The sequence below is a fragment of the Carassius auratus genome, chromosome 49 (assembly GCF_003368295.1).
Source record: "Carassius auratus strain Wakin chromosome 49, ASM336829v1, whole genome shotgun sequence".
Lineage (NCBI taxonomy): Eukaryota > Metazoa > Chordata > Actinopteri > Cypriniformes > Cyprinidae > Carassius > Carassius auratus.
In genome coordinates this window covers 8,225,378-8,513,735 of record NC_039291.1, presented here as the reverse complement: position 1 = coordinate 8,513,735, position 288,358 = coordinate 8,225,378, and the positions used below count along the sequence as shown (strand labels likewise).

The 288,358-nt window shown below is 37.4% G+C and overlaps 3 protein-coding genes and 1 pseudogene across 13 annotated transcripts; 1 reads left to right on the top strand and 3 right to left on the bottom strand.

The window, feature by feature from the left end:
- Nucleotides 1–43,073: 43,073 nt before the first annotated feature.
- On the bottom strand, nucleotides 43,074–56,717 carry LOC113065906 (actin-related protein 3B-like; annotated as a pseudogene).
- A 14,227-nt stretch (nucleotides 56,718–70,944) lies between these two features.
- On the top strand, nucleotides 70,945–205,713 carry LOC113066129 (histone-lysine N-methyltransferase 2C-like). Of its 8 annotated transcripts, none has more exons than XM_026237796.1 (61): nucleotides 70,945–71,306; nucleotides 95,411–95,575; nucleotides 109,227–109,324; nucleotides 116,256–116,406; nucleotides 121,163–121,378; nucleotides 129,041–129,192; nucleotides 129,270–129,379; nucleotides 134,829–134,991; nucleotides 135,143–135,314; nucleotides 137,949–138,063; nucleotides 140,883–141,058; nucleotides 142,794–142,942; nucleotides 150,834–150,941; nucleotides 151,063–151,889; nucleotides 155,561–155,680; nucleotides 157,051–157,167; nucleotides 158,608–158,712; nucleotides 159,032–159,136; nucleotides 163,241–163,422; nucleotides 165,158–165,322; nucleotides 165,470–165,579; nucleotides 166,111–166,191; nucleotides 166,306–166,518; nucleotides 168,759–168,887; nucleotides 170,079–170,198; nucleotides 170,274–170,398; nucleotides 171,013–171,202; nucleotides 173,090–173,188; nucleotides 173,454–173,501; nucleotides 175,551–175,688; nucleotides 176,699–176,731; nucleotides 176,985–177,131; nucleotides 177,280–177,430; nucleotides 177,536–177,762; nucleotides 177,853–177,926; nucleotides 178,023–178,217; nucleotides 178,957–180,810; nucleotides 180,924–181,255; nucleotides 181,341–183,061; nucleotides 183,396–183,507; nucleotides 183,682–183,748; nucleotides 183,836–183,899; nucleotides 186,634–186,866; nucleotides 187,697–189,364; nucleotides 190,677–190,880; nucleotides 191,208–191,372; nucleotides 191,499–191,625; nucleotides 192,001–192,148; nucleotides 192,387–192,565; nucleotides 194,007–194,143; nucleotides 194,247–194,466; nucleotides 195,850–195,989; nucleotides 197,200–197,295; nucleotides 197,717–198,869; nucleotides 199,201–199,337; nucleotides 200,944–201,074; nucleotides 201,843–202,017; nucleotides 202,940–203,056; nucleotides 203,142–203,215; nucleotides 203,523–203,631; nucleotides 203,748–205,713. In XM_026237796.1, the coding sequence occupies exons 2-61, from the start codon at nucleotides 95,412–95,414 to the stop codon at nucleotides 203,838–203,840; spliced, it is 14,931 nt and encodes a 4,976-aa protein (XP_026093581.1). In that variant the 5' UTR covers nucleotides 70,945–71,306; nucleotide 95,411; the 3' UTR covers nucleotides 203,841–205,713. The 8 variants fall into 8 exon arrangements, with proteins under 8 accessions (XP_026093581.1, XP_026093588.1, XP_026093580.1 ...); XM_026237795.1 differs by having other exon boundaries at nucleotides 70,946–71,306; nucleotides 191,496–191,625; XM_026237803.1 differs by lacking the exon at nucleotides 155,561–155,680.
- Nucleotides 205,714–219,852: 14,139 nt separating this feature from the next.
- Nucleotides 219,853–258,137, bottom strand: LOC113066127 (polypeptide N-acetylgalactosaminyltransferase 11-like). Its single transcript, XM_026237794.1, has 12 exons — nucleotides 258,013–258,137; nucleotides 255,745–256,035; nucleotides 238,090–238,213; nucleotides 235,885–236,051; nucleotides 235,226–235,351; nucleotides 233,879–234,119; nucleotides 231,466–231,583; nucleotides 230,520–230,672; nucleotides 222,938–223,153; nucleotides 222,260–222,364; nucleotides 221,279–221,416; nucleotides 219,853–220,696 (listed from the first exon to the last, which is right to left on the bottom strand). The coding sequence occupies exons 2-12, from the start codon at nucleotides 255,995–255,997 to the stop codon at nucleotides 220,565–220,567; spliced, it is 1,773 nt and encodes a 590-aa protein (XP_026093579.1). The 5' UTR covers nucleotides 255,998–256,035; nucleotides 258,013–258,137; the 3' UTR covers nucleotides 219,853–220,564.
- A 5,610-nt stretch (nucleotides 258,138–263,747) lies between these two features.
- Nucleotides 263,748–286,219, bottom strand: atp6v0a1b (ATPase H+ transporting V0 subunit a1b). Of its 4 annotated transcripts, none has more exons than XM_026237790.1 (22): nucleotides 286,135–286,219; nucleotides 284,087–284,270; nucleotides 283,920–283,998; nucleotides 282,891–282,988; nucleotides 282,384–282,512; nucleotides 282,100–282,182; nucleotides 281,784–281,910; nucleotides 281,570–281,652; nucleotides 281,393–281,486; nucleotides 280,980–281,192; nucleotides 278,481–278,631; nucleotides 278,160–278,299; nucleotides 277,578–277,738; nucleotides 277,263–277,353; nucleotides 276,085–276,203; nucleotides 275,747–275,963; nucleotides 275,544–275,651; nucleotides 271,021–271,215; nucleotides 269,456–269,473; nucleotides 267,379–267,496; nucleotides 267,112–267,283; nucleotides 263,748–264,906 (listed from the first exon to the last, which is right to left on the bottom strand). In XM_026237790.1, the coding sequence occupies exons 2-22, from the start codon at nucleotides 284,201–284,203 to the stop codon at nucleotides 264,813–264,815; spliced, it is 2,607 nt and encodes an 868-aa protein (XP_026093575.1). In that variant the 5' UTR covers nucleotides 284,204–284,270; nucleotides 286,135–286,219; the 3' UTR covers nucleotides 263,748–264,812. The 4 variants fall into 4 exon arrangements, with proteins under 4 accessions (XP_026093575.1, XP_026093576.1, XP_026093577.1 ...); XM_026237792.1 differs by having other exon boundaries at nucleotides 263,749–264,906; nucleotides 271,021–271,128; XM_026237791.1 differs by lacking the exon at nucleotides 269,456–269,473.
- Between the last annotated feature and the right edge of the window lie 2,139 nt (nucleotides 286,220–288,358).

Below are 288,358 nucleotides of genomic sequence, written 5' to 3'. Positions count from 1 at the left end.
ACTCTATGATTGCCTGAGATGCATCAGATGGAGGGAGAACATACAAAGGAGGAGTGTTCTTTAGGGTCTTTATCAGTGGCGGCTCCTGCCAATTCTCTCAGGGGGGACAAATGTTTGCTCTATTAATGAGGATAGGTCACCCATTCAATTGATAAATTAACGGGTAGTTAAAGATGTAAAGGGAACCGAACTACTATAGTATTAATTAAAAATAAACTGACATTAGGAATCAATCTCTTGCACTCCTTATTTTTCTATATCCGTGTTAACACTATTCATCAGCATATGAAGACTAACACTAGGATGTGGTTTTTCCAAAAAATACTTTTTACTTTTCGATTTCAGTTTAATAAGAAATAATTGAAGTCACATAAATCACTGTTTACACAACTCACTTATATTACTGCTCGTCAGTACACCTGTTCTCTAATCAGCGGTTAATTCCATCAGGTGCGTGATTTCACATAGAGCAGCTGTTACTACACAGAGCCGTTATTAACTGAGAAGATGCGCAAATCCAGTTCATTTTCAGCGTTTATTGGCACGGTTGTATGAATATATGGTTCACGCACCTGATGGAATAAACCGCTGATTAGAGAACCGGCTTTACTGAGATGCGCATTAACGAGCGGCCGATCGTGATCAGAGCACTCCTACAAAATAATTACTGAATCTCCACCCGTCGAAACTAGCTTTCTGTTGCTGGGAACCTTCCTCTGAAAAAGAGCTTGCCATTGTTGACGCTTCCATTTTTCCCCATCTGTCTGAGCGTGCCGCTCTGCTGCCGGCTGTCGACCAATCAGTGATGGTAAATGATACCTCGTGCCAAACCCAGACCAATCACTGTTCCATTCACGCCCTCCTTCCCTTCCCTTCTGTTCTCTGTGTTGTGTGCCTTGTGTGTGTGATGAAGGTGCTACTGGCAAATGTAACGCAAGTAACTAGCTTGGGAAAACTGTAATAATATTACCATTTTCAGACGAGTAATGCCTTACACTACTAGTTACTGAAAAAAGTAATATTATTACAGTAACGCGTTACTTTGTAACGCGTTACACCCAACACTGGATATAAGTGAGCAGTGTAATATAAGAGAGTTGCTTAAACAGTGATTTATGTGACTTCAGTTATTTCTTATTAAACTGGAATCAAAGTAAAATGTTTTTTTACCCAGAATAATGAGACATCTACAATTATGTATATATTTCATGGGACACTTGAGAGAGAGATTAATGCACTACTCTTAGACTATGTATTGTTTTACATTTGCTGGAAAGCCTATTTGCTGTGACTTAGCTGATAACATGCTTTAAATCACTAGTAAGGTTTGCTAATTGTGACCAGTTCTGTAACTGTCAAAAATACAATGAGTAATACAAAGTTATTCACCCCATAAAACACATATGATTATGTATACCTACATTTATAACCTTTTTAAAGCTTGAAAGTTTGGACTCCACCGACATTCTTCAAAATATTGTAGCAAATTAACTCAACGTGAGATGAACATAATTAATCATAACAGGTTATTATTAATCATATTCATCTTCAGGAATTACTTGTAGCATTATAGCATTAATAGTACAATAAAATGATTTGTTCGTCTGCAGTACGGATAGTGTTAATTGTCTATTGACCCTGAGTAAAATTATTTCTCTGGCCACAAAAAAAAATCGTACTACTAATACATTACTCCCAAAGCATGTAAAAAAAACGGAACGTTAAAGTGACTTCGTTCTGTGAACAGCAAACACAGACAGCCAAGTGTGAATACATATGGATGTTTATTAAACAACACTACAGGGGAACATGCAACATCTGACTAAACACAAACATACACACATTAAACATAAATGCCAATGCAAGGAAAGCATCGATAGAGAAAGAGAGAGAGAGAGAGAGAGAGGGGAAGCGCTCGCACACAAGAGAGTAGAGCATAATAGTACTATTTACTCATCAGCTAATCACAACCTGTTAAGAACCATCAAAGAATCACATACCCTTAATTAAATGGGTAGCCTAAAAGTGCATCTAAATAGTTAACAAAGCATGTATAATGATTCCTGTTGAATTTTGTTAGGAGTAAAGGCTTCATCATTTCATCCATGGGTTGACTGCTCTGAAGTGAATCAACAAAGTTGCTGAAAACTGCCAGAAGATCGGACAAGATAGCAATTTTTAGCAATAAAAACTTTTATGTGTGTGGCACAAATGGCATTATCATCCTTAATGTCTCTGTGTTAAACGTGGTCTCATGTGGATGGGACTATGCATATAAATGATATGCAGATGAGGTTTTACATAGTAAAACTAGACGTTGAAAGCTCAATATATGGTTATTTCAGGGAGGCGATGAGGTGGAAATGCATGGCAAACAATCTTCCTGTGATTGTGATTTATAAAGGGATTTTTGTGCAGGTTCAGGCGTACGCATAGTTTTACAGATCTGAAAACTTTTGTACGCATGCAAAATCTAGCTTTTGTGCCTACGTACACTTTCAGTATGAAATCTACAGAGAGTTTTATAAATGGGACCCCAGATCCTTTTGATACTAAGAACAAAACATCTAGAAGATATTAAACAAGAGTTGCTGTACATTCATACACCTAAATATTAGCATTTAGAGCTTAACTAATACAAATAAACAGTGGCGACTAGATGTAATATGAAAACATACAGACAACATGCATATGCCAGATACATTTGTAACTGATTAATTGTAGCCTAAATAAAGAAAATGTCTTTATGTGTGTGTGGAGGTGGTCCACTGGTCAGCTAGGCCGTTGTGAGGTTCATTACCATATCTTTGAAATATATTTGAAGTCCGATCGAGAGGAGCAGAGAGTAGCTGTTTAACATCATCTTGATAGTGGGGGAAAAACCCTTGGCAATTTAGCAACCATATAACTGTAGGATGTGAGGCCATGTCTACGATTATATGCAAATGTCGAAAAGCTAAAAGGAATTACTAAGACATTCAAGTCCAAAAAATTGTGCATGATCCTAAGCAAATGCTACAATATAATTTTTTTAAGTATATATATATATATATATATATATATATATATATATATATATATATTAACACTCCTTTCTTTTTTGGGAGTGTTACAAGCTGTTCGTGGATAGATAAGATCCCTAAGTTGCAAACACTCTCAAACCCAAAGATATATTCTTTATAAAATTTAAGACTGGTCCACACCCTCCTAAAACGACTGGTTTAAAGACGCCCCCACATGTCTATGTCACTGTGTGGGAAGATTTGCATAAAAATGCCCAAATGTACACGCAAAAAAGAAGGTGTAACAAGGAGAAACAATAATGTACAGTATGTGGAAAATAATGTGTTTTTTTTTATCTTAAACCACATAAACGCATTGCATTGCACCAAATTCACAAAATAATGTTCTTTTTAGCAATATCATATGACCCCTTTAAAAAATAGGTGCACAACATCCCTGGGTAACACGATGACAAAATGCATTGGAAGAATTTGTTTCAGCCATCTTTTACTCTGTTAAATTCAAGAGTGCCTGATAAATAATTCAGATCATATCATGTTCCATTTATTCCTTTGCCACCACTGGAATTAATATTAGGGGCCACAGGAGTTCCATTTCCCAGAGTTATGTGCATGAATGTTAAATACAATACCTTTTTGGATATCGTGGAGATTTCAAATGAACCACATGGGATTATGGGTGATGGCAGCAGGCAGGGCTCGCAATTCAGATGTTTGCAGATGGCTAAAGCTGTGAGCCAAGTGACTTTTGCGGTGAACTTTGTAAAAGTTAAATCACCCATGTTTATTAGTATCCTCAAGCACAGTATTTCCAGGAGCCACCATGATCACAATCCATTTGTGCAGGACAGATTGTGTAGAGAGAATTCTTCAGGCTACATCTGAGGTGGACAGTGTTATGGGGCATTCATAGAGGGATTAATTCACTGGAGGTCGCTGAATCTCTGTGCTGTTGGTTTCTGGCAAACATTACTAAATTGCAGTATCAACCTGTATCAGAAGGTAAAACACTGTCTGGACTCCCTTTTGAAGTTGCTGCACCGCAATTCTGCTCATTTGCATAAAACTATTTCAAATTTCCAATGTTTATTTCACTCACTGTTCTAGAAATCAACTCTTCTTATAAAACAAATGAAGTTTTGTCACTGTAAATTGTTGTCATTGACTTTATGTGCTAAAATAGTATTCGCATTTGAACTCAAACCTAAAATCATCAGCTATTAAACAGTATGTTCATAAACAGCGGTGCCCATTTGGGTTATAAAAATGTACATTTGGTAAATGTGCCATTTTCTTAGACATTACTGCAATGTCTTTTTAATCGGGCTGTGTTTAGGTGATGTATTTATGGGGTCAGAAGTAATTTATTCCATATCAGGGAAACCACAAGTGTCATCACTTTAACTATGAGCATAATCCACTAACATTTCACAAACACAAATTATCACAATAATGTTTGCCATTTTTAACAGTAAATATGGATGTATTTACAGTATATATGATAGGTTTAGTTTTTCAAATGTTTGCTTGTAATGTTTGTGTACATCTCCAATGGAAAGACATATCCACTGCTGTTGATGTGTCATGTCATTTAGCCCACCTTGATTAAGGCGCTTTGGTCTTCACTGTTTTAAAAAGATGCTGGCTTAAACATTGCGTGGTGGGCAGTAATACTCCTAAGGAGTGAATGGCCATTAAACATTGTGTGGTGGCTCCTTCAATGTGTGTTCATATTCTGTAAGCAGTGATAGTATTCTAAATATATGTTTCCCAGTAGGAGTGTGTGAGTATAGTGGCGAGAGCAATTCGCATAAAGCATAATAAGTTTATAGTGGGTTTTGAAGGGAGAAGTTCATTACTGAAGTTAAACTTTTTATTTGTGTCCTAATTGCATTTATTTATCCAGATTCCTAATCATTGTGGTTATTTATTTGGTAAGATGTAATAGAGTTGTTTTTTAAAATGTGTTTTAGAAGAAAGATTGTTAATATATAAATTATTCTGGTTGGGAAGTCACAAGCTGAACCAGCATTGTGCTTCATATTGGTGTAACCATTGTTTAGTAATTTATTTTGGGGTATTTTATTTAATTGTCCTGGGTGGTGGCAGAACCTTTAAAGGTGCCATATGCAAAAATTGAGGTAAAAATATCCATAATTATAGTGCTGCAGAGATATCTACCTTAATTAGCATTAGCATTACTAGCCCCGGCCCGACAGGTGTCGTAATACCAGTTTCGGCCATGGGAGGCGGTATGCGGGCAACATAACCACCAGCCAACCTGCAATACACGAATAACTCGCACGGCTTGTGGGCGTGTACTTGAACCTGATGTCAATCATGTGGAAAGTACAGCCCACTACTACTTCATTTCAGTTCAGGGAAGAGAGAGAAATGATGTCTCAAGCCCTTGGCAAGAGACCCCTACCACCACCACCCGCTACAGGGAAACAACCGCGCTCGGAATCACAAATCAAATCCGATAAGAAAAGGAGCTGACCCAGAGTAAACAACGGCACTGTTTTCAATCGCTGGAGACAACTGATGGACCATAAAGAAATGAGGCTCCGAACTTGCAACATTTCTAACAGTAAGTTAGATGCTGTTAGTATTTCGCTAGAAGTTTGTTTTATATGTTTGTGTATTTGTTTTCAGGAAGTTATAACATAGCAATGTATCGAAGGCTGTTCGATAAACGTGTTAATGTTAGCGATGGCTAACCGTAGCTGCATTTGATAATTAGCTAGCTATAACTTAACGTTACCCATTTTATTATATCATAACTAACCTGCTCTGTCTAGTATGTTGGTCTCTGTGTCCTCTTTGCTTCGTGGTTTTTCTGTGAATGAAAAAAATTGATGTGTGGCGTGAAAGCGTGTGAAAAGAGTCAATTGCGTATGTCTCACGCTGAATGCTTGAGAGTTGGCACATTATTTCCCAAGCAGAATAAAGGACAGGTTGATTATTGCTGTTTAGCGTTTGTATTAATCTATGATGTGTCCCTGTTTGCGTACAGGGACATAAAAAATAAATTAAAAGTGATACGTGGACCAAGGTGTCTGAGATTGTTCATTTTAAGTAAAGGATCATAATATTTCGTCCACAACAATATTTAATGAGGTTAACTTCTAACTCCTTGTGGTTAGTCTGCACGAGATCAACAAGCTTGTTTGCTTTGCGGCCGCTTTAAATACAAAATAAGCATTCGATCTACGTTAGAGCCGTCTGAGCGTTCACAAATCTTTCTGCAGCGTCGTGAGCAGAGCGGCAAGAGTGATTTTTGACGCTCTAGACGCCGGTGGTGTGAACGCACAGTTAGGCTTCGGCTATGGCTGTAGTGTTCTTGTGAAGGTAGGGGCGGAGCATAGAGAGCATAGATTAATAAAACAGTCTGAAATAGTTGTTGCTTTCTTTTGATAAAACTGTTTAGTTGAATATAGAATTGCTTTTAAAGGCTTTCAGCTCATACTCAAGAGGCTCAAGCTGTGCTCAGATCATTGTCAAGTACCTGTAGATTCAGGTTTCAATTAAACACATCAATTATCATCAAAAAATGTAAGTGTTGTTCTTTTCATTGTGCTATTGAAATGTAACAGTCACAGAAAAGAAATGTAAATGGATTTTCAGAAATGATGATTCCCTACACTACATTACATCTTAATGTATATTTATATTTCCTTCCTGCTGAATTCCCTCCAGTTGATTTATGGTCTTTGAGAAGTCATACAAGAGATTTAATGGTGTTTAAGCTAGATACTGTATATTGTTTTAACTAATTGTTTTAGTGCTGTGAACCCAGAAGTAACATTGTGACCTAACAGCAATATTTGTTCAGTGATATACTGGAGAAGGTAAAGGGAATGTACTGAGTCTAAATAACAGTAATGTTCCACCAGCGGTGGGATGCAATGGCTTCATGTGCTGGTGTAGGAAATCACAATGACATGCACTATATGCCTGCCCAGGGATTTCTCTAGCGCTTGACATTGGAAAACTGGCAAGTCTAATGCTTTCCAAGGGACATATTAAAGATGTCAAGTTATGTTTATTGCCAAGCTAGTGCTTTCATAGAGCACAGATTTTACAAAAGGTCTATAGGAAACTTATAACATTTACAATAAATAAATTACATTAGCAAGCAAGCAAGCACTTTTATTTATATTTACATTTATATTTACATTTACATTTATTCATTTAGCAGATGCTTTTATCCAAAGCGACTTACAAATGAGGACAGTGGAAGCAATCAAAAACAACAAAAAGAGCAATGTAAGTCTTAAATCTTTACATAATTTGCAGTCTTTAGGGATAAGGAGCCTACATGAGCAGGAAAGGTAGGTGAAACGGGAGAGCCTACAATCTAAACCTCAGTTTTACTCTTATTTAGTTGGAGGAAGTTGCTAGATAGCCAGAGTTTAATGTCACTGTAACATTCCTGTGCTTTGTCCAATGAACAGGTTTTATCTAAGCTCACAGGAAAGTAAAACTGGAGATCGTCTGCATAACAGTGATATGAAATCATTAGTTCTTAAAGCTTTTTGGTTATGTATGTAACCCTCGTTCCCTGAAGGAGAGAACGAAGACACCATGTCTGTAATGACCGACAAATTGGGATCTTGCCTAGAAAGACCAATCCACTTTGAATGTAACTAAACAAGTCAATGCACATTGGTATGCGATGATTGCATCCAGCTGCCGCAGATCACAACGTGAGCATGAAAAGGCAGCAGGTGCAATGCACACCAGGTTTTCGCTGACTAGCTGAGCTGGTAACCCGGACGCTGTGGCGACGGGACATGATGTCTCTGTTCCCTCCTTCAGGAAACAAGGGTTACATTATGTAACTGAGATACCATTTAAGTCAGTCCCTCTCGATGTCACATCGGTAATAACCGACAAATTGGTATACCTACAAACACTCCATGGCCTCCTGTGCCAATTTTTGGCATAGGCCGGGGCTCACAACAAGAAGGCCAATCATTGTTGTCATAGCACTACCCACTCAGTGAGATTAGATAACACTGGGAAAATTGACCCTTTTCACTTGGAACAGGAACGTTACGGAAGCCCCATCCTTTCTGAAGAAGGTTTTGGAAGCACTCTCTAGTGCAGTTTTAATAAGCCCACACTAAACCAGAGCCTCTCAGTGCCACTACCCATTTGAGGTGAGAACACAGAAGGATACCTGCTCCACACAAAGGCTATAAAATCTACCAAATATGTTGGGGTCGCTCAGACTACAGCTCTACTAATTTCTGTCAGCGAGGTGCCACGAGTCAGCGCCCTGGAGAATGCAACACTTTTAGTAGAGTGAGCACGCAACATGACCAGGCAGGGCACGTCCTGTGCCTGATAAGCTAGGGTGATGGCATCCACTATCCAGTGGGCCATCCTTTACTTGGACATGGCTTTCCCATTCTACTGGCCTCCGTAACAGACAAACAGCTGGTCTGAGATCCTAAAGCTTTGTGTCCAGTCTACAGACCCTCTCAAGGCTTGGACAGGACAAAGTAAAGCTAGGGCTGGGTCTGCCTCTTCTGGGGGTAGAGCTTGCAGGCTCACCACCAGATCCCTGAAGAGAGTAGTGGGAACCTCGGGCACATTGCCGGGCCAGGGCCTCAGGCTTACATCGGAGTCAGCCGACCCAAACTTTCGACGGAAGATGCATGCAGGTCCCCTACCCTCTTGATGGAGGCCAATGCAAGCAGGAGCAGAGATTTGATTGATAGAAACTTCAGCTCATCTGATTGCAAAGGCTCAAACGGGCCTTATTGTAGTGCTTTGAGGATAGAGGGTATAGATGGTGGCTGGGGAGGATTTAACCTTCTTTCCCCCTATGGAACCTGTTGACCAAGTCATGCTTCCCTACCGACTTCCCTTCCATGGGGTCATGGTTAGCAGCGAAACACAGCGATATAGACTTTAAGGGTGGAAGGAGACAGCCTTTCACTCCAACCCTTGCTGCACAATTATTACTCACATTTCACTGCTGGTTATATGTGCCCTATATAATTGTGTATGTGAAGAATAAAAATCTTAAATCTTGAATCTCCAGAGGTCTTCTCGACAAGAAGGCGGCGCAAGTGTGTCTCATAGTCTCCACTCTCCGTGGAGCGCAACTCGTTACAGCTCGTCGGCTGCATGGTTGTACAGGCCAGGAATGGGAATGGCACAAATGACCTCAAATGCTTCTGTCTCCAGAGGAGGAGGTGCCAAGCGAGTTGCAACATATGTTGGGAGTGTAGACCACCTTGGCGGTTGATGTACGCAAGGGGTGCAATGTTGCCAGTGCTGTTTAGAGCCCGTCCAAACCCCTGACACTACATACACATTGTATGTGGCCCCCCCAGTCGGCGGTGGAGGCATAAGTGATAATCATGTAAATCTGATCCTGAGACTGAGCTAGTATGAGCCAGTTGTCGAGGTAGTTGAGTATGTGAACAAAACATAGAACTCGTGTTTGGATTTCTGCTAATCAGTTTGGATTAATAAAGATGTGATTAATGATCATAAGCACAACATTCAGCTAGAAAGCATACTATCTACCTTTTACTATTTGCAATAGTTGGACTGAGGCTATGGAATAACCTTCTTTTATCTGTGAAAGCTTTAAATTCTCTCTATGAGTTTAAAACTAAATTAAAATCTTATTTTCTAATTGGATTTTTAAACTTTGTATGTTTAATTATCTTTTGAATTTACTGATGTTATTCTTTTTACTGGTTTTTATTTTATTTGTACAGCCATATGGTTAACTACTGCTGTGTTAATCATTGCTTAATAAATACAAATACAAATACCTGAGGGAAAATATCTTTACCTTTTGTAAGTTAATACTGGTATACAGAGAAACAAAATAAAATAATTTTAAATTTAAATAAAATAAAATAATTTTAAATAACTTCTAGATAACTTCTAGATATTCCTGCATTATAAGAAGAGCAGGAAGAAGGCATTTTATTGGTGAGTGATATTTCATTTTATTTGCTGGGCTATTGTTTATTGGTAAGATTTTTACTTGAATAATATTGTTTAATTTATGTACATATATTTTTTTTTTTTGCCTCCTATGGGAATATACCATGCACATTGAATTTTTTTTTTTTTATATATTGTGTGCATATTGTGCGTATCTTTATACAGTGTTTGATCGCATTTTTGATTTTGATTGGTGTGTAACAGGGGGGCCTTAGACCAAGCGTTAGCCCAGGGCCCCTCAAAGGCTTAATACAGCACTGCTTGTCAATGATAGAAATGTTTCATCATTTTCACATTATGATTTGGTTCTTTTAAACATACATGAATTTGCCAGACATTATACACTTTCATAAAGCTGACAGCTAAAATAAGAGATAAATTTGCACACAACTCTTCAGTTGTTCTAATGTAGACTGATTTGATTTATCTGCTCTTTCATGCACTTTGTAGTTGTTTGTTTGAGAAGGTGATATTCCATCAATGGAAAAAGTGGTTTTCTTTCGTCATCTTTAAATTTAGCAGGTTTAATGCAACTTTCTTGGAAATTCTCTGATGTTGTGTCAGCTCAGTTGACATATTTTGCTAGTATAATGTTCTACAATACGGCAAATTTTGACACTGGAAAACCACATAAAACCCCAAAAATGTCCACCCTAAGGAGACTGTTTTAACATTTCATTATATGTGAATCAGTGTTTCAGTATGTTTGACTCCATGTGAATGTAGCCATGCCAATATTGTGGACTGATAATTACAAATATTTGACAGAAAAGAGGACCCTAACTGAATTTGTCAAATGTTGTTCTTTCATTACAGTCAGTCTGGGATATTGATTCTTTCTTCTGAAAGACATACAGTCATTAGAACTGTATTAGTCCACTTGGATAGATAAGGTTTCCAGTTGAAATTAATCTAAGTAACATGGGGAGGGATTTTCTTTTGTATTTTGTAAATGAAAGCTGAACACCGTCGTGGCCAAAAGTTTTGGCAGTGACATACATTTTGTGTTTGGCAAAGGTTGCAGCTTAAGGCTGGCCACACACTAGATGATTTTAAGACCTGATTCGCGGCATTTTCTGATCCCTGCCTTTTGCAGCATGATAGAGGCCAGGTAACTCCCCAGATCTCAATCCCATAGAGAATCTGTGGTCAGACCTCAAAAGGCGAGTGGACAAGCAGAAGCCTACAAATTGTGATCAACTCTGAGAACTAATAAGGCAAGACTGGATCACCATCAGTCAGGATGTAGCGAGTGGGGCGGGACCGAGGGACGTGGGAACAAGGAGTGAGGCCGGCGGAATGATTGGGAAATCAGCGACACCTGCGACCCACCGCCGGTCTCGTGTCCCAAGTAGGAGATGGAAGGATATAAAACATATTTTATGTTTTGCTTTTTATTTATGAGCATCAGTCGTCCATGAGGGGCTGGTGCGCTGTTTTGTGTTTATTTGGAATTATTAAAATGTCATTTTGATTGTGCGCCGGTTCCCGCCTCCTTCTTCCGGATGAATATGGAGATTATATTATTACACAGGATTTGTCCCAGATGCTTATATCCAGCATACCAGAGCAAATTGCAGAGGTTATGAAGAACAAGGTTCAACACTGTAAATATTGACTCTATTATATAAATATATTATTTATTTATTTATTTGCCAATAAAAGGCTTTAAAACTTGTGATATGCTTATGTTTGTTTTTCATTATACCACAGAAACGTGGAACTATCTACAAATAATTAAGCAGCAAAGTTTGCAAAACACAAAATATTTATATCACTGCCAAAACTTTTGGACATGACTGTAGCCTGAGATGCTGTGACCCCAGCAGACTCCAGGCGAGACATGCTGACCTCTCCAATCAAACCTGAAACTCCCTGTGGCACAGCAGAGAGCGGGTTCACCGTACACCAGGGACCCAATTTAAGCTTGCCGGCCAGTGACTTCATGGTTGAAAGAATGTGAGTATTCATTACGTGAGCTGAAAGACTCATGCCACACTGTTCTCCAGAGTGTTATTGCTTTCTCCAAACTCAGAGATGGGAAAATCATACACTCCCGTTGCCTTAAATTAACTGTAGAAAGCTGTGGCCTATGACTTTTTTCAGACAAACTATTGGATCACCTGTCAATAAATTAAAGTAGTTAGCGTATGACTTAAGAAGACTTGTAACATAGCTCACAATTGGTATGGACTACATTTATGGTATTTTGTGTCCTCTTTAGAGCTTTTAAATTACTAAATAGTTGTTTTTGCTGTGTCAAGATTCCTTAAAAGTTCTCTATTTGTGTTCCATACAAAACAGCATACAAGTTCAGAACACCATGAGAAAAAGCATGATGAAACTATTCCTTTAACAGACTTTGTTTTCCACCTGTATCATCTGCTTTGCAATGTACTTGTAGTGAAGCAATATAATCATTCAAAAGTGAACAAAACTGCATTTTTACTGGTTCATCAATTTGATACAACAATGGCTCTCCTATATACTGACTGTGGGCATTTGCACTTAAATTAGTATTATTGAAGAATCAGCTATTTTTTAGGAGCTGTAATTTGGTGCAACGAACCAACCCCAGCCACATCTGTCAATTTAAGTGACCACCCTAGGGGGTTACTAAAATATGTATAGACAAATTTTAAATTACATACCAGTAGAATTCTGTTGAATTATAGATAACCCCTGTGGATTTCCACACTGTACAGAAAACCACATTTCTGTACAGTGCACATTGGCAAATTATCAAATCAGTACAAGAGGGTGAAAATATATGATTAAGTGTTCTGCTGCATCATTTATCCCTATATTCCACCATCAAGTCAACAGAAAAGCAATGCAGATGGTGCTGTTACGGTGTTGTAGAAATATAAGGAGAAAAGTAATAGGAAAGAAAGTGATAGGAATTTCAAATTTCTTTGAACTATACAGTTGCAATCAAAATTATTCAACCCCCTTGACTTGCAAGACAATTTGCTGTGGAGGATAACATTTTATGAAATCAATTTAACAAAGGCATCAGTAAAGTATTAGAGAAAGTTTGTTAATACACTTTTGAGTGATTCTGGGAATGGAGCATTGATGAATCATGATAAAATTTGAATTGGCTCTAAACATTCATGTTCAAAATTACTCAACCCCCTTTGTGCAGAATCTTTTATTCTTTAAAATCACCAATAAACGCTGTCTGTAAGTGTTTAGAAGCTTCTGTCACATCTCTACTACAGTTTTCCACACCTGAAAAAGCTTTCAGATCACTGATAATCTTTGGTTTTCACATTGCCAATGCTTTCTTCAAATTCAACCAGATATTTGAAATGAGAATTAAGCCTGGAGACTGAACAGGCCACTTAAGAACATTCTATGACTGATCCCTGAACCAAGCAGAAGTAGATTTGAATGTGTACTTTGGGATGACTGTCCTGCAGCAAAGTCCATTGATCATCAGTCTTTCAGTCTTTGCACCAAAGGCATCACAATTCTTGTCAAAATGGCCTGACACTTTAAAGAATCCATGATGTCCTTCATACAGTCATGATTTCCACTGCCTTCTACAGTAAAGAAACCCCATAACAGGACTGATCCACCTCCAAGTTTGAGGATGGAGATGGTGTTCTTCTGCTTATGAGCTTTGCCTTTTTTGCAGTAGACATACCGCTGATCCATGGGTCCAAAAAATTCCAGTTTGGTCACATCACTCCATATAACATTCCTCCAGAGCTCCACAGGTCCACACAAATGTATTTTATCAAGTTCAAGTTGTCCTTTGTTCTTCTTGATCAAGAGTGGTATTCTACAAGATGTCTCAACATAAAGGCAATACTTGTCAAGTGTTCTTCTTACACACTGCTTTGAAATGGTTTTCCTCCTTTCATCGGGTCATCTTGCAAATCTTTGGCTTAACATTGCAGATTTTTCTCAGTTGCTCTGATTAAACGTTTTATGATATTGTGCTTTTTCTTCAACACCCTCAAAGATTTTCTGGTAAAACACACTTTAAGCTAAGGAATAAGGCTGAGCGCTGTGTCTCTAGGAACTTTCAATGTCTTGGAAATCTTCATATAGCCTTAGCCTTTCTAAAGTACTACGATATTTATTCTCTTTAGCTTTTGTGAGATCTCTGTTGATATTTTTGCTACTCAACTTCAACACATGCATGGGCTAACTGTATGTGTAACGGCTCAAGCTAATTCTGTTTTTAATAGAGTTTCTAAAAGCTTAATTGTGTTTTGAGACTGTTTTATTCCCCACCATGCAAATAAGTGATTTAAAAACAGCAATGTTGAATAGGGGTTGAATAATTATGACATAGCAGTATTATTAAAAAATCTCAAAAAGTATTACATTATATATTGACAAATATCACTTTTAATATGCCAGTGAACTGTTATAGATAAAATTTTTATTTTATCCTGGATGTTCAGAAAAGCTTGTATTTGTACAGTACTGCAGTCTCTAGGGGGTTGAGTAATTTTGATTGCAACTGTATGTGGGTGAGTGAATTATATATATATATATATATTATATATAATTGTTTTTTTTTTTTTTTTGGTTAACTAATCCCTTAAAGGATTCAGTCTGATGAACTCAACATCCCTCAGTACAATACTTTCTTTTAGTCGCTCTTTAATGTAGTGTTTGAGGAATATGCTGGGTGTGCTGCAGTCGAGAAGAGATTGATAGGTCATTTACTTCATGTTTCTTTTGCAGTGAGAATTCCAAATGATATTTGTTTACTGTCATGATGACAACTGTTCAGCTGACATCTCTATAGCACTCACAATGGAATGGATTTGAAGGACTATCAGCGGCACAGACAAATAAGCATGTGATATGAGACAAAGAGCTTTGGCGTGCATGTAAAACTCTTTTAGCATGTATTCAATGATATTAAGTGCCACTTTTGAATCAGTGCTCAATTAGTGAACAATGAATTATGAAACAGTATACTGGGGTATCAAATACCTCATATACAGTGGAGGAAATGTATATTTGATTGATTTTGTAAGTTTGCCCATTTACAATGAATGTAGGGCCTTTCATTTTTATAGTAGGCTTATTTTAAGAGAGACAGAATATCAACAAAAACACGTTATATAAAGGATAGAGATTGATTTGCAATTGCAGTGAAATAAGTATGTGATCCTTTGCCAACCAGCAAGAATTGTGAATTCTAAGGGAAAAGAACCTGACTTCCCATTGCTATTATATAATGTTTGGGGTTTTTTTTTTCTGGATTTTTTGGTTGATATTCTTTCTCTATACGTTAAAATAAACCTACCATAAAAACTACAGGCCCTATATTTTTTGTGGGCAAACTTACAAAATCAGCAGGGCATCACATAAATATTTCTCCCACTGTATCTAGATTTAAAAAATATGGCTGTTGGGTAGTATTACACACTAACGCACACATTCACACAAGGAAGAATAAAAATTACATATTCTATATATAGGAAGCCAATGCTGACATTTCAAAGCTTGAGAATAGCTCTATGAAGTCAGACACATGGGAGAGATGCACATGGAGGTGAGGAAATGTGGTGTAGAATTCCAAATTAAGCTACAGGACAAAGAGTTACAAACTCCAATTCGCAACTACAGAGATGATATTCTGGAACAAAAGTGTTGCCTTTGGCTGATCTGAAAATCTCCCCATAATATCATGTTCAAAATTCAAGTAGGTTTCAACATAGCCTAAATGAAAGATTAACCTTGCTTTTTTCTAAAAATGTTATGGTAAGGGACGTTAAAGATGTTAAGGAGGGCAGGCTGCTTTTAAAAGCCCACAAACTAGATTACATGAAGCAGAAAGCCTTCACTAACAGATCGTCCTCATATTCCTGCAGTCCGCAGAAGCTTCAGTGCTGGGTTACTTTGGCTCTTTGCTTTTAGCAGTAGTATAGGTTTTAATCAAATCTGGTGTATTTTAGGGAAGCTGAAAACTAACAATGATTGTGTAGTGGAAATCTTTTTTTAGCTCACACAATACTAGAATGACTATAGGACTGCTGGCATAATGTTTAATACACTTAAAGGGTAAAACTGTTTCTATTTCATCACATTTTAAATAGATATGTATTGAGTCTGTGAAAGTAGTAGGCATCAGGAACGCCTTCAGCATGACCGAATCTGAATTATGTGTGTAATCAGAACAATGGATGGGCAAGACATCATAGGCGCGTGACATCATAGACTAGGAAGCTTTAAGCAGCCAGACTGAACAAAGCCTGAGAAAACAGTATGGATTCAGATATGTCCAATGAGAGCCTATGAGCTGCTGAACTACAAGCATGCATAAACTGAAGAAGTTTAATGAGGGTGTGATACATTTCTCATTGGTTTCTATGAAAAGGTTACTTGATTAAGATTGTTAAGTTTAGTTGGTAACACTTTATTATAACGTTCAGTTATAAGTCAAGTTATTAGTTAATGATGAACGAATCGTTTACAAAACATGACTCTATGTTCATAAATGATTAATGAGTGGTATGCTAATGATTCAACATAACAAAGTGTTATAAATGACTTGTATACAAATAATTTGTAACAGATAAGAAAGGTCTACAAATGGTATGCAACACATTTACAATTGATGAATAGTTTTCACTTTAGATTAGGGGATGCAGAAAGTGTTATAAATGACTTGTATACTGTACATATACAAATAATTTGTAACAGGTAAGCAAGGTCTACAAGTGATATGTAACACATTTACAAGCGATGGATAGTTTACACTTTAGATTGGGGGATTTGTTAATGATTTATTCATGTGTTTAGACATCATCTATAATAGGTGTTGAACACTTTGTAGTGTGCACTAAGTACTGACTGGTGAGGGTATAGACAGCTGTCTTCTCTGACACACATGGAGTCTTTAACTCTGTGCACCTGATGTGAGCTTCAGTGGGACGTAAAAGCGGTTGAGATGTTCACTTCATCACTAGATCACTAATCGCCTGACTAAAGCATTTATAAATGTTTATCCATTTCAAAACAAATTGGTAACTGTTCTTAAAAATAGTGCTTTAGCATACCTGCATGTTTGTGCTTTTGAACATGGACCAGCTAACACATTTACCAATAAATCGTATACTGATTATTTACTAATGGTTTGTTCGTTATTTGTTCATGATTAACAAATGTTTATTGAGATAATTATAAAAAAAAATTTTGACAGAAACACTTCAGTGATTTATAAGTGATAAATAATGTATAAACTAATATAAACCATCTACTAATGATCAGTTTGATATATTTCATGATTTCAACTTTTTTTAAGATAACTTACAAAACATTTGTGAATCATTAGCATACCACTCATTAATCATTTATGTACACAAAGCCATGTTTTGTAACTGATTCATTCATCATTAATTAATAACTTATATATGACTTATAACTGAATTAATAAAACATTACTAAAATGTTAACTTATTGCTTATGTGTAATTCATGAAAGTATAGTCATGTTTTGTAAAGGATTAGTTCATCGTAACTAATAATTTATAAATGTCTTATAACAGAACGTTATTATAAAGTGTTACTGATTAGTTTATTCACTTAATATGCTTTAGAAACTTCCAAAGCATCCTCATCTGGTTGTTTTAGCTGAAAATCTTTAACATTAGAAAATATCCAAGATTATTAATCTTATTATTTTAACTGAAAACGTACACCGAACATGCCGCGCTGCAACAGCTAAAGTCTGTCTACACTGGACACGACATAACAACCGTTGAAAATCATTTGAAATTAGTGTCAATATGTCATAAATAGAACTCAACAATAGTTTTCTGTCAGTGATTTGTCGCAGGGAGGCATGCATCCAGTGTAGACAGCATTACTGATTACAATGAGTTTTATAGTATTTTGTTGTGACGCTTTTACCAAATGTGTTTGAGAGTTTAAATTAACTGATAAAAAAAATGAGAAAGTTTGAAAAACAGATCAGATTTCTCATCACTAAATGATACACTGCTTTCAATATTATTCACTATAGACCCTAAAGTTATCATTACTAAAGCAAAACATGGTCTATGTAATCTGTAGGATTTAAATGATGGTGGAGCCAGAGGGGTGTCCAGGGAGATATCTGATTGACTACCCCAAAATTTCATTTCCGACTGGCAGTTTGATGCTGATACGTAGATGCTGATCTAATTTTTCCTCTTGTTAAAAGAACCATGTGTGGCAAAATGGTGTATTTGTAAAAAAATAAAAAAATAAAAAATAGAAAGAAGGGAAAATATTTGTTGGCTTCAGAAAAGTGCAAAAAAAATAAGAATAAAAAGAACATAATATTAAGAAAATAATATTTCCACAGATCCATAAGCTCTTTTCATAGCTCTGAAGCTGTTAATGTCTACACATAGGACATGATATCCAAGCAGTTTGAAGGCATGTACCAGCTCAGAGGCTGCCCTGTGGCAAGGACATATTCATAAGCATGTTAATGAGTATAAATTTAACTGAAATGAATGACAATTAACTTTTGTGCAAATAACCTGCTCAAAAGTTATCATTAGGAATCTCAAATATATTGTGTAGAGTCACCATACAATTTATTTTTCATAAATAATCTTCTAAACCATTATTTTGTTGCCTCATCAGAGCTTTGATTGTGAACAATATGTGTTTAGCCCAAAATGGCTAAACACAACTTTTTATCATTATCAAGAATTAAGAAAATTCACTCCTGACAAGTCAAATCACCTTTACTTGTATAGTGCTTTATAGAATACTGATTGTGTCAAAGCAGCTTTACAGTGTCAAACAGGAAAAACATTTGTCAATAATACAAGAAAACAGTTCAGAAAATCATCAAAGACAGAATAATGTTTTTGGCAAAAGATGGTAAGTTTGATTGTGTAACATTTGGACCAATCAGACACAACTATTTGTTATATTTAACAAATAATATCTAACACCCCCTCACCTAACCAAAGGGCCAACTATGTTGTTACTGTTCTTGTATATTGTCTTTTGTATTCTGTTTTTGCATGTTTATGATCGGTTTACTCGTTCATGTAATCTTTCCTATATGTAATCTTACCATATTTAGTATCTATGAATTTTTGTCCTTTGATGATCTAAACGTGAGTGTATATTATACGTTGGCACATAGGCAATATATTGGTGTTCTAAGAATCTTTAGTAATTTAAGCATTTTGCAACACCCAATCGAGTTCCATGTTTAAATTACCATGCTCTCAGATGAAGAGAGCATGGTAATTTAAACATGGTAAAACTCTTAAAGTATTTCCAACCTCCATCTTGAAATTTCAGGAATATCTCATTGGACAAGCCCATCCTGAGAGGCGTGAATCTTCTCAGACTTTAAAGGCCTCCCATCAATGACCCACTTTCAGTCTGTGGTTCTTTTCGATTCTGAGAAGATGAGGATGTGAGTTAGAACGCTTCCGCAACCCTTAAGTCTGCACCAGGCTTTGGCCTTGTCTTTAAATTCACCAACTATTCTTGGATCTCAGCTGACGTCTTTTTTAGCTCTTCATCATCTCCATCTGGTAGAAAACTCTCCCGATCACCACAGAGTCAGAATAACATCTTCATCACTCTTCAAACACAGAGGAAGGTGATCGCGACTCCTACTCCACCGAACCTCAAAACTATCAAGACTTTAATCCAATACTGCATCCAGACACTCATTCCAGGCCAAGGCAATGCAAGTATTGTACATTTAAGTAAAAAAACAAAGGTTTAGTATAAGCTATAGACCCCATTATAGACGGTGCTGATGGTTCTACTCAGGTGGTTAACTGACTCTTTTCATAGCTTCCTTCTCTGGTTTTCCTGATGGTTTCATCCATCATATCACATCTGCCCTTTCCCCATGAGTTCCCCTTTCACCACTCATACAGCCCTTTGTGATTGTTTGTTTGTTTGTTTGTTTAGACTAGTTGGTGTTAGTGTTTAGTTAATAAAACTCTTGCGCACAAATTATGAGTTTCTGATTCTGCCTTGCAAATTAATTATCCTTTTACGATTGTGATCCTTGCTACGTGCTCTAATGCATTATTAGGGTACAGTAAGAAGGTTGTTTTCTGTGGCCATGAAAATATCCTTTCTTAAGAGTTTATATGAAATTATGCTAACTATTCACTAGACAAACAGATTAGTTGATGGCAATTTAATTCTGCTACAGTTTCTTGTCAACAACTCTCTGCAAGTTTATACACACAGCTTAAGCATTTAATCAGGGCCAGCCCTGACCAATTTGTTGCCCTAGGCAAGATTTTAGCTGGTGCTCCTTGTATTGCAGCCAATTCCACCACTGATAATTCTCACAGAAACTGCATAGCTTTATGACATAAAACTAATTTGCAGCTACAATACTAACATTTAAGTCTTAATTTCTTCATTTCAGACATTCAGGATGCACTGATCTTAACTTTTCATGGCAGAATCCAACACTGATTTTTATGTCTTTTATTTAACCAATAGAAAAGAAAGAATGAAAATATAAGTATATGAAAAAAATGGTTAGTTGCTTCATTATATTTAGATCATTAAATTAGACTGTATATTTCAAAACATAAAGCAAAAATGAAATGGTCTGACTTTAGCTTTTTGAAATTAGGCTACGAAATAACATACTAAACAGCACATGGGCTGAATAAAAATGCGAAATCACTCTCTATCAGCAGGTGGCGCCTAAAGAACAGCAGTGATGCATTGTTTTCTTGATTACCGCTGTAAACACTAAATGCATTATACAGAGGCAAGACGAAAAAAAAAAAAAACTGTTTCTTAAGAAATGCAGTCAGCTGCCCTCAGAGATGCATTAATATTAATGCATTGTGAACAGTGAGCCTGCTCTGCCTACTTATGTATTTTCTCCTCTTTGTGCTCTGGCCTCTGTTAACGCTGTTTACAGATTCTGAAATAAAGAGAAAAAAAACATCCAGTTCCTATTTATGGCCTATGTTCAATCAGTGCATCTCTGCTCAAATTCAAATATTAAACTGATATTATTTTGGTGGTTTCCAGCAAATAAATGTGCTGTATGTTTCAGAGTAAAGCACTCCATGTCATGGGCTGCACATTACCACTTCACTCTGAGAACTGCAGCACATAAGTATTTTTATTTTATTTAATCACAGCTTTTGCAATATTACTATGGCATTAAGCCATAATGCGATATCGATTATATGTCGATATTTAGTGCAACCCTAATTAAAATAATATTATTTAATAATAATAATAAACAATTAACACATTTGGATCTCAACAGAGGCAGATGCATTTCTCTCCCTCTCCTCCCCTTGTTTTCCCTGCTTCACTAGCTCTCTCGTCTCATCTATTGTCTAATACTTCTGAGAGTCTCTCTCTGCACTGCAAATGATGGATTTGATCAACTGGTCTCTCAACGCAATTGACACCATCTTCTCAATGAGAGGCTTGGGTTCGGGGGAACCTGACTGCCCTGTCGGAACATTCGCAGCTGGCTACACGATGGACGCATGGGGGGTCGTGGCGGGTCGTGTGTCTGGCAGCTCTTTCCGTGGAGGATATTGAAGATATCTACCTATTTGGAACTATGATAACAGGTCTTCTGCTGATTGGACTAGGCTTTGCCCTGGGGTCCCACCACCCCCCATCCTTCGCCTTCGCTGCTTTGTACCGCCAGTCTGTGACCAGCGCTGTAATGGCGAATGAACCGGGTGACTGATTGCCTGTGCTGGATTATCTCGACCCAGCAATTTCCGTCCCCAGTTGCAAAGTTGTGTGTTTTTGGTGTATTGATTATGTGCTTTTGTGCTGAGGTGTCTTTCCTGTTCTCACACTGTGCTCCCAATGGAGCATAGTCTGGGTGTTGTTGTTTTTTCTCCTCTCTTTCCTAATATTATGCTGTATCTCTTTCCCCTGTACTACTGTATTGTGTTGCCTTGTACCCACATGTACAATGACAATAAAGTTGAATCTTATCTAATCTAATCTAATCTATGGATGGACAGCACCTCTAGAATTTGCTTATTTCGCCTATGCGACTGATCGGCCCTGCATTTAAAGACAACAAAGGGAAAGGCTATCCTATACTAACTTTATCTACAGTAAATTTTCTGACCAGTGATTTGTAATTTAAATGTGCATGATTTAAAGTTAAATACTTACTTTTTTTTTCTTTTTTTTTGCTTTTTATGGCCACCAAAACATAAAAGGTAAATGCAAATAAACAGTGGATAACAGTTGTCTTTTCAATAAAAAAACAAAACAAAACAAAAAAACAAAACATGAATTAAAAAAAAAGAAAGAAGTAGCATTAAGATTTGAAATTACTTGAGGGTAATCACAAGTGTGTGTGTGTGTGTGTGTTTAACTATTACATATTATTTTACTAAGTACTATTTTATTATATTAAAAATAAGTATGCTTCATATAATAAAGTTTGTTTTTGCACTATTAATTATCCATTACTGTTAATTCCCAATGGAACCATGCATGCACCCATAATCATACTGTTTCCATAATTCATGGATCCAACCTGTGCTCTCAACGCCAGGACTGCCAGTATATCTGTGCTTTTTTGTATTTTTCACACCCTGTAGATGTGAGCATATACTGTACATGCTTTGAAGAACTCATAGTCTCATGTTCACATAAATGCAAAACGGATTCATGCCTGCCTGTGTATCTAGGGATATATAAAAATGTTTCTATTCCATTTGTGGTTTCTTATGTGCTGGTTTGAAATTCAGCACTCAATAGAATCCCCCTGCACTGAGATCTTGACAACACACAAGGGCTCTTTTGAGCAGCATAACTCTCTGGATCAATCCTTATGATAGACTGAAACTACACAGGCAAACAGAATCTGATCACTAAAAACACACTTAAAAGCTGCAGAGGGTTTGTGTGTCAGGTTGCTTTCTTATGAAAAGAGATGTGCATGGAATGTGTGTTTTCATTATCCATTTTCCATGTGTTTAGTTTTTTAAAGAAACCTGCTGTCCTTTTTTTTAGTTATGAAGTTATTCAGTTTCTCCTTCATCTGATAAAAATCAATAAACCTAAACCAGCCAAGAATATAGCGATGTTCTGACACACCTCTGAACCTGACTGTGTTATACACGCAGCATAGAAGAGAAAATAATAATGATTAAAGAAAATCAGCTAATCAGCTGTGATTAAGTCAGCGTACAAAGAAGGAAAAATAAAATTCAGCTGATTTGAGCAAAAGTATTAACCCCCTTTCTATCACACTGACATACAAGCAGTGGCAGGAAAAAAATACTTTCAGCTGAATAACACCATTTTCACACACACAATCTATGGGCCCTCTCATAGCAAGTGTGTTTGCAAGTTTCAGTCTGGCGCCATTCGCATATTTTTTTGTTATTTAAAAGAGTGCGTTGGTAGAAATTGCGCCTCAGGGCGGGTGTGTTGACTTTGCTTATTATACATAGGGATGCGCATCACACAAACATGCCAAATATTAAAAAACAATTATTGTGTAGGCTAAAAATAAATAGGTACATTGCATGTATTAAAAATTAGGCTATTTGCAATTCAGCCTATTACTACATATAATGATAAATTAAATTGGCTAATTAATTGAAAAATCATGCCAATAAAGACACACACACATATATATATATATATATATATATATATATATATATATATATATATATATATATATTAACTGACTCATCGCGCGGAGCTATTTGAAAGCATGCACTGCTACTTCATCCCACGCCTTCTTCACCTCAGGAAGCTTTGGTGGATTCCTGTTTGTCCCATGGATGATCTGATCGCGCGCTTTAACTCTGGCATGAGCAGATCTGTTTCTTTACTTGAGAAGCGTTCAGTTTTTCTGCCAACAAATTCCGCCATGTAAATAGCGATCAGCCATGGCACGTGCACATCTTCCTTTTAAAGGGAATGGGAGAACGTTATGCCCATTACTTATTAAGAAAACAGGGACAAGCTATTCCAAAAATTCGCCCCGGCACACGGACCGTTTTTCCGTCATTAAAAAAGCAAAAGTGGATTTGGACACGCCCTGAGTGCACCTGCGCCGTGCGCTTTACACTTTGCGTTTAGAACATTAAAATAGGGCCCTCTGTGTGACAACTATCTGTGTGTGTGTGTGTACTGTACTTCAATTCAATCAAATGTCATGGAGTCATGAAGCTGAAGGTGATTTCTGATAGGCTGTCCCAATCCGTGGCGCCTGCACAATCCAATCACGGTGAAAGGGAAACAACAAATTGGGGGTTTCCGAGATATTTTTTTCCTTTTTTTTTCCCTTTTTTTTTTTTAGGAACGGGTACTTAGAGTTATGGATTGAAATGTAGTAGAGTAAAGAGTACAATATTTGCCTCTCAAATGTACTTGAGTAAAGTCACAAGTACTCCCCAAAAATGATACTCGAGTAAGATACAGATCCCTCAATAATTGTACTTGTACTGTACTCAAGTAAATGTACTCCGTTACTGTCCGGCTCTGATTATTAATTCACACACAGAAGAGAGTTTTTTTGTTGTTGTTGTTTTTCTGTTGAAATATATTCTATAGTTAAATCATTGTATCAGTAACACAAATACTTGAAACAACATTACTGAGCAAAGCTGCACATGAAAAGTGGCATATACAGTACAAGTAAACTCACATTAAACAATTCAGAAAAATCAATCAAGTATTCCACTAAATTATAACTAAACATCACAATTGTCAAAGTCATTAGTCCTTGATGGCCACCAGAGAAAACTGTGTCTTTGTTTGAGCACATGGCTTGTCGTGTGTTTGTTTGTGCCATGTTCTCTCATGTTTAGTATCTTGACCCTGCCCTTCTTGTTAATTGGTTATTTGTTCATGTACTCCACCTCCATCGGTACCCTCCTTGTTAACTCCCTATTTATTTTCATTCTGTTTGCAGTCCTGTGCTGACTCGTTGTATGTTTGTGTGTATGTGTGTGTTGTATGTAACCTAGTAGTTTCCTGCCTTGCCATACTGTGCCCTGTCCTGGCTCTCCTGGCTTTATTATTTTTTTATTTTTTGCTAATAAAAGCACATTCCTTCTGCATCATTGATTCCTTGCCTCATCCCTTCAACCAACCATGACAACATCTATACAACAAAAATATTTGATAAATGCAAGCTCAATAAAGACACCTAAATATTTATATTTTATCTAGTTTAACAGTTTTGAAATGATCATTAAATCAATGACTGAAAGCACCATTACAGAACATTACCATATTAATAAGCAGTCAGTAATTATTTTTGATATCATGAAATCCACCTGTAACTAAAATAATAACTGATTGCTTAATGATATGATAATGTAACTGTCCTTTCAGTCATTGATTTAATGATTATTTAAAAACTGTTAAATTGGACAAAATATAAATATTTAAGTGCCTTTCTTGAGCTTGCATTTATCAAAAAAAATTTGGTGGAATACTTAATTTTTTTTTTTTTAATCGCTTAATGTGAGTTTACTTGAATATGACATTTTTGTGTGAAGTTATACTAAGTTGTGTAGTGTTTTTATGCCCACTCATTACTGTAGATGGGCATCATAAACTTTTGCTGAGAATCGTGGTAAAGATATAGAGTAGCTTCTGGTAGGAAAACATTACGAAAAGTGGCACATCATGAAATTTAAATGAGAAAATCATAAATGCAACACCATTAAGTCTCGCTATAATAGTCTATGTTGGCTGCATTATGAAATAAATCAGCAATCTGGTTTTGAGTGTAATAAACATTAAAATATATTTATTAAGCATTTATAACGTGAGTTAAAAATGGCGCACTATTTAGCAGCTACTGCATTACAATCCCTCTTTTTATTCATGCATTTTTAACTGCTTATTAAATGATTTATAATGCATTTGAGTTATTATTCATTTATGAACACCTTTATAAACCATTTATAAAGGGAACCTTAATGTAAAGTGTAACCCTGATTAAGATGTTTTATTAATTTTCTGCTACTGAAATCTAGCCTCACTACTGATTGATTCCTAATAGGGAACATTCTGCACTGGAGTGCAGCTTTGGCACTGCCAAGGTGGACAGATTCAAGGTGTTCATGTGTTGTGACACATCAGCGGTCACGTCTGCAGGGTGTGAAAAATACAAAACATGAGCACAGATATACTGTCAGTCCTGGTGTTGAGAGCACAGATTGGATCCATGCATTATGGAAACAGTCTTCGACATTCAATAGCACAGCAAGGGCAGCTCACGCAGGACTCTTCAAAGTCATTCACAAAAGCTGGAGATGGCTGTAATGCTCAGGTAAACATGACCTGCTTTGAACAGCTAAAAGAGAGAGAGGGGAAGGATGATTGAAATTTAGGTTGAGAGATGTTGAAAGTGGCATGAAGGGGAGGTGTCCCAGTATACCTCGGTCTGTGGGGACTTACTGATGAGACATATCGCTGCTGTTTACTGTGAGTCTCACCAGGGGACCAGAACCCCAGGCTGAGTCACCGCTGTGCCCATGTCCTCATTTACACTCGCAAGTAGATGGCTACCTTTGAAACTTACTCTGACAATTTAAAGGGCTAGTTCAACCAGAAATTAAAAAATATCCTCTTTTAAACACCCTCTAGTCTGTCCAAACACATGAATTCACTTCCAACAAAGTACCATAAAATTGGTCAGAGCAACTTCTGGCTGAATAGCGTTTAATTTGGCATTATAAAACAATAGACAGACAACACATATATTTTATAATACAACGTCCTCACTGATTGCAAAACATAAGTAGTATTTTAGTCCTAAAACAAATGAATTCCAAATTTTAGTATGTAGCTCTGGCAAATACTTTAAAGCATTGTAGGTTCTTCTCACATTTCACAAAATGTTGTATCATATATCATTTGAAATTAAATTTTAGTAGGTTATAAATATATATATATATTTTTGAATTGCAATTGAATGTGTAGTTTCAAGAGATTAAAAATATATATATATTTTAAATCTTTCAGACACTTAGGATGTAATAATTTGTGTGACAAAATTAATTGTGGTCAGGCATTTTACTTTATTTAACGGTTTTTTCTTATAGTACAATGCAGTATTCAGAATTTTCCACTAAAATACTGTACAGTAGAGCTTGCTTTGGACACCCTTTCATGTCAACAACAAATGATTTATAAATGCATATTTATAAATTAGCAGATCTTGGAAATAATAATAATAATTCAAGCACTAACTACTCGCAGTACTTATATGTCAAATTTCAGCAGTAAGCTAAAGAGATACAACAGCAGTGGTATATTGTTGTATATTGTTATGATTATGAGAGCAGCATATCATGAACTGTTTCTTGTATTTTCAGTTATCTGGTCAGAGCAGATTAGCTGCAGATTGTAAGCAACACAAAGGAACAGAGAACGGCTTTGGGATGTAAGTTTGTACTCCATTGTGATGGAACAATAAAAGACAGTAGGAATCACAGACTTGAAGCATTGATTTTCCTGCTTGTCAAAACATCCTGTCAAAACTGTCATGCATAATAGGTTCATGACTCACAAACTGACAACCACTTAACCCTAATGATGTCATTTATATAATTCAGTGGTTCCAATTAAGCATGACTTTAAGCATGGATTTTCTCAATATATCAGACTTTAGCATAGCATTAGTAGCATTTTCAAGCTAATTGTTGGGTAAAAGTTTAACTGATAAAAGTGTCTGAATGCGTTTGTTTTAACACCTCAAAGTAGTGAAGGATAAGGTCTATGTTAAGCCAATTAACACAACATTAAATGAGGCTTGACAGCAAAAACAACAAATAGTATGTGCGATAATTAATGGTCTGTGAGATAATTACTTCCCTTCAATTAGTCACAATCATGACCTAATTTTCGATCACAAGCATAGAAGTGCTGCAACATTTCTCAAATCAATATAACACTTGCATACACCACAGGAGACAACCCTGCAAGAAAAAATAAACTGGCTGAGATTATGAATATGTAAAGAGAGAAAGGGGTGTGAACCCATATTGGTCTAATTCATGTGCCAATCAGTTAAGACACTGATGGGTTATGACTGTTAAATATCATTGGACTTAAATAGTGGTTGTGTCTTGTCCCACCCACATACAATGGTTCTGATACCCATGGATGGATGTCTAAGTGGAGCCCGCAAAATAACATAGGTTTCATAGACAATTGGATGAGTTTTTGGGGCAGACCTGACCTGTTGAAAAGAGATGGTCTTAACCCCTTACTGCTGCTCTTTTCTTTATGAATATGGCACATAGTGTTAGAGTTTCTTGACTAACTGGGGCCCGAGTCAGGAAGCAAACTGGCTAAAATGACCATCTGCTATCTGCCTCACGTCACAGAAGTCAGATAATTCTCAGCACATAGAGACTCCTTCACCTAGATATCAAACTATATAGAATGTGTCTGTTCCCTGAAGAAGCAAATACAAAAAACATCCAAAGATTTTTAAGGGTAACTATTTAATTTATGTTCAACATTTAAAAAACATATATAATAAAGATAAACAAATGATCAAGCTTGGCTTAATTAATCTTAGATCCCTTTCTAACAGATATAATCACAGAAGTATAATTCATTTGAAGTAATGGTGCTTAATATAACATTATCTTGTGTAATGATAAATTCCTTGTGATTTTTGTTCTGGTTATTGTATACAGGGCACTATACAGACTTCTATATGAGCATGTGCTGGTTGCAGATAATGTATTGATTGATGGCAATTTTAATATCCATGTAGATAATGAAAAAGATGCATTGGGGTCAGAATTTATAGACATTTTAAACTTTATTGGGGTTAGGCAACAAGTATCAGGACATACTCATTTGTCATAATCATACTTTAGATTTAATAGTGTCATATTTGGTGACACTATTGATGGCATTGAAATTCTGCAGCAGAGCGATGATATCTCAGATCATTATCTAGTCTTGTGTATATTCCATACAGCTAAAGCTGTAAATTCAACTCATTGTTACAAATATGGTAAAAACCATCACTTTTCGGCGCCCGGGGAGCAGTTGGGGGTTCAATGCCTTGCTCAAGGGCACCTAAGTCGCGGTATTGAATATTTAATTCATCATTAGGATATGTCCGAAAAAAACCTTAAAACTGGCTGTTATTAAGCATCCCATTAAAAAACACAAATTGATCCCGGATAATTTGTTAATTACAGACTGATCTCATATCTCCCTTTTCTGTCAAAGACACTAGAAAAGGTAGTCTCCTCCCAACTATGTTCTTTCTTAGAGAAAAATGATATCTGTGAGGATTTCCAATCAGGATTTAGAACCATATCATAGAACAGAGACTGCTCTCATCAAAGTTACAAATTACTGCTCTTATAATATGTTTGTGGCTGTATCTCTCTATTAGTGTTACTAAACGTAAAGACTTTTGAATAGACTAGAAAGTTATTAATGGACTTGTATTTGCATGGTTCAAATCATACTTATCTGATCCTCATCAATTCATAGCAGTGAATGAAAAGTATAATATCGTTGTATGTTGCACAGAGTATTCGTATATTGAGTACTGCATGTAATAAACTAGAACAGTGCCTCTCAACTGGTTTGGTCATGGGGCACACATTTTCCCATGGTCATCAAGCCACGACCAACTTTATGGGATATTGTTGACTCAAACAAGTATTGTTGCCCTTTACTTAACATACACATAAATATGACTAATACCGATAAATAAACAGCCAATAAGGTAAGGCTATTAAATAGGAGTCCCAAACTAGATAATATACAGTTAAGTTGGTATGAGCCAGTGGAAACCATGGTTAACATGGTGAATAATAATAACATGAACTGTTAATAAAACATGGAAACTCCTGTATAGAATGAATATCATACGTTCGTGCAAATCCTTCCCAGCTAAAACACAAAGTACCAGTTTGATTTATTGGTACTTTTATTTCACACGTTGCATGCTCATAGTTTCTTTTGGGCTTTAGTAAAGGGGTATATAGCGTGCACCATCGCATTTGTCCATGCAATTGAAGATAACTTTCTACGAGCATATAAAATCTGACAGGACAAGATAGGTCATTTTTCTGAGGTGAGAGAAATTTTATTTCATAACAAGTTACAAAAATAACTATAAAATTATGAGACTCACATTAAGCCTGATAACATCTCATCTGACTGCAGGATCGGGACAGCACGTTTTTCTCAGAAGCACTGCAAAAAGTGTCAACAGCTTTCATGCATGTCTTTCAAAATAAAAGTCTCGCATCAGAATATCAATTAGAATTACACTTTTTTGCTGTTAATGTTGCTTCTCTGACTGTACACTCAGCGACCCACTTTTGCATCACGACCCACCAACTGACAAAACACTGACCTAGAACACTGTCTGACTTGATGTCAATTCTTCATAATCAGTTAGGAACCTAGGTTAGATTATTGTAATGCTTTAATGGGTGGATTCATTGTGCTCTTAATAAACTCAAGCTGGTCCAAAATGCAGCAGCAAGAATTCTTACTAGAACCAGGAAGTATGACAACATTAGCCAAATTCTGTCAACACTACAAAGGCTCCTCATTAAACATTGTTTACATTTTAAAATCTTGCTAATTACTTATAAAGCCCTGAATGGTTTAGCTCCTCAGTACTTGAGTGAGCTCTTATCACCATAGTATTTCACATCTGCTGCAATCTCAAAACTCTGGCCATTAGACCTAGAATATCAAAATAAACTGCGAGCGGCAGATCCTTTTCCTATTTAAGAACCCAAACTCTGGAACAATCTACCTAGCATTGTTTGAACTCGGGAGGCAGACACTGTCTATTTAAATCAAGATTAAAGATCTGTCTCTTCAACCTGACATAACACACAAATACTTTTCTACTTTTCAAATCCATTCAAGGATTATAAGGCTGCATTAATTAGGTCAACCAGAAATGGGAACACTTCCCATAAGACCCGGTGTACTTGTTACATCAATGTCAACGGAGACCATGTCAACTAGACTGAGCCTGGTTCCTTCCAAGGTTTTTCTCCATTTATGTCACCAATGGAGTTTTGGTTCATGTACTGTCGCTTTTGGCTTGCTTAGTTGGGTACACAGTTTCTGGCAACATTGTTGACTTGATTTCATACACAAATAGTCATAGACCCCTTATGACATCACTGAACTAACTATGACTTAACTGATAAAACTGACTGTGTATTTTTTATATTGTACTGTATTTTTTTGTACTGTTCTATATTGTGCATTATCAGTACACATTTCCCCTATTTAAAACGGTTAAGCTGCTTTGACACAATCTGTATTGCATAAAGCACCATATATAAAAAGTGTTTATATATATATATATATATATATATATATATATATATATATATATATATATATATAAAGAGTTCAGATGCAAAAGCCTCTAAGTGCCATCTGAAATTTTCATCTAAAATTTGGATTTTTATCAAGCTCCTAGGTCCTTTTCCAGGCTATTAAAATGAAATATATATATATATATATATATATATATATATATATATATATATATATATATATATATATATAAAGAGTTCAGATGCAAAAGCCTCTAAGTGCCATCTGAAATTTTCATCTAAAATTTGGATTTTTATCAAGCTCCTAGGTCCTTTTCCAGGCTATTAAAATGAAATAACTGAACATAAATGTAGGAGCCTGATAAAAATCCTAATTTTAGATGAATATTTCAGATGGCACTTAGAGGCTTTTGCATCTGGACTCTTCATATATATATAAATATATAAAATATGACATGTTGGTGTTATATTTTTAACAGCAAATATAGCTGAATAAAACAAACAGTGTCTGTCTTCATTTCAAGCTGCAAAGCAACAAAATATGATTGTGGTTGATTCTTTTCAAAACCCACTCTATATAGGAAATATACATTTACAATATACATAAATAACAATATACATATTTACACAATGTACGTAGTATACACTATATACATAGAGTTATGTCTTTCTTAGTGGGAAGTGAATAGTATTTTCACCATGTTTCACAGCATTGATCAGCTGTCTGCTACTGATGTCAAATTAGCATTTGCACAAAGCACGTACTACATAGTTAATCATGAATTTGAGATCAAAGCCTAAGTTGATAGAGAAAGTTAATGATCAGTGACCATGGTGCCATTGGTACAGCCCCCTGCAGTACTGTGTCATCTGACCTACTCCAGGAGCACCACTGGACCTTTTTATTGCACCATGAGCACCAATGAAGGACTGCTGTGCCCCAGTAAAATATTATTGACAAATCCCTTTCTTTTAATAGAGAGATTACAGTATACTGACCTGAGAATAATTTTCTCTAACTATATTTAAAGAAGCAATCATGACGTTTATTTTGAGAACTACCAATGCTAGGTTTGTGAATGGATCACTATTTTAATCAGTTTAATCTGTCAAATGGGATTTCAAAATGTTGCTGAGATTTTTCATAATTTAGTTTGAATCATCCGGACAGTTCACTCATGCACTAAAGCAGATTCTTGTCCATCAGATGCCTGTCAAAGTTGAGTTCGTTACTATAGCAACAGTAAAACTGTCATGTCATTATAACGAGAAAACAAACTTTCGTTATGTCGAGAAAACGAGAAAAATAAGTCGTTATAATGAGAAAACGAACTTCGTTATGTCGAGATAACGAGAAAAATAAGTCGTTATAATGAGAAAACGAACTTCGTTATGTCGAGATAACGAGAAAAATAAGTCGTTATAACGAGAAAACGACTTTCGTTATGTCGAGATAAGGAGAAAATGAAGTCGTTATAACGTGAAAACAAAAAATTATAATGCATGGCCGCTTAGAACTTCCATAGTAAACGTATTTTAGACAGGTTTATTTTATTATTTTTTTTTAATCCTGATATTTGCAGAAACACATATTGTGTGATTTAGTTCAAACAAATCTGTCATTGCCTCTTGTATTACAATGCACTGGATTTCTTTTTAATTATCAGACAATATTTCAAAAGGCATGATGACACTGGTGCATGCATGTGGAGAATACTCAACATGCAGTTTGCTAAGGAATAAACTGTGTGCTGTGTACAGAGGGAACTGGGGAGATGGATAGAGATTTAAAGTGAGGTGGACAAACAAGAAGTATATGAAAGTGTTTTTTCTTCTTCTTCTTCTTCTTCTTTCCCAATATCCTAAATTCTTGCCCCATTCTTTGAAATAATGCTGTGTACCACCTCCACCAGAAATCTGTTAATCTGCATCATGTTTTCCTCTTTTGTTAAGCCATTCTCTTCAATACAAGGCATGCCCTGTGATAAAGTACAGTAGCCCAGCTTTGGAAATAAACAAACAAGTGTGTACCTACAAAAAAAAAAAAAAAAAAACTGTGCAGCCTTACCTACATGTAGGAATGAACATTTCAGCAAAAACAAATCAAAAACAGAAAGGAAGAGATTAGACTAAGAAGCCATAGATTTGACTAGGAAGTTCACCAAGCAAATTATTAAAAAAAAAAAAAAAAAACTGAAATACTTTTTCAGAATCCACTTTCATGTGTCTATCAAGATATCCCTTTATTTCCATTGTCCAAACACCAAAAACTTTAAAATGATGTAGTTTGATTTCTATGCCATTAACAACTCCAAATGGAATTGCAAAAGTTGTTGTGAGTGGTTGTTAGTGTTACGATGTGGTTGCTAAAGTGACCTGGGTTGCTTTTCCCAAAATCAACTATGGCCACAAAATCCGTTATTACCAATAGAGTTCAAGAGAACTTGTGACCATATTTGGCTAACAATGCTTTTGGGAATAACACTCCTGGGTTATTTTTAGTAATATGCTTACTGGCCTTCTAGTCAAAAGAGACAACTTCAGAGGGATCCATTGGTGCTACACACAGTAAGGAAAGGGCACAAAATGCAAGTTCTTGAGTTCTGAATATTATTGAATCCAATCTCATATTTTAAAAATAACTTTTGTTCTCAAAGTTCTGATTTATATATAATGTAATATGCAGTGTGGTATTCATGGGGTTAAACAGTTTGTTTTAAAAGGATTTTCATTGTAGAGGGTTTCTTGTAGAAGCTGACATTCTTATCCAAAGATACTCACAAATGAGGAACATTGCTAGCAGATTTATCATAAAACCACAATGCCAAGTTGCAAGAGACACACACTAGAGCAGAAATGACAAAGTTATAGGAGCTGCTTTATAAAGTCTATGGTTGTTTATCAATGTGAATTAGTTAAGTGCTTGCAAAAGAGGTAAATTGTGATAGTCTGAGCAGGTCAGAGTCTGAGCAGGTCAGATGGAGATTGGCTGCTTGTTCTACCACAGAGGAACAAAGAGATTGAAGGTTTTGTAACATATAACATATAGATGTAAGATGTCCAGAGGTACTGTAGTACTGAAGGCCAATGTCAATACCTTGAATAGTGGTACGACATAGGCCTTGTTTGGTTGATTAAAGACCAGATGATCTTGTGATTTTGAAGACAGATTATTTGAAGACTTTGTTTTTGACATTTGCAAGAAAGTAAAAGTGCAATTACTGATACATGCATAAACATACCAATAAAATTGCAAATATTCATCTCATTTATCCCTCATTAACTTTTTATGATTTACCAAAACCTTCCCTCTACATATACACATGAACCTCTAACCACAGTAGTCCAAAGCTGTTAGATATACAAAGGAAGATGGCTAAGATATGTGAGAAGTGTCAGTGCCAAGGCTGACTTTGATGATACATGGCTGAGAAACGAGTGCTGGGGATTGACTTTAGCTTAAGTAGGTATCTAAATAGCAGCAGAGAAAGCACAATGGCCATATTTAAGTTGTCCTATTCCCAAGAGCGACGACCATATCCCTCCAGTAATGGCTGCTAAATCAAGGCCCATAAATCCATGCAATGTGACATGACCCTGGACAGGTGATGGCCAGTGTGTGGCCCATGCATTTCATTGACTTACACTTTAATAGGACAACTCAGGAATCTTAGATGCCAGAGAAGACAACAGCAATGGCATAAAACCTCAGGAAGTTTGAATAAAGGGGAGACATATTATTGAGGGCTGATATTAACCAAAGTCGTATTTAAATAATTTATTCCAATTTATTCCATATAAAAGCTCGGTCTGTCTTTAGCTGAGAAAGTGGGTGTAACTTGCTCAATTCACAATGATCCATGTTGATGCAGTTAGAGGTTGTCCTCGCTGTTTTGCTTTTTTATATATATATATAGGCAATTAAATGAAACAAGCTTTCTCATCCCAGCATTACTAAAGTGAATTGCCTTTTTAGCTAATTTATGGTTGTTAAACCTATTCTTGGATGTATTTTTCAGAAACAAATTGCATTTGTTGCTTTCGCCCATACAAAACATCCAATTTTGTGGTTGTCAACTGAATTATGTTTTGGAAAACTTCAATTTGAGAGCTAGTCATAATCCTGTAATACTCAATCGTCCCTTGTTTACTATACAGTCTTCAAATCATTCATCTGTAAGACAGGTTGAAAGCTATCTTGGGTTTTCTTTTCCAGGAAATGATCATCTGTGTACAGTAGATGAGATAAAAGTCACTGGTGAGTTATTAGGATGTGCAATAACATTAGCATCTCCATTCATTAACCAGTTGTAGCAGAAATAGTTATTTGTGCTATTTGTAACTTTTTAGGCAATTAAGGGATGAATGCTTTTCTTTGCATTGCATCCCACTGTCGGGAAAGTGAATTACCTCAATATATTCATCACTTCAGAAAAACAAATAGGGTTTATATTACTATTTATGCATGCAAAACATCAAATTGTGTGGTTATGCATTGAATTGTTCGAAAACTGCATTATGAGAGCTAGTAACCGGTTATGAAATATTGGTAACACTTTAGTATAGGGTCCTGTTTATTAGTGCTTATAAAGTACATATATTGCATGACATCCATATAATTCTACCCAATACCCTAAACTTAACAACTACCTTATAAATTATTAATAACCAGCAAATAATGAGTTAATTGAGGCAAAAGTCATAATTAATTGTTAGTTAATAGTGAGAATTGGATCCTAAAATAAAGTGTGACCGAAATATTGAATCCTTAGTTGCTTAGATACAGCCTTCAAAACATTTCTACATAATTGGAAGATATCCTCACCTGCTTTCCCAACAAATGTTCATCTATGTAGCCTAACACATGTTTCAGCATGCATTATCATTTAAATTCTGTAACATGTGCTTTAAACAGGTGGATGGAGGGGACTGCTGTGCAAAATTCCCTATACTTGATCAATGCAACATCAAGTAATCATAAGCCTGATTCATAAGCCAGTCATAAACATAACCTCATAGCCTTTACTTAATCAAACTGTGGAAGGACATTTCATTTAGAAAGCCTTAAAGCAAAGGTCATTATTAATGTCAGAGAACTGATGCCTTGTTTGTGCATGCGTCTGTCTCTCAGGAGAGGATTACCGGAAAACATCACTAGGTCTAAAGGGCTAAGCAGCAAATACTTATTCAATATTTTAAATTAAATTTTAAGCATTGAAAAATTTAGCACAGCAATTGGATTTTCATTACATTGCCATAACACTGAGAAACTCAGGCCTAACTTCTGTCATTTAAATGAAAGGATATTTATGCCTAAACATGCATGAAAACGTCTTGCCTTCAAGGAGAGAAAGAAGAATACAGATAAAAGAGCAATCAATTGTAGCGCATAATGAATAGTTAGTACAGAATTCATGAATAATAACTGAAAAATAATTTTGCTTTGTGCCATAAAAATAGTGATTTGCATATCCTCTTTTTCTGATGCCAGTTAGCCCAGTGAGAGTGTCTGAGTTTGGCATCCGTCGCAGTCTGTCAGTACAAATGTGTCAGTTGGCAGTGCCCAAGTGGCACGGTCGATACTCCTGATGCCCTCTGACAATCCTGGCATCCTTCGTCTCAGCTCCACAGGGCCCAGCTGTGTGCCAGTCGGCCCCTTTTCTGTTGTGTTACCCAAAATGCCATGCCAGTATTTCTCTGGCCGTGCACGCCTGAGATAATCAGCATGTTTCCACTGAATATTTCATTAATGGCTTTAGAGCTCTTTTTTGGCTCCTGAATACATCTGATTGTGTAAGTTGGTACGAAAATATAATTATTCTTCCCCATGAACAAACACTAATAATGTACTAATGGACAACAGCAATTTTGTTCAGAGTAAAAGCTTTTACATATCCTCTCACAAGCTTCATTCCTGTTTCAGCTTTAAATGACTAAATGAATAACCTTCTGGCTTCAAAGTCACCGCTATAAATTAAAAACCAAAGACGGTATTGGAACAAAACCAGTAAATGAACTACATGTCATGTTGGCTAAATTAATTTGTCCTTTACCAACCACACTCTACATCTTTTCTTATGTGTAAGTCGCTTTGGATTAAAGCTGAATGAAAAACCCGTTTGATCCTCAGACTGCATGAGCAATGCTTTTTGTTTGTTTTTTAATTTTACATGAAAACCCATCCACTGATCCTAAACTGTTGAGAATTTAACTATTTTATTTTTACCTTTTACTTTTTAATTAAGATCCACTGCCAAAACCAATTGTATTTGTATTTTTATTTTAATTCTTAGGATGTCTTTTGTCTTTGTCAAAGACTAAACTGAATAAAAAAAAAATACTGGGGGAAAAAACATTGAAAGAACATTTGAAAGACCAAACCCAAAGCGGGGCATTTTCATTTTGCATTCCATTTTTAGCTTCTTAATCAATCAATCAATCAATCAATCAAATAAATAAATACAAATCATGTTCACTTGCTAAATCAATTATAATTAATAAATATATGTTATTTAGAGTAAAAATAATACAAATAAATTTTATCATTTTAATTGTTTGTGCTTTGGACATATATAAAACCTCAAATTGTGTGGCTTTTTAGGAGCTGTGCTGCCACTTTATTTTATTATTATTAATTGTTGTATTTATTAGTTTTTACATTAAAAAGTCTAATTGACTTACACTGAAAGAGGGACTTAAGACATGCTGCTTCAAATATGATTAAAGCTTGTGTATCTGATTCAGCCTATATGTTCACAAATCAACCTCTCAAATCAGATCAGATCATTACACTGTGCGAGCAGTAAAACACCACTGAAGAGCTGTGTGAAATATAACTGTAATCTGTTTAAGCTAACAGCTCATTTACAAAACAGGTTACAGTAACTGGACTGTTTAATCATGTTCATGTGTGGTATGAAGACATAAAACGAAAAGTTTTAAAATAATAGTTCACCCAAAATGAAAATATGCTGAAAATTTACTCACCCTCAGGCCATCCAAGATGTAGAGGAGTTTGTTTGTGATGTTTTTATTAGCTGTTCAGATTCTGATGGCACCCATTCACTACAAAAGATCCGTTGGTGCTACTATTCTTTGAAAAAAGTGCAAACGTGCTAATTGGATACAAGCTTTAGCCTTTGGGACAGTCCTGTTATTTCAGGCCTGTAAATTATTAATAATGGAATTATTTTTTTTTAGGAAAATAAGATATAAGTCTGAAGTGTTCTGGCACAAATGTTACAATTTCTTCTTAATATCTAAATTACTTCCCATGCTCTTTGTGAGAAAGTCTAGATAAAGCTAAAGCTAATGAAGTACTAACACACTAACACACAAATAGCTATAAAAAAAGAGGACTGATCTACCCATAGGGGTGGCAGGCTGCACTCTACCTTATATGATACTGTGCTTTTAAAACGATGAATACTATTCTAGAAATAACCATGACAGATAAATATTTGAGGGCAATTCCACCTTGAAGACTTCTTTGTGAACGTATGCTCACTATGAAGATCACAATCAATAGGTCTCTATTGACATTATTTCAAAAGTTCAGTCTTTCTGGCTGTGGTCACGCTATCATAAAACAAAATGCAGACACAACTTCAATAAGGTTAGCTCACCAGCTCTTAGTACAGAGATGAGCCTGTGGCAGCTGTAGACAAGCTGTCACCCGGAGCCTTGTATCTGATCTAAGGCAGGGGGATCGAGTGAGTATGGTAGATGAAGTCAGATGAGATAAAAAGAGAACATGTTCCTTGAGGTGTTAATGGAAGCTGATTGGAATGGTTGGCTTTTAGAAAACCTTTAAAAAAAAGACCAAATAATGCACAGACAGACAATAAATAGAACACTAATATTCAGTAATATGAATAATTATTAAAGCAACACTCTAAAAATATGTTTTTTTTCAATGTTCTTTACACATTGTTATAATTTTATTTAGAACCATTTATCCTGAAGGATCATTCTATTCTAAATAATTATTTATATTAAGAGTTTATTTTAGAGATGTTCCGATACCCTTTGTCTCTTCCCGATACCGATTCCGATACCTGGGCTCATGGTATCGGCCGATACCGAGTACTGATCCGATACAGCTGTATATACTACTAGCCCTGTGTAAATTGCTAGAATTATTTTATGGTGTGCTTCCGAGATATCCCTTTATAAAACATGAACAAATACATGGTGAACTACTGTATTTATTACAGTATTTTTACTATCTGACATGAATTTGACAGTAATATTATTGATTTTCTTAAGTGAAAAAGAACTTCAAATGCAGCCAAAAATCTAGCACCGCAAACTAAAAAAGTTATTTTAGTTTTACAATATAACTGTATAAAAAACTGCAACAAATAAGTTTAGGAATATAAAAAAATTATATATTAATCAGATAATCTCTTTACAACAAAACAAGTAAAAAATAAGCAACCATCTAGGCACAATTATTATTATCAATAGAGATGTATTATTATTACTACATAGAGACATAGCTAAATCTACTGTAGGCTACAACAGTAGCTTAATATATTGTCAATTTACTCACGTTAAACCGAACATTTATTTTGATGGGTTGCCATGAAGATCTTTGAGTGTCTATGTTTATGATGTGACAGTTTTCTTAAATGAAACGGTAAATACTCATGAAGTGACGGTAGAGACTACAAAACAGCGAGCTCCTGCGCATCTGCGCCTATCACCCACAGAGATGTAGAAGGTAATATTTAAATAGTATTTTGCTGTTTAATATTTACAGACACTAGTATATACATTGGGCTACAGTCTGGAGCCCTGCGCTTAGACTAACACGGAAGTGACTGAACGCAGCTGCAGGTACCGAATACACTCTGGAGTCTGTAACTTACTACCGGTTCTACAGAGACGGCGGTATCATCATATTTTTACATTTTCAGCACCGAGTTGGTAGTGAAGTGCCAGTACTTGTGGCATCCCTAGTCGCCGTTTTACTGTCTGGTTGGTCCAGTCTGAAATACTGCTAAACAGCGGACATACTGCTAACCACTGATCTATAATATAGAAGCGGCTTCACTGTCTGTTAGCAGTTTAGAAAGCGATGAGCGATGCAGTCATATATAGATCAGTGCTGCTAACGCGTTTTCATTTCTTCTTCGCTGCTCTAAACAGGAGTTGCTTGTGGCAACACAGCACAACTTCCTGTGTTTGCAATGCATTCTGAGCAGCGAAGAAGAACCATGCAGCGGTTAGAAATGTTTAAAGTTCTAGGAATGTTTTCAGCAGCTAGTTTTATTTTAATTCCCAGAATGTTCTGCTAAAATTAGGATAACATTCTCTAAAAACATTCATAAAATGTATATTGATAACATTGTTACAACATTATTCTCTAACATTCTAATAAAGCTTATAATAAACAGGGGTGTTGGCGGTTTATTGAAAATAATAGATTAGTTTGATGTCACCATTATGGTGATCAGTACTTAGGCAGTATGACTCTTTTCAGTGTTACTGTTCATTTAGCTGCTGTTATTATATTTGTTACAGCAAAAACAGTGAGAGAATGATGTCCTCAGGTGACGTTGGTACTTGCTGATATTAGAACTTTCCTCTTGTAGTGATCTGATCAACTGGTTTTATCTGGAGTTGAATCTATGCTATTAATTTATCATTAGTGACTATAGCAGATGCAATGCATAAGATCCTACAAATTTATATCATATTTTGTCTGTTCTTTTTCATTTACATTGTTAACGAACCGGAGAATGCTTAGACACACAGAGACCTTAAGAATTAGTGTATGAATCTCAACAATGGTGGCATGCTTCATGCCGCAATGCATTCTGGGTGCCATGGATGAGTTTTATGTGATGTACCCAGAATACATTGCAGCATGAAGCATGTCACCATTGTTGAGATTCATACACACAATCTTGATGTTTGTGTGACAAAGAAAGTTTTTTTTCAAATGCTTTAAATAATCTGCTTTAAATTCAGCTGAGTCTCAGAGTGTTGAGCCATTAAGTTGCTTTAATATGTAACTAACACCATACATTAGATTGGGTGAAAACAGTTATCCAGACCACATGTGTGATGATGTGTTAATCATCAGCAAGCAACCAGTGTCGTCTAACCACATGTTTTCTTGTTGTTTGCCATAATAAAGATTACAGCAGTTAAAGAACAACACTGACAAGTCAAGTGTCAAATTGAACAACTAAAGTCAACACTTATCACCATTATGGTGACATCAGACTAAACTAATACTTTTAAACAGACATCTGCTTAAATCTTAATTAGAATGTTAGGGGATAATGTTCTAATAATGTTATTAATAAACATATTTAGAATGTTTTTAGAGAACGTTATCCTATCTTTTGAGAGAACGTTCTGGGAACAAAAATAAAACTACCCGCTGAAAACATCGTTAGAACAATCCATGGGAATGTTCTTAAAACATTTTAGAACAAAAAAATTCTAGCTGTCAGGTTTAAGAAAATGGTATCGGATCGGTATATGGGTTCATGTACTCGCCGAAGCCGATGCCAGAATTTGTTGTGGTATCGTTGATATTTCCGATACTAGTATGGGAATCGGAACAACTCTATTTCACACCATTTTTATTTATTTATCCATTGAAAAATCCTTTCAAATACACCTCATTATTGTTTTACTTTGAGTGTAATTTATTTATTTTTATTTATTTTATTTATTGATTTATTTTTCGGGGGGGGGGGGGGGGGGGGGGGGGTGAACTATTTTCTTCAATAGACCACCTGGCCAAACTGTAGATTTACCAGAGCATCCAAATGAGTTGCAAAGGATGGAAGACGGAGATTGAAATATCGATAAAAGATTGAAAGAGACAAAGAGAAAAATAAAGGGTACTTTCAGAGAGAGCAGATATCTTCTTGGCAAACATGGCGGTTAAGATATCACACTACAATAGTGCTTCTTACTGCTCTGTGTTGAAATAACATAAATTCACAGTAAATTGTGTGCATACGAAGCATAAAATAAAGTACAATTTCTTTTGGACAAAAATAATTTTAATATATATTCCCTCTTATATCAGCTATATACCTAACATCCAGTAAGAATAATTCATAGTCGAGTTAACTGACTGTCACCAAATCCATTTGTATGGATTAATGTAAATATAAACTAATTTTGAAATAATCCATCATATAATATAGAAAAGTCTTATCTACATTCTACTTTTTATTTAGTGAAGGCTGATACAAAACAAGCTCAGGCACCTAAATGCATACAGATCACAGAAAGAACCTTTACAGCAAGAGTGTTAAAAAATGCTCTTTTTTTTTTTTTTTTTTTTTTTTTTTTTTTTTTTTGCTTAACATCCACCAGTCACTGCATGTTTGATTGTATGAAAAAAAGCAGCTTGGGCATTCTGCTTAATTTTTGGATTAATTGGTCTGAAATAAAATGATGACAGAATCTTCCATTTTAGTTGAACTATTCCTTTAAATTATGATCAGAAAAAACAAAAAACTGCAATTTGTTGCAAAGTAAACTTGATGGCTTCACCTGACCAGCCTGCAGTTGATGTGCAATTCTTGAATTCCTCTTTTATGCTGCATTTGGAATATTGAACATTCAGTGCTTGCTATTAAAGCACAAGCCTCAAGTCTCCAATCCACTTAATACCCTTGTGCCTGGCTTTGACATTTTCAATGATAAACAAAAAGCTTTGTTCTTTCTATTCTAAGCTTGTCAAAGCCTGAATTATTCCTTTTCAAAGAGGAGTGGCAATCAAAGACAGTGAGGTGAGAAATTGATTGAATTGATATCTAGGCTTATGGCGGGGTGCAAGACCAGCACTAGGACATGATGCCAAAGACTGGGTTGTGGCAACAGATTCTGGGTCCATATTCCTCATAGTCCTTCTTAGAATAGCAGACTTGGAAGAACTCAGGCTATAATAAATGAAAATGTACAAATATATTAAAAATGCACCATAAATAAACTTTGACATAATTAAATATATTAGCTTTACAGCAGAAGCCAGCATTGATCCACCAAACCTCACGGCATATGTAGCTGCATGTGATGAGAAATCACCTGCACCTCCATGGGCTTGGGATGAAAGGGGAATCAGGTGTACAAAAAAGAAGAAAATCAAAAAAGACAGTAAACTGTCACGCTGCCAGTCTTTGTTTTCCTGGGTGTTCCCTAGTGAGCTCACTTCCCCTTAGGCACTTCACCATAGGCACTTTAATTCCGCTAGTCTGGTTGTGTCTTCACAGTAATTGCACTCCAATTAGAATCGCACAGGTGTTGACAATACTCTGTCATTAGTTTCCCTATATAGAGCTGTCTTTCTCTGTTGTCATCATGGAGTCCTTACCCTATGTGTCTCATGCTCTCGTTCCCCCGAGACTTCCTCTACCTTCTCATTCTTCCGAGTTCCCCGTTTCATCCGGTTCCCTCTTTTGGTTACGTTTGTCTCTCATGACTGTTTATTTTTGTAGTTACCCCTCTGTTTAAATAAAAACCCTTACCTGCATTTGGATCTACCCTCTCTTTGTGTTTTCCCAAACCCAACCGTGACAGAAGGACTCCATCATGCCTAGATCCAGCGGTGTGAGATTTCGAATCGGTTCCCCAGCCACCATGGAGGAACGGAGGGGGAGATTCCGGAACTTAACCACCCTTCATCAAGAGGGAAGGGAGGTGGGTGGCCTGGCGCAATTGTTTTGGACTTTGGCAGTCGGGTTAGGTTACAATGATGCAGCACTAAAGGATTTGTTTAATAATTGCCTGGATGATCCTTTACCTCAATGGGAGATGAAGGGGTTAGAGATCCTGGACTTTTGGGGGTTTACCAATTACCTGCACCATCGTGCTCAGTGGGATGCAACAACCACACCAGAGTTTCCAGACAAGGCTGCCAGCTCAGCCCCACAGCACAAGATGGCCGCCACCCCAACCCCACAGCACAGGATGGCCGCCAGCCCAGCCCCACAACCCAAGATGGCCACCAGCCCAGCCCCACAGCCCAAGATGGCCGCCAGCCTAGCGCCACAGCTCAAGATGGCCGCCAGCCCAGCACCACAGCACAAGATGGCCGACTCAACGCCACCGACTCTCCATCGTAGAGGGCGGAGGAGGAGACAGGCAGCTACTGTTCCTCAGGACCCGGAGAACGTTCCCGAGCGGGCGGCTGCCGTCCATGAGGCCACTCCCGATGCGGTGCCCGCTGCTGTTCCGGAGGCGGTGGCCGAGGCTGTTCCCGATGCGGTGCCCGCTGCTGTTCCGGAGGCCGAGGCGGTGGCCGAGGCCGTTCCCGAGGCGGTGCCCGCTGCTGTTCCGGAGGCCGAGGCGGTGGCCGAAGCCGTTCCCGATGCGGTTCCCGTTGCTGTTCCGGAGGCCGGGGCGGTGGCCGAGGTCGTTCCCGATGCGGTGCCCGCTGCTGCTCCGGAGGCCGAGGCTGTTCCCGAGGCGGTGCCTGATGCAGTTCCCGAGGCGGTGCCCGATGCAGTTCCCGAGGCGGTGCCCGAGGCTGTTCCCGAGGCGGTGCCCGATGCAGTTTCCGAGGCGGTGCCCGAGGCAGTTCCCGAGGCGGTGCCCGAGGCAGTTCCCGAGGCGGTGCCCGATGCAGTTCCCGAGGCGGTGCCCGATGCTGTTCCCGAGACGGTGCCCGATGCTGTTCCCGAGGCGGTGCTCGATGCTGTTCCCGAGGCGGTGCCCGATGCAGTTCCCAAGGCGGTGCCCGATGCAGTTCCCAAGGCGGTGCCCGATGCTGTTCCCGAGGCGGTGCTCGATGCAGTTCTCGAGGCGGTGCTCGATGCAGTTCCCGAGGCTATTCCCGAGGAGGTACCCGATGCTGTTCCCGAGGCGGTGCCCGATGCTGTTCCCGAGGCGGTGCTCGATGCAGTTCCCGAGGCGGTGCCCGATGCTGTTCCCGAGGCGGTGCCCGATGCAGTTCCCGAGGCGGTGCCCGATGCTGTTCCCGAGGCGGTGACCGATGCTGTTCCCGAGGCGGTGACCGATGCTGTTCCCGAGGCGGTGCCCGATGCAGTTCCCGAGGCGGTGCCCGATGCTGTTCCCGAGGCGGTGCCCGATGCTGTTCCCGAGGCGGTGCCCGATGCAGTTCCCGAGGCGGTGCCCGATGCAGTTCCCGAGGCGGTGCCCGATGCTGTTCCCGAGGCGGTGCCCGATGCTGTTCCCGAGGCGGTGCCCGATGCTGTTCCCGAGGCGGTGCCCGATGCAGTTCCCGAGGCGGTGCCCGATGCAGTTCCCGAGGCGGTGCCCGATGCAGTTCCCGAGGCGGTGCCCGATGCAGTTCCCGAGGCGGTGCTCGATGTTGTTCCCGAGGCGGTGCCCGATGCTGTTCCCGAGGCGGTGCCCGATGCAGTTCCCGAGGCGGTGCTCGATGCAGTTCCCGAGGCGGTGCCCGATGCAGTTCCCGATGCTGTTCCCGAGGCGGAGCCCGATGCTGTTCCCGAGGCGGAGCCCGATGCTGTTCCCGAGGCGGAGCCCGATGCTGTTCCCGAGGCGGAGCCCGATGCAGTTCCCGATGCTGTTCCCGAGGCGGAGCCCGATGCTGTTCCCGAGGCGGAGCCCGATGCTGTTCCCGAGGCGGAGCCCGATGCTGTTCCCGAGGCGGTGCCCGATGCAGTTCCCGAGGCTGTTCCCGAGGCGGAGCCCGATGCTGTTCCCAAGGCGGTGCCCGATGCTGTTCCCGAGGCGGTGCCCGATGCTGGTCCCGAGGCGGTGCCCGATGCAGTTCCCGAGGCGGTGCCCAATGCAGTTCCCGAGGCGGTGCTCGATGCAGTTCCCGAGGCGGTGCCCGATGCTGTTCCCGAGGCGGTGCTCGATGCAGTTCCCGAGGCGGGGCTCGATGCAGCTCCCGAGGCTGTTCCCGAGGAGGTACCCGATGCTGTTCCCGAGGCGGTGCCCGATGCTGTTCCCGAGGCGGTGCCCGAGGCTGTTCCAGAGGCGGTGCCCGATACAGTTCCCGAGGCGGTGACCACAAGGCCGTGGTGGTCTTCTACTCCGCCCTGGGGGACTCTGGCGGTGACCACGAGGACGTGGTGGTCGTCCGCTCCACCCTGGGGGACTCGGGCGGTGACCACGAGGACGTGGTGGTCGTCCGCTCCGCTCTGGGGGACTCCGGCGGTGACCATGAGGACGTGGTGGTCTTCTGCTCCGCCCTGGTGGACTCCGGCCTCGACCACAAAGACGTGGTGGTCTTCCGCTCCGCCCTGGAGGGCTTTGACTTTGACCACAAGGCCGTGGTGGTCTTCCGCTCCGCCCTGGTGGACTCCGGCCTCGACCACAAAGACGTGGTGGTCTTCCGCTCCGCCCTGGAGGGCTTTGACTTTGACCACAAGGCCGTGGTGGTCTTCCGCTCCGCCCTGGAGGGCTCTGGCCTTGACCACACGGCTGTGGTGGTCATCTGCTCCGTCCTGGTGGACGCCTCAACATGCCCTTCATGGACTTATGTTTTGTGTTTTTTGAGTTCTGTTTCTGTCTGTTCCTTTTAGTTTAGTCTGGCCCTCCTTCCCTCCCCCTGAGCCTCCACCTGTCCGCCTCCCTCCTGGACTCCTTGTTTTGTGTTGCACCTTTCCATTTCCCCTGGTTGCTCCTGTCCCTGTTTTCTGTCCCTCCGTCCCTCCCCCTGGTCCGCCGCCGTTCCACCTCCCTCCTGCCTCTTTTTCTGTTGGGGTTTTCCTGGGTTTAGGTGGAGCATCTGGTAGCTGCTCCGTAGGGAGGGGGTAATGTCACGCTGCCAGTCTTTGTTTTCCTGGGTGTTCCCTAGTGAGCTCACTTCCCCTTAGGCACTTCACCATAGGCACTTTAATTCCGCTAGTCTGGTTGTGTCTTCACAGTAATTGCACTCCAATTAGAATCGCACAGGTGTTGACAATACTCTGTCATTAGTTTCCCTATATAGAGCTGTCTTTCTCTGTTGTCATCATGGAGTCCTTACCCTATGTGTCTCATGCTCTCGTTCCCCCGAGACTTCCTCTACCTTCTCATTCTTCCGAGTTCCCCGTTTCATCCGGTTCCCTCTTTTGGTTACGTTTGTCTCTCATGACTGTTTATTTTTGTAGTTACCCCTCTGTTTAAATAAAAACCCTTACCTGCATTTGGATCTACCCTCTCTTTGTGTTTTCCCAAACCCAACCGTGACAGAAACCTACCAAAGTGTATAGCTGCTTTTTGAATAATATGTCAACTCCTAAATAATTCCAATATAATTTAGCTAATCAAATAGTGTGATACATAGAACAACAAAGCGAGAAAGGAGTCTTTGAGCCAATTAGCCAGCGCCACCATTGACAAAACACCTTTATATAAAACAATATAGTGATCCAATCCGTTCTTATAATAATGATACAAAACACAAAAACACTTATGCAAGTGATTTGTGCCCACAGCTAAAATGTAGCTGCTAAACTTTGTTCACTTAAAACAATAATGGTTGGTACATTAGCTGAGTGCTACCGTGACTAACTGATGAAATGATAGTTTGTAAACCAGAATATGTCTACTGTAATGTTTGAAAAACGATAGACAAAAGACCATCTGTGTCTTAACCTTTAATCAGAACGCAGAACAGCTGTATCACAGGAGCAGAAGCCTGACTAACTTGCTAGTTTCTCCCGCATTAACACTATAACTGCAGGTAGGTACAGCAAAATAAACAGCAATTTCACAATGATTATAAAGTCTGTGTCCTACACTACATTCTTCATTATTAAACAAAGTAATTAAAACAACGTCAGTCTACAATAATGAACACATTCTTAGGAAATATTAGGTTCACAGCAAATTATCAGAACTAATGTTACTTCAGCAAGACAATAATACTGTGCTTTATCTGGAAACCTAAAGCTGCACTAAGAATACATCACATATTGGCACAAAAATGTTTTTTTTTTTTTAAAGCACTCAATTGAAAACGTAATCTTACTTACAGGTTGTGGTTCGGAGAGCTTGCTAGTCCAAATTAAGAAGATTAGACGCCAACGAAGATAAAAACCAAGATTAGAGAAGCAGTTCTTAATAAAATTACATGCACACACACAAAAAAAAGTTTGAATTGTATTTATGCGGTATCCTTGAACACAGTGTCTTCTCAACATTATGTAAAGACTAACTTGCGCAAGTGTTTGTGGGCAGGTCAGACTCTATTTGTATTTCGCGGGCAGGTGGGGATCATGCAAATGTGTCACCTAGTGATGTATGGAAAACAGGCAAAATATTCTAAAATATGACGACTCGTTAAGGCGATTCAGAACAACCTTTCTCTTTTGAGAGACAATATCTTTATCATGTACTTTTTTGATTAACAACTTTGCAGATTGTTTTCATTTAAGGATAGCTACATTATAAACTGCAAAAGAGAAGAGATATTTTTCAAAAACCCATATGATCTGCTCTTTAATACTTATTGACATTTTGTTTTAAGTAATTTATTGAATAGAAAGCATAAAGCCAGATTTAGTTTTTTAATAAAATGGTGCATTTCATTTATTAATGCACAAAAATGTGTGTGCATACAAGACTATTGTCTCTACTATGTGTGAGAGCTAGTGGACAGGTTGTGTTTTGAGATCAAATAAAAAAAGGTTATGAATAGGATTATATGGAGGGAAGTTGGTACTGTGCAGTTTTAGTTTTTATTAATAACCTTTGATAATGTTTTCTACGGGTCTTGAAAATGTCTTACAATGCCCTGATTCACCCTTCCACAAATTAAGGTCTTAAAAAGCTTAAATTCAAGTCATGGCATTAAATGTTGCATGAATATCTACAAATGTATTTAAATATATTACTCTGTATTTTATCTAAACATTTAATCTAAACATCCTTAAATCAAGATATATTTACTTAATATGTAAAACAAAAATAAACAAATTGTTTTCCCTTTGAATTAAGTCTATTTTGCTGAGCCCATTGACAAGGCAAGGCAATTTATTTCTAGAGCACAATTAAAAACAACAAGTTGACAAATGTGCTGTACAGATTCTAAAAACATAAATAAGCAGACAAAAATAAAATAAAATAAAATAAAAACATTTAACAAATAACAACATTTCACTGAATAACATTTTGCAGAAAAGCCTTAAAAGCTTTAAAAGGGACTTAAATGACACCAAAGCGGAGGCAGTTCTCATGTGTAAAGGCAAACTGTTCCAAAGCCTTGTGGCCAAGGCTGTTTTTTTTTTTTAAAACAAACAGCAATATTTTAAAATAAATGTTTTAACAATTTTAAAAAAATTATTTAACGGACCAGCAACCAAAGTAAAAAGATGACAAAATGGGAGGGATATGGTCCCATTTCCGAGAATGTGTTAACAACCTTGCAGCGGCATTTTTGGGGTGGATTGACTAATCCCTAGATACAGGGAATTACAGTAATCCAGACGAGAAAACACAAAAGCATGCATCACTCAAAATCAAAAAGTCAAAATCACAAAGGATAAAAAAGGCAGATCGAACAACACCATTGATCTGCTTGTCAAATTTCAAGGCATCACCAAAAGTTACACCTCAATTTTTTACCATGGATTTACCATAGATAGATAAATGCCCTAAATCAATATTAGTAGACCCGGATGCATTGGAAGGTGAAAAAAACAATAGTTTCAGTTTTACTTTCATTTAGGTGCAGACAATTCACAGCTAACTATGTTTTCAAGTCCTTTAAGCATGCAAAGAGAGGTTCTAAAAAGTTGCTTTCCTTCTTTACAGAGACATAAATCTGTGTATCATCAGGTTAGCAGTGAAACAATAAAAATAGATCCAATTGGCAACATATACAATGAAAACAAAGTAGGTCCCAAAATGGATCCTTGTGGGATCCCACATGTAAGAGAGGCCGATGATGATGATGAAAATTTTACCCAGGGTAACTGAAAAGCTCCTATTGGTTAGATACGCAGGACTTAAACCTGTTTAAAATAGTACCACGAAGAGTTCTTATTCAAAAGACTGCAGTTGAATAAGGACAGCAACTTTGATAGAAAAGGCAGTTTTGAATTTGTGTAATCTGTAGGATCAAATTTAGTATTTTTAAATTAATGGTTGGCACATTGGCAGATATTTGTTCTTGTTTTAATGTGTCCTTAGACATTTACATTTGACATACTGTGTTCCCTTCCATTTTTATTTACCCTTAATTTCTCTTTCCTTGGTCTAAAAGGCTCTTTAAAAAGTCTTACTGTACATTAACCTTAAAAAAATACTGCATAAATTCTACTTGTTTAATTATGCTCTTCAGACTGATTTTATTTGCACATTTTCCACATCTGATTTTAATAAACAACTTTTGTGACCTTGTTCCATCCGAGTAGGATTCTTCTTTCAACCACCCGGGTGCTTATTACAATTACAGTGGACTATTGTTTATAGTTTCAGAGTTGCATGTAAACTAAACTAGTATTTTTTATTTGTCCAATGAGTTTGTAATAGTGCATTAAGATGTAAGCTGTTAATATACATGCAATGGTGCCTTAGATTTTGGGAATAATGATTAAGAACCTTTTGAAACAGCCTTTGTATCGACAGAATCTATGACGGCTTAAAATGCTGCCTATGTAGGCGGTTCACTAGGTTTCAAAACAGCACAAGAATCCAAAACGCATTGATAAATGTGAAAAAAATTCTGAGATAGTAATGAGATCAGACTTTCATTCTACCACCGCTGAGCTCCTCACTCAGCCTGAGTATGGATGTCCACAACACGCTTCAGGTCCCACTGCAGCCTGTGGCCAAAGTCCAGAAACATAGTGGAGCCACCTGACAGTACTATGTTCTAATGCACACACAAACAATTCTGAAATGTATGCCTTTTCACTATGTTCACCCAAAAGAGCCATCAATGAAATGAAAATAAACATCCTTTTGGTAAAATGCAATACTGGGGACATAAGTAATCATTTAAATTTTGTCCACTTATTAAATAAATATTACAGTCCGCTGAATGTTTTAATAAAAAAATAAAAAAAGCAGAATATTGCATTTTTCACCTACACTTCTGCAGTAAACCACTGTTAAATTTTCAGTTAAGGCCAGCAGAGTTGAATGCTATAAATAAATGACCAAGGACTGTCCGAGGTCAGCTTATAACAGGGTATCTGCAGGAGAAGTGTGTTTCGCTCAGGGCTGAGGGATCAATCCTTACCTATCAAAAATGAGGAGATTTATCCTGCTACTTGGATAGGAAATGCTGGTTTTATCCAGGAAATAAAAGGCTGGCGTTTTCCATCTTTACTGATGATGAGTTTAAAGAGTGGATATATTCCCTCTATTATTTGGTCATATCAAGACACACATATTTCATAGTCCATTTTTTTTATTATTAATTTCTCTACCTGAAGACCCTCCTGCTGAGGATAAACAAATAATGGTCAAACATTGCAAAGGTGGAAGAGAAGTGCTGCTGAAGTGGCATTTAGGTTTCTTTACTATTTAATGCTGCTCAAAGGTGGAATAAATACACCGACACTGCAATTTCAACTGCATGATTTTATACTAGCAGTTGAGGTGGGTCAGATTTAGTGTGGCTTTCATGCAGTGAAATTTGAGCAGGCACAAAGCAACCTGTACTCAGCTGTACCTTAATACATTTTGTTAAAATTTAATATGGTCCTTTGCATGACCATCTATGTTTAAAGATGTGTAAAACAATCTTTCTAGGGCCACAGCACAACGTGAATGTTTTTTTTCTTCTTCTTGAGTATAATGAAAGCTTGACATTATGCAGTTTTTACGGTTCACAAATTTCAGCTGTTGATATCTGCACTCAATTCTATGTTAAGTACAAACCTATTTCCTATGCTTCTGAAAGACAACCAAGCCAATTACAGTATATAAAAGTTACTTGTTGTTGCACCAACACACTCTACAGGAAAATCCTAGATCTTTCTCCTCCATTCACCTCTTCACTTTTCTCTTTCCTCCATCTAATCAAAAAATGGGGTAAGAACAAAGTTTAATGTTTTATTTCTATGTCCGTCCAAGACATTACTGTAAATACAACTGAAAACCTCCCCCTTGCAAATGCTGGGAGAAATATTGGTGTTAAGGTTTGAATGCATTATAGGAGTTGTTATTGTGTGTGTATGCGCATAATAGGTATTGTAGTTCTCTATTGTAGAAATCATTCTTCAGCCCACTCTGTAATTTATGTTTTAAAAACTTACACAACAAAATAATGCTGACAAATGAAATTAAATCCAAACTTTTCAAGTGTAATACTGTAGTACTTGTTTGTAGCAGAGAAAATAACAGAACTGGCTTGCAGGTTGAACCACCATGAATTTTTTAGTTGTCAAGACAATCAGTGAGCAAGTTTTTGTGGTGTAGCCTAAATGTCACTGCATGAAATCCATGACAGTGAGATAAACACTTGTTTGCAGCTAAAAAAAAAAAATAGCACTTCCTGAAATATGTCGGCATGACAAGCACAACGCTTTCAATCTGGAGAAGTCAGCTGGCAGTAATGCAAACATTTAAACTTTTAAAAAGTAACAACGCGAGTAAAAAAAAGTAACTTTTTACATTAAGTAACTCAATATTGTAATGCATTAGTTTTTGAAGTAGCATTCTCTAACACAGATACCTAATGTCAGTTCTAGATACAACCCTAGATTAATATAATATAAATCTGCGTATCATCAGGTTGGCAGTGAAACGATGTTTACTAAAAATAGATCCAATTGGCAGCATATACAATGAAAATAAAATGGGTCCCAAAATGGATCCTTGTGGGATCCCACATGTAAGAGAGGCCGATGATGATAAAATTTTACCCAGGGCAACTGAAAAGCTCCTATTGGTTAGATAGAACTTGAACCAATTTAAAACAGTACCACAAATCCTTTTCATCTGTTCAAGTCTAGCAATAAGAATTTCATGGTCTTAGTAGCATTCTCTAACACAGATACCTAATTTCAGTTCTAGATACAACCCTAGATTAACCAATCACTGTTCAGAGGCCTTCGTTGATTAGTTTCCATATGCTGCCAAGACTTTTACACCTCAAGAAATCTTGGTAGAAAAAAAAAAGTAGCATCAAAGCACTTTCCATTTAATTTCCACAGTGAAGTTATCTAAATAGGAATCATTTCAGTGCACTGTGATGCAGATGTGCACTAATTATCAGTATGCATAATTGAATTTGTCAAGATACTATTTATTCAGTCAGGCTTTGAGTTGTGAGACACAGAAATTGATATTGAGGTTATTTCAGAGTTGTTCTTCCAATTTGAAGGGATCAGTTAAAGCTCTCTATTCTAGACCCTGTAAAGTAATTGTTAACTCAGTGGAGAAACACTGACCCCTGCAGGATAAATAAAAGAACTGAGCCCACAACGAATACCATAGGGAAAGATGTACATGAAAAGACGTCTCACCTTTTAATAAAACATAGCAATCACTTTTTAGTCTCTGTAGGTTTATGCTACAAAACACATATGCATTAGCTAGATCAACCTGAAACACTTTTAAGCATGATTTTAGCTAAAGAACCCATTGCAGTCCAAATTTATTAGTGATGTTCAGGAAACAACACTTTGACAAAACAGTTTCGAGACTTTATTTATTTCACTATTCAAGCAGACAAAGGTTGCATTTGTATGACTAGAAAACAGCTGCTTAGGGAGAGATAACAAGATGAAGTCAACTTGCTCCAATAAAGACTTAGAGAGAGAAATACTTTTGAGTTTGAATTTGATCAAATCGGATATCATAAATATATGTATACCATGTTTGTTGCCGGCCTATTTTATTGTGCACAAGTATTTTCTCATTCACTGGTCAAAAATTCTGCTAAAAAAATCTTTTGTGCCAAGCACAAGAAAAAAAATGAACAGATAACCTCATTTAAGCAAAGAATGTATCATGTTTCATGAACATTTCATGTTTGCAATTTGCAAGAATTATTTTTACTGTTAACTTGATATGTTGACTGTAAGTACTACATTTTCTGTATCATAAGTTCATTTAAAGCTGGACTCTCTTACTCACTTCTACGGCATTTGGAAGTCTAAAGAACATTGTCAACTGTCAACTGACTAAACGTAAACTTTGACTCCTGATTAACACTCAAGATATAATTTATGATTTAAAATTCTCCGTGGAATACTTGATTCTGATTGGTCAGTCGCAACATAAAAACTGATAACACAGGCTCATCCGGGTAACTGAAGGTGCCGCTATACTCTTGCTAGGAACTGTCTTTTCTTGGTGGAATTTTGCATTTGTTTAGTTTGTAAAATATTAAAACTCGATTCAAAATTGTATACAATTATTTCATTATGTCATCCTGGTATTGCTGACTCGCTCTCTCGTTTCATACAAATGCAGCTGCTGACATTTTTCTTTGATTGATTTGTATGCTGTAATGGATTATAAAATAACTTACAAAAAGAATTTTCGCCGAACTCTTTTATTGTCATAATTATTTTGACGACACCCTTTCCCTTGCTGCTTGCTTCCAACTGTTGTCTTCACAGAACCTTTGCGTTCAAATATTTCAACTCAAATCAATATTTTGTCTCTAATTATTTACTTATGTGGCAAGTAGCCATGTAAAAAGCAGAAGAATGTACATCCAGCTGTTTGATAGCACTGAATAACACCCTTCAACCTACAACCGGCTGGATATACATTATCCCTTACTTAAAGCTGTGTTAATATATGAAGATTATCATGATGAACAAAATGTGTAAGGATCATACACTTTTGTTGGTTGTAGAGATTACTGGGTTTTAGTTAAGGGAACAAGGGCTCCCTAGGCCTACAAAAATATTTAATCATGATAATAATGTCATTGTACCTTGTAAAGTGGTCTTCTGACATCGATAGGGCAGTTCTGAATGACTTCATCCACTACATCTGAGATGGGCTGCATGAAGTCTGGGTTGGCAAACTACAGAGTGAAAAGACCTTTTACTACAGAGTCTCCAAAGGTCATTCTGGGTATACATGTTGAATAATTCAGAGATTGTGGTCTTTTTACCTCGGGGTGAAAAAATATCTCGGTTCCCAGAAAACGCTCATATCCAACATCTATTTAAAATTCTTTCTTGCTGATAGCATTGATTCCCTTGTATTTGTTATCCACTCACCAGGGTCCATGTCATATTTGGTGAATTCCTTCACTATGTCTGGACATGTGTAGCAATACCTTTCCTGAAAAAATTAATAAATGAAAAATACACAGAATAAGGCAGATAAGGAGTACGAAAGCTGAATTAGACATAGATATGAAGCATACAGCAAGCATGACACTCTCAAATTTCCTTTTAAATCAAAAATCTCATAGAACAACCTAGAGTATATAGAAAAAAAGAAGAAACAGATGGCTTAGTAAGGGATAATGCAGTCTTTTGGGCTATTATAAAAGAATCCATATAGGATTATTAGAACCAATACACTGACTGTACATTATACCAGTTATTACACAGCCAACACATAATAAACACTGACATCAAATATTAATTTGAGTTGATGTCATCTTACAAGTATAGATTAGTAGAATAAAATTAAACTTATAACTGTGTAATATGTTTACTTTGTATCATTATGATGATGATGACATGATCACTCAATGTCACAATTCACCAATCAGAATAAAGTATTCCAGGGAAAGGAATATCATCTCTGCTGATACTCACTTTAACAGCTTTTGCAGTCTCCAGTGACTGCTCTCTCTCTCTCTCTCTCTCTCTCTCTCTCTCTCTCTCTCTCTCTCTCTTCTCTATCTCTCTCTCTCAGAAGCTGTTGAATGAAGTGATGTCTCTGCCTGCTACAGGGATGTGCTTCATACAGCTGCCAATCACATAACCTTCTGCCAAGGAAATAAAAAAGAAATGGACATCAACCATCTAAACTGTTGAGGAAAGCTCTAGGAACATTCATTTATAGATCTCACTTAATCTAATTCAACAACATTAGTGTGTTTTTGACTCATAAGTCTATTTTTTAGGGCACTTTATGAGAATGTTGTTTACCACTGGTATGGCATGAGTAACCCCATCAGCATCAAACATGATTTCTTTCAGTGTTCGTTCTTCAACCTGTCTTGAAGTCCATGATGCGGCCAAAGCCCAAACAGCTTGAAAAATTGCCGCACAGGTAAATAAGTTACTTTTTCCAACATATATCATGCAGGATACAGGAATGTGTCTGGTGTGAATGATTCCTAAATTTACCTTGGAAGAAATGTAAAAAAATGTACAATCTGATAAATTATGAACCTCATGTGCTAAAAAAAAAGTCTGTATACTTTGACCCACATATTATAATATATACATAAAAATGTGTTTGTTTTTATTATTTTACTTATTTAGATACTCAAGTATCTTATCAATATATGGGTTACACTATTTATTTGCATTTGGAGTAAACAGACTTTCCTGTTTTTTGTCTGCTCTCAAGGGCTTCTTACACTTATTTTCCATGTTGAAACAGACTAGAAATTGGAATCCTTGAAACTAACAACCAAAAACATAACTTACTTTTTGATGCAAAACTCAAATAGATTAAGAAACAGCAAATTCTCCCTGGTTGATTCAGAAGACGAGTCTTCAATTTCAAGTCAATTTCATAGGTACTCACGTATTTCATATTTTAGTCTTTGACAAGCTACAGTAGTTTTCAGTATTTTCTTTTCCAATTTGACTTCATAACAATCGATGTATCCAAAATTTTACAGACTTTCCAAAAACATCTATATGTCAAAACTTTGCATGTACTGTACATTCGTCACCCTAAATTAAAAAAAGTTTCAAAACTTTCAAAAATAATTAAATTAACCCATTTTTTTCTGTCTGAAGAGAAACTGTTGCACTGCAACATCAGAATAAACAGACACAAAAGGTCTGCAGAATAAAGGAAATGTAAAATGTCAGGTGCACGTAATGGGTGTTTTGTCATGACCAAATGGAGCAGCGAGACAAAGGCACACATACAGAAAACGCACTGGAAACACCATTTGGGACATGAAAACACTTGCACTCTGGTGTAGACAAAGCAGCATAATCTATCATGCAAACAATAAACATTTCAATGGTAGCTTCAAATATGTATGGGCTTCCTCAGTTTCTCAGTGGAAGGAATAGGTTTCACAAATCACTTTAAATTACCGTGCCAAACACTCCATAATCTCATCTTTAAGGTCTTAGAATGGACAGTCGACATACCATCAAGAAGTTGTGGTTCTCTGGTTCAGCTCTGAGATATTTAAATATGACCTGCTGCATGAACTTTTCCATGAGCTCCCAATACTCAACTATACCATGTCTGATGGGCCACTGATGTATACAGAGAGAAATACCATTATTACATGAACTCTTCATCACTATGTTCTTAGTTAATGTTGTATGCTGTGCCCGACCAAACACACTTTTCAATAGATAATAGATAAAAATAATTTATGAAACATGATCATATGCAACAGTTATGAAATACTATGCCTTTAGGTAGTAAAATGCATATTTTGGTAAGTGTGAGACATATACTCTTCATATTCACACATTTTAAGTGTTATTTTTCCAATGTTCTTGTGGCCTTTTGATCTTTGTTCTCCAAAAACAAACTTCCTTCATGGCTTCCTTTTTTTTTTACAGGTTCTCTTTCACAATCTCCATTGAGTTTACATCATCTATTCTTCTTTCCGATGTAAAAAAAAGATGGTCAGTCCCTGATGATGAAAGGCAACCCAACAGTATGATGCCATCACCCCTTGCGAAAAAGAAGTGTGCTTAATACTGAATGTGCACCTGAAGTGTACTTCAAATATCTCCAGTATATTATTAAAAATAATAATCAAATAAAAGACCACTTAAGTGAACTTAAAAAGAGTGCACTTTCATGACTATGTTTCTTAACACACTTAAGCACACTTTAAAAGTTTTACATTAAAGTGAATTTGGAATCATGTTCGATTAGCATACACATGGAAAGTTCTTGCTTATAATTTTAACTGTAGTGTGTTATTCAATATTGATTTGGATTGATTAGTTATTTTCCTGTTTATTACTGTGAAGCTGATTTTAAACAATCTGTATATAGCACTATATAAATAAAGCTGACATTTTCACAAGGGACCGTCAAACTCTGTTATTGGGAAGGTTTTTTTTTTTTTTTGAAAGTGTCAAATTCTCATCAAACAATGATTTTAAAAAGCTCTATCACTAAATCTCTCCTCACACTGCAAGCTGAGCAATGGTTTCTTTCGTGCTTATCTTCCATACAGCTCAATATCATGTCAAGCCCTTTATATGGTTGACCGGTGCCCCTTCACTCTGTTCACAGTTACTGAACCCTCTAACCCCTTCAAAGTGATTCTTCAAGTCTCCTTGTTCAAGCTGGGTTTAAAAAGACAGCCTTTTCTAGGCAGCATCTGAGTAGTTCCTTATAATTGAACCACTGCTGCCCCATGACATTTCCAAACACTTACATTTCATGGAAACATTGGACAAGCAATTCTTGTACTGATGTACATAATTGACACGAAAGTCCCCTTTTCTACTTGCTTAGAAATTTCTAATTTATATACTCAAAAACTGTACATAATCTGTACACGTAAACGCTGTTTTGAGAACTGTTCATTCTCAAAGCACATTCATATGAAATACACTCGACACATATTTGAATATTTATCAGTTTCCTTTTACAAAAGCAACAGTCAATAAGTGTTGTGAAAGTATGTGTGTTGATAACATGCTCAGAGCCTATATCGAGGTTACAGCAGTGTAAATTGAGAGTTATAACAGCTTTAAACGGTGCTTCCCTAAACCAGAGTTTAATAAATCTTGTGATCTAAATATTATGTCCTGTATTTTCTGATCTGCCCTGCTGTGCATTAACAACTAAAACTGGCAGGCAGCTCACAGATGATAAACTGGGGCTCCGTGATTCCTGCATAACCAATCTTGGTGTACCTGAAGAAGAAGCACAGTATATCATCATCATGAATGAGATGAATGAACCAGAATGACTGTGCTACTGTCTATTTGTTTATAATTTTTCAATCAGTATTTCCACTGAGTACAAGGTCTGTCCATTCATCAAATCACGGATGTGGTAGTTTATTATATAGCTATGGCGCACCTGATTAATGTCTCAACATGGTAGCCAAATAACCAAATCCAACATAGTTCAGATGAAAACTTAAAATCATACCAAATACAGTAACAAAAATATTACTATACACTCAGAACTTAGAGCCTCTTTATATTTCATGTGCAGATTCTAGATGTTTACATTGTCAAGATACTAATTCTGCATTAGTTTTTTCTAGTGTTACAGGACTGAATTCATCAGACAGCTCAGGACAGATATAATAATATGCATATATTCCATTTATTTACAACCCACATCCCAATTCATGCCATTTTTGTGAATTTTGTGAATGTAGCCATTTTAATAATGTCCAGGAATATAAGCTTATAGAAATTTGGTGTGTTTTCTGCCTCATCACATGCTTTCATTGCAATAATATTACGACATACCTGTTATCTTTCACAGATAATAATAAAAGGCTTAATAATGACGGCTTACTTACTGAGGCAATGCTTATAGTCAAGTTATAGTCTGCAACAGAACATTTGGCTTAAAGAGCTATAAACTTGACAGCAAAGCTTTAATACCAAGTCTGTCCAGCAGAAATTAAACTGGAGGAGTATGAACGTTGTCGGTGTTTGACAGTGAACAATCTCACATTGTGTATTGCAAGCGTTTCGATGGTTTTCGTCTCAAATGGCCTCCCAAAAATCACGCGTGGAGGGGGCCGCACTCACACACACGGATACAAACACCAAACACACATCCGCGTGTCACAAGAGTAACGACGTCATCTACACTCAAACCGTGTCGTTCGTCACGTCACGTGTACCTTTCTTTTGCTATAAATTTAATTAGCCCTTGATTATGGCTTGCACCGTAATTCTGCGAGTCAAAGAGAAGGCAAAAAAAGAAAGAAACATGCTGAATCCCCTCTCCGTCTCATCATTTTCCACTACAGTAAAGGTAAACGCGAGAAGGCGAGTTTATTAATATTCATAAGCCAAGTCTTAGTTCGTAAAAGAAGGTGGCCGAGAGACGTCACGCTTTAGTTAATAATTATGAGCCAAGCCTTCTCTGCTGCGTTCGCTGGACGTAATTTATATTCATGACTTAAATAATTGCCATAGTAGGCTCCGTGATTTTATGAGCTGGCAAAATGTCTGTAAACTCATTGCTCATAACTTATCATTGTTTACTTTCTTCACCTCTTACTTATTTACGATTCAGCTTTAATATAGGTACCTACATCTGTAAATGTATGTGATGATTTGGTCTAAGATTATAGTGTATCGATTTAGATTACTAAATTAACTCACTACTAGCATTACTAACTTATGAGGTTAAAAGCAAGGACGTATATATCTTGGCACATGAAATATGTTATCAATGAACTGTGGAAATTTTTAGGATAGGGACTTTATTGATTATTATTATTAGCCTATTATTATTATTATTATTATTATTATTATTATTAAGATACTGGCAGTTGTTTTTTTTTTTTTTTTTTTTTTTTTTTTTCGTCAATGATTTTATTGTGTCTATTGTTGATTTGCCAATATTGTATGTGAAACAAACAAATAAACAAGCAAGCTGAAATCGATTTAAAGTCAAAGTATGCTCTTTATAGGGTAAACTCTAGATGGCGGTCGGTCCTAATTTTACATTAGCCTTTATTGTTGATTTAGAATGAGTTGTAAACATTTGATGTTATGGCCTATAAATTATCTTTAATGAGGTATTATTTCATGATGTTATTCACAATTATGTTTATTAATTTCTATGTCTCACATTTAAAAGTTTTACATTAATACACACTGTTCTTCAGACCAGTGTCAGAAATTAAAGTTTGTATAAAAAGGCAATATCAGTACCCAGTGCCATTTACTCAAATTGCATTTCAGTTAATTAGATAATTATATATATATATATATATATATATATATATATATATATATATATATATATATATATATATATATATATATATATAATTGTATAACAGTATATTATATTTTACAACCATCTATTTTGTGTTTTCATCAAAACATGTATTAACGTATTTATCTGTAACAACAATAATCACTACGAATAGAATAGAAAGTTAAATTATTATTTAATTTATTTAAATTTAAATTTAATTTAATTTAAATTGTTAATTTACAATAGAATATTATGAAGCAATATGACATCAAATTTTATAATTTTATCGTCTCAGAAAGAGCCTGGTGTAATTAGTAGAGAAACTGAAATTTAAATACGTGCTTGTTGTGGTTTCAAAATCAGCTTGTTGGACACTTTAGGACTTTAGTTGAAGTTTAGTCTAATGTTTATTTACCAGGAAAGGGAATTCTGAAATAACTGTGCTAAAACCAAAGAAATGACAAATCATTTCACACTAAAGCTATAAGTAAACATACAATTACTTGATACATTAAAACGAATGCTTGCATAACCCATCAAAAGGCATGGACTATTCCTGATTATTTAAAAAAGTTTTATTCAGTTGATCATTACAGTTTTTAACTTAAACTTAGTTGATGTGGAAGCACAAAATCGAGGTTCAGGCATTTCCATGCATTACATTTGAATGGAATCGTGATAGTATGCATGCCACTTGATATACCTTGTTTGCAGTAAACATCAGTGCTTGTGCTTTTCTAGTTGATAAGCAAACTTCAAGGGCGATAGTCTTTGAGGGACATTGAGCCAACATATTTCCTTTTGACCTAATGGTTAGACAGCAATTTGTTCACAGCAATTGAATCCACATCTTCGTGTCTGGATAATGGCCGAAACATCAAATGTATTTTAACCAGTAATGTTGGTTTGCAAGACCTTCAGACTTTATTTCAGGCATTTAACCAATAAAAAAAAAAAACCTTGGACTTCAGGAATCAAAAGTACTAAAATGGTAAATCATTTCCAGGTTTTGGCCAAAAAGATATGTCATCCATGCAGCACTCATTTGGAGTCTAAGTCTCAATTCAGTTCTGCATCCATACAGGTGAAGCAGTGGAGTTTCATGGCTTGGAGGGCACAGGTAAGAAAGAAATCTTGTACCACCTCATCAGCCGCTGCATCATGCCAGTCCAGAGTGGGGGTCTGGAGGTGGCAGTGGTCTTCATTGACATGGACTGCCAGTTTGACATGCAGCTTTTGGGGATGCAAACCTTTTGGTCAAGTCAAGTAGCTTCACAAAAATAGACAGGAAAATAACTGAATCAGTGATGCAAACTTCATAAATGAGACATTCAACAACAGCTGACAATAGTGTCATTTATTCCCTTTAGTTCAATAAAAGTAAAGTTCATTAAATTTTGAAACAACTTGAATTAAATGTTAGAAGCAAGTCCAAGAAAGTAGTTCTGTTATTCGGCTTGTCAATTCAAAAACAGTATCAATGTTGCTAAATTTATAAATGATGAAGCAAAATCGATTAATCTGTAAAGCTGCTCTACAAAAGACAATAGTGTCATTATTCAGTTCAACGGAGTTTAAGGCTTGTTCTCATCATCCGTATTGGATGTATTGGTGCCATCAAATCAATAATATTATGTGTCATATATATATATATATATATATATATATATATATATATATATATATATATATATATACACACATACAGTACAGACCCAAAAGTTTGGACAAACCTTCTCATTCAAAGAGTTTTCTATTTATTGTTTGCTGGCCAATTAAGAACAGAGATACCATGGTCCTTAAACCAGGGACTGGTAGCTTTGGCACTGTGTGCAGGTGCCAAGTCCTGTTGGAAAATGAAATCTGCATCTCCATAAAGTTGGTCAGCAGCAGGAAGCATGAAGTGCTCGAAAACTTCCTGGTATACGGCTGTGTTGACCTTGGACCTCAGAAAACACAGTGGACCAACACCAGCAGATGACATGGCACCCCAAACCATCACTGACTGTGGAAACTTTAAACTGGACCTCAAGCAACGTGGATTGTGTGCCTCTCCTCTCTTCCCCCAGACTCTGGGACCCTGATTTCCAAAGGAAATGCAAAATATACTTTTATCAGAGAACATAACTTTGGACCACTCAGCAGCAGTCCAGTCCTTTTTTAATTGAGATGCTTCTGACGCTGTCTGTTATTCAAGAGTGGCTTGACACAAGGAATGCAACAGCTGAAACGCATGTCTTGCATACGTCTGTCTGTAGTGGTTCTTGAACCACTGACTCCAGCTGCAGTCCACTCTTTGTGAATCTCCCCAACATTTTTGAATGGGTTTTGTTTAACAATCCTCTCCAGGGTGCAGTTATCCCTATTGCTTGTACACTTTTTTCTACCACATATTTTCCTACCCTTTGCCTCTCTATTAATGTGCTTGGACACTGAGCCAGCCTCTTTTGTAATGACCTTTTGTGTCTTGCCCTCCTTGTGCAAGGTGTCAATGGTCGTCTTTTGGACAACTGTCAAGTCAGACGTCTTCCCCATGATTGTGTAGCCTACAGAACTAGACTGAGAGACCATTTAAAGGCATTTGCAGCTGTTTTGAGTTAATTAGCTGTTTAGAGTGTGGCACCAGGTGTCTTCAATATTGAACCTTTTCACAGTATTCAAATTTTCTAAGATACTGAAATTGGTATTTTCCTTAGTTGTCAGTTATAATCATCAAAATTAAAAGAAATAAACATTTGAAATATATCAGTCTGTGTATAATGAATGAATATAATATACAATTTTCACTTTTTGAATGGAATTAGTGAAATCAACTTTTTGATGGTATTCTAATTATATGACCAGCACCTGTATATACATATATAAATAAGATATATATATATATATATATATATATATATATATATATATATATATATATATATATATATATATATATATATATATATATATTTGTTTGTATATACATGTATGTGTATAGAACTACAAGTAAAAAAAGAAAAGCCACCACTGACACATCTATGTACAGGTACTGCAGCTTGTGTACTTCAGATTTAAGAATAATCTTCACTCAAAAACAACAACATCAGCACACAGCAAGCTATAGTTTTGCTTGTGAAAATAAGCAATGTCCTGCTTCCAAAATTTGGCATTTAGATCCCACATACACAGGAAACACAGACATTGTAAGCCAGAGAATAAAAAACAAACTCAGTTCACAGGTACTCTTTCTTACAAAATTGAAGGATGTTCATTTATGGCATATCATTTCTCAGCCAGAGATTTACTGCCCCTGCGCTAACTGCTGTAAATATTCCAGAGTCAGGTCATCATTTTCTGCACATATTTCAAGGAAACATACACAAGAAGTCCCACAGAAATGATCAGTGGTACTCCTGAGTACAATCTTTGTCTTCAACAACAGATGATCATGAAGAGGAGGAATATGTTCATGCATGAATCATTTTTACATAATTTGGCACAGTTTTATCAAAATGCATGCAAAAATGCAGTTGCCAGCTAGCACCATAAAGTACATTATTGAAGGATTTCAGCATGTTCATTCTTCTAGTTTGGCAGACTTCTTTGCCAAGTTGAAAAGCTTTTAAAACAAAATATTCCAAGACCAAAAATAGCTGAAATAATTCTTAGTCTCAGTAAAGACGATCTCTTCACTCTGTACAATAAAAAACACAGAGGACAGAAAAAAAAATGCTCTGCAAGTAGCATTCTGATTACACTGAGCCAATACAGATTTATAGGGGAACTGATACTGATGGGAAGGAGCGCCAGTTTGTTCATACCATGATGTGATGACATGGTTTTGGAAGATGTCATTTTTTAATTAAAAAAAAAACATTTCTTCATTGTCTCTCATCCTTTAACAGGAAACAAGTTACAAATCCATTTGGCTTGGGGGAAAAACATACACACAAGATCTTAGCAGTGTACATGAATGATTTACAGTCACACAGCCGCTCCCTAGATCCTGTGCAGTTGGTCCTACTGTGCAGGGAGAATGACTTGAAGACTTCTGGACTTGAGAAGGTGTTTTCAAGTATTATCACAGAGCTTAAAGATTTGGAAGATGCAGGGATTGATACAGATGTTGGCTTTAGAAAAGCATCTTAAATTTACATTTGTGGAGATAATCGTGACGCACTGGCTTCAGTGAAAACTTCAGTAAAGTATACAGTTTTGCAGATACTGCTTGATTAACAGAAGTGATTTTCAGAAGACCCCTCTGAAGACAGGTCCCACAAAGACTATGTGAGGCAGCTTTCCAACACTGGCCAAGATGTAGAACACAGAGTCGAGTTTGACTCAACTTTCAATTCATTGAAACATTTTCATATTCTGGGCTACCTAACCTCCATGTTTGTGTCCTGATCTATTTGAAGGAGTTGTTTCCCATGACTTTGCTTTGGATATTGATCATCAAGTGAAACAAGAAAAACAGTATGTTCAACTAAATAGATCCATTATACAATTTAAATATTTTGGAAGTGATGGCCTACACAAACTTTGTGAGGTTAAGGCTGATGGGCAAGGCTTAATGGCTTTGCAACACAAAACTGGTGTCTGTTGCGACTGTTGCCATTGTTATTTGACCGTGGGATAAAGAATCCGATGGACAGTGAAGTTTAGCAGCTCCTTCTTCAATTAACCCTCTGGAGTCAATTAATGCATATACGCGTTTTGCGGCTTAAAGGAGATGGTTGAACTCATTTGTGCTCCCAAAATCCACCTCAATCAGTTAGTTCACGTAAAGATCACAGAAGACTATGTCAATTTGAGATGCAGCCTCTTCTCTAATCATCCACTGAAGCCAAAACATTTACTCATCCTGCACTTTGGCCTTCTTAATCATTTGTGAACTCTCAGATTTGCGCGTATACATTCATATCTTAAGGAACGTGCCGAAAAACACCTCAACTTTGTAAATCATTGTAAAACTCTGGCAGAAAGGTATGAGTTACTTCAAGCTAATATTTGCAGTGGCTCAGTCTTTCCTCCTACAAACACAGCTGTTGGTGAAGTCAATGAATTTGATGAGCAGTGTTATTGTGGTATTTAAGAGGATGTAAGGGGAGCTGGCTTTTCAAAGGAAATGAATCATGTTTGTAGTGACATGTAGCGTCAGCAGCAGTGTACACAAGGGACAAAGTACAGCAAAGGGCATGGACTGAATTTTATTTGGAAATATATCAATGATTCTTATCAGTCATTCACAAATGCACTTTGTGGTTAACATGCTTCAGTCAGTGCTTTTGACTGATCTTGGACTTCACTGCCTAGGAAATTCAGAAGAAATATCGTTGTGTTCATGAGGACAGATTGTGCAATTACTACCCTCTTCCAATATATCAAGCATTAGGACTAAATGTTGTCTCCCTGCATCATGCAATATGTTTTCTAAATCTCTAAAGATTAGGGCTGTCAAAATATCATATATATATTTTACTCCACGATTATTGATAACGATATATCTTGATATCTATAGAAGACTATATATGGTTAGACGGAGCCCTTCATAAAGCAAACAAATCAAGGCCTCCTTGTATTTATGCAAGTGTTGGCCAGAGTTTTTGTTGCATTTAAAATGTTATAAGGGAAACATCTCGAAATTGGAGTCACCAGCTTATTCATTTTAAAACCGTCCATAGAGCTTATGCGACGCCATACGATACAGAACGTGATTAACATCTGATCCTAACTGCAGTATATTTACTATTTTAGCATCACATTATTACCAATTTTAATAATAATTAAAAGTTAAAAGCTCCTACTTATAGTCAATGCTTGAATAGATTATTTTATGTTTTATATGGTTGCTATTCAATTATTATATTAACTTCAATTTTAACTGCAAAAAAATTGTATCAATGTTGAAAGCTGCTTATTATATTTTTTTAAAAACTCTTCGAATAGAAAGTTTAAACGAACAGCATTTATCCGACATATAAAGTTCAAAAGTGTTCAAAATTTGTATTTTATTTATTTTATTGTGGGGGGTAATGCTTTTATTCAGCAAGGATGAATTTAATCAAAAGTAACAGTGAAGATGTTTGTAATATTGAAAGCTTTCTTTTTGGCTAAATGCTGTTAGTTTTAATGTTTTATTAATCACAGAATCATGAAAATAAAACATGTTTTCAACATTGACAATAATCAGAAATATTTCTGGATCAGCAAATCGTTGTATTAGAATGATTTCTGAAGGATCATGAGAAGACTAAAGACTGAAGACTGGAGTAATGATGCTGAATATTCAGCTTTGTCTTCACGGGAATAAATTGCATTTTAAAATAAATTCAAGTAGAAAACAGAGAGTCCCCACAAGGTAATCCAGACGTGTGTGTGTGTGTGTTTGTGTAGGTGTGTGGGTGTGTGTTTAATAAAGATATTCTATGAATTACATCAATTTAATTTTGGTGGTGTTTAGTAGACAATTAACACAAACATACTAATCATAAGTGTGTGCACTAGTGTACTGGTAGTGTACTGGTGTGTGTAAACACACACACACACACACACAAATATAAACAACTTTACAAAACCTGTAAATTTCATATTTTTGAAATGTACAAAATTGTACAAAATGTAATATAATAAATAAAATCCAACCGCTAATAAATCCCTTTCCGATAAATTAGCATTAGCTAAGCTCTGTTTTGGTCCTTTTACATGTATTGACAACTACCATAATAACAAAGGTGGTAAAGAGAAAGATACATGAAGAAATAAACTTCATCTCCAGAAGCTTTTCCACATGCTGAGCTAAACAAATATATAAAAGTTGCACGTTAACAATAATAGTTATTTCAATGAATAAAACATCAGATTTAAAGTGTCACACGGGAATTCTGGGAAAGACAAGTTTTAATTGTAAACTGTACGATGACTTGTTCTTTTTACTTCCAAAAACTGCATATCTAACAGTGTTTTACTGTAAAATTACTTTAAATGTCTCCGTTGATCTATTGGAGTTTCTCACTGTATATACAGTACTAATGTTTCTCTATGGGGCGTTTGGATAGCATCTGGGGGTGCTGAGGTGTTCCTAAATACATGCTTTTAAAATACATTATAAGTAAAATATATAATATACACCATCATGCAAAGGATCGGTAAAAGTTTTTAAATGGTTTTGAAAGAAATCTCTACTACTGTAAAAACAGTAAATCTATCATTTGAAAGAACATTTTTTATTTGAATATATTTAATAATTGCTGCTCAAGAAACATTTCTTCTTATTATTATATGTGTTATGTAATAGCTGAAAATGGATATGCTGCTCAATAACTGTGTGGAGTTTTTTTTTTTCATTTTTCAATAAACAGAAAGATGTGAATATGAAATGGGAAAATAGAAATGTGAATTATTTGAAATGATTTAAAATAGAAATCTTCATTAACATTAAAGTATATATGTTTTAACTGTCATTTCTTTTATTGCATATGTACAATGCTAGACAAGGACCATAACATCACATGACACACTGTACTTACTGACAAAGAAAATTTTTTATAAACATGATTTGAAATTCAGAACATCAGGAAATCAGGACAGCATATAATATCTATTTTGATGAGGAGCATATTTTTCTCATCTTTCCTTTAAGTATTTAAAAGCAATCTTTGGAATAGTCTCACAAAATCTAAGAAATGTAGTTTACAAGGGAGGATTTACATTTCTTTCATTTACATGTCATGTTTAAATGTGATATTTAACCACCCATATTTAACCAAACAGTGAATTCAACATGTTTTAAAAACAGGGTACTTTCTATTACTAAGGGAGAAATATAACTATTTTTACTGAAGTCTTATTGAAAACATTCACCCAAAATTTAGAGGTAAATCGGAGCAGTAAAAAGGGTGTTCAAAAGCTCCAAGAAAGGAAGAACAAATAGAAATCTCTTCTGTATAAATTCTCCTGTGAATATATGTTTTAAACTGGATTTTTTTTAGTCTCTTTAACCTTTGGGGCAACGGTCAGTGTCAGAAAGAGTGTCAAAGAAAACTCAACATCGCCAAAGCACAGAAAATCAGCAACTTAAAAACTCAGGAAATTAAAGATCTTATTGTTGTCAAATAATTGAATGTTAAAAAAAAAAAGTACTTTAGTGTCTTTTTTTGGTCAATTTACGTTTGAATTCATGTATGTAATTTCTTAAAATCGTAACAAGAACACCCACATAATACTTTCACACCAATTATAAAACAAGTGTCTCATCAAACTGAAGCCCTGTACATCCTCTTATTATCCAGCGGGGTGCTTTTCTCTGTCAACTTAGTGAATACTACACAATTTGCATTTAGCTTTAGGACTTAATAAAATTAGGGCACAAAATGGGTTGTTTTTACTCTGGAACATCTGGGGGGATGGGGGAACTTTATTCTACTTTAAAGTGGCTTAAACTGACTTTTGTCATTCCAAAAAGAAGCGCATTTACTCAGCACAGACTGAGTATAGTTTAGTTAACATGTTTATTATTTTTTTTTTTATTATTGTTATTTTTACTTTTAGAATTTTCACATTAGAGGCAGAAAATGGTAATCTATAAAGATTATGCATTAAAAATAATAATAATAATGTTAGCCCATAAAAATCCCTGAAGTGTTTGTTATTGAAAATAATCAATTCTGTTGTTAAACACTGAGGACACCCTTTAGTATCCAGTCCCATGCACAAGCTCTCTCACACACAGCGTGGATCATTCAGCGAGCGGTAAAGAGGAAATGTGTCGAAGCAGAGCGATGAAAGCATCAGTGAGACACTGTCTTTCAAACACTGGTGCTTCTTTCAGGCCAAGAAGCTCATTTCCTCTTGCACCTGGACTGCTTTGGACATCTTCCCTCGAATCCTTGACCTTTAATGAACCTCTTTTTAATTAAGGAAAAAAAATAAAAAAAATAAAACAGAATAACCAATGTACTTTTGAAACACAGTTTTTATGTATTTTATTCCTTTATCTTTGGTTTATTTTCTATTATCAATGAAAGCTGTTAATAACAGAGATGGAATAGTGTGCATTTATTTGTAGAATATGTCTACATTGCTGGAAGGAATATTCTTTAATTATAAGTAAAGCATGACTAAAATTAACTGAATAGGAAATTGGTGAGCTTGTGATAATTACTGCTCGTTTTGCCTCTTTCAAAATCATGTAAATGTTTTGTGTCTTTTCCCCCCATAATATTCTTCAGTAGATATTTTAGTGTGACTACTTTGTTTTTTTTTTGTATGCTTTTATTTACTTTCATGTATTCAGAATAGTGTGTACACGTGTAATAGTGGTTGCGTCATATATAAAAAAAATATATGTGCAGAGTATTAACAAAGTGAAACTAAAAAGTTTATTTTGTATTCAAAAAATAAAAAATAAACATTGGATGCTATAAGTAATGTGGGGTGTTCCAAAATGCTAAATTCTCGGAAATGTAGTGTAAGAACTGAAATTATTTGCTGATAGATGATGAAAGAGTCTGAGTTAAGTAATAGTGCCTCTGTATGCCGATAGCCGACAGGGACTCAATCCAGCTCAATATCCAGAGTCAACTTCCGGGTTTTACCGTCCACCGCTGACGACTCAGAAGACTTTTTACCTTGAGTATGTCCCCATGTATCGCTCCGCAGGGTCAGTGAGACTTTTTAAAAATATCTCCATGCAGTTTTAATCCGAAATAACCTCTATCTTTAACACATCACACGTCATATGTTCGGTTTATAGCTGTTCTGTACGAGTTGTGCGAAATTTAAAACAGAAAGACTGTCATGAATGTTAAATTGGGTCTATTTGTCCGTTACAGTGACAGGCAGTGTTTCGGTCTCTCTTAAACATGGCCACCATGATGGAGTAAACGCTACAACTTTAAAATTGATATAATCGAGGAAAACTATGCTTCTTTCACCCAAATGAGGAATGTTTCGACCTGAAATATCGTACCAAACGCCTTATCCACATGAGAGCTTTGGGAAAAGTTTCTTCTTGGATTACATTCTGAATTAAGTTGGCTGGAAGCTGGAAAGGAAAAAAAGAGAATTGCATCAATTCCGTAAGCAATAGCTACTCTTCATCATTTCACACGCTTTCCAGTGTATCCATATGTTTATAAATTGGTGTTTTAGCTTATGTTTTGGTGAAAGGTGCGTTGTTTTGATGTTTGAAGCGAAACGCAATTGTTGTTTTGGTTTTCATCGGAAAGTGGCGATAGTTGCTGCCTGCGCGAGTGCGAAGAAACATTGTAATGACAGATTGTTATAAAGTCTGAGAGCGCGCATATATCGTTCTGCAGCTTTACGTTTTTAATTTGACCGAGGTATTTAACCAAGGACAGATAAGTCCCCAACCTTTAGAATATACGCAAGTAATCCTATTTCGTATGGGACCTTAAACGACAACGAGGAAGTAACGAGAAAAATATCATTCTGGGTTATAAAGTTTGTACGCCGTTTCCATAAGAGTAAATGTGACACCGATGTTTTGCTGGCAGAAAGTTGTTTTGTTTTCACATGGGTCCAGCCATCTTACTCGAGTCAAGATAAGAGCTAATAAACCAACTAGTTAATTTCCCTCAACCCAGGGCTAACCTGCTGATTGTATAACTAAGGATTTTAACTTCCTTAGTTGTGAGAGTTATAATCAAGTTAATACGAAGTACAATGCTGTAAAGTTTAGCTGACATGTCAAGCAATGACAGAAGTGACGTCTATAACTACAATTATTCTGCAAACAGGTTGTTTGTGCTCATATTTGTTGAGGGTCTGTATGGAATGTTTTGGTATTTTTTTCTTTAAAAACAGTTTTGTCTCACTCTAGGATCATTTAAAGTGAACTGGGAGATTATAAACTTGTAACGAATTCAAGTTTAAAAACTTTTTTTTTTAATATTAGAATTATATTACGAGTGACATCATTTTAAATATACACTTTTATTAAGACATTCATACAGTTCGTGCTTTGTATTTCTATGCATTGTAAATAAGGTTGTATGTGTAATAAGTCTATGTTTGTTATGGAATACTATTTACTGTGCACACTATTCATTTTCTCTGTATGAAATGAAAACCTAGATAGCTACATTGTATACTGCACTTTTTGGCATAGAATGAATGCACCTTGCATTTCCAGTGTGATTATGTAATCATTTCTTCACTCAATATTTGACCAGATGACCTAGTACCTAGAATTAACACACATTAAAAAAAGGCGCAATAACAAGGAATACAAAAGCAAACTAGCCTTTATTATTGTTGTTGTTGTTTTATTTAATTTTTTCATGTACAAGATTATAACTGGACCCCACTTGCTGCCATATGAAAACTAACTATTAAAGTAAATAGTACACAAAATAGTAGACAGTATGTAGCACCCCATATTTAGAAAGATATTTCCATGTTGAAGATGGCCTTTCAGCTGCTTTTGCAGCTCTGCTGAATGATTCTCATAATAGTAGGAGACCAATTTTCACTTTAAGTGGTTTAATGAGACACAAGGGAATTGTTTGAGTTCAGTTACATCAATGGCAGCCTTTCCAGAGGAGTTCAGATCTTACTTGTTTATCACAATCCACTATTAGGGTTGGGCGATGTGTTCCGTGAAACATCGAGATTGACGTTGACATCTGGGGAGCCATCTGCCAAAACACTGAAAATAATGATATATTTTTTAAATGATATAATAAAACGATATAATTAATTTCGATTTTGGCATGCTCTGCAGCTGACCACTAAAGGCCCGGGTATACTTCACTTCCCATCTTCAGTTCCATCTCATGCACAGCCCAACCATACAATCCACCACAGTGGCCTTACAGAATCTGCTCACATATAAATATACTGGGAAAATGCCATGGACTGGAAAGCTAAAGTTGTAAATAATTTATTATTATTTCTTTTTTTTTGTTTAAAAAGTTACTGCCAAGTAAAAAAAAAAAAAAAATGACCATCACATTTTCTGCAGTAACATTTGCAGCCACAGTAGTTATTATGATGTTGTTTTCATAACAAGTCCTGTGTGTTAACTGGTTGTTGTCTGGTGTTACATGCATTCAGTGATCATTGACACCAGAAGCCCTCTGGTTTGGGCTACTTAATGTACAATCCCTCACCTGGGCCTGTTGAGTTTCAAGTTGCTATTTCGTCACGTTTGTCTCGAGTGAGAAGTTACAGAGACTAGTATCTGGTGAAGGATTGATTTGCCCTAGCATGCTCAGTTTACTGTAATCTACCAGTGTTACCTGGAACAAAGTCTGAATTCTCTAGAATCTTGTTTGCTGTGGCAAGAGTGCTGTAGCTGTTTCTTATGGCTCTTCATTGTGTAATATGTTTTTTTTTTTTCAATCTTAAGTAGTCAATGTATTATTGTAATATAAAGGCTTTAATGTTGCTGGGAATATGTTGGAATTTGTACTGACTATTCTCTGCCGCAGTCCTCCATAAGTTCTGATTGATAGCCCATAATGTGATTGCGAATGTATTAACATAGGTGCGTGTTATAGAAGTCTTGTCCTCCTCTTGTCACCCTGCAACTGTCTAGTAGTTTATGGATCCAATTTATGGACTGAAACAGATGGTTATATCATTATCACTATAATCATGACAAATTTTCCAGCAAATATATAACAGAGTCCCATGTGGCTCCATTGTGCATTTAATCATTTTTAAAAATTGATGCCACACTGCAGGCCCGATCAAAGCAGGAGATGAAGGAATTTTCTGGGCTCAGTATAAGCGTAGAACACTTGGGGACACTTAATATCCAGCGATATCATCAACTTGATTGCACAGATACTATTTAAACTGAACTGAGCTGGTTGATTACATCACTGAATTCAATGATGAACTGTCTTTAACTGAAAATTGAGTGTTTATGATTGTCATTTTGCATTATTGACAAACTTTTTTCCTATTTAATACTGGAAAATGCTTTGACAATCTGTATTCTTAAAAGCACTATATAAATGAAGGTGACTTGTCTTGACTAAGCTCAATCAACAATATTCATTTTTTTTTGCCAAGACAATGTGAAAGCTTCTCATTCCTGTCTTTGTACTTTTTGAAATGGTCCCCATTTACTTCCATTGTAACTGCTGGTAACCTAAATGTTTGCTTCTTTTAAAAGAAAAGGAGAGAGAAGATGAAATCAATGCTTGTGGTAATCAAGATTATGCATGAAACACAAATGCTGTCATTTGTTATTGATATGTGCTGAAGTAGTAATATTCTTTAAAGAAATAATTGAACACTTACCAGTAACCATTCACACCTCCACTTATATTGTCCTTTTTTTATGCTTGACGGTTTTAGACATGTTTTTTTTTTTTTATATAAGTAGCTATAATATAATCTATTCAGGGCTATTCAGTTTATTCAGATAGCAAAAATGCTTCGGGTGTCTCTATTAAATGCATTTTCCCTCAATTTTCCCTATTAATTATAGCCATTCAGCATTACAGTATAATTGAAAGCCATTATTTTTAACATTTAATAGACTTTTGAAATGCTACGATCACGATCGAACAATCGTCAATGCGCATCTCGTCAGTAAAGCAGGTTCTCTAATCAGAACCTCTGATTAGAGAACCGGCTTTACTGACGAAATGCGCATAACGATCGGCCAAAAAAAAGTTCAGGCTCAGGATTTTTTTTCCGCTTTAACCCCTGTACATGTGTCCCATTATAAATCCGCCATGTTTACCCCCGTTCACGAGCGATTTGGTCAGCCAGCCGCTAGTGTTGCTGTAGAGCAAGTTCCCTGTACTTACTTTACACAGACGCAGATGTCTACCTCTTCCTGTTTACCAAGTCAGAGCGAAGATATTCAGAGAATGTTGCCAAGTCTGTGGTTGTTTTTATTTCCGCGGGTCAAAGCGACCCCAATACAAATTACGTGATATATTATTTAGCCCCTAAAATGTGAATTTTACCAAGGCAACCCTGCTAAAAAACATATTTATTTTACATAATATATTTTAACCCCGGGAAGCAATTTGTTTTATCGGGGAACCTTCTGGAAGCGTGATTGTGCTAGTTTTGGACTAGTTTTGAGAAGCGACTGGGCAGGATTTGTTGTGAGAACCTGGCAACCCTGATCTGAACGCACGTGCTGGGGATATACTTCTAATTACAGGAGCGTCTTTACTGATGAGATGTGCATGAAAATCGCATTCTATTTTTTGCACATCCCTACTTTATTTGTCAGGATTTAAGCATGTATTCAGTGGAAAACCCCAGCTTTAGGCGCATGGTGAATGCTATGGAGCCCCGCTATCCTATTCCAACCCGCGAACACCTCACCAAGGTTTGCATTCCCGGGCTGTACGCTCAGACAAGGGCACACGTTACAACCTCCCAGCCAATTATTGTATGGCTGCCATGGTTTATTTTTTCTGCTGGCTAGACTGGCTACCTCACGTAGGTGTAGGCTTACAGGTCTTAAAATACTCATGTAAGTTTAAGTTAAATGTTCTTAGAGACTTGAATTATTTGATGTTTTGGAGAAGCCATGGTACTACTGTTTACTTACCTGGCGGCTTGACTGGCTACCTCATGTTCGGTGTCCAGCTAAAAAGCTTTCAAAGAAACTGTTCAGAACAGGCCACTTGCACTTTAACTCTCCATTGTTAATTGCAAATTGCAATGTTGCACTTTATTTACTTTTCAAAGGCATGTAAGGTACAGTTTGCACTGTTTCGATAAATCTAACAAATTTTCTCAAAACATCTTTGATTAATTTTGTCCAGCATTTATTTTGCAAGCTGTCTGATGTTTTTTGAATTTTTGTTTCAATTAATTCAATCCAAGTAAATGAAACAGTCACAAGATGTCACCAAAATCACTCTGTCCCCTTTAAATCTATCAGAAAATGATGTAAGCATATCGAATTATTGTATCGTTGGTGGAATATCGTGATATATATATATATCGTATCGGGAGCTGAATATCGTGCATCGTATCATATCGTGAGATTAGTGTATCGCTACAGCCCTAGTGTACAGCCGAACAAGCATCCTTTCAAACGAAAGCCTGATTCACTGCACCATGTAGGTGGTGTAACCCCAGGTGTGTGTCTCCACATTCTAGGGTTATAAAGAAGGGAAAAGTTAATCTTCCAAAATGAAGCAGTACCTTCTCAGGTAAAAGTAATTAGAACCGTATGTAGGGACAAGCTGGCCATGAACACTTTGGCTAGAGTAGCAAAAGCATGGCTATTTTTTAAAGAGGATAATACATAGCTACATATCAAACAGTGGACCATTTATCACTGTTCTATATTGTCATATTGCCCAGTAAAAGTGCTCAGTGTAAAGAGTTAAGCCATTATTGAGATAACAGAACTTACTAGAAGCTGCGTTGAGACGATGTGTATTGTGGATGGTCTATACCTTGACTTGAAGATTGAAGTTGAAGATTCTTACAATAAACCAAACAAAAGTGCAAGTGATCAAATAAATGAATGAATGAAACTTAAATCCTGCAAACAAGTGGCTGGGTATCAACGAGCTAAGTCGTGGTATTGAAGGTGGAGAGAGAACTGTACATGCACTCCCCCCACCCACAATTCCTGCCGGCCCGGGACTCGAACTCACAACCTTTTGATTGGGAGTCCGACTCTCTAACCATTAGGCCACGACTTCCTAATGACGACTTTGTTCTACATAGCTTCTTAACATGCATATCAAATTTCAAATTAGAGTCTAAAATAACTGTTTCAATTTCCTTTCGATTGATCTTAATTATAAAACCACTCATTTCCTTCTTTCTAATTGAAAAACACATTGAGACAGTTTTTGCACAATTCAGGGTCAAACAACTGTTCTGTAACCACTGTGACACACCAGTCATTTCTGTATCAACATAGCGTTAATCAAAAGCAGAGGTATTTAAGCAGACACTGATAAGGGCTATGGGCTATGCTATGGCATGCAGGAAGTACCTCTGCTTTTTGCAGAATACATTGCCGCTGTGATGACAAAATCTCATTCTCTATATTTCATCAAATTCTTGCCTGCCAACTGGCAACTGCCACTGTTACATGTACTCTCCAATTGCTGATTTATATATATGTGTGTGTGTGTGTGGAATGTGATCACATTTAGGTACATATTTGATATTCTGTATTCTTCTTTGATTCTCCTTCATTTTCTATGACAATTTTATATTTTTTTTCTCCAGGTGTATATTGATGTCTTTAGCCTACATGTTGATTTTCAATGTTTAAGGTTAGGGGTTCAGATCAAATTAAGCGCAAACCCCTCCCTGGTTCCAATGCTTTTGCCAGGGAAATTTTGTGCTCTTTATGACTTTTTGTCACACTTACCTATTTCCACCAGTAGTGATATGCCGGTATAAAATTTTCCTGTTGCGGTTAATTGCTAATGCTTTTATCACGATTTTTTCTTATAACAAAAATAACTGAACATCTAAATACAATAAAGTAATACAAAAGAAAATATAAAGTTAAAAGTTTTACACAGATTAAAGTGCAAAAGATCTATAAAGACAAATAGGTATCACTTTACAATAAGACCTCCTTAGTTAACCCTCTGGAGTCGATCCCCGCATATACTCGTGATTAGGCATTTTCTCCTGATAACCCCGAAAAGAACTTAAATTACACTTTCAGTTTTGATCGTACAGATAAGAGCAATACATCAATCGAATCTGTAAAGAGTCTACTTTTATTTGTATACAGACGTAATAACAACAAAACTTTGTGCATTTATAAGGTAAATATAACAAACAATGTGTGCTGTCTGCAGGCTTTGTCTGCACTGATCTTCATTTAGAAACTGTAACTCAGTTAATACTTAATGAAGAGATTTGAGAGATATATCTATAGAAAGCTTGACATGTTGACTTTTAAACTAAACAAATGCTGCCGAAAACAAACATTCTGTGATAAAGTAATCCATATGAAAACTACGCGATGTTCAGTCTTTCGCGTCTCCCTTCATTATCTTCTAATGTGACCACGCCCCCGCGCTGAACGCTCTATTGAGACTGAAGCGCACGGCTTGTAAACGCCCATATAGAAAACAAAGCAGAGAGACTGTTCAGTTTATTTTACTGTTTGCTTCGCGATGAGAGGAATAATTCACCCCAAAAAGATGTGATGTGGATTACCTCAGGATTTGAGATTTGGATTTCCTCAGAAAAAAGGAATGAAGTGCTTTATTCAGCACTTTTTTTTATATATATATACTTGTACTAGTTTTCACGTAATGTGTAAACAATTAACTAGTTAGACATTTTCCAAACTATAATTCCTGACATTCAAAAGCTTGACGTAAATAATATAAATGTATCAAATAAATGTAACTGTAACAAATGTAACGAACAATGGCGTCCTTTCAATTTATCAAAAAAAAAAAACAACCCTGAAAACAATATTCTCAGCTCTTTTCCACATTAATAATAATAATAATAACACTTTTAATAATAACTTTTTTTTTTTTTTTAGAAAATCAGTGTTTGATTGAAGGAATGATGCTAAAAATTAAGCTTTGAAAGTCAGCTTTGATTGTTCCTAATAAACTGTTCTGCGCTCGCAAGTGAATATTAAATTATTTTGTGGGATAATTAAATATATTCTTAATGAACTACAAACATAAAAAATCTATACATTTATTTTGTCCTCATATTCTTTCTTGTAACTCTTCCCTCTCAGTCACAAACCTGACTGAACAGCTCATTATTTAGCTCGTTATATGGGCCTTTGTCTTCTCAGGTGTAAATCACAACATGCTGATAGTTCACGCCCTCTCAATAAAGAATTAAAACACTTTCAGACAATACATAGGGTAGGTTGTAGTCCAGATTAAAATAAAATAAAAATATTAAGTAAGTTTGAGAGTTTGAAAATAACCTATTTAGTCTAAATATTTAAGTATTTGGCACTGTGATGAACACCGTAGCAAATCCTCAAAATCTGAATGGCTGTTTAAAATTATTTACATTTGTTTTAGAAAGTAGTGGAGCTGCTTTATTTATAGGGTTTCCAGGGTAAGGGCTGCATTTTCTGCAAGTTTAGCCATCTGCTGCCAGAGAGTGAATGTGGTTTCATTGAGCGCATCTCTCACGTGTTCCTCATGTGCTTCTCATGCATGCTTGTTTACATCAGAGCGAACACGTGTCTTACAAGCAGTTGTGCATTTTGAGCAGATGATGGGAAAATCATTTGCAAAATGCAATAAAAAAAATTGTAATATATCATTATTCACGGTATTTAAAAGTGCCCACGATAACAATATTACAGTGATATTGCATTACCAAATACTGATATCGATATTAGAAAGTAAAAAAAAAAAAGACATATTAGCTGATATTCTTAATGTGCAGGCTATATTATAGTACAGTATAGTCAAATGTTTGGATACACTTCCCATTCGTGTGCCCAAACTTTTTACTGGTACTGTATATAGAACACAATATGTAGCCTAAACAGAATATATAAACACATTTTTGCAATGATAAATAAAATGTGGTAATCAAACTCTTATGATGTGACAAACATAAGCCTAACTTGATATTAAGAAATTAAACATGGTAACAGTGTAGGTCAAGCAAGCTACTGCCAAAACAACAGGGACATGTTTAAGCTGAATGCACAGCTTTTTCAAGTGTAAACCACTTAAATACGTAAATGAATAAATAATTATAATTTTCACAAAGTCTGTAATGTGCATTTTCTGGGAATCAAATGAACATGTAGAACATTCATATTCAAATCATGTTTTTGCAGTTTAATATTCACAGACACAGTCAATATATATGTACTGACCTGTTTTTTATTTATTTCATCTAAAATAAGACCAATTCCATGAAATTCTACATTATACAGTAAATTCAGTTTTTATGACTGGATTCAGTGTTTTCTGCAATCCAGAGATCATAGCGCCGTCTATTGGACTGCAGAAAGATACTAACTTTTCAATCTGCTATGTTACTGACTGCAAAGACAAACTTTTTTCCCCCCAGACCTGTTGCTTTCTGTGTTTCCATTGCTGATTGCGTGGAGCTCACATCTCCGAAAATTGGCGAAACACATTTTTAAATAGGCGCTGTCTTTATAAATAAACCAGAGCTTTGAGTTTTAAACAACAACATTCTCGCCTGAAATACTTTTAAAATTACATTTTATGACACAATAACAGTAATATTTTGAAAATGATCCGAATAAATGGTGGTTGAACCCAACCAATGCTGCGAGAACTCAACCAATCAGCATGTTTAGCGCACAAGTCCTGCCCCCGAAAGTTCCGGAACTTTGAAAAAGTACCACATCACCAGCAGGGACTTTCTGAGGGGCATTTTTTTACCCAGAACTTTATTTAGTTTATGGTTCTTGTGGTGGAAACACACCGAGTACCAGGCCAAAGTCCCTAGTTCCTGGGGGAAGTTCCTGCGGTGGAAACGCGGCAATAGTGTCTGCGCTGCAACAGGATGTGACAAAGTGACCATTGAAAATCATTTGAACTTTGTGTCAGCACGTCATAACTAGAACGAGGCATTTGTTTATTGCACCCAGTGTTAGCAACATCACTTATTATATTGGGTTCTATTCTACACCGGACGAGAGCAGCGTGACAATACAATAATTGTATTTTTTTTTTTTGGTCGCACCATGCAATGTGATGTGAACGATGTGATAAGCATAATTTCTGGGCTGTGGTGCAGCTGGTATAAACACCAGCATTGACTGAATGATCCGCACCGGTGGCCGTAACTCAGGCTTCATCGCGTGCCGTGATGCACAGATCAACTCTAGTCTCAAGCAATTCAAAACCATCATGGCCGTATATGTTTGATGTGTCTTAGCAGTAGAGTTGGGTACCAAAACCCGGTACCAATATGTAGGGCTGGGCGATATGGAGCAAAAAATATATCTTGACATATTTTGCTATATCTCGATATACAATATACAGTATTGTTCAAAATAATAGCAGTACAATGTGACTAACCAGAATAATCAAGGTTTTTAGTATATTTTTTATTGCTACGTGGCAAACAAGTTACCAGTAGGTTCAGTAGATTCTCAGAAAACAAACAAGACCCAGCATTCATGATATGCACGCTCTTAAGGCTGTGCAATTGGGCAATTAGTTGAAAGGGGTGTGTTCAAAAAAATAGCAGTGTCTACCTTTGACTGTACAAACTCAAAACTATTTTGTACAAACATTTTTTTTTTCTGGGATTTAGCAATCCTGTGAATCACTAAACTAATATTTAGTTGTATGACCACAGTTTTTTAAAACTGCTTGACATCTGTGTGGCATGGAGTCAACCAACTTGTGGCACCTCTCAGCTGTTATTCCACTCCATGATTCTTTAACAACATTCCACAATTCATTCACATTTCTTGGTTTTGCTTCAGAAACAGCATTTTTGATATCACCCCACAAGTTCTCAATTGGATTAAGGTCTGGAGATTGGGCTAGCCACTCCATAACATTAATTTTGTTGGTTTGGAACCAAGACTTTGCCCGTTTACTAGTGTGTTTTGGGTCATTGTCTTGTTGAAACAACCATTTCAAGGGCATGTCCTCTTCAGCATAGGGCAACATGACCTCTTCAAGTATTTTAACATATGCAAACTGATCCATGATCCCTGGTATGCGATAAATAGGCCCAACACCATAGTAGGAGAAACATGCCCATATCATGATGCTTGCACCTCCATGCTTCACTGTCTTCACTGTGTACTGTGGCTTGAATTCAGAGTTTGGGGTCGTCTCACAAACTGCCTGTGGCCCTTGGACCCAAAAAGAACAATTTTACTCTCATCAGTCCACAAAATGTTCCTCCATTTCTCTTTAGGCCAGTTGATGTGTTCTTTGGCAAATTGTAACCTCTTCTGCACATGCCTTTTTTTTAACAGAGGGACTTTGCGGGGGATTCTTGAAAATAGATTAGCTTCACACAGACGTCTTCTAACTGTCACAGTACTTACAGGTAACTCCAGACTGTCTTTGATCATCCTGGAGGTGATCATTGGCTGAGCCTTTGCCATTCTGGTTATTCTTCTATCCATTTTGATGGTTGTCTTCCGTTTTCTTCCACGTCTCTCTGGTTTTGCTCTCCATTTTAAGGCATTGGAGATCATTTTAGCTGAACAGCCTATCATTTTTTGCACCTCTTTATAGGTTTTCCCCTCTCTAATCAACTTTTTAATCAAAGTACGCTGTTCTTCTGAACAATGTCTTGAACGACCCATTTTCCTCAGCTTTCAAATGCATGTTCAACAAGTGTTGGCTTCATCCTTAAATAGGGGCCACCTGATTCACACCTGTTTCTTCACAAAATTGATGACCTCAGTGATTGAATGCCACACTGCTATTTTTTTGAACACACCCCTTTCAACTAATTCAACTAATTGCCCAATTGCACAGCCTTAAGAGCGTGCATATCATGAATGCTGGGTCTCATTTGTTTTCTGAGAATCTACTGAACCTACTGGTAACTTGTTTGCCACGTAGCAATAAAAAAATATACGAAAAACCTTGATTATTCTGGTTAGTCACATTGTACTGCTATTATTTTGAACAATACTGTATATCTCGATATCTTTACAGGAAAAATAACCTCGCAAAAATGACTGCAAAAAAAAAAAAAATGTTTAGGGCCCTATGAAATGTTTTATTTTTTCTTCACCATATGTTTTATTGTTGCCTAATTCTGTGTTTTAGCATGTGTAATTATTTAAATGCATACAAACAACTTAATTGGCTGAATTGTTTTCTTAAAATAGCCTTATGAAATGTTTTTTTCCTCCCTTTTGAAATTCTGTGTATTTATGTTTTTCTGGTTATCAAATGAAAGCATAAAACATTCATTTAATTTATCTTTTAATTATTGAAAATGAATTTTTAATATCGAGATATCGCCCACCCCTACCAATACGGACCGGTATGCACCGAACCAAAGAACGCAGATTTCAGTGCCTCATTTCAGTGCCTCTTAAATACCTGAAAGATCGATTATTTGTCCTGGTCCCCCTGAAATGTACCCAAGAAGCATGGGCGTCGCTAGGCTTTTTTAGTGGGGTTATAGCATGCCTTTCAATGGGATTAAAAAGTGGGGATAATATTATCAGGCAACCCAAACCTGTTTCTTGATTGAAACAATATCGCTCTTTAGAACATGCAGAAAATAAGAAATACATTTTTCTATTTAGATATTTATTTTAAGGAAAATGAATGGTCAGGTTTCTACAACTTTAACTCTAGGTTATTACATGCAGAGTTTTTAGGTCTTATAATTAACACCTCTGTTTTTTCATAATTTAGCAGTAAGAAATTACTTCTCATCCAGGTTTATTATAGATTTTGCATTCTGTTCATTTTTAGAATTGGTATGGTTCTCCGTGCCTTTAAGAAATCTAGAGCGAAGTATCATAGGCATAACAGTGAAAGCTTACACCGTGCTTCCTGATGATATCTCCCAAGGGTAATATGTAAAGTGTGAAAAGTAACGGTCCTAGTACTGAGCCTTGAGGTACTCCATACTGCACTTGTGATCGATATCATACCTTTTCATTCACTGCAATGAATTGATGGCGGTCAGATAAGGACGATTTGAACAATGTTAATGCTCTTCCATTAACAGGGATGAATCAAATGATTTTCAATGGTCATTTTGTCGTGTCCAGTGTAGACAGACTTTAGCTGTCACGGTGTGGTGCAACACGAAAACTGTTGCATTCGGTGTAGACACGGTGTGTAAATAAAGGCAAGAATCTGAGTGTGTCTGTCTGTTTGCATTTTTATTATGTTGAGAACCGTTCATCCAATCGAATTCACACTTGGAAGGTGTGTTGAAGTGTCCTATTTTGGTGTAATATGGACACGCAACACGTTCTGAATTAACACATCTTTAGTAAACTACAGAACAGCGCCAGGAGAAAGTGTTGTGCGTCATGCAGGCAGGGCTTATGTGTTCCGAGAACAGATACTGCACTAGTGATTAAATAACACACAGGTCTGTTAAGAGCAATATTTTTAATTTAGACAAATTATTATTAGGCTGGGCTACTGTACGTTTTTTTTTTTTTTTTTTTTTTATATATGAATGCTGTATTTGAAAGTTTTTTCCAAACATGTTAAGCACAAGTTTTTATCATGTGTAAAATTACTGATTAACATCACGGATAAAAGCAGCTAGTTTTTTGTACACCAACAATATACTATAGGCATACTACTTACAGAACTACTTACAGTGATTTTTTTTTTTAAACTTCAAAGTTTGAAATCGCATATTTGGCAAACTGCCTTTTTTGTCCTCACTCAATTTAAAGTGCTCCCACACAGCTGAGGTCTTCGGCATGTTTGTCTTTTTGTCCAGAGGAATTAAATAATGACGTTCACTCAATGCCAATTCAAGTGAAATATTCGAATCTCAATTGAAAATCGAATGGCTAGCCCTAGACCAAACATCATGGAAAAAGCATTATATACTAGAGAAACATTACAATAGAGCCAGTGTCCACAGCTGAGTCAGCATTTGATGATAAGCAACTAAGCAAAAGCAGCAAATAACTTCAGTGTAAAGTGGCAACATTTAGATCTAGCTGAAGTATATGTAAGTGATAAATCGATTATCAAAATAATCATTAAATGCAGCCCTAAAGTATTTGCTCAAGAGGTTACTCCCTGTTTACAATATGGAGGTCTAGGCCTCCTGAATGCCCCCCATCAGAAAGACTTGAAGTGTTTGTTGTTGTAATTCTGTCTTTCTTGTGTAGATTAACAGCACTGTTTCCGCAACGCCTGCAGAATACTGAAGTCACCCACTGCAGAATTGGTGTTACTCGCCTAGTGTTGTTTTTCTATAGCCAAACCAATACTGGCTCACATAAGAGTGCAAGACAAACTGAATCATAGCATGGCATCTCTCATCTGATTGGCTGGAATTCTCCAAACAGCCTCAGTGAGAGGAATCCTGTGCCTGACCGGAGCCTCTCAAATTCCCAAGAGATCATGAGCGAGGGGTAACAGAGCATAAACAACCCTGTATGCATTTTCATCACATACTTGATAACATTTCTATGCTGATACCAAACATATTTGCTGTTATGTTTTAATATAATATTTACAGGAACCAGACTCTATACTATAAAATATATATAGCATGTTCGCGGTTTGAAGCAACCCCAATACCAATAACGTGATATTTAGCCCCTAAAATGCTAATTTTACCAAGGCAACCCTTCCAAAAAAATGTATATTTTAACCCCGGGAAGCAATTTTTATAGGGGAACCTCCTGGAAGCGTGATTTGACTAGTTTTGGACTAGTTTTGAGAAGCAACTGGGCAGGATTTGTTGTGAAAATCTGGCAACCCTGATCTGAATGCACGTGCTGGAGATATACTTCTAATTACAGGTGCGTCTTTACTGATGAGATGTGCATGAAAATCGCATTCGATTTTTTGCACAGCCCTATGTAATTTATTTATAAACATTTGCCAACACATGAAAATACATCAATCTATATCTAAATATGCTATGTATTGTACATCATGATATCAAAATAAAAGTTTCTGCATGTGGCCAAATATGGAAAATTTTATGGATTTAAACATCTTTTTTATCACGCTGTAAAGTGAAACGTCACCAGACTGTTGGCGCCTTCTGCAGGTATTTGTTTTAATTGATAATGTACTTAAATTTGTTCATATTATGTTCATATTATGTATAGGTTTATTACATTATGTATTTTACATTTACATTACATTTATTCATTTAGCAGACGCTTTTATCCAAAGCGACTTACAGATGAAGACAGTGGAAGCAATCAAAAACAACAAAAAGAGCAATGATATATAAGTGTTATAACAAGTCTCAGTTAGGTTAACACATTTTAACAGTGTTGTTCAATACAGTCATGTAATTTCTTAGTTTTGATATTTTATTTGAGCCTATTATTATTGCCTCATATACCAACATATACCACACATGTTTTTAATGCACCACTTGCTGATTTGAATTCACCACACCCTACTTTTAATGCACCACCTCAGATTAAGCATACATACATAGTAATTTTACAGTGAATGTGGAGAAAAAAAAAATTATGCATTGCTATGAGTTGCATCATGCTCTGGATTTGACTGACAGACTAGCTTTATGGCACCTCAAGCTTCATGCTTTCTTATCTCCACTTTATGTTGCAATTATTCTGCTTATTGTACATATAGAATACAAGAAGTTTATATCAGTAGTCCCATATTCATAATTGTGACCACAAAGTCAGTTTACATTGTATACCACTGTAACTAGGAATGGGTATTGTTAAGGTTTTAATGGTATTACTACTCTTACTGATACTGCTTAACGGTCCAGTACTGTAACGGTAATCTTATCGGTATTTTGTGTTGTGTTATTTTGTGTTGTGTTAGGCAGTCGAAAACTTTGCATTTCTCTGTCTGCACATGAAGCACTTTTGAAAGATTGACAGATTGCTTGTGTTTCTGCCCTTACATGAAAAATTTAAGTTTTTGCACTTATGACAACCAGCGTTGTCTGCATTAACTCTAGTGAAGTATAACCATACTTTGGAACGTTTTACTGTCTCCACCATTGTCACTCTTTGTATTGAGCAGGAGTTTTCGTACTGTAAGGGGCCGTTCACATATCGAGTCTAAACGCGTGGAAAACGCTAGGCATGCCGCTTCGGATTTTTTCCCCCAAAGCCTTCAGGCAGTTGCGCTCCTGAGGAGTCTGCCATTGCTAAGCAACCATGACCTGCTCTCTCCAAGAAGATGCGAAAATTTCAGCAATGGATAAATGGATTTGCAGCACTAAAAACTGCTTGCAGTAGCACAGCTACTAAATTTATTTAAAAATCCACATACAGCTATCAGCTGTTCCTTCATCTTGGCTGAGCTTTCAAAGTTGTTACGGAAAAGGTGAGTAAGCTACATGACCTGTGGTGCGGCATCCTGAAAAGTTGAGATGTTTTTAACTCGATGCGGTCTCGCAGATTTCACAGACAAACGTCTTAATAATATCGCAAATTAGAAATGTTTGGTCAGATAATAATGTGGACGATAACATTATTAAGCAAATCTCTTCGCCATCGTCACTCTTTATTATTAAGCGGGAGTTTTCATACTCTACTGTCTGTGCGTGTGTCACGCTCGTTGTGGTGTGTGTTACTGACAGACAGCCTCCGCGGCACGCATGACAGATCTCGCAGACAAACGTCTTAATATGTGTTCACTGCTGTGCGTACACTTTGGATGGATCCCTACCCATCACTCAAGATGAGTGTGAAAATAGATTTTAATTATGAAATATAATGGTTTATTTAAAAAAAAATATAGTTGCCGAATGCATAGACTTTCTAGCATTAATATGATGCTACTATAGCAACAATTTAGGACCGTGTTTAACAAAGTCGCATTTTAATTGTTACTCTGACACAAATTCTTCCGCAAGTGGTGCAACTAAGAAAGCAATACTACTGAGTAAGCTATGATGAAATATTTTTTTTCATGTTTAATGGAGGGCTAGATGATCGTGGTTTAATTATTTTGCTGTATTGTTATTGTTTGTTGCTGTTCAAGTTGTTCTAACTTAAAATGATGCATCTGTTAAATGGGTCGCAACAGACGTATTATGTCAGGGAATTGGTCTCAATGAGCTTGTGTTCCATTTGTAAAGCAGACACAATTAAGTATTTCTGGTGGTTGTGGTGGTATCACATGTCTATATTTGTGATAAATCTACTCACAATTTTATTTCCTGCAGATTTTTTAATTTGGTGGCTATGCAAATTTTTTTAATTCAATACTCTGACATCTGTATTTGCTAAATAACTTTTAATAGACTTATGTCCGTTCTTGAGACATGTTACAACTTTTGAAAAAGCTTTAATTGGTTTTCTTTTGATAATGTTTCAAATTCATACTGAATGCATATATGACTATAAAGCATGTCTATGTGTGTTAAAATCGAAATCGCAAAAGGTTTTTTTTTTTTTTCTCCATATCTTTACAGCCCTATTCCACACTACGGAAATCATAGGGCCCTACAATTTTTTTTTGGTGGAAGTTGAATTACCTTTTGAGTTTTTTTTTTGAGTGTCTCTTTTCTGTGACTGGTGTAGTGTAAAAAAAAAATTTAATAACTTGGATAGACATGTTCGGAATGTTAAAATAATGTCAAGCTGGAGTGCTCTGCACAGCAGGTTTAAACTGAAATGCTCTGAGACATCGAAAACATCATGAGCTAAATTTTTATTCAAATTGAATTGAATGGAGACAACACAGTGAATCTCATGCAGACAATGTAAGTATATCGTACAAGGCCATGCATTTTCTGTTATAAATTTCATTAATTGTGCAGCCCTGCAATGTAGCTAAAATTGAAATATTTGTCTTTCAAATGCCGGCATATAAACTGTTGAATGACTTCCGTTTACTTCAGCACAGAGAGAGTGTGTGGGTATGCTGTCAGGCTGTTGCGGTCAGGTAGAGAAGGGGCCCTGTGACATCGACAGTGAAAGCAGCATTCAAATAAGGAGTGTTGCAGGCCTCTCTGCTGGGCGCAGGGGTTTTCCTCCCTCATTTTCCTCCTCTGTCCTCAGCATGACTGTGCTGAATAAAATCTCTAAATTAATTTGAGCAGTGCTCCGTGGAGACCAGCAGCATCACGCTGAGTAGCATCTCTCCCAAGTGTTCATCCTCACACAGCTGTGCTCACGATCATCAGCTATGATTCAACAGCACTGCTCTCCTCTTCCTGAAATTCAACTCTCAGTGCAGGAGAGAGTGGTGCACTAAAGCACAGGGTTGGGCAGAATATAATATGCAGTGGTAGAAATTTACCCGGTAATTTTTTTTTGGAATAGACGTATATATGCTTATGAAATGTAAAAGTGTGCATATCATACGTTCCATGATAATACCGGTAAACATTTTTACATAATAAAAAAAAAAAAGTATCATATCACCATATTGATACAGTGACACAATGACGTATGGTGGATATGTTTCCTAGCACGCACAACAACAACACCACAAACCCAATCGGTGTGTTCGACTTGAAGCAGTGCTGCGAAGACTGATCGGTGTACGCCAATAAAGTATCGCGAGAAGGATTCTAGAGCATATATGAGTACACACTCTTACCTTCAAAAATAGGCGAGGCACATATCTTTAGTAAAGTGGCGTTGAGAGAGGGGAGGGGGCCGTTGATATCAACCAACTTCCTGAGGCCAGCGTAAAAAGATGGCCTTTGCGTAGTCATGAAAGCTTATCAATTGCACGTGTTTAAAGCCTTGCCAATTTAAACATTCAAAACTGTTTAAAGTATTCAAACAGAAGATGTGAAAAAACTTGCCAACACCAAACCAAGCTGTTCTTCGCTTCCTATCGTGCCTAAATGAACTTGTACACCTCAGCAGTTTTAACATACAAGCACAAAAAGACATGAAAATCTTAATTCAGCACCCGCATGCTGTTCAGTGCATATACACTGTACATACAGAGAGCCGCGTCTAATTGAGTTTTGTCTATTCTTGCTCTTGAAACGACAAATACATACAAAATTGTCACCTCAAAAGTATCCTTAGTTCATATTGAATGTATTATGTCTTAAAGTGTCAGCAGAGAGGACCGGTGTACGGTCTATTTAAACTGACCAGTGTAACATTTTAAATGTTTAGTTGACTGTATTTTATTTTGATAATGAACAGACTGCGATGTAAGTTTGTATCGCCTGGATAAATGTGTGCTCCAGGCTCCAACGCGATCGAAACAGCTGAGACCGAGAGAGAGAGAAAAAAAAACACAGGGTTAGGAATATGTTAGATGACCATGCCTCTGCCGTTCGAGATATAGCCTTCATTAATGTGGCTTAATTTGTTCTGGTTTACCGGTTTCTTTTCTTAAATCTTCTAATTTCGCTGGTTTATTTTATTATCTTTCACTTTTAATCGCATCTTTTAGGCTGCTGTGTGTGGTAAACATGGGAAGGGAAATTAAAGATTTCATGAATTAATAATTCGTTCGATTTATTAATTTGTTCCCTTATTTCAGTTAAATCATGGGTTATTTAGGGAACAAAATTAACGAAACATGGACAATTGCCACAAATTAATAAGTAGTAGAAACGAATTAACAAGTTGTAGGAATTAATAGTCTATCTGTCCTATGTCCCGCAGCCCTGCATGACTAGCCTACATTTCTTTTGCTTTTCATGTTGAATGACTTTTGTGTTCTTTCTATTATAATGTACTTTTAGGTTTAAATCACATTAAAAGCTTAATTAGTACACTGTGAATGAATGATGATACGGTCAATGTAACTCACAGCCGCTCGCACGTGTTCTATGCATGAGCTGCACCCAGCCCAACCTTTTTCAGCCTTAATCAATCAATCTCTTATCGACAATTATTTGAAAGCATGTTTTTATTCAAATTTCATTCATCAAAAACAAGAAAATTTTACCATTGATTATTTATTAGTTTAAAGGTCCCGTTTTACGCACTTTTTTGAAGCTTTGATTGTGTTTACAATGAGCAATATAACACGTGTTCATCTTTCACGTGTAAAAAAACAGTATTTTTCACACAATTCACCTATTTGTATACTGCTGTTTTCACGGTCACAAAAACGGGCTGATGTCTTCCTTGTTCTATGAAGCCTCTCCTTCAGAAATACGTAACGGGTTCTGATTGGTCCAGTGGTTCCTGTGTTGTGACGCGACAGCAGCTGAGAGCAGGCTGCCCTCCTGGTAACGCGATTGGGCTAGAACGCACGTGCTGGAGATGTATTTATAGTCTCAGGAGGAGCGTTTTTACTGATGAGATGCGCATGAAAACCGCATTCGTTTTTTTGCACAGCCCTAACATCTAGTTAACAAAGCTAAACAGCGTTGCCCTTTGTGTAATAAGTTACAGAAACTGTTAAATGCACCAACTTAAATAATAAAATACACTTACCGGTGTGGTCCATAAACAACGCCTTCTCCAGACAAAGAGGGAACTGCTCCATCTTTCAAGAATAATCTTTGTGCAAATCCAGCATTAAACTGATTGAGATGGAGAAAGTTGTCCTCAGCAAGCTGTCTTCACCAAAATGAGCTGCACATAGTTTTACATGTGCATTATAATTTTCAGGAACCGAGTTAAACATAAATTGTAACCATTAATCTCAAAGTACAGCGTTCCTGGGAAGCCCAAACAAAGATGATTGGACTCAGAGATGAAAAAAACAGCGTTTCAACAACATGGCGACAAACACAAACAGCTCTTCCTTCTTCTCCGTCGGAGCGCAACAAGGCCACGCCCCCTGTTTGTGAATTCATGTGAGCGGTGGTTAGTCAAAAAAAACTGTTTTAGTGACGTTATTACTGCAGGAACTAGAGGGCTGTAGTCCAAATGGGTCGTTTTTTGTAGGCGAATTATGTTAAATCAAATATCTCGCTTGGCATTGAACTTTGAGCTTTAGAGTTTTACAGATATTATTTATACTCTAACAACAACATTACACACTAACTAAAGTTTTAAACATGGAATCACAAAGAAGGGGACCTTTAATAACTTATATTTATCATTAATAAACAAAATAATAATTAGCTAGCTGTAAATTCATTGTCATGACTGGATTCTGTGCTTCACTCCACATCACAGAAATCATAATGCATTAACCTTAAATTATAAATGGGACATAGCTGTATCTGCACGGGATGATGATTTTCTGAATAGGTAAACATGTTCGATGCGTTTGCTCATTTTGCAGCCGGTTTCCGACCACAGTTTTTGCAAACTGTGTCTACCTTCAAGGACAAATAAGATTTCGTCTTTTCTATACAAAAAGTATTCCCATAGGCCTACTAGTGCCAATTTTAACTCATATTTTGACGTGGGATCGAGATTAGAGATAACGGCCTCTGTCTCTGATGTTGTCTCCGCTGTATGTGTGGGTGAAGTAAGAGAACAGTTCACGTATTGCATCCTTTGCGCACTCAAGTTCGTTATTTCAAATGTAGCAAACGCGCTCGTTTTTTTTCCAGGCGCCTCTGCACTGCATCAGGTTAAAAACATCTCAACCTTTCATAATGCCGCAAGCGCAACACAGGTCATGTTCCTCACCTTTCCCGTAACAACGTTGAAAGCTCAGCCAAGATGAACGGCAGACGCCTCTAGAGCGCTAGTGCCAGAAGGCTTTGGGAAAAAATCAGAAAGCAGCTTGTCTAACATTTTCCACGTGTTTTAGGCGCGATATATGAACTGCCCCTTAGGTGGAACGTTGTTGCCTAGGCGCAGGTGAGATTCTGTGTTTGTTATTTTCTCTCAATATCGTAGATAAGCAAATGTACACGGTATGATAATCGTACATGTTTATATCGCGGTATATCATCATACCGGTATATCGTTACAACCCTAAGTCGAACACACAGCTGCTGTTGCCACTTTATAACTATAGATTTATACTTAAAATTAGGTAGTTTGTCATCGATGAAAGTAGCTCATAGAAAAAGGATTGAAAATGCCCTTTATTTTGTTTGCACTTATAAATGCTGCTGCCTGCCAGCTGCAATCACCAATTAAACATTGTTCCATGTTTGTTCCATGTTTGTTCCAAGTTTAATTGTTTTATGTTTTTTTCTTAGGAATGTTTATAAAAGATACGTAAATGTCCTAATTGAACTATGGCCTAAACCCTGACTGTGAAACCAGCCATGAAATGATTAATTGCTTTTTACTGGCAATAATGTTTTTGGCATCTCATCACAAATTACAGACTTTAGGAATAGGTTACATCATTGTCTATACAGTGGGTACTGGTTAAGGTACTGTACCGGTGATACAGGTTCTTGGCTTCATTTGCATGTCCATTGAATATTTATGAGGGCTAACGGTTATTGACCAGGCATATTTGTTTATTTGTATGAATCCCACTTCTGTTTGTCTGTTCCACTGGTGGAATTCAGTAAACTGTGTAGATAAAATGACCCCATCCACCCCTCCCCAAATAAAACAGAAGTCCATAGGGCATGCGCATGCATGTATTTTTTCATGTTTGTAAGCTTGTATTTTTGTTAGAGAATTATTACTTAATTTATTCATAAAAATTATATTTGCTACTTAAAATATAAAATGTATGCGTAAGTAGGGCTGTCGCGATAACCGCAATAATGTAATACCGCGCTGTTGATATGCAAACCGCAGAAGAAAGATAGCAACTGCAGAAAACCGCGGCAACCGCAGTGTTCAGGTTTTTTTTTTTTTTTTTTTTTTTTTTTTTTTTAAGGCTGTGGCCTTCTTGTTTTTTCAATTTGTCACTGTGCATTCAATGTTAAATAAATTAATGATACAATATGGTTACGAATGTAATTTTCTTGCGAGCCGTGGTAGCTTTATGGTGCTTCGTTTGTTTTGAATAGGCCGGCTGAAATTATGGGAGGTGCTCGATCTCGATCATCTATCATGGGGTCATCTGTTTTATTTTTTTTGTACATCGTATACTTTATTAGTATAATGTTTAGTGAGTTTGGTTTTTAAAAATCACTGTCTTAGTACATTAAGCCACATTAAATGTTTTCTTATAACGGTTTTCTATGGGAGGAAATGCTTAACGTGTTATTAGAGTTGCATTCATATTCCGGGCTCATCTGATTTTTTTTTATAGATAGTATACTTTATTAGAATAATTTTTAGTGAGTTTGGTCTGTTAATATCACTGTCTTAGTACATTAAGCCATGTTAAGCATTTTTCACGGTAAGCGTTTTAGAGTGTCCCTCAAGAGTCAGGTCGCGGAGCAACATCAGAATGAACAGCTGAGACCAGTACCGGCCGACAGTTAGGAGTAGCTGAAGCCTTTGCGAAATCTGTAAAATACAGCCGTGAAAGTAAAGCCCCTTTCACACTGCCATTCCGGCAAATACAGGGGTAAAGTGTTCCTGTAATTGTTCCCTGGTCGCTAGATTTGGCACTTTCACACTGCCAGTGATGACCCGGTATATGTGCGTGCTTTCACACACAACTCGTGAAGATCCCGTAACGACACGTGACATCAGCGCGACGTGTAATGTACGAGTCGACAACACTTGGCACGTTATACTTTAACTGAAGCAAGCAAACGATCTCTGCGTCAGCGCGGAAAGTGAGGAACTAACTGATCTCTGCTTTATTACAGTTTGCACATATGTTTTCGTCGCGAATGTTGATCTTCCTTCAAAACAGGCGGTAAAAGAGTCGCTCGATAACGCGCGTCATCACTTCGATACGGAATTAGATCTGGCTTTTGTTCACACAGAGCTCGTTCCGGATCGATTACCGCAATGTTACTATGTCCTCGACCCGGGTTCGATTCGGTAATCAATTCCGGGACGTGGTTGCTTTCACACAGAAGGCGACCAGGCAATGTTACGGGAATATTGCGGGTCCGACGTGCAGTGTGAAAGGGGCTTAACAGGCATACCTGCTGAAGTCACGGACAACCTCCCCATCAGGGCCCATACACAAGAGAGCGTGAGCAGATAACGAGCTCACATGCATCTGCATGAGGAGTGCATCTCCAACTCCAACGCAAATCCACTGTCCTGGTGGGCCAGTGGTGACGCGATAATCAGTCTAGATTTCCTCTGCTGTCCAAAGTCGCACGCAAATACATGTAATACATGTTAGAACTATTTGATTTCTTCCAAAATTTTTTTTGGGTAAAACGCATGTTCTTGTTGCTGTTTGGCATTTAACAATAAACAAAAATGTTTTAAAACGTGTCTCTCTGTCAGTTAAAAAAGCAACAATATATGCTACATAACTCAACGATAGAGTTTTGTATGCAGCAAAATCAGGATAAATAAGGTATGTAAAAAAACAAAAATAAATGGCGGTAATACCGCATATCGTGCTATTGAGCCACCTATAATAACCGCAGGGGAAATTTCTTAACTGTGACAGCCCTATGTGTAAGTCATCTGTTTTGGGTCTACTTTGTGGATTAATGTCTGCTTATGCAATAATTATTTACTTAGTTTTCTGAATGTACACTGTGCTTTACCAGTGTTTTCTAAGTAATCAAATATACTTAATTTTTTTATTAATTTATTCATTGTCATGACAAAAGATTTAAGCTTTGTGCAAATATTTTAAGGTGTTTCTGTCAGACCAGTGTGATGTATGAATTTGTGTGTGTCTTTATACAGAATGTCATCAGAGGATAAGAGTCTGGAGCCCTCTGAGCAAGGACCATCTCCTCCCCTGAGCAGTGCTGGGGCCACGCCCTCAGGGAGCCCGGCCCCCTCAGAAAGACGCCCACGGGGCCGGCCACGCAAGGATGCTTCCTCTGTCACACCCAAGTCAAAAACAAAGTAAGTGCATCTCCTGTTCCCATGTGAACGTGTTTGCATATGATGAAACCTGGAGAGGTGACCTTGTGTCTGCTTTGTATTTTACTTTGTGTTGTTTAAAGGAGGATAAATGTTATAACTTTGACAAATTACTGACTAATCAACTGAAAGTTGATTATATTGAAGGGCTTAATGAATGAAACCACTGACACTTATGCATAGACAATTTCAGGTTTATGAGTCACATGTTATTTAGTACTTCGTGATATGCCACAAATTGGCAGAACTGAAGATTATCATTTGCCCAGAAATCAGACCAAATCAATAAAGCATAACTTGCAATCATTCGAGCTTAACTGCACAATTGTGATATTTATGGTCATTTAAGTGGCTAGTTAATACTATTATGTGATTATGATAACCTGACTATCTTTTCTTTCCCCCGCCATCCCCACCCCTCCCCTTCTTTTTTAGTATTAAAGTCTTTCAGTCCAGTTTTCTAGCTTTTCTTCTGAATTCTGGCTTAGGCAGTTAGTTAACCCACTATGCAAGGCTGCATGCTATTGGGAGTAGGGGCGAAACACACACACACACACACACACACACACACACACACACACACACATACATATATATATATTTTTTTTCTGAAAAAAAAAATAGATAAAAAAAATTCAGGTTTGCTGTGTTTGTTTGTAAGGCTGCATGATGTTGTGATTATCAGCATATGGTAATAATAAAATAATTTATTAATTTTATTTTTTACATTACTTTGTAAACGTAAAATTACAGTAGTATTAATGTTTATGTCTCAATTTCTTTTTCATTTTCAAACATAAAACCATTAAACATCTATTTTGGCAAGAAATCGCAGAAAGGTTCATGGCAGAAAGCTTCTCATTAAAAGTATGCTCAGATGGTTATCACGTTGTGTTCCCAAATGCATGTTTAAGGGAGCCAAACTCAGAGCTGCAAAAAGAGATGTTCATTTTGAGATGCTGCAAACACCGGCGGATCATAAAGTGCTATGATATAAGAACCAAGTGCTGTGCTTCACTGTGAAACATGCAGGGCATATTTTTATTTAATTAAACAGTAGACTTTGCGATTTGACAATTATACGAAGCCATATTGCCTTTTTGGTTTTATTTTGATTAATCATGCCCTACCAGTATGTGTATGTGTTGAGCTGGCTGTATTCTGGTGAAGTATTCTCCTGCACCTGGAAGAGGCTTTCAAGTGTGACGATGTGCATTAGTGTGGAAGAGCTCTGTGAGGCACACAAGGAGATGCTGCTCTAGAAGGATGACATTTTCTTTTGCCAAGTTGATTTTGGCTCCAAAATAAATCTGCTCTGAAACAGCATGGGGTGTAAAAAAGGGAACATTTTAGACTGGCTGTATTTTGAATGACACCGTGTCTGAACCAGAAACGAGCCGCATGACTCAACAAATCTAGATTGATTTCTTTATAGTTAAGGGATGCACCGAAATGAAAATTATTGGCCAAAGCCGAAACTGAACAAAATTAAAAACACTGGGCAGAAGGCCAAATATCCCCCAATATATTTTGCCAATTTTTTTCAAACTTGCAAAAATTCAATAGCCCAAATGTGCTTTTTACTGTTTTGTCTTGCTTTTCAAAGAAAAAATCTATTACAAAACAACTATTTAAAAATATTAAACACTGATCTTTTTTTTATTTTATTCTAGCAGACATTATACAAACAAAGCACAATTTAACTCAAGATTAATATGTTAGTAAAATAATATTGTTTTTGGCCATCAGACCCACTTCTTGAATCAAGCATGTAATTTTATAACAAATAAAAGCAGCCTTGCTGAGCAGGAAGATCGTTCTTTTAAACCATTAGAAAATCTCACATGAAAAAGTACTGTAGTAATTTATAGTAAATACTATAGTATTTTTTAACCATACTATATAGTAAGGTGTAATATCCTGTATATATTATAGTATTTACAACACTGTGTTAATGAATGCTTCAGCCTACTGTAGTATTAACTATAGTAAACCGATAAACTGTAGCGCTGTCAGAATACATGCAATTTGTGCATGTATTAGAAAACAACGTTCTGCAGTTTATTTACTAATTTTTTAAGGCCCTTTCAGAATTTCAATCATCATACAGTAACCAGCAACAATCACCCCATCCTCTTCTCATCGAAGACTTGGGCTGCAGTACTAAAAAGTCTATCGCTGTGGGTATTTGTAATGATTTTTGTGTTTTAAATTCTTCCACACTGCTGACTGTTTGTTGCATTGCGCCTCTCACTCTACGCTGGTTGCTATTTGATCGCTTGATGTCATTGTTCTGTACAGTTTCTTCAGTCTTTTTGCTTATCTTTCCAGACATTTGCTATTTTCAGCCGAATAATTTCTGTTACTGAACATTCAGTGCATCCCTAATTATAGTCAACAGAGCCGGCTACTGAATATGGCTGATGTGGTGCATCATCAGTTTATGGATGCCCTCATCCTTTTTTGTGGGGGGGATATTCTGCACAGCTAATCTGCCACTTTATTCCCCCTTTTTAAAACTTTGCATGTTATTACCCAATAGTTCACTCATAAACATTGCTCCAAATGTCACTCCAAAAGTCTGATTATAAAGGGGAAATTTTGAAGGCCGTTTTCCATGCAGTTACATTGAATTGGAAGTCTTTCAAGCTTCTAAAATAGGACACAAAAGCTTCACGTCATAAAAGTAGTCCAAATGAGTCTTCTGAAGCTATACAATAGCTTTGTGGAAGAATTAGATGGGGAAAAGTTGATTTATTTATATTTAAATTAGATTTAAAAACCTTTACTTTGCCTTGTTGACAGTTTTCAATAGAGTTCTATAAAGGTTGTGCAGTACATGTGCAGATGGCTATCATCAAAGTGATTCATTCTTAAATAGCCGCTCATGAAGTAGCCCACAGGATCACACTGTATGTTACTGAACCAGGCAAATTATGTGTTTATTACGTTCCACTAATTATGCCATGAGTTCACAAAACTCTTACAATACATAGACCTTTTATTTCTTTAATGGTAGTTTATTCGGGGCATTAGGTGAGTTTCAAGCCTGATGGGAATATGGGGCCTCGTCTATGAGATCAAGTGTTGGCTGTCAAATAAACAGTGCAGATATAGGGCAGATTAGTGATGTACCTGATACTGCAGGTACAGCCCTCTGTGGACCTACACACAGAGTTCACACCATGGATGTTGTGTCTCAATGCACAAAACACACTCCGTTGAGATATCAATTTTAAAGTGATTGTACAGTTGTCTGAACTGGCTGAAAAGAAAGTCTTTTGTTTAAAGGGCAAGTGTCTGTTTTCTGCTGCATAGCAAGAAGAAGAAGGTTTTAAAGTTATTGCTGCCTTTATATGTTTCCCTTAAACACTTTCCCTTTCTGACATTTATCCCCTTGGAATCATATTAAGGTTCTATCTGACATGTTTGTCAAATTTACTTTATTTTTGATTTGATTTAGAAAACAGCAAGGTTATATCTACAAAGTCAAACTCTAACTTGGTTCTATAAGGTTCTATCTGTGAGCAAATCAGCACTTTGAAGATAGATAGGTTAGATATGTAAGCATAAAAGCTCTGTCTTTTATGCTTAATTTGAACAAGAAAAAAAAACTGCAACCAGTCGTCCTGTCCCTGCAGCTGAAAACACCCCCACAGCATGATGCTTCCACCACCACGCTTCACTGTAGGGACTGTATTGGACAGGTGATGAGCAGTGCCTGGTTTTCTCTACACATACCACTTAGAATTAAGGCAAAAAGTTCTATCTTGGTCTCATCAGACCAGAGAATCCTTCAGGTGTTTTTTAGCAAACTCCATGGGGGCTTTCATGTGTCTTGTACTGAGGAGAGGCTTCCGTCGGGCCACTCTGCCATAAAGCCCCGACTGGTGGAGGGCTGCAGTGATGGTTGACTTTCTACGTCTTTCTCCCACCTCCCGACTGCATCTCTGGAGCTCAGCCACAGTGATTTTTGGGTTCTTCTTTACCTCTCTCACCAAGGCTCTTCTCCCCCAATAGCTCAGTTTGGCCGGACGGCCAGCTCTAGGAAGGGTTCAGGTCGTCTCAAATGTCTTCCATTTAAGGATTATGGAGGCCACTGTGCTCTTAGGAACCTTAAGGGCAGCAGAAATCTTTTTGTAACCTTGGCCAGATCTGTGCCTTGCCTTGTGTCTGAGCTCTTCAGGCAGTTCCTTTGACCTCATGATTCTCATTTGCTCTGACATGCACTGTGAGCTGTAAGGTCTTATATAGACAGGTGTGTGGCTTTTCTAATCAAGTCCAATCAGTATAATCAAACACAGCTGGACTCAAATGAAGGTGTAGGACCATGAGTTAAACATATGAGTGTCACAGCAAAGGGTCTGATTACTTGGGACCATGTGATATTTAAGTTTTTCTTTTTTAACAAATCTGCAAAAATGTCAACAATTCTATTGTGTTTTTTTTTTCAATATGGGGTGCTGTGTGTACATTGAAAAAAAAAACAAAAAAAAAAAACAATTAAATTATTTTAGCAAATGGCTGCAATATAACAAAGAGTGAAAATTTTAAGGGGGTCTGAATACTTTCCGTACCCACTGTGTGTGTGTGTATTTGTAAATAGCACAAATATATAAATAGATGTAAACAATTTTAAACAGGACCTACAGGTACAACCTGCAACGGGGCACTGCAAGCCCTTGCTATATGGTCCTGAGGAACAATATTGTTGCTTTGCTGTTAGAAATAATGACATTTATTTAGAGATAATCAAGTCATATTTTCCACAAAAATCAATACAAGGATCTTGAATGAGTTATCTTACTCAATATTTCTCAATTGACATGCTTTTGCTAAATATATAAATTCTAAAGTTCTACTATCTTGATCTCATAGTTTATTAACTTAAAGTTAGAGTTTACTGTGTACTTATGACCTTCAGCTCTTCAGATTGAGATGGTTCTTCAGTCATATTCTCATTTCTAAATCCAGTCCACTGCTATATGCTCAGTTGTCTTGTCAACTTTTGGATGTTGCCGACATCTAGAAGATGACTGGCTTGTTTATAAACTCAATATATGTGATGCTACAGATTTGTTCTTGTCGGTCATTTACACACTTAATCTCTAAATCTGGTTTAGACTAAATCTGCACTAAATTAGGCATATTTTGTAGGAAATTCAGTGGAACTAGGGCTGGGGAAAATAAATCGATGCATCGCGAATCGAGAAATGATTCAGAATCGATTCTGAGCTTAGTTTTGAACAGCAGGTGGCATGCTTTAGAAACACCCGTACTCTGCTCGTTTCCAAATCCGTACAGACACTTGAACCTAAAACAATCATTCATGAAATTCGAAAAGGTTTTAGCGAATTACAAAGATGTTCACAGTGGGCTGTGTTTACATTAATCTCGCATCATAAAAGCATTCTAAGATGAAGTGAAATTACATGACTCAGCCGAGTCAAGCACACTTTAGCACTCTTCTTCATGAGCGTTTGAGTGTGCAGATAAAAACTAGATTAGAGCGCAATCTGCTGGTAAAATCTAAGCTCAGAATCGATTCCAGAGGAATCGCAATGCATTCTGAAAATCGAAGACTCTATCCATTAATCGATTCTGCATCGATTTATCATCCAATCCTATGTTGAACATTTTAAAAATGTTTAATGGACTAAAATACAAGGGTTGGGGGATTGCAAATGGTGGGTTTTTGAATTCTGTGGGAATCTATTTCTGAAATTTTCTGGATACAAACTATGTGTGGTCCTGCCTGACCAGTCTGTTGTTGACATAATGAATTATTTTATCCACAAGGTTGTGAAAAAAAAAAAAAATTCCACACCTTTTTTGCTCCCCTCTCAGACTCTTCAGGGACTGTTTTTAATGCTGGAAGCTTTACTTCAGTAAGTCAAGCAGTCTGAACCATTTAGGCATAAGCACTAGGTGAGGAAACAGTTAAGGTGTCTGTGGGAGACAGCAGTGCTGTTTTAAAGGGGGTGTGCCGTGTTTCAGCCAGTCAGTCCATCCCGGGTTTTAGGCTCCTCCTTTCTGTGTTGGAACTACTTGCACTGTAAGCTTTTTTCCCCCTCTCTGCTTCCCATTTGCTCTCTCTTTCTGGCACTCTCTCACTTATCCTTGTACTCTCTCTCGAGCTTTCTCCTGCTGTTCACCAGTGTGCTGTGACTGTGGCCATGAGTTCTTGGGGGAAGGAAATTTTAAATAAATAATCATGCAGTTTTAACTCATTTACAAATGGGAATAATTAAGCATGTTGCATTTGATTTTTTTTATATATATATTTATTTGATTTGTAAAGGGGTAAAAGAGTTTCAGAATTGTCATAATTTACTCACCCTCTAATGGTTCCAAATCATCAACAGAAGAAAAAAAAAAAACTCATTTGAGTTTGGAACAAGTGAGCAAATGGTGACAGAATTTACATTCTTAATGTGAGCTGATGTTTTAATATTGATTTTCTTCTTCTTCTTCTCTTTTTTTTAAACAGTGTATTTTGTAGAGTTTGAATTTTACCAATAAAGATAAATTGGATGGATCACACTGGCCAATAACCAGTTATCAACCGATAGTTTTTAAAATGGATATTGAACAAAGATAAATCTAAAAGATTAGTTCTGAACTTTATTGCAAACATAATAAAAAAATACTGAACCACTGATCTATAATATAGAACTGGATTGCTCATGACGTCATTAAAGTGAAGCCGCTGCGCCGCCATTCTGGTAATCCCTAGTGTGCGAAAACGTTCCATTGAGTTAATAGGAATTTGTATGATTTTAATGAGAAAACATCATCTAACAAGTCAGTGTTTATAAATATGAAGTATCACTGTATGTAGGCATGTAAACGGTTATTTTTTAAATGTCTGGAATTTCCCCTACTTATTAAAAAGCTACGTTCATTACAATGAGCATCATAAACATGATAAACATCAGACAGACACGACCTCAACACACATAACAAACGACGAAGTGTTCGTTCTGAAATCTGAATTTATTCAGAGAAATAACTGACTATATACAGTATGGATTTAAGAAATAAATACAAAGCTTTATTTCCCAGATAGTAAATTCATTTTTTTTTATTTCATTATAGAGAAATATTAACAACATAATTGTATAATTCATTGTAATATATTAAAATCCATTTCTGATACTAATATGTTCATGTTTAATAATTCCTGAATAATTTTGTTCATAAATAAATAAGCCATTTTTTGTGTTTGATCAGTTACCTGTGTCGTCAGTGCGCAGCAGACACACCCACCTACACGATTTAAATATATCGCTTATACTGTCCCAAAAAGACCATATATACTGCAGATAACATCTGAAGTGAACATTACTTTATTACACATAACATAAAAACGAGTCCCATTTGACTGATTCGCTTCAAATCGAGTTATTTTAGGACAGTGGTTTCAATGTGACTCAATGGTGCTCTCTGCTGGTAGGGATTAGTAAGATGGCGGATCGAACACTTCCGGTGGCTTCACTGCCTGTTGGCAGTTTAGAGCGCGATGAGCGATCCAGTTATATATATAGATCAGTGTACTGAACCAAGAAAATGCTGTGTACATACTAGGGCTGAACGATATGGACAAAATTTCATATCTCGATTTTCATGCCAGATATCTCGATATCGATACGATATGACTACGTGTTCTTTTGCTAAGCACGACCTGCACAACACGTCACTCTGGTTTACATAGTCTTTTCTGAATCCAAAATACTTCCAAATTATGGAAGATGATTTATGTTTTGGCACCAAGTCATGCAAAAAGGCGCAAAATAAGGCCATTACAAATTAATTGGACAGGAAAACAAGTCGATCAACATTTTCGGGGTCCAGAGCAGAGCGTTTTTTATTCACTATATGTCCAGCTGTTGAGAAGACGCGCTCCGACCGCACTGATGTCCCAGGACACTCAGGTACAGCTGCGCAAGGTTGGGGTATTGCTGCCAATTTCCACCACAAAAGCCGGTCGCTCTCAGCTTGCAGTGGTCCTTTTCATAACTCATAACTCGTCTACTGCGCCGCGAGACCTCCAGGCCTTACATATTCTATTCCCAGTTCACCAGCCACTTACTTTTAAGTATTTCGGAAGAAGTGGATGAATTCACGTGTTGTAAACATAGAGGTTGTAAATCCAACAGATCCGATTCTCTGAACTTCGTCTGCGGCACACACGGCGTGTGTAAAAAAGGTGTTTAAACAACAATATACCTCCACTTGCATGTATTTGACAATCGGAATATCAGATATTTCATGCCATAACACATTTGTGAATATTCTGAATAAAAAAGGAAAAATGATATAAAAGCAGATCATCATTCATTCAGCGCTGTTGCTGCTGCGGTGTGTCACGTGACAAGCAATGACACGTCACCATGGAAACGCCGCCCCCGCCCCCACAATATAGTTCCCACGTCCCTAGTGTGTGCGCGCTGGCTTTAGCGATGCAGTCAAAGGCACTCGTAAAACTGATGTTTGTTGTGACTGCCAGAGTTGTATGCAGGGCGAGCACGGAGAGGGGAAATCTATATCGTCTATATCTTTGCTTTTTTCGATATTAATATCTTGAAAGTTCATATCTAGATATAGATACGATAACGATATATCGTTCAGCCCTAGTACATACACACAAACATGTACTGTATTCAGATCAAATCAAATCAAAATGTATTTATAAAGCACAATAAAAACAACAGTAGTTGACCACTGTGCTGTACAAACCCTGCTAAAAAGACAGAAATAAATATAAAAAGTTTTGACCACAATGCACTAAAGAGGAGAAAGTCAAAAACAAACACTGATAGGTGACAGATCCTTGTACTCTAAGGAGATTCATAAGCCTGGGAATTTTTTATTTATTTATTTTTTACTTGGATTTAAATTCAGATTCTGAAAAGACTAATCAAAGGGAGACTGGAAGGCTATTTCAACTTCAGTCTCGAAGGTTTTTCTACTATACAAACTGTATTTTCAATCGCCCTACCCCAGCTGTACACCTAAACCTAACCCTCACAAGAAACTTTATGCATTTTTAGAATAAATAAAAAAACGTCATTCTGTTCGATTAAGAAGCTTTAAAAACAAATAAATAAAAGCATAAAATATCACAGCTTTATGTTTCTTGAGCACCAAATCTGCTATTACGCAAAATAAATAAAAACAAAAAAGGATAAATAAGCTGTCACTGGGGCAGTACCCTTTCAAAAGGTACTAATATGTAGCACCTGTACATATTTACTAATGTGCTATGTACTAATATGTAACCTTTAGGTGTAAATAAGGTGCACTTTTGAACTGCAGTTTATTTCATAAACATTTACATTAGTGATAAATGTGTGTATAGGGAATAAGGAAGGATTTATTAGATTTTTTAGAGTCGAGTTTACTCAATTTGTTTACCCTGTGATCCTTTGAATTTCTGACAGTCTGCACGTTTGGTCCTGTGTTTTACATATTACCAGAGCAGTGTAGAGCTCTGTAAATGCCATGAGCACAATCCTTCCGTGCATCTCAGCACTGCTGAACAGCTGTTTATTTACCTTCAGGTTACTCATTACCCCAAATCCCATCACTTGTTTACCTTGTTACCTCTGATGATAAAGAACACGTAAAATCCTTTTAGTGTGACCCTGCTAGCAAAACAAGAAACTCCAGAGGCCTTGTTTTGATGTATTATGTAGATCTTTCTCAATGTGATCATTATTTGATTAAAACTCATATGTATATGTTAAGGAAAAAGAGATTAGACCCCCTGACATACAGTATTTGAAAGTACGTTGTTGGTTCCAAAATCGGTTGACAGCCTTTGGGTGTCCTGCTCTTTAGATATCTAGATATTATGGTAGACCATCACTGCACTGATTTTAGCTTATTCCTTATTTCGCTTAAGTGGAGCAACATACATTTAAATTTAATACATGTAGTCACCCACAACTAAACCATAAGCTCTACTCTTCAGCAGTGGTAAATGATAAAACTTCAACATAACAGAAACTTTTTAAAATATTAAACATAACTGAACATTAAACAAACATATATAAATTATCACTTAATTTCATCATTTATTCACCTGATCTAGCCCTATGCAAAGCATAGTGAGAACTAAAAATCCACTGCTCAGTTTCAGTTAATGATGAAAAATGATTCCGGTAGTTTCAACAAAATTAAGTAGAAACTAAATGTTCAGATATTTGTGTTGCTTTAACTCATTTAAAGTACATTTAAGAAACAGCAACATTTTTGCAGTGTACATTTTCTTTCAAAATTTGCAAGCTGACACTCACAGGTTATTCAGCATTTCACTCTGGTGTTTAAGGCTAAATAGCATTAGGGAAGTTAGCTAGCCTTCAGCATGCGAATCTTTTGAGAGACACATTATAGAGGAGGGGGTTGTTGACCTGGATTAAACCTGTCTCAAGCACAGCACAATAGTATGCATTTTCAATGATGTAGGTCACTGATCGGAGTGCTGGACGCCAGGCTAGCAGGCAGCGGCAGTAACTGTCTCCATCCAGAAACCTTAGCCTCGAAATGTGATGCCTATTATTGTACCAATGCTGCATTGTGCTTGGGGAGATCAGTAGTTTTCCTAGTCCCACAATTATTTGGGTTCCATCTCTGTTTTTTGAGATAATTAAACTGTATTTTGCCGTATTTATCATAAACTAGTTTTGCATGTAATTTGTGTTGCTACAGCCACATTCAGTGTGAGGTTTGTTGACTTGTCTTGTAGGCTATATGTTGAAAGAAGAATGTGTAAGAAGCTTAAGGTCTGTAGATCTTAGTTCTCTGAGAACCACAGGATCCTTCGAAAAAGTGCCATGGTAACTAGTGCATAGTTGTCCTTGTGTGGATCCAAAAACTCTAAAAAGGGTTTTATAATGTTGTTCAAGTTGAAAGAAAATGATTGCACACATTATGTGTGCATGATTGATTACATATCAAGATATGATATTCAAGATATTCTCCACCCTTTCTCCAGACTCAAAGGTTTCCAAATGAAATACAAAACTTGCTCTAATCTGAAAAGATGACTTTTGACCACTGGGAAACAGTCCAGTTTTTCTTCTCCTTAGCCCAGGCAACGCTCTGATGTTGTCTGTGGTTCAGCAAGTTCCTTGACACGACTGTGTGTGGTGTCTCTCGATGCCTTGACCCCAGCCTCAGTCCATTCCTTGTGAAGTTCACTCAAATTATTTTTTGCTTGACAATCCTCATAAAGCTGCTGTTTTCCTGGTTGGTTGTGCATCTTTTTCTTCCACACTTTTTCCTTACACTCAACTTTCTGTTAACATGCTTGGATACATCCCTCTGTGAACAGCCAGCCTCTTTGACAATGAATGTTTGTGGCTTACCCTCCTTGGGAAGGGTGTCAGTGATTGTCTTCTGGACAACTGTCAGATCAGCAGTCTTCCCCATGATTGTGTAGCCTAGTGAACCAAACTGAGGGTGTACTCACACTAGCCAGTTTGAACCGTGCCCGGGTGCGTTTGACCACCAAAGCGCGGTTCGTTTGACTAGTGTGAGTGCTCCGAATCGTGCCCGGGCGCGGCTCGATTGGCCGGCCCTGGCCCGCTTGGAAGAGGTGGGCCAGGGAACGGTTCAGTTGGACTCGGGCGCGGTTCGCATGCAATGTGAGTGCTAACCGTGCCGGAGCAAGGAAAAGGACGCGTTGCGTCACGGTTTTGCGACGCACCAAAAACCAACATGGCAGGGAAAGGGTCGCTTTGGTCTACGGCAGAGGTGCAAAACGCATAAAAACTAAAAACTGCAAAGTCCTTGCTGCACTTCAGCTGGTACCTTGCAAACATCCTCATACGAGCAGCGCGATTACGTGAAAATGTTCGTGCCACTAAGGTGACACATCTGTTTAACAACAGGCTGTGAGAGGGCTTTGTTCCAAACAACACAAAATTATCCACAAAGAAAACAGAGCGATGTACTCCATTGCGTTCAGAGAGCGCCACTCTTCCTGTTTATCCCGAAACCGTCGCACCATAATGACGTAAGCGTGCTCCGGCACGAATGCTGAAACGCTATATGTGAGTGCAGGCCAGAGGGGGAGTGGGGAGGGGGGACAATCGTACTCGGGCCCGGTTCATGGCAACCGTGCCTAGTGTGAGTACACCCTGAGAGAACATTTTGAAAGCCCAGGAAACCTTTGCAGGTTAAAATCTCATTCTTTGCATCTCAATAAATTCAAATTTATTGAGATGCACCTGTATCTTCGTTGATAAGCGGTTATGTGAATAGGTTTAACTTCAATGAATCCTCTTATTATAACCAACAAAAGTGTAGATAAGAGATTCATTATGCAGTGTAGCTTGCTCAATTTTTATACAATCCTTTATATAAACTATATCTAAATTATAGTTCCATGTGTGAGTCACTGACGAAATTGCATTGATTGACGTAGTGATAGCCATGGCAACATTTTGGCATCTTGTTGCTGTGAACAGTAAAACATGGATGCAACACTTTAACCTGCTTGGCATTCTCTATTTTTGACCAAAGTAATATTAGTGACAAAAACAATGCAATATGTCTGGCAGTTTTGCTGGTTTTAAAAAGTGCACTCTGTGGACCAATTTTATTTATTTATATATATTTTTTGGAAGTGTGCTTTTAGAAGTGGGTTCCCGATGTAATCAATTCAAGGAGCTAATTCTGCAGTGTGTTGATTCTCATGCACCGCTATGATGACAGCACCACTAACAATGAACAGTGACATGATGACAGCAACATGGCTCTGGAGGGTAAACTTGCAAATGCTGTTATTAATATATATATTATTTTGGAAACACAAATCTAGTTTAAATGAAATGTCTCTTATTATACAAGATGTGAACACAGTATGCTGATGTCGTTAAACGGGAAGTTAATTTGACATCTACTGTGAAAAGAAAGCGGCACACATTTTTTTTTTAATACACCTTAAGGTTCACTAACTTCACTTTAAAACAAAATAAATAATGCATGTGCTCAACTTGTCTACAAGGGCTCTCCAAAAAGCGTGTATGTTTAGTGTGCTGTGTGTAGAGCTTTTTTTCACCTTCTGATCGCGTCTGTTGTAGGGAACTAGATTTTGTAACCATAGTGACGAGCAGCCGAGCACTTGCTGCAGGCCACACTGAGCCTTCATTGGCTGCTGCATGCGTGTTAACATGTTGTGCTGACTGCTGATGGGGGAAGGGTGGAGACTCACACACTGACCCGCTCTGTCACCAAGTTCACTAACCCATATATCAGTACACATCCTGCGAGTAAAAGAGTTTCTACGCCACTGATAACCCAGTGTTGGGCAATTTCTGACTTTGAAGTTGAGGTGCTTGTTTGAGAGTGAATATACAGTTTAAACCCACTGCCAAATGCTGCACATTTGGCAAATACAAAATACAGTAACTAAATATTTAGTAGTTAGATGACCTAGTTTCTACTCTGCACACTCATCTAAAAACAGTTTACTGGTTTGTTTTTGATGGGTATGGTTAAGTACATTACAAGATAATCTGCAGAAAAAAAAAAACATTTTATGGAGTGCTGTATGTATGTTTATAGAAACAGTATGGCCCAGCTGTTGTGCAATATTAGTAATATTGTCTTATTTGCATTTCAGGTCTCGTAATCAAGGTCGTGCACAGGCCGATGATGAAGACAGCATGGATTCCACTGATGTCACACCAACTCCAGACATTGACATCGCATCAGAGATGGGTGAGATTTTTTCCCCGAGTTTACTGTGTCAGTTCTGTGTCTACGATACTTTAGCAAATGTTTAAGTTTGCAAATCTCTAAAAATGCATTGTCAGTGCTGAATTCTCCCTGCTAAGCAAATGAGAATTCTGTTAACTGGCCTGAACCTTTCACATTCTTCCTGGAACATCTTTAGTGTTGAGCACTGCAGGAGATAAAATGACTTGGCACTGAGAAAATAATATAAAGACAGTAAATAACAAACAACACAAACCCTGTTTTAAAGATGCGTTTTTGTCAATACAATCACACGTGGACTGTTCTAAACAGGAGTAAACAGGGTCTGAAAATTGATACATTTTGCTGAAAGCACATTCTATCAGTTTGCTTTTGTAAGGTAGACGCTCCTCTGGGCAAAATCTCACTTCCTCTCTACCTACTGACCTAATTTCTTGAAACATAACTGGATGTGTTGTGAAGCGTGCTAGCCAGATGGATTCATGCTTTACCATCTGAAATAGTAAATTTGGTTTGAAGGTGAAAACCCTATAAGATGCACAATGGTCTCTTCCAGTCCTGATTCTGACACAAAACCCAGTGTTCAGCATAGTTAGCAGAAACTATATCTGATGATCTCTGTATTACATCTTAATACCAAGTGTCAACAGGGAAACATTCTTTTTTTTTTTTTTTTTTTTTGCATGACCATTATAGTCCAGTTTGCAAACAAATGGCTTGATCGAACAGACTCACAAATCGGTTGTTGAATTCATGAGTCATATTTTTGTATGTCAGTAATAGCATTGTGGTTTAAATCAGTGGAATAACTTAAAGGTTGTTCATATGACAATAAACAAAAATGCATATTCAAAAATGTTTTCTGGCAAGTTTCTGGATAGTTTATTTCTCTTCTTATGACCAGTATATAGCGAGGTATGTCTTTTGTGTGCACTGTATTTCATAAACAGTCTTTTAAGTATTTCCATGTTCATGCGTTTTGGCATAAAGTGTATAGTGTACAACTTGATAGATGTTCTTTGGTGCATTGACTGATGTTCCCTTAATCTGTTTTTGAAAAAAATGATTTCAGACTGTTGCAGTTATGCTGTTTCCAGAGGAATCTTGTGTGAACAGAAATTTCCTTAATTCCCATTGAGTATTTATCACTATAAATATTTTGTAGGTAATTAATAAAAAAAGATCACACCAATCCCCCTCCTGCCCTTTTGAACTTTTCAGTTATATTATGTTTTAGTCTATGTGATGGCAGATGATTAATGCTCACAAAAAGCTTTTTACGTCTTGTTGCTTTTAGTAAGATAGCACTCACACTTTATCCTGGTACACAGCTTGCCTCTCACCTGAAGCTCATGCCGTTTTATCTGTGGTCTGACTCCATTACTGGCTGATACGTTAGTTTTTCAAAAATGTGTTCTGCTAACCAGTCATAGTGGCTTATATTCTGATCTCAGCCACATTTTGAAAAACCTCTGAAGACTACTGTAGTAGTTAACCCACCCTAGGCTAGGCTAAAGGCATTATGGGACATCCCTTTTCTGAGTGTTCATGTGTCTAATGTCTAAATATGCAGTAACTACTTAGTCTTGCAAACTGGGAGTGTTTAAAAACGTTTAACTTTTGACATAAACTCTGGTCCACCGATCGACATGTAAATTTAGTCAATAAAAATATATTTCAACAACAAATTTCTTATTATTTAAATAGATTTTGTTCCACATGATAAATACAGTACTTTTCAAAAGTTTTGGAAACATGATTTGTAAATGGTTTTTAATAAAGCTCCATTTATTTTTGACTTGAGTGACGTGACATACAACCAAGTATAGTGAGCCATTCTCAGAATTCCTGCTCTGCATTTAACCCATCTAAAGTGCACACTTTAAAAAGCGTGCACTTCGAAAAATATCCTTTTTTTAAAAGTGTGCACTTATTTGATTAAAAACAAAAAAACAAACAACAGTAACAACAGTGATCTTGTGGGAAATAGTATTACAATTTGAAATAACTATTTGATTACATTTTACATTTTTGAATACATTTTAAAATGGGATGCAAAGCAAAAATTTCTGTTGTAATTTTTTTCAATGGATTAAGAATTTATACTAGTTTTTACTTCTTTTTTTTTTATTAAAGTTATGATGAGACCACAAATTATAGAAAGATGATTTAAGAAATAAAAGCATAAAAACACAATTCAGAGCCAAATAAAATGCTTTAATTAATAGGTTATTGGTTCAGATTTGATTGTGCCATTTGGAGAAAGCTCTTGTCAGTTTTAAGTGCAGTATGCATGAAGCAGTCTGTGATTGATCCATATTTGCATTGTCCAAGGCTGAGGCTACTATTTTTGTATTCTCCATCATTTTGACTGTCTCTGTTTTGTGCACTCCATTAATTTGTGACATTGGCACATTAGTGTTTCCTGCTCTTCCTAGTATAAGGGTGGTCTAAGCTGTGACCCTTCTCCAACTCAGACTTTATAACGATCATGGTACATGAAAGCTTTTTTTTTTCCTCCATAAAATCTTCTTGAAAGCCGTCATTTGCTGCTAATCATTACACTTAAATTTTCCTCCTCTGTGCTGAAGGGTTTTCAAAGGGAGATAGGGTGAACATGGTTGAACAGAATTGTTACTTGATATATACAGTGGGGAAAATATGTATTTGATTCCCTGCTGATTTTGTTGCCCACTTACAAAGAAATAAAGGGTTTGTAATTTTTTTTTTATGTTAGGCTTAGAGACGGAATACCACCCAAAAAAAAAAAAAAAACACAGAAAAAAATATTAACATTGTATAAAGTTTAGAGATTAATTTGCATTTCATTGAGTGAAATAAGACTTTGATCCCCTACCAACCAGCAAGAACTGTGGCTCCCACAGATTGGTTATGTGTTCCCACATGTGGAACACAGTGTAGTCCTGTCACTATAAGACGTTACTCCTAATTCTTTTCACTTATTCAGTTTTGCTATTTTTGGCCGAATAATTTCAGTTGCCAAACATTCGGTGCATCCCTGTGTGTCAAAGTTTCCAGATCTACTGTGGTGTGCCTTATGTTAACTTAACTGATGCTATATTTAGTCTCACATATCGATTTTAATATTCATTAGGAGCTTTTTGGATTTAACCCACTTTAGTTTCATAATTAAATATTCCCCCCTGGTTTCTTATGTCTACTGGCATGCATTTGTTAAGCAATGGAAAAACAATGAGCGCAATTTTAACAAGTGCTTTGTGGGCAAGTCTGCCATGAGAAGAGCCATTTTCATCTCTTTAAAAGGTTGATCTAAAGGTCACGGCGCCCATTGTAGTGGCTTTTTGTGATGCAGCATTTTTTGCATTGTTGTCCAGGAGATCAAAGTTTCAGTATCCAAAGGGAAAAGAAAAGAAAATGTTGAGGTGCAGTGTTGTAGGGGATGTTGTTGCGGATATACCCTGCCATTCAGAAATTTGGGGTTAGTAAAGTTTTTTTTTATTTTTGATAGAAATCAATACTTTTATTTAGGAAGTATGAATTGAATTGATTAAAAGTAACAATGGCTGTGAAGTTACAGTAATATATATATGTATATATATATATATATATATATATATATATATATCACATTGATGCATTTCATGCAATTATCAAACACACTTGAGAACTGCTGTCTTATGTTTCCTCGTCTTCCTCATGGGTCATTGTACTTGCCTTCTGCCAGCTCTTGTACTGCATTAGTGTAGCACCAGCAGATGACATCTTTACAGACATGAACGTCACAGTGCTGCACGACAACATTCTTCACTCATGCGACGGTTTCCCCCGATCCAGTGGGTGTATAAAAATGTTTCCCAGAAGACCAGCTTGCATTTCTGGTTATGTAGGAACACTTATTGCTGTGTGTGTGTGTGTGTGTGTGTGTGTGTGTGTGTGTTTGTGTTTATGGTGTATTTGTACATTCTGTAATTTATCAAATCAAATTTGTGTCTAAAATTGTGTGTGGCTGGTCTCTGTCCGTCAGTACCAGTTTATTTCAAACATCTTAACTAAGCCAAGGGAGTGGGTTTTAAACATAGAACATTTTTATTTATCAACAAAAATGTCTGTTTATTAATTCCTGAGTGTGACCTTGGTTAGAAAAAAGGTTTCAGAAGCCATATTTTTCAAATCAATTTTATGACCCCCCCCCCCCCCTTAGAATAATCTTATCATTATGATTATATAATTTATATATAGTCATTAATATATATTTATAATTCAGACAGCATTACAATTTTTTTTTTTACATTGGTTTTTTATGAATGTTTAGCAAGTTACTGAGTAGTACAGCTCAGGATGGATAGTTTATATTATTATTAGGGCTGTCAAAAATAGTGCGTTAACGACGTTAATTAGTTGTTTGTCGTTAATTACATCAAATTTTTAACGCATTTCACTCATGCGCAGTGTGACAAATTATTCAGGTCAGGAAAGTCTCGTCGATCTCTGAATTCTCAAGATAGTAAAAAACAGTGGCGAGCGCTGCGACGAAAACACAGAAGAAGCTTAAGGTTTTACCACAGTTACTCTCAAATACATTCATGCCAAGCTCGATAAACAGAGACGACTTTGGTAGTTGATACGCTGGAGCTTCTTCCTGTTATAGCGTCCTGTGTTTCACACTGCGCATGCGCAGAACACCTACATGCAATGCAGCGAAAATTACAGCTGTTTGGAAAAGCATTTGCATTTTTACTTGGTTTTACTGGCACTTGAAGCCTTCAGAACGTGAAAATATAGATCCTAAAGTATTGTGGCAGAGCAAATGAACACCTCCCAAAAACAAGAGTGCCCAGAGTGCAGAGGACGCATGTTTGTGTTTCTGAGTTCATTCTTTCGAGTTTCTCATAATTTGCATATGCATAATTTCATAGATATGTGGCTATATTTAACCACTGGTTCACCTAAAACTCTTACACTATCTGTAGTTAAATGGCATGGTTTGATATAGTGCTCAGGTAAATTTGATTAAGTAAATGTTAAACTTGAAATTCAGAAAAAAAGAACCACATATTGATGAATCAATACATGAAAAGTATGTATCTGTGTCCTGCTACTTATCTTTTGGTATGCATTTCAGAAAAAAAAAAAATGGTTAGGATTCAGGTGTAATTGCAAATAGTGATTAATCATGATTAATCCACTGAAAATTCTGATTAATTTGATTAAAATTTTTAATAATTTGACAGCCCTAATTATTATTATTATTATTATTATTATTATTATTATTATTATTATTATTATTATTATTATTAAGTGTGTTATTTATTTACATTTTTAAATTCCTTTAGTGTTGTTGTTTGTGTTTGAGAAAGATCTTTAAAGTTACAAAGCACAAAGGGTACTCCAATTGGATCTGTTCTTTATATCAGTAAATGCTGTTTCAATTTCCTTGATAACAGTCTTGAGTTTTCTTCTGGGAATGTACACGTCCCAATATTTCACATGTCGATAAATCCGTCCAACATATCAGCCTTTTTCCTACGCTCCATGATGCTTGGTTCAAATTATGGGAGTTTACTATATATCCATTAAACTGTAAGCTATTAGCAAAAGGTTAAGCATTTCCAAAAACTGGGGACAATGAGGTGACATTATTCTACTCACCTTTCAACCATCGATCATTAAAAGGAAATTTAAAGGTGTAAAAGTATTAACAAATGACTTTCAACACACCACATGAATAACCCCTTAAAACATGATTATTATATTACTGTAGTGATATAGTTTATAATGTGTAACATATGTTACCATAATCAAAACTCCTTAATATTAACAATCAGTGATAATAATTTCAGTGATATTGTGCTTTAGACATTTCAGCAAACACTGATAATAGGACTTAGAAGAGAAAAGGGGAGAAAATTATATTTGAAAACAAGTCTGGAGAGAGATTCCTATGTGCCTTCACATGCTATTATATTGGAATTATCTTGAATATGAGTATCCTAGTCAATAATTGGACATGAACAGTCTTTTTAAGTTGTATTTTCAAAGGTGATTTTAAACATGGTGGAGGAGACAAATAGCTGTAATACTGTTAAGTTTAATTTGTTTTTTTCCAGAACATTCTCCTGCCATCAGTCATGTTTATTTGTGTATATAAATAACAATTTGATGCATATTGTCTGTCTTGAAATCAAAGATAGTATTATTTGACTGATATTTAGGAATCATCAGCCAGCTGACTATCTAGATAGCGCAATGAATGTTTCTAAAAACAATCAAAATGTATTTTTGGCATTAATAAGTAGTAGTGTGTAACAACAATACACACATAATAGTGTGTTGTTGGCTTATCCAAGAGACACTGTTTCACAGATCTTATATGCTGATACACTTGTTGTTGATGTTAAAAGATAACTTTGTAACCTTTTTTTTTTTCATAACATAATGTGTATTTGACAGCTGATGCATGAGTTTGCAGCTCAGAAAACCATATATCGGAAGATTAAACTGATAATATTTCAAATGCATGCAGATAACAAACGTTTCATGATGATGAAGAACTGAAACATGTCAGTGAAACAGGAATGATAGTAGTAAACAAACCGTTGTTTTGTTTATTGTTGCCATAGTAACCTAGGCATGAGCTGTCAAGGCATAGCCTTTTCTTGAAAAGGGGGTGGAGACCAGCAGCTTATTTGCATTTAAAGAAACACAAAGAAATTTCTGTTTCCAGTAAAAAGGGGCATTTGCAGCGAGGTATTATAAATGATCTGTGGGGTATACTGCAATAGAAGTGATGATCAAAAATGATAATACTAATCAGAAAACTGCCATTGAACTGCAACTGATAGAATGCACTTCAACACAATACTAATGATCTCTTCATGAGAGCTGATCATGGACATTTTAATCATTCACAAAAATTATAATAAAATTGTGACTGTCCTGTCTGAATTCATAGATGTGGTGGAGCCAGAAATGGATGATGATTTCCTCGAGCCTCTGGATCTCAGCCCCAGAGATGAGAGACCTCTGTCCCTGCTCTTCCAGCGCTCCGTGTCAGAAGACTCTGCTGGCTACTCTGCCTCCACCACCAGAAAAGCCAAAACTAGGTTGGTGTCAAACACACACACACAAGCCCCTTTCACAGAGATTTCGGATAATACACGGGTAACGTGTCCCGGCAATTGTTCCCGGATTGTTCGATTATGGTTCATTCACACTGCTAGTGAATTTCCCGAAATCTGTCCATACATTCACACACAATCCGTAAAGGTCCCGTAATGGCACGTGAGATCAGGATGTGACGTGTAATGTATGATTCAAAAACGCCACGCACGTTAACTTTCACATAAACTGGCGAACAGTTTGCACATATTTTTTTCTGCACGAACATTGATCTGCCTTTGAAAAACCCAGCAAAAGAGTTGCACGCGGAATCAATTCCGGGACATGTTTGTGTTCAGACAGAAGGCAATCCTGCAATTTTCCAGAACCAACGTGCAGTGTTGAATGGGCTACACACACACACACACACACACACACACACACACACACACACACACACACACACACACACACACACACACACACACACACACACTCTTTGCTGACTCAAAACTGCCAGTATGTGGACATTTAAAGGTTGAGCGGCAAGTTAATGTCACCCTTAAGAGAGTGAGAGAGTTCAGACAAACACAGTGTGCTGATGAGCAATATTTGGACAGAAGAAATTGTACAAGGTAGGGTCAATAGGGTTTTAGAAAACAAAGATGAAGTGTATGTCAGGTCAACAAAAGCCTCTAGTTGCCTGTTTGTTTGTTTTAGTGGCGTGCCGTGGTGAAAAAAGTCCTCATTCTTTTCATGTTCTAGTTACACTTAATGTTAGCACATATTTTTCAGTTTAAATAAACATTACTTATGCAATCAGAAATGTAATAACTAATACAGTTTGTTGTTGTTGTTTTATACATTCATAATTTATTTAAATCAAAGTATATGTCTGATCAAGGTATAGATACGTTACAGTAACTGTAATAATGTAGTAAAAAAATTATATTGCATGTATATTTTGGTTTTATCTTGGTTTTATTTTTTTTATTAGTCAACTTATTTTAGGATCATCATTCATCAAAGCTTGGCAAACACTGCAGGCGTCATGAGGGTCATGGAGAAAGTGATTTGTGTATGCAAATGTGTTCCCTGCACCTTTATATATACTACCGGTCAAAAGTTGTTATTTTTAACCAGAATTTGAGCACCAAATAAACATATTACAATGATTTGTGAAGGATCATGTGACACTGAAGACTGAAAAGATTGAATGGCATCTTTGCAATTACAGGAATAAATTAGATTTCACATGATCCAAAAAAAGAAAAAAACACTTAAAGTTGTTATATTGTTTCTAGGGCTGCCCCCTAATAGTTGACTAACCATTAGCCGACGAGAAGAGGGTTAGTCGATATAAATTGTATTAGTCCCAAAAAATATGAAAATGTATGCTCTTTAGAGACTTTAATGCATCTTAATTATTCCAAACTTTTGACTTGTAGTGTACTGTATATATGTTTGTGTTTTATTTTGTGAATTATATGTGACAAGAGAGAGAAATATGTGATTCTTTATCTAATTGATAAAGGATTTGGTTGTTGAGGCTGTTCATTTTATAGAATGCTACCTGATGAAGGTCATGTGACCGAAACTTTGTTATTAAACCTTTTTGATATCTATGCACTAGGGCTGGGCGATATATCTAACGATATGATCATGCACATCTAGTCAGTAAATCTGGCTCTTTGATTACAGCTAAATCGCCATCACCTACTTTTAAATGGAGCAGCATTTAATAGACAGAACCGTAGATCGTTGACAAGCTACGCAATATTGCGTTCATTATCCCAGATGAATCGCCTTCGATAATGAATACGATATTGCATAGCTTGTCAGCGATCTACGGCTCTGTCTTTTAAATGCCACTCCAATTATAAGCATGTGATAGCGATTTAGCGGTAATCATGGAAGCAGCTTAACTGATTAGATGCGCATGATCATATCGTATATATCGCCCAGCCCTAGTATGCACTAATTGACAGTGAGCAGTAATTGTTTTAATTTTCCTTGAGTTTTGATCTTTGTGGTCTCTGTTTCCTGTGCACCTATCAATTGTTAATTGACTTCATTTTGTAGAATTGAAAATTGGATAGAACTTGATTGGTCGATTGGTGTGAATCATGGACATAATCGGTCGCACACTTCCTCACTGGATGACTTATTTTTCAGTTATGTCAAACATAATAACCTACAATTCAGTTTAAAACATATGCATATCATTCTTGAAAATCACAAAAAGCAGAATCCTGCGAGCGCGCACACACACACACACACACACACATGGCAACAGCTACCGCTGGAGACTTGTTACTGTCATTAGTAAAGGGAGGGGGTGAGAGAACGCTCTATTTGGATTCCCAATTAGCACAGATTGTGCACTCGCTAATGTGCAGCACCATTTGCAAAATGTGCAAGAGGAGACACCCCTTCAACCAGTACTGCATGTGCATCACATCTCCCACTGACAGCAGCAGTCAAGGGCCGCACAACGAACAGATAAAGAGTGTTTGAGAAAATAAATGAACTCTAATGAGAATGCACTGACAGTTTTGACATTTCAGTAAGATTTCCTATAATCACAATATTTACAAGCAAAATATTGTCAGCAAATACAAGTAAATAGAAAAACCCAAGCTGAAAAACCCAATAACAAAAAACAAATACACACACACAAACACACACAAATCATGACTGTTCTGACTGGTGATGCAGTTTCAGTGCAGTTTGGATGCTAATTGTTTCTCAGGGTGACATCTGTACAAGAACATGCATGGCTCCACTGTGAGAACTTTTGCAGTCAGACAGTAATTAAAGGTGGGGTAAGTGATTTCTGGTAGCCGATGTTGATATTTCAAATCACCAAAACAAACATGACGCACCCCAAAGGCTCTAGCCCCTGTTTTGATAGCTCCGCCCCACAGATTCGTATGGAACCCAGGCAACGATTTTGACAAAATCTGCTGTATTAAACTTTTCAGGCATACTTTGGGAGCTGACGCTTGAAACCGAGAGTAGAGGAGTTTTGGATGCTCTCTGACGTCGCTCGGCTAATGTCCTTCCTGTGCACCGAGCGTTCTCTCCTCTGCATCATGAGTAGACACGTCCCTTCATTTTGATAGGCTACTAGTTTATTTTGGTACTTGGCCTGAGCGTTTTTGAAAAAATACATACCCCACCTTTAATTTACTAGAGAATGAGGCAGTTGTGTAATTTTTCATTGCATAATTTTGTTAGCAATACAACAAAAGTGAAATTCTGTACTTACTGGGCCAAAATCCAAAAATAGCTTAAAATACTGTTAAATAAATGGACACATTTTATGTAATATTGCTGGGCAACGATTTAATTTTTTTATCGCGATTAATTGCATTATTGTCTGCGATTAATCACATTATGCACTAAACTAATAATGCATTTAAAAGTACTGTATTGTGCACTTTTTTTCATTTAAATGTAGGCCTACTGCTATATGAACAAAAGTGTAGTAACATTTGGTTTGTAAACACTTCAAACAAATAAGATGCTTTTTACAGCAGTTTTCCTTTTGCACAGTAGCAGTTAAAATATTTATTGTAGCCTAAATCTCAATTTATAACATTAATGTAATTAAATTAAATATAAAACAAGTCAACATGTCACTGCCAGGACGTGAACATTTTTATAGAAAATATTTTATAGTTTGTTACAGAAAAACAAGTTATATTCAGAGTCCAGAGCCTCGATCATAACATTATAACAGGCACCTTCTGTAAAGCAATATATTGTGAGATGGACGTGTGTTACTTTCATAATAAAAAAAAACCCTGTGTTTATACACGATAAAATAATTGTTGGCATTGTTGGCAACTTGCCCAGCCCTACTTTAAATAAACAATTTTACATAGGGTTTCTAAAAGGGAGGTGCGCGAGTTGGTGAAAAGGTAATACATATATATATGTGTGTGTGTGTGTGTATGTATACTAAAAATAAATAAATAGCGCTGCACTATTAAAATATTTAAATCACTGTATGGCTTGAAACCATTATCAGATGACAAAATGCTTTGATTTAGTCTGATATGCTGTGTTTTAGAATGAAGCACAGTACTTGCATGCAGCTCATGATGCGGTTTCAGCATCTCAGTGGCTCCATTCACATGAATTGAACCAAGACTCTGAGATATATTTAATATATCATATTTACAAATTGAATCGCAGCCTTTGCCTCACATTATCACGTTAAGCCAAAGCGCAATATATATTTTATCATGTTGTTTCATGGAGCCCTATCTTTCATACAGGGTTTGAACAAAGATGGCAGTTGTAGGTTGATTAGGAGCTCTTGTCACTTGACTGATTTGTAGTGTGATTTTATCGTCGGAGCCATCCAAGGATGTTATATCCTCTTCTGTAATCCTCTTAGAGTTTGGTCTCCCAGTCTGTCACTGGGTATGGACTGAAACCCATTACTAGTCAGATTGTTGCATAAATAGTACAGTGAGGATTGGATGCAGAACTGCTTAATGAATGCAGCAGCTTCTGGCAAATAAAAGGTCAAATTCAGTTTTCCTTGCCATACAAAATGTGTCAATGGAGTTGCACATTGCATTCTTATCATTGCACTTTAAGTATGCAAAATGGAGCTTGCACTTGCTCCAATGGATGCTGGCCAGGCATTCACATCTACGTTTGTATACTTAAGAATGTTTACTTGGGTTATGTTTCTGATCGAGTAGAAAGTCTGAAAAGTAATTTATCTTCTCTTGTCCCTCTTAGAGAAAAGCTCTGTGCCTTCTGCTACTGTGGAGAAAAGAGTCTCTTGGGTCAGGGTGAGTTGAAACTGTTTGGACCCACGCCTGGTTATGTCCCCCTGCACATCCAGAACCGTCGAGGCAGCTCTGAGAAGGACGACGATTACCATGACGACGACAATGATTTTGATGACAATGACAACAACCGCAGCCCAGGGCATCATGGGAGTGGCCTGAAAAAGTGAGTTGTTACTGCAGATGTCTGGTGAATTTTCTCCAAAGATGGCTTAAATAGAGAAAAAAAAGAAAGAAAAAAAAAGGATTGCAATAAAGATGCAAATTTATGCACATTCATTGATGTCGTGTCACTACTATTTTTATTTTTATTTTTTATTTTTTTTTATTTTTTTTTAAGCATCCAACGCCATGAGTGATCAATTTATATGTCAGGTTAGGATTCAATTCAACTGTTAAAAATTACTTGCATTTACCAAGGGTTCTTCGATCAGGATTTGATCAGCAACCAATCGTCGATCACAGGATCACCAATACCAATCTTTTTGAAGCCTTATTTTTATTGTGTAGAATTATTTATAGTGATGCTCCATTCAGGTATTTTACAGACATTCATTCAGGGCTTGAATTTCATTTTTTTAATATGGGGGGAATTCCCCTCTTAAGTGACTCCTGTCAGGACCATCGCAATGGCTGTGTGAAATGTGTGACCGAACAGGGCTTTGCACCGCTAGAAAGCCTCACTCTTGGCCTGCATTGTATGTGGTTTGTCTATTTTTTTTTTTCACAAACCATTGATTAAAAAAAAGAAAGAAAACAAAACAAAAAATTCCTGCTTTCTCTCAATTTTGCATTTTGTATTCTTATTTAATCAGCTTTCAGATGATGCATAAGTCTCAATTTCGAAACATTGACCCTTATGACTGTGACTCAAAAAATTAAGTTGCTCCAGCTAATGGATTTGTTGGCCTGGAACCAATTTATATAAAATTTGTATCAGTTCAAATCCATAGCTGTCATAGCACATGCTAAATGCAACTAACTCATTGCTAACAGAGTCATTGTAATGTTTACCTTCATGCAGTCTCCTCTTCAGCACAATGGTAACTATAAAAACTTCAACATAACATAACTATTTTAAAAGTTAAACATACAGGTGCATCTCAATAAATTAGAATGTCATGGAAAAGTTCACTTATTTCAGTAAGTCAGCTGAAATTGTGAAACTAGTGTATTAAATCAATTAAATGCACACAGGCTGAAGTGGTTTAAGTCTTTGGTTCTTTTAATTGTGATAATTTGGCTCACATTTAACAAAAACCCACCAGTTCACTCAACAAATTAGAATATTGTGACATGCCAATCAGCTAATCATCACAAAACACCTGCAAAAGGTTTCCTAAGTGTTCAAAATGGTCTTTCAGTTTGGTTCACTAGGCTACACAATCATGGGGAAGACTGCTGATCTGACAGTTGTCCAGAAGACAATCATTGACACCCTTCCCGCAAACATTCATTGCCAAAGAAGCTTCACAGAGTGCTGTATCCACGAATGTTAACAGAAAGTTGAGTGGAAGGAAAAAGTGTGGAAGAAAAAGATGCACAAGCAAGCGAGAGAACCGCAGCATTATGAGGATTATCAAGCAAAATCAATTCAAGAATTTGAATGAACCTTACAAGGAGTGCACTGAGGCTGGGATCAAGGCAATGTGTCAAGGAATTTGGTGACAGTTGTTGTTTTCCTCTTGTTAAGCCACTCCTGAACCACAGACAATGTCAGAGGCGTCTTACCTGGGCTAAGCAGAAGAAGAACTGGATTGTTGCCCAGTGGTCCAAAGTCCTCTTTTCAGATGAGAGCAAGGTTTGTATATCATTTGGAAAACCAAGGTCCTAGAGTCTGGAGGAAGGGTGGAGAAGCTCATAGTCTAAGTTGCTTGAAGTCCAGTGTTAAGTTCCCACAGTCTGTGATGATTTGGGGGTGCAATGTCATCTGCTGGTGTTGGTCCATTGCGTTTTTGGAAAACCAAAATCACTGCAACCGTTAACCAAGAAATATTGGAGCACTTCATGCTTCCTTCCTTCCTTCTTTTTGAAGATGCTGATTTAATTTTCCAGCAGGATTTGACACCTGCCCACACTGCCAAAAGCACCAAAAGTTGGTTAAATGACCATGGTGTTAGTGTGCTTGACTGGCCAGTAGAGGTGTAACGGTACGCAAAAATCACGGTTCGGTATTTACCTCGGTTTTAAGGCCACGGTTCGGTTAATTTTCGGTAAAGTAAGGGAAAGAAATGCAAACATTAAACTGCAGGTTGTTTATTATTATAAACTTTTTTTTACAATTTGTTTTAAAATATAATAAAATATATATAAAATAAAAAAGAAACCAAAGTGTTCCCAAACAGGAGACCTTAATGATATGGGTGGCTCTTCAAGCTCCGGCTTGTCCATAGTGTCTATGACAGACTGGGAGACCTAAGACGCTAGCAAGCGAGAGGCTGGGCTATAGCATGCCATGTATGTTGTTCACAGCATGAGGTGTGTGATTTTACTTTATTATTTTATTTTTTTTCAAACCACTTCAGCGGAAATCCCGCCCTGCAGTCGATTTCATTGGTTTAGGTTACAGTGTCGACGGGTAGGTTTAGAGATCAGTGTTGGTGTAGGGCAGTCTATACATGTTCATGTTCATGTACATGTACATGTGGAAACACAAAAATGTACCTATGTTCCGCACACAAAATATTGCATTCGGTCATTTGGTGCACACGTGTACCGTACCGAAAGCCCTGTACCGAAACAGTCCGGTACGAATATACGTACCGTTACACCCTTACTGGCCAGTAAACTCACCAGACCTGAACCGCATAGAGAATCGGGGTATTGTCAAGAGGAAGATGAGAAACAAGAGACCATAAATGCAGATGAACTTAAGGCCACTTTCAAAGAAACCTGGGCTTCCATACCACCCCAGCAGTGCCACAAATATCATCTCCATACCACACCGAATTGAGGCAGTAAAAAAAGCAAAAGGAGCCCCTACCAAGTATTGAGTACATGTATAGTAAATTAACATACTTTCCAGATGGCCAACAATTCACTAAAATGTTTTTTATATATATATATATATATATATATATATATATATATATATATATATATATATATATATATATATATATATATATATATATATATATATATATATATTGGTCTTATGAAGTATTCTAATTGGTTGAGAATTGGTGGGTTTTTGTTAAATGTGAGCCAAAATCAACACACTTAAAAGAACCAAGGACTTAAACTACTTCAGTCTGAGTGCATTGAAATTCTGCATACACAAGTTTCACAATTTGAGTTGAATTACTGAAATAAATGAACTTTTCCACAACATTCTAATTTATTTATATGCAATAGGTCTTTCCCTTCACAATAAAAACTAACATACATAAAATAACAATTAATTTCTCCATTTACTCTCCTTATCAAGTACTATGCAAAGCATGCTGGGAACTAGAAAAAAGTTAAAAAAGACAATTTTATTAAGTTAATACAACTTAATTTATGTATTTTGAAAGGTAAATAGAAACAGTGACTCACGCTGTTTGTGAAATTATGAAATTACGCGGTTTGTGAAATTACGTCTCACAGAAAGTTTTCAAATTACCATGTAATTTATTTAATAAAGAAATATGAATTATACCTCACCTTCAGCATTATAATTATTTTACCTGCAGTGCTGCTGCATGTCTGACAAACCTCTCACGGCATCCTGGTGTCTTCAGCTTGAGATCAGTTTATGAGATCGGTCTTTATAGAGATCACCAATCAAACTTCCCAAAGTGATTATTGGCCCCTAGCGATTGGTAGCCGATTATTCGGATCGCCCCTAGCATTTAGTACCATTGTGTTGATGAAATTGTTAAAAGGAAAAAAAATAATAATTACAGTTTGTTTTGGCTTATTGCATTGTTTGTATTTAAGTGGCATGCGGAATGATAAAGTCCAGGATGTGGTATTCATTGTGGAAGTGGCTTGGTACAGTTCTGAAGTGTTTGATTGACATAGCTTTAAGCTGTGATGGGTAATGAGGTTGTGCAGAGGTGAGAGTTGAGGAGGGTTTGCAGGTTTTGTTTTTATGTGGGGTCTAAAAGCCCCTTGTTTAAAAAGCAGTGACCCCGCAGAGCTGAAATAATCCTGAGTGCAATGCTAGTGTTGCTTCAAAATGAAAGTTCAGAATGTTTATTTTTTATGCACAATAATTAAAAAAACAAACTTGAGGAAAAACATCAAACACACACACCCTGATGGAGAGGAATGGAGTGCTTTGACCCAAATACACTGGGAGTTGCTAATGAATCTGAACCCACAATTCAATTTGGGTCAGTTAATTTGGTGCCAGAATTGCCTGATGATTAGTTAATAGATGGAGGGTTAAAGGAGAAATCTATAAGGGAGAAGTCCACCGACAGCCTTTTACAGTGCTCCTCGTGACCTGTTGTTGTCAAAGGTTCCTGTCTGCAGCCACCCTCAGGCTCATTGGATGAGTGCCTAATTTGCTCAGCTCTTCTCAACCAATAAGACAGCTCCCCAAGGAATAGTGACGTAATGCTCTCTGTGCAGTCTTTGGCAGCCTGCCAACAGGCAGTGGATTGTTGTGTTGGAGGCATCTGATTGGTCGATCTGAGCTGGAACTGTGCCAGTTATTGACAGGCGAGTGAAAACAATAACAGCTTAAAAGAATGAAAGAGGACCACTGCATATAATTTAAGGTGGAGACTGTTAAGGTGGAGCACACATTTAAAGCATTGCTGATAGTTTTCTTTGTACCATGAGGCATTGCAGACATAAAAAAAATGACTGACACAGACTCAAAAGTTTCAGAATTTGTAAGGCTAACACCAATGATTTGTTTATTTACAATTGAGCTTGTCGCAGTGCATTCTAAGACTGTCTGATCCACAGACGATACATGTGTTACTGCCTCATTCGTTGAAGAATATGTCCAGATAGCACTGTGAAATTATTTTCATAAGTGTATCTGTTCTTAAACCTAGTGAGCTGCCTTGATGTGTTGTGTCTCCAAAGACAGACACCAACCAATAAGGATGGTCACCAGATTATAGTAATCAATTCTCAGACATGTCAGTTATCAGACTGGATGATGGTGTGAGATCAGATCTCTGTGTGGAGCACTGGCTGTTGTCAGACTTCTTGTGCAAACATATGTATAAACCTAGTAGTACTCTTCAAAATTTACCTGGAGTGATTTCTCAACTTTTCCTCTCATCAAAAAATCAGAGCCCCGCACACGTGACACATTCACATATAGTCTTTTAAGCGCTAGGGTTCATTATTTAAAATGTAGATGAGTGGGAAGCACACATTTTGCACACTTCTGCAATGCATTACAGCTCTGACAAGGTTTTGGTTTGTCATCCATGCCATAGGTGCAGATTTATGTTTCTACCAAACATATACACATAAAGTGCACTTTTAATGTCTAAAGAGAGTTTTGTCGACATAAAACTGGATGCACCAGAGCCGCTCTTTCTCTCACTCATATGGTGAGGGAAATCCACCTGTGATCTGAGCGTAAAGGTTAGGCCACCGACTCAATATGCGTTCTGCAATGATAACGTGATCGATGACTACATTCCATGCTGACAGCTGTTTCCAGGCAAATCTCTGATTTGTTGTTGGTCTACCATTATGCTTGTATTTCTTCTTTGCTGTGAAATCTAGATCTTTTGTATTTTTGTATTTTAAAAAAATATATATACTTAGTGCCAGAGTCTCGATAACGTCTTGTTGCCGGAAATATCAATATATTTGATAAAATTACTTTGATTTTTGACAGTGAATGCATAGCCTACAATCGCTCACTTCAGTTGCAAATATTAAACATGTTAAAAAAAATCTTTGTGAAAACAACTAGTTTTTGAATTCTAAGATTATAATCTTTTGGCACCACGCACTATGCACTTTTCTGCCGACATCAAACAGTGACTGAGCCCAAAGGGAACAGACCTGGTCCAACTGGGCACGAGCCATCATCAAGACCAAATTAAATTCAAAATCGGCATGGCAGTCATGTAGTGTGTTCTTGGCTTAAATGAAACTAAAAAAAGCTCCAACCATTGTCAACAGGGCTACTTTTACATTTATGTATTTAGCAGACACTTTTATTAAAAGTGACTTACAATACAAAAGAGGAACAAAAGAAGTTTGTCACAGTGCCAGCAATAAATTTGAAATATACAATGTCAGGTTTATTAGACAGCTAGGCTACAAAGCAAGCTTGCTTGCTTGTGTGTGTGCGTATGTGCGCACGTGTGAGTGCAAGTGCCTTAGTTTAAGGGTGTGGGGTGGTTTGTGGTTGCAAAGTTGTGATGGTCTCAGCAGTTTGGATGGAGGAGAGGAGCAAAGAGGGTGAAGGTTTTTGAGAGTGACTTTGTGTCTCATTTTGAAGGAACAACATAGTGTCACTTGTTCAGAGACCTTAGCTGGCAAGAATGGAGCATACACTTGTAGTGGAGTCAAATGTGATAGGGAGGTGCATTTCTAGTGGCAGCCCTGAAAGCGAATGTCAAAATCTAGAATTTGAAAACTGATTAAACATAACTCTTTTGAGAGTTTTGGACAGAAAAGGAAGAGAGACTGGTCTGTTGGACTTAGTTTTTTTTTTTTTTTTTTTTTTTTTTTTTGAGCAGTGGGGTTACCAGAGCATGTTTAAATGTGGTGGGAAATTTTCCAGTAGTGAGTGATACATTGATGATCGGTCAGTCAGTACGGATAGCAGTGTTGGTAAGATCTGCTGTAGTGGGTAGGAGTGGATCAGGTCAAGTCACCTTTATCTATATAGCGCTTTAAACAAAATACATTGCATCAAAGCAACTGAACAACATTCATTAGGAAAACATTTGTGTGTCAATAATGCAAAATGACAGTTAAAGGCAGTTCATCATTGAATTCAGTGATGTCATCTCTGTTCAGTTTAAATAGAATAAAATAATTTAATCAGTGTTTCTTTCTGGCCATCCTGTATCAATTTCTAAATGCATTCTTGGACTGGCCTATCAGTCAAGGATGCATATGATGCTGCCTTGGAACTTCCAATTAAATTAATTCAGATCCTCAATAGGAAAATGACTCTTGTAAGTGTATTCCTTTCTTATGAAATGTTGAAAAAATACAAAATACAAAACTCACAAATCCTAAATCAACAATATGAACCAAAGACATTAATGGAATTGTTTCAGACTCGAAAAACAAAATCATGGAGTCCCCACAATAATCCTCAGGTCCCTAATGTCACTCCTCCTTTGTTGCAAGTTTTTTTAAAGAGGAAGTTGCACACCAAACGGTATATTTATATATATATATATGCAGATGTTCCGGACAGAAGAGGGATCGCATACAGTAGTCTTTCATCCTGGCCGTTCTGCAACCCACTTCTGGCTGGCCCTCTTCAAACCGGCTTCCTTTTTAAATGTTAATTCCTTTTTTTCTGCTTCTCTGGGTCTCTGTAGCTCACTCTCTCAGCGCCACATCCAAGAAGCGAGTCATTCCAGCCCCCCACCCCCTTTCCGGCTCTCTTTCTTTGTCTCTTTCTTACTTTGCTTCTAAACAGCTAGTCCTTGTGTTGCAGCCAAGTATGATAACCCCCTACCTCGCCGTTGCAGACGGGGCTTCATGGGTGTTGTAGTTGCACCGTAGGCTTTTTTGAAACATGACTCAGATGCTGACATCCAGAAATAAATTGCCATGTGATTTTTAATCTCTCAGAGGAGAGGCCAACTTTGCTGTCACCTTCAGATATTCTTTTGTGACTCTTTCAGTGTCTTTACAGATTAAACCTTATGTGTCCATTTACTTCTTTCTTTAGGGTCAGCACTCCAGACAGTGGCCTGCACTCAACCTCTGCTCCTGGTAGTACAGACCCCACTGCTGAGGAGCCTGGCCAGAAGTTCTGGGACGAACTGGGCCAAATTGGCCTTCCCCATGATATTAACGTTGCGTCTTTATTTGACCCCACTGGTAGGTAACCCTACTCTAGCAACACTTTTTGCATCTTTCGATGACTAATGGTGTTTATTATTCTGTTGCACCTGCAGGTCAGTGTTGTGCTCACCTGCGCTGTGCAGCCTGGTCTGAGGGTGTATGCCGTGGGGAGGGACAGTCTCTGCTGTATGTGGACAAGGCAATTGACTCAGGGAGCACAGAGGTGAGTGACACCCACACTACTGTGTTTGAATGTCTTGTTGGTGGATTTGTCCGTGCTTTCAACTTTGAAATGGCTGTTCCATCAACTTTTTCGACCGACATGCCAGCACTCAATCTGGCCCTTTTTCCATGAGCTTTCACCAGTGAAAGTTATTCTCTTTTGTAAACCTGCTGACCTCCAACCAGTTACGTTGGAAGCAGAGGGGCGGCATAATGTCCTCAACAAATACACTTTTCAAAAAACTGAAACACAAAACAAAACTAGAGCTCTTTTATTACAATTAAACCATTTTATAATGAGATTTAAAGATAACATTTATCAGTATCAATTTATTCATGTTTAAAGACTAACTTTAAGTGAATATATTAGATGACTGCTGCTGCACATGAAAGTGATTTCATATCTAAATTACTGTAAAGTAAAAATTACTTATGAGATGAGTACAAATAAATAAAAACTCTTATTAACTTCTCAACATTTCAAGTAAATAAAAGATTGCAGTTTACTTGTTTATGGGCGGGTTATATAGTAACAGTCATTTATGCAATTATTTCTCTCTGTGGACGTGTGGGCTGAATTGGCAGAGCTTCACTTAGCCCTCAATCTAACATAATTTTAGTGGCAAATGATTATTAGTGGGCCCGTGTTTTCGCCAATTTGTATTTTTAAAAGGCAGTCACAAACTTGAGACATAACTTTCTCTGAGAGTAGCTTTGTGGAGGAATGAAAAATGCGCTCACTGTTGATTAAGTATTCAGAGTTAATCATGAATGGGGTTATTATTGGCAGTGGAAGAGACTGGAGAGGTTGCATCGCTCCCCTGGTCTTTAAAATATTTTCTAATTAGGAGCAGATTAGTTCACTGCCATAGCCATCTCTTGTGCAACTCCACTAATTAACACAATGCAATGTGGCAGACACAAGGGCACAAGGAACCCGGGCAGGGAAAGCACATTAGGAGTAATTAATTTTTCATATTCTCTTCACCTGGGATCTGATTATTGAGGAAAAACACACAGCATCCATCCAAATGTGTGGTTATACTACTGTGCATGAAATACAGTTTTTGCAAAACGTAAGTTTTAAATGTGATTGTCCATGTTTTCTGTGAGATGAGTTCTATTAAGCAGAGTGTCCTTTTGTTTTGGATTTTCTTCCTCTGGCACTCACTAATCTGGTATGTCTTGAACACTTTTCTCTGCTTTTCTGCAACAGAAACTGATAATGTTGTTCAAAAAATGAATTATCCAATTGATGAATTTGATCTACATCTCACTCGATTTTCCCTATATGCGAGTGCCGTAAGCCCCTTTCACACTGCACGTCGAACCCGGCAAAATGCCAGAACATTGCCAGGTCGCCTTCTGTGTGAAAACAAAGACATCCCGGGATTGATTCCGGCATTGAACCCGGGTCGGGGACCTAGTAACATTGCTGGGTTCAATCCCGGGACCAGCGTTGTGTGAACAAAAGCCAGATCTAATCCCATGTTGTAGTGATTACGCGCGTTATCGCGCAACTCTTTCACAGGCTGTTTTGAAAGATCAACGTTTGCGACAAAAAAAATGTGCAAACTGTAATGAAGCAGAGATCAGTTAGTTCCTCACTTTCCGCGCTGACGCCGAGATCGTTCGCTTGCTTCAGTGAAAGTATAACGTGCCTAACTTTTTCGACGCGTACATTACACGTCACGCCCTGATGTCACGTGTCGTTACGGGATCTTCAAGTGTGTGATATGTGCGTGCTTGTGTGTGAAAGCACGCACATATCCCGGGTAATCACTGGCAGTGTGAAAGTACAAAATCTAGCGACCAGGGAACACTTGCCCGAATACTTTCACAGTGTGAAAGGGGATATAGTGACCCTTTTGTGAGCAGTGTACACGTTTAGCAGCTTTATCGCCTGTACGTAGAAGCTGTTCAGTAATCCAGCAGACTTAATGTTCTGTTACTGTTTGACAGAGTACAATTTATTACTGGGGTGACCGGGGTCTCTCAGGGTAGACCTGTTCTTCTTAACACCAAGCCCAGTTGATCTGCTGTATGTAGAGTAGCTCACAGCCAGCCAGTATGCTCTTAGCACTACGGCTGCAATTTAGTTGAAATATGCCTGCTGGTTTGTAGATGTTATGTTTTGCATTTCATATTTTTTCTTAAAATAACTTTGGCGACAGGTTGAATGGTTGATCTTGACAAATGTAGTCAATAATGCTACCTAGAAATTGAGAAAGGGTCCAAATGGTGTTGTTTCCTTAGCGTCACAATAGTGTAACATTACTTCTTTTTTTTTTTAACTGTTGAAAATTGTGGAAAATACAGCAATATTTTTTTGTCATTTAAAGTTGGGTTATTTTTTTTTTTTGTTATAAAATTGCATATATAATAGCTCTCAAAACAAACGGCATGATATTTATTGTTAGAATTCCTATGGGTCACCAATTTGTACCCCATTTGAGGAAAGACCCAACTGCCTAAAGTCATTGCCAAGATGGCTGAGTTGCTCCAGTAAGGACTTTGTTGTGATGTAGGTTTGTCCTGGCAGTGAGACTTGCTGAGCTGTGAAATAGTAAAGGTCAGAGGGCTGAGGATGGCCTGAACTGCACACAGTCCTTTCCACCAGATCACCTTCCTCTGACTTTATTTGCACGTATTATCTGCTATTGCTACATCATTCATTTAGCTTACAACCCATAATATTATTTTGTCTGCACTTATAAGCAAATGTAATGGGTTACAAAGACATTTTTTTAATAAATCATGCACAATAAAACCAAAAACATGCTTTTGCATAGTAAATCAGGTCAATTTTGTAATGTGTTGTTGACTTCACAGTCGAGAAATGAGTTGCAAATGTGTATAAACAACTTCCAGGATTAAGTTCTATTTAGGGTAATAGCTGTAAATCGTTTCAGATTCTATAAACAAAAGCACTGCATAAATGCAGTCCACACACTGACTGACCGAGACACAAACCAGCTGACATGGTGCACAGTACAGTACACTCATCCAACACTTTAGTGCATCTTTCATCACTGGCCTGCTCCGTTTGGAATGCTGCCATTATGCCTCTTTGCATATAGGATTTCAAGGAGGGAATGCTGTTCTACTTTATAATAGTGTCCTTGGAGTCTTGGCAGCAATAACGTATCAGCTGTAGCTTTTTCCCCCCATGAAGGAGATGTCTGAGGGGATGGTTTCTCTTTGATACATTATTTGAGGCATGAAATAGAGCACCCACCTAGACCTGAGAGTGGACAGCATGGTCATAGATCTCTATATGGCTGTGTTTTAGAGTGATTCAGAAAAGAGCATTGTGGGTAGAGGCTGCTGTCAGCCCCAGTGGGCTCACCGCCTGGGTGATAATTGCTTAAAGCTTAGTGTTAAAAGGTATTTGCATATTGTTGCATTTTGGCTTTAGACCAAATGTTTTTAAAGAATGAGAGCGCTAGAGACTGCTGACTAGAGACATTTTTAGTTTAAGGCCATTTTCTCAGGCCCTGGCATCCTCTATTACTCAAAGTGTGAGTGCTTTTTCCATGGTGGTGTTTTAAATGTCTGGCCAGTTTTCAAGTCCTTATTTTGAATGACATTCACCTTGATGCTGAATGCTTTATTGGATGTATCATAAAGGTTGAGAAAAATAAAAAAAAACCTGCCGAAAGAGAGGGAAGTATGTAATGAGCAAATGGACCAGTGAGAGGAACAGCGTGTTATGATGACCTTTCTGTTCAGGGTCTATAGTTTTGTCCCACTCTTGCTTCAAAAGGCTATTATAAGAGCGATTAACAGATTGAACATTTTCACCATTTATGTACCACAGCATTTTTGATATTACATCAAAAACAAATGTACATTTTTTTTGTATATATTATTTTAAAAGCCTGATGTTAATATAAAAATATTAAATTAAAAGATAACTTGTTTTCAAAGTAAATTTCCTTTATTACTTATTACTCAAGCGGGTCTAAAGAGGTAAAAAAAAGAAAGAAGTATAATAATAAAAAAAATATAAACGTGTGTGTGTGTGTGTAAATTGAATTGATTTTTGTTTTAAAAGTAAAACAAATTGCTTACCACAGCATTTTCTTATGTTGTTTGTTTGTGGTCATTGTGCCTTTTTATGTTCTTAGTACTTTGAGGTCAACAGCTTTTGTCTTATTGGTCATTGACCTATGCTGGGATTTATAAAATAAAAAGCAGAGAAGTGTTTCATCACAGTTTAAATTTTCACATATACTGTGTTAAGGTGTTCAGAGGCATGTGTTGTTTTGTTTTAAAATCTTAAAGGTCACACCAAGTATGTGTGAATACACCTTAATGGTGACTTGATTTCTCACGGAAAATAAGCTGTTTGCTGTGCATGGTTCAGTACGTGTTTGTGCCACTGAATGTATAAATATTATATTGCTACAAATTGTGAGTTGGCCATTTTAACAGAAAATAACATGCAAACGAAAGCATTATATTAATCATTCAGGGTCAGCCATTAACAGTGTTTTTTTTTTTTTTGATTGACAGAACTATTAAACAGAGAGTAAAGCTTCTGCTAATCTGTGAACTGTTAAACAAAACAATCAGATGGTATATGAAAAGCTGTTATAGCATTTACCTGGTTTATTTTTAATAGTAGAAAGGAATGGCTTATACATACTTAATGTAATTCGACAAATCTGGCAACGGTGCTGAATCCAGCTGTTTTATAAAGTGGGCATTTGTAGCCTGCATAGAAACGTCTGTACTATTTGTGTAACAGTTTGTGGATATTCACTTTATTAAAATTAGCAATATCTTGTCTGTATTTGAGAAAAAAGGTTCCCGGTGTACACAGACTTATCAGTGAATTGTTGGTTACAGTGTTAATTTTATTATTATTATTTTTTTTTTGTTATGCATGTTTTAACAATCTGTAAAAATAGGATTTCAGAATTCATAAATTTATATTTAAATGTAAATATGTATTTAGTTTATCCAGTTGTGATTTATTATTTCTCATTTTATAAATAAATACATTTAATTGCAGTAATTGTCATGTATGTGTTGTGTACTGTCTTTAAATAGTGATATCATATCTAACAGTTGTATATCGACCTTCGGCAAACCTAAGATACTGGCATCAGCCATTAAAAAAATCCATATTGGTCGACCACTACCCCTGCTCACCAGAGATATGTTATTAACAGTAACGGTGATAACAGAAAAACACTCTCGCAAATGTTTAGTTAATAGCGATCTGTACATAATCTAAAGAAAACCCTGATGAGGGCAAACTAATTATTAATGTAAAAGATTATTCACACTTGAGCAGTTTTGGAGACAAGTAAAAACACCACTTGTCTATACTGACCCGAGATTAATCCAATCTAAATGAATCTAATCTAATAGTGAGGTATGGAGTATTTACTGAACTGAAACTACACCTCTGACATATATATGTCTCTGTATTAACTTAGTGCTGTGCATACTGTAAGCGCCTTGGAGCATCCATAAAGTGCTGTGAGGAGAGCTGTGGGCGCTCCTTTCATTACCCCTGTGCAGCTGCTGCCGGAACCTTCCAGGACGTAAAGGCATACACCCTCCTGTGCCCGGATCACATCCAACAAGCCTTTGTCCGATGTGAGTTTCTCTGTTCCACACATTCCCTGCTGCTAATTCTTTCACAGAATGTTGAAGCGTTTATATCATATCTGTTCATATCATAAATTACTATACATGAGATATACCTTGTGTAGATGGAGACACATTATATATGAACTCTTCCTTTCAGCAAAAGATACGGTGAACTGTCTGGTGTGTGATCATTCTGGGGACTTGCTCGATCAGCTCTTCTGCTGCTCTTGTGGCCAGCATTACCATGGGACATGTCTGGACATCACTGTCACCCCACTGAAGAGGGCCGGCTGGCAGTGTCCTGAGTGCAAAGTCTGCCTCACATGCAAGTGAGTATCCAGCTCACCTGGACATTAATTACCTAACACAGTTGAGTAATTAAGTTCAGACCTCTTTCCCTCTGGTTTTCTTTTTCCCGTTTCTGTTTTACTGTATTTAAATCCACAAATGTTCAAATCCGTGCAGAGAATATGAAAGTGTATTCTATTTGAGCCTTTAAAAATATGTTGTTAAAATGTGTTAGTCATTGGCATATACTGCATGATCTCATTAGACATTTTCATTTTACTCTATGGGTTTTTACTTTCAGATTCATGTTTCCTTTGACAAACTAAGTTTATGAAAACCAAAGTTATTTTGCATTTGCAAGCCTCATTTTGTTGTTTTAATAGTTTGACAGTTGAGTTTCTATGTCAGTATCTATGCCATGGATGAAAACAAGACTATCCTTAGGGAATTTTGTTTTGAGCTGCTTTTTCATCCGAGCCACACACTAACTTTGACTTCTGGGAGATTCATTTCATCTGACGTTAGACACCTGTAATGTGTGTTCAAGCCTTTCTATATCTATATATTGTTCTGAGGAGACAGAATATGGTAGATCGCAGAACCTGGACCTCTTGAGGACAGTGGAGTAAAAATGCAGTGTAGTCAAAATGGATTGTGTTTTATTAACTCTGAATTCTCCACTGTGATGCGCTGCTTAGCTGAGAGAGTGATGCTGGGTATCAGATACAGTTGGGCTGGGAGAGGCAAAACATACATCCATCTCGATCAGGGAGTGTGAAAATGGCTGTAATGGCTGGGCAAAGTTGTAAATATCAGATGACATTCCCATTTCATTTGGATTTGCATTGGCTGAAAATATAGTCCTGGAAATTGGTAAATCTTCTGAACGTCACCCTCACCTCCTCTCAACTCTATAAATCTCACTTTCTTCCCTCTGATTTACCACTTCGACACATTTGGGCTCTGAAAAGCCAGAGTGAAAGTGTTATTGCTCATGGAGAGAATGTAATGGGGTGTATGTTTGCCTGAGTAAGTGTTGAATTAGGTTGTAATAAGGGGTGGCTGCGGTTAACAGTGTCTTTTTCAATGGCTGACACTGGTATCTTGACGGGAGATCAGTCGATATGTCATTAAACTAGTGTTCGACCAATATTGATTTTTTAATTTTTAACAAAAATGTGGACATTTAATCAACACTTCAGGAAAACTCGCTAAATTTACATTGTTTGGGCCAAACATTCTTTTAGATTTTGAAAAAACAATCTGACACAATGGGGAGATAACACCTCTGTTAATAAGCTTGATTAATTATCTATCCTAAGATGGTCTCTGAATGGATCAAGTTCATTTGATTAAGCACACTTATAAACTTGAATACCTTAATAACGATAGGAGATAGAAATGGAAGAGAGCTCATTAGTTAAACGACTGCTTTTGATGTTAATAGTGATTTATTGTTGCACATTTTGGCAGCCAATAAGCATGAAGCTTTTAATTTAAAGACACAAGTACCACACAGTAAAGACAACACGGATTCGACATTGACGAAGTTTGCAGGGCGCTTTTTTTCACATTTTTAAATGACAAATCTAGGTGCCGACATGTGGCAGTATAGAACTGAAAACTGATGGGGTGTAATATACTGTTTATTGTACTTTCACTGTATACATTTGGGACGGAGTAAGGACCATCTCCGTGATTGCTATAATTTGTGCAGTATTATTCCTTACTGACATTTAATTCAATTATAAATGTTAAATGCTTGAATCAGTATGATTATTAGGGGTGCACGATAAATATCGGCCGATAATTAATGTGCATCTCATCAGTAAAGCCAGTTCTCTAATCAGCGGTAAATTCCATCAGGTGCGTGATTTCACATAGAGCAGCTGTTACTACACAGAGCCTTTGTTAACTGACAAACTGCGCAAATCAATGCTGATATTTATAGTGCACCCCTAATGATTATTTTGCTTGAAAGTGTATTTTTAATCATTATATTCTTTACTGCTGGATGCATGACTCATCACAATTTCACTAACGTTTGGTGTGATACTAAAGTTACTGCTTATTAAAACTAATGATGATGTCATTGTGTAGTATTCTGATGCACCTATATCTTTATTTGTGCATCTTTGAAGTACATGATTGTAAGTGAATAAGCAGGGATTATGTTGCATTTATCTAGAACATGCATTGATGACATATTTGTAATGTGCATCTTATTTTTAATCTTTATCGTTAATCATTAAATGTACTGTATTGATAAGAAAAGTGATTTATATATGTAAAAATGTGTAAAATGTAATTCAGTGATTAACAGTGATTCATACAAAATCAACAGATTGAGTATCATACATTTATTTATTATAGATGTTATTACTAAGTAAAGCTAAAAGTTCAGAAATAGCCTGTCCACAACATACAGTAGCACATGGTTATCTGTCAGTCAGATGCAAGTCAAAGTTGTGTTCGTTACAGCAACAGTAGACTCTAAATCAAACAACGATTGTGCAAAACAACTTTCGTTATGTCGAGATCAGAAGATAATGAAGTCTTGATCCCTAGAAAACAAGACGGAAAAATCATAATCGATGGCCTCTTAGGACTTCTGTAGTATCTGGAATCCATCTTTATCTTTCTTCTTTTCTTTTCTTTTTTCGTCTGGTTTGTAGGAACCCAGGGGATGACAGCAAGATGCTGGTGTGTGACATGTGTGATAAAGGCTATCATACCTTCTGCCTGCAGCCCACTGTGGACACAATACCCACCAATGGCTGGAGGTGCAAGGTAAGCTTGAATTTGTGTATGGACCACAAAAAGCATTGTGACAGGGATGCTGGCCTGCTGTGAGTACAGTGACACAGTGCTTTCATTTCCACTTTGAGCCTGTAATGCACAACACACACCCACTTCTTTCTTTTTGGTGTGTTTCTGAAGAATGTGCTGGTTTTCTTCTCACCAGCATACTGTATATTCCCTCTGGAATAATGCTTGAGCTTGAATTAATAACCATGATGGATTCATTACCTCCAAAACACTTTAGTTGAATCATTCCTAATGTGCATGCTGTGCTAGGTTTTGATGCACTTCTCCTTGAAGACTGAGCTATGTGAGTGAGTTGTGGAGTTGATGTTCATCTTGACTATAGAAGTTTTGTATTTTTCCACATGCATTTTCTCCATAGGGATTTTAAGCTGTAAACCAAACCAGTTCATCCCCAGATAAATCAGAATATAACAAACTTTGATTTGAATCAAAAATATTTGACTTCAGTTGAATCAGAGGGTGTAGTACAAATCTCTTTGTCAAAGGCCCTATGAAGTGTCCTTTGATGCAGCAAATGGTCCATGAACCATCTTTGGGTGTGCCATCGAAGGGTGAGACCATGCCATACTTTTCTAAAATGTGTTTGTAGTCGTATTGTTAGTAGACCCCTAAATATCCTACTTATGTGAAAGAATAGAAAAGCTGAACCAAATTACACACAGATCCCTCTCAGACTGTCCCCATCCCTTTGTGGAGGCGGCCAAGAAGCCCCACCTGCCATCCAGGATTCAGACAAGGAGTTTGTCCATCATCAGAGGCTTGGAAAGGCTTGGATTTCTTGCTAAGGGTCTGTGGGTGGTTATTAGAGCTGATACTTGCCTCTCTTCAGCATGCTGAAATGCTGCTCTTGATGAGCTTGAAGTGCCTTTTATTAATGTATTTTGTTTAATTGACATGGAATTTTCTGGTGCTCTGCTCCCATTGAGTGTTGATGCAGACTGATGAACATGATTTTGAGGATTTATAGAGGCGTAATTATGTTGGAGCTCAATTCAAATTGATTTAAGACTATGAAGTTTGTAGTGCGTAATTGTTGTTAGGTTCAAGTGTCATTGTTCGGTTGTGAATTGTTGTCAAATATGAATTGAATTGTTGTTCTAAACAAGTTTTACATATTCGTTGAGAAAAATTCTTGCCTATATGAACAATGCAGTAGTATATTTTCAATACTGTTTACACCATTGTACAGATTATACAGTATATTTGTGTATTTGCTATCTTTTGGCATGACTGCTTTACTTTATATGGATTAATGCGAAAATACAGTGTGAGACGTCAAAAACGAATCAAGATGAGGAAGAAATGTTAGGCACAATGTGAGTTTTCTTTCTTTTTTTCTTTTTTAAGTTCTAAAGAAAATTAGAAAATAATCCAGTGAAATTAGTAAATGATACTGATGCAAAACTTTGGAACGGTAGTGTATTTATTTTAACCAGTCTATCTGTTTGAAAACCATAGGTTGATATTTCGCTGATATTTGGTATTTTTATATTATAATGAAGCTATTTATTTGTTAGGCACTTTTTTGCCAGCTTTTACGGTCAAGTTGCAAAATGTGTTTACATGACAAATAATATATATAAACGACCAGTGTTTGGAATAACGGCGTTTAAAAGAATGGTGTTAGGTAACGACGTTATTTTTTCAGTAATGGGGTAATCTAACTAATTAATTTTGTCGTCGTTACAATGCCGTTACCATTACTTGAAGTTAAATGCGGTGCGTTACTATTAATTTAATAAACTATGTAATCCGTACGCACCCCTGGCTCACACAGCGAGTGAGGAGGTGGGCTAATAACGAGATAAGCGATTATGATTGGCTAAGGCAGAGTCATGTGTTTCATGGTAGCCAATCAGAGGCAGTGTTTTTACACACATGCCGGCACACGCGCCAGCCGCGCCAAACACGCGCACACACACACGAACACACACGCAAAAGCTACACAGAGATTCACAGCAGCAGCAGAAATGGCGAGTCAGGAGCAATCCGATGAAAAGTTGGCATTTTCAAGGTGGAGATATAAGCACTACTTCAAATTCATTGTGGTCAAAGGCAAGAACGTGCATGTAATGTGTACATGTAATGTGTGACACACGCATCTACAAAGCTAGTGGCCAAAAACACTTTTCTTACAAAGATAATACTTGAAGTGCAGGATAAAACTGTCTGTCGACGTGCAATAAATATCAAAAGTTATCTACGAACACCTGTCTGTTCTACTCATTTTAACTGACTTGTGAAAACTTGAAAAAAAATTTGGCATATAGCAACTTTTTTTTTTTTTTTACAGTAACGCAAATAGTTACTTTCCCTGGTAACGAGTTACTTTTACTATAGAGTAATTCAGTTACTAACTCAAGTTACATTTTGGAACAAGTAGTAAGTAACTGTAACTAATTACTTTTTTTAAAGTTACATTCCCAACAACACATACGACACATAATCCGTTTACATACAGTAATACATAATATGATATTAATACAAACAAATACAAAGTGAGTTTTGAACAGAAACATTGTATTAATCTCACACTGTCATGTGTAGTTTTCACTCTGAAACAGACCTTGCATGGATCAGTTCACCTGAACCAGTATTACACATCCCAGATGGTGTCTCTTTTGTCACACAAGTGGGAGCGCTGTCCATTTATGATTTGATTGTTGTCATGTTACAGCATGTCACTTGACAGTGTTCTAAATATAGTGAATTTACTGTCATCATTTAGTGTAACCGTGCATTAGATGATGTCGTAGTGAGTTGTGTGTTGTGTTTTGCAGAACTGCCGAACGTGTGCTCAGTGTGGCGTGAAGCCTAACGGCCAGTGGTCAACTAATGGTGTAATGTGTGAAGGATGTCAACAGCAGCATGATTCAGCGCTGGTCTGCCTCATCTGTGGGCAGAATCAGGCCTCTGGCCACCCTCTGGACAGACACTCTTGCTGCACTTGTAAGAGGTAGGAAATGACCCCTTCAGCTATGACAATATCACACAGTCCCAAGTGTAAACGCTGCTATATGGGGAAGGGATGTTTCACAATATAGCTGTTACTATATTGTGTATTTTAGCATGTCTGTGTTGACCAACTAAAGCTATCTGTTTTATAACATTATTCGTACACTTGAACACTGACAGTATAGTCTGAGGTGTTGTTATCCAGTATTAGTGTGAAGTAACAGCGGATTGTTATCTGCATGCTTCAAAGACTATGAATAACCAATAGACAAATTCAGAGAGGTCTGCTTTAGGAAGTTAATTTCAGTTAATTTTCCCGACCGACAACCGTCGCTTGTTATCCGAACATTAACCGTTAACTGAGAAGATCTGAATATTAAATTAGTATTAAATAAATAACAGAGTGGACGAGTGTCTGTGAACCGCTAAAAGTTTCTGAGAACAAAGAAAAACTGAATAAAATAATATCAATAGAATGAATAGGGCTACGCTAAATATTTTTCACTTAAATAATTAATAAATTAATGAAGACATGCGCTGAGCGCCTTTTATACTTTAAAGAACCGCATGTTTTGTCTTCAGACAAAAATAAATAGCAGGCCTTTTTTCGTCCTGTGGGGGCATAGTCTTCAGTGCAGCCTGTTCTGTGAGAGAAAACACCGGTTTCTACAGCGTTGAGCTTTGTAGCCAATCACAGACATTTCTGATGATTTCATAAATGCAATGGCAAATCAGAGGTGTATTTCCTCACTGCTCATAAAGAGTTTTGTTCAGTGTTTCTGAGTTGTGCATGCTTGCGAATCCTCTCATTAGAACAAACAAAATGTACACACAATGTAAATAAGAGGTTTATTGAGCAGTAGTTTAGACCAGGGATCCTCAAATCTGGCCAACAAGATCCACTTTCCTGTAAAGTTTAGCTCTGATCCTAATCAAACCCACCTGAGCATGCTAATCAATGTCTTCAGGATCGTAAGAGAAAATCACAGGGAGGTGAGTTTGATCAGGGTTGGAGCCAAACTCTGCAGAGCATTGGCCCGCCAGGGTAAGATTTGAGGAACCCTGGTTTAGACCTTAATTGAATATAACAGAACTTGGTGAGATAGCGAAGAACAGAGTTGAGTGACAGCTTTTTAATGATTAAAAGGATGAGCGCTCTGTGTGCGCTTTCTATGATATAACCCATTCAGAATTTAAATACATTCACTCACGGATTCACTCTATGATAACCATTTATCCAATATTGCCTTTATTAATGGCTTACAGATAATGACAGTTTCCTGTCAGATTTCCCAAATACTTCCTCCATCTGCCATTGGCTGGCCAAATAGACAGTCCAGCCTCAATGTCACAGCATTGGTCAAACCAGAAGTTTAGGCTGTGGTGGGACAGATTAGACTATGTCCGGAGTCTAGGTTATTAATGGAAAACACTGCAGCACTCATGGCGTAAGGTGCTTAAAAAACAAAAACTGATTTCTGAAGTGAACGTTATCTGTGTACAAAATGTACATATCTGGATGCAAGAACTATAGCTCAAATAGTACCTTGTGCTACATGTTTCTACTTTAGGTGCTGTACATACAATAGAGCTTTAATTTGTGTTAACACTAGAAATTCATTTATTGTTCAGGTTAACAATTAGTATTAGCGTAAATAAAACAATGTTAGGTTCAGGCAAAAGCTGTTACTTTGATTAGTGCATTGATGGTTGTTTATTGTGTGTTTCTCTCTCAGATGGGTTCATGTGGACTGTGACAGGCAGGAGGGTGCTGACCCTGACACCCAGATGCAGGATGGGTACACCTGTAGAGTGTGTAAGCATGTGGAGGAGGAGAGCAGGCACAATCAGCAGGCTTCATTCACTGACCCAGAGCCAGCCGAGGGTGAGTACACCTCTCTCAGCACATGATACGCTTCTGATGGGTTTGTTATCCATGCGGTTGGCAGTATTGTAGAGTTCTGGAGGCTGGACATACTGTGCCACACGAAGACCCTGTTTACACCTGTATCTGTGTCCGGTGGTCAGCTGGGACAGATTGCTTTAACCTGAATATTAAATTCATCTACTGTCACCACCTGTTATCAGATTTCAAAGAGACGATCTTAATTACAGTATTGATATAGATAATTGATGTAGATAATAAATGTTTAAAAATCTACTCTCCATGTAAGTTTTTAGCTTTTCCTGCTATGTCGAGGTTTATTTTTGCTGTTTACTTTGACTGCTGTTGTTATTGTTCAGTTTTAAGATGCTGTTTGCCAGTTCTTGTGACGTTAAGCACTCTTCATGACTGTTACAGAGAGTGTTGCATTGAGTGTGACAGAGATGTAATGCTCAAGCTTCTCTGCTGTCACAGATTGTAATTACAGTGTGTTTGTCAGTTCAGCCAGAGACCTGAGCGTGTGAGCAGGTTGTGAAACGCCACCCCCACACCTTAATACATCTTTCATAATTTGCCCTAAATGAGCGTTTGCATTTTTTAGTGTCATGTAGGGACCACATTCTCCCCCCCTAGAACAATGTGAAGTCAGCATGAATGGACAATAACCTTGTTTACAATTTATATTTTATTCAAAGGGGAAAAAGTGCTTGTCATTGTGATTTTGACGGTCCACCTATCCACTTATTTTGTCAATTCACTTTTTCTTATTCTTTTTCACCTGGCAATAAATCACATTACAGAAGTAAAATTGTTTGCAGATGCCATTTCATGTAGACTTTATGGCCAGTTTTTGAGTCCCTCATGGACAATTTAGTAAGGGATATTTATTTTACTTTTTGTTGCACACTAGAAATCTCTCTAAAAACTGAAAGCGAAGAAATAAATGAATCACCTATGAGCTTCCTGTGCTCGGAATCCCAGCTGGTGACTTATCATCAAGACCCTGGAAGCTAAAAGCAAATCTTATTTTCTTTGGGCCCTTTATTAGGAATTGTAATGAGAATGGCCTCTTCCTGTACCTGATGGCTAAGAACTGAATTTCCTGTGTGCCTTTGCAGTGGTTACAACTGCAGCTTATTACCAATTTTTTTGTTTTCTTCATGTGGGCCTGTGGTGGGGAGTTGATATATGTTGGCATGTGGTTGGCAGAAAAGGATACAATCAGTCCCGGCTGTAAGGGCTCTTTGTAAAGCCAGTCATGCCATCAGCAATGCACTGGGCCACTGCCAGCAGCTAGAGGAAGCAATCATCCCATTGTTGGGACCCCCAGAGAGACAGCTCTAATCAAGTCAGAGACGCCCACCTGTTAACCAACCCTACCACACCCCCACTTCCTGAGAAACACACTGAGTGCACACATGCACACGTACATACTAGGGTTGTCACAACAACAGAATTTTCACAGCTTAGCATTTCTAGTGAAATTAAACAACTTCTTTTTACTGTTACTGGAGACTATAATTATTATAGTTTACTTAACAGGTATATACTAGGGCTGGGCAATATATATCTCAATATTGTCACAATTTTTACGACATTCTATAAATATCTCGATATGTTTGCATTTGCATTAAAAAATAATAATAATCATTTCTACCCCTTAAAAAAAAAAAAAATAGATTAAACAGCTGATTTAAGCAGTTCTTCAGTCTAGACCAAGTGATCACTTACTGCTTTTTATTAAATGAACACATGTAGGCCTATATTTAACTGAAGTAGTGCAAAACAAGTACAGAAAGTGCATTCTGTCACCTTTTTTTAGTGCATGCAATTCACAATTTATACTATGCAAATGGGGTATTTTACAAGTCTGTCAACTGTCTGCGATTTCAAGAGAAGCTCTGTGGCATGAGACTCTTCCCACTGACACTATAAACCCTGTTAGATGGGGAGCTAGTTGCTGAAGCACATAGCTATTTCTTTATATATATATATATATATATATATATATATATATATATATATATATATATATATATATACAGTAGAGACCAAAAGTTTGGACACACCTTCTCATTCAAAGAGTTTTCTTTATTTTCATGACTATGAAAATTGTAGAGTCACACTGAAGGCATCAAAGGCTATTTGACCAAGAAGGAGAGTGATTGGGTGCTGCGCCAGATGACCTGGCCTCCACAGTCACTGGACCTGAACCCAATCGAGATGGTTTAGGGGTGAGCTGGACCGCAGAAAGAAGGCAAAAGGGCCAACAAGTGCTTTACACTGATAAATATAACAGTGAAATTTCCTAATAGTAATTCCAATTGGCCATAGTCTATGGTTCTCTATTCAAACATCAGCGGTCGAGTAAATGCAGTTTACTGAGTTTACTTTGCATTTACAGTCACAAACAATACAGTCGATATCTCATGACAGAACACAGACAGGCTAAACGATGCTTTCATTTAGATCGCTAAACTCCAGCTTGTTAGTGTTTTCAGATCATCGTCGGCGGCGCTTCCGCTATGAGAAGTAAGCACGTGCGCATGGTTGCCAGTTTGCTAAAAAAAAACAAGCAAACACTGGGCAGAACATGTATCTTTGTAACAGCGAAGCTCTGATTCGGGGATTTAAATTCTTGTCATCTGGTAACCGCTCTCATGAACGCTCTCCTAGTAGAGGCGCATAAATCAGTCCGCAGTTACATGTTTCTTTTTTGGGCGTTCTTTTGGGCAAGTATGCTTGAATTTTTTTAATATTCGCTATTCCCTTTCTTTGTCAAAATTATTCCGATATTATCGCTAATATTCGATATATCGCCCAGCCATAGTACATACTAGTATTTTTTTTTTGTCTCTGCTGGCTTGAATATATTGTCTGGACTTAAATACTTTACAAAAACGAAACTTATATACCTTATATAAGTTAATGTGGAGTTAAAATAGTAGTGTTCTTTTTTTCTTTTTCAACAAGTAGTTAATCAATTCTGTATTAACTGCAGTTGTGGATCATAGTTTACTCTAGTAAAAAAAAAAAAAAAAACTTGTTAAAAAAACGCAATTAAAAAAACGTTGGTTTCTAAGACATAAGGTGTTTTTCGACCTGTGCCAAATAACACAAGTTCAATAAATAAAAACGTAATACTGTGTTATATTTTAGATTAAAAAAATTCATATTAATAATAGTAATAATAAAAACAAATTAAAAGGATGGTTCACCAAAAATTAAAAAGAAAAAAAGAAATCTTTCTAAAGCTAAGTTTTTTAATTTCTGTTTGATGATTTTTTCCATTTAACACAATAATGACAAAAGTGAAAGTGAAAGTGACGTGACATTCAGCCAAGTATGGTGACCCATACTCAGAATTTGTGCTCTGCATTTAACCCATCCGAAGTGCACACACACAGAGCAGTGAACACACACACAGAGCAGTGAACACACACACACACACACACTGTGAACACACACCCGGTGCAGTGGGCAGCCATTTATGCTGCGGCTCCCGGGGAGCAGTTGGGGGTTCGATGCCTTGCTCAAGGGCACCTAAGTCGTGGTATTGAAGGTGGAGAGAGAACTGTACATGCACTCCCCCCACCCACAATTCCTGCCAGCCGGGACTCGAACTCACAACCATTCGATTGGCCATTAGGCCACGACTTCCCTAACTTCCCTGACTTTGAGTTGATCAGTACATAAAATCATTCTGTCAGTGTGAAAAAGCTATACCTGTATACTATACAGTGTGAGGGGCTTAATAAGCATGCAAATTCATTTATTGAAAAGCTGAAAAACAGCGGTTACAATGGTAAACAAAACAGTGCTGTGCAACTTTCTTGTCACAGAGAAGTCAAACAGTATTTCCATGTTTTCAAACAAATTTACATTTATGTTCTCTGTAGGGTATATTATCAAACACCACCAGGTTTCTTCGCAGTGCAGTGGAGTTTTGGGTTGTAAAGCTCTCTGTGCTATTGGCGACATGCGAATGTTTGTGTCAGTCTGAACAGATGCATTAATAGCTGTTCATTCAAATTTTATCACACACAATTTTTGCACTTTTCTCTGTGTGAAGGGGACATATGACAGATTTTGTTGCTGTTAATGTTATTTAAATGTGAGCTTGGCAGCCGTTTATTGAAAATTTTCCCTATTAAATTATATAGTCTTGCATTCTTAATGCTCGCCATTCACATAGCCCTGCATGTGCTGTGGGTGTCTGAAAAGAGTTCATTTGGAGTGTTCATATACAATAAATAATAATCTAGTGTTGCCCAATTTGCCCAGAAGCGATTGGGTCATTCATGACAATTTAAAATCCATGAATGTGGTAATGAGAATATGCAGTTTCTGGCAAGTCCAACAATTAATGAGGCTTCACTTCATGTCTTAATCCATTTACGTCTGGTAAATATCGACCCATCGACTAATTGGGTACTTTTGTGGATGACTGGTTGACTATTAAAAAGGGGTAATCTTGTAGAGCCTAGTGTTGTTTTGACATTAATAGAGTAACAGTAATTTTGACATCTTTATTACATTTATAGATAGGTAATTATAGAAGCTCTTTGGGCTTATGGCCAAATGTTAGAGGAAGGGGGTATTTTCCCAACGGTGCAGTAAAATGACTCCTCCACCAATCTAAAGGTTTTTTGTTGCCATGGATGCGTGATGCCATCAGTGATTCATCCTGACAAGAACCACAGTCACGCTTACTCACATGACCCAGTGCACAAACAACACAATCACCTGAGCTGCTGCACAGATGGCTGATTGTAGCTGCTGCATAGCTGCTTTGAGATCTGCTTCTATCATGATGTTATGAAGTGTTAATCTGTTAGGCTGGAGGCTAGAGCCTGTCTGATGTCATACCCACACTGGGGATGGTAAATCCTTTAAGTTTATCTGCTTTGCTCCCAGGCTGTGTGCAGCGCTGCCAGTTGACACTGTCAGGTGAGTATTGATGAGTGAAGTCAGTGTCGAGAGCTTATGGGAGTTTGCAAACCCTGAGGCGCACCCGATCAGCAATAATAGATGTTTGAAACCCAGCATCGGTGTGCAGAGTTAGTCAGAGAGCATACTTGCTCTGCTCTCTGGAGTAGGAATGTGTCAGTATCTTGTTTTGAACCCCTCTTCTTCCTTGTCGGTCTATTCGGACTGCAGTCATTGCATATCAATGCTTCGTGACCTCAGTGGCCTTTCCTCTTGTTTGAACTCTAGATGTCCACCGAGGTACCCTGAGGCCTGTTTACATGCTGCCTCTACTGGGCAGCCCAACAAGTCTAAACTTTTTTGAGGGCCACAATATAGAACAGCGTTGTGTTGTGTTGTTTTAAGTCTGTCACCATATAAAAAAATATATATATATTAATGTCGATAGCATGTTATTACAACATATATAATAATATTGTAAATAATCCATCTCCTGCTACGGGTTAGACTCCCCAATCTGCAGTCAGGGATTCAATTCTCTTTCCTCCACTTTCTGTATTTTAAGTGTAAAAAAAAAAATATATATATATTCCACATTCAAAATACCAAAATATTAAATTCTTTGAATATTGTAATAATATTATAATCTCACCTGCAATAATCATAGTGAAAATCGTGGAATGAAATGATCACAGTTAATGCATGCATATAATTCAACAGTGCAACTGTTTGATTTAAGGGCCACTTTCCTTGAGGTTAGCTCCAACATTGATCAAATTCACCTGCCTGTAACTTGATGATTAGCTTGTTCAGATGTGTTTGAATAGGGTTGGAACTAAACTCTTCAGGAATGTTGATAAGTCAAGGTATAGTATGACTCGTCAAATCATGTGGCTTGTTGAGGAAAAGTCATTTTAGGTGTGCAATAAGCGATTACAACAAGATTACAACACCTTATCAAAATTATCAATTTTCACACACAACATATCTGACATCTTTCCATTTTTTTTATTATTTTAACTGCAGGAGACACAAGGGGCTTTCATTTTGCATCTATGTAGGTATGTAGATTGTTAGGTGTAGGTTGTGCAGTCTGGGGGAGGAGAAGATTACTCTCTAGACTGTGACTTGTCCGCCTGGGTTAAAAATAGCTAGGAGCTCTAAACCAATGAGGTTTTCATCTTCCCTGCGCTGCTAGTGGATTGTAAGTGTAGAGACGTTATCAGGACACCGCAACCAACCTCACTACTCTTTAGCACTCTGAATGATGTCCTGAGTCTTTGACGGCTCTACACGTTTCTTACACCTCAGGTTAGATTCAGATGAAGGGTTTACATTGTCAACGCAAGGTGGTCATATAAAACAGGATTTTCTTGCTGTTTTAAAATAAAGTAGTTTGATATGCTATGTAATAAAATACTATATCATTCATTTTAAGCTCCTCCCCAGGCAATTAATATTCAGAAATTGCCATGTCTGTGACATCACAGCCATGAGCACATTACAACATTTATTCATATTTCTTCAAATCGGCTAAGCAATAGTGTGCCATGGTCCGTTTTTTTTTTTTTTTTCTGTTGTTGGAATCCAGTAAATAAATACATAAAACAACTAATAAAAAAAAAACATAATTATGGTTTTGTTTTAGCAGGTTCTCATTCAGTCAATCTAGAGCTTATCCATTTTGTTCATTGTTTTGGAAATGTATATTTTGACGTTTGACTTCCTGCATTATGTAGGCGTCAGAACACTGTTTGTTTTTGCTCTAACAGTTATTCTGGAGTGATTAATGAAGAGTGCAGAGCATGGCTCGTGTTTGTTTATTCATTTCTGTGTGCCCTGTAAGAGACAATCTCAGCAGTGTCTTACAAGAGCAGGGCTTGTAAATATGTTGTCATGGGGATGACTGGCACAATGGACTGAAGTATTCCTGTTCCCTGTTCAGAGTGAGGGAAGCGTAAATGTATGGTGGAGGAGGGGGCAAACACAGCACTCTTCAATTCGATATGTAAGATATATATAGAAAATCCAGATTATTAATAGTAGAACATAAGATGTCAATTTTATAATTGCTCTTTTACTTCTCTGAGGAATCATGCTATTTATGCGATTTAGGATTGGAAAATAGTTGGTTCAAATAATCTGACTAATGGAGTGAGTGGTCACTTTGAATATACTGTAACTGTAATTTTCATCTTCTGTTTCAACATCTGTCCAGATGCCTGATTTTGGTTGGGATGAAGTTGTTGAAGGACTCTCCGAATATAAGTGGTGTCTAAATGGTTGCTGGTTTGATCTCTGTAAAGGGCAGGATATGAACAATCATTGTTTTGAGGAATACACTGAACCCCAGGTTGCATCAGGACAGTTGAACATGTTATAAGATAGCACTGTGGTTCTGTGGCACAAGTCACATAAAAGTCTCCTAAAAAGTTAACTGACTATATATATATATACATATATATATATATATATATATATATATATATATATATATATATATATACACACACACACACACACACTTATGTATGCATGGAGAATAAGATTCTAGGCTTTCATTATTATTTTGAACAGTTTACCAACTGGTGGTCAAGTGTTCTGTCAGATTCTCTGGTGCATGTTGTGATGCAGTTTGAGCAAAGATAATTGGAGTCCTGACAACCAGACACAAGCAATTTATTTTAATTCAGGAAAACAGAGAGTCAATGACAATTGTGTCCAAGATAAATACAATTTTCAACCAAAAATGTAATTGGTGTGACGTCTTGAATACATGTGAATGTACACATTTTTCATTTTTACATATATATCATGTCACTTTAAGTATGAATTGAAGTATTTTTGAATAAATAGGAAAAAAAAAAGAATGTCATTTCATTGGTCCTTGTGGATGTTCAGAATAGTAAATAGTTAGCCAGTTGTTTCCTTGTGCAACTCAACATTTCTCTTTCCTATCCAGATATCTTCATGGCTGTTGAGGAAGTAAATGAGGCTGAGGAGGAAGTGCTGTTGGAGCCAGAGGCCAGTACTAGTCCACTTCCTTCAGTGCCAGAAGAGTTCCTGTCATGTAAGTTTTTCTTTACTCAGATAATCTTGTACATAACATGTGCGTAATGATTTGTAGTAAGGGTTTTTTCTAGTCACAAACGCCTTGGAAGTGTTGTTATTTTATTATTTTTTTTATGCAGCTGCTGAACCTGCCCAAGAGATCCAGGTGACTGTCACTCTGACAGAGGGTTCCGAGCCTCCTCCGTGCGCCTCCACTTTAGTGGGTGTACCCTCCCTCTCCTTTCAGGCCTCTTCCACAAATGAAGACCATAATCAGGAGCACAGTTTCATTGGTGCTTTGGAAATGGGGAAGGAAACGGAGGATAAACTGCCTGATACTACAGAGGATGAACCTGAAGCAGATGTTTCAAAAGCTCTTCCTGCTTTGCCTACCAAAGAAACTTCCCCCAAACACTCTCGAGCACAAGAGGAAGAACCCATGGATGTCTGTCCCTCAGACCCCTCCAGTATGAAGGATAAAAGAATGACGAATGTCCCTGAAGCCCAGAGTGTTGTTGAAGAAGTTGGGCAGGAACAGCAGCAAGACAACCAACAGAACGAAGAGGAGAAGGTGGCAGATCCTGAGGTCACCTGTATTTTACCTGAGCCGGATAGTGTCCCACTGGTTGCTGAGTGCAGTCCTACCGTGGAGATGGACACTACACCAGCCAGCGACCACAGTTTCTCCAGTTTCAGCTCTCCCATTGAGGATAAGGGCCTCATCTTGAAGCATTCCCCGGGTCTGTCCTCAGAGGGCTCAACCAAGTTGACCCAGTCCCCATTTTCCACTGGAGCCTCACCGAGGGAGACATCCCAAAGCCAGACACCTACCCATGGCCTGAATCCGTCTGGATACAGCCCCAGTGTTTCCAACACCACCTTCTTCCCCCTTACACCCAAGATAGGTATGGGAAAGCCAGCCATCTCAAAGAGGAAGTTCTCTCCAGGAAGGCCAAGGGTAAAGCAGGTAAAACTCTTGGTTTTTGGGCTTCCTTTCTCGCTTCTTGGCTCCTGGTTTCCCCTCGATCTCTTTTGGACACTGATTCTGTCTATGATCCACAGTTTTTAGCCACACAGTAATTACTCCTTTGCTCTCCATGTTCCTTCATCACATTGATTAGTGCCAGAGCGTAGCGTGTATTAATTAACATGGAAAGGCTCTTACTGTGCTGTCTCTGGCTCCATCTCTGCTTCGCTCACTCATTCTTTTTCCTACTCTCTCTCCTGCCTCCCCCCCCACCCCACCCCTGCCTTTCTCAAATACATCACTCACAGTATCCCAGGAGAGAGGGGGCTGGGAGTTGGCTCCAGAGCCAGGGGTTTATGCTAGTGGAACATAAAGGAGTCTTTTTGGAGGTGTGTAATTCGGATAACTGCTCACTGAGCTGGAAAGCACAGCACAAACCCATTTCCTCTTTGAGCTCTGGAGCAGGGGGGATACTGAAAACTCCTTTCTAGTGCCTTCTAACTTGTCATAAGTTTAAATTGATACTGGCATTGCGTTGTCTTTGTGCCCAGTAGAGTAAACTTCAAAGTACAATTAATTTAAGCATTCTTCTAGACAAAGATTAGTGTGCTCTGCTGGTGTTCACCTTGGCATCTCACTTTGGGAATACTTTCATCATCATTGATCTGATTGGCAGATCATACCGCAGCTCCCAGCAGGGCTTATGCACGATTATAAAGTTTATGTGAATATGCTAATGCTGGTGTGTACATAAGAGCCAAGTTACTGTACATAAGAGTTAGTCCACCCAGAAATGAGAATTCTGTCATCGGTTGCTTAACCTCATATCGTTCCAAACCCTTAAAACTTTAATTCATCTTCTAAACACAAATAAAGGTACTTTTAATTATAGATTTATTTTTTGAATGAAGAAAGATTTCTCTTCTTCTATTCCATGCAACCACAACTTTGATGTCTGAAAGTGTTCTTAAAGACATAGAATTTAAGCAGTTTCCTCCAAATTCCTCTGTCTCTTGTGAGGAGCAGATTCAGTTTAGGCATTTTGACGCAAATACATAGACCATGACAAATATGGTAAACGGAATATCATTCGTTCTTGCAAGTTTGCAAGTTTATTTTAATCATGAGGCATGTATAGATCGACCCATATTATACCTGTATTCACATAGAGTTGATGTTTTCATGTGTTGCGTGATATCTCTGCGCCGAAGTAGCAGTGCTTCGCCTAAGCAGCAGTGCTTCGCCTGTGCTTCCCCATAATATAGTCCCAAGTCAATATCTGCCTAGGAAATCGCCTAGTGTTAATCTGGATCGCTATTTGTACTCGTTGTGAATACGCAGGCCACAAGAAGTAATTAGGTGGGTTTTTTAAAAAATTTTGATCACTTTTACTCAGGCCATGCTAGCTGGCAACAAAGGATTCCATTCATTGTGCTAAGCTAAGCTAACGCCGACCCAGTCAAACTAAAACAATGCATGCACTGACACAAAAATGCATTTGCCCACCTATCTAAATGTAGGAAATAATGTGAATAAGTCCTATTTCAAAAAACGGTGGAGTGTTCCTTTAATGAAAACCTAAATGAAATCTGTTTTTCATATAAATAGATTGGTCTTTACTAGGTATAGACTGGGGCATTCAAGACTTACCCATGGGTTTTTATTAACAGGCGAAGTTCCTCTTTTATGTCTTTCATGTAAAGTTCTTTTGACTATCAAGCATATTTTACTGAATTGTAATTTTTATGATGCTGCTAGAAAACGCTTTTATTCAGAAACATGCTTGCATGGAATATTTGAAAATGTACCACCTAAATGTATTTTAGATTTTCTATCTTATGTTAAGTTGAAATGTTTTATATAATGTAAATCTTATGGATGATACTGAACATTTTTGCCATGTAAATAGCCATGATGCTAACATGGTGTAAAAAAAACTTAATAAACAAACAAACATATAAATAGATTGTGTGTCTTCCAAAAAAAAAGTGGATTAAACCACTTGATTCATATGGATATTAAAAATATCATATGTTTTTAGTTTCTATGGCTCTGGTTGTTTTTCTCTCTGGAGTGTGAACCATCTGGATACCTCAGTGTAATTTGATTTGGCTCCAACTGACATTTCTGGTTTGATGTGTATAAGTGCGTTCATGTGTAGGTACACCCCCAGTGTTATTGTGTGTGTATATTAGAGAGATTTAGTTTTATTTGGTTTTGTTGTGCAAATGAAGTAACTCCCGCTGACTCTCTTCAGAGACGTTCAGGCATGATTTAGGCTCTAAATTTAGTAGATATTACAGGGATTTGCTTGAGTTTTCATTTCGAGATATGTATCTCTTGTTAAAGTATCTCTTGGATGCCTACCTAATAAGATAAAAGTGTTCGCCTCTCATTTATTTTATATTTATACCATATTTGTACATTTTGAAAAGCCTCAAGGGCTGGAAATTCAATACAAAGACATGCTTCTTCCTCAAAATGCTCTTACTGAACTAACATTGCATGGCTGTCAATAATAATTTTTTTGTCATTGTTTTGTCAGATTTTATCATTTTATTTATTTATTTGTGGTGTCTTTATTTACTGACATGTTGGCATGATGATATGTTTGTTTCTAAGCTGCCTTCCTCCACTCACTTTAACTCATGTTTCAGGAGAGCTTTTCTTTTCTTTTCCTTTCTTTCTTTTTAATCCTTGATAACAGTTCGTGGGTCTTGTGTCTAAGGAATGGTCATTTGTTCTGTTTTATTGGGAAGCAATGTTCTGAGCTCAATACAAGTTGTGCCCAATTCACATCAAGAATTTGTTGATTACCACAGAAAATAATGTTAGATAAAAATGATGATGGAAATGGTATACAATGTCTGCTTTGCCCAGCTAAAAAAGTTCATATTTTAAATTTTGCAATATTGTGGGTCAGTATTATTGTGTCTGGTAATCATCAGTGTATCACACTGCTGTCCGCTGACATTACGTTGTATTGGAGCTCAGACATTCATGTAAAGTAGTAGTTTGGGACAAAATGATACATGACAGGGAAAACAACACAAGCAAAAAAACAACCGGCCCGTAGCTGTTATTTATAATTTATAATTTAGAAATTATTTTCATTTTGTAAAACTAAAATAAAGGCCTTGCGGTGATTGTTATGCATTGTAATTATACTGACTAACACTCATTAGCTCGGTAAACAGGCTAAATGCTCCCCATGACGCTCTGTGTTTGATCAAATTCTCTGTTTATCTCAAAGAACTGCTTGTTATCATGCTGACACGATCACACTTGTTTTGTACAAACAAATAAGCATGGATGTTTTCATGGAGGCGTAATGACGCTTTAAAATGAGGATCCTCGTGTGTTTTCTTTGTAAGCTAATTTAGCAGACTTCCCATCAAATTGAAACTCACTCAAAGCAAATACTAACTATTGGTTTTCTTAAGACACGCAAAATAATTATGCAATGTCACTGTCATGTTTCAGGGTTTTGTCCCAAACTTCATATATCATTGTGTACTGGCTTGATATGATGCATTTGTGTAGATGTATTGCATTCATTTGACATGCTGTGTTCTTGTTGATGGCTTTCACATTTATTTTGCTGCATTTTGTCACCCCTTATCATCAATATACCCTCCCCCCTCCGTCTCTTCTCCGCCGCTTTACCTCAGGGTGCATGGAGTAACCGTAGCGCAATGAGCTCGCCCTCCTGGTCTCCAGAGCGCTCGGACGCCTGGGACAGCCCTAAGACCAGGCCGATGCACGGGCTGCCCATCTGGACCATGAGATTGGTAAATGAGGGGAGGGTGTTGAAGGGTTTGAGCCCTGAAGGGGACTGAGCTTTTAAGATGAAGATCCATTGCATATTTCCATGTTCACATTGTGCATTAATATAATAAATGTTTGAGATGATAGCATGTTCATATAACAAACCCTGCACATCTCTACAAAACCATGTGCATGAGTTGCATCCTTTCCACTGCAGCAGTATCTCACCAGAATTACTGTTCTTCTCTGTGGCCGCACTTGAGCAGATTTAGAGGAGTGCCTGCCTTAACCCTCGTCTATTTTTTCCCTCTCCATAATTCATTTTTGCACAAATTAGACTCAGACTGTAAGGGCGACGGAGTACGCCAAGCTTCCTTAGGCAATCTCTCTAAATGGAGTTGACATCTCCTGTCTGAGTAGTGCTGCTTGGCTACAGTGAGGTAATTACCTGGGAGGAAGTGGGAATTGGGCCAGAGCTTCAGCCTCGATGCAAACGCAATGTGACACCTTCAGAAGAAGGGCGAGTTGGCAGAAGCCTGGCCTGAAATGTGATCTGTATGTCAGTGTAGTGTTCAGGGAATTTGGCTGAACCTCAGAGGGTCAGATCTTGGGATGGACGGATGAGTTTTTATCACAAACACAGATGCAACGGGTTTGGTGCCTTCCAGAAAGTTTTCCACCATGTCAAGCTAGGGTATAGTTAGGTTCGGGAAATTATTTCTCCTAAACAGCAAAAGCATTTTCAGTGAAATCATTCAAGCAATAGTACCATGTGCTATTAGAGAATAATATGTGTGGATTTGAGCTAGGCGATATAGCGAATTTCAGTGCAATGAATGAAAACAATTTTTTTTATTTTCTTTTTTTTTCCATTGCAGAATGTAATAGTCAAAAAATATATATATGTTCAAGGTTAACTGTTATTTTTTATTTAAATGCTGGTGTGCTGTTAATAATTTTATTATAATTTAGAAAATAAAAAAATATATCTGAAAATAATCCACTGATGACTCTAGTAATTGAACATTAAAATTAAATACTTTAACAACTTTTTTTTTATCCCCAGAGAACATTTCTGAGTGATAATATAAAACGTAAATCAGTGTTTGAAACATAAAAAAATAAATAATAATTTGTCCATATAGATCAAACTTAGCAGCTCTTTTACCATTTTAAGTGAGTTTTAAATCAGTGATGCCATTATAATACAATGAGTGTGTAAAATCTTAATGGCCAGATATAAAGCACATTAAAGTCATCATGATATCCCCATGTTGGTTTGTGGAGTGCATGTAGTACTCACCCTTTAATGCTATATATCAAACTCAATTTTCCCAAAGTGTGCCTTCATAGAAATGCAATAATATCCTTTCTCCCGGTCTCTGTCTGCTAGGGTCGTGGATCTGGCTTTCCTGGAAGGCGGCGACCCAGGGGAGCTAACCTCTCGGGGCGAGGTGGCAGGGGACGCTCCAGGCTAAAGATGGAGAGCAGCCCCGTGGTGACCCCTGGGGTATGAAGCCCCCACCTCTACAAGCATAAATAAAACAGCACTCAGATGTGCCTAATGCTCACATTAAAGTCTGGGAAATGCACTCATGCTCAGCAGAGCTTCAGCAGCAGTTCCCGGCACAAATGGCCTTTTCAAAATAGCAAATGCTGACATTTTCCCCAACACAAGCGACTTGTGACGAAGAAGATTGAGCTTGTATGTACTTGGCTGCCAATATGATAAAACAGGCAATTTTGTACTCCGCAGCCATGCTGTGGTTTACACACAATGAACATCTTAACTCTGTCAGCCAGTCTGATTACAAACCAGTGGCACACTAAATTGTGACGTGTAGGCCTATTCACACTGAGTGTGAATTTTCACCATGACAAGCCTCTTCATTTAAACTGTTCATTCCTATGAAGCCCATTACACCAGCTAAACAAAGCTGCATTATTTTTTTCTCCTCATCTAGAAGTTGAATACATTTTGCATATATATATATATATATATATATATATATATATATATATATATATATATATATATATATATATATATATATATACACACACACATATTTTTTTAATCTAGATGATATTAATAGATAATGAATAATAATATAATATTATAAATACACATGTAAGAAACATGACCCTGCATTGTGGAACCAGCACAGCAAGCTATTTATTTTTTTTTTATTAACAGCACTGCTGTTTTTATGGTGCATTGCAAACTTAAAGTGATAGATACCATAACCAAAAATGTAAATTGTCATCAATTACCCACCCTCATGTTGTTCCAAACCCATAACATTTTTATTCATCTTTAAAACACAAAGATATTTCTGTATAAACCAGAGAGATGTCTGTACATTTTCACCAAATCTTCAAATTTTAAGTAAAGACATTGTAAAAGTAATCCAAATGAATCTAAAAATGAATCAACATACATACATTGAACACGTCAAACATGGTCAATTGCAGCTCAACCATACTTGCTTGATGAACAAGGACCAGGGAGGTTTGTACTCGCACTTCAAGCAAGTACGTTTTAACTCCCATTTACTATATTTGATGTGTATACTGTTAACATTTTTGTACGTGTGTAAATAAATCTCAAGTTTTGTATAATGTGTTTGGACATGATAATAATTAATTGATGATAATAAATAACTGATGACAGAATTTTCCCCTTAAGACAAGCTTGGCCCAATATAAGCATTAGTTGAGAAAAAATAAAGTAAAATTCTGGTGGAGTCATAAAAACTGTACTACTGTAATAGCCTAGCTAAATCCAGATAATTTAAGCAAGTTTACAGTTTAAATTGGGATTTGGGTTCCATGTGAATTAATGACCAATTATATCAAATTATATCAATTAATTGAGTATATATTGTCCATAGCTGTTTTTAATGCTAACCTTTTCAGTGGCATTAATTTTTATTTTATTTTGTTCCAGGTGAGCTTAATGGATTCTCCATATGTGGTAAAAGAAGAGGAGGAAAACTCCATGCACAACACTGTAGTCCTGTTCTCTGCCTCTGACTCCTTCACACTTAAACAAGTAAGTCTACCAGTGAACTTAAGGCAAAATAAAACAGTTTTGCGTTTTCGCTTAGTGGTTTCGTGTTTTTTTGCTACAGACAATCACAATTGCCTCAAAAAGAATTTGTGCACTTATCAACATTAAGGCACTATAAATAATAATTAAGGCACAATGTTTTTGAACATTAAGGCTGAATATCTGTAATTCAGTTAAAACTGTGAAAACTCTTGACACATGATCATGCTCTAAAAAATATGTGCCTTGGATGATCTTTATGTAAGCATGGGTGTGAGAAATAACTTCACCGGTGGACATCTGATCTCTCTTGTGTCTCCAGGACATGTGTGTGGTGTGTGGGAGCTTTGGGCAGGGTGCTGAGGGCAGACTGCTAGCTTGCTCCCAGTGTGGCCAGTGCTACCACCCCTTCTGCGTCAATATTAAGGTAAGACCCCCACCATAGCATTCATAGCTGAACCTGTTTATGGGCTGCTCTTATCTGGAGTGAAGGTTAATGGTGTGTGAGATAAGTGTGACAGGTCAGTGTAAGAGGACCTGGATAAAAGCAGCCCGAGGGTAATGAGTAAAATGTTAAGAGGATTATGAAGCAGACTATAAAGTCTGTGTCTTATGTAGATAGACTAAAGCAGAGATCTTTATCCTGTAAAGACAGCAGGGACAGAAGAATACATCAGAGTGCTTTCGGTATCTCTCAGCGCTTTGAGATATGCCAGAAACTTCCTGATCTTCATTTAATATAAAAGGCCCAGATGGATTCTACGTTTTTTTTCTCATATTCCCAGATCAGATTCTGAAATCTGCTGAGATTGATGTGGAGTTTTGTGCACAGAGATTCAGTGTGAGCCTGATTAGGAACAATTAAAGTAATAAACCTCAAGTGGCGGTGGTGCATTAAAGTGATTGTTGGTTGTGGAGAGTGGCTTATTAAGTGTTTAATGGCAGCCCTAGCAATATGATAAAAACACTAGCATTTTATAAATGTATTATTAATAATAACCCCAGTGATATAGTTTTGTGTAGCCGGACATTTATTGTCTTATAAACACCTGCAATCTCCATCATTAAAGGTGCCATATGCAAAAATTGAGGTAAAATATCCATAACATGACCTACACGCATCAAAAGAATGAGAAGAAATAAGGGGGATGATGTCATAAAAAAATGTCAAGTTATAGTGCTGCAGAGATATCAACCTTAATTAGCATTAGCATTACTAGCCCCGGCCCGACACCCGCTACAGGGAAACAACCGTGCTCGGAATCACAAATCAAATCCGATTAGAAAAGGAGCCGACCCAGAGTAAACATCGGCACTGTTTTCAATCGCTGGAGACAACTGATGGACCATAAAGAAATGAGGCTCGACTCCGAACTTGCAACATTTCTAACAGTAAGTTAGATGCTGTTAGTATTTCACTAGAAGTTTGTTTTATATGTTTGTGTATTTGTTTTCGGGAAGTTATAACATAGCAATGTATCGAAGGCTGTTCGATAAACATGCTAATGTTAGCGATGGCTAACCGTAGCTGCATTTGATAATTAGCTAGCTATAACTTAACGTTACCCATTTTATTATATCATAACTAACCTGCTCTGTCTAGTATGTTGGTCTCCGTGTCCTCTTTGCTTCGTGGTTTTTCTGTGCGTGAAAAAATTGATGTGTGGCGTGAAAGCGTGTGAAAAGAGTCTATTGCGTGTGTCTCGCGCTGAATGCTTGAGAGTTGGCACATTATTTCCCAAGCAGAATAAAGGACAGGTTGATTATTGCTGTTTAGCGTTTGTATTAATCTATGATGTGTCCCTGTTTGTGTACAGGGACATAAAAAATAAATTAAAAGTGATGCGTGGACCAAGGTGTCTGAGATTGTTCATTTTAAGTAAAGGATCATAATATTTTGTCCACATCAATATTTAATGAGGTTAACTTCTAACTCCTTGTGGTTAGTCTGTACGAGATCAACAAGCTTGTTTGCTTTGCGGCCGCTTTAAATACAAAATAAGCATTCGATCTACGTTAGAGCCGTCTGAGCGTTCACAAATCTTTCTGCAGCGTTGTGAGCAGAGCGGCAAGAGTGATTTTTGACACTCTAGACGCCGGTGGTGTGAACGCACAGTTAGGCTTCGGCTATGGCTGTAGTGTTGTTGTGAAGGTAGGGGCGGAGCATAGAGACTATGCCGTTCCTTGTTTGTTACTCTAGAGTAGACCAATTCACTTTATTGAGGCATACTGCCCCCATCTGTTATGGAATGTGGAGTATGACTTGATTTTTTTTTGCCAAACATTACAGATGGCACCTTTAAGGTTCAAGTACCCCTTCATCAAGGTTGTGTTAAAAGTTTCCCTACCAAAAACATAATGAGATAAAATGATTATTTATTAATTTTGAGAGCCCTGATATTTTATTTTAAATAGCAAATAGTTTATTTATTTTTTATAAACCCCCTGGAAGTACCACCTGAGGGAACATGTACCCCTTGTTGGGAATCCATAATGTAGCTCATTAGCTTATCTGCTTGCGGTTTAAGTTCTTCCTTGTTTTATTTCAGCTTAGTACATTAGAATAGAATTTAGTTCAGGTGTAGGTGCACATTTATCATCTATTATAAAACAGCTTGTCCCATCAGAATGTAGAGCTTGTAAATATCTACCTAAACGTATCTACGTATGTTTTTTTTTTTTTTAGCATCCAACAGGCAAATGTCATGGCCAGGTGTCATGCATTCTGATGTCTAAACCAAGCACCTGTGAAAGAGCTGTCTTCCTCTCATTCAGTCGTGCAGTTGGTCTGTGCAAGCAGCTGCAGTTAACAATCACAGCTGCTGAAGAAATCCCAGATAACAGAACAAGGGCATTTATTTAAAGATAATAGTTATCAATTCTGCTATTTAGTCACCCTCATATTGTTCTAAACCCATTTGACTTTGGGAAAAATGCTACTATTTAATACGGTGAAAGTGGACGACGATGTATACTGTCAAGCTTCAAAAATGCTATAAAAGTAGTCCATGCAAATAGGGTGCTACATTTCTAGGGTTTCAGGGCTGTTCATTTTTTTATGTTAAAACTGGTGCAAAACGTACTGTATTGAGGAACCATTTTGGAATGTGGGGAAGTCTAAATGAGATTTGAGAGCTGCAGCAGAGAAGAACTTTTTATTTGATTTAATTTATAAAATTATACATATATATATATTAATGACTTAACAAGCTTCAAAAGTTTGTAAAGATATTGTAAAAGCAATCCAGTTGAATTTAGTTTTTTATTCAAAGTTTTCTAAACAGACGTGATTATATGAAAAAGATTTTTAATTTGTCAACGCCAGCTCAACCATACAAAACCTCATTGGTTCTCATCATGCATCAAGCAAGTACAGTTGGGCTTGTGTTTACCATATTTTAATATGATCTATCCATGTGTGTTGATCAGTGTGAATAAAAGCCTGTAATAAATGTGTTTGTCACGTAAAGCCGAGAACACAACTACACGACTGTCAGGCCAATTATGAATGGAATTTGGTCTTGAGGACAGATCGTGTGCCCAGTTGGACAGGGTTTGTTCCAGTTAGGCTCAGTCACTATTTGCAGTCGGCAGGAAAAAGTTGCATAGTGTGAAGTATCTAAAGATTATAATCTTAGAATTCAAGAACCTGTCATTCCTCAAAGATTTTTCTAAACATGGTTAATATTTGTGGCTGACACCAGCGAGATGTGTTTACTGTCAAATATCATTTAGCATTCGTTTTGTAATTTTGTCTTTTTTCTTGATTACGAGAAAAACCTTGATAGTCATTCTTGTTATTTTTTCTTGGCTTTCTTTTAATTGGTTAACACTGCAAATGAAATTCTTTCAGTGCTTGTCTCTTCTTCAACACTTGACACTTGACAGAACACTGCTCGATTCATATGGATTTTTTTTTTAAGTTCCAAGATTTGTTTTTGTGGACTTTTAACAGAGGCAGAGAAATCTCTCCAATCTTTCATTTTTGGGTGAACTAACTCAATGAAGACGACTGGGAATTTACCTGATGAGATATGGATTGCTTGCATGCTTCTCTTTTGGGGTTTGACAGCCCCTGGTCACTATGTATTAAAAAAGCACTAAAAGTGTCATATCGTATTTTATTTCATTTTCATTTTTTTATTTTATATGAACTAGTCTTTTAACTCAGACTTTGCGTGTTTAAATAGGTTATCAACTTGTCATGTCAAGCATATATGAAGTTTTACTTTATTAATATGCATCAAATGGTCCCGTTCCCCAGCGGAGTACAAACCAAGTGGTGCTAGTGAACAGCAGGTGGACTGGACATGTCTGTTAGTACAGGATGATGTGGTTGGATTGATTTATCACCACCCACCTAAATTGATCTGTAAATGCCAGTAAATCCTTTTGACAAATACCTCTGACTGTGTTCTTTGTGGGTTATTTTATCCATCCAGATTATAGCCTGCTAAATATATAACCGTCCATTGCCCTTTAGTGCTTGACCTGTGTCCTCTGACCTCGTGTGTGTGTGTGTGTGTTTTAGATCACGAAGGTGGTGTTGAGTAAAGGCTGGCGCTGTCTGGAGTGCACAGTGTGTGAGGCATGTGGGCAGGCCAGTGACCCCGGGCGCTTGCTGCTCTGTGATGACTGTGACATTAGCTACCACACATACTGTCTGGACCCACCACTGCAGAATGTACCCAAAGGCAGCTGGAAGTGCAAGTGGTATGTACACACACACAAACAGAAGTCTTTGCTAAAATTAGATGCAGCTTTGGACCGCAGCCCAGTTTGGTGCTTTCATAGCTCTGTCTTCATCTGTCATTTTTTTGAACCATCAAGATTACTTGCAAGCCCATATCAATTGCATAAATGAACATATAGTTTTTTTTTTTTTTATGTTTGTATTGTAACTAAATGTGACCTGTCAGTTTAAAATGATATAATGAGCTATAATAGATTCAAAATTAATATATACAACATATGATTCACAAATGTTTAATAATAAAAAAATGAATACAATAAAAAAAAAAACACAAATTTGTTTATCAATGACTAGTAGACGATCTTAAAATAGCCACATGAAAATCCATAGGAATTCATGTGTGTATCCAATGTGTGTGTTCTGTGTATATTTATATCATATATATATATATATATATATATATATATATATATATATATATATATATATATATATATATATATATATATATATATATACACACGTGCATATGTATATGATATATTTCTTAAACATATACATGTTTGTGAGTATTTATATAAATGTATTTATATAAATATGCACAGTACACACACATATAAATTGCTGTTTGCAAATGTATTTTTTTTATGAATGCAAATTAGCTTTCGCATTTGTGAATCCTGTTTAGTAAATATATTCATTTTAAGACTATTTAAGCTCTATATTTGAGGGCTGAATTTGATTGTTTCTCAGAGAAAGCTATAATAGAGCTATAATAGAACACTTGTAATATAGTGCATTAGTCATGAGGATTTATTTGTGCAGAAAGTGTACTTAATTGTCCAAAAAAAGAATTCAGAATGTCAGTATGCAGGATCGTAATTATCTACGGAGCCCAGCACATGACATGCAAGAAAAATAAAATAAATGGTGCTCACTATTTACTTATCCATTCCCTCGATGTACTAAAACGTGCACATGATTACGATTTCATTCTCTCCATTTGCTTAATCGTGCACACGATTTACTAATTAGATCTCTCAATTTATAAACTGTGTGAATGATTGAGCAAATTTAGGGAACAAATTAGTAAATTGTGTGCACAATTTATAAATATAGGGAATAACATAGTAAATCGTGCACATAATTTAGCCTAGAATTTTTTTTTTATTCCTGCATGCCATGTGCAGGGCTCCGTTTTTTTTTTTTTTTTTTTTTAAATTATTATTATTTCTTTCTCTTGTTTTTGGAGTTAAATATAACCTAGACATTTTCTGTCTGTGACCATTCTCTCTGAATTTCATCAATTTAAATTGCAATGCTTTAACATTATCTCTTTGTTAGCTTCATGTCTCTCTTTGCATGCCTTTCTCTCATTTTTTTCTCTCCCTCTACCCATCTAACACTCTTGATCCTCAGCAGCTGCTTTCAAACGAGATCTAAAGGGATTTCCTACATATTTGCTGTAATGGCACATGTAATCCTCATTCAAACACAGCTTGGTTTGCAATGCATTGTGGTGCTTTCAGTCAGAGCTTTACCTGGATTGGAGCCATTGAAATATTTATTTTTAAGGCAGCACAGTTTATGCTAAGCCATGTGCAAACAAGAGGTGTGCCCATTCACAGAAAGGCCACAAAAACGAGTGTAAAATAATGGATTTAGTTGTTTATGATTAAAAGTGTGTATGTTTCTGGGATAAGGTGATTTACGCATGTATTTTTTTTTATCGGTAACTGCATTGTTCTCTATCAGGTGTGTGCTGTGTACTCATTGTGGAGCTACGTCGCCTGGCCAGGGCTGTGAGTGGCAGAATAACTACACACAATGCGGTCCGTGTGCGAGTCTCACAGTGTGTCCCGCGTGTGCGCGCAGCTACAGAGAGGAAGAGCTCATCCTACAGTGCAGGCAGTGTGACAGGTGGGTGGCACTCCATCATGCCAAATGCCATAATGGCAAAATAAAAGAGTATCCTGGGAAATGGCTCTAAGCGGTAGATTAGTACATGAATTCAGCGCAGGTGTTGCTGGTTGCGAATGGGACCTAATCATGAGGTTTGGTCTACAGGTGGGTTCATGCCTCATGTCAGGGGCTGAACTCTGATGAAGAGGTGGAGAGCGCAGCAGATGAGGGCTTCGACTGCTCTCTATGTAGAACACATACCACATCCACGCCTGGTAAGAGCCACAAACTTCTGGAATGCTCACATATTCAGAAACCGGCTTTAATCAGCTTTTGTTTGTAGTTTGATTTGAGTTTGTTAATTGATTTTATGCCTCGTTCCGTTTGTTCAAACTACAAAGAACTAAACCGATTTGATTTGCATATGCCAAAAAAAAAAATTGCCTGGCTGCACAAAAATTCCCTAATCGTGAGCTCAGGTGAATACGCTTGATGAATTATCTTTTGTTGACTTGTGTATGATGTGCATGTTGATGCCCAATTTTTCAGGACCAGATGGACACTAGAGTGTTTTGGTCAATGAAACTTTGTTCCAGCAAAATTGTGGTTCATTAAAAAAAAGCAGATGGGCTGAATTTTAAAACAAGCTGCAACCTGTTCATGTGAATGAAACCGCGATTAATGTAATCTGCCTTTAATTGCTCCAGACTGGCCTCCTATCAATAAATAACTAAATAAATGACTGTGAATATGCAGTGTTAACTTGAAATAAGTCAAACTTCCATCTTGCTTATGTGTTGTTACAGGTGGTGGCACAGTGGAAAAGCTCATTGACATCAACGAGCCTCCTGCAGTGGCACAGATTCTTACAAAAGTCAAGGAAAATGGTATTTATAAATATGGCTTTTCACTTTGCTCTAACAGTTTGCTATGTATTTTGCTTATGTTTCGATGGACTCTAACGGTCATCATCGCTGTGTTCTGTTCTTGTTCTGTGCCAGAGTTCCAGCGGACCTACACTCAGGATGGCGTGTGTCTGACCGAGTCGGGCTTGTTTCAGCTCCAGAGTTTATGTGTCCAGACGGCACGCCGCAGACGACCCAAACCCAAACTTAAGCTGAAAATCATCAATCAGAATAGTGTGGCCGTGCTGCAAACGCCCCCTGACCCCCAGCCTGAGCTCTTCAGAGATGGAGACTTGGACGACAGTAGAGGTAAAGAATGTGTTTGCGCTTAAAGGTGACGTTTCCACACCACTGGTCAAGTCTCAAAGAAACTATTCTTGTCTCTACATATAAAAATGGGATAAGAGGAGGTTTTTTAATGTGAAAACATTGCACACATAACATTTAAATTGAAATTTGTGCATATTGGCCACCCTGCTCTGTAAAACAAGAAGGTGAGCCTTGTAATGAATTCGACTTGGAGAGAAAAGACAGCCTTTCAAAACAGCAGTCAGCAAATTATACCTGCCTTGGCATTTCAGTGATCAGAGGCTAGGCGGCCCGAACTGAATTAATGGCCTACCCTTCCATCGTAGTGCCAGTCTGAGAGAGAAGGCGGGGGTTAATGAGGAGGAATGGGGCCAACAATTTAACCTCCTCACTGCCAGATACCATGTATAAAATGGCAATTTACAACTTTAAACTAAAGGCTTGAATAACTCCAGCTCCTGGGTTAACATTAAAAGTTGAATTCTAAGACTTAAATGTATGATTCATATAATCTACACCCCATTAATTACAGGGCTTTAAAAAATCTGAACTTTATATAAAAGAAATAGAAAAACAGTACAAAAATTGTGTTTAGATTAAATTTCTCTTTTCATCCTTTGTTAAAACTAAGTTTTTTGTTGTTGTTTTTGTGAATTGCGGCAATAATTTTTTCGAAACAATCCTCTGTTTTATTTTACTTCACCTGCCTTTACACTAGAGCTAAAGATCTTTGCCCGAACCCGACGGGTTCGGTCGGGTTCGGGCTTAATTTCTATCATCTTACGCGGGCTCGGGCCGGGCTCGGGCTTGCGCTCCGGTTTGCGAGGTAAACGAGCGGTCATGTGATGTGTTTCGATTAGCGCGAGAAAGATGCGAAAATGAATGCTGAGCAGGTGTAACGGAGGCTTGCCTCTGGTGATTACGTTTTGGTTGCACCAGCAACTAAAGCAAACTCTGAGGGAGGTGTGGAAAAGTTTTGACCATGTTTATAATGAGAATAATGAGTGAATAATGACGCACCATCAGTGAGCGCAGGAACACGCTGAAGACATCTACAGTGGATTCAATCATTTTCCTCCACAAAAACATGTAGACCTAGCCTAATCTCTGTGAGTAAAGGTTTTTCAAATGATAACTAAATATTCATTGAGTCTTAAATGCATAATGTTGACAGAGTATTTACGCTAATGTTGGCATTATTCTTTTATAAAATAAAGCAAATCCGGCGGAGCCTTTATCTTAATTTCGTTATTGCCAAATACCCATTTTAATTTAAAATTTATCTTAATTTTTTTTTTTTTTTTAAATGACTCGTTTTTATTGGTGCGTTGGTCTATTTATAGGTTAAATGAGCCCATATATCTAGAATGCTGAGATGTTACGATGTTACAGAGGACTATTTTATTTCTTTATTCCAACTTCCAAGTGGTCTAGTCTACATTAGTTATGAGTAAATTATGTTAAAACATTAATAAATTACTCATTGTTGACAAAAGGCAAAAGAGCTGTGTGCGTGCGCACATTTGAATAATGTCGGGCTGTAAATGGGTTCGGGCTTTAAAAAAGCTGTCAATCAAAATGTACTTGTCGGGCTCGGCCTGAAACCTGTCGGGCTCGGGTCCTGTCGGGCCTAACTTTTAAGGCCCGATTACAGCTCTACTTTACACCTTTCTTTGTTTTTGTCATCTTTATACAAGTCAGATGGCATTGAACGCAAATGTGTGTGTTTCGTTTTTATTATGTTAGTGAATTCTGCAGTTAAAGCTGCGGTAGGTAACTTTTGATGCTCTAGCGGTTAATAAACAGAACTGCTTGCATCTTGCGGAAGAACATTGTAGCCGGAACTACTTCTCTCTGTTTATGTCTATGAAGAATCACAAAAGTACTGGGTTACTCCGCCGCGGGACCACTGAAGCAATCTAAAATAGTCAGAATATAAACACTTATTATAAGTGTACCCTAGTGATTCAGGACAAGCTAAAAACACAGTTTGGAAAATGGATTCATGGTGTACTCGCTTATTATATACATTTTTCTACATTTTGAACACAAACAAAGTTACAGACTGCAGCTCTGATTGGTTGTTTCTTACCGGGAGCGGATGACTTTCTGCCAATGGCAATAGGACCACTCACATTTTCTAGTGAGTGGTGCACGCTGTTTTTTGTGTATGTATCTTTGTGTGGTTTTGAGAATATTCTGTCATCTAGAGTGCTCGGTGTTGTTTGGCTGCATTGCAGAGGGCAACCTGATGGACTGTGATGGGAAATCTGACTCTAGCCCCGAGCGTGAGCACTGTGATGACCACCTGAAAGGGGCCAACGGCAGCGACAGCAGCAAGAAGAGGAAGAGGAAGCCGTACAGACCTGGTGAGAGAGCGAGAGGGAGAAAGGTGCACTTATCTGAAAGGACAGCTCCACTGGACTGTGAAATAGTGCGGCTGCGGATTCTGGACCTTAAATAGCATCCCACAGTGCTCTTTGCTCTTTAAAGCTCCTTGTTGGGGAGTACTCCAGAAAGAACATTCTCTCAGAGCGTTTTTCTAACTAAAGAAGTAATCTCTTTAAAGACATGTCCTTTTTAAGCGCTACCTTCCATTTCTTTTCTTTTTTTTGTATATATAAATACATACAGTATAGACTTATGTGCACTCATTTTGTTTTTCAAAGTACTCCCCCCCCCCCCCGCCTTTATGACTAGGGATGAATACATGCAAATTACAAAATTTTAAGTTTAAGTGCTCTTTATTTGGTTAGTCGCGCATTTCATTGATTTGTATCCTCCCATTGAAGTATTTACACTATTTAGAGTACAATAAACCAACCTCATTCTGTGTCCATGCGGTGAACCGTGGTGGGTCAGACTGAGCCAGTGTGGTACAACCAGAAATAGACTTACCTGAAATGCTTGCTCCAGAAGCGTAGCCAAGATGAATCACCCTCTCCTGGCCTAAAGTTAATCTAATAAGTCATCTTGAATTATGGAGATGAATATCAAGACGTCACTGTAAGGATCCCACATTAGGGTTATTTCTCCCAGAAATGAAAATTTGCCCATTAACATACCCACCGTCAAGTCATCCTTAGTGTATATGACTTTCGTCTTTCAGATGAATCCAGTCAGAGTTATATTAAAAATGGTCTTTGATCTTTCAAGCGGTTTAATGGCACTCAGTAGGTTTTGCAGTGCATCAGTCCAAAAGAATTTAAATAGAAAGTGCCCATCCTTAATAAAACGTGTTACACAGCTCCAGGTGGTGAACAAAGGCCTCCTGTAGCGAATCGAGGTATTTTTGTAAGAAAAATAACCACATTTAATACGTAATTATCAATTGAATCTAGCTTGCGTTCACTGTTCACTTGAAAGAAGAAAGTCATATACACCTAGGATGACTTGAGGGTCAGTAATTTATGGAAATTTACATTTTTGGGTGAACTAACCCTTTAATTCCTAAATCCATTCATCACCAATTTTAGGGGTAAAGCAGCTGTTTATTTATTTTTTTAAGTGACACAATTTTAAGTTAAATTATATTTATGTTCCCTATCATCCCTCTTTAGGTATCGGTGGGTTTATGGTGCGTCAGAGGAGTAAAGCAGGGCAGGGGAAAGGCAAGCATTCTCTCGGTCGGAAAGACTCCACAAGCTCACTCATAGAGAACTACACAGGAAAGGAAGAAGGTATGGCCTGGACCTCTCAGGTTTGGATGGATGTATTTTTTTGGTGAATACTAATCAATTTTATCTTCTCTCCAGGTTGGAATGAACCAGACACTCCTGTGAATGGGACTCCCATCGTTAGTGAGCCACTGGAGAAAGTCAAGAAGAGATACAGAAAGAAGAAAACCAAACTCGAGGAGGCCTTCCCCTCCTACCTACAGGTCAATCCAACAAATATGCAGTAAAAGTGTTGGAATGTAATGATCAGGGGTTTTGGGAGCATGTGCAAGGATGACACATGCTCTTAAAAAAAATCCATCATGCTCAGCGTGGAGATGCAGTGATGCATTAACTGCAACAGCTGTCACTTTAGGCGTTCCTGTATGTCCAACCTGAATTTAGACATAAAGGTCATCATCAGAGGAATGTCTTGAATCAATGATTTAAACTGCAGCACATTAGGCCTTTAATGTTTTAAGACAGCAGGGAATGATCACATTGATAGTTTGATACTGTTCATATATTCTCAAGTGCTACAAACCTGCTTTACCATGTAGCACTGTGGCAAACTTTTGACATTTAGAGCAGGAGATGTTCAAAAAAGTACTGCAAAAAAAAAAAAAAAAATCAGCCAAAATAGGCTGAAAAACAACTTAGATTTACATTGTGGACCTGAGTCATATCTAGATCGCAAAATATAATAGAGACTTGAATTAACCACTCAGATCACCATGTTAAACCACCAATTTTTTGTCAAATTTTGGTACAAGCAAACACAACTGGAAATCTAGTATTTACATGGTTTGCATGTGCATTATTAACTTATATGTTACAGGAGGCGTTTTTTGGGAAAGCACTTCTGGATAAAAGCAAACAGACCACATCAGCTCTGGAAACGGGGATTGTGAAGGAAGAAACCAGTCACGCAGACAGCAAATCACAGAGCAGCAGCTTCCTGGACCCTTTATCTGACCCGCTCCTGAGTACCACGTCCACTCCCGTCTCGTCTAAAGCAGGGCCACTGCGTATGTACAGCCTCACTTTCATATTTGGAAATATATGTAGATTAATAGAGTTGAAGAATATATGTATATATATTGATGTCTATATATTATATTGATGTCTTTTCCAAACAGACACAGTGCTGTCCAGATATATCTCCTACCTACCCACTGTGAATTCCCTTTGTTTACAGAAGAGTTAGTTTCTTCTGCTGTGATCAGTCAGGTCACAGTTTTCTGCTCTAGATTGCAGTGAATTCTGCAGAGAGCTATAATGCCGTTGTCACAGTTCCTCCCGCTTTCCCATCTGCACACACCGAATGCATCCCACAACCCAACAGCACTGCAGAATCCTACAGTGTAACTCCAGTGGTTTGCATTAGAGACTGTCTAGGTTCATGGTTCGCCACAGGGACTAAAGAAGACGAACCATATAAATTAACTTTTTTTGCCCCACATTTTGTGTCCTCTTCAGCCCTGATTTGCATACTCTTATAGGCTGAAGAGCTTGTTCAGACGCCTCATTCTTCACCATTTCTCCTTATCCTCAGTTCTGTCAACCCTCATTTACACCCAGCCCAGCAGACCCCTGCTCATGGCCAACCGAACATGTTTTAAAACCCAATTTGCCAGCACTTTTCTGAATTCCCTGCCGGAGCTCTCTGGGAGGATAGGAAGCTGGCAGTCACAGTGCAGTGTTTAGAAGGCCTGTGCGTATTCGTTTGGAGAGCAATCACAAAGCTATTTGAAGGCTTTCAGGGCCGCTTGTTTGTCCTTAGAGATTTTCATCTCTCATAGAGTGAAGCTTCTCTTTCTGCTCTGCAGATTCTTGCGTTTAACCCTCTCGTGGCATTTTAGTCTTGAAACAAGCTTTTGATTTGGGAATCTTATTATGCATACAGTTTTATGCATTTAATGCATATAAAATTATAAAGAATATTTCAGCTGACATTAGGGGGTGGGTGCTATGGCTTAAATCTTAAACCACTTGACCGAGAACATCATTTAAAAAAATCTTTTTATTTAGGAGGACGTCACCCCCAATGTTTAAGGTGCATACAGCTATATAAGAAATATATATTACCCTAAACAGTGTGGCTCTGTTCCAAAATCTAGTGAGCTGCCTTGTGGTTTACTTAACTGAAATAAAGTGATGATGCATGATTTACAAAAACTGCACTGGAACACACAAGAGGATCAAGATGCTTTCAGTTGCACAGCAGACACAAGTACTGGGTCATTCTTATTTATTTGTATTTTGTGTGTGTGTGTGTCTTTTATATCATAGATATTCAGTATTAAAGGAAATAATTGTTTTTATAGCTATTTTATTTTCTCTCAGCTAATATTGTCATCTTGGATGGATATTTGTTCACGAATCTTGTCACTGTTCCTTTAACAACGACACATTCAGTGCTGCCTTAGAATTTGACTTGGTCTACATTAAAACACGTTACAATTGTTTCATCTCACATTGTGGTGTAGATCTAAGTGAAATGACTTCTTGATAGATGTTTTTATTGACTTAAATGATTCTGCAATCCCAGTTGCTGGTCATAAGAGATATTGCAAGGAGAAGGGGAAGTTAATGTTTTTGATAGCATGATTGAAATGAATTATTTATACTGCAATATAAAAAAAAGCAATTCAGATTTCACAGTGACTATACAAAGCATCTTAAAAGGCAGCTTACTGGGTTTTTGGTCAGAGCTTCTCATGACAAATTAGTTTTGTTCTGGACAAACCATGTCCAAATGACAGAAGTTGCACCCCTGTTATCAAGAAGATCATCCAGTTGACACATTTCCACCATCACACAGTATATGTCTTACTGCCCGGCCCTTGGTAACATTTAGTTGGTGATTAGTGTGGATACTCGTGCTCAGAAACGCTTGTCTTCTTGATCTCTAGCCAATGTGGAGGATCCCTTAGCCGAGCTGGTTCTACATTCAGATGATGATCTCCTGGGAATGCTGTCCGATGACCTGGTCAAGCCAGGCTCTGAATCAGGTAGACTCAGTCTGAAGATCTGTCCATAGGATAGTCTCCCCTCTCTCTTCACTCTGCAGATGCTCTAACAATCTCAGAAAGGACACTGAAGAACTGCATCTCCTCTTTCCTTTCACATTTCCACACTTGCATTTTGCATTCTTTACTTGGTTTGCTATGTTTCTTTTTAATTATTGTCTAAGCATCCTCTTCCTTTTTCTTATTACTTTTTTTCTGCATTTCTGTTTTATAATTATTTGGTTTTATCTGGTTTGGGTTCTTGTAGGTCTTGATTTATGCCCTTTCCAGGTGGACAGTTCCCCCTCTCCATTCGGTAAGAGCCCTGTTGGCACAGCCTCTCTGGCTGTAGAAGTAAAGCTGCCTCTCGGCCCCCCAAACAGTCCCTCAGACTTTTTGTAGTGCCAGTTTCTGCATGATCCCTTTTCTGACAAACGCACACACTCATCCTTGGCTTTCTGCATCTTTTTACTAACTCCGAACAACACAAACTGCATGTTTTCTTGCACATGAACCTGAGGTGAGAACTTAACTGTCCTTCGATGGATTTTGGGTTTGGCTGCTACTGTACCTTAGTTGGCAAGGGTGATTGTTTGCAATCTGTGACATTTTACTGAAATGTGCTTGAGATGTGTTGTGTGCTGTCCTTTTTCTTTTCTCAAGGGTCTAATTTTTTTATTGAATAGTTTTATTTCTTTCTAATCGCAATTTTTTGTTGGCAAGGACACATTCCCTCCTCTTTGTGGAATGGCCTTGCAGTGGAAAAACTAATGGTTTGAGAGTGATGTAACTGCTTCAGTGTGAAAGCCAGTTCCACAGGGTTACAACAAAGGTTGCCCTTTAACGTATGGCATATAAACATGCAAAAAGTCCATTATAACAGGTCTTCAGTTTATTTTTACGGCCGCAATACAATGTTTAAGGGTACAGTCGGAGGAAAGCTCATTCTATTTTTTTGTTTTTGTTTGTTTATTTTTTTTACAAAAGGCATAGCTTTGTTCTTATTATGAGTATACATAATCAAAAGTGAGGAAAGTTTCAAATTATGGCTTTCTCCTATCTTTACGAACAAAGATGACCGAATATAAAAAAAATTGTCAGCTGGGATAAGGATAATATCCATGAACATGTCAGAGCCTCTTCTACACTCAACATATAATTTATAGCCTTGCTAGTTGTTTATAGGCCTACCTAATTTATAATGAATACCATTGTATTTTGTTTTATTGTATAATTGTATTTAAAATTTAGTACTATAATTTTATGGCTACTTCATTTTGTTCTGAATTCTGGTCAAATTTAAAGGATTTATGAGAGCAGAATAAAAAGAAAGAAATGCAGCACAAGAATTGATTACACTTCCATTGTCAAATGTTTAATGGTCTCTTATTTTAAAATACAGATTGTTAAAATATTTTACAGATGGATAAATATAGAACATGACAGAAAATGTTAAACCCAATTTATCAACATGACCGATGATTTGTAGCATAACCTATGTGTGCAATATATATGTGAATATATATAAGGGTTTGTTTTTAAGTGCATGCCAAGGTGCAAGATTTTATACACTTAAAACATTACACATTAACATTTGTGTGATTACATTTGATTACTAAGTGTAAAGTTATAGTAAAAAATTTTGTAAGAAAAAGAATGTGAAAGAAGTAAAAAAAAAAAAAAAATACAAGGAACACATCTCATCTTTTAAACTTTGTAATAGATTGCATTACCCCTATGAACTTAATAAGTGCTTGACTGTAGTGTAAACACAACTGATGCCACATATTCTGTTGATAGAGCTTAACCTGTTTTGAACCTGGAACAAGAACTTTACATGAAACCAGAGTAACTGTCATTGGCAAGCTTACCGCTGCGTTTAAACCAAAGCACAATGACTGACTCTTTGATTTTGATAACAATATTTATTATTAGTAATCAGTTGCTTGCTTTCTCAATGATCAAGCTCTCATCTATTCTAATGGGAAATTATATGCAATCATGAAAGAACATCCATTTTTTAAAGATACTTTTTCCACACTCAGTTGAGCAGACAACACTAATTAGGTTCCTGAAAATTGAGTTGGTATAGAGGGAATGAAATCGAGAGCAAGGGAGAGAGAGCAAGAAACTTTTCTTCCCCTTATTTTGACACAAAATAACTATCCTCACTCTCCCATTTTTTATTTTCCTTCTCTTAACAAATATTCAGGCTTAGTAGAAAATAAATTGCTTATCAGCTCTGATTTTAGGCATTTACAGAATGACACCTCTGTTTTTCTGCAGATTTTTCTTGAATTTTTTTATCCAGTAGGGATAATAAACTAAGTCTGAGAGTAGCTGTTTAACTTTCTCTCTCTCCCAGCTGGTTTGGACATTGGCACTCTGCCGGATGATCAGTCAGCTCCTCCTCAACCTGGCCCTGCTCGAGGGACTCGGCCACTACAGGAAGAACCTCTGGATGTAATATTAAGTCCTGAGCTGGACAAGATGGTTTCTGATGGTAAGATTCATGGTTTACTTGCAGTCTTTCCAAATCTTTCTTTTATTATTTTGTCTAAACAAACAATTATCCTTTTATATCCTTTTTATCCTTTTATTTATTTATTTTTTATTATAATTTTTTATTTTATTTTTTCAATACTCACAACACAACATATAATAAATGCATTCACTATATGGACAAAAGTATTGGGACACACCTCTTGATTTTTGATTTTAGGTGTTAATCAAACCCATTGCCACTGATTGATTATAAAATCAAACCCCTAGCCATGCGGTCTGCATTTACAAACATTTCTGAAAGAATTTGCGATTTGCTCTGGACACCTGGAAGCCCTGGAAGATCCAGGGCATTGTCTGGAATGCCTTCACTCAGCCAGGTTTCACTGAAGCACAGTACAGCCAAGTTTGAAAAGTCCTTGTTTATGCAAGTGAGAAGTTATTGTAAATTCGTTTTCATTCACAGGATGAATGCCTGGGTTTTCAGTTTGAAAGCTGTGCTCACTGAACTTAACCAGCACACTTCCCTCTGCTGTGTCTGTGCGGGCATTTGAACTGCACAACTGCACCTCTGACTAGAATATCCAACAAAACGTCTGAATAATCAAAGACCTGAAAAATATTTTCTTGGTTGTGTTGCTTAATGTTAAGGAGTTTGTCTCTGGTAAAGCTTACATAGCTTACATCTGGTACATACATTCTATGTACTTAAAATGCAATGTCAGTAAAGTTCATATTGGTGTAATGGTCCTAATACTTTTGTCCATTTAGTGTGTGTTATCCTTGCTTATATTGTATGTTACATTTGCGTTACATTTTTTAGCAATGGTATCTGATCATTTTGATATCTGGCCTAATCTGTTTTAAATGATAAATATTTCTTGTTTCACCCTTAGCAAACAAGTGATTTTACCTTAGCAGTTTTCCACCTTGTCAGTGATTATTGTTTGCTTTAATATTTGTATTTCTGAATGTTTGTTTAACGGCAAAGTTATATTTCCTTTTTTACAGGGGATATTCTTAGCAAATTCTACAAAATTCCAGGTTTGTTGCTTTATAAAATATTTTGAAAATCTACAACAGAGCAGTTGTTATAAATATTTAAATTTCCCAGTTTTCCCAAGTGGGTAATATGTCTTGTTAGATATCTCAGAATCAGTTTATATTTATGCAGTGTAGTTTAACAACGTTTTAACTATATCCAATGTATGCATTGTGTTATGCGTTAATTTCCTAGTTGGGAGTTGGTAAAAAGTCTTTATATATGAAAATACTTCATTCTATTCATTCCATTTAGAGCTGGAGAGTAAAGATGTGGAAGACTTATTCACTGCAGTGCTCAGTCCAAACGCCAGCCAGCCTCCTCAACTTCCTCATCCCCCCAACACTGCCCCCAACACTGCCCCCAATGCCTCAGCTACAGCAATGTCTCTCCAGAACCCAGGTATCGAGTTGTCTGCAGTCTGTATATCTTCTCATATTAACTATCAAGTAAACCACACAGATGTGTTTTTTGTGAATGTAACTTTAGTGTCACATGTAAATGTACTGCTAATTTTAAAATGCATGTTTCTCCATGGTCTCATTTGCAGGAGATGTTGGTGGAATGTTCCCTCGCATTCCTATGATGAATGGCATGATGGGGCCAAACACACACTTTTCTCCAAACCCTGTGAATCCTGGAGCTGGAGTGTCTGGCACATTCTCTTCCATTCACCACATGCCTTTTCCAGAAAATGTGAGGTGAGTATATTCAGATTCTGTGTAACACCGATAAGTACTGGCATTTCTGTTTTAAAAGTCTATATAGTTTCAGTGAAACTTAATGGCTTGACGTGTTCACTACAGGGAGAAGAAATTTAGCCAGATAGGGGGTGATGTGATTGGTCCCTGGGCTTCCCCTGTTCCCGTGCCTGGATCTGGCCCTCCACCAGTGGTGGAGACTGACACTATGTCCAATGCTCAGAGGAGCACGTTAAAGTGGGAAAAGGAAGAAACTCTTGGTGAAATGGCCACTGTGGCTCCTGTTCTTTACACCAATATGAACTTCCCAAACCTTCAAGATGATTTTCCAGGTGAATAGATTGTCCTAAATCACTACAAAAAGAATTGTGTACTTGAAATGGAGGCAGGTTATAGGACCAACCATCTGACTTTTTTAACAGATTGGGCGACTAGAGTGAAGCAAATTGCTAAGTTATGGAGGAAAGCTAGTTCTCAGGAAAGGGCACCTTATGTGGTAAGAGACTCTATTAAGCCTCATATATGCTAAAAGTGGATGTGTTTATATACATATATGAAGATTTTTACTTCTTGCTTGGCTCTGATCCACTAGCAAAAGGCGAGAGACAACAGAGCAGCCCTTCGTATAAATAAAGTTCAATTGTCTAATGACACAATGAAAATACAGCAACAGCAACAGCCAGCTGATCCCTTTGATCCCAGCATTCCCATGGACACAGAGCTGCTCTTCAAGGACCCACTCAAGCACAAGGAGTCTGAGCATGAACAAGAGTGGAAGTTCAGACAGGTGATTGGCAGCCCAAGGGATATTTCATTGCATATACTAGACTGTGAGATTGTGTTATTTGATGTTTAAAAAATGGGTTGATCAGCACAATATAATATTTAAACAGAATTAGTTTAATTTGTTAGCTATTTGAATTCAGTTGAAACTAGGCCTTTGTTGGAGGATGTGAATTCAAATGGATGTGATCAGTAATTGCTCTAGTTTTGTTAATTTGTCAGAATGAAATGCAATATGCCTGATTAGACGCGTCCTCGCGCGGGTCTAGAGAAGCGATGCCCCGTGTTTGGCGTGTATACCCCATAATAATAATCTTGTTGATCGTTATAATAGCATACATTTTCTGTAAAGATACGAATCAATACAACTTACCTGTCAAGTAAAACACAAGCGAGATCAGTATCTCTTTCTAGTTTAAGTTTGTCGCGAAGCTACTTCCACATTTGTCCACGACACTGTTGTCATGTGGTTTCTATGTCAGTAAAGGGCAGTAACAAAGGGTAACTAACGTCGTTGACAGCCGACTGCACTGCCCCGTGTCACTGTTTAGAATGGGAATTTTCTCATTATTTACAAGTAGCTGAAAACAGTACAAATAATGTTAGTAATCAGCTGGACAAAATATTTAACACTAGCCTTGTGGTTTTTGGATATTTTACTGCAAATATCTTACAAATTGTAATTTCAAGTGATGTAATTAACTATTATCTTTTTTTTGTTGTTGTTGTTGTTGGTCATGCAGCAAATGAGACAAAAGAGCAAACAACAGGCAAAAATTGAGGCCACACAAAAGTTAGAACAGGTGAAAAATGAGCAGCAGCAACTTCAGAAACAGCAGCAACAGCAGTTTAGTGGAGATAACTCTAAAAGTGGTAATCAGAGTCCAGTGACAACTCAGCCTACCAGTGGAGGTAATGCTTCTCCTTTGCAAACGTTAACCCCCAAGGATTGCTATACAATGACTCAGATGCCTGAAACTGCAACATCAGTTGCATCAGCAGATGATGTATTTGTGCGTCCTCAACTGCCACCCCCTTCATCCACAGTAAAGACCCCTACCCAGGACACTCAGTGCCCACAGGGTCCCTCATCTCAACCTCAGTCTCCTCAAATGTTTTCACCTGAATCATCTGGATCCCGTCCTTCTTCTCCATGGGATCCATATGGCAAAATGGTGGGAACCCCCAGGCCACCCCCATCTGGGTCAAGCACACCTCGCAGAGCTTCTGTGTCTGACATGCAAGAAAGGAGTCTGCCCTCACCAGCCCATGAATCCTTTGGGTCTCCAACATCTGTAAGCACTGACCCATATGCAAAGCCTCCAGACACACCTCGACCATCTGACCTGTTTGTGAAACCTATGTGTCCACCTAGACCAGGACCACTGTCTGAGCAACAAGGACGACATTTTATCAGTAATATCACACCTGGAGACAGTTTTTCCAGACCAGGCCTAAGTTCGGAAGCATACCAGCGCATGGCCCATAGTCGCATGGTTCTTTCTGACCCATACTCTAGGCCACTGTTAACTCCTATTCCAGGGAGTAATGAGTCAGGATCTGTAACAGTATTCAAAACGCCTATGCCACCTTCCCAGTTACAACTAGACTCATTCAGCACAGGGCAGCAAGGCATGAGAAGGGGGTCTTCTGACACGTTATCCCAAGTTCAACACTCTGACCCCTATTCACATCAGCCTCTTACACCTCATCCATCAATGGGAGATGGATTCAGTAATGAGGGCAGAATGATGCGTCCAGGACAAGGGAGTCCTTTTGCCCAACCCTTGCCCATGAGCAGACACCCTCAACGAGATCTTTATGCACAGGCATCATCTAAACCTAGACCAGACTACCTTCAGCAAATGCCTGATCCATATGCTCAGGCTCCTGGTACTCCAAGACCACATGATCCATATGCCAGGATGCCTGGTACCCCAAGACCACACTCTGATCCATATACATTGCAATCATCCACACTTAGAACTGCAACAATTGATCAGTTTTCTCAGTCACAACCTAATAGTTGCAGACAATCTCCATCTCATGCCATCGATCCATATGCTCAGATGCCAGGAACTCCAAGACCTTCTGGAGAAAGATACCCTATATCTCCTAGTAGTCAGAGAACCACAGATCATTTCTCACAGCATTCTGGAACTCCTAGGCCAGTCAAAAATGAAGCTTATGATCAACGGCCAGTAACTGACCTACTTTCTCAATCCCCTGGAACGCCACATCCAGTAGCTGAACCAGAAGCCTTCCCCAGACCAAATCCCAAAGTAAACTTCATGTCCCATCAAACAGATCCACTTGGACATCAAGCACAAAGAATGCAGGACCCATTTGCTCGTCCTTGTGCTCCTGATTCCCAAACCCCAAAGCATCCTGGGATTTCAGATGAAAGTCTCTCTCTACAACAGACAAACCCTAACCAGACACCTACTCATGATCCATTTGAACAAGCTCCTCTAACCCCATGTTCACAAACAGGGGAAAGACTCTCACATGATGTTCCAGTAAACACAGGCAACCCATCAGATACACAGAACACAATGCAACCACTGCTTGGAGAGAGTGAAGAGAAAATTAAACAGGTTTGAAAGCATAGTGTTTTTCAATTATAGAGAACATTACCCTTCTCCTTTAATCTCTGCTCTATTTTTAGTCGCATGTTATTGATTGTATATTGTTATTGCACTTTTTTTAGCGCCAGAGACTACGGCAGTTAATTCTCAAACAGCAGCAGCAGAAAATTGCAATCAGGCAGGAAAAGGGACTCCAGGAGGCAACTCCTGCTGCTGCACCTGGGACTCCAAGGCATTGGTCACAGGACGATTCTGGAACTCAGAATGATATTTTTGGTAGACCTCCACCTCCGTATCCAGGTACTATGAGACCTGCACCAATTCATGCAGGACAAAGATTTCCTGGAACTTTCCTTGCTGATCAACGTGGGCCCATGCTTGATGAACCCCAGTGCTCCCGACTACCACTCCCAAGAGATTTAAACAACACTGGCATGAGTCAGCAAGGACAAAGGTAAGTGTTTTTCCTTCATCAACTTTACTGTCAAACTAGTAATTATTTTTGTGTTTAAGTTATAATAAAACCTAATTCCTTCCAGATTTGGATTTCCTCCTGGAGCTACAAGCCAAGAACATTTCCTCAGGCCCCCTTACCAGATACAAGGTGGACCAATGGTTGACAATATTCCACCACATATGAGACGACCAGTTGAAGTTATTAGGTCAATAGGCAGTAATCATCAATTGGGCCCACCCCAACATTTTCCACCACGTGGCCTTCCAATGCAACAGCATAATATAATGGGTCAACCATTTATTGAACTTTGTCACAGGGCTCCAGAGAACCGGGTCAGAATACCCTTTGGTCCACAAAATGCTTTGGACCATTCTAATCATTCCCAGAGACCCACTCATGGCTTCATGGTAGGCCAAAATGTGGCTTTTACAGGAATTCAAGGTCCCAGAGTTATGGACCCAGTGCTGGGCCAGTCACAGCAAGGATCAGTCAGTCAGTTGCAGACCTCAGCTACTATGGATAATCTGCATCACCATACAAATGCAGCAAAACAGCAAACCCCCTTTGCAGCACCACTTAGCCATTCAATCAGTAGTGATTCAGTTACTCTTGCCAAATCTGCAATACTTCCTGTCACAACCCCTGGTCCAACAGAGGAAATCCCATTGCCTTGTAGTGGTGTTGAGAAGCTAGAAACAGATGACTCTACTGTGAAGGACCTTGATGATGTGGAGGTCAAAGACTTGGTTGATGAAGACCTGGACAACCTGAACCTTGATGCAGATGATGGCAAAGATTTAGACTTAGAAACAAATGATCTTCATCTTGATGATCTTCTGAAATCTGGAAAAATCTTTGATCTTATAGCTTATGCGGATCCTGAGCTGAACCTTGAGGACAAAAAAGATATGTTTAATGAAGAACTCGATCTGAGTGATCACATAGAAGATGACCATGGGGATACCTCAGACCTTCAGAAAGCCTTGTCTGAAAAAAGAAATAACAGGTGTGGAGGTATGTCCTCAGTTCAACCTAAATTAGAGGGCATAAAGGGTCCTATTGATGTCAAGCATGAAAAGAGTATGTCAAAAGAGGTCCAGGATCATTCTCAGTCTGAAACCATAAAAACTGAGGGCCAAGGTCTTGGAAACTCAGATGATGAGCATCATCCTGAAAGTGGTCAAGATGATGTCTCTAGACTTTTTGAGGAATCTTGTGCAGATGTGCATGCTGGATCTGCTCCAGTACTGTCAAGTATGTTGATCAAGGAAAAACTAGAGGACACTAGGAGTGAATCCATAATTTCTCCTATCCGGGGTGACCCCAATACCCAGACTAATCTAGGCTCAAACATGAGTATGGTTATGCTGCCAGGACAACCCCAGGAACACAGGATAAACCCTGGAGTAACAATCGGACACAGTGTAGATCCAGCTCTAACCCAAGGGGCATTTTTAGGTGATGCAAATGTGATGCAGTCTGGGAACCAGCAGGTACCACTTCAAGGGTTTGGACCTTCACAAGGACAACAAGTGGATCTAAACCTGCCTATGGTTGGTGGTCAGCATCCTGTTCCCCATCCTGCAAACCCCCAAACTCAACAGGGCATGTTCAATTCTGGGGCTACAGGGCAACAAGGGTCTCAAGCACAACAGAGTCAACAGAACAGGCCTCTTCTGTTAGATGAACAGCCCCTTCTTCTGCAAGAGTTGCTGGATCAAGAAAGGCAGGAGCAACAACAGCAAAGGCAGATGCAGGCCATGATTCGGCAACGGTCTAGTGACCCTTGTTTCCCTAACATTGGTAAGCCTAAGCTCCACTTTGACTAATTGATAATTGAGGTTGTTCTACCTGTATATTGTCAATCAAATAGTTTAAACCTGACTTGATTCTATTGTCAACAGCTCTGATTTTACAATTCTGTATATAATATACTTTATTATATATTATATTATGAATATAATTTTTGTGCTATTTAATGTAGGCTTTTTGCCTAAATTTAAATACTAAGAATATATATTTTGTTTTCTGTAAGCTTCCTAAACTCAAGTACTTAAAAAATACTTGAAATATGAATATAACTGTGATCACAAATCACAATCCTGTAATTTCTGTGGTGATTTATATCACTTTGTAGACTTTGATGCCATTACTGACCCAATAATGAAGGCAAAGATGGTGGCTCTGAAGGGGATCAACAAAGTGATGGTACAGAACAGTATGGGTATGACACCCGTGGGTATGAACAGGTAAACACTCTAGTATGTAAACTGGCTCCTCTAAGCAGCAACTGCAGTAGTACAAGAAGCTGTTTATTACCCCGACTGGCCTAATTCTTTACTTGCATCTAAATATGACCACATGCAGTTTTCAGTGGTTTATGTCTTTGAATTGAATTCTCTCCATGTTTTCTTTTGTGGCAGAGTGCAGCAAATTCCAGGATCACATGGCCCAGATAATGCTGGTTTTTCGCAACATTTTTTCGGACCAGTATGTCCACAGGTTTATTTAGTCTTAAGACATTTTCTCACCAGCATTAAACCTGTTCTAATGCCATATGTAATTATTTCCTTTTAGGATGGAAAGTTGCCACCACAGATTGCGAGACCCAGTCCCCCTAATTTTGGACCAGGATTTGTCAGTAAGTTGTTTATTATTATTATTATTATTATTATTATTATTGCTACTCAGTATTTACCGAGGAGTTTTTTTTTTTTTTTTTTTTTATCAGTAAATTATATTTTGTCATTGTAATCGGGGCTCTGAAACGGTTCAAGGAACTAAAACGAAAACCGGAAACGAACGATATTTTGACAGGAACAGAAACAGAAACTAAATAATTTTTTTTAGTTCCGAACAGAATCGAAAATTTGAAATGGCCATTAACCGGTTAATTTCGTTATTTTATCGTTACATTCAATATTGGAAATTTGCTATCAACCAATCACGAATTCTACCAGTATGGCATATGCAAATGTGAAATGCAACGAGTGAAATGTCCGCTCATCTGTGAACTCATCATGGGCAAGTCTCAATGGCAATGCACCGCCTTCAGGGCCAGATTAAGACCAAATTGCCTTGACCAAATTTTTTTCTCTGCGTTGGTGCATGTGCATTCGACACTCAAGCGCCAGCATGCCTTTCCTACCCAACTCAGGACTGCAACTCTCCTTGCTATAGCTTCTTATATTTTTAAATCTTTTCTAAATAGTGTTAACTGAAATTATTTTGTTGTGGAGTGAGGGAAACTAAAATAGCCTAGCGGAGATTCTCAAATTTCCCGGAAGCTGAACAGTTTTCATTTGCTATTAACCTCAAAATAATTATTAGAATGAATTTGGAGTCCAACTCTCGGACGCATATACAGCGTTACTTATTATACATTTACTGTTATTCTATTTTCTTTATATTAAAAACATTTTAGCATCCAGATATGTCGGGAACATGAAAACATTTGGATTCGTGCCGAATGAGAGAGATAGGCATCAGCTCCACCTTTGATTAATATGGTTTTGAACTGATGTTTTTGTAACCTTAAACTTTAGAGGATTTGATTAGGAGAGAAACTAATAACTGTTTTTATAATGTTTTTAAACATTTTGCTTTAGACTACATGGCCCGTATTTATAAAGATTCTAAGAATCCTCTTAGAAAACTCTTAATTTAGCTTAAAAACTTTTACGTAGGAGTCTTAGCTTAAGAGCGATTCGGGATCGATCTGAGAGCAACTCTGAGTAAGGAAAAGACAAAAACTTTTATCTTAGTGAGGAGGCGGGGTTGACCCTGTTGCTATGTATGACACAATCTTTTGAAGACTGTGATTGGCTGGTTGTCCAAAAAGGGAAAAAAAAAAGTGATTTTAAGTATAGGGTCTATTCTAATTCTCACTTTGAATTTACATACATACTTTTTCCTATTTGACCGTTCTCTCTCTCACACACACACACACATTATATGTGTGTATATAAATAATTTTTTTTATTTACCATGCTTTTAATTTCCTATAAGGTATTTGATTGGCTTAGAATGATAAAAATTGTTCCACTCTTTCCAATTACGGTGATTGCTGTCCTATTTAAGGGGCGGTTTGAATGTTGGTTTTAATGTATCAAACATGGAATCAAAACCAAGAAGGGCGAGAAAGCCAAACTGGACAGAGGAATAGTGTTTACTGTTAGCCCAGTTAGTGGATGAACACAAAGCCATTCTTAAAGGAAAATTTGGGTCCGGTGTCACAGCAGGGGACAAGAAGCAGACATGGGAGCGTATAGCACAAACTAATAATGGTTCATTCCCCCTGCTTGTGGTCAATATTCATAAATGCAGTTTTTTGAGCCTGCAAGGTGGGAATGTCCAGTGGAAACGAAATGAACTGCGACACAATAAGATGTTCTGAAAGTGCTGTAATTGTTTGTGTGATCACGTAATGTAGTGATTACTTTAATTCATATATTAAATTATAAATTATTAAATAATCTATACCGTCTTATTAACTCACTGTCATCCATTGTCTGCAACACATTTCTTCTGCCTCTTCGTCTCTCTGCCATTTTCTCTTCTGCTAAAGAAACTCTTAAGCCTCTTAAAAGTACTTGTCTGTGCTCCTAACAAATTTGACCTTAAGACCTCTTTTAAGGGTTAAGATGCTTTCTGAATTACTTTTTTCTTTACTAGGATTTTTTCTTTAATTTCTAAGAAAAAAGAATTTTCTTAGAATTTTGTCACTAGGAGCTACTTTTTGCATTAAGATTCTTTATGAATACGGGCCCAGGCATTTTAGTTTTCATTATTTCGGAAAGTAATAGGGCTAATAAAATGCGAAGTGAGCAGCGACTTTATCTTATACAAGTGTTTTTTTTGTGTGTGTGTGTGTGTTTTTTTTTTTAATATAATGCAGCAAACATTTTTTAATAATTTGTCTTTAAAGTGTTGATAGATTTTTTTTTTTTTTGATTTTTTTTTTGTTTTTTTTTTAAGTAGGCCTAGCTTAAATTTGGACAAAATCTGGTGCAGAATAGAGATCTAACACTGTAACTAAGCGTTAGATCTCTATTTTTTTCCTTTTCTTTTTGAGTTGAGAAAACGCTATACTTTATTATTATTAACGTATTATTATTAGGCAAATTATAGGCAAATAATATTGTTTTTAAAAAATAAAGTTATTAACCAGTATTTCCTCCACCGGAACCGGTTTCAGAATGGTAATAATATCAGAGGAACGCAGAACAGAAACGTTAAAATATCGATTCTGCTCGGAGTGAAACGATTTAATTATTTTTATTTTTTTTCAAGCCCTTATTTTAATCATTGTAAAAGTAAATCAATTGAGGCTAGACATCACATAAATCTTTTTATTTATTTTTTTCATTTTCCAGATGATTCTCAGAGAAAACAATATGAGGAGTGGCTTCAAGAAACTCAACAGCTTCTTCAAATGCAACAGAAATTTTTGGAGGAGCAGATTGGGGCCCACAGAAAATCTAAAAAGGCCCTTTCTGCAAAACAGCGCACTGCGAAAAAAGCTGGACGGGAGTTCCCAGAGGAGGACGCAGAACAGCTGAAGCATGTGACTGAACAGCAAAGTGTGGTTCAAAAGCAATTGGAACAGGTAATATAGTTGTTTAAAGTAGTATAGCTATTAAAATCATCCACCAAAATAGTTTAATCTATGTTTTTTTTTGTTGTTGTTGTTAATTGAGTCAGGAGCAGTTCACTTTGTGAGAAACCAAACTAATATTTATTATATTTTTAGAGCCACCTCTTGCAAAAATGCCACTCAAAGTAGACGAACTGTCAGTAAGACAAACTGTCATTGCACAGTAAAAAGGCGGTGTATTTATTAAAGCAGGAACTTGTCTTGATTTCTCTTACACATTTAATCAGAGAAGGTGAGGCACAACTTTTAGCAGGTTGTAGCAAGACAGCCTCTCCAACAGAAAGGCCAGATCTGACTATTGAGAGCAAATGATGCATACATTTAGAGAGTATGCTGTCAATATTCCTACCAGCAAAAGCTTTTTTCAAACTTATTTTGAAATATTCCTTCACAATGTTTTATTAATTGTAATTTATTTTATATGAATAAAAAAAAAACTTTTATAATAATTTGTCCATTTACAAGTTGATAAATTATAACATATTCCTTTATTTTATTTTCACTGTCACTCCTAGTGTTTCATATAAAATATTGCAGGACTAATCGCTTGTTTTTTGTTTGTTCATATCACATCTATGAACCATGATTTGCTATTTGCTGTTGTTTATTGATAGCAGATGATGTAAGGGGTATGAATATACTCATTCAATGTATCATTTTTTGTAACAAATTTGTGTGTGTAATCTCTGTCTACCTATCTATTTGGTCAGCCTTTTTCAGAATAATTTAAACAGCATTTTATCTCTAGTACACACTTATTTCTCTCTCAATTTCTCATTCAGATACGGAAGCAACAAAAAGAACATGCTGAGCTCATTGAGGAATATCGTGTTAAGCAGCAACAACAGCAACAGTGCCTCCAACCTGGTGTGATGGGTCCAATGAAGGCCATGCCAGGAATCCAAGCACAGGGCCCTGGAATGATGCCTGTTGGACCCCCAATGGGCCAGCCTATGATGGGTTCTATGTTGCCCATGCAACAACCTCACTTTGGCAAGCCTACTAACATGCCCAATGTGCCAGGTTGGCATTCAGGTGCCACTGGACCAATGGGTGGACTCAGGATGCCGCCTCAACTGCTCCCTCAAATGCCACTTCCTAACCCCACCCAGCCTCTCCAGGCACAGCCACCTTCCCCTATGGTTCCAGGGGGTAAACCTGGGCAGCCTGGCACTGGAGCTGGAGGTAATAGTGGAGGATCCAGCAGTAGTGCACCTCATGTGAAGTTTGATGATAATAATCCATTTAGTGAAGGCTTCCAGGAGCGGGAGCGTCGAGAGCGCCTTCGAGAGCAGCAGGAAAAACAGCGGGTGCAGCTTATGCAGGAAGTGGAGAGACAAAGGGCATTGCAGAGGCTAGAGATGGAGCAGCAGGGATTGGGTCATGGCCCCGACAATAATGGGGGGAGTCTTGCCCAGATGCCCTTCCATAATTCTGACCTATCACAGGAATCCATGCAGACACCCAGGCCTCAACAGCAATTGGGCCCAGTGTTCTCTCAACAAGGAAATATGCCATTAGACTTTGTGGGTCCAAATAGTCAAACCTATTTGCAAGGTGGCGAGCGCAGACCTAGGCCAGGGAATGGCTCCTTTGTCCCAGATATGGGTCCTAATTTTCAACCTAAGAACCCCATGATGCATGGTTATTCAATAGGTCAGCCACGTGCACCTGGGTTTGGAGGGCATGGAATGCCACCCCACAGCAGAGGTGAAGCTTCATCATTTAGTATGGATTCCACAACCCCTTTACCTCCTGATTTCACTGGGTCAGGACAGTCTCTCATCCAGCTCTACTCCAACATCATCCCTGAGGAGAAGGGGAAAAAGAAAAGGAGTCGAAAGAAGAAGCTGGATGATGATGCAGATTCAGTCAAAACTCCTTCTACACCTCATTCTGACATAACTGCCCCACTTACACCGTGTGTATCAGACACCTCATCCACCCCAACTCGTAGTGTTGCCATCATGGGAGACCAGGACACTTCAGAGTTTTCCAACACTGTATGTTCTATGACTGGCCTGGCACCATCCTCAGAGCTGGAGAACCCACTCTCTGGAGGTACTCCGCTAGGGCGGCAGTCCAGCATGGGCTTGGATGCAGAGCGAGGCCTCCTCTATGAAATAAAGCTGGAAAAGTTCGAAGCCAGTGTGTGCCAGAAGGCTGAGGTAGAGGCAGTGACTGGCCATAATTCAGGAGGAACCAGCATAGTAAAGACAGAAGAGAGCAATGAGATAATCTCCAACCCCCCACCATCCCGGAGTCCTTCTCAGACCACCAAAGTGGACACTGGGAATGAGTTACTCAAACACCTTCTAAAGAATAAAAGCACCCCTCCTCTTTCCTCAACACCTCTCTTACATCAGATGTCCAAGGACAGTATACGGTCAGAGGATGAAGGGCTGACAGATAGCAAAGGCTCTTTAAGACTGGACAGCACAGATTTTTCGGTAAGAGCTTTATGGTTACCTCCCTACACTACCGGCTAAATACATGAAGCTAAAAATCATATCTTGAAAATGTAAACACTTGTGATTGTGGAGAAAAAATGGTATGGAACAAACCTGTAAAATGCAAATAAATTACTTGCATATGCGACTAAATTTTCGTGCTGGGCAACTATGTTATGTATAAAATTAGCCATTGGCTAATAAATTATTAGTTTCAATCATCATTTATATCTAAGATTTATATCATAGATATATTTTCATTCACTGAACACTGACTGATTTCTGTCAAGCGATCCATAAAGCACACTTTTTCAGTTCATCTGAATGCAGCATATTGATGCACTGTAAAATCTAGTGTGAAGGTGCCTGTCTTGCCATCGCTTAGCTGTGAGTGCTCATTGTTTCTCTGACACATGTGAGACAAAGCGAGAGAGTCATACTTACCATACACTTAACATACAGAACCGTCGTGCTGCATTAAATAATATTCTCCGTTTTATTTTTGTCAAAATAATGGAGTTAATTTAGAATTATTCATAATTTGGTATTAAGAACAAACAGAAGCAACTCTTGGTTCCTCTGGTTATGGCCTGAATATGCAAACGTCAATCTCATTGGCTGGCACTTATATATTACTATTCCTGTTTTGATTTCAGCAAATCAGAGCAAACGCAGACAACTTGATTAATAATCATCAATTATTAATCAATACTAATTGATCATCAATACTTACCGCTCATCAAGAACCACTCAATGACCCACAATGTCTTAATCGCCACTGAAATCTGTAAAATATGACAAATATGCATGTTAGTTCTAATTACTTAAGTTTTATTATTCAATAAAATGATTTATTGGCTGATGTAAAAGTGTACTTTTAGATATAACACATATTAGTGTGCTAATACTCTATCTACACTACCTATGTACCCACCCACACATGCACACACACACACACTATATATATATATATATATATATATATATATATATATATATATATATATATATATATATATATATATATAGGTATAGGTATATATATATATATATATATATATATATAGGTATAGGTATATATATATATAGGTATAGGTATATATATATATAGGTATATATATATATATATATATATATATATATATATATATATTTATAGTGTGTGTGTGTGTGTGTATGTAAGTTGTCAAAAAAATTTGCATTTTGCAAAGAACAGAATTGTGATTGTAAAGATAGATTTGATTGATTTCATGTTAGCTTGTCCTTGTCCTTTTTTTTCCTTTGAGCTGAAACAGTTGTTTATTGTCTATAGAGTGGCTTAAACAGCCATATGACAGGCAATCCAGATTTGGAGCCTTCTGTGCCAGAGCAATGCAAAAGAAAACAGCGCAACAAGCGGACACCAAAGAATGGACTTGAGAAACCGCTGTCCCGCTGGAAGAAGAGGAAGAAGGATGAAGAAGAGAGACAGGCGGTGTACACCAACACAGACACACTGATGACTCAGCTCAAGCAGGTAAACACCCACTCTCAAGATCAACTTATGTTAAGGATCTTCTATGTCAGAAATAACCGAAAATAAACGGTGCATAATTATGATCGTTATGTAGTGCTATACAATCTAGACATTTGATGTGTGAACTTATTTATTATTATGGTTATCTGTGGATAGTAGTTTAATAAGAGCTTATGCACTGTAGAACACTTATGTTAATTCCCATCTTGCCTTACGGCCGAACCCGACAAATTAGCTAGTGAGATGTTGGCATTGGTCACATTCATGTTTGTACAATATTGTTGTTTTTTTACTCAAATCATGTGTCCTCCATTCTCATCCTTACAGCATCTGTCTATGCTTCCCCTGATGGAGCCTTTGATTGGTGTCAACTTTGCACATTTCCCCCCATATGGCAGTGGGCAGCTGAATGGAGAGAACAGGCTATCTGGATCTTTTGGAAGTGCATCACTGAATGGAGTGTCTGATTACTACTCGCAACTCATCTATAAGGTTTGGCTCTTATGTCCTCCACTTACTACTGTACATTGGCTATGTTGTGTAGACATGGTGAATTTGCAGATTTATTGGCTTTACCAAAATGTTTTTTGTTTTTTTACTTGTTTGGTCGTGTAGCAGAACAATCTTAGCAATCCTCCAACGCCTCCTGCCTCACTTCCCCCCACACCTCCACCTGTAGTCAAGCAGAAGTTGTTGAATGGTTTTGCCACGGCAGAAGAACTGACCAGGAAGGCAGAATTTATGGGTAAGCATAAGTGTATAAACTGCCTGAAATAATTTATGCATATTTTTTTTTAACATTGGTAAGTTTAGTAAGTTGAATATGCGGTAGTTTGGTATGTTTTTAATGGCAGTTTCAATCATATTGTTTTAAAACAGATTTAGACAGAATAGATAGTAAAATAGCTTTCATGAAGGTAGCCATGGGTAGCAATTTCTGAAAGTAAAACACCCCTTTTCACTGGATAAAATACAAAAACTTCTTATTAAAGTTCATCATGGATATGAAAATGTTTAAAACACAGATTTAATTTGTTATATTATAAGTGTAAGTATTTTCTTATTACAAATGATACATTAGCTATTTTAAAAACCCCATTTGTTTGTGATTATGTCTCAGTTTCTAAAAGCTTGGGTCAGAAGCACCTCACTACTCCATTCAAAGCTGAAGATGACCTGTTGGGTAACACCATCACTCAGGGCCCAAAGACTGTTGATGTTCCTGCGTCACTTCCCACTCCACCCCACAACAATCAGGAGGAACTTCGGTCAGTTTTCGGGACTTTTTACACATTTAGTCTGTAGCCAGATGTTTGGCCATATAGTTTATTCTGGCCAAGTAGCCCACCTACCTTTTAAATAAGCATTTGTGCTCAAGCACATCTAGTTGCAATATGCATCAGATTACTGGTTTATAGGTGAGCTGTCTGACCCTGAGACTATCCATTGTTGACCAGTCTTTGTTTAGGTTAGTATGTATTTAATGGTTCTGTTTGTCTTTAATAGGAGTCAGGAGCATTGTGTTGACAGGGACACTCCAGACAGTTACGTCCCATCATCCTCTCCTGAGAGTGTTGTTGGCATGGAAATCAGCCGTTATCCAGATCTCTCAAGAGTTAAAGAGGAGCCGCCATCCCCTGCTGTCTCTCCAGTCATCCCCATAATTTGCAGCGCCAGTGGTAAAGGTAATCTGAAGAGACTAATACGAAAGACTATTAAAAACCTAGTAAGCTACTTGCTGAGATAGCATTTTAAGACATTGCATGTGCACAACTATTGTGAAAGCTATTTTAAAGCAATGATTGAGTAAGCAAAAGGTAAAAGATGATGGGGTGACACTTATCTGTCGTCTGTATCTATCCATAGAAGGTAAACATAACTGAGTGGAACAGTGCCCGCCTCCTTTTTTAGCAATGCTGGTTTTGGAAGCATTTTTCCCTTTCATTTTTCCTGTAGGGATTCTTAAAGAAGCCTTTGTTAAAGCATTATAAGCCATGAACCAATCCAACCAGCTACAAAGAGTATTACAACATTGTAGGAAAATCTGACAAAAAGGCAAAGGTACAAGACTGTGTACTTAACTGCTTTACTAAAGGAAAGAAGTACAATTCTTTGATGCTTTGGGAATGGCAATACTTTAAATAAAAAATTATGGATAAATATAATGATCTTCATTTAAAGTTGTTGGTCATATCTAAAGAAACAATGGTAGCACTTTATTTTACAGTCCTGTTCCTCATATACATACTATGCACTTATTATAGTAATTACAATAACTAGGTAATAACTAGGTACTAACCCTGAACCTACCCCTAAACCTAACCCTACCCCATGTAGTTAACTTGTATTACCAGAACTTTCTTAGATACACTGTAAGTACACTTTAAGTACATGTAAGAACATTTACTGTAAAATAATTAGGTTAATTGAAAAACATGTCTATACAGATCATTTGAATATTTTGAGAGCTTAGGAAGAAAGGCTTGATTACCTTATTCATAGTGCTTCTGGAGGTGGGTGGAGCTAAACATTTATTTTGGTGCCGATTGGTGGAATATTCTGTCAAATAAGCCTAATTAATGAAAAACAGATTGGCTCAACTTAGGGCTGCACGTTTAATCACATGTGATTGTTATGCGTGTCTTGTCAGTAAAGCCGGTTCTGTGATTAGTCGTAGTTCGCTGACAAGCTACCCAATATCACGTTCATAACCGCATGTGATTCATCTGCGATTATGACGTGGTATTGCGTAGCTTGTCAGCGAACTACGGCTCTGTGTAGTGAGTGCCGCGCCATTTGAAAGCAGGTGATGGATATTTAGTACTGATCACAGAAGCAGCTTTACTGACGAGACACGCATGACAGTCGATTGCGATTAATCGTGCAGCCCTAGTTCAACTAAAGTATATACAATCGATTGATAACCTCAAAGTTTTCAGAACCTGATTGTTGTAATCTATCATCTTAAGATAGCTGGATCACAAACATGCTAATGTTTTGTACAACAGCATAATTGCTTGTGCAATATTGCATGAATATTCAGTGCAGTAACATATTGTTTTAAAAAGTTGAGTCTAATTTTATATTGGTGTGTTGGTATGAGCAACCTTGTTGTTTTGCCTCTAGGTTCTGAAGCCAGGCAGTGGGAAGTCAAGACCGAGCCACCAAGCAGTTTCTTTGCGTCGCAGTTTGAACAGCTCTCTGCATGCTCACAAACAGACCTGGTATCTGTATCTGTTACCCTAAACCCAGTGGCAGCACAAGTGAGTGTCTGCAATAATATTATCCATTCTGTAGCAGTAATGACTTGTTTAAAGCAAGACTGATTACATCTCATCTCTGTCCATATGTCTGTTTGTGTCCCAGAACATTCAAGGAGTTGTGTCAAGACTTGCGAACATGCTTTGTGTGTCCATACCTGGGAACTTTGAGGTGATACGCTGTCCAGGCCAAGAGCACCGCAGCTCAATAGACATGTTGAGTGGACTTAAAGTCCCCTCTCAAACTGCCCTGTTCCACCAACAACCTGGTATGAGGTTCCACAGACCACCAGGTGCCCCGCTATCACACCAGACATTCATCGAGGGTGAGTATATATAAAACAAGACAGGCACTTATTTTAACCACATCAGCAGACAGACATCTAGATGCATTGATTTTGACTGTTAGTATCTCAGGGCTGCATTTTGCAGAAACATCTTGAAGTACTTAAAAGTTACAAATGGTTTAAAGACCCCTTTTGAGGTGCTATATGTTGGGTTTATTGGCTGTTTTTAATGTTCATGTGTTATTTTAAATCAGAGCACAAAGCCAAAAAGTACTTATGGTTGCTTGAAATTCTCAAGGTCTCTGTTTTGAGTTTCAAATACATTTTCAAATACATTTTAAAGACAGAAGTGAACTATAAATGCAATTATAGTTCACATTAACTGGTGTATGACACATGCTTGCAGTCTCCGCAGTTACTTTCTAAAAGGCATTCTTAAATCACAAAGTATGTTTTTTTGCCTTTTCTATCTGGGCTTATCCCAAAATTTTGATTTGTTTGTGTAACCTCATATATTTATAATGACAACAGTTTAAATAAAATTTATTTAAAGTTACCAAATGAAGCACATTTGTAGATTATCATTATGCTTTATGTGGCTTACTGCATTAACACATTAAAATATGAAATTCAGTATAGCTAAACCTTGAGCATCCAAACTGTTTTTGTGCCCTTGTCCACTGCTGAGCTTCTCTGACAATGACTCATTTCAAATGGTAAATGATTTAGCGGTTCAGTGAATGGCGACTTGTCATCAGACTTTCCCATGCAGTTGCTATTGTTCAGAAGTGCCCTGAAGTTTGAAATAAAGGAGATTGAGTGTGGCTCCATTGCAGATCTTGCGCAGCTGTTATCAAACACCTCTCTATCCTGCCCAGTGTCCCCGATGCTGCAACAGCTCTCAGTTGTTTCCAACTTCAACTTTAACAGTTGCAACTGATAAATGATCGTTCTCGAAATTGAAAGTCATCAAGCTATATTTATCAAGAGCACAATATCACAAGAAAGACTGTCCAGATTAGCTCTAATGAGTACTGACAATGCCTGAGGATTCGGTAGTTAATAGCCAAAAGTTGATATGTTAAGATGTATGGAAAGTTTCTTCTCAAAATTCTGCATTTATAAGTGTAGAGTTATTCATTTAATTGTATGTTTAGTTCTAGTCCTAGTTCTTATACTGTTAATTTCCTTCCTGCAAGACATGAATTTGGCTGTGTGTCTAGTATACATATACTGCTTAAAACACCATGTTCATAGATTCAAATTTAAGTACATCTGAAAGTAACAGCACATTAGGGTTAATAGGCAGTAAATATTGTCAAAACATACAAGCCTGATGGATGTAATCTGTCAGAAATCTCTTCAGTTAAGTTCTCTGACAACTGCATGATTAGTAGGTTTGATATTTTTCTTATATTCCAGGTTCAGTTATGGTCAGACCAGACTATCAGATGGGTGGAAGCGGTCCAGGGGCTAGACCACAGTGGTGCTCCCATTGCAGGGTGGTGGTTCTTGGAAATGGTGTTCGAAAGTCCACTAAAGACCTGCCAGTAAATAAGCAGGTATTAATTTGACATTTTAATTACATCAACTCGCAGTACCCACTTGAGCGCTCCAGTATCAGTTGTAGCTGACAGTAAACTGATGCCCAGTTCTATTTCTGACAAATCATATTAAAAAAAACAACTGTTTTCTGTATTAAAATAATGGAGTAGCAAATCAGCATATTTAAAAAATTTCTGAAGGATCATGTGACACTGGGGTGCACAGAAACAGTTATTTCAAAGAAAAAACATCAAATTGACAAAATTTGAAAATGCAACGCAGAGAATTCTGGGAACGTTAACGTTTTTTTCCCTGTACATTTTACAGGAAATTACCGTTAACCATTTAAAAGGCTTGTACCGTAGCATTTTCACAATTTTTTACTTTAAAATCACAGTCATTTTTTACAGTTTAGCCTATAATTGATGCTTAAAATTCAGCTTTGATCCCAGGAATGCAGTACATGTTAAAACATTCAAACAGATATTTTCAATTGACACATTTCACAATATTACAGTGTTTACTGAAGAAAATATTTTTCTCTACAAAAGAGGGGCTCGGCAGAAAAGGTTTGGGAACCAGTGACCTAACCCATACGACTGTCATTTATAGCATATGTATTCTAGTTTCTCATGGATACCTTGTTAAGTCATTAGATCTAATATTACTACCTAAGGGCTTCGTGTTGCTCAGTTGGTGTGGGTCTAGACTATATCCTCTGAACAAATCACTGAAGAAGGCTGAAGCCGAGGGCCACAGAGCAGTTAAAAATGTGCAAACCCCTCAAAGTCCCTAAAGGAGGCACAGAATAGTGCTCCAATTATGCTAATCCAGTCCCTGATGGGAAATGAAAATCCACCCTGCTGCAGTCACTGGGTTAACTGACATTACCCAAGGGATTGTGTGTACCAAAGCATGTTTGGTTAAAGGCCGTGAGATACCCAAGTTCAAAAACAGTTAAGCCCATTTCAGGTTGTTTAAATCATGGGACACCTTTGATGTCTCCCACCCTTAGCCCCTCCCTTTCCTTTTAATAGTATGCAAATCGAATTCCTTATGGCATCAACAGAGGTTTGCAACATATGCGAGCTTTGATCTCTTGCCAGTAAGGCACAACGATCTAATGATGGTTTGCGACAGTAGATGGGAAATGCCATGTCCCCCCCCCCCCTTTTTGTATAGCTTCTGGCTAGGGTGATCCTGCTCTTACAGATGTTCTTTCTACAGGGCCACAGAAGAGCTGAGGGGACCCTTGTCTTCTGCAGCCATAACTGCTTTGTTCTCTATTCAGCGGCCATACAGACTAAATTGGTAGATGGCAAGGTAAGTAAAAACCACAACAAATCAACACAAAGTTATCAACGGTTATCAAACAGTCATCAACTGCCTGAAACTAAAACGGCAAGCTTGTGTTGTGCTTTCACACTGACAATGTGGGATCTGCATCTGTAATTAGAAAGCCAAGTAATGTTATTTGCTGAAGGCGGGTGTCCGTTTATAATGTCCATAAATTCATAAATGGTTATAGGGAGTCCAATAAGAAAAATGACAAACTTCATTACTTGAACCTGCTCAAAGTTTTTTATCATTGTTATTTTTAAAACAATGTCAAAAAGTTCATGAGAGTTTGAGATTAGGAAATTGTCTCATCAATATTTTTTTATATAACTGAAGTGCCATTGGTGCAATTTTCAATCTTTTTGTCCATAGAATGCAAACTCAAAATTATTTTTTGTTCTCACAGTCAAACTTGCCTCCACCATCTGACTCCGAGGACAAGCAGAATCCTACTAAGGTGCTTCATCAGTACAGTAACAATATATCAGATCTTGATGTGCACTGTTTGGCCCAGCTGCAGTATAAGCAGTCTCCACCCCCAACTCCGATAATATCCTTCCCCTCCATTGCTTCTGAGACACTCAGAGGAGATAGCAAGTCTGAAACTCTAAAGGTCACAGTCAAACTTAAGCCTCGGCCCCGAGCAGTACACAACGGTTGGGACGACCCTCGGTATTCATTAGGAAAGCAATTTAAGGCTCTACGTTGGAGAAAGTGGAGCATTCAAATTATGGTGCCTAAGGGTAACCACCACCTGCCGGAGGAGGAAGAGGTTGATGAACTACTGAAAAAACTGGGAACGTCTCTTAGGCCTGAGCCCATGCCCAGAGACTTGCGCCGCTGCTGCTTTTGCCACGAAGAAGGTGACGGGCGCACTGATGGGCCGGCCCGTCTGCTAAACCTTGATCTGGACTTATGGGTTCACCTCAACTGTGCCCTGTGGTCTACTGAAGTGTATGAGACCCAGGCTGGAGCTCTCATTAACGTAGAGCTGGCCCTGAGGAGAGGCCTATCGGTGCAATGTGCATACTGTCAGCAAACCGGCGCCACGAGTGGCTGCCACCGCTTGCGTTGCACTAATGCGTACCATTTTACTTGTGCTCTTAAAGCTCAGTGCATGTTCTTCAAAGACAAGACTATGCTGTGCCACCTCCACAGACCCCGAGGAACTGGCTCAATAGGAGTCGGGCTGGCAGGGACAGAGCATGAACTCCGCTGCTTTGCAGTGTTTCGTAGGGTCTACGTACAGAGGGACGAAGCACGTCAGATTGCCAGCATCATCCAGAGGGGTGAGCGAGAACACACCTTCCGTGTAGGCAGCTTGGTATTCCATGCAGTCGGTCAGCTGCTCCCTCAGCAGATGCAGGCCTTCCACTCAATGTCTGCCATTTTTCCTGTGGGCTACGAAGCCAGTCGGATCTACTGGAGCATGCGTCATGGCAACCGTCGTTGCCACTACGTGTGTTCCATCGATGAGAAAGATGGCGAACCTGAGTTTATCATCCGGGTGGTGGAGCAGGGTTATGATGACTTGGTTCTTACTGGATCCTCACCAAAAGGTATTTACACTGGTGAACAGTTCTGTTTTTTTTCTTTCCCCAGCGATATCTTGTACCGATCTAGCTACAAGTGTGTAAACAACAATGAAAGTGTATAAACAACAATGCCTGAGAATATAAATACTATTTTTACACATTTCTATTTTGGGGCATAGATAAGATGACCAGATATTTGAATATATATATATGATTTTCCTTAGAAAAAGTATTTGCACAGTAAGCCTTGTAGTGTAAAATAAGTCATTGTCTGAGAAATGTCTATTGTGTTGAATTCTCCAGTTGTTTTGTGAGGTGGGGAAACTAATAAGAATTTCCTAATGTTGTGGTGCAGGTGTGTGGGATAAAGTTCTGGAGCCCGTGGCGGAGAGAAGGAGTGAGACAGGATCTCTGAAGCTCTTCCCAGTTTACCTGAAGGGAGAGGACCTGTTTGGACTGACTGTATCTGCTGTTACCAGGATTGTAGAATCTGTAAGTGAAAGTAAAATCATGCTTTTAAGATGCATGCAAGGTAAAAAACAAAACAAAAATTTCCAACAATTCATTCAAAGCAGTTAATATTTATAAGCAATTCTTTCTAGACACCTCCTTTCCGTAAGCATACTCTGCTCTGATTGGTCAGATGGCCAAGTCTGTTGTGATTAGTTTACCACATTGTGTGTGTGTGTGTGTGTGTGTGTGTGTGTGTGTGTGTGTGTGTGTGTGTTTGTCAGAAATGGTACCCCCATTGCAAAAGTTCCTTATTTTGAACGCTCGATAGAAAATATAAACATCTGTTATTTATCATGCGTACAGGTTGTGATTCCATCAAGTCAGCTGGTCCAAATGACCTGATTACTGTTTTATCTTTCAGGAGCAAGTGTTTAGTGAATCCTGCATTGAACTCCGTGAGATTAGAGATGCAGTCACTCTTAAAATTACAGGAAAACAAAACAAGATTGGGGTGTATTGCTGTGAATTTTAACCACTGATTCTTTGTAGCCTCATCTTTCGGTAGTGAAAATAAATTTAAATTCACAGTGTATGACACAGCGTCTTCTCGGCGTAATGTTGACCACATAAAGCTACAGTGTTTGTGGGCATGTCAAGTTGTTCACAACCTAGAACATAGGGAGGGCATTATGCAAATGTGTTGCCCTATATATTGTTGATGTCACAGAAGTGGAAGTGTAATCACTGCAACTCGTTTAGGTTGTTCAGAGTTGATTCTTTCTTTTGGAAAACAATAACTTTATTTATTGTGCATTTTTGGCAACTTTGCAGATTGTTTACATTCACATACAGCTACATTACACACGGAATAAAAGCCATATATACGAAATGGCATAATGGGATGCTTTAAGATGTATTTTGTGGGTTTTGAAAGAGACGTGGTAGATTTTATTTTGAGTGGTAAAATACAATTTGTTTTCTAAAAGGACAAATGAGCCACCTTCCTTTAAAATCTCATTGTTGAATGGATGTCTACAACTTTAGGGTCTTTCCCAGTACCCAGTGGCCTTTGCACATTTCACTTTTCTACTTACATGACATAACTCTGGTATTATGTTTCAAGTGTGCATGAAGACTGCAAATGTACATATGACTTCTGATTACCCAAAGTTTTTACATAGCTTTATTTACCCATTTTGATTTTCAATACTTTTAAATTTTCATTTTTGAAAGTATTACCTAAGTAACAGACAAAATGTATTGATAAAAATCATTTGAGAAAGTCTTATAAAATATAAGCATTACATTTTGTAAATGTATTTATTGTGCATTAAGGTCACTGAGCTTTGGCATTTCTCAGAACTAGGACAGTCTTCAGTACTTCCTGTCTTTTGCATGTGCTATAAAAGTGGCCTCTTGTTGGTGTGACAGGCCAGGAGTCTCTGTATCACAATTGCTCTAGAATAAACTTTAGTTACTAGGACCCTTATGAAAACCATATATGAGAATTACCATTGCACAAAAAAACTGTTCATAAAATCTAATTAAGGTGTGTTTGTGTGCGTGTGTGCATGTGTGCATAGATTTTTTTTGTAAACGTTCCTTTCTTAGTAATGGTATTGTAACATTACTCCTTGCTTTTTAGCTTCCTGGAGTTGAAGCATGTGAGAAGTACACGTTTCGTTATGGCCGTAACCCGCTGATGCAGCTGCCCTTGGCCATCAACCCTTCTGGATGTGCCCGCTCTGAACCAAAAGCCTGCACACATGTCAAGAGGTTCGTGTTAAGGTATTCTGTATAATTTCAACCTTTTTCGTCCATGTTTGAATTGGATTTCCTGCTTTCCCTGTGGTCTGTGAGTGAACATCCATTCATATTCTGGTTTAGCCTGTGAGCTTGGTTTGCTGCGAGTTAACATTACCCTCAATTAATCATTGAAAAATAAAATTTTATATGAAAAGAGAGAGACTAAGTGATGAGAAGTTTATTTTGAGTTGTATATGGACAAAAAGTCATGCATTTCAGTGAAGTCAAGAACAGTTCAAGCTGATTCAGTGAATCAAACCACTAATTCTGACTGATCTTTCAGTTTTTTGGACTGATTTATAAAAAAAAGAAAAAAAGAATTCATATATCCTGAGTAATTTGTTCGTGAATCAGACTACATTGTTGATGCATGTTGTGTGTTTGCAGACATGTGTTGTCTGTTTATTGTATTACTTCATGAGAATCTTTCTCATCACATTCAAATCAAACTGATGAATAAATCAGTACATTTTTCTGTGGCACTGTACATTCACTATAGTAGCAGAAAAACATGTTAATGAGTATAATAACTTTAGTATACTATTTTAAATATTTCTAATATAATGTTTGGCCCACTTCAGCAGAAAAATGCAATGCCGGCATTGAAATAATCATTAGCAGAAGCATACAGCATAAATATCTTTACAATGTTTGAAAAAACTACTTAAAAATGGTTTTGAATATGAGTCAGTCCAGTTTGATTGAAATGAAGAACATATGCTCATGTTTCTGATGCAGGCCTCATACCCTCACCAGCGGTAGTTTCTCTAAGACCCTGCAGAACTCTGGGAACCTGGCTGAGAGTGGTGTTGCCCCATACAGCAAGCAGTTTTTCTACTCCAAGTCCTTTCAGTACCGTCGTATGAAGGCTGAGTGGAAGTCTAACGTCTACCTGGCTCGTTCACGCATACAGGTAGAAAGATCATTATGCCTGAGAGTTTAGAGAAAACGATGATCTCATGGGATTTAGTAGCTAAAAAGAGATTATGTGTGGAATAAACATAACTGCTCATACGGTTTCTGCAGTCTATAGTAGGGGTGTCCCAATCAGGTTTATTGTGCCCCCGATCCAATCCAAGTCATTTAATATTGAGTATCTGCTGAGACCGAGTCCCGATTGAACACTTAGTACATTCCAAGTGTTTAATTCAAGTACGTTAAAGTTAAGTCAATGCAATATATACAGAGTTGTACAGAGAGTAAAAGCAGTGTGTGTGTGAATATATATGATACACTATCTCTGTGTATATATTTGCACATACTGTAAAAAAAACATTGGTAGGATATGGGACTATTGATGTAGTACATGTATAGATATATAATAAGCAGAACAATGGAAACATAAAGGTAAAAAAGTGTAGATATGGTTAGAAAGCATGAAGCTTGCGGTGTCAAAATGCTAGTCTTTCAGTCAAATCCGAAGCAAGACGCAGCTCATTGCAATGTACAGTTTTATGGTAACATAGTTTGATAGTTTCAGAAGTGAGCATCAAATATCACTGTTTCTTCTCGTGCATCACGTACACACATTACTTCTTCTTTTCCTTTTAATGGCTTTTGGTGAATCTACTGAAGGCAGATACTTCCACCTATTGCACAACACCGGCATTACAGCTGATATAAATAATGATCGGGCTGAGGAGAGCAGATACGATCAGTAAAAAAAAAAAAAAACCTTGATCGGCCCGATCTTTGAGATCTGTTTGGGACATCCCTAGTGTGTGTGTGTGTGTGTATACATATAGATACACACACACTTTATATATATGTGTGTGTGTGGTTCCACCTCGACAAAAACGTGTAATAATTAGATTTTTTGTATTATTTGAATTCAGGGTTTAGGGCTGTATGCTGCAAGGGAAATTGAGAAAGACACCATGGTTATCGAATACATTGGCACCATCATTCGCAGTGAAGTGGCAAACAGAAAAGAGAAGATGTACGAGGCACAGGTATACATAATGAGCAGACTGAATCTAAAATAAGAAGTCTGTCGAGTCCGTGTGTTGTTAACAGAGTTTTGGTTTTGGTTTTCAGAATCGTGGAGTCTACATGTTTCGCATCGATAGTGAGCACGTAATCGATGCCACTATTTCAGGAGGACCTGCAAGGTGGAACATATGAATTTTTTTTTACATGCCAGCAATGTTATCTGTAGACCCCAAAGTTAGAAACATACACAAGTACACAAACACTCAAGTGTTCATATAGCTAGCTTTTAGTGTCAACTTTGTCCAGCATGAAAGCTGTTGACCTGTAAGAAAAAACTCTTTGCTGAGAAAGCAGTGCATATGTGGATTATGCTACGAAGTGCTTTTTAACGCACAGCAGACTGCAACAGCACACAAAACCAGTCTTGCATAGCTAACAACATTTGCATTCACATGCTTCATCTGTTCCACTTCTTTTATCCACCAGGTACATTAACCACTCCTGTGCACCCAACTGCATTACTGAGGTTGTGACCTTTGAGAGAGATCACAAAATCATCATCAGCTCCAACCGCAGAATCCAGCGAGGCGAAGAGGTGAGACTAATCTATTCCACCAGTCTTACAGCAATTTGTTCCCCCATATCTATAAAATGCTGCCCAATGACATGGACATTTAACATTCTTCTCACTTTTTTTTTTTTCTTTTCCAGTTATGTTATGACTACAAGTTTGATCTGGAAGATGACCAGCATAAAATCCCTTGTCACTGTGGTGCAGTCAACTGCCGGAAATGGATGAACTGAAAGATATCAGTGAAACGATTGACAATTCAACACATGCATTCCTTTTTTTTATTGTTTAGACCCAGGAAACTAAGTCAATTCTAATTATATATATCTAAATATATGAGACAGATGATAAAAAACCATTGGTAGGCCATGATGTGGAGCTCAGAGTTTTAGGGGCTATTAAAGCCATAATAGCCTGGTATTCATAAAGTTAAAATGACTCCGGGGGTCTGCTTTGGTTCAGTGGCGGAAGAGTTGATATAGTTTATAATTGAGCACCTTCACCTAAAATAAAACAAGCTGCACACTGGTAAATCTTAATTGCAAAGACAATGTAAATGAAAATGTATTTTTTTCTGCATGAGAGACGAGACGATGCGCTCTGGCAGTTGGCGATTAAGTGGTAAACACGATTTTCATGTGGGCTTCGGCTTAAAAGTGCCGGCCACAGCCTTATTTAGATCTAAAGAGGCAGGTCCTCTGGGTATAATATATATACACACACAAATATATACACTTATAATTACAGAAATGTAGACACCACTGAACAAGGAATGTACTGAGAAGACTTCCTTAGGGATGAAGCTAAGGGAATTATTAACTTGCACTAAAACAGAAAGATACCGTTTAAATACTTGATTCCATGAGTCAGTTTATTTTTTCCTTCGTTTTGATTTCTGTAAAATAAGAGACCGCTTTTGTATTTATTATTGACTGAAGCTATTTTTTAAAGATATGGAAAAGCAGAGAGTCAAGCTGCTGGGAAAGCCTGCCGATTGGTCAGAACACGTTACTTTATATGATGTGTAAATATCCGTCTATAAATGAAAGATTTTTAAATACTCGACCAAATGTTAACTTTATCACAGCTGTCTGGGTGAGCTTTTGCTTGTTTGCAACAAAATGACTTTTTGATTATATATAAAAAATAAAAATAAAAAGATTTAAAAAAAAGTATTTAAGAAGGATGTCAAGATATCATTTTGTGAGTGTATGTATTGTATATAATTGTACAGATTCTGTAAAAAAAAGAAAAAAAAAGACAAAAAGATGAATTCAGAGTATTTTTGTTGTATTTAGAATGTAGAATCAATATTGTAAAAATGATCTGACCACTTGAACTTTTTTCCTTACTTTTGCTTTTTTGCCATTTTTATATATTTTCACAAAACGAGCACCAACGGTTCTGATTGTGAAATCTTAACTCTGTTCATCAGATTAATGTGCGCTGTGAATTCCCTTTTGAAGCCACCCATAGATCACAATAGTGATCACGAGCTGTTCTGAACGCTACACAGCATAGACTCACGTTTAGAACTGCAGAGATGAAGTTCAATGCCTTTCACATTCACACAACTTAATGTGTAGACATTTCATGAAATGCTAAGTATGCTTCTTTCTTGTTTACATAAAAAAATAACTTATTTTTGGTGTTGGTAAAAGTAAAAATCATGGTATGATGTCATAAACTCAATTAAATAATGAAATAATTCAAACCTGGTAGTAGCACTTTGCAGACCAGTTTGAAATGAAGGTTTTTCATGTGCACAACTAATGTGGACTGCAATTATTGATATTCTTGAACAGTCCTGAGCTTGTAATATATGTGGCATGATGTATTTTTTCAATTTTCAGATAAATCAATTGTACATAATTTCTCAATGACTGGCTGTAATAAAATTTGTTTCTTGGATCCCCCCTTCATGTACAATAATCAGACATTTAACAGTATTTTTCTTTTTTCTTTCTTTCTTTTTTTTTCATGTATAGTAGTATCCAATGTTAAAATGAAGCTTTTCTTTTGAAGTGTACAATGTGTGGGTTTTGGAGTTTGTGGAATCAGATTTAGAATCATTTACAAAAACAAAATAAAATATTTTATGTCATATTCCTTTTCTTGTGTTCATTGTGTAGTTTAATCAAAAAGATAGTTATGCTCTAGATTAGATTTTACTCTGCACTTTTGAATGGACAAATTTTTCTTTATTTATATTTTTTTTCTTTATTTTTTTATTAAACCTTTTCTTAGTGAATACAAAATTGAAAAAAAGAAAAACGCGTGTCAAAACAAAAGAGCCAGGCTTTCACGGATGGCCAAACAATACATTGTAATTACAATTCAGAAGAGAGAGAAAGAATAATAATAAAATAACAAAACAAAAACCTGTTACATTACAAATAAATAAATGGGAAAAAAAATACTGATCACAACAATAAACACAATATTTCCTACAAAACACAAAAATTATACAAAAAGTGAGCATTCATCGTTTTAGTTGAGCTAGAACTGGGGTTTAATATAGAACGTGATATTGTCTTGAAAGTAAAATAAAAATTGGTTGATAACTTTCAGAATCTTGCATTTGTGATTAAAATATTTGGCAAGCAAAATTATTTGTTTGCAAAGAAAGTAAACATTTTCATATTGCTTCTCAAAAGCGAAAAATCCAAACAAAAATCTTTAAATAATATCAGATTCAAGTTAACAGTGAAGTTTATTGTATTTTATCTATTTATTTATCAACCTTTAAACATTAATTGATTCAAGAACCTAAGCTAATGTGATGGGACAATCACAAAAATCTTTATCTGGAGTACTATAATCTATAATCTATAATCTATAATCTTTTATACTGGACTCCATAAAGGATACAGTGCTGTCATAACACAATTCACTCTGTATAAGGAAGTTTACCAGCAAATAAGGTTTTGAGTCTACAAACACCCACCGAGTGCTGAGAAGCATGAGAACAAAAAAAGTTTAAAAAAAATATATAAAACATAAATCCCCACTGGAATATCCAAAAAGACATTATCAGAGTTTCTTGAAAAAAAAAAAAAAGGCTTTCTGTTTTAAAGTGTTCCCTAGCCCCCTGGCATTGAGTGAAGAAATAGATAACGTTAAGTGACGTGTGGCCAAGTATGGTGACCCATACTCAAAATTTGCGCTTTGCATTTATCCCATCAAAGTACACACAGTAGTTAACATACGTACACACACCCGGAGCAGTGGGCAGCCGTACAGCTGCGACACCCGGGGAGCAGTTGGGTCTCACCTCAGTCGTGGTACTGAGGGTGAAAAGTGACCTAGTGACCTTTTGACTAATAACATGAATATATGGTCCTGGGGCCTGTACCATGAAGCTGGATTAGGTGCCTAGCCAGCTATGTTTCAGCTTAGTTTCCGCCAACTCTGGGTTTTAGGTACTATGAAAGTAGCTCGGCTTTAATCAGTGTTCGTTGCCATGGTATCTTACGCTGCACGGCTAACCTGCTCCGGGGCAGGTTATGTTCTGGATTCAAGATCTCAAACTGAAGGTGAACCAATCAGATGTGAGAGAAGTGACACATGTCTGACACAAAGTCACTCCAGTTTATCTTGCTCCAAATTAAAGGTCACTTATGCTTAAAAAAATATATAGAAGTCTGCTTTAATGATAATAACTGAGTCATTTTATGGTTTATATAATTATTGTGATTCATATTATTATTTATCTCTTACACACAAGCAATTTTAGATTAACAGTTATTATAAATTATTTTAAATAAATATTAATGTATACAGATCATGTAATATAAATAAAATAAAATATTTCAAATAAAAATTACAAATCTGAACTTACATGTTCAAGTCTCTATCACTATATAATTTCAAATGTATAAACTAAGTTAAAAAGTTCCACTTGTGACTACACTGATGGAGCAAGATCATTTATTTTATTTGTCCTCCTTCATTTTTCACATGACATTTAAATTAGTCATATTCTTCAGTCTCTTAACCTTTAGCAAAACCTTTAACCTTTAGTTTTGAATATCGCTGGGTCTCTCACGAGAAGTAAATCAAACTTGCTTTGTATTGCAAGGCTCGTGATTGGCTGTTCGCCAGTGATGTCACACATTCATGTGCACGCGCTCCACAAACTCAGGATCAAAGCCTGAGTTGACAAAGAAAGTTGATGAACAGAATCATGGTACCAACAAAGCCAGATTGGAGAGGTTTGGTTTTGTCAACTCAAAACTAATCCTGTAACTCTGAATTTGTTCAGCTACCATCATGGTACAGGCCCCTGGTCAAAAGGAGGCGAAGAAACAAACAACATGCATGTATTAAAAAAAAAAAAAAAAAAAAACCTAATGTCAAAGTTGAGGTCATTCAGCCTGATTAAAGATCTCCTTTTTCTCCACTAAGGCACTACCAGCTATGAAGTAGGCAATCTTTCCTACCATCCGTACCTCATCTACTAGTGACCACATCTTCCTCCTTTTTTTTTCTGTTAACCATGAAACTTAGAGAGGACCGTTTTCCCATTGATTTGCTGATTTTTGGCTCTTGCCCATACTTCTGCTCTGTGTGTATTCAAGGAGAACTGGATGATTATACCATGGGTAGAATTCACTTTCTTCACGATGCACTGTCAGTCATATCCAGAAGATGCTCTGTTCTGGCAGTCATTTCTGACAAATGTAAATCATTTCTTTCCTCACATTTTTCTCATTGATGTTGCTGGCACGCCATGTAATTTCAAATTCCAGTGCCTGGAGTACCATTCCAATTCAGTGATGCGTGACTCCAATAGGCCGATTACACTCATCCTATTGCAGTCATTATATTGGATTACTCTCTTATTGGATTACTCTTCTTCTTCTTCTTCTTCTTTTTTTTTATTTAATTTTAGTTTTTTCAGAGGTTAAATACATACAGATGTCAATCAGGATATACATAATAAATGAAAAAATACATACATACATACACACACCATCACATAATCTCCAGCAGCTAGTGCCCTTCCATTGGTGTTTGTTTCTGTGATGGTGTAATAAAAAAAACCTTGTAAACCTTAACATTATTCCAACAAAATTCTCTCCACATGGCAGAGACATTAAAATTCCCTTCCATTTTCCATTTTATCTCTAACATAAAACATGTTTTCAGTTGCAGTTTGGGGAAATCCATTATAGTTTTGAGATAATCTCATTACATGATTGAGCCTTACCTACTGATAAGAACAATTTTATTATCCGTGTCTCAGTGAATTTCCATATTTCTGGTTTGATATTACATTCAATATAATGCCTTACTTGGAGGTATCTATAGAAGTCACCATGATTAAGCCCGAATTTTCCCTTTAGTGATTCAAAGCTTTGGATTTTGTCCTTGTTAAATAATGTGTAATAATTCCTAGATTAGTCTAAATTCAAAACCATCATCTATTCTATTCGGGACAAAGTTTAGTTTGTCATCAGCAATAAGGGCAGATAAAGCAGAATCTCCCATAATCCCTCTTTCTATTTCAATCCATCTTGCAGAATATACTGGACTTAATTGGGCCGCATAATAATATTGTTGTAAGCACAACTTCAGAACTTAGACTATACAAAGGATTAAGGTTCCAATGTAATACATCAGATTTTATTTTATTTTTTATTCAAGGGACCGTAATTTAAAACAAAAATAATTTTGTATGGTCTCAAGACAAATTTACTGATTATGTATCCCATTTTAAAGTATGATTATCTTTAATTTGTCCAAGTTGATTATAATTAAATGTTAGTACTTGGGTTTTTGAGACAATAAATTTGGAACCAGATATGCCCTCACACCCCTCAAGGAAGTTGTATAGCATAGGAAGTGACTTTGGTGGTTGGCACATTTATCAATATATCATTGGCAAAGAGTGCTAATTTATGCTCTCCGGACCCCATATCCATTCCTTTAGTTGAATGGTTTTGCCTAATCCATTGGCTCAATGGTTCAATAAATATGGCAAAAAAGAGTGGTGAAATGGGGCATTTCCTCAAATAAAGTTTGGATGCGTGTCTCTTATTCTGAAATCTTTCCCTGCATTCATCACATGTGAATCCCTTATCGCCGACAGAGAGAGATACAACTATACATGTGTCAAGCGGTGCGAATAATAATAGCAGGAGAAGCCATTTATCAACGTAATTGATGAAAGATTCTTACCAAAGTTGTTTGATGAACTTGTGAAAAAACGGAATGAGAGAAAATAAATGTAGCGAGAGAGAGGAGAGGAGAAAATAAAACAGCGATAGGCAAGAATGGAAACACTAATGACAAGCTAACGTGCTGCAGGTGGTTTTCCTTGTTGGGAAGGGGTAAAATTTGTTATTTTTACAGTTGATCACTAGGTGGGACCATTAACCCTTTAGATAGGCCTGTGTGTGTGTGTGTGTGATAGAGAGAGAGAGTGTGTGTGTGACAGAGACCTTTATGCACCTGCTGCCTTTTGATGGTGAGATGTGCAGACCAAACAAAAACAAGTGGATTTAAACATTTGCATGCAATCCGGCTGTTCATTTGATGTTGAGAAGAAAAGCAAGCAACATGAGCAAGGGCTTGACATTTAGAAGTTTTAGAAATGATTATGCAGCCTGACCCCTCCAGCGAGCTGCAGGAATTGTCTTCTGCCTCTGATACAACTGAATACAACTCTCTCAGGAGAGTCAGATCCTGATTTTGTTGTGGCACCCTCATCATCCATGTGTGTGTGTGAGTGAATAAGAGGCCTTTGTGCACTTACCTTGATTCGTCTGAGAAAATCGAAATATGCACCTCAGCTCTCAGAACTACATGAGTAAACAAAAACAAAGTAAGTGTATTTATGCACCAACTGACTTTTGATGGTGAGAAGTATGGACGGCCTATGTGTGAAATGCTTGTCTTTTCTTGATGGTAAAGCCAGTTTAAAACCTTAAAATCTTTCAGTGATACACTTTTCGATTTTTCAGTAAAAAAAATCTACTTCACATCAGGTTTACGAACATAATTTTTATGCACCAAAATGCAACAACTACTTCGAATAAACTGCAGTTCGCTGGAGGGGTCAGGCTGCATAATCATTTCTAAAACTTTGGTACAAGTCAAGCCCTTTCTCGTGTTGTTTGCTATTCTTCTTCTCACCATCAAATGACCAGCAAGATGGCATGCACGTACCTTGTTTTGTTTAGTCTGTACTTCTCATCACCATTAAAAGGCAGCAGGTGCATAAATACACTTATTTTGTTTTTGTTTACTCCATGTAGTTCTGAGAACTGAGGTGTATATTTAGATTTTCTTAAATACATCAAGGTAAGTGCGCAAAGGTCTCTCTCACACTCTCTCTCTCTCTCACACACACACACACACACACACACACACACACACACACACACTATAATATGCTTTTATACTCCTTATAGCTTCATATACAAGCCAGAAACTAAGCTTTTCGTTGCACAGGCCTATCTAGGTTTAATGGTTCCACCTAGTGATCAACCATAAAAATGACATATTTTCACATATATTAATTTTCATATATTCACCAACCATCAATGCATTATTTTACTAGAATGCATGATTTTATGCTGTCATGGCTGTGCAATCAAAATATTTTGTTATAATGGAAGTAAATGGGGCAAAAACAGCCACGAACATTAAATGAGGGAGAAAAAAATTTAAATCAATGCTGCACAAAAACTAACAATGCATCAAAGCCAACATTGTTAATAATCTTTGACATGCCCAAGACTGTGGTAAAAGGTAAAAGAAATGTCCAGCCACAATCACTATTTATTATGAAAATTAGTAATTTTGTGTGTTTTTCCCCCCAAATCAGTGACATCATTTATGAACTTAGCAATTAAAGAGTGAAATATATATATATATATATATATATATATATATATATATATATATATATATATATATATATATATATATTTGAATAAACATTTAGTAGTTTTGATCAGGACTTTTTTTTATTTGATCCCGAACATATCTTAAGGGTAGTGAATTTGAACAACGCAAAAGGGTTAAACAAAGTTGCTCTTTTACGCTTAAGGAAGATAGTAAAACAGTCTGACACTGTGGTATAATGAGCACACTCGCACCCTAAAGAGAGCAGCCCGTTAAATGGAACGCAGCAGGAGGAAAACAAAACTAGAGGTATTTCGTATTGCTTGGCGGGAAAGTAACATATCGTACAGAAAAGCATTAAAAACTGCTAGTATAATCATGGCTTTCACATCGCTACTCTTCAGGCTTTATAAGTTACCCTTGGGAGATCTCATCAGGAAACATGGTGTTAGCTTTAACTGTTATGCTGATAATACTCAGCTCTATATTTCTTCGTGGCCTGGTGAAACACACCAATTTGAAATAGTCGATATAAAAAACTGGATGACGAGTAAATTCTTACTGCTAAATTCTGAAAAAACAGAGGTGTTAATTATAGGACCTAAAAACTCTGCTTGTAATAACCTAGAACACTGTCTAAGACTTGATGTTTGCTCTGTCAATTCTTCGTCATCAGTTAGGAACCTAGGTGTGCTATTTGATCGCAATCTTTCCTTAGAAAACCACGTTTCTAGCATTTGTAAAACTGCATTTTTCCATCTCAAAAATATATCTAAATTACGGCCTATGCTCTCAATGTCAAATGCAGAAATGTTAATCCATGCATTTATGACTTCAAGGTTAGATTATTGTAATGCTTTATTGGGTGGTTGTTCTGCACGCTTGGTAAACAAACTACATCTAGTCCTTTAACCTGGCATACACATAACATACTAATATGCTTTTAATATCCAAATCCGTTAAAGGATTTTTAGGCTGCATTAATTAGGTAAACTGGAACCGGAAACACTTCCCATAACAGCCTATGTACTTGCTACACCATTAGAAGAATGGCATCTATGCATATATTAGTCTGTTTCTCTCTTGTTCCGAGGTCACTGTAGCCACCAGATCCAGTCTGTATCCAGATCAGAGGATCACTGCAGTCACCCGGATCCAGTACGTATCCAGTACGTATTGACTTTATGGTGCATCATTATGATTACCATCTCTAAAACTGGCCATCAGCACATCAGCACGTATTTTCATTGTAATTCATTGTAAATGCTGCATTTCTAGCAATCTCGGGATGTTCTGTAATAGACATAGAAAGTTTTATTTATTTATTTATTTTATTTAATTTTTTCTTACTCAAATTATTCTTATTGTATTTTTCTAGTGCTCAAATAAATCATTTATATGATGTCTAAGTTTCTGTCTAGTGTTTTTTAATTGAAAAAAAATATGCAGCTGTATGTAAATGACTGAAATAGTTTGTAGAAGCCTTTGATACAGTTGGTAAATATTTTTATATGGGGGGGGGGGGGGGGGGGGGGACTAGATATAGCCTCAGAAAAATATTTGCAGGAATCTCATTTTTCATGATCACTTCTTCAGATTTGAAATAGAAACTCATGAGACGTGACTTTCCACCCATTATTTTTCTAGATTGCTCCAGGACTGATTATATGATTATATATATACTGATACATTGTTGTTGATACACATTTAGGAGGCAGTGCTTAGAAATAGAGACAAAGTACCTGGTTGACGACCTTAAACAAAGCATGCAAATTAAGAATTCACGTATAGCAAACCTGCCCCATTTCACTAGTCCTAATCCAATCAACATAACAACTCAAAGACTGGGGCAGAGGCACCAAAAGCCATTACAAACAAAAGGTGATAGTCTCAGTAATCTGGGTCATTTGCCTAGCAATAAGAACAGGAAGCGACAGGAACCTCTTGCTAAAAACTTTGCTTAAGAGAATCATTTGTCTGATGTCATATTTACCTCAAACGCTCAATACAATTTACTTCACCTTAGTTCTTCATGTGATGCTTTGTCAGAAAATAGGATCAGCATATTTTAAACAGATTCTTAAATTTGTAATCTCACAAATGCCACAAAACTGGTTCGTGATCGAATTTGGAGGACACCGATTTTCATGTTCCAGTTGTTCCAGAACACAGGGGATTCCTTCGTTTAGGCATTCTTGTTTAAAATATTTCTGTTTAGGGTTCTTCTGTTTGGCCTGGCACAAATATTTGTATTTATTTATTTATTTTTGGCCAGGTGGCAAAAGGAACCAATTCAATGGACTGGCATGCAAGTTTATCCCAATGCAGACAGATAATTTCAAAGGTCTTGCTCTTGACTCTTTCACAATGCTGCCATCTTTACTCCAGAGAGAATCAGGTCAATTTTGAGGGCTGTAGCGCGTCATTCTCAGTGCAAATTTTTTTGTGAGGCTGAGACTACAATTATTTATTGTTATTTTTTGTTGTTGCTGCTGTTTTTGTTTTCCAGCCATTTTTAATTGAAGAAGCTGGACAACCACCTAGAAGTGCATTACAATAGTCCAGTCTAGAGGTCATAAATGCATGAACTAGCTTTTCTGCATCAGAAACAGGTAACTCCTTTTGTAGCTTGGCAGTGTTTCTATGAAGTTTCTAAGAATGCTGTTTTTGTAACATGGGAAATATGATTTTCAAAAAAAAGTTGAAGGAACAGTTAATCTGTCTAGTTGCAAACTGTAATCTACCAGATTCTGTGTACTGTTTTTTGGTCCAATAATTAATATCTCTGTCTTATCTGAATTTAATAGGAGAAAATTATTGGTCATCCAATCTTTTACATTTTTAACACACTCTTTTAGCTTAGATAATTTAGAAGTTTCATCTGGTCTTGTTGAAAGTGAAAGTGAAGTGACATTCAGCCAAGTATGGTGACCCATACTCAGAATTTGTGTTCTGCATTTTAACCCATCCGAAATGCACACACACAGAGCAGTGAACACACACACACACACTGTGAGCACACACCCAGAGCAGTGGGCAGCCATTTATGCTGGTTCGATACCTTGTTTAAGGGCACCTAAGTCGTGGTATTGAGGGTGGAGAGAGAACTGTACATGCACTCCCCCCACCCACAATTCCGTCCGGCCCGAGACTAGAACCCACAACCCTTCGATTGGGAGTCCAACCCTCTAACCATTAGGCCACGACTTCCCAGACTATATTGAGATATATAGTTGAGTATCATCAGTATAACAGTGGAAACTAATCCCGTATTTTCTAATAATATTACCAAGGGGCAACATGTACAGTATATTGAAAATAGCAGAGGACCTAGGACAGATCCTTGTGGCACTCCATATTTTATTGATGATAAAGAAGATGACTTCCCATTTAAATAAACAAAGTGACAGCGATCGGACAAATAGGATTTAAACCATCTTAGAGCCTGCCCTTGAATATCTGTATAGGTTTGTAATTGATCTATGAAATTCTTCATACAGATAATTTTTTGCAGGAAGGAGCACAATTGAGCAGAAAACCTTTTCAAAATTTTAGACATAAATGGAAGATTTGAAATAGGCCTATAATTTGCCAGTTCACTAGGATTTAGTTTTGGTTTCTTAATAAGAAGCTTAATAACCGCCAACTTCAATGGTTTTGGGACGTGACCTAAAGATAACGATAAGTTAATAATATTGTGAAGTGGTTCTTCGGCTACAGGTAACAACTCTTTCAGTAATTTAGTGGGTACAGGATCTAATAAACATGTTGTTGCTTTAGATACAGTGATAAGTTTATTTAGCTCTTCCTGTCCTATGGTTGAAAAGCACTGCAGTTTATCTTTGGGTGCGATGGATGAAACTGAAGTGTTAGACGCTGTAGAATCTACATTCCCTACTGTATTTCTAATGTTATCTATTTTATCAGTGAAGAAATTCATAAAGTCATTACTATTAAACGTTGATTGAATATTTGAATCAGGTGGCGTCTGGTAATTTGTTAATCTAGCGACTGAGCTAAATAAAAACCTTGGATTGTTTTGGTTATTTTCAATGAGTTTGTGAATATGCTCTGCCCTAGCAGTTTTTAGAGCCTGCCTATATCTGGGCATACTGTTTTTCCATGCAATTCTAAAAACTTCCAAGTCAGTTTTTCTCCATTTGCGCTTAAGACTACGAGTGTCTTTCTAGAGAGAGTATTACTGTTACACCATGGCACAGTATGTTTTTTCTCTAACCTTTTTCAATTTGATGGGGGCAACAGCTTCTAATGTATTAGACAAAATAGTTCCCATGTTGTCAGTCATTTCGTCTAGTTAATGTGTATTTTTGAGTACACATAGCAGCTGAGATAAATCACACAGCATGCATGATACAAGGAAATGGTCAGTAACATCATCACTTTGAGGTACGATATCTAATATCAGTAAGATCGATTCCATGAGATATAATTAAATCTATTGTATGATTAAATTTTTTCTTGACTCCAAAAGAGTTTATTAGGTCAGTAAATGCAATTCCTAATGCATCATTTGTATTATCAATGTGAATATTAAAATCTCTCACAATTTGCGCGTAATCAACTGTAACCAAAAGGTCTGAGATGAAATCTGCAAATTCTTTTAGGAATTCTGTATATGGCCCTGGTGGTCTATACACAGTAGCAGAGCAAGGATACAATAGATTTCTTTTGCATATCATAGAGTGTAACATTAAGCAGAAGTATTTCGAATGAGTTGTAACCTGTATCCTGTTTTCTGGGTAACATTGAGAATATCACTATATATTGTTTCAACACCTGCCAATTTGTATGTAGAAATGTTAAAACAAATCCAAATGGCAGGTATGTCATTGCCTTAGGGGAGAATTGGTAATACCACACTTCTCTTAGTTAATATTTATGCCCCAATGGCAATGGCAAGTTCTTTAAATATGTATTTTCTTCACTGCCAGATACAAGTATACATCCATTTTTTTCCGCAGTCTCATGTTTAACTGATTAAAATAATTTTCCCCCACATCAATCTACGTGCCATACACCATAATGACAAAGGAACGACAGATTTGTGACATCTTTGCAAATGTATTAAAATGTAAAAACTGAAATAAATACATTGCATAAGTATTCATACCCTTAACTTAGTTGAAGCAGCTTTTCAGTTTTATACATTTGGTAAGATGCAACAAGATTTGCACATCTGAATTTGACAATTATCTGCAAGGTTTTTTTTTTCTTTCTGCCAATGCAACATAGCATTCTCAACCACAGGTCTAGAAGTTTATTTTGAAAAATTGTCATATATGTGGTATTAATAAAATATTTGAAATTATGGCCTGTCTCTGGAAAAATCCAGTAGTTATTTATCTAGTTAGCATTACTGTTGGGTACTTTACCTCAAAGTACTTATTGGTATGGACATGGTTCGGCATGATTAATAATAGTTTTATGTAAATTACACTGATACCACTGCTGCCATATCGATAACACTGAATGCCATATCGATGTTTGTGCTCATGTTTTGTCTGTCGTCCGTCTAAAATGCTTTTCTGCTCCTTCAACTGTACAGGTAATGGTAAAGCAAGATTGGTTGCACTTTATTTTACAGTACGTGTACTAACATGTACTTATAGTGTATTTATCTAAGAAAGTTCTGGTAATACAAGGTAACTACATAGGGTAGGGTTAGGTTTGGGGTAGGTTCAGGGTTAGTACCTAGTTATTACAAAGTTATTGTAATTACTATAATAAGTACATAGTATGTACATGAGAAACAGGACTGTAAAATAAAGTGCTACCGCAAGATTATAGTGCTTATCGCATCAACAACCCTACACTACTAGCGTACAGTATCTACAGAGGTTACAGCCAAGGAGCATGATGATATAATGTTAATGTTACCAATAGGGATGTCAAATTTCGATTATTTCCATGATCGATCGTCGTTTAAATTAACGATCAATTAATCGATTAATCGTTAACCATAATACTGCAAAATGCGTCTATTGCAGGCACCCAGTCAGCGGTATGACAGGATGTGCAAAAGCCACACACACACACACACACACAAAACGCTTTCTCACTTGAATTAAAGAGGTTTTAGTCTGAATAAAATGCTAGTAGCAGGATTATAAAATGAATAGATGCGATTATGATCATTTGATAAAATGAAGAGAGCACGCCATACTTTTGAGATCATTTTACTTTGTTGACAGTTTCCAATCCCGCACGGAGAACGCTGAACGCGCCTCTTTAAATGGTTTTGTGGTGCTCCTTGTTGTATTTTAAAGCACAATTGCAATGTTTTCAACTGACATTATTGTATTTAAAATAAAATTATCCGAAATGTGGAGCGCGTGTGACTGCGCTGCACATTAAGTGAACTACATCGGCGCTGCTGCACCAAAACACAGTTGCTCACATTAATTCGATCCTGCTGGATTCTGTCCTAGAAAATGTCAGATTTTTAAAAATCCGGCATACAGCGCATTAGATCGTGACAGTGCATGCGTGCAGACGAGGATGAGCGAGCGCGGCTTTGGCTAGATTTATTTGGATGTTATTGCTCATGTCTCATTCGGCACAAATCGAAATGTTTCCATATTCGCAATGTATTTGAATGTTAAACTATTATTTATAATGTAAACTAGGCTTGTACTTAACACGCATTCGCATATAGACGGAAAAGATGATCCTCTTCATATGAGCAAAAACGTCCTTGGCATAACAGCAGAGTGGACCGGTATACTACGGTCTATTTAAACTGACCAGTGTAACCTTTTAATGTTTAGTTGACTATTTTATTTTGATAATGAACAGACTGCGATGTAAGTTTGAATCGCTGGAATATACGTGTGCAGCAGGCTCCGGGGCGATCGAAACAGCTGAGACATTAAAAAATATATATATATTTTCCGCAAAAGTGTTTACTTTCATTTGTGCACACTTACAATACAAACAGAAGATTTGTGCTCTTGTAAAATAAAGCAAACAAACAGAATGCGTTGTCATCCTTTTTTTTTTTTTTTTTTTTTGTGAACTTATGGAGCGCCCACACTTCTGTTTTAAATCCGTTAATCTTAATTATTTAAGTCGGATATATTTCGCATAGCCTATTTTAAAAAAAAAAAAAAAAAAAAAAAAAAACATGAAAACAAATTGTTATTTTTATGTTGGGCCTATTACTTAGTAGGCTATACATTTTCCTTAAAGCATCCCATTTTGTCCCAGGGCTTAGAACCTGTGCCCTAGTCAGGTCCATGCAGAAACTTGTGAACGATGCTCGGCGTCACCGTTTAGTGACAGCAGTGCATGCTCCAGGAATGTGTCGGTCACAGCGCCTATTAATCGCTGTTTTGAATCCAGCAATTATTTATTTTGAAATTATAAGATCTGATTATGACAAGTGTGGTATAAAAGCTTTGTTTATTAGAGGGATAATAGGTTAACTGGAAAATGTTAGATCGCGACCATGCTTTTGGACCCCATAGTCTTCATTTACGCGGCTTTGTTCTGGTTTGCCGGTTGGTCACGAATTTGCACAAATTCAGTATATTTAGGCATTGTTTCTTTTCCTAAATCTTCATAGTCTAACCCTCTAATTTCCCAGGTTTATTTTATTATCTTTCGCTTTTAATAACTGTTTTCGCATCTCTTACTGTGGTAAACATGGAAAGGGAAATTAAAGATTTCATGAATTAAGAATTCGTTCGATTTATTAATTTGTTCCCTTATTTCACTTAAATCATGGGTTATTTAGGGAACAAAATTAATGAAACATGGACAATTGCCACATTAATAATTCATAGGAATGAATTAACAAGTTGTAGGAATGAATAGACTACGTGTCCTGTCACTGTGTCCCGCAGCCCTGCAAAGCGCACGATATAAAACAGTTATCTGATGAAATGATTAGTAACTACATTTCTATTGCATTTAATGTTGAAGAACTTTTATGTTGTTTCTATTTTAATGTACTTTAAAGTTTAAATCACATTAAAAGCTTAATTTGTACATTGTGTATGAATGATGATGCTTTTATATATCGTCACCGTCACTCACAGCCGCTCGCACGTGTTGAGTGCGCATGAGCCGCACGCAGCCCAACATTGAATCGGTTAACCGACCATCGATAGCCTTAATCGATTGCATCTCTTATCGACAATTAATCGATCATCGATTAATCGTTGACATCCCTAGTTACCAAAAACACTGTGAACATCATCTTATGTGAGTGTACACCATTGAGATGATTCTTGACAAAACTAATTATTGCTGTAAAATAAATAAATAAATAATAATTATATAAAAATGAACCAGTGAATGTTCATTTATATTGTACTATATTTGCAATTCCATGTACAAAATAGCAATAAGTGCAGTTTACATTCACACTGGACTTTCAAATATGTGGACCTTTATTCATGAAAAGACAGTTCAGTGGAAAAAATGCATTTGAAGTTGTCAGAGTCAGTCTTTTAATACAAACTGTAGTAAAGTAGCTTGATACTGATTGGTTTTATTAATTAAGCTGTTACACTGAACCGTCTTGTCTATATTGGCATACCAGCAATAATGAGAAATACTAATCCATTACAGAACAGAAATATATTTGCAGTTTATTAAGGTCAAGATAAATCCAGTGATCATGAAATCAAATAAAATCAGAAGGAATTCTTAATTTCAGGCTTACGTTAACTTGACTGGAAAAAAGACGAACAAAATTAAATAATGCTGCATTCATAATTAAAAATGATGAACTTAAAATCTAGCAGATTAAATTATATTTATTAACATCTAACATCTGGAATATGTTGAAAATAGGTTTTCTGTGCAAATCGTTTACATTTCAAATGAAAATTAAAATGATTTAAACTTACAAATACTTGAATAAACACAATTTTAAAAATACACTTTAAAAATAGTTTTCTGAGTAAAGAATATGGATCAAGAAAGCTTCAGACCAAGGTTCCTTCTGCAGGACCTCACAAAATACTGTCACAGCGGTCTGGACTGACAAGGGTCTGTTATCCATTTCTGAGCTGGCGGTGCAGTTCAATACCCAGCCAGAGGGGCGCTATAGCTGTTCCTCACATTTCCAGTATCCTCAACTCTCTAACTGCCACTGCTGGGACCGGGAATCATCACAGATCGCCATAGTAACATATCCTTTGATGCTGTGAGGGTCGGCAACAGCCAAACACTGGCCAACTGACACCTGGTATAGCCATTTATTTTTCTGAGGGAACAAAAAATACATTATTTGCATTTTAAGCAGAGCACCTAATGGGGCAGCAAGGCAGATCTAAACAACAGAGGCATATACAATAAGCATAAAGTATGTAAGACCACATATTGTATAATGTTTAAGAATACCATGTACCGTTTTTTTCGGACTATAAGTCGCACTGGACTAAGTCGCATTTATTTAGAACCAAGAGAAAACATTAGCGTCTACAGCCGCGAGAGAGCGCTCTATGTTTTCAGTGTAGACTACAGGAGCACTGAGCAGCATAGAGCGCCCTCTCACAGCTGGAGACGGTAATGTTTTCTATTGGTTCATTTGTCTTAGTTCACGTCAAATTAATTTTGATAAATTAGTCGCACCTGACTAAAAGTCGCAGGACCAGCCAAACTATGAAAAAAAGTGTGACTTGTAGTCCGGAAAATACGGTATGTATTTACATTTTTATGACCTTCAATTTGTTATATTAATAACAAAATTGGCTTTATTAATAAAAACAAAATTGGATTTAAAAAAGAAAATCTGTAGTTGCAGCCCTTCCATGAGGTTGAAGACATTAATGGTCAGATTTCTCACCCCCAGTGTCCACTGCTGGGATCCACCTGAGCCGTGACACTTCATGAGGCGCGGCGGGTCAGAAGAACGAATCTCAGACATGTCCAAACACAGCAGCCCGGCGAGAATCAACTCGTGATCCTCATCATATGCCCATTCCTCCAAAACAACACAAAAACACATAGATCAAAATTACAAAACATCTACATATTACCAATCAGAAAACTTTACAAACAGGCTTTTCAGATATCTTTAGATATAATGATTAATTTCAGCCTGTTTCTTTTCAGACTCATCAAAAATTAAAATGACCTACGTCTTACTATGGCATATAACAAGAGACAGCAGTTTGTTAGCTGAGAAAAATAGCTTTTAAACTACAGCAACAAAAATTTAATTAAGTGTGGGGTCGATAAGTTTTTACAACTTAATATTTTTAAGGTTCACACCAGTTCACATCTCTCATTGACACCAAGTTTGTGTTTAATCTAAAAGCAGTAAAAAAAGTAATATTGAAAAACTAAGATTTTTTAAAATAGATATTCATTAAAATATTAACTTTATACATTTAAAAAAGTGATTTATTCCTGTCTTCCTTCAGAAATCATTTGAATATGCTGTACTGGTATTACTATCAAAACATTTCCTATTATTATTAATGTTGAAAACAGCTGTGCTGCTTAATATTTTTGTGGAAACTGATTTTTGATGAATAGAAAAACACCCAGCATTTATTTAAATATATATAAATATTTGTATTTATTTATTTTTTAATTTTGAAATATAAATGCCTTTACTGTTACTTTTGATCAACTTAATGTCCTTGCTGAATAAAATTACGAATGACCCTAAACTTTAGAATGATAGTACATGAGTAACGAATGAATACTGATAGATAAACTCCCCCAGTTTGCACCAGAGCTGCAAAAATAGCAAATCATCTGCAAATCTCACATAGCTGTGTATAATTTTCATAGAATGACAGAAGTTTGATAAACTGACCTGCTCAGGGTCCTGTGGGTCACAGTCTCTCACCACCACAGCACCCCCTTTCTGACTGGGACGCCCCTGTGCCACCAGACACTTGTCAACCAGCAGATTACGCAGCTGAAAGAGAACACACACACAAAATATTACTTTTGGAAAGCCTACTTAAGGAACCTACAATACATTATACTGTATGGTCTTGGCGAAAGCAATCCATTCATTAATATTTAATGACAGGTGTGCAAAAAATGTTTATGTTTTCTTTTGGATTTGAAATGATTAATGACTAACTTAAACCAACACTTACGAGTCCATTCATTACAGTACAAGGTAATAACTAACAAACTTTAGGCTTAGAAAAATACAGAAAATCAGATGATATTCTAAACATTCTTATTTGCATGACACAAACATAATGCAAAAATAATGCAAACCGTCAGTGGACTTCAAGAGCTGCTCTACTGCCCTCTGTTGTTTATACAGACAGCTGTCTGTTCAATTCATACGACTCTATATTCACTTCTTCCACTTCCAATACAGTAGGAAAAGGCGATATTAAATGCCACTCAAAAGAAAAATAGTGAGTTTATGTTGTGAGAGTCAAACCTAGGAAACAACAATATTCATGCAGTTCTTTATTGACCAACAGAGCTACAGGATTAGGTAAACACAAGGGTGGATGTGAGGTCTTACCCGACCCCGCTGCAGGACTTTGGGCCTCTTCAAACCCTTGTTGATAAGGACAGGATGCTGGGGCTTGTGTGGGGAGGAGACCTGCATTTCGGGGTAGATATTGTCCAGGTACCATTTGAAGGAGTGACACTGCAGACGCTTCCGAATAGCAACCCGCTCACTGATGTCACCATAGTTACGGTTCCTCAGCTCCGGGCGCAAGACAAAGTACTGCTCCTGATGTACGCACACATATGCATTAGATTAATATTTAATTATTACATTTACTGAAAACGCATTTGCCACACAAAACATTCCCACGAGTGAAAAGGATGTTTACACTGACTGTTGCAGTCACACTCAAGCAAGAATTATAGGAACAGTTCACCCATAAATAAAAATTTGCTTTAAATTTACTAATCCTCAGGTCATCCTAGAGCCAGAGTTTGTTTCAACATGGGAACAGATTTGGAGAAATTTCGCATTACATCACTTGGGTGATGTCAGAGTTCAAACAGCCAATAAAAACATTACAATGATCCACAAGTTATCCACACACACTTGGACGAACAATTAATGTCCCGTCAAGTAAAAAGATGTGTGTTTATAATGAACAAATCCATCATTAAAGTATTTTAACTTGAAAATGCCACTTCTTGCCAAAATACAAGTCCATAATTATTATTATTATTATAATAATACTCCCTGCAGTGAAAAAGTCCTCTCATTAATCAAAATCCATCAACATGTTTAGAACTGTTTTGGATTATTTTCACTGTAAAATGTGTGCATATTTATCTCTTGCTATGTTTTAAAGTTAAAAACGTATTAATTGTGTAGATTTGTTCATTAAAAACACGTTTTTAGCTTCACAAGATGTTAGTTGATAGACTGAAGTCTAGTGGATTACTACTGGATTATTGTGATGTTTTTAATCATTCTGATGGCACCCACTGATTTTTGATCTGCTTCAGAGGATTCTTTGTTAAACATGTGATGTAATAGTGAATTTCTCCAAATCTGTTCCAGCAAAGAAACAAACTCATCTACATTTTGGATGGCCTGAGTAAATGTGTGGTTATAATCCTTTAAAGCCCCTGCTTACATACAGAGCTAAGCACAATTTAATAGTAACAACTACTTTTAAATACAAGGAAGCAATAAACCCTCATTCAAGTTAAGGTCTATCCTGTGGGTTCCTCGATCAAGTTTTGCTAATATATATATTTTTTTTCTAAAGAAAGATAAACCTGTATCGTTATGAAAGGCAAAATATTAAATGTCATGGATACATTTTTATTGAGCAATCCACTATTTTGTAGATGGGGGTCAAGATGGCAAATTGGAGCCAAATTATAGGGTTGTAAAAAAGACTTCAGTAAGATAGTAGCATCGTAATTTTATTTTTACACATTTGTTTATTGACCACTGAAAATGTGAACAATTTAACGATTTGCTCATGGAGCAATACTGAAATTCTGTTACCTCTGGAACTGAACTATGTAGAGCCTTAAAAATGTAGATGACAAAAGGAAAAGACCAAAAATCTTAAAGGGCATTAAGAAAACTTTGATACTTCTTGAGTTACATGCATTCAAACTCTGGAGGAAAAACTTTTCCCCCCATTTTCCCCCATGGTCACCATTGGCACATAATGTCAATGAAGTAAACAATTTAGTAACAGACCTACCAATTTTTACACCCCTATAATTTAGCTCCGAATCTCAGAAAAGTGCCAATTTAATATACAAACACACCTGTTGATAATTAAGTGCAGCTCTGAACCACTAAATCAGAGATTCCTAAATATTGTCAGGTCCCTATGTCCTTAATTATTTACTAAATTAAGTACTTTCTAAAATTAAGTTTATATTTTAGTAATGTAATAATTTGTTGCATGTCTAATGATTGATATATTCAGTATATATATATATATATATATATATATATATTTTATTGCTAATATTTTAAAATTATTTCTTACTTTTTGTATTTTTACAATTTGATATTCATTTTTCATCAGTTTTTGAACCACCTGCACACCTTCAGTTTCCTGATGTGCCATCAGGGCTTCGGAAATTCCATACTGTGTGCCTACTTGTACTACGTCGTTAAAGTATGTACTCTTTTGTTGAAGAAAAAGTAAACACTTTTGAGTGTGTAGTAGAAAAGTTTTGGGCCATAATATCACATCATACAATTGTGTTTTTATTGGACCGCCCAACCATACTGGAAAGAAATGAAGTAGCACTTGATCAACCAGCCGTGCCGTGGGTCTTTATGTGGAGATCTTTGCTCATTTTTTTTATTTTGTTTTTTGCATGATGCATTTAAAAGATAACTGATAGATGGATGTTTATAAAAGTTCACGTTTTTGTAGACGACATTACATTATTATTTTTACCAGATTAAATGTTAATTACTGATAACTCAAACCCCTTTATCTAAACCTCTCTACTTAACCGTCGGTTGTGCACATCCGCCATCACCTCATTTTTTTCCGTTTTTTATTTGTGTTTGTAGTTCTTCTAGTTGTTCTGTTCAAGTTGTAGTCCTTCGCCAAAGTGCAATGTATTGTGGGTAATATTAGCCATTAGAGCATGCACGGATCCACTTAAAAAAATCTAGTATCTTTTCTACATACTATGCTTTGGGACATACATATTCTAATCTCACATACTATTAAGGATGGATAGTATGAGCACTGGGACGCAGAGCCAGTAGTTTTATTTATCACTTGCAAAAGCACACAGGAATAAAGAGGCAACATAGTTTGCCTCTGCGGACTGAAGCTTTTAAACCACCAGGAGAAATAGTTAGCAAATACATCTGGAGCAGACACTTTCACTCAGGTGAATTATGGGTTTTGCAGAGAAATTGATTATGCACTACTGACTACTGATGCAAGACACTGTAGATTAATTCCAAAAGCTAGTCAGCCAACCACCTAGACAGCATTTTTATGCATCATAGGTATGATGATCCCAATGTCAAGTCTGCACCAACAACTATAAGGCACAATTTTGCTTAAAGGGTAAGTTCACCCAAAAATGAAAATTTGTCATTAATGACTCACCCTTATGTCGTTCCAAACCCATAAGACCTTTATTCATCTTCTGAACAGAGTTTAAGATATTTTAGATTTAGTCTTTCTGCTTTCTGTTCCTCCATTGAAAATGTATGTACGGTTTACTTTGCCTGGTAATACCAAACTCTGCTACTTCGTGTTGCTTCGTAGACAGAGTTTGGAAGGACATAATTGACAAGCGTTTTTTCTCGGGGGGGTGGGGGGGGGGGGGGGGGGGTTGGGGGGGGGTTACTTGTCTGAAGTTTAAAATCATTGGTTACCCGTAAGCCAATCACATAACATTTGGTTATGAAGTGTTATTCGCCGGCTCAGCCGCCTTCAACTTCCTCTGTAAACACAGGTATGCTGCGAAAACAAAACCTTCGAGCAAAATACCGGAGGGAACATGGCAGTTCACAATCACTATTATCGCCTTGTCGGACTTTGGCCTCCCCAGTTTCTCACTAACGATCGGTAACAGTTGATAAATTTAACTTTTCCCAAAACCTGTCGGGACTCGTGAGTAGGGCCACAACTTCACCTCCATTCAAAATGTGAAACAAATGCTCTTCTTGTTCGTGCTTCAGTTGGCAAATGCCGGGAATATTCTCCACAACAGACCGAATAGCATCCCGTGTCTGTTTTCGATTTCCCTAACTTAAAATACAATCCTAAATTTGGCGCTTAGCATCTACATCACTGCTCTCAGTCCACCCTCTGTTCGTTGATTGGCCGGCTGTTTTGGAGCCAGAGGAAAACTGGGAGATAGTTCGCTATCTCAGACTGAGTACAGAACCGAACTGAAATTGATGAAACAGTGACGCTGTTGACATACGACGCTGCTGACGTTTTTTTCTGGTGCGTCCAATAACAAAGATAACACGTCAGCAGCGTTGTATGTCAGCAGCGTTACTGCAGTCTTGTGAACGCACTCACAACAGACCCGGAAGAGAAGACAATGCTGAATAAAGTCAAAGTTTTGTTATTTTTGGACCAAAATATATTTTCAATGCTTAAACAAATTCTAACTGACCCTCTGATGTCACATGTACTACTTTGATTATGTTTTTCTTAACTTTCTGGACATGGACAGTATACCGTACACACAGCTTCAATGGAGGGACTGAGAGCTCTCGGACTAAATCAAAAATATCTTAAACTGTGTTCTGAAGATGAATGGATGTCTTACAGGGTTTAAAATGACATGAGGATGAGATATTAATGACATATTTTTGAACTAATCCTGTAAAATACTAATCTAGGCATCATGTATCCTTAGTAAATACAACAAATGCAGAATACACTGCAATGAGAGTAGTGAAAAACTGACATGGTGTTACTGTTGAGAACTTATAATGTATGAGTTATTCACAATGAAGTACCCTTAAAGTACCTACAAAAAGGACATGCAAACAGCACAATGAGGAACAATCCCACATTAGCTGGAAAACTATTTTAAACTATTTGCACATCACTGAAGCAAAAAAGAGCAACAGAAAAAAGACTTAACAAATATTGCTGAGAAGAGGCTGACACTGTTAAGCAGGATCTTGAGAATAACCGGATGAAGCAGAGCATTAATGTGTCTGGAACAGGTAATTACATTCTCCTCTAACTGGGTCAATTATCTCTTAGACAAGGAGCCAATTATGATGAGCCTTTGAAGTTCTGCAGGATCGCTGTTAAAGCTGTAAAATTCAAACACGCATGAAGAATTTCACACATCTCCATCATTTAATGAACCACACTGCACGTGTTGCCAACAGCAAAGAACAGCAGCACCACAGCTGTCAATGTCCAACCAGACAAGAACAATCAATTTATTGAGTGCCCTTACAGAATCGGGTTCAGGGTGACAGTGGCGGCTCCTTGGGGGAGGCACAGCTTCCCCAAAATTTTGAGGTGAAAATGGGAGGAGGACGATTAAATGTTAATAAAAATTAACAATTAATTTCACTTCATGTCTCAGAATTATTATATATATATATATATATATATATATATATATATATACATTTTTTTTCCCTTCGGGTTTGTCAACCAATCATCATAGAGAACATCTCATGCTGTGCTGATAATGTACGAAGTACTTATGAGTATCGATATTGAATATTTGATCACCAACAGATTTACCAAGCTGTCATTCAAACAGAATATTTACAAATTAAAAATAAAGGGAGAACACACCTAAGCTGCAAATAGGCTACAGCAGTCGGCTTAATTAAATCACACAATAGGCATCTCTCTTTTACAGACTTTTAGGGGAAGTTATAAGTATATGAAGTTATATTATCTTGCTGTATGTGTTGTTTTCTTCGTGTGTTCTGACTAAAAGCAACCAAAAAGTAATTTTAAAGTGGTTAAGCAAAAAAAAAAAAAAAAAAAAAAGATACCTGCTCTCACCTGTCTTTACAATGAAACTTTGTACTTTGTACTTTAAAAGAGATTTAGTAAAATCCAAACATTTAAAGCTGGAATACAATTCAATATTTAATTTTAAAGCACATTTAAAACACAACCAAAGTGCTGAACAGATTAGAATAAAAACTAATTAAAAAAAATAAATAAATAAAAATCACAATAAAGTAAATAAGAAAAATGTAACCAATGATCAATCAAAAGCTAGAAAGAATAAATATGTCCGTAGAATGGACTTTTCTGTGACTTTGGTTAGACACAAAAACATAATCAGGACATGTCGAGCGATTTTGAAAAAACTATATTGAAATAGTACAAAATATTTTTTAATCACATAAGTGTGCTGTGCCATTTAATACAGACGGCACAGCATTGTTTAATCTCATTCTTTCTGCAAATCCAGTGTCGACCCTTGTCTTGTTTACAAAGGAATCCACGGTGAAATGAAGTGAACAAACGTTCAATGTTTTACTCACGTGAGCTGAAACTTCATTAAAAATAAAGTTCAACCATGCATTTCTAATATTTGAATCCAAAGGAAGGTTATGCAGTGACTGTGTTCTTCCATGACTGGGCACGGCACAATATTTTGTGATTTTCAACGTCATGTTTATTGTTTGGTTGCTTGATCCGGTTAAGCGCCACTTATGTTATTTCTTTATTATGTCATGCACGAATCAGTGGGCAGGGCTGAAGAATTAGCAATTGATATGTTTCTCTGGAGGTGGTGTTTAGGCACATTCCAGGGACTGGCGTTCACTGGACCTGGTATCAATAAAAGCTTTTATTACAGTAACAAGGACGCTTTCAGTTCTGAAACATACAGGACATTCTTTTAGTACAATGACCACATATATCAAAAGCTCAGGTAAAAGTTGATTTCTCAATTCATGACCCCTTTAAAAGCAGAAATAGAGGGAGCTATTTTAATGTGAAGAGGAAGACGGTTCCAGGAAAAATGGAATAACCTTGTTTTTTAAGGTTAGATCTAGGCACGATGAGCAGACAAAGATCACTGGACCTCAACATTCTAGAAGGGGTGTATGGACGGAGCAGTTTTGTCAAGTACTGGTCGGCCAAATTATTGAGGGCTTTAAAAACAAATAATAGAATTTTTAAATCGGTTCTATATTTGGTAACCAGTGCATTGCAGATAAAATAGGAGTTACTGGCTCATACTTGCGGGACCCAGAGAGTAGTTTAGCAGCTGCGATGGCGCTAGGGTGACGCGGAGGAGACGAACTGTTGAATAAAGGGTTTTTTTTGCGCACAAAAAGTATTCTAATGGCTTTATAAAATTACGGTTGAACCCCTGATGTCACATGGATTATTTTACTGATATCCTTGCTAAGTTTCTGGACGTTGATCATATAAGGACCCTTGCTGTCTATGGGAGGGTCAGAGAGCTGTCAGAACACATCAGAAATAACTTACTTTGCGTTCCGATATGAACGGAGATATGATCGGAGATCTTACGGGTTTGGAACGACATGAGGGTGAATAATTAATGACAGAATCTTCTTGTTGGGTGAACTATCCCTTTAAATCACCTCAAAATATCAAACATGTTCGATATCCCCCATCGGCTTGGAATCATGGAGTAGAAAATAAAAAAGCTAGAAGCTAACAGTTTCTACTACATACCGTATTTTCCCGACTATAAGTCACACTTTTTTTCTTGGTTTGGTTGGTCCTGCGATTTATAGTCAGGTGCGACTTATTTATCAAAATTAATCTGACATGAACGGAGAGAAATAAACCAAGAGAAAACATTACCGTCTCCAGCCGCGAGAGGGCGCTCTATGCTGCTCATTGCTTCTGTAGTCTACCACTGAGCCGCCCTCTCGCGGCTGGAGACGGTAATGTTTTCTCTTGGTTCTTGGTTCTAAATAAATGCGACTTATATATGTTTTTTACCCCGTCATGATGTATTTTTGGACTGATGCGACTTACTCAGGTGCGACTTATAGTCCGAAAAATACGGTACTGGTGCTACAATCATGTTTCTCACATTACAGCGCAATCTGTCTCTGATAAAAGATAGAACAGTTAATAAGTATTATTTCCATCACACTTGGTATTTTATTATTATTATAGTATTAAGATATTGATCTCCACCTTATAGTCATCCATCCAGACATGGGCCAAACGCAGGGAATTGTGGGCCATTGTATCCTGACCTCCGGGCGACCCATAGGGCCGGCGTTTGCGGAAGATGTGCCCCACCCTGGAGCAGGGAACGATCAGTAACTGCCCTCCACACATCCAAATCTGATGGAAAAAATATTTACAGACAACTGAGAGGCCACAATGATTTACAAAAATCATTTTGATTTTAAGAAGTGTTTTCTCAACTTTTCAACATGGTATCAACTACTGATGAATACATTAATTTGTATTTGAGTTAAGCTATCACTCAGTACACATTTAACCATGTATTACTGTGTCTTTGGAAGATTCAAGATTTTTATTCATCACATAAATGGTTATATAGAGAATATATAAACATGAGTGAAATGTAAGTCAGGTCCACTACATGGACAGTGCAATTATTATAGAATACAAACACAGAGAATTATCCATAAATATAGGTATGGAAAAAGTATGATAAAAAAAAAAAAAGGTAAAATGCACAGGATAGTATACTGTAGACTTAATAAATATTGAGAAGATGTACAAGACAAAAACTCAATGCAGGGATTCCCAAACTTTATTTTTTGTCAGCCGAATATCTTTCACCTAATAAATATTTTTTAATTCCCCCCTGAGATTTTAAGGTAATAGAGTAATAATTAAATCACATTTGCATGTTCATGGTTCTCTGATGTTGGTTAGGGGTCACATGATATTCATATATATATATATATATATATATATATATATATATATGAAAAAAAAATATATATATATTATATATATTAAATTCAACCGAATTAAGTATTAACTTTTCATCAACACCAACAGCTCCCTCATGATCCCCCAGTCAGAAAAACCCTGGATTAAAATAAAAATAAATAAAATAAAAATGATCGAACAATGTATCTTAAAGTATACACAGTTTTACCCGAAAAGATATTTCCAAGTTCTCGCCGCCCCAGATGTCCATGCCGCGGTCATACTGACCAAGCTCATAAAAATAATTCCGGTCCATGGCGAACAGCCCACCTGCCATCGTGGGAGACCTGCAGAAAAACAAATCTGGAGTCATATCTCAGTTCACCACAGTGGGCTTGTGTGCACTACCTGCAAAAGTATGAACAAACTGAACTGAATTTCTTTCACATGAGTCTAAAACCCATTTTGATCTTAAGGTATATGCTAGACAAATATAAATTACACTTACATAATAATACCTTTCTAAAATAGTTTTCTTTATAAAATGAAAATTTTGCTTAATATTCACTAAATAAGTCCCATAGTTTCATTTGACTTCTCCATTACTCTAAAATCTGACATATAGTGATGAAAAAAAGAACGAGCAGATGGGTCCAAACATTTACCAGGTCATGTAAATGTAAGGGGCAAAAGGGCAGACAACTCTGTGGTTCAAATTCTGTGCCAAGAATCCATCTGGGAGGATTGATCCCAAACAGGACAGTCTATGACTCCAGGGTTAAAGTGTTGGCCCTCATCCCCATCCATATATGCAGCTTCAGGGACAGGATATAGTGTACTGTATTACATAGTGGTGTGCAGTGTGATCAAAATATTACATCCCATTTTGAGTTAATTTGTTAATAATTATATATATATATATATATATATATATATATATATATATATATATATATATATATATATATATATATATATATATATATATATATATAAAATAAAAGTTAAAGAGCAGGACATATGGGTTTTTGAGAAATATTAGAAAGATATTGTCGCTCAAAAAAAAAAGTAGACTCTGAACCACCTTGATGAGTCATCATATTTTCAAATCTTTTGCCTGTTACCTATATCCATCACAAGGTAACACATTTGCATAATCCCCAACTGCCCATGAAATACCAACACTCTGACATGCCCATAAACACTTCTGCTAGCTATTGTGTTTAAATCAATTCACATCCGAGATTGAAATGCTTTGTTCTGTGGGTGACAACGGTTTCCACGAGAGCCGTGTTTTCAGCCTCACTGGGAATTCTAACACAGTTCCCACACGTGCACCTCAAATAAGTAAATAATAATAATAGTATCTAAAACTGCGGTCACATCACATTAAGTACCACATACAAGGAAGAGACCTGCGCGGGATGGATTCTGTGCACAATGCGAGCAGCACTTCCTTTACTATCACTAAAAGCTGACATCTCAGTTAATTGCGATCTTATAAAGCTCAGTTATAACACAATGAATATACCACAATGTCTACTCTTTGTGTGTTAAAATCGATGGTTAAAATGAGACGATTCTTGATAATTTAATTAATTATAATTAATTAATTTAATTGTTCGATTAATTTAGAATAATTTACGATTCTTGAGCACGCGCTGAGAGGATTCTGACTTCATCACCTATGATTGGCCATTGCGTTCCAGAAATCAACAGCTGAGTCTGTGATTGGCTACACAGGCTTGTTACGTTTCTAATTGAATCAGCGGTTTTGAGTCATTTGATTTAATAAATCATTTATCAAATCAAGCGCTTGCTGCCACCTACTGGTCATCTTTACTTATCCATGACAGGTTTAAACCACCCAAGAGCTTTGTCCGAAACTGCTCCCTATCCACTATATAGTGCACTATATCGGGTGTCAGACATTTTGTAGTTCTGTCATTCCATTACCTGTTCACCCTGTGGTCTGTGTGGGTCCTAGCTCCCCAGTTTAGTGATGGGGACACTATACTGTCAACAAGCACCGTCCTTCGGATGACATGTTAAACCGAGGTCCTGACTCTCTGTGGTCATTAAAAATCCCAGGTTTATCAAGGTGGCATTGTCTTTAACCAACAAAAATGATGATAATTTGGTGGATAATTTAAAAATATTTGTTAATCACAGTAGGTAGCATATTCATTCTGATGTTAAATTAACGTTGCCTGAGGGCGCTCTAAAACCATCTTATCCAAGCTCAAAACACTGCTTGATCGAGTGTCGATATAGTCCACTCAACTGCTATACACTATATAGGGATTAGAGATTGAGTAAACGAGTGAGAGATTTCAGACACAGCCTCGGCACAAAAGCAAATTTAGTAAAATATTGTTTAATTATCAATATTAACCAAAATGCCTATATTTCAGGCCCATGAAGGGAAAAAAAAAAGCTTATAAATAAACATTTAAATTACGTTTTCTTGACCTTGGGTGCATTTAAACCTGTCATAGGGAACTGCAAAACACAACATTAGGACACTTTAAAATACCATATGACTTGCTCTTTAAAAAAAAAAAAAAAAGCTTTCAAAAAGGGTAATTTCATAGAAAGCCCAGAAGTCTGCATCCTAGAATAATGTAACACTCTTGTAATACCTGATGGCTCCATCAGGGCTGTTGAGTTCAGACACGGGCACTGGATCCCATTTAAAGTGCAATCCCCAGTTGAATCCACCACGCACAATAGGAGAAGGGCTGTATACTAGTGTGTCTGCGCTGATGATGTCAATGACTGGACAAACCACGTTTTTTCTGTTTTCTTTAATGGGTGTGAGCAGAGGCTGGAGCCATGCCTCATTCACTTCACAGTGACTGTCCAGAAACACCAACACCTCACCTGAAAAAAATGAAGACAGTCTTACTAAAGGATATATACAGGTGCTTGTCATATAATTAGAATATCATCAAAAAGTGTATTTCACTAATTCCATTCAAAAAGTGAAACTCGTATATTATATTCATTCATTACAAACAGACTGATTTATTTCAAATGTTTGTTTCTTTTAATTTTTTTATTATAACTGACAACTAAGAAAAATCCCAAATTCAGTCTCTCAGAAAATTAGAATATTGTGAAAAGGTTCAATATTGAAGACACCTGGTGCCACACTCTAATCAGCTAATTAACTCAAAACAGCTGCAAATGCCTTCAAATGGTCTCTGTAGTTCTGTAGGCTACACAATCATGGGGAAGACGGCTGACTTGACAGTTGTCCAAAAGACAACCATTGACACCTTGCACAAGGAGGGCAAGACACCAAAGGTCATTGAAAAAGAGGCTGGTTGTTCACAGCACATTAATAGAGAGGCGAAAAAAAGGAAAAGATGTGGTAGAAAAAAAGTCTATAAGCAATAGGGATAACCTTACCCTGGAGAGGATTGTAAAAAAAAACCCTTAAAAAATGTGGGGGAGATTCACAAAGAGTGGACTGCAGCTGGAGTAAGTGCTTCAAGAACCACTACACACAGAAATATGCAAGCCATGGGTTTCAGCTGTCGCATTCCTTGTGGCAAGCCACTCTTGAACAACAGACAGCATCAGAAGCATCTCGCCTGGGCTAAAGACAAAAAGGACTGGACTGCAGCTGAGTGGTACAAAGTTATGTTCTCTGATGAAAGTAAATTTTGCATTTCCTTTGGAAATCAGGGTCCCAGTGTCTGAAGGAAGAGTGGAAATGCACACAATCCACGTTGCTTGAGGTCCAGTGTAAAGTTTCCACAGTCAGTGATGGTACATGCTTATACTTTTCATACTTTTCAGTGACAAAGTCTTGGATTAAACTATTAAATTCATATAAATGACTTATATTATGTATTTTATTAACAGTTTGAAGTGTTACAATTGAGGTTGCAAGGCCTTTTAATACAGAGACCGAAATCTCAAAGGTTGCATTAAAATATCTTTCTTTGTTTCTTACGACAGTTTTTTTTTTTTCTTCATACCTGTAGCGTGAGATGCCCCAATCATCCTTCCACGGATCAGGCCCTCCCTCTTCTCATTACGAACTAGCTTCACTTTCTTCTGCAGGTGCTGCTTTAAGTAAGAATCCAAGTCTTCCTTCAAATCATCTGTCAGACATGCAAAGTAACATCTGATGAGTCAGACATTCGGCTTACTTAATTTCTTACCCTCATTTCACACACTCATCCTTCTAGCTAACATTTTACAAGCAATAGTTAATTCCAAAGGATCTGAAAGCTTAAAGTCACATTAGAATTTTGACAGGTGCTTTAAACACAGTTAAACGTGTTTAAAAGATGATTTATTGAGCAAATGATTTGGTACACATACACACTGATCTAATTTCTGGGTCGTGAATTCAGATGGTGACGTATTAAACTCTTTTACACAGTATTTTCTCTTCGGTGCTTTCCACAGTTAATAGAGTGTTGACCTATTTCTACAGTACATTTACCCCCCCCCCCCCCCCCCCCAAAAAAAAAAAAAACATACAAAAATACAACTGGAATATGATGTAGTTTATCATAATATTTTTCCCACTTCTAGTGTAATATGTTTTTATGATTATTTGCAAATCAAGTGTGTTAGTTGAGTCTCTTGTGCGACTAATTGGTATGTTTAGAGAAGTAAAGTGGCTTGCCCAATTCGCTGTGGTCGTCCACCAGAATGATCTCATGGAGCAGATAGTTTGGTGTGCGATCTAGTACACTGTGAACCGTCCTAAGGAGAGCAGAGAATGCCTCATTGTAGAAGCAGATCACTATGCTGGCTGTGGGTAAGGCCACGGGATAGATCCGATCTCTGCACCTGTTGGGAACAGTGTTCATGTGATGATTTACAGCAGTATCACAAAAACACATGTCCCATCCCCTCCATTTAGACAACACAGCATGTTTTACACAATACCATGTGTACCTTGACCTCATAAAATGCTAATTTCTCTATATTGTAAAAAATGGTCTACAAAACCGAGTCCCAAAAAATTGTGACACTGTACAAATTGTGAGTAAAAAAATGAATGGAATAATTTACAAATATAATAAACTTATATTCTATTCACAACAGAATATAGATAACATCAAATGTTGAAAGTGAGACAAATTTAAAATGTAATCCCAAATATTGGCTCATTTTGGATTTCATGAGAGCTACACATTCCAAAAATATTGGAACAGGTAGCAATACGAGGCTGGAAAAGTTAAATGTACATATAAGGAACAGCGGGAGGACCAATTTGCAACTTATTAGGTCAATTGGGAACATGATTGGATATAAAAAGTGCCTCTCAGAGTGGCAGTGTCTCTCAGAAGTGAAGATGGGCAGAGGATCACCAATTCCCCCAATGCTGTGTACAGACCTGTGCTGTGGAAAAATAATGGAGCAATATCAGAAAGGAGTTTCTCAAAGAAAAATGCAAAGAGTTTGAAGTTATCATCATCTACAGTGCGTTATATCATCCAAAGATTGTTCGTGAACACAATCCACAGTGCCATTCGCCGTTGCCGGCTAAAACTCTATAGGTCAAAAAAGAAGCCATAACTAAACATGATCCAGAAGCGCAGGCGTTTTCTCTTGGCCAATGGTTCATTTAAAATGGACTGTGGCAAAGTGGAAAACTGTTCTGTGGTTAGACGAATCAAAATCTGAAGTTCTTTTTGGAAAACTGGGATGCCATGTCATCCGGACTAAAGAGGACAAGGACAACCCAAGTTGTTATCAGCGCTCAGTTCAGAAGCCTGCATCTCTGATGGTATGGGGTCGCATGAGTGCGTGTGGCATGGGCAGCTTACACATCTGGAAAGGCACCATCAAAGGTATATCCAAGTTCTAGAACAACATATGCTCCCATCCAGACATCGTCTCTTTCAGAGAAGATCTTGCATTTTCCAACATGACAATGCCAGACAACATACTGAATCAATTACAACATCATGGCTGCGTAGAAGAAGGATCTGCAGTCCAGATCCGTCACCCATAGAAAACATTTGGGAAAGAAGACCTAAGACAGTTGAGCAATTAGAAGCCTGTATTAGACAAGAATGGGACAACATTCCTAAACTTGAGCAACTTGTCTCCTTAGTCCCCAGACGTTTGCAGACTGTTATAAAAAGAAGTGGGGATGCCACACAGTGGTAAACATGGCCTTGTCCTAACTTTTTTGAGATGTGTTGATGCCATGAAATTTTAAATCAACTTATTTTTTCCCTTAAAATGATACATTTTCTCAGTTTAAATATTTGATATGTAATCTATGTTGTATTCTGAATAAAATACAGAAATTTGAAACTTCCACATCATTGCATTCTGTTTTTTATTCACATTTTGTACAATGTCCCAACTTTTTTGGAATCGGGTTTTTACCTGAAACCAAAAATTCTGTAATAATTTACTCACCATCATTACAAACCTATATGCTTTTGAGAAATACAAAGGGATGATTTCTGAACAATCTTTGCTTGGCTCTTTTTCCGCACAATCACAGTTCAAAGTGACCACATCTGACAATATCCATATGAAATATTGTTCTCTCATTTACAGCTCTCAAAATCTCATTCTCCATTACACATATTCAAACAGTAGCAGTTAAAAATGCCTCATGACATTACAGAGCTCCAGAGTAAAGCAATACTGTTTCTATCACAAAACATCATATGACTTGATATATACATGTGTGTTTTAAAAAAAAAAAAATTTATATGGTCACTAATGGTATTCACAGATAAATCATTTATAATAAACTGTATTATTACATAAAATGTCAATACTGATTTCATGACTTTTATCAAATGATTCAACTGAGTTAATCATCTGAGCAAGTGGTTAGCACACAGACAGATGTTCGTACTTGTCATTCCTGGTGTCGGGGACATCTCTGTGGTAGCCAAGTCGGTTACTGATGAGAACGTTGAAGGCGTGCTTATGATAGCCCATATCTCGTACCTCTTGGTCCTGCTTGTTAAAAATCATTCCTAAAATCCGAAATCAGAACAATCATACTCAAACAATGACATTTTACTCTTGGCTGCTCGTTAAAAGAAAGCTGCTTTTTCAGAGAATTTAGTGGAGCCCACAGTGTAGGACAGATAAGGGCTGCTCGATTATGGCAAAATCATAATCACAATTATTTTTGTCAATATTGTAATCACGATCATTTTACACCATTATAAGTGGACCACATGACCAAAACTTCATATGAGTGATTTAAATCTATCATTCTATAAATAAGTCTGCTATGACATCTGCATTTTAAAGACCAGCAAAAAGACTGAAAAAAAATCCACAACTATCAGTACAGTGGCATTCAAAAGTTTGGAAACCCCTTGCAGAATCTGTGAATAATTTTAACAAAATACGAGAGATCCAAAATGCATGTTATTTTTTATTTAGTACTGTCCTGAGTAAGATATTTTACATAAAAGATGTTTGCATATAGTCCACAAGACAATTTTTTTTTCTGAAAATATTAAAATAACCCCATTCAAAAGTTTGGGAACCCTTGGTTCTTAATACTGTGTGTGGTTACCTGGATGATCCACAACTGTCTTTCTGTTTTGTGATGGTTGTGCATGAGTCCCTTGTTTGTTCCGAACAGTTAAACTGAGAACTGTTCTTCAGAAAAATCCTGCAAAAAGGTCCTGCAGATTCTTCAGTTTTCCAGCATCTTTGCATATTTGAACCCTTTCCAGCAGGATTTTTTTTTTTTTTTTTTTACACTGAGGACAATTGAGGGACTCAAACACAACTATTAAAAAAGGATCAAACATTCACTGATGCTCCAGAAGGAAACAAGATGCATTATGAGCTGGGGGGGTGAACATTTTTGGAATTTAAAGATCAAGGTAAATTGTACATAATTTGCGTTCCGGGATCTTCTGTTGCTTATGAAGGGCAGAACTAAATGGACAAAAACATTATATTTCAACAAAATAAGAATAATTTTGGACATCTTCATCGTGTTCAAAAGCACACTCCCAAACTCTTAATGCATCTCGTTTCCTTCTGGAACATCAGTGAATGTTTGAACCTTTTTTAATATTTCTGTTTAAGTGCCTCAATTGTCCTCAGTGTGAAAAGATGTATATCAAAATCACACAGCCACTGCTGCTAAGGGGTTCAAATATGCAAAAGAAGCTGGAAAACTGAAGAACCTGCAGGATCTTAAAGATTTTTCTGAAAAACAGTGCTCCGTTTAACTGTTCAGAATAGGGATGTCAACGATTAATCGACGATCATTAATTGTCGATAAATATTTTAATCAATAAACCTTATCGACGGTCGATTAAGCATGATCACTATTAACGTGCATAGTTTGAGACGTACGTGGCTAGCTGGTTTGCCAACCGCCAAAAGAGGATGACGCACGTGGCTTATGCCAAAACATGTAAAGTACAGCAGTTGTGAAGGAAAATGAAGCAAGCACGCAAGAGTTTTGTTTGGGATCATTTTATTTCAAATGGTGATAATGTTAATTGCAAACATTGTGCCTGTGTTTTAAAATATAATACATCAACGAGCACCATGATATATCATTTGAAAAAAGTGCATCCAGCGGTTTCCGGGACAGGATTTGATTCGACACAGCCAACAATAACCTCCGTTTTAGCCGGGAAAAAGGTAGGAACTCAGAAGGCAGAAGCAATAACCGAACGACTGTGCAAAATGATTGCAAATGATATGTTGCCTATAAGCGTCATCGAAGGTGGTGGTTTTCGAGAGTTGATTAATTTCATTCAGCCAGACTACAACATACCATCAAGAGCCATGATAACCAGCCGACTAGAAGATCATTATGAAAAGAAAAAAGAAGAGCTAAAGATGGCGCTAAGTTCAGTTGAAAAAATGGCCCTTACAACTGACTGCTGGACCGCTCTAACAAGGGAAAGCTACATAACCGTCACATGTCATTACATAGACTCTGAATGGCAGATGAAGTGCGCGGTCCTGCTTACAGAGAGTTTGTCTGATAAACACACTGCTGACAAGCTGGCCGAAAATTTAAATGAGGCCATAGCTTCATGGGACATCACAGGAAAAATAATAGCATGTGTTCACGACAACGCAAAAAATATCGTGGCAGCAAACGATCAAACTCGTGTCAGCTGGGATTCCATGCCGTGCTTTGCCCACACATTACAACTTGCCATAAATGATGGCTTCAACATATACATAAACAGGGTCATCGCAGCTGCTGGAAGACTTGTTCAGCACTCCAATCACAGTACTGTAGCTACCAGAGCACTCCATGACAAACAGGCACAGTTGAAACTTCCACCGCATCGCCTGATACAGTCCTGCAAGACAAGGTGGAACTCGGTCAGTGACATGTTTGCCCGGCTCGTGGAACAAAGGTGGGCAGTGACTGCCGTCCTGTCTGACCGCACTGTCACCAAACTAGCGGACGCCAGAATTCTTGAGCTCAAAGATGAATACTGGCAGCTGATGGAGGACGTGGCACCTGTGTTGGCAGCGTTAAAGTGTGCCACGACTGTAATGTCTACCGAATCTGATGTGTCCATCTCAAATATCTATCCCATCACTTACGGCCTCTTACATTCACATCTTAAGAGAAACGAAGAGGACAGTGCTCGGGTTTTGGAATTCAAAGCAAAAGTGCATGCATCATTGGCGCAACGAATGCAGGTAAGAGACGTTTTGAGACCTTAATTGAGAATTATCCATTCTATACAAAATAATGTCATAGGCGTTGCGCCACCTAATCGCTTAAATTCGTTACTTTAGGTTCAATCTAGTGCACTCCTACCAAAGCCATCGATGATAGCGACGATGCTGGATGCCAGACACAAACATCTAGGTTTTCTAACCACATCAGAGAGGCTGGCTGCCAACGCAAAGCTGCACGAAATGGCATCCGCAGTAATTCTGACCGAATCCCAGACAGAAAATCAAAATAGTAGGGTTACTCAAAGTGTGCAGCAGGCCCAAGCTGGGGGTGATGATGGGAAAAGAGCCCTTCAGATGCTTCTCGGAAGTAATTACAATGAATGGGATATCAACGACTCGGAAAGTGAGGTGAACAACTTTCTTAGAGAACAGCATCCTTCCCTTGACACAAGTCCACTAGATTGGTGGAAAGCGAATGCCACCAGGTTTCCCAGGTTGTCTCAGCTGGCAAAGGGCTATTTATGCATACCAGGAACATCTGTACCATCAGAACGCGTTTTCAGCAGCTGGCCTGGCGGTCAACAGACTTCGCACAAGACTAACTCCGGAACATGTTAATATGCTGATCTTTTTGAACAAAAACCAGTGATGTGCACTTCAGGTAGCTATGCTGTGCTGTAATCTTCTTGTGCACACGAAGTTTGTATAATTGCGTTAAAGTTAACATTAATGCTGTAGGCTACATAAAATTAATAAATTAAAATGTGTTCTTTTAAATGTTTAAAGCTAAAAGTGTTGCACAGTTAACACATTAAATGTGCTTGAATATAGAAACGAAGAAGATTTCTGAAATTTCTGAATACGTTTTAAAAGTTCCAAAATTGATGCAACAAACGGTTTTTTTTTTTTAAAGGGGGGTGAAATGCTATTTCATGCATACTGAGTTTTTTACACTGTTAAAGAGTTGGATTCCCATGCTAAACATGGACAAAGTTTCAAAAATTAAGTTGTACGTTTGAAGGAGTATTTTTGTTCCAAAAAAACCTCTTCCGGTTTGTCACAAGTTTCGGAAAGTTTTTTTCGAGTATGGCTCTGTGTGACGTTAGATGGAGCAGAATTTCCTTATATGGCTCCAGTATAGCAGAGCACTGAGAGGCTGAGCACAGCCTGATCAGAGCGAGAGCGTCGCGAAAAGTCACAAAAGAAGTGTGTTTTTGGTTGCCAGGGCAAGACAACCCTGCACAGATTACCAAAAGAGATACAGCATTAAGGGACCAGTGGATGGAGTTTATTTTTACAGAGCATCAACGGAGTTGTGCAAGTGTTTTTGTTTGTTCCCTGCATTTCGGATTGCACATCGTTTATTTCTTAAGGATAATGCAGTCCCAACGGAAAAGGGTCACGATTGTGTTTTGGAACCACATTCGGTGAGTAAAACTGCTTCAAATATCTCTGTGTTGTTAACTTAGCTATCAGCGCGTAAGCACATCAAGTAAACAACATGCGATGTTGTCATCAAACTGCACTTTCCACATGTACAGCTTAAAAAAAAAAAAAGACGACATAAAGTGGAACTTAGTCATTTTCCAAAACCGCTAAGCAAATATATACAGTTTCAGTACATACCACATAGCATACCGCCTTTGCTGATGCTGCTCTTGTTAAATTTCAGCCTCTGGATCTGTGTCACAGCTTCCACATGCTCTCAACACAAAAGCCTATTGGCGCTCGTGATTCTTTAGCTCCGCCCACACGTCACGCCTCTAGGCGCTCGTGTTTTTCCGGGAAAGATCGGTACAGACTATCTTTCTCTTATAAATATAATAAAAATAAAGACTTTTTGGAGTTATGAAGGATGCAGTACTACTCTATAGGTACTCAAGATTAACAGGATATTGAGTGAAAACGAGCATTTCACCCCCCCTTTAAGGAAAGTGTTTCAGAGTTACACAAATGTCTAGGCATTTTCACGAGTTCACCCTTACATCTAATCTGAAGGCAAATAGTAGGCATATTTTGGCGTGCTGTCCTGGGGGAGGGGTCCGGGCCCGGAGCATAGCCCGAACCCAAATAACTCCCCCTATCCCAATTTGGGATAAATAGATTAGAAGTGAGGAGTTGGGGTGGAGGAGGGTTGCCGAAAAACTGTCGTGGGACAGGAGGTAGGAAGACTGGATATATATACGCGTGCGTGCTATAAGATGATTAGCTAAACGAGATGCACCTGTACCAAATTGGATGATTATCTGATCGTGCTTCTCCCGAACTTTGTTAATAAAACCACATTTCACGAGTTCACCCTTACATCTAATCTGAAGGCAAATAGTAGGCATATTTTGGCGTGCTGTCCTGGGGGAGGGGTCCGGGCCCGGAGCATAGCCCGAACCCAAATAACTCCCCAAAAGAAGCTTAAAGCCATAGGACAGCAGCCAGAGAGATAAAATTTAGTTGCCCCCCAAAATATGCGTGTTGGGAAGAAAATGCAGAGCGACCTGGAGAGCCCGTGCAGTGTTCGACGAGAGCTGCGGCTCGCAACGTCTTACCAGCGAGCCCTCCATGCCGCTTATGGGAGGAGCACAATGCCAGATATCAAGAAATGAGGGACTCTTGCTGCCTCCGAAGGGAGCTGCGGCTCTGCTGCACCGGAAGGGAGAGTCCCTCTTGCGGCTGAGTACGAGGCGCGGTTTGTTGCATCTGATGGAGGGCTCTCACTGCGACTGAAGGGAGCCAGCGACTGTATCCCATCGGGAGGGAGATCCCTGGCCGCCATAGAGTATGCAACATAACTCGGACGGGGGGTTCACACTGCGACCGAAGGGAGCCGTGGGTCTGCTGCACCAGAAGGGAGAGCCCCGTCAGATGCTAAATAGGCAATGAGATTCGAGCCGCGGTTTGGCGCGTCGGATGAAGGGCTCCTAATGCAACCGAAGGGAGCCAGCGGCTGTACCCCATCGGGAGGGAGATCCCTAGCCATCGTGGAGCATGCAACATAACTCAGATGGGGGGTTCACACTGCGACCGAAGGGAGCTGTGGGTCTGCTGCACCGGAAGAGGAGCCCTAGTCCGATGCTGAGAAGGCAAAGAGACGCGACTGTTGGAGGGACTCCCGCTGCATCCGAAGGGAGCTGCGGCTCTGCTGCACCGGAAGGGGGAGTCCCCCATTGCGGGTTTATGGAGGCACGGTTTTTTGCCTCTGAGGGTTCTCCCAGCCTCCGTAGGGGGTTCGCAACTCTGCAGCAGGAGTGCTGCCCCGGAGGGGAGAGCCCTGATTGACGCTAACTAGAATACGACTGTTGGAGGGACTTTTGCTGCGTCCGAAGGGAGCTGCGGCTCTGCTGCACCGGAAAGGCGAGTCCCCCTTGCGATGCGAGGCATGGCTTGATGCGTCTGATGGAGGGCTCTCACTGCGACCGAAGGGAGCCAGCAGCTCTATTCCCCCGGGAGGGAGAACCCTATCCGCCCTTGAGCATGCAACATAACTCAGACGGGGGGGTTCACCCTGCGACCGAAGGGAGCCGTGGGTCTGCTGCACCGGAAGGGAGAGCCCCATCAGATGCAGAATAGGCAAGAAGATTCGAGGAACGGTTTGATGCATCGGATGGAGGGCTCCTGCTGCGACCGAAGGGAGCCAGCGGCTGTGTTCCCCCGGGAGGGAGATCCCGGTCCGCCCTTGAGCATGCAACATAACTCAGACGGGGGGTTCACCCTGCGACCGAAGGGAGCCGTGGGTCTGCTGCACCGGTAGGGGAGCCCCGTCCGATACGGAGTAGGCAAGAAAACGCGACTGATGGAGGGACTCTCGCTGCGTCCGAAGGGAGCTGCGGCTCTGCTGCACCGGAAGGGAGAGTCCCCCTTGCGACTGTATAAGCGGCTTAATTTGATGCATCGGATGGAGGGCTGTCACAACGACCGAAGGGGGCCTGTGGCTCTGCTGCACCGGGAGGGATACCCCCATCTGCCGCTGAGCGCGCAGCGCAACTCAATGACAGATGAAAGGCTCACACTGCGACCGAAGGGAGCCACTGCCCAGCTGCACTGGAAGGGAGAGCCCTGTCCGATGCTGAAATAGGCAAGGAGATTGTAACGATGGCTGGAGGGCCCTTACTTTGGCCGAAGAAACGATAACTGAGAGGCTTCTATTATTCAAGTACACAACATGATTTAAGGAGGAATATATAAAATTTTTTTTTTTTTTTTTTTTTTTTTTTTTTTTTTTTTTAAATGTCTGATGAACAACAACCGAGGGCATCTATCGGATTATGTGAGAGGCCCCTTTTGAGCTGCTTAAGATTAGGGCTGAAACGATTCCTCGAGTAACGCGATTACAAAAATGATGTAGGCAAATTCCTCTGCTTCGAAGCCTCTTTTAATTTATTCTAAATCTCACGTCGGGTTCTTTCGCAATGAATTTTTTTTTTTTTTTTTTTTTTTTTTTTTTTTTTTTGAATGAATTAATCAAAATAGGTAATTGCACTTACATCCGATTCACGAATTAATATCTCTAAATATTAAGACGGAACAGTGTTTAAATGTAAATCCTGCATGTTCTGTGTGTCTCTGTTAATGAATGGAGCAGGAGCGCGACTTCCTTTTTCACACACACACTGAAGCGCGCATTACTCTCACGGTAATTTCTGCGTCTGCTGTCTCACTAAATGAGGACTTGAACACATGAACAACATCTCCAGAACTGCTCTGACAGTCAGTTCATGAGCATTTGACTTTAAGTAAAACTAGCGTCACATCACATACACAGAAGGTACGTCAACCCGACTAAATAAAGGTCCGGGGTCCTGACATTTTATCCTACCCATCAGATTTACTGTGCATGCGCACATCAGTATAATTAAGCAACAACACATTTTGTTACTCGATTAATTTTTTTTTTTTTTTTTTTTTTTTTTTTTTTTTTTTTTAAACCAGAGTCGTTGATGAAATGAGGGTCCATCGTGAATTTAGATTGGGCGTTCCGGAGTTAGACAAAAGCGAGCCTGATGAGGTTGAATTGGAGAATGGACATAAAATATATATTTTTATTTATTTATTTATTTATTTATTTATTTTTGAGGCTCTTGCGGCAGCGAGAATTGCGGCAGTAGGGAAGGATGGAAAGGGCTCCTGCGGGAGCAGACACTGCTATGGCAGTGGTGAAATATAGGTAGAGGCTCCTGCGGGAGCAGACACTGCTGCGGCAGTGGTGAAATATAGGTAGAGGCTCCTGCGGGAGCAGACACTGCTGCGGCAGTGGTGAAATATAGGTAGAGGCTCCTGCGGAAGCGGAGACTGCTGCGGCAGTGAGGAAAAAACAGAAAAGGCTCCTGCAGGAGCGGACAATGCAGCGGCGGTGGGGAGATACAAAGAAAGCTCCTGCGGAAGGATGGCTGAAGTGAGGATTGACCATTACAGATAGATAGGGCATGTTAGGAGAGTTAGCTATGGTAGATTAGGAGTTTTAGTGAAAGGGGATGAGCTGGCGTTAGAGGGGTTGGCTGAAGAGGGTTCGAGATAGATATATAAATAAATAAAATAATCGGCCTGACCAATAATAGGTCTTGGTACCCTCTGCCTTCTGGCAAATCTGGAGCTGGAGGCCACTGAACAGAAAAATGGTTAGTAGCATGAGGGAGCGGAAGAGTTGAGGGCGCGTTTACGAATGGAGGCGGCCTCACGTTTGCTTCAGCTGCTGTAGCTGTGGGTCGTGGGAAGGGGCTGGGGTGTGTGATGTCTTGAAGAACCTGTGTAGCCTGCACTGCTAGCAGAAGTAACAGGATGGAAATACTGAGATGTGCAGGCCCGTGTTGCAAGTAAAAGTAGCTTCATGCTTGCTTTGGCTGCTGTAGTTGTTGGCTGATTTGACGATTGCTCAAACCTTGTCTGAATTAATACAGTCCTGTTGGAAAAGCATCTTTTCCTCTTGTTTTGGCCTTCGGGCCCTTTTAAACAGCCTCCGGAGCAGATAAATTTGGGATGCTGTTTTCCTGTTGTAGTATGGACTGTGAAAATAGAGGCTTTGAAACGATGTAGCATGTTTAGTTTTATAAACCATTGTACCAATAGACATGTCTATAGCAGTAACGTTAATTGCAGTAATTCAAATTCAAGCCGTTTCTAAAGACATTTACTTTGCATGCTTTTCATATAACAGTCCTAAAAAGACGATAGAAAATTTACTCACACTTGTTGTTCTGCAGCCAAACACGAGGCAGTAGCGTGAAAAATTCTGAATAATCATGCCAGTAAATGGTGAAATATGTCCCTAAATAATTGATCCTGCCGGAATAATTGCATGAAACTTATGTCTGTATCATCTCAGTGAGGTTTAAACATGCACAGTAAAGCAAATGTAATGTCTTTAGACATTTCGGTGTGGATGACAACTTTGCAAAAAGCCTTTGCTTCGTGGTTAAAAAGTGGCATCGTCATCGGACAGAGTTAAGTCATAACGCCGTTTAACAAATTTTGGCGTCTTCATAAGCGCATTCTATATATAACGTCTATTTAAATTGTTCAGATGAGCAAATCACGAGGTTTCCTTGCATGATTAGCATTTTAATTGTTTGGTCAGACGGTTCATATATTGATCTATATATTCACGTTCATAAGTCGGGGATTAAACGTGGAATTTATCTTTTGTATGCTAAATATGTAAACAATATGTGCACAGTACCTATAACTGCGCTTTACATTTTGCAAGATTGACATGCTAAATGGCTAACTGACCCGGTTTACTCTCATCTTAACAAAATTGATAAGAGTTCCTTGCGTTTACGAACGACATGTATCTGTTTAATCAACTCGACATGTATACCGGTTTAGTCCTTTCGTTCACGAATGAGAGCTCTCGATCTCTGAGACTCATATGAAACTCGCTCATTGTGGATGACAACTCTGAAAAATTCTTCATGAATGAGTGTAAACCGAGAACGATTCGTTCGCCTAGAAGATTCATTCGAAAAAAACGATTCTTTCACGAACGACATGCCACTACAACAACGCACGGTCTTCGCCGCTAGTGGAGGCAGCATCGAACTGCGACACGGCAGAAAAAGCGAGAGAGGTTTACTGCGGGGAGAACTGGAGCACGGCTGCGATCCAGCATTATAATAGAGCCCGGTCCTGGCGAGAAAATCGTGTTGCCGAGTGAGGCGAGCTCAAGGATTTGCACGAGCTTTTGGCCACAACGTGTGGCTTGGCGAGAAGAGCAGCTGACCGATGACGCTTGTTGGTGTTCGGCGGATAGATATCTTCGTCGGAAGGAAGATTGGGCCTGTGATAAGATGACGGACAGCGCGAACCGAATGCTGACAGAGCGAACCGAATGCTGACAGACGGTCTATGCCGAAAAACTGTCGTGGGACAGGAGGTAGGAAGACTGGATATATATACGCGTGCGTGCTATAAGATGATTAGCTAAACGAGATGCACCTGTACCAAATTGGATGATTATCTGATCGTGCTTCTCCCGAACTTTGTTAATAAAACCACATTTAAATGAATTTTAAAATATAGATGTTTCACGTTGAACGTTTAATGCATCACATGTTTATTTTTTATAATATTTAAAACAAAAAGTGTTTATTGCTTTAAATGTTATGTAACTCCATAAATGTGGTAAAATTAAAAATAAATAAAACTCCACATTAATGTCGCAAAGTTCACGGAATGACATGGGTTGTTTTACATATTTTTTTAAAACGAAAGTGTTGAAAGGTTCACACAATAAATGTGATGGAATGGGGAAATTTAGATTATTTTAATGCACCAAATGTGTTCAATTATTTGTTTTCTTTAAAGTGTAAATTGGCACAAAATAAATATGTTGGAACTGTGTTTTAGAAGTAACATTACAAACTGTCAAATGTTTTTTGTTTTTTGTTTTTTTCGGAAAATGACAGCAAATAAAAAGTTTTATTTGAAAAAGAAACCAGTCTGTTTTGCCATTCAATTAACATTAGAGGAAAAGAAAATTAATACCAGATCGTTAGTTTTTCGAAATAGATTAGCATATAATTTAACTTAACTGTTACATTTAGCTCATGAGCAAGTAATATATAAGTATTAAAATGTTATCCATGTGAGGTAAGTAAATCTAAATTTCAAGACTGCTGAATTGGCTTAATAACTAATGGCATATAGGCCTTTAACACGTAATGGGCATTCACAAGTAGATGGGTTTTTTCGCATTCTCCGGATTTTCCTTGATATGCACAATATCCTATGCACATTTGGAAAGAAAATAACACCGTAACAAAAACATGGACGCACGCTCGCTACGTTTTCCGCTCTATGGACGTGCGCTCCACTCAGTCGCTAACCGCCTGAGCAAGCGCTCCGTTAATATTCCGCTGATGCTCGCCGTAAACCAGTTCCAGCTCCGACATAAAGTTTTTCTAGTAGGCCTAATTGTTTACTGTTTGTACCAAAATTCTTGTATAATTGTCTAAAATTATGCATGCTGATAAATAGCAATTATTATGTTTCAAAACAAATTTTCTTAATTCTTCTTAATTTTATTAATTGTATTAATTAAAATGTATTAAATATATTAATCTATCCTTCGCAAACATTCCTAAACTGCAAAAACTGAAAAAGTATATTTGATTTTCATTCACTTTATTTCCGTGAAAATAGCTAACATTGTTGTGCAATAGAATATTCAAAATAGGCTCATTAAAACACCAACGCACACACACACACACACACGAGATGAAATGTTCGTAGATCTTTACAAAATACACATGGATTATAAAGCATGTGAAAAGCACACACAAGATAAAATGCACTTAGAACGCTTGGATTATGAACTGGGTTGAGCGAGCGGAGTGGAATCTTCAGAAAGGCGCTCTTAAGGAAATATTACCACTCCGCTCCGGTCATATGCCAGAGTGCATCTGAGACAGCGTTATATTAGTCATTGTATTTGAATTAAATAATTATATTAAATGATCAATCGATTCATTTTATAATCCTACTAGCCTTTTATTTACAGTAAAAACCCTTTCCTTTGTGGGAGGACGCTTGCGTTTTTAGTGTCATTGCACACCAATTCATGCGATAGCTACTGTAGACGCATCTTGCAGTATGAAGGTTAACGATTAATCGATTAATTGATCGTTAATTTAAACGACGATCGATCATGAGAATTTGTCGAAATTGACATCCCTAGTTCAGAACAAACATGGGACTCATGCACAACCATCATAAAACAGAGAAAGTCGTGGATCATCCAGGTAAAAGCACACAGTATTAAAGGGGGGGTGAAATGCTATTTCATGCATACTGAGTTTTTTACACTGTTAAAGAGATGGATTCCCATGCTAAACATGGACAAAGTTTCAAAAATTAAGTTGTACGTTTGAAAGAGTATTTTTGTTCCCAAAATACTCCTTCCGGTTTGTCACAAGTTTCGGAAAGTTTTTTTTTCGAATATGGCTCTGTGTGACGTTAGATGGAGCGGAATTTCCTTATATGGGTCTTAAGGGCACTTCTGCCAGAAGAGCGCGCGCTCCCGTACAGCGAGGCTGAGCAGCACAGACATTTCACTGATCAGAGCGATTCACTGATCAGAGCGAGAGCGTCGCGAAAAGTCACAAAAGAAGTGTGTTTTTGTTTGCCAGGGCAAGACAACCCTGCACAGATTACCAAAAAAAAAAACAGCATTAAGGGACCAGTGGATGGAGTTTATTTTTACAGAGCATCAACGGAGTTGTGCAAGTGTTTGTGTTTGTTCCCTGCATTTCGAAGATGCTTGTTTTACAAACAAGGCCCAGTTTGACGACGGATTTGCGTCTCGTTTATTTCTTAAGGATGATGCAATCCCAACGAAAAAGGGTCACGATCGTGTGTTGGAACCGCAGGCGGTGAGTAAAACTGCTTCAAATATCTCTGCCTCCTTGTTAGTGCGTCCCCTCCCATGCAGAGACCCCGGTTTGAGCCCCGCTGCTGCTGCTCTCGTTCAGTTTCAGCCTCGGGATCTGATTCTGGATCATAAATAAATGGCTGAATCTGACTGTAAGCCGTGGTTTGTTTTGGATGATGGTTTTTCCCTCACGGTAATGTCACAGCTTCCACATGCTCTCAATGCAAAAGCCTACTGGCGCTCGTGATTCTTTAGCTCCGCCCACACGTCACGCCTTCAGCCGGTCGTGTTTTTCCGGGAAAAATCGGTACAGACTATCTTTCTCTTATGAATATAATAAAACTAAAGACTTTTTGGAGTTATGAAGGACGCAGTACTACTCTATAGGTACTCAAGATTAACAGGATATTGAGTGAAAACGAGCATTTCACCCCCCCCCCTTTAAGAACCAATGGTTCCCAAACTTTTGAATGGGGTTATTTTAATAATTTCAGCACTTTTTGTGTGTGCTGTGGACTAAATATAAACATCTTTCATGTAAAATACCTTACTCAGGACAGTACTAAATAAATTTAATATTAAATTTAATAATTTCACAGATTCTGCAAGGGGTTCCCAAACTTACATATAAAAAATACATTTATACAAATACAAATAAAGTTCTTATTAAAAATAAAGAATTATTGAAAATAATTAACCTGTCAGTTATAAAACAAAAACAAAGGACAAATACAATACAAAAAAAAAAAGATACAAATAGTGCAAGTCTAAAATATTCAGCTAACAGCCTACTACAGACATTGAATGATTGAACGTAAAATAATCTAGATGTGCTCTGTTTGACAGAAACCTGGCTAAAAGCTGATGATTACATTATTTTAAATGAGTCCACCCCCCAAGATTACTGTTATAATCATGAGCCACGTCCAAAAGGCAAAGGGGGAGGTGTTGCTTCAATTTATAACAATGTTTTCAGGATTTCTCAGAGTTTGCTGATTTTACAAGCGAGTTAGTGCTGGCTACAGATAAAGTTTTAATAGTTGGTGTGGTTATTTTAATATCCATCTTGATAATGAAAAAGATGCACTGGGATCAGCATTCATAGACATTCTGAACTCTACTGGGGTTAGACAACATGTCTCAGGACCAACTCATTGTCGAAATCATACTGTAGATTTAATACTGTCACATGGAATTTATGTTGATGGTGTTGAAATTATGCAGCCAAGTGATGAGGATTTCCAGTCAGGATTTAGACCGTATCACTGAGACTGCTCTCCTTAGAGTTACAAATTACCTGCTCTTATCATCTGATCGTGGCTGAATCTCTCTAATGCCGCGTTTCCACCGAAATTACCCGGAACATTTTTACCAGGAACTTTTTTTCCCAGGAACTTTTTTCCCCCCAGACCTGTTGCTTTCTGCGTTTCCACCGCGGTGTAAAGTACCGGGTAGATTAGGCAAATAGACTGGTGACGTAGGTCTGCGCGCGTTTCTCAATACAAAGTACCGCTGATTAAAAAAAAAAAAAAAAAAAAGTACTGATTTTGGACGTGCATCCTCGGTAGTTGGTTCAGACTTTGTGCATTCGACTGGGGAGTGTGATGTCTGCAACTACGCAAGTCCGGTAAATCTATAAACAGCAGCGTAACTATATACTATATATATATATGATACTTGATTACTTCAGTCAGCTCGTCTTGGCTACTGCAATTTTCCCTACTGTATATTTACAATAAAACGAAATATGATAATCAAATACCACTGCCTCCTTTCGTTTTCATTTAAGCATAATAACAACTGCAGAAATGTACTTAGTTCAGGGAAATGTGTATATGCAGCCATTACAATGAAACGAAATATTATATAAATTTGCCTTTTTTATTTTCATTTTTACATATAGATAAATTGAATACAGACCAAAGAAAACCTGTTAGATTTACCCCGCAGCTGAATTATATTTTATGTTTAACCACTAAAGAGACATCAGAGCCAGCGGCACATATCAGAAAATCTGTCCGAGATGAGGCTGCTCTCTGCGGATACATGAGGACTGAGCTCCCGCTGATTGAGTGGAGCTCACCGTCTACGAGATCGGCGAAACACATTTTTAAATAGGCGCTGTCTTTATAAATAAACCATAGATTTGAGTTTTAAACAACTACATTCTCGCCTGAAATACTTTTAAAAGTACAGTTCATGACACAATAACAGTAATATTTGAAAATTATCCAAATAAATGGTGGTTGAACTCAACCAATGCTGCGTGAACTCAGATCGCTTTGGCTACTGCAATTTTCCCCTCAGTATATTTACAATAAAACGAAATAGGATATAAAATACCACTGCCTCCTTTCATTTTCATTTAAACATAATAACAGCTGCAGAAATGTACTTAGTTCAGGGATAAGTGTAACGTACATACAGCCATTACAAAGAAAGAAATATTATATAGACTTGCCTTTTTATTTTCATGTTAACATATAGATAAATTGAATACAGACCAAAGAAAACCTGTTAGATTTACCCCGCAGCTGAATTATATGTTATGTTTTAACCACTAAAGACACATCAGAGCCAGCGGCGCATATCAGAAGGTCTATCCCAGGAGAGGCTGCTCTCTGCGGATACATGAGGACTGAGCTCCCGCTGATCGAGTGGAGCTCATCGTCTACGAGATCGGCGAAACACATTTTTAAATAGGCGCTGTCTTTATAAATAAACAACAGATTTGAGTTTCAAACAACTACATTCTCGCCTGAAATACTTTTAAAATTACATTTCATGACACAATAACAGTAATATTTTGAAAATGTTGATCCGAATAAATGGTGGTTGAACTCAACCAATGCTGCGTGAACTCAACCAATCAGCATGTTTAGCGCCAAAGTCCCACCCCCGAAAGTTCCGGAACTTTAAAAAAGTACCACCTCGCCAGCAGGGACTTTCTGGGGGGCATTTTTTTACCCGGAACTTTTATTTAGTTCCTGGTTCCTGCGGTGGAAACACACCAAGTACCGGACCAAGTCCCTAGTTCCTGGGTAAAGTTCCTGCGGTGGAAACGCGGCTTAATAGTGCTATTGGATCTTAGTGCTGCGTTCAACACTATTGACCACAACCTTCTTTTTGCATAGACTTTGTAGGCATTAATGGAAGTGCATTAACATGGTTTAAATAATTCTCATATGACCGCCATCAATTAATAGCAGTCAATGAAGAGGTATCTTATCGACCACAAGTGCAGTATGGTGTACCTCAAGGCTCAGTACTAGGGCCATTACTCTTCATACTTTACATGTTACCCTTGGGAGATATCAACAGGAAACACTGTCTTAGCTACATTTTTAGCATTTGTAAAACTGCATTTTTCCATCTCAAAAATATATCTAAATTATGGTCTATGCTCTCAACGTCAAATGCAGAAATGTTAATCCATCCATTTATGACCTCAAGGTTAGTTTATTATAATTCTTTATTGGGTGGTTATTCTGCACGCTTAGTAAACAAACTCCAGTTAGTCCAAAATGCTGAAGGCAAATGAGAAAGTACTATAATGTTTGCATTTCTATTACTAATAATTAGGGCTGCACGATATTGGGAAAAAATGACATTGCGATATTTTATTTTTCTGCAATATATATTGCGATATGAAATCTAATCACATTTTTTTCATACAAACAAAAATGGGGTGAGCACACTTACATTCTCATTTTAAATGATTTAAACATCGACACTAGGGGTGGTTAATCTGTCTGATTTCCCGATTCGATTCGATTACGATTATTGAAGTCCCGATTCGATTACAGTCGATTTTCGATTATTAACGATTCTCGATTAGTGATTAGTGATTTTCCATTTCACAACAGTAAACGAAAATACACTACAAAGTGATTGCAGTATTAAAAAAAGTCAGCTACTGAATTACTTAACTCTTTTATTGAGTAACAACAACTCAAAGCACTTTCTGTGTCATGTAGTTATAACTTCAGAATTATTTGTATGTAGCTTATGTTCTGTAGAACACAGAAATGAATACATCACTATTCCCCCTTGTTGGAGTATCTGTATTAAGTTTGTGTTTAAGCAGTTCTGGTAAAATTTAAAAAGCAGAACTCGACCCAACAGTCGGGCTACAGCGGGCAACTTCAGCGCTCGTTGGCAGGCAAGGGTGTGAGGCCGGCGACACACTGGATGTGTGGCGCAAGAGTCTCAGCTGCGTGGCGTGTCTGTTTTTAATTCGGCTCCCATGTTAACAGGTTAGAGCATGCAGACTGCCTGCGTGAGATGCGCGTCTCAGGCGCGGCACGAGCCACGCGGAAAACGCATGCATGCTAGAAATAGAACCGACGCCTATTTTTCATGCTACACGCAAGCGTGTTGGAAGCGTTTCAAGGCAAAATATACTAGGAAAATATGTTTATATGTCATTTTGTACACAAATACATATTAAGTCATGACATTTTTATATTTGAAAGTCTATAGGTTGGCATAAATTCAGATATAAATGTAATTTAAAAAATAAAATAAATTATTATAGATTTTCAAATATTGCACCTGTCAAACATACTCCATATGCCGTCAATACTCTTGAAGGTGTCCTATCAGTAGGTGTGTAAAAAAAAAAAAAGTTTATATTGTTGCCATGAAGACAAGAGCCTGGTTTTTCGGCGGCCTCCCTCTATGTCACCTACAGCAGCAGCAGCGTGCCAGCGCCGCGTGCGGCTGGGGCTCGCTCGCTCTCTCTCGTGCGCGCTCTCTCTCTCGCGCACAAGGCGAGATGTTTTTCTTGATTTTATGTTTATTTCATTGTTTTTAATGCTTGAAAGCTTTTTTTGTTTGTTTGTAAAATCATAAAACCATCATAAACAGCAATACTACTGTGTTGAGTTGCTGCTTGATGTCCAACATAAAATCTAGATCAGATCAGCAAGCAGCCCTCTTCTCCTCACATTATGTCTATAAAGAGCAAATTTCAAATAGAAAGATACGAATTGATTGATAGTTGAAGTGTCTACTAACCCAGCTCTGGAGAAAGGTCCAGCTTGAGAGTCTCCACTGCACGTCCTTTGTGGACTTGACTACCATCTCTGCGCAGGACTGCTGGGCCACGGGTGAAACGAGGCTGAAAACGGTGTTGCCCCTGGACGGGCACATTTTTAAAGGACAAGCGGCTTTCCTGGCTGAGGTTGAAATACAGGAAGAGTAGAATCGACCAGGTCACGGAGGTGAAGAGGCAACCATAGCAAAAGTAGCGCAGAGTGACACTGCCCATGGTAACACTAGCATCCTCGGTAGGCCATTAGTAGGCCCCTGAAAAACAGCAATGGCAGTTAAGAAATTAAGTAAAAGTTAAAAATTATTTGAAATCATTTGTAGTTATTTGGGGGGGGGGGGGATACACCAATGCCACAGTTCGCTTCATATCACTGCTGTTTTGGAGCAACAGTTTGGTTTGGTTCGGCTCAGTTCATGAAGCAATGCTAAAGAACACTAGATTTACTTTTTAACCTAATAATAATAACAAAAATTGCTCTCTGTTAGTTCATGTTAATTCATGCATTAACAAATTGAACTTTAAAAAACTGCTGTTTTTCAAAGTGTCCCCAAAAAATCTATTGCCTTAAAAATACAAGATAATGCCTATATAATGCAACCAACTCATTGGACAACATTACTTAGGCTACATATAAAAAATGCATGTGCCATGGATAAATAAAATGGAGTAGGCAATACGGAAATGATTTTAAACAGATTTGTTCTTATAAACTGTTTGGATCAAGCCACATGCTATAATGCATTAATGTTTGTGGGAATTTCCCACTTTATAATCATGAAACCTGCGGGAATGTGTAGAATACAGCATAATGCCCACAATCCCACAGCGAAATTCAAGCCCTGATTATATTGCACAAAATAAGTTACACAGCCAGAATGTGTAACTCCTTCTATAGATGTGCTTTTTGTAACAACACTCTGACAATGTCAGCTAAACCCTAAAAATTCAGAGTACAGGCTTTGTCGACTTGAGTCTGCATAGGGCACATTTTACCAACTCTTACTTTGGCTTTAAGTTGCCAAATGACTCCATATAGACTGACTTCAACCGTCTTCTCAGTCGTATGTAAGGGGATGCTAAAATGTGTTACAACTTGCCCCACAACTGTCACCCAGTGTTTATCCAGCTGTATTAGGATAATGGTTTGACATTTGAAGTTTAATAATGCAGCACATTTTTCCTGAGAATCTACAGTTTGTTCTAATGTAAGTTATTTATAGTTCAGGCTCACTGTTTTGCATCGGAGGTATGCCAAAACCCGTGTCATTCTTCAAACCCATCCAGACATCCAGGATCCTCAGTAACAGAAGAACCCATTTGAAATCTGAACCCAGTGAATGCAATCGTATGGAATTACAGTGAATGTCTCATTTATGCTCGGGTCCTGACACAACATATTCAATAATAAATGATCTTGCTGTGTCACCACATAAAAAGGATTGCAGTATTTGTAATAATTCTCTTTATCTAGTGTAATTTAACTAATGATAGACCAATATGTTGGACAGGATAATTTATCAGCAGATGTTTAGACATTCTCAGATCATCATCATCATCATCATCATCATCATCACATGCACACTTAAGTGGACGTGAAATGAATTGGGAACCAGAAGTTACGAGGAGCGATTCAGGACTAAAAACTAGTCAGATCAGAAGTTATTAATCTAGATCAAGTCGAGTCAAGTTTTAAGGGCATTTCATTGGTAAAGATATGCGTTTGCTTGAATATGGACTTTATGACAGACAGAACTCAAATAATCACCCACACGCTCTTTAAACGTCAGACACGCAAAGCGAATAGTGGCCTTTGTCTCAAACAAAAGCTGTCTACAGTAACGTTAAGTTACACAGACAACATCACAGATGTCTCAAACTAGACAGCATTCCTGGATCCGATATCATCAGGCGACCTTTATCACACATCACGCCAAAGAATCACAGATCGTTTCTAAAGAATAAGAAGAAAATAACTAAAGCGGTTTCTAAATAGTGCCTATTGTGTCCCAACATACTGCTGACTCGAAACGCACCAAACCCCCTTTATTTGTAAAGCTCCTCTGACGCCCAAACATGATGTCTATGTAGTCGGCTCACTAGGACGCAGGCACTATGAGCTTCGAGCTAACCCGAACTAAACAATATTTGCTATATTGTAACCTGCCACCGATCCAAACCTCTCTAAAGCGTTTACTCTGTGGTAATATTGTCAGTGTGGTGCAGTAACTCACTCGCCGATGAAGAGGTCTTCACTGCTCCATTCCTCTCCAGCGCTCAGGGCTGCTGACCGTTACTCGCTGGTGACGAGGAGCAGTGCGCGCTGCGCGTGACTGACTCTGTTGCCGCCTGCTGGCCGAGATTCAAAATGACACCATCTGCACAACGATGACTGCTGTGCTCTTTCTTTTTTATTGAAAAAATAAATAATAAAATAAAATAAAAATAAATAAATAAAACCCAATGAGAAATGTTATAACAAGTACACAAGCATACAAAAACCACATAAAAAAAATAGAGAACAAGACATAAATAAATAAATACAAATAAGTGGGGGAAAATAAATAAATAAAGGGAAAAAAATAACATAGCCAAGAGGGGGAAATTATACAAGGTTTAGACATTGGAAGCAATGGTTAAAAAATATATATATATATATATATATATATATATATATATATATATATATATATATATATATATTAAAAAAAAAAACGAACACATACACATTCGTAAAAAAAAAAAAGTACAATTTTCTCTGCTATTACAGAAAGTATACCCTTTTTCAGTATTTTGGATATACATATTAAGTACTGTACTGTATATCTGCACTGTGTGCATACTTTCTTTGGCACTGGAAGCTCCTTTCACCCAGTCAAATGTATCATGTGTAAATATACTTGGTAATAAAGCTCCTGATTCAGATTTTCTTTCTTTCTTTCTTTCTTTCTTTCTTTCTTTCTTTCTTTCTTTCTTTCTTTCTTTCTTTCATTCTTTCTTTCTTTCATTTGTTGGATTGTTATTTCTGCCTGGCCTAGACACTATCCAGACCATCTTTTTACATTCACCTTTTGGCATTCAAGTTCACTACTAGAAATGTTGCATATTCTTAGGCCTTAGCTACAGCTGCAACTTTGGTTGTCATTTGTATTTTCCTTTCATCAAAAGCCCACCCTAACTGTCCCAGTATTTTGTGGTTAAAAAAAAAACTATTGAGCTATTGTAAGCCATGTGTATACTGATTTACTTATAATGGGTACTGTAAGTACTAAATGATGTTGAGCTAAATGATTATTGGTTAACTTTTAGGATCAAATACCAACTTGGTACAGACATATTAACACTCAACACACAACAACTTCTATTAGCTTCTCTTAGCACTTTCATTATTAGTGAACAACTGCATTAGATTAAAAAAATAGTAATACAAATAAATAAAAGGCAAGAATAGAATGTTATTTGTTTTCTCGGAGCAGCCAAAACCATGTTTTATCTTTAAATGAAGTAAAGGAAAACACCCAATGATTCGCTACCCTGACTATCCAGCAGGGAGCGCACCATGAATATCACATTACCTGGCCTTAATGGTTATCTGTTAGTGGGTGAATATAACAATGAAAAGAACAATGAAAATGTGGTTGTGTGTGTGACAGAGGTTCAGGTATACCTTGCCTTTTTATAAAAAAAATAAAAAAAGTCCCTTTATTATATATATATATATATATATATATATATATATATATATATATATATATATATATATATATATATATATATATGTGTATAGAAATTATACTGTAGCTACAATTGGTGGTTAGATGCATCTCTGTTCTGACACTGAAAATAAAAACTGTTTATTAAAAAAAAAAAAAAAAATTAAAGTCTTGTGATGTTCTGTTTAATCTCTGATTTGGCTGATGAGTAAAAAGTATTTATTGAGTATTAAACAAATGGCTATAATGGAATAAAGGAGAAACAATATTATATTGGAAATATTTACAAGCTAATTTGCATATTTTGACACCAAATACATAATAAAATCAGACAATATATTAAGTTTAATATCGGCAAAAATATGTGTAATGCCACACCAGCAGAGGGAGCCATCGCCCGAATACTGACTTTGTGCTCACTCTACAGTCATGGCCAAAAGTCTCGGCAGTGACATACAACATTTTGTGTTTTGCAAAGCTTGCTGCTTCAGCTGTTGTGGTTGTTTCTAGATTATTGCGTAGAGTGATCATTTTAAATAATTGCTAAAATCTTAATTTGAAGCTTTCAAAAATTAACTTTTCACACACACACACACACACACACACACACACACACACACACACACAAAACTGTTTTTTTTATCCTGACACAAAATGACCAGCTAAGTAACTGACTAATTATATCAGCAGCACGTGAAAGTGTGAATGAGTAGCCTACTAATCAGGTGAAATCGCTATCATACTAAATATTTTGTAAGAGAAGACTGATTGCTGTAAAAGGAGGAAAGTGCTTCCAATCATTATGTTCTTGTTAGCAGTGGTTACCTCCAAAGAAACACGTGCAGCCATCACCGCTTTTCTATCAATATGGCTTCACATGCAAGGAAATTGCTTTACAGAATATTGCACCTTAAAAATATCCATTTACCAGATCAAGAACTTCAAGGAGAGAGGTTCAGCTGCAGTGAAGAAGTCTTCAGGACATCCAAGAGTGTTCAGCAAGCACCAGGACCATCTCCTCCTGAGAAGTCAGCTAAGGACTCGTGTCACCACCAGTGTAGAACTTGCTCAGGAATGACAGCAGGATGGTGTGAGAGCATCTGCATGCACAGTGAGGCCAAGACCTTTGGACAACGGCCTGGTGTCAAGAACTTCTCTCCAAGAAAAACATTAATGACAAACTGAAATTCTGCAGGAAGTACAAGAACTTGACAGCAGAAGACTGGTGCAAAGTTATTTTCTCTGAAAATCTCCTTTCTGTTTGGGACATCTGGAAAATCGATTGTTTGGAGAAGAAGAGGTGAACGTTACCTGTTCTGTGTCGTGCTAACAGTGTAGCATCCTGAGATCTTTCATGAGTGGGGTTGCTTTTCAACCAAGGGAGTGAACTCTCTCATGATTCTGCCCAAAACACTGCCAGGAATAAAGAATGGCATCAAAATATCCTGTAAGAGCGACTTCTTCATACAATCCATAAGCAATTTGGTGATGATCAATGGATTTTGCAGCATGATGGAGCACCAGGTCACAAAGCAAGAGTGATAAAGAAGTGGCTCGAAGATCATTGTATTGAAATGTTGGTTCTGTGGCTAGGCATCTACTCAGATTTCAATCACATTGAGAACCTTTGGTCAGTCCTCAAAAGGTGAGTGGACAAGCAGGAACCCACAAATTGTGATCAACTCCAAGAACTAATAAGGCAAGAATGGATCACCATCAGCCAGGATTTGGCCCAGAAGCTAATATCCAGCATACCAGAGCGAATTGCAGAAGTTATGAAGAACAAGGGTCAACACTGTAAAAACTGACTCATATTTTTTGCCAATAAAAGACTTTAAAACCTATGATATGTGTATCATTGCTTTCAGTATACAATAAAAACATGGGGAAAAATAATCTACAGATAATGAAGCAGCAAACTTTGCAAAACACAAAATGTATGTCACTGCCAAAACTTTTGTCATTGTACAAAACTGTACAGTCATTTACTGTTTGGCAGCCTTTTAGCATTACCCTATTGACTTGGCTGCTGGTTTGGATCGTTTCTTGTGTTTGAGCACCTTGCCTGCCCTCACTACTCTTCCTTTGGATTATCCCCTTGTCTGCTTGCCGCTTGGACTTATTACTGTGGTTTTGACCCTTTGCCTGGCTTCACATTTCTGATTGTTCGACTGTCCTCATTAAACATCTGCAAATTAATTCTAATGTGCCTTCAGCCTTCTCATTACATCATGAGAAGTCTTATGTGGAGTTTGTCATGCAGATTAACTGTGGACCTGCTTATTTAGTATAAGGCATCTGTTTTGTTTTATTACTAATAATGGCCATCTCTGTTATAGCTCAAATAATTTATAGCAAAATGCAGTATAGAAAGTCTAACAATAAAGAGTAATTGAATAGTAAATAGTTCACAGCAAGGATTCAGTTTTTCCAGTCATTCTTGCCTCTCTTCCTCCCTCTGCATGAACAGGAAGTTGGACACAAATATGGAGGAAATCTGGAGCAACTACAACTGTAGGGCCTGGTGGATTCATTAAGTTCTTTGTCTTATGAGGCATTGCTTTCCCTTCCATGTACAAGAAATAAGAGATTGTTCCATGTTATTTAGCAATGTAAAATTACAAATGACATCTTCAGTGTTCAAATCTTTTGACGTTATGTATCAGATTTGTAAACAAATGTAATATTCAAGTCACGTAACACCAAATGACCCTTTGAGATTAACAATCAAATGTGTATTTGATGATGATTAATTCTTAGAGCTAATAGAAACACTGAGATGAGTTTATTCTCCCCAGATCTTTAATTGTCTGATTTAGGATGAACAGGGTTTTACAACAACAGAGACACATTTGACTCATTGTATAGTCCTCACTGAAATCTATGTTCATGCACAAACACTCTCTTCTGCACGTAAAATACTTGCACCACAGCAAAACAATAAACAGCAACAAATAAAACAGATAAAGTATTTTTTTTTTATAATTTATTTCCATGTTGATATGTTTTACTGTTAAGCAAGACAGCCAAAGACAGTCCACCAAACATTAACACCTTTTACTAGCTGCCTCAAGAGACTTATGATATCCACTGTTGTCTACTCAGTAACAGGATGTTAACCTTTATTCTGTAAAATGTTGTTGGTTTTTCTGACTAGCTACTTTTTATCAATGTGGGATCAAGGTTACATATTTTTTCAATTAAGTTTAACAAGATGATCCCTGAAACCATCTACTTCATATGTCTCTTCAAAACAACACAAAAATAAAGGTTTGTGGAGAGAAACAATAGGTGCAGAATAACATCAGCAGGAAAAGCTGATGTTTATATATTGAGCCATTATGTAATTTAACCATAAATGCTGGACTTATTGATGTTTTTAGATGTAAATACAGGTTTTCATGGTTTATCTGGGAAGCAGAGAATTTAAAACCAAGACATTTTCATGTAATTTTGCTCTACTCTACAACAGCGGTTCTCAGCCACATTTCTGGACACCCAACACTGCAAATTTTACACGTGTCCTTAATCAATCACACCTGATTCATGCCATTATTTCATTAGTAGAGACTCCATGACCTGAAATGGGTGTGTCAGTAAAGGAGACTTTTGTCTTGAAAATGTACTCCAGGAATATGTTTGGGAACCACTGGTCAACAATATATTATTTGCTCAGGGGGGTCCAACCCTAGGCGTTTCTCAAAGTCAAGGATACTAGGACTGATCCTTCCAAGTCACTTCCTTCAGAGGCTAGGCAAGACTCCTCTTTAGCATTCGGAGAACACGTAAATGGAACAGGCTAGCAAGTGCACGTAATTGCGTCATTGAATAACGCTGTGAATGGTATCGTTAAATTACTTTGGAAAACTTAACTAGTTATTTATAAAAGAAATGCCGATGACGCAAACAAGTTTACAATTGTTAAATGACAGGTCCAGTTCAGTTAACCATTTGTATTTCTATAATTTACAATATCAATACGGTAGTAATTTGTACTGGCATTTAAACGTTAAACTTTACTTATATTTACTACAGTTCTAACAAATGTTTGGTAACGTAAATAAAAACGGTTAACACTCCGACTTGAATTTTTGAACAAGATAGCAAAGCAGCGCGCATAGGATTGTGGGTGATTTGAGAGCGCGAAGGATACACATATGCATCCTTTCCTGTGTATGGCATATTTTTCGAAAGAAGGACTCAGTCCTTGGTTGAAATTCCGAGGATCCTCGACATTGGAACAGTCCTTCGACGGATGTCGATGACGTAGCATCCTCGAAATACTGGCTTCCGAGGATCCTTCCTTGACATTGAGAAACACCTCCTGTTTAGCTCCAACCCTAATTAAACACACCTGAACCAGCTAATCAAAGTCTTCAGGGTCACAAGAAAATTCCAAGCTGTTGGAGTTGGGTGGAGCTACATTTTGCAGAACACTGGCCATCCAGACACAGGAATGGACACTCCTGCATTAGTTGGATATCGCTCTTTAGGGCTTTTCACACTTGAAATAGTTAACCCTGGGTCATTCTAAATGCCAGGTAAATGGAATCCTGGGTTATCTTGTTCCATGTTTTAAACTGCTTATAATTTAGCCAAGGTTAGCAATTAATCAGATTAAGGCTGCTCTTGACTAGAAGAATTTGGCACAGTTCTAGCATGGCTCATCCTCATATTATATATTGTAGGCTATCAGGTACTTCAGTTCATATGTTTTGTATCACCAGTTGATATTATTTTCTCTCAAATGCTGAAATCACTGTTTATACAATGTGCAATGTTTCCATGACTGTCCAAAGTATGTGAATATGAAGCACGATTGGGTATCTGCAGCTAAGCATCTATCCATAATATTCTAATACAGCATTGTTTCACATTGCTCAAGTTTGCAAACGCAGTCTAGTGCTAACCTTGCTTTTAAATGAGTATAAAACATACCTTTATCTGGGGTCAAAGTTTAGAATGCTGATAACCCAGGGTCAAGAGCAGTGTGGAAAGCCAGTTTTTGAGTGCAGTTTTTTGTCATTATTTAAAATAATTAATTAAACTGTTCAATCTAGATTTACACTCCTTTACACATTTTTAACATTGCAACATCTATTACAGTTAACCCACTGTTTTGAAGGACTGTTTACATAAAGTGGGGTTATAAATCTGGCAGAAAGGTTTTCAGAACACAGCACATCTCAAAAACACCCAATGTGCATAGGGGTCACATCTTACAAACACATCACCAGACAGCACTGCTCCTGAAGGGGACAGGGTGAGACGGGATCCATGCAGGAGTGGGAATTGATGATATTTGAGAAAGCTGTAGTAGCTCATTCATCAAATCGACCCTCCAGGATACTCTCGAAGGAAAACGGGACAAACTTGAAGCCCTGTCCTACGTAGAATTTGTTCTGGAACTCCACCCTTAATGACAGGAAAGACAGGACAAAAGAATGCAATGTCAGAGCGGTGATGAGCGGGACGTTTAATATTAAAAACACATGTTGATTCCTGTTAACAACAATGGACTTGTATCTTTGTTTACTTGGAATATGTTGGGGTTACTTCCTCAAAAGCAAAAGTGTGTTGAAGTGAAAAGGTGAAAATCGGGTTGGGCTATGTCACCATATGAAGAATGTGTCAGCCAGTGAAGAGTCTGTTATGTGTGGCAGTTATTAGAGGGCCAAATGACTCTCAAGTCCTCTTACAACACAACTATACTGCTGTTCAATTTTAAGATTACTGGCATTAGTCCATAACAGTGCTCATTTGACTGATTGACAGAACTGTTACAATTGCTTTCTATAAACTTCAATCCTATATAAACAATTTACAAATTATAGACCTACTGTAAACACACAAAGCCCTAATTTCTCAGAATGATCTGTTGGAAGATCATACCGACTTGAAAATACCCTCTATATAAGAATAGCTGATACTGGAGTTGAACAGCTCAAACTATGCTTGTAAATTAGCCAAATGTCTGTCATTTTTAATATATTGTTGCCTTTATTTCTGAAACGTTCTTGCCTTTATGCTCTGTGGGTAAACTGTTATTTGAGCTATTTCTCCAACTTTGTCTATGAGCACATTTTTTATTTCTCCAAAAAAAAAAAAAAGCCATAAGCACACATTCCGTCACTATCATTGGGTCACAGATAAGAGTGTTTAGAATTGCCGCTGAGAGAAAATATTTCTGAACTGAAGGTTGAGATTTTGAGGAAGGTAATGTCCAGACACAGATTTCTGAAATCAAGTAGACAGCTGTTAGTCAGTGAATGTGTGCGTGACAGCTCTCTGAGAAGTTAAGGGAGTCAAGGAAAAAAGTAATACATGTCTTTAATCCAGAAACCTTTAAACATGAAATGGAACAAAAACATGATTTTACAATGAGCTACAATAAAGATAACATTGACTGCTTAATTTAGATGACGTCTGTTGAAAGTGAAAGTGACATGACATTCAGCCAAGTACGGTGACCCATACTCAGAATTTTTGCTCTGCATTTAACCCATCCAAAGTGCACACACACACACTGTGAACACACACCTGGAGCAGTGGGCAGCCATTTATGCTGCGGCGCCCGGGGAGCAGTTGGTGGTTCGATAAGTAGGGGGGCACCTAAGTCGTGGTATTGAAGGTGGAGAGAGAACTGTACATGCACTCCCCCCACCCACAATTCCTGCCGGCCTGGGACTCGAACTCACAACCTTTCGATTGGGAGTCTGACTCTCTAACCATTAGGCGGTGGTAAATATTTTAGTCAAGAGATCAACCTCATTTTCCCTTCAACAAGTCTGTGTGTGCATAGGCCGTGGAAGGCATTTTGAGCAGGTTGAGCCGGGAATGACACCAAAATGCCACAATTAGCGCCTCATAAATTCGTTATCAGAACAAGTTATCCTTAAGAGGCATTGATATGTTTACCTTTCCTCTTCACATTCTTTCCCTCTGTAGAACATTTCAGAAGGATGACATGATCTACACATTATGATCTCAACAGAAAAGAGTGTCAAGGATAGAGTGATTGTAAAGTTTTAAAAGAGCAGCTTTATTCATTAATAGCTTTTTGCTAATATCCTTTCAACGACTCTGAATAGTTTAAGGATGTTAATGGATGTGACATATTTGAAGTATTTGGTCTTAGCAGACTAGATCTGCTTCAAATGCTGCTGCAGAGCAAATATGACTTGCTGCTGCCAACAGATACACAGAGACGCTGCTGTGAGCATGTAAGATATGATGTTTCTGCTACATGAATCGGCATACATAAATACTCTAGCAGATGTAGACAGGTGGAGCTGGGGGAGGTGGTGGGCTTCAGAGAAACTCTGATAGCGTTCTGCAAGACCAGTGTAAAGTGAACACTAAACCAGACTATTTAAATATTGAGCAATGTGGTGTCAGCTTGTGCTGTGCAGTAAATGATGTGATTGCTAACAGACTGCATGGAAAAGACCTAGAGTTTCATGACTGAACTATATATAGCTCATCATGTCAATAAAATGTTAAAGATGATTTGTTTAAAATTTTAAAACAATTGAAAATGTACATTTAAATTAATTTTATTTATATGTGTTTCCATTGGCAAATTACGGCCCTGTGTGTTGATGTGTGGGTTTATCTCACCAATGTAAGCGCAGAGCATGCAGAAATGCAGACAGTCCCTCCATGATGAGTAGGATGCACACTGTCAGTGTGGCAAAGGCAGCGAAAATGATCGATAGGCCAAAGAATCCACCGCCACTCCTCGAGGACAGTCCAAGATGCATCACCATTCCCCACAGAACCTCAGACAACTCTGACAGGCAGACACAGAAAGAGTGAGTTTCATTTTAACAAGCCTGTGGATGTGTTGTGGATGTTGTACGTGCGAGTTTGTGCATATGAACTTACGAGCATGAGCCAAACTAAGGGCCCAGAGCCGCAGGTATGAGGCAGTGTTGGAGATGCAGCCCAGACAGTACTCTATAGTGTGAATGGCCTGATGAACTGCCACATCTCCAAAGTTAAACTACACACAAAAAAAGGAAGAAGAAAAAACAAATACAGAAAAGGGTCAGTAATGATCTTTGAATGTAGGATGCATAAAATTTTTGTCATTCAACAATAGACCAAGAACAAACTCATTGGTTCTCACGATAACATGTTTGTACTTCTGTTTACCTTATTTGCTGTGATTTATGTTTGTAAGTTCATCAGATTTTATATTGAAATAAGACAATTAATTAGTACGCAAAATTCATTAATATGTGCAAAATAAAAACTTATAATCGGCCAATATCCTATTAATATACATGCTAAGAAGCAGATAATTAATAGTAAATAATGCTCCCTAAACCGTTACCAATTAATTACATTAATTAGAAATAAACATTTCTTTTTTTAAAGATAATAACATTTACCTCTTCTCGCTGCATTAAAAATTCTATGTAGTAAACAACTGTTTGAACCCTTAAAACCCTTTTTTGTCTAATACCTACTTATAATAGGCAGTATGCAGTATTTAAAAAGCAGTAAACTAGTATTATTTTAGGAACACAGGCACGTTTCTGTATTTGGAAAACGCTTGTATCCAATGTGACTTACAGTACACTGATGGTATACATTTTTTTAAATGATTTGTTTTAAATCAGATGATCATACACCCACTTTTTTTGGTGAACATTTTACTGTTGTATTTTTACTGGAAGGTTCTTAAATAGATTTTTTTTTTGTGAATGTGGCTAATGAAGTGTTATCTGATTCAGAAATGATAAAGGATCAGTAGAAAACAGTACTCTTCTATTAAGAAGCACTAGTTCTGTAATTCATTTTCACTTAACGTCGTAATATTTTCATATTGTGGAAGATGCACGGTGTCATTAGTGTGGAGAACAACAGAGCTAAGACGACTGTGATGCCAGTGACCTTTTTTCTGTCTCTTGACAATCCAGAGAGATTACAGTGGAACGAAAGCCCTTTTTTTTTTACTTTCATGAGCAATACATGCAGAAAAACACTGACGTTTGCTTTATAATAAATCTAGAGTGTTGCAACAGACTGGCTAACCAGACCCTTCATAGGACAAGTGGTTTGGAGAATAGATGGTACATTCACTTCCCCCACCTACAATTCCTGACAGCCCAAGACTCGAACTCACAAAGCTTGGATTGCGAATCCAACTCTCTAACCTTTAGGCCATGACTTCCCCTTGAGACCATCAACATGTCCAGAGTGCTTAGGTGGTCACAGGTTATGTTCAATAGAAATAAGTTTTACTCCACAAGGAAAATTATTGAAGAAGCGTTGATGTCAGGTGTGTTTATCAAAAGGGAAAAGACAGGACTGATTCTTGTACTACTTGTAAAGTCTTGTAAAGTTTGGCTTGGCAGAGGCTGGCTTCCCTTTTCCACTTGACTCTTTTGTTGAGAGTTCTAAATGGCTTAAAAGCCAAACCTGACGTAACACTCTCATTGTTCTCCAGTAGAGGTGTGTTACCAGGATATCACAGCAACCAGAAGGCCAAGGCTATCGAGTAAATGGGGGTTTTTAACAAAAAAAAAAAGGTAAAAAACATATATCAAGAGCATGCTCACAGATGAAAACAGAGAACAAAACAGCATTTGATGAAGTTGATTAGAGCCCTGCAATTTAAATTTACATTTCACTAAGACCTGTTATTTCATATTTCATAACTGTGAAATCAATATAACTTAGCTTGCAAACATTTATTGTATAAAACATATTATTGTTTGTAAATGAGAAGTGGTTCTCAAACAGTATACCTGGATAAATAAAGGCATAATAATAATATAATGGTACTTGAAAAGCCTTTTTCATGACATCCACACAACATGTTTTAATTTGCATAAAGTGTTGCAGTTTGTGTCTGACTAAAATATTAATTATCAATCATTTTCATGAATAATTAATATATAACAAAGATTATGTGAACGCAAAAGTAACAGAACCATACACAAAATGATCTTACCGGTTCTTCTTCTGAATGCTTGAAAAGTAGAGAACAGAGTTTTAGATAAACACATCAGAAAGAATTGCTTTTTAATTCACTTATTGTAAAATTAGCTTCATGAATAATGCATACCGATGAGAATAATAAGTAAGGCAGGTCAAAGGTCAGACAAAGAAAGCAATCTGCGATTTGTTTTTATGTGTATAGTATTCTCTTTTGCACCAAGCACTTACACTGCACTAAGCACTTAAGACTATTATTATACAATATTCTAATATGTGCATGCTGGATAATGTCCTTATGTTTGCACTTACAATATTTTTCCATCTCAGTAGATGAGGATCTATGGAATCCTCTTTCACCATGAACAATTAATGCCATGAGTGGGTAATACCACAAACCCTCACCTCAGCCGTAACTCAACTTGTTACTCATAATAATAAATTACAGAAAGATTCAATTTGGATGGCCATAAATAATCACTGTTTCAAAATGCATTTCATAACTTCATCGCAAGCCAAAATTATTGAATCATCATATACTGTAGCTAACTTTCTGTTTCCATTGTGTCTTAAACAGACCAGTTTAGAGTTATTAAGTTTATGTCTTGTTTAATAAGTATGATTATATAAGTATTAAGATTCGTTTGCATTGTGACTATCTTTTAAAAACAATTAAGCAAATTTCTTACTGCAGCTGTAATGAATCTGTTTTTCCCCTTTTAAAAAAAAGTAATTCCATTATTCTCAATGATGATTCTCATTCATTTCTCAACAATGCAGTAAAACAATGTCATACAGAGATTTTTATTTTAATCAGGTACTAAAAAAAACAAAAAAACAAAAAAAACATCATGAAATATAAACACTTCCCAATTAAAAATGTATTTATTTTGCATTAGAGTAATAAGGACTTAGAGTCAAATACTCTAGCAAAAACTAGAGCAATTTCTCTTAATACAAAATGAAATTGCATGCATTTTTTTGCCCCTTTACTTTCGTGAATATATATTAGCGGGAAATATTCATGACAGGTTTCATGAGATACACTATGCTAGCAAGAAAGCAGACTTTGATTCGTTCAAGCATATTTGCATTATTTGTTGTTTTTATCCGCTCAGCACATGATGGAACAGACTGTTCAGGACAATGTCAAAAGATAAAACACGGAGGAAAATATTTTGCACATTCCACTGTGGGTATGTTTGGAGCGGGTGAGTCAGACTGCCCACAGAGTCTTGCTGAGCAGTTACTCTTCTGTTTACATTTCTCAAATAACTGTAAGATGGCAGTCCGTTAATCATACTTAATCATATTTTGACTAAGCAGATATACTTAAAACATTGGTATACTATAGTTTCTTTTCCATTAAACATGATCTCACTGCAGCCAAAGTAAAACATCACACAAGAAAACATCCCTCTAGCAATGTTTCTCTGTGTGCCATCAAAATGTCCCGCAGCTGTTGTGATTACATTGTATTTTTATGTATATGTAATGAGGAATATGCACCAATAAAAATCTGAAAATATAAATAATCCCATATGTCATGTAGCACAGGCTGACATCACAGACTCCACCCACCTCGTCTCCTTCCTCTGAGTGCTGCGAGAGCTGGTCGTGGTCAATGATCTCCGCCTCGTCTTCTGTAGGCCCGTTTCCCACCCGGATGCCACCGAACTTCTGCGTGCCCTGTTGGGTGAGTCCGGTGGGTGAGCTGGTGCCTTTCTGCTCTAAAGTTTCTAGATTCTCTGCAGGTCTTGCCTCCCTCATCTGGGACTAAATACAAACAAGGTCTGTGTGGCTATCAGCATGCCATGGGTCGCCTGAGTGTGTTCTGTGTTTGGTATGGCTGCTTGGGGCACCTACCAAAACACAATGGAGCTTTACCTCTTAATCAAAAAGCAGCTGGAACAGTATCCTAAATTATCTATTTTTGTTAATCAAGAGATAATTTGTGCCTCCTGTAATAGATTTTCCAAAAAAAATAAATAAATAAATAAATATATATATACAGTGGGGATCGAAAGTTTGGGCACCCCTTGCAGAATCTGTGAAAATATGAGTAATTTTCAAAAAATAAGAGAGATCATACTAAATGCATGTTATTTTTTATTAAGTACTGTCCTGAGTAAGATATTGTACATAAAAGATATTAACATTTAGTCCACAAGACAAACAAATGCTGAAATTATTAAAATAACCCCCTCAAAAGTTTGGGAACCCTTGGTTCTTAATACTGTGTGCTGTTACCTGATGATCCTCGACTGTCTTTCTGTTTTGTGATGGTTGTACATGAGTCCCTTGTTTGTTCTGAACAGTTAAACTGAGCAGCGTTCTTCAGAAAAATCTTTAAGGTCCTGCAGATTCTTCCGTTTTCCAGCATCTTTGCATATTTGAACCCTTTCCAGCAGTGACTTTATGATTTTGAGATACATCCTTTCACACTGAGGACATCTGAGGGACTCAAACACAACTATTAAAAAAGGTTCAAACGTTCACTGATGTTCCAGAAGTAAACAAGATGCATTAAGGGGGTGAAAACTTTTGGAATTTGAAGATCAAGGTAAATTTGTGTTCCGGGAAACATACAAGTATCTTCTGTTGCTTACGAAGGGCAGAACTAAATGGAAAAAATATATATTTCAACAAAATAAGACAAATTTGGCCATCTTCATCGTGTTCAAAAGTTTTCACCCCCCAGCTTTTACTGCATCTTGTTTCCTTCTGGAGCATCAGTGAATGTTTGAATCTTTTTAAATGGTTGTGTTTGAGTCCCTCAAATGTCCTCAGTGTGATAAGATGTATCTCAAAATCATACAGTCACTGCTGGAAAGGGTTCAAATATGCAAAGATGCTGGAAAACGGAAGAATCTGCAGGACCTTAAAGATTTTTCTGAAGAACGCTGCTCAGTTAAACTGTTCAGAACAAACAAGGGACTCATGCACAACCATCACAAAACAGAAAGACAGTCGTGGATCATCAGGTAACAGAACACAGTATTAAGAACCAAGGGTTCCCAAACTTTTGAGTGGGGTTATTTTAATAATTTCAGCAATTTTTTTGTCTTGTGGACTAAATGTTAATATCTTTTATGTACAATATCTTACTCAGGACAGTACTAAATAAAAAATAACATGCATTTAGTATGATCTCTCTTATTTTTTGAAAATTACTCTTATTGTCACAGATTCTGCAAGGGGTGCCCAAACTTTGATCCCCACTGTATATATATATATATGAACTATGAAGTATTCCTTTAACACATAACTCAAGAAATTTGAATCAGTGGCCCCCAGTCTTTAAATCTCTGAGGCATAATTGCCACTTTCAAGATCCTGCTGAATTCTACAGAATTGTCCTGATTTGAACAAGAACTGACACTAGTTCAACATTATGATGAATTTAAGAGTTATTAACTATCGTAGTATTTTATCATTTTAAGGCACGTCCTGATTTTGCCAAGTTCGATGTGTTCCTAGGTCAACATATTGTGTTGACCCTGGAACAACATTTTACTCCAAAAATATATTCTTAACCATATCCCTACACCTAAACCTAACCTTAACCATGAGTAATCCCTAAAATCAGAGGAAATGATAGATGAATGACACTGATGTACAAGCACCAAACACTGATTTTAAGCATAAACTTCACAAAATCTATAAACTGGTTCTTCAAATCTGATTGGTTAATCACAATGTTGTTCCAGGGTCAACAACGATGTTGTCCCAGGAACATGTCTCACTTGGTAAAATCAGGTTAGGCCATTTTAAGATCATCAGTATTTTCAACACTAAAACTGTCCTGTGAGTGAAACACAAGTTATATTTTACCTTACTAATCTAAACATTCTTTAACCTGCTGTAAAAGCTTCCAGCATGGTAGGTGCCCCATTGGGCCAAATCAGAGTTGTCTCCTCCTCTCATGTGATGCTACCTACATAGATGAAAAAGTATGCACAATCTAGTCTATAAAACAGACATTTATGCACAGTATGGGTGGAATGGTTCGAGGAAAAACCGTACAGTTCTCCATGCACTAGGACTGCGGTTCCTCTTCAATCTTACAACGCATCTGTAAAATGGTTTGCTATAAATATCATGTTTAAACTAAACTCATGAAGCTTTGCCAGTTTAAACATTTAAGAGCATTTAAGACACAAACTCATCCGAAGCGCGCAAACCAGGGCTGGCAGGTTTTCACATTAAAACCCACCCAATTGCTACTCAGTTAGCCCAAAACTAGCCCAATCACGTTTTGAAGGGGATCCCCAGGTAAAAATTGCATTACGGTGGGGTAAAATCAAGCGGCAACCTTCCAGTCTCTCTCATGAAACCAAAAACAAGTGACTTAAACTGTAATTCATCAATTGGTCGCTAGAGGCTGGCTGCTATGGAGTCAATCCTATAGATTTCCATGTTAAAATGGCCAAATTTACTACAGAAAAAAAAAGAAAGATATATATAATTCATCCAGTTAAATTATATTAAGCCTTGAAGTTCAGTATAATTTAGGGGCGTGGTCACTTGAGTGGCAGGTGGATTGCCGCTGCTGTCACCACTGTCGAGCTAGGTGGGTGTGGTTTCAGCAACCAGCTCCTGTCTCTTTGCCCATTTCTGATTATCCAGGGAAGACATGCTGCCAAGGCAACGGGTGGCTCCGCCCACTTTGTGCTTCAAAAATGCTCTTTAGCTCTTTAGGTGACATCACCGACACTACGTCCATGCTTTTTTTTAACAACAATTTTTTTTTTTTAAATAACAAATTTTGGTAGGGTTCCCCTGGTAAAATTAGCATTTTAAGGGCTAAATATCATGTTATTGGGGTCGCTTAAACCCGCGGACATGAAAAACAACCCACGGCAACAGTATTAAGGTAACCCAATTCAACTTGGCAATAGTGGCGCAAACCCGCACCTCAGAACGCACGCAAATATTAAGCTGTCTCCAAAGTATTGTGTTTAAATGGACAAATTCACACAAAAATGACCGTATTTTTCGGACTATAAGTCGCACCTGAGTATAAGTCGCATTTATTTAGAAGCAAGCACTTATTTATCAAAATTAATTTGACATGAACCGAGAGAAATGAACCAAGAGAAAACATTACCATCTACAGCCGCGAGAGGGCGCTCTATGCTGCTCAGCGCTCCTGTAGCCTACCACTGAGCAGCATAGAGCGCCCCCTGGCGGCTGTAAACTGTAATGTTTTCTCTTGGTTCATTTCTCTCAGTTCATGTCAAATTAATTTTGATAAATAAGTCGCACCTGACTATAAGTTGCAGGACCAGCCAAACTATGAAAAAAAGTGTGACTTATAGTCCGGAAAATACGGTATGTCAAAATGTTAAGTATCCTATAGCAGACATTGCCGGCTGAACGTACTGGATCAGTGCATTCTCTTAAAGTGACAGCACTTTGTTATCTAATATGAATCAAACAGCAACAACAAAGAAATCACTTACTGCTCTTGAATGGATAGCTTTTGTAACTTTACTAAAGATTCATCTTTCATTTATACAGTCAAATATGCAATGCTATTTTACATTTAATTACTTAGTTCAGTTTCTGTACCTAAAAACTAATATTAAACCTACCTAAAAAAATCTGAAAATCACTGTTTATTTTATTTGCATCTTTTCTATTTATTTGTGTTTTTGCTTGTATTTGGATAGTTTATTCTTATTTTCTTTATTTTTATTTGACAGTGTAGTTTTTCCCGAAACATACCGAACCATACCGAAATCGTGACTCTGAAACCGTGATACAAAACGAACTGTGAATAAGCGCAACCGTTCCACCCCTAATGCACACAGACATACATCTGTGAAGAAGTTCAGTAAAGGTGTTGTACTTGGCTTTGTCCCATGGCATGCTTTTTAAAACATCTGAGGAAACATAATGGTCATAGTCTGTAACTCCTAGCGTACCAATATCAGAGGTAATTTCTATTAATATTTGTGTAGTTTGCAATTGTCATGGACAATGAAACAAAACAAACGCTTTCAATATTCAATTTCAATATCATGCTCTATAATTTAATGACATAAAATGAAAAAGAAAGATGAAGTTTGGCTGGTTTAGATTAGAGTAAATAAGCATACCAGGTGCTTCTTCCACAGGTACTGACGGCGCAGGACCATAGTCTTCACCACCAGCATACACGGCACACACGCCAGAGCTATCACCACCAACAGAGACTGAATCCCCATCTATGCACACAAATAAAGAGATCCTCCAATCATCCAATCAGAATTCTATCTGATCCTAACCAAAATTCTATGCATCTTTTAAATGTGTGTATTACCTGTCCTCGGTACAATGGTTTGTTGGTAGGATCGTTGTAGTTGAAAAGACACATGTTGATGAAAGCAATCAGTAGACTGGGAGCATCTTTAGATGTCACTGCATCATAAGCCGTCCACTTGTAGAAGATGAGCAGGATCAGATAACCAAACAGACTGCACATGAACACAATCTCAGGAATGAAACCAAAGAAAATGTTCAAAGGCTTATTGAAGTACCTGCGAGACATATGGAAAGAAATGAAGTTCGAGCACAACATCAAAGGACGATCCCCAGTCATTACACTTGGTAATTCGCACACTAGCTGCTCCACATACACACAATTGAACACACACTTACAGGTGATTGAAGAGTGACAGCGAGACTCCAAACACCATGTGAATGACACCCAGGATTACAGACATCTTCATCTTAAACGAGTTCAGGAACGTCAGCTTATTTGTGGCAACATTCCAGATCTAACAGAGAAATATTAGTAGAACAGTCTTACACCAGAATCTCGGTAGATTTGTTATAATTTAAACTGAAGAACCTTATTTTAGTTGTTTGTAAAAGCATAGAGGAAGAGAAGGTCTCAATTGTGCTTTATGGTAATTATTGGTCTTTCCACATATGCGTTACAACATAAAAAAAAATATTTTTTCTCAACTTTTACAAAAATTCTTCTATGCACAACGAACAGGTTCTACATAAAAGTCCTCTAATCCTCTTTCCTTTCATTCCATTTGTTAAAAAGAAGTACCTTTTAGTATTACTACAGAAATAATGTATGACATAATTTTATGTTAATGTTTTTGGACACTTTTTTTTTTTATAGCACATTTCGTACACAATGGTAATTCAAAGTGCTTTACATAAAAGAAAGTAAAATAATCATGAAGAAAAATAATAACAAAAATAAAACAAGCAATTTTAAAACTTTTAAAATGATTAAAACCTTTAAAAACAGTTAGAAAATGATTTTACATAAAAAAATAAAATAAAATGAAACAGTGAAAATATAGTGCAATCAGTTAATTGCATGTTATTGCAATACAATAAAAAATATGAATTTATATTCAATGCAAATATGTATGCAATTTCTTACTTCGGTTTGCCTTTGAGATATGGTTCAAATGTACTGCCAAATGTACTAACAAGAATTTATGCCAAAATACACTACATATAATATGTAATGCCAATTGAAACTTGTATGATGTTTATTTAAATATATTTATAATTAAACATTTGTAATGATGACGTTGCAATTTAGGACATTTATATTGGCTAACACGATACACTTAAAATTATAAATATGTACTTGAAATGCGTTATGTTCATAACTTTAAAGCACAACAAAAGATTATGAACATCAGATTCAGTTTTGAGCACATTATTTGTGTACACTTTTCCAATTTTGTAAAAATGGAAAAATGCATGATGTAAAAATGTGTGAGGTGTGAATTAATTTATTTGTCTAAGCTGTCTCTGCATGTCTCTGTGTATACTTTATGAAAGTGTTTTCGTGTGATACATACAGGGTCAATGCCCAGAGGATAAGGGCCACCAAACACGCCAGGAACAGCAGGGTCTAACTGAAGAACTGAGTTACCATCCAGAGTCTCAAACCTACAAATACATACATAAATTGTACAATGAAAAATTCATTAACAAAATGAATGTTAGTCAGGATATAATGATTGCTTTGCATCAGTACATTTGAGATGAAACACTGTATTTTACATGCTGTTTTAATGTTTTGCTTTTTGTTATTTTCATTATAAATTAATGATTTATTGTTTATTTCTTGTTTATATTCAAACTGTTTCACTGATTTAATGTTGTAAACTTACGACCAGTTCCCCCTGGGGAAAAACATGGGCCGCACACTCCAGCTTGAGCCGAACATGTTGAGGGACTTGGAGAAGCAGTCATTGTAGATCAGTCCTGTGTAGACTGAGAATATCCCCATCAAAAGAATGATATAACGTCCAGCAAAAATCATGTTAAACATCTACACATACACAGAAAGGGAGAGAAAATAAAAACTACGGTTAGATTTTTGTAAAGTTATAATAATCAACATAATATCTTGTTATGTTATATAATTGTATATTAAATAATTCTTGAATGCTATTGATGAGCAGATATTTTTTTCTGTATTACTATTTAAATATGAAGCTGGTTCTGCATATATATATATAAATTCCTTTAATGTCTTTTTTTAACTTCAAATTGCATACTGCTTATTTGTATCATCAATATTTTCATCCAAAATAAAATGTAAGAATGTGAATTTGAAATCGCCTAAAAGGATCATTGTTAACCTTTAGAAGTTAACAATGTTAATAATTCAATTACAACTCCATATTTGATGTAATCTCCACATTCAACCGAATATTTCTTTAATGTAATAGTTATTGATCAGCTGAGACCTCATTGTCACTCTTCTGGGCGAGCAGACGGGTCTCTCTGATGACCAGATAAAGTGCGGCACATGTCATCAGCACGCCGTGACCCATGTCCCCAAACATGACGGCAAACAGGAACGGGAACGTAATGATTGTGTATGGTGCTGCAAGAAATTAAATAGAAACAATCCAATTATACAAGTGTTAAAACAGTCACATTTATCACCTGAGAAAAAGGGGACTCTGCACTGTTAAACCAAATAGTATGTACATATTGTTTTGTTAAATCTAACAATTCCTGCATAAATGTACTTTAAGCATGAGGAGCGTTTCCTGTTTTGGTACCTGGGTTGATCTCTCGGTAGGTTCCGATGCCGTAAGCATCCACGATGTTCTGGAATCCCGAGGTGAACTTGTTAGTCTTGTTGAAAGTAGGTGGAGTCTGTTTGGTTTGCATTCGGTTCAAGATGGAGGGAACTGTGGAACCACTCCGTTCCTACAAAAAAAGAAAAAAAAAGAAGAACAAAACGTATTCGGCGAGCGTGATTTCCACCAAATACAACATGTTCCTGGATCAACATTCTTGTTGACCCAGGAACAACATTCCAAACAACCAATCAGAACTGAGATAAAACTTTTCAGAAAATATCAGTTTTAGGCTTAAAAATCAGGGTTAGGTCCTTCTACTCCATAGTTAATCAGATTTTATTTCCCACTGATTTTAGGAATAAATTGTAGGTAGGGTTAGGTTTAGCGATTGGGTTATGTTGAACCAGGATCATCAGAAGATGTTGATCCCAGTGACCGAAGCATTACCTGCCCTTCTTTAGATATCCTGTCGACTATAAGTAACTTTCGCAACAACATGTCAACTACCAGACATTGGATTTTTAGTCTTCTTAATGTTTGCTTCTTAATAACTGCTTTGATAGTCCACCAACAGACATTCCACTGACCATTAGTAACTTAGCACGTACATGTCAACTTACTCTACTAATCAGAACCTAACACTCTACTGACACTCTAATTAGCTGACATGTTTGCAAAGTTACTTAGAGTCAACAGAATGCCTAAAGGTGACCATCCAAATAAAGTGTAATCTTCAAAGTCAACTGCCACTCACATCTACTCAATCTAGCAATATTTCCACATATATAGTAAATTCATGTATATCCACGTAATAATAAAGTCATATAAAGTAAAAAATAACACAAACTGAAATACAATCATATACTAATAACTTCATGAGGTGGATCCTGGGATGGTTTTAAAAGTTCACATGTATGTTGGATGCTTCTCCTTCACTATCTGCTCCAATCAATTTATTGTTACATGTAATTACAGTATATTAAACTGTAGTATAAGAATTGTACAAAAATAAATAAAATGATATAATATATATATATTAGGGGTGTAACGGTTCACAAAATTCACGGTTCGGTTCGATACGATACACTGATGTCACGGTTCGGTTCGGTTCGGTTTGATACGTTTTAGATACAGCAAAATGTAAAAACATCTCAACTTTTCAGAATGCCGCAAGCGCACCGCGGGTCATGTGACAAGAACCAACCAATCAGCTTCATCCTTTCCCGTAACAAGGTTGAGAGCTCAGCCAAGATGAAGGAACAGCTGATCATAGTTGTATATGGATTGCAATTTTGAAATAAATTTAGTAGCAGAGCTACTGCAAGCGATTTTTAGAGCTGCAAATCCATTTATCCTTTGCTGAAATTTCCGCGTCTCATGGAGAGAGCACGTCATTGTTGCTTAGCAAAGACAGACGCCTCATGAGCGCTTCTGCCCAAGCGCTTTGGAAAGGAGGAGAAAGACGTGCTTATCGTTTTCCACGCGTTTTTAGGAGCGATATGTGAACGGCCCCTAAGGCGCTCGCTCACTCAGCACGCGCTGAAGGCTCGTTGCAAAATGTCTAATGCATTTAACAGACCAGAAATATAAGATCCTAAAATAACCAACAGATCTGGTGTTTGGGTTGGATTCCCTGTAAGCTATAGTGTCTAAATGCTGCAGGGATAGTTTGCTGCGTGCATGTTTCTCCTTTTTTTCGTCTTTTCCCAGATAGTACTGACGCATATATCCCAGATATTCCCGCTGGTGTTTTTTTTTTTTTTTTTTCTTTTTTTTTTGTAATCCCGCTGGTGTACCCTGTCATGTTGCAGATGCGACATACCGTTGTTTTTTTATCCACCACTCTCTTGCCATCACCATTATAGCTTAAAGGGAATCCAAAGTGCACCCAAACACCAGACCTGTTGGTTATTGGAGGATCTTCTCATTTCTAGTCTGTTAAACGCATTGGCTATTTTGCAACGAGCCTTCAGCGCGTACTGAGTGAGCGAGCGCCTGCTGAGTAGCCTAACATAAACATATAAGATGGTGTTTTTTTCTTCTTCGGGGGTGTCAGGGGCGTTGCCTGTTACGTTGTTTGGGTTATTGGGCTACCTTGTTGAACGCATATCATTATATTTCTATCTCTCTCTTTTTTTTTTTTTTTTTCCAAATATAATTAATTACTCCAACGAACCGTTCGGTATACATAATGCGTACCGCGTACCGAACCGAAAGCGTCGTACCGAACGGTTCAATACGAATACGCGTATCGTTACACCCCTAATATATATATATATATATATATATATATATATATATAGGCCCAATTTAAATAGTCTACAAAACTAATTTCAGTAATTTTAGCATGGGTTTTTAATATCATGACAAATGTATATACAATTGTTTCATTGCTTTCATTTGTATATTGAATGGCTAAAGTAACATCTCAGTGGTTGAAATCATTTATAATGAATTTGGATTAATAGTACTCACTGTTCCCCTCCGCAGAGCAAATTGAATGGAATCGAGGTCAGAAACGGGACACCAGACCTCAGCGATCAAACACTTCTGTGTAACATCGATGTTACAGAGGTTCAGGGTGTGATAAATGGCCTTCATCTTCCTCACTTTGATGAACCACACACGTATGGTTTTCGCAGCGGCCTGCAAAACCCTCTGCCGGTGGTCCTCGGTTTGATTTAGAACCTATATGTTTGAAAACACAGCAAACACTGAACATTTGAAATAAGTTTTTTGCATGCGGCTATAACTGGCTTTCCTACAGTAGGTCATGTTCAAACAGGGTTTGAGAGTTTAAATGTAACCAATAATATTAGGTTGAGATGAAAAGTAACACAGTTGAATACGACTCTACAGACTGTAAGACTTTATTGAGACCACCGTACCATCTGGAGGTCATCAATGCGGGTGTTGACACCTGCTGCCATCTCCTTCCTCTCCTGAGGGGTCTCAGGGCACGGGTACAGAGATGCGCGGAACCTGGAGATGAAGTTTGAAGTCTGTGATTAGCATAAGATGAAATTAAGTGAATAATCGAAAGATCAGAAAAGAGCATGCTGCACCCTTCACAGATCTTCTTGACTCTGTTCTTCAGCTGGTCTCCTTGGAAGAAGATGATAAACACAGATTTGTGCACCTGGTCTCCCTATTATGAACAAAGACCCATAACTTGATCAATATATCATCACGCTGGTATATAAAAAGTCAAGTGCAAACATTTGAAATGCCTCGATTAAAAAAAAAAAATCAAGAAAATCAAGAAAAATAGACACTGACGGTTGTGGGGTCCTCAAGAGGGTCCTCAATCTCTGTCTGACGTAAAAAGACATTTCCACGGCAGACTCTCCACAGCATCCTCTCAAACGTTGGGATTCTCTCCCGGTTTATAACCCCAGCCACAAACCTACAGGGTGAACAAACCAGTGTACATATTGTGATCTCTGTGCATAGAAGGATCACTGTGAGCTGCTGGGACCAAAATAATGGTGTGCACCTATTAAGAAAATGACAATAATCTCCAGGAAAATGATTATATTTATTATATTACTGACTGTTTACTAGGAGAATTACGTATCAGCTACTTAGACCTCACCCTAGTCGCAGTGGGGCACCTCGACCAGCCTCACTGGGGTCTAGCAGAGATGATGATTCTTCCAAAAGGTTCGGATCCTCCATCTAAAGAGAGTTCGGTGGGTAAGGGTCAAAGGTAGTTTGCATGTAACATAACATTGTTAATGTATAAAAGTGCCTTTTAAAGATTTTCCCATCATGCATCGAAGGGTTAACTAACACCTGAAACATGTCTTTATTTATTTATTTATTTATGCATTCTTGTACTCTTAAGTTCGTGAACTTATTGTGAGAGGACAGCCAGACCTCATCAAAGAACTGCTGAGTACGTCTGAGGATATGCTTGAGTTCTGTCAGCTCTAGAAAGTTCTTCTTCAGGGCTTCTTGATTGGTGTTGATCTCTTTGAGCTCATTCTCCAGCTTCTCAAAGGTGGCCTGGTGATCAGTGCAATAAATAGATATGAAGAGATTAAAACACTGATATCAAATTAGACCCAGAGGTTTAGAAAATGGCAAGAAAAGTGTGACACCTTGTCAATTAGTAATTAAAAAAAAGAGCATATAAGGTGCTTTTATGTTTGATTGTTAAAATATTGGTGAAAAGTCTCATAAAACTGATGAAAACAGGGCACTGTTTTGGAACTTGACGGACATGTTCACTAGCAACACTTTAAACATTTCATATTTTGCCTTCCAAAAAAATAACAACATGGGGTTTGGAACCACATGAGTGTAAGGGAATGTCAGGATTTTTATTTGGACAGAATTATTAAGCCCATATCTGATTAAAGCAGCATGAGAGAGTAAAATTACCTCAAGGTCAATCATGTCTCGTGGGAATGGGACTTCGGGATTCTCACCAGTGTCCATTGCTGGAATGTTGGCTTTCTTAATTTCTTTCTCTACAAACCCTGCAGAACATGACATCAGCAGCAATTTACTAACCATATTTAATAATGTTCTATATGATTATTACTCACAGAGAAGGGTGAGGAAGTACATTTTCCTTGATGTGTGCCTTTAGCCCTGATGTACATGTGTGTGTGTGTGTGTGTGTGTGCATAGTACATGTCCTGAGTTAGGCTGACTGAGACTTGTCATTCGCACTTACAAATTGTTACCGTATTTTCCGGACTATAAGTCACACTTTTTTTTCATAGTTTGGCCGGTCCTGCGACTTATAGTCAGGTGCGACTTATTTATCAAAATTAATTTGACATGAACCGAGAGAAATGAACCAAGAGAAAACATTATCTCGCGCTCTATGCTGCTCAGTGCTCCTGTAGTCTACACTGAAAACATAGAGCGCCCTCTAGCGGCTGTAGATGGTAATGTTTTCTCTTGGTTCTAAATAAATGCGACTTATAGTCCAGTACAACTTATATATGTTTTTTTCCTCATCATGACATATTTTTGGACTGATGCGACTTATACTCAGGTGTGACTTATAGTCCGAAAAATACGGTACACTTTTGTTAGTTTTGAGTGCTTCTATTGTCCTCATTTTTAAGTCACTTTGGATAAAAGTGTCTGCTAAATGACTAAATGTAATGTAAATGTACACTATATGTATAATCATAAATAACAATGTTCAGCCTTATTTAATTATGATTTTATATGTAAATATTTTCTTTAATTATTATTTTAGAATTTAGCTTAGGTTCTGCAAGTGATGGTTTGGAGTAGATATATTCTAAATGTCCCATTATTTTCTAGATTTCTATATTTGACATGACTTTGTCCATCATTTGTAGTTAATCAGGGAACTGTCAGTCATCTCTGAGGAGTCAGGACTGACACTGGTCTCTGTGTATGTGTTTGTGCATGTATTGATCCACTCACTGAGCTTCCTGTCCATCTCCTCACAACGTCTCACTTCATTCACAAACTTCCTCTGAAACACGTTCACATCAGGGTTGAGCTGAAAGAAAACAGTTTGAACTCATTAGCAGCATATTAATAGAGGAGAGCAGGAAGAGAAAGACAGATAGCGAGCTGTATCTACTCACATCTCTGAACTGGACCATTCCCAGCTCTCCCAGTTCACTGACACAGCAGTAGGCCGCTTCAGACTGGAGGAAGAGCTGGGCCAGAGTCATCTCCTCACTGCGGAACAACTCCCCCATGATGCTGCAGGCCACAGGAACTCACCCACGGCTCAGAAATCAGTCCCACAGGATGCTACAGGTCAGTCTAGGGATGGATGGATGGATTCATTTAATTTTATCTGCAAATACCCCATGTATGTAAATGATATATGATAACATATTTATGGGTATCACTACCCCGCAAACATCAGCCATCATTTCACCGTCTCGGTTACCTAAAGACGCAATATATTCTGGCTGTGAGTAACCCTAGCAAAAATAATCTTGAATTTGATTACATGTTGTTTTTGCCTAAATAAACTGTGATATATTATATATCACGATTATGACAAAAATCATAATTTTCGATTATTCCTTTGAAACTGTAATTGCGATTATTAATAACAATTATCACAATTTACACTGAATTATGTTTATACGTTGTTTGAAGCACCCGCAATTTTTATATGAAAATAAACAAGCTGAAAACACTCCAACTGAAAAACCTTGTGCTTTTCTTTAGTATTAAGCCTCAAATGTCAACTATACATCGGATTGGTTTCTTCTTTAAATTATAAAAAAGTAAAAATATGAATGGTATTATAATGTCATCTATCTGTCATCTATCTATCTATCTATCTATCTATCTATCTATCTATCTATCTATCTATCTATCTATCTATCTATCTATCTATCTATCTATCTATCTCCAGTATCTATCTATCCATCCATCCATCCATCCACCCATCCATCCATGCATCTATCCCTATATAAATCTTTATTGCTCATATACTGCATATGCTTGATTATATTTTAAATCATTATAACCTTTATTAATATAATCATGTTTCTGCAAATACTCCAAATGTAAAAAGTTGATGATAAGTTTATGGGTAAAATAAATTATTAAAACATCAGCAATTATATTAATTTAATTTAAATTAATTTTGCTTCTGTAATAGATTTAAAAGGAGAATGATCTGAACATTTGACATTCATTTGGTACAAACTGTTACTTGCTAATGTAAAATTATGGAAGCGATGACGTCAGCTACACGAGTCCATGCTGACCACTTGAAACGGGCTTCGTCTCTTCTGATGTGAGAGTCTCTGCTCTGGGCTCAGCATCACCTGCATCCCAAAGAGCCGATTGGCTGAAAGCTCAGCATCCCTTCGGACTGGCTGATGAACTCAACATCCACGCATCTCTAAGAGATGATTGGCCAAGAAGCGCAACCACCCACGTCTCTTAAAGCTGATTGGCTGATGGCTCAACAACCCACGCATCTCTGAAAGCTGATTGGCTGATGGCTCAAGCTCGCTCACATCTCTTGCCGCACTGTCTGTCCTACAGCCCTGAAGGGCGCCATTACGCGCTCCTCTTTCTATCTAACGTTACCCCGTAACAACAACTATTTCATTACAGTTTTATCGCATCCTTTAATATACTAACAAATCTCGGCGCTTGTGAATCATCTAACACATGCAATACATATTTATTTGTAAGATGTTGATTTTTGTTTAATAAGGCTGCAGTGAATCATTCTGGCATCATCCTAATAATGAATTTTAGTAGACCAGTTAGACACATCGAGCGCATTTAGTTGTATTTTGAACAAAATTTGTTAATAGCTACATTAATTCATGGCTGAATAAAAGGACACATGTAAGAAACGGTCAACTGGTTACCGCAGATTTCCAGTGTATTAATCTCTAAAATGCTGTCAGCTGTTTATTTTTTCTCCCGCAATTATAACATAATATTGAAGTCATAATCAGAGAAAATGATATATGAATATATTTATCACCGCTAAGGGTTGACAGACTCGATGCATCCATATTCAAGCATCACCACAGATAAAATAATTAATCCACTCATTTATAACGTCATGTATACATACACACACAGTGTACGAGTTAAAAGTGAGGAGAAAGAGAAACACGAATTTGTAAACTATAAATGTTCTTACCGTCCTTGACGTCTTCAGTTAGAGATATGGTCACTTCTGCAATGATGATCAGACCAGCTACGTGACGTCACGCCTGCTGCTGCTGCTGGTCACGTGATTTCTCGTCGAAGCCAAATCCCACAGAATCCCAAAGGACATTTTTATGTGCGGTTATTATTGTATTCATGTAGTGTTCTTTTTCCTTTATTTATTTATTTATTGCTATAAACAATGTTTATGTATATATTGGTTTCAACTGTTTTATTATATTTTTCTGTTGTTGGTTGTTCTTGTTAATGTGTTCATCCATAAAACCCAACAGGCTACTATTATGTTAGGACTAATAGTTAACTGTAGTAAATCCTACTAGTAAAACCAGGAAAAAAAAAAACATGGAAAAGGTGAATTACTAAATTTATTATACATAATAATAATAATAATAATAATAATAATAATAATAATAATAATAACAATAATAATAAAAATAATTCAAAAATCAGTTTAAAACCCATCTCTTCCATCTTTTGACCCTCCAACTTTAGCACACACTATTCTAATTCTATTATTTAAAAAAAATCTAACTACCTTTCTAATCTTTTTTTATTCTAATTTCATTTATTATGCAAATGTATGTGTGTGTGTGTGTGTACACACACACACACACACACAGACACACACACACACACACACACACTATGTTTACTTTTTAATTAAAACTATAAACATGTTAATATAATGCATAAAACATGATAGTATGATGGTCTCATAGGTAGATAGATGGTAATAAGTTCATCCATGCTTGAGCCTTTCAAAAAAGAATCCATAGGCCATTTTCAAAAACATATACTGTTATAATGAAATATTTGTGATTTAAGTAAAAATAGATATTAATAACAATGCATAAAAAGCTATGTACTATAATAGCATGGAGTACAAGTCAAGTCAAGTTAAGTCACCTTTATTTATATAGCACTTTTAACAATACAGATTGTAACAAAGCAACCACATAGCTTTAAATGAAAATAGTGTTTCAAAATGCCAAAATAGGCAGTAATATAGAGATAGCCTTTATGAACTCTTATAAGTATTTTATTTTTGATACTATGACCCTGTACTGAACCTACCTGAAGCTGTGTTAGAGACGCATCCTAACTCAGAATACTATTTGTTTAGGAACCATGGTAAATTCACTTTTATCATTTTAGAATTTCTTTAAATCTTAAGTCAAGAATTAAGCTATAGGAATCTTCTGTACAGTCCCAGATTATTGAATTATGCTATAGACTTTTACTCAGTCTGCTCAGAGTTATCTGATATAGATGGAATGAAACAAATTTGTGTGCCAGTGTAACACTGAGAGGTGAGAGTGCAGACCTCAGAAGAATGTAGCACAGACTCTGTAATGAACCTGGATATATTTAGAGTCGGTAACTACTGAAGAACCAGAGGTGAGAAACCTACATGTGACTGACCAATTCACACTTGTGTATTAAACATTTCAGAACTTGCATAATGTTTTCAAAGTAGCTATATCTATTAGCTGTATCTGAGTTGTTGACATGACATGCCAATTTTCACTGTCACACTGTGAAATTTTCAGTGTTCTTGAATGCAAAAGTTACATTCATTAAAATATTTTCTGATGTTTTTGCAGAAAAACTTGTACTGTTATAAAGTGTCCTGAAAATAAGTATAAATGTGATCCTTTGATTTTGAGACAGAAAGAACTGAGTAAGAGAAATGACTGGGAGATAGAAATACAGTTGGGATAGAAAAGAATCACCCCCTTTTAAAATAATCACATTTGGTTGTTTTTCATCCTTAAATGAAGATAGACACAGTTTTTGTTTTAACCAGCTGTATTTCACTCAGTGCAATGTATAATGTCTAAGTGAAAGATAAAAGTTAAATACAAAAACAGAATCACTGATAATATCGCAGCATGAAAAGAGCTTTCCTGGAGCAATTGAGCTATTAGTAGTGCAGCTGAAGCAAACAATCAGCTATGGGTGACAAGGCACTGTCAAAAGATCTCCGTGATAAAGTTGAGGGCAAAAATCAAAGGCATTATCAATGCCTAGAAGCACAGTGAAGTTTAGTATAAGTGGAAGGTATTTGAAAAAACACAGACCCTCCCTGGATGAGGACGTCAGTCCAAACTGGATGAAAGAGCCGGAGGAAACTGATCAGCGAGGCGACCAAGAATCGACGCAAAGCATGGAGGCATGGATGTTTCTCTGTAGCA

Coding starts and splice junctions, on each gene's coding strand:
- LOC113066129 (XM_026237795.1), top strand. CDS start 95,412: ATGTCATCAGAGGATAAGAGTCTGGAGCCCTCTGAGCAAGGACCATCT. Junction 194,144..194,246: donor TAAACCCAGTGGCAGCACAA/GTGAGTGTCTGC, acceptor TTTGTGTCCCAG/AACATTCAAGGAGTTGTGTC. Junction 194,467..195,849: donor ACACCAGACATTCATCGAGG/GTGAGTATATAT, acceptor CTTATATTCCAG/GTTCAGTTATGGTCAGACCA.
- LOC113066127 (XM_026237794.1), bottom strand. CDS start 255,997: ATGGGCAGTGTCACTCTGCGCTACTTTTGCTATGGTTGCCTCTTCACC. Junction 235,352..235,884: donor GGACGACCACAGCGAATTGG/GCAAGCCACTTT, acceptor CATGTCTGACAG/ATGATTTGAAGGAAGACTTG. Junction 223,154..230,519: donor TCTGGATGGATGACTATAAG/GTGGAGATCAAT, acceptor TGCGTACATCAG/GAGCAGTACTTTGTCTTGCG.
- atp6v0a1b (XM_026237790.1), bottom strand. CDS start 284,203: ATGGGGGAGTTGTTCCGCAGTGAGGAGATGACTCTGGCCCAGCTCTTC. Junction 281,911..282,099: donor GGTGCCCCACTGCGACTAGG/GTGAGGTCTAAG, acceptor TTCACCCTGTAG/GTTTGTGGCTGGGGTTATAA. Junction 271,216..275,543: donor ACCTGTGGAAGAAGCACCTG/GTATGCTTATTT, acceptor GTTTGTATTTAG/TCCCAGATGAGGGAGGCAAG.